Genomic DNA, 288,358 nt, shown 5'->3' with positions numbered 1-288,358 from the left:
CTTGCGAGACTCCACCCGTAGAGGTAAGTCTCTTGTGGAAAGCCAGACTCTCTGGCCGGGCGCAGGGTAGGCCCGGGACGGCGACGTCTGTTGGCTTGTTGTTGATACCTCTGTGAGGAACGCATCAGATTAAGACGGGTCTTCCTCCACATAAGCCGACAGCGTCTGACGAACCTCAAGGCTGAAGGCACTCTGACTTCTGCCTCCTGGTCCGGGAACAATGGAGGAGCATAGCCAAACTGACACTCGTGCGGGGACATACCAGTGGAGGAGGAGAGCAAGGTGTTGTGCGCGTATTCGGCCCAAACAATAAAGGATGACCATGTGGACGGGTTGTCACGAGTCATACATCGGAGGGTGGTTTCCAGCTCTTGATTCATCCTCTCTGTTTGGCCGTTGGACTCCGGATGGTACCCTGAAGATAGACTGGCAGAAGCCCCCATGAGTTGGCAGAAGGCCTTCCAAAACCTTGAGGCGAACTGGGGACCTCTGTCAGAAACCACATCTTGAGGAATGCCGAAGACTCGGAACACATGATTAATTACCAACTCAGCCGTTTCCTTGGCAGAAGGTAACTTAGTCAGAGGGACGAACCTGGCCGCCTTTGAAAACCTGTCGATTATGACTAGGATAGTAGTATTGCCATGGGATGGAGGAAGTCCAGTAATAAAGTCCAATGAGATATGGGACCAGGGTCTGTGGGGAACAGGTAAAGGGTGAAGGAGTCCTTGAGGGCGGAGGTGAGAAGATTTGCCCTGGCAGCACACGGGGCAGGCATTGACGAAAGTGGCAACGTCTTCTCTTATGGTAGGCCACCAGAACTTACGCTGGATGAACTCCAAGGTGCGACCTACGCCCGGATGACAGGTGAGGCGAGAGGAGTGCCCCCACAGAAGGACCTGAGTCCTCACTGCCTTGGGGACAAACAACCGATTGGCAGGGCCTCCTTTAGGGTCCGGTTCGCTAGCTTGAGCACGTCTCACGGTATCCTCAACTTGCCACGAGATCGGAGCCACAATCTTAGCAGCAGGAAGGACAGGCATGTCCGTGTCATCTCGAATGGCAGGAGCGTAGACTCGGGACAGGGCATCCGGTTTGAGATTCTTCGACCCGGGCCGATAGGTGAGGATAAACTGGAATCGATTGAAGAAAAGAGACCATCTAGCTTGTCTAGAGTTCAATCGCTTCGCCTGCTGGATATACTCCAGATTTTTGTGGTCCGTAAGCACTTGAAACGGGTGAGAAGCCCCCTCGAGCCAGTGTCTCCATTCCTTCAATGCCATCTTAACCGCTAGGAGTTCACGATCCCCCACATCGTAGTTCCTCTCAGTCGGGGTAAGCCGGTGTGAGAAGAAAGCGCACGGATGAAGCTTCTTGTCTTCACCCCTCTGAGACAGGACAGCTCCAACACCAACCTCTGATGCGTCTACCTCCACCACAAATGGTTCATCCGTAGTCGGTAGTATCAGGATGGGAGCAGAGAGGACGCGCTGCTTGAGTCCTTGGAAGGCCGTCTCAGCTTCTCTTCCCCACAAAAACCTTGCATTGCCACCTTTGGTTAAAGCTGAGAGAGGAGCTGCCACCAAACTGAAGTTCTTGATGAACTTGCGGTAAAAGTTTGTGAAGCCCAGGAAACGCTGAACATCCTTAACGGATTTGGGGGTGGGCCAATCCGCTACCGCCCCTACCTTCCTAGGGTCCATTTGGACTCGACCGGGTTCCACTACAAATCCCAGGAATTGTACTCGGGATGAATGGAATTCACATTTTTCCGGCTTAACGTACAGATGGCTGTCCAGGAGACGTTTGAGTACTTGTCTGACATGCTTAGTGTGTTCTTGAAGGGAGCTCGAAAAGATGAGGATGTCATCCAAGTAAACGAACACAAATATGTTAAGCATATCCCTAAGCACATCGTTTATGAGCGCTTGGAACACCGCTGGGGCGTTGGTCAGGCCGAAGGGCATCACCAAGTATTCATAGTGACCAGTAGGCGTGTTGAAAGCGGTCTTCCACTCGTCACCAGGTCTGATCCGCACAAGATGGTATGCGTTCCGCAGGTCAAGCTTAGTGAAAACAACTGCTTCCTGGAGCAGCTCGAAGGCTGTGGCCATAAGGGGTAGCGGGTAACAGTTACGGACGGTTATGTCATTGAGTCCCCGGTAGTCGATGCAAGGACGTAATCCACCATCTTTCTTGGCCACAAAGAAAAACCCTGCTCCTGCCGGGGAGGTTGATGGACGCATGAGGCCTGCTTCCAGAGAGTCCTTGATGTAGGTATCCATAGCAGCTCGTTCGGGTGGAGATAGGGAAAAGATCCGACCCCTGGGGGGGCAAGTGCCCGGAAACAGGTCGATGGGGCAATCGTAAGATCTATGGGGTGGTAGCATGGTGGCCCTCTGTTTGCTAAACACCAGTTTGAGGTCATGGTAACACTCGGGAACTCGGGTCAGGTCGATGGATTCTAAAGACTCGGGAGTAGAACTCTGGGAATTCTGGAAAATACAAGTAGCTTGGCACGTAGGACCCCACTGCTTGATAGTGCCCACAGACCAGTCGATGTGAGGGTTATGGCTGTGAAGCCAGGGGTATCCAAGGACGAGAGGGAACTCGGAACAGGAGATCAAATGAAAGTTCATCAATTCCTGGTGTTGTGAAACTGAAAGTCTCAAGGAGGTAGTGACATGAGTGACAAGTCCAGATCCCAAAGGGCTTCCATCCAATGTAGTAACCCTCATGGGGTCACTTAGAGGTTCAGACGGAACGCCATTCTCCTTCGCCCAGACACCATCCATGAAGTTACCTGCGGCTCCAGAGTCTACCAAGGCTTGAAGGTGAAGCTTGTGGTTGTCCCAGGAGAGGGTGACTGGAATGAGCAGACGGGAGTTGGACGGATGGGAGGAGGTTATGTTTCCCGTTACAGTTCCCACCGGTCTGTACGGGACAGAGCGTTTCCCTGGAGCCCGGGACACGTGGAACGGAAATGGCCCGGTTTGCCGCAATATAGACAGCGTCGCTCCCTCATCCGGCGGTCTCTCTCAGCCTGGGAGATGCGTCCAATCTGCATGGGTTCCGGTGGAGCCAGCGATGATAAAGGTGGGGACTCGGAGCTGGGACTGATAGGGGCTAGAGGTCTACGGTTGAGTTCTCTCTCTCTCAGACGCTGGTCAATGCGTGAGGCCAACTTGATCAGGGACTCGAGATTGTCCGGTGGTTCCCGAGTGGCCAGTTCATCTTGGATAGTGTCGGAAAGGCCTTTCAGAAAGCACACCGTGAGCGCCTCGTTGTTCCAGCCACTCGCTGCTGCCACCGTGCGGAACTGGATGGCATAGTCCGTCACGCTGCGCCAACCTTGATGGAGAGTCAGGAGCTGTTTGGCTGAGTCAGAACCACTGCTTGGGCCTTGAAACACTCGTTTGAATTCCTCAGCAAAGGCAGAGTAGCTGGCACAGCAGGAACTATGGGCATCCCACACAGCAGTAGCCCAGGCCAGGGCTTTTCCGACAGCAGGGTGATGATATATGCGATCTTAGACCGGTCGGTGGGAAACGACGAGGGTTGCAGCTCAAAGGAGAGAGAACATTGAGTGAGAAAGCCTTTACAAGCACTTGGATCACCTGAGAACCGTTGGGGAGGTGGAAGACGAGGTTCAGCCAGGGGTTAACTGCCATGGGTACGTGAACCTGAGGTACTGGGACGGAAACTGTTGCCGGGGTAAGTCGATCAGATATTTGCTTAATGGAAGTCAGCATCTCCGACAGAAGATGAGAATGTCTAGCCATTAAGGCCTCTTGCTGAACCAGGGCGGCTTTGTGGCGTTGGACAGTCTCCTGGTGGTGGGACAGCGTGGCAAAAAGGTCCTGGGAACTGGCTGCCTCTGGGTTCATTTTTGGCTCTGTGTTTCTGTCAGGACCCGGTTTCGAACCTGGGTCTCCGGAGTGAGAAACAGTCACTTAACCAACTGAGCCACGAATAGACAGCAGAACCCAGAAGATGAGGCAGACACAGCAGTACTTAAGATGGTGTATTTAATAAAGAAAAAATCCTAAAATACAAAAAATGGCAAATCCAAAAGGTGGTAGGAAAAACACAAAAAGACCTCAAAAGAAACTCACCAAAAATAAACAAAAACAAAAAACAGAATACCACAAGAACTTCACCCGGAATCGACAAGAGCACACAGAACACTAGGGCAGGGTGCTAACATACAAACACAGAGCACAGAACTGAGGGAAACAAAGGGTTTAAATACAATCAGGGGAAACGAGACACAGGTGCAAATAATAATGGGGATCAAGGGAAAAACATAGGGACAAAAAGCACAATGGGGACATCTACTGACCAAAACCCGGAACAACCCTGGCCAAATCCTGACAGTGACCATCAAGTTTTTGGTCACCTCCCTGATCCTTCACCGATTGCTCAGTTTTGCAGGGGGGGCAGCTCTAGGAAGATTCTTGGTGGTTCCGAACTTCTTCCATTTAAGAATGATGGAGGTCAATGTATTCTTTGGGACCTCCAATGCTTCATACATTTTTTGGTACCCTTCCACAGATTTGTGCTTTGACACAATCATGTCTCAGAGCTCGGCTTGGTTTTTGCTTTGACATGCACTGACAACTGTGGGACCTTATATAGACAGGTGTGTGCCTGTCCAATACAATTCAATTTACCACAAGTGTACTCCAGTCCAGTTGTAGAAACATCTCAAGGTTGATCAATGGAAACAAGATGCACCTGAGCTCAATTTTGAGTATTATTAATACATTTGCAAAAATGTATAAAAAACTGTTTTAGCTTTGTCATTATGGGTTATTGTGTGTAGATTGATTATGAAATCTCCTATGGGAGATGGGTTTTATACACTGCTGTATTCAAGTATACTGTATGTACAGTATTTATAGTAGTGTGTAGTGTTACTGGCCCCCTCCTATCATTTCAAACATTACAGCATTGTGCCATGGGCCTCCACATTTGAATCAATCATGTCTAGGATTTGCATTTAGCTCTAGTCTGCAGCTCATTCTGTGAGAATGATGTGCCTCTTTATAGTTATAGGACACCAGTGAAGGAGTTCTATTAAGCTGAGCCGCGGTGCACCAGTCTATGGCTTGTGATGTGAACTGGCAAAAGCTACATTTCGAGTCTCATAGCAAAGGGTCTGTTTTTTTATTTCTAATAAATATGCAAACATTTCTTAAAACCTGTTTTCACTTTCTCATTTTGGGGTATTGTGTGTTGATTGATGTTTTATCCATTTTAGAATAAGGCAGTAACATAACAAAATGTGTAAAAAGTCAAGGGGTCTGAATACTTTTAAAATGCACTGTATGTGCTCTCCCTATGGGATCATAACAATGAGACAGCTGAATAACACTTATATAGCCTGATCCCAGCTTACAGTGCAACTTCATATTGTATTCTGATACAAACAGTTCCAGGTTTCATGCACTACTTTTGACCAATGTGGTCCCTGATCAAAAGTAATGCACTATATAGGGAATAAGGGGTTATTTAGGACACAACCAGTCCCTGAGCCTTGAGCATAATAGTGGATCCAGAGTACAGTTTAGTGACTGGAATGCATTATTTTGTAGGTTTATCAGGGTAAATCAATAATAACCGGTCTTCTTTGAGAAACTCCCCACTGATGCCAGTGTCGGAACTCCTCTGAGCTGGGCTCATTTGCATAATTATTTAATATTAGTTTCCATAAACAGCTGACATGGGGCCTACTCTGACCACAAAGGCACACATGCTGAATACTGATGTGCATTTATGTGCTCTACCTAGCCATAGATGTTTCAAGCTAAAATTACACAACCGAAGCCCTATAATGATAGTACTATACAGTACAGCATGTGCTATTGACTCTGAACGAGGCAACTGTTTCATGTACTGCAATTTATTCTTGATGGTTGGAATACGACGGTGCCTTACTTTGCAGTGGCACACTGCTGTCTCAGAGGGGGTATTGAAGAACACAGATTTAACCACCCCCACAACCCCCCCTCCCCCCAAGAATCACTCAGTGCTCCCTCTTCCCCATTTTTCCTCCCTCCCATCACGCTTGACTGAGAGTACAGTGGTTTCCATCACTAAGCACATCCAGAAGTACATGAAGTTTAAATATTAACCATCGTTCTGCCTGGAAACGGCATACACTCCAGGACAGCAGCATTGCTGCAGCTGATCTTAGACCAATGCTCCAGGCAACGTCTCCTCTCTCCTCCTCCATCACACATGGGAGACACAATTGAGTCTTTTGTTTTACTTTCTATCTCATTCTCCCACACACTCTGCAGGCAGTTGGAGTGAAGGCTTGGATGGATTTTTAAAACACAAGGGGGGTTTTAAAGTCAGTGAACACTGTTGTGTCAATGGATAAAGCTGTGGCTGAGCAAGCCTGCTAGCAATGACTACCCTCTGAGGAGAGGATGAGAGAAAAAAGGAGGGGAGCAGAGGGGGGAGGAAAGGAGAGGAGCTAGGAGACAAGCGGAGTGTGGACCAGTGAGCCAGCATGAAGCTGTCCCTGATATCAGCAGTGGGCATCGGTCTGCTACTGCTGACAGGATCAGTACACAGCAAAGAGCAGGGGTACCTGCAGAGCTAAATGAAACCACAAAAGGAGAGAGAGAGAGAGAGAGAGAAAGAGAGAGAGAGAGAGAGAGAGAGAGAGAGAGAGAGAGAGAGACATTTAAAATGTCTTTATTATTTTGGAAATTGTGTGACTGTAATATTTACTGTTAACTTTTTATTGTTTATTTCACTTTTGTTTATCCATTTCATGGAAATGTAAACATATGTTTCCCATGCCAACAAAGCCCCTCAAATTGAGTTGAATTGAGAGTGAGCAGGAGAGAGAGAGAGACAGACCGACATAAGAGTCAAAGACAAATGTTTGGGTTCACAAAAAGGTTGTTTTGGTGACCATACTTCCCTGTCCCATCATAGGCCAGTTGGAATGACCTTCAACCTTGTACACACAACACTTTATTACATAACAGGGACCCAGCCCAAGGAGACATGCATCTCAATTAATTTAATCCAGAGCCAAAGGTAATGCAGTCACAAGTCCCGCCTGGAAACAGGCAGCGCATTGTAAACACTGTCACCTTATACTCTTCCTCTTCACAGAGTGTCTCTGTCTGCCTGGTGGTACCGTGGCTAGCCTGGGGTCCCACTATAAAGCCTCTCAGCTTTAGCTCCGTGATTATATCATGGAAATTAGCTTGTGCGTTGTGCAGTGTGAGTCTCCTTCCCAGTAGATGGGATGTGGTTCTATTTGGTATTTAAATGGGTCAAACTGTGGTGATTTATTCATGGTCTATGTATTTAGTGCCACTCAGGACAGCTTTTTGCTTTTCTGTCCTCCTCCCCCTTACAAAAAAACTCCCACCCTCCCCCTTACTGTCCCACTCCATCATACCTACTCCACAACCACTGAAGGGAATCTGAAGATTTATGTTGTTACCTTAGTGTGCACTTTATGGCCAGAATAATTGCACGGGAGGAGATGGCTGCCGTTTTACTGGCTCCTAACCACTTCTGCTATATTTGTAATTATTTTGTACATAAGGTTTCTGCCACTGTCTCTTATGATTGAAAAATAACTTCTGGAAATCAGAACAGTGATTACTCACCTCGTACTGGACAAAGATTTCTTCTTTAACGAGTCAGACGCGAAGGATTTACTCCAGATATCCGACAAGGACCAAACCCCTGTCATTCGTGTGAAGGGAATACTCAGATACAGGGGACGTATGTCCGGGTGCCTTGTGAGAATTCATCAGTGAGTGTGTAACCCACTTTTATCATCTGTCCTATTGGCCACTGTGCAGTCATTGGAGAATAAACTGGATGAGCTCCATTCAAGACTATCCTACCAACGGGACATTAAAAACTGTAATATCTTATGTTTCACTGAGTCTTTTGTTTCACCGAGACGACATGGATAATATACAGTTGGATGGTTTTTCCATGCATCAGCAGGACAGAACAGCTACCTCCGGTAAGACAAGAGGTGGCGGTCTGTGTCTATTTGTCAATAACAACTGGTGCACAGAATCAAATATTAAGGAAGTCTTAAGGTTTTGCTCGCCTGAGGTAGAGTATCTCATGATAAGCTGTAGACCACACTTTTTACCAAGAGAGTTGTCATTTATATTTTTCATAGCTGTCTATTTACCATAAGCAAACAAGAAAAAGATCACCATAGGCAGCGCTCCTAGTAGCCGGGGACTTTAATGCAGGGAAACATAAATCCATTTGACCAAATTTCTATCATCATGTTAACCGTGCAACCAGAGGTGAAAAAACTCTGACCATAATTCTTTCCTCCTGATTCCTGCATCCATGCAAAAACTAAAGCAGGAAGTACCAGTGACTCGCTCAATACGCAAGTGGTCATATGACACAGATGCTAAGCTACAGGACTGTTTTGATAGCACAGACTAGAAAATGTTCCGGGACTCATCTGATGGCATTGAGAAGTACATCACATCAGTCACTGGCTTCATCAATAAGTGCATCGATGACGTTGTCCCCACAGTGACCATACGTACATACCGCAACCAGAAGCCATGGATTACAGGCAACATCTGCACTGACTTAGTGCTGCTCTATTCAAGGAGTGGGACTCTAACCCGGACACGTATAAGAAATCCCGCTATGCACATCAGACGAACCATCAAACAGTCAAAGTGTAAATGCAGGACTAAGATTGAATCCTATTGTCACGACATCCCCCAAAGTTGGCGCCTCTCCTTGTTTGAGCGGCGTTCGGCGGTCGACGTCACCGGCCTTTTAGCCATCGCCACTCCATTTTTCATTGTTCCATTTGTTTTGTCTTGTTCCCAGCACACCTGGTTTACATTCCCTAATCACATTGTATATACTGTATATATATATATTCCTCTGTTCCCCCCATGTCCTTGTGTGGAAGTGTTATGTTTCATGTTCAGTGTGACGCGCCAGGCTGGTTATTTCCCCCCTGGGTATTCTTGTTTAACCCATAGGAGGTTGGATTATTAACGTTAGTTTTGTGACTATATATTGCGCATTTCTCCTTTTGCATTTCGGCTGGAGGTTTGACGCAGTTGCGTCCGTTTGTTGTGCTTCTGCCCTAATAAAGAGTGCGCCTGATCACAACTCTCTGCTCTCCTGCACCTGACTTCAACACCAGTAGCACATACGCTGACACCTACTACAATGGCTCCGACACTTGGCGGATGTGGCAGGGCTTGCAAACTATTACGAACTACAAAGAGAAGCCCAGTTGCGAGTTGCTCAGTGACACAAGCCTACCAGATGAGCTAAATGACTTCTATGCACACTTCGAGGCAAGCAACACTGAAGCATGCATGAGAGCACCAGCTGTGTAATCACGAATCGCCGTAACCAATGTGAGTAAGACCTTTAAACAGGTCAACATTCACAAGGCCACAGGGCCAGACGGATTACCAAGATGTGTACTCCCAGCATGCACTGACCAACTGGCAAGTGTCTTCACTGACATTTTCACCCTGTCCCTGACTGAGTCTGTAATACCTACATGTTTCAAGTAGACTACCATAGTCCCTGAGCCCAAGAACACCAATGTAACCTACCTAAAGGACTACCAACCCATAGCACTCACGTATCTACCCATGAAGTGCTTTGAAAGGCTGGTCATGGCTCACATCAACACCATCATCCCAGCAACCCTAGACCCACTCCAATTTGCATCCCGCCCTAACTGATCCACTGATGACGCAATCGCACTCCATACTGCCCTTTCCCACCTGGACAAAAGGAACACCTATGTGAGAATGCTGTTCATTGACTACAGCTCAGCGTTCAACACCATAGTGCCCTCAAAGTTCATCAGTAAGCTAAGGACCCTGGGACTAAACTCCTCCCTCTGAAACTGGATCCTGGACTTCCTGACGGGCTGCCCCCAGGTGATAAGGGTAGGCAACAATATATCTGCCACGTTGATCCTCAACACAGGGGCCCCTCAGGAGTGTGTGCTTAGACCCCTCCTGTACTCCCTGTTCACCCATGACTGCATGACCAAGCATGACTCCAGCACCATCATTAAGTTTGCAGACGACACAGCGGTTGTAGACCTGATCAACGACAACGATGAGACAGCCTTTAGGAAGGAGGTCAGAGACCTGGAAGTGTGGTGCCAGGACAACAACCTCTCCCTGAATCTGATCAAGACTAAAGAGATGATCATGGACTACATGAAAAGGAGGGCCGAGCACGCTTGCATTTTCATCGATGGGGTTATAGTGGAGAAGGTTGAGAGCTTCAAGTTCCTTGGTGTCCACAACAAACCATAATGGTCCAAAGAGGGCACGATAACACCTACTCCCACTCAGGGGACTGAAAATATCTGGCATGGGTCCTCAAATTCTCAAAGAGTTGTACAGCTGCACCATCGAGAGCATCCTAACTGGTTGCATCACCTCCTGGTTTGGCAACTGATCGGCCTCCGACTGCAAGGTGCTACAGAGGATAATGCGAACAGCCCAGTACATCACTGGGTCCAAGCTTCCTGCCATCCAGAACCTCTATACCAGGTGGTGTCAGAGGAAGGCCCTAAACATTGCCAAAGACTCCTGCCATCCTCATCAGACTGTTCTCTCTGCTACCTCACGCAAGCGGTACTGGAGCGCCAAGTCCAAAAGGCTCCTTAACCCCAAGCCAACAGCTAATCAAACTATTTGCATTGACCCTGCCCCCCCTTTTTTACACTGCTGCTACTCACTGTTTATTATCTATTATCTATCCATAGTGTACAACCTACCTACATGTACATTTACCTCAATTACCTCGACTAACCTGTACCCCGCATATTGACTCGGTACCAGTTCCCCTTGTATATAGCCTAGTTATTGTTATTTTGTTGTTCTTTTATTTTTTACTTTACTTTAGTTTATTTATTAAATAGTTTTCTTATATCTGTATTGTTGGTTAAGGACTTGTAAGTAAGAATCACTGTAAGGTCTACACCTGTTGTATTCGGTGCATGTGACAAATACATTTTGATATGGGTATTGTCAGGATTTGGCCAGGGTTGTTCCGGGTTTTGGTCAGTAGATGCCCCCATTGTGCTTTTTGTCCTTATGTTTTTCCCTTGATCCCCATTAATTATTTGCACCTGTGCCTCGTTTCCTCTAATTGTATTTAAACCCTTAGTTTCCCTCAGTTCTGTGCTCTGTGTTTGTATGTTAGCACCCTGCCCTAGTGTTCTGTGTACTCTTGTCGATTCCGGGTGACGCTCTTGTGGTATTCTGTTTTTTGTTTTTGTTTAATTTTTGTGAGTTTCTTTTGAGGCCTTTTTGTGCTTTTCCTACCACCTTTTGGATTTGCCATTTTTTGTATTTAAGGATTTTTCTTTATTAAATACACCGTCTTAAGTACTGCTGTGTCTGCCTCATCTTCTGGGTTCTGCTGACTATTCGTGGCTCAGTTGGTTAAGTGACTGTTTCTCACTCCGGAGACCCAGGTTCGAAACCGGGTCCTGACAGGTATAGCAGAATACGCTATCATACAACATGAGACATGACTCTAAGTGCTGTACCAAGATGGGACCATCCAGGTGATTCAGCACTATGGACAGTGTTAGAGACAAACAAGTACATGCAAGTGCATTTAAATAAATTGTAAATTGTATTATGGTCCCCCATCCCACCCACAGTCAACAAGACACACAAGCGCATTCACATGAACATTATACTGTAAGCACACACACACAAATGCACACATACACTAAATATCGGTCTCCTCAAAGAGAGGGAGGAAGGAGGCATCGTGCCCCATAAACAGATCTCCACTGAGCTCTAATGTGGAGTGGCACTCCTGTCAACAGTCCTACTTCTCATCTGTACTGCACGCTAGAGCTATTACAGATCCCTCCCTCCTCTCCCTCACTTCTCTTTCACTCCCTCTCTCTCTCACTCATTCACTATACTTTTCTGTCTCTCTCTTGCTTTCTCACTCATTCGTTCTTTCTCTTTGTCATTCACTCTTTTGCTTTTCTGTCTCAAACCATTAATTTAACCCATCCTCCTTATTCACAAAAATGTGGGCCACAAAACAAGAGCCCATCAGACAAGCTCAAGTCTATCTCCCCACTGAAAGCAACTTGATAAAATAATCCAGCTGTCTTGAGTCTAGCCAAGCCGCAGACCTGGAGACATCAGCTTTAGAGTTGAGATGATAGAAGAAGGACGTTTATATACGTAGCTGATGTAGAGAAGACAGTCTCGAGTTTAGCATATGCGACACAGCAAACTCGACTCGTGTTGATTTTTCAGTGTAACATTTCTAGTGTTGATTCAGGTGTTAAATGAACACTCACTGGTGTACAATAACCCCAGTTTTGGTGTTAATAACCAGTGTTAAAGAAAAACTATGCCCATCATTATCATATTTATCCCAGTATGCTCTATTGCAGGTTGATTTTAAGAATAGTTTTTTACATTGATTAATAAATCTTATGCTACCTAAATATAAATAATGTACATTTTTCTAATCTAATCCAATATGTTACTTGGACTTATTGCATCCATTACTGAAATGCTCATATCTATCAGTCTCATATCTTAGTCTTCCCAACCTGGAAAGTCATTCTTATTGCAGGTTTCAGGTGAACAAATATTCCAAATGTTGGATATCCCCAATCCGTCTGGATTCCAGTAGGAATTACATATCACTTTGCAATCCTTCATAATGTGGCCCTCAAAATAGGGCCTTGTTAACTAGTTTTTGCATTGTGTTCTATAATATAAAATGTATGATAACATATTTTCTTAGAATCTCACTTGGGGAAGGCCACAGTGCTAAAAATGGGTGAATGGATGTCTCTGTCACTAACAAATAAAATAATAAGTGGTGACTCTACAGTTCACTTGAAAGGCAAGACACTGGGAAGTATGCAAACAAAGCAGTGTGTTAATTTATCCCTAAAAAGTCTGGACTCGTAAAGACACTGGACCAGTGTTAAATGTAACACTGTCAGTGTTGGTTTAACACTGGATAATATGCTGTGTATATAAACTAGGTCCCAGACTTTTTCCTGACCATGTTACGTGACGAGGAACAACTCCTGGCCCTACAAATTATGGATGACTTCCACTCTTTCCAGGGCTAACCCCTCACAACCAGAAGGATGGAAGAGGGAGCTCAGTGTCTCAAAGGGAACATCCAACCTAGACTCCCAACTGGTTTGGATTTAGCTGCAAAGGGAAAAAGCTACTACCCTTGAATATTGATTCACTCCATCTACAAATCTATATAATATTTACATTGCCCCCTGAAGACAATCTTATATGACCACTGTGATCATATTCTCCTGTTGCTAGTTGAATACCATATAATACCTGTGTCATGTTCTGACCATCGTTCGTGTGTGTTTTCCTTGTTTTAGTGTTGGTCAGGACGTGAGCTGGGTGGGCATTCTATGTTGTGTGTCTGGTTTGTCCATTTCTATGTTAGGCCTGATATGGTTCTCAATCAGAGGCAGGTGTTAGTCATTGTCTCTGATTGGGAACCATATTTAGGTAGCCTGTTTTGTGTTGGGTTTTGTGGGTGATTGTTCCCGTCTTTGTGTTTGTGGCACCAGATAGGACTGGTTTGGTTTTTGCACGTTTCTTGTTTTGTAGATTGTCGTACTTTCATCTTTATTAAAGATGCACAAAACTAACCACGCTGCATTTTGGTCCGCCTCTATTTCCCCACAAGAAAACCATTACAACCTGTATGTATCTATTTCTAAATGCCAGCCTCTTGTGTTCAGTCACTGGTGCTGCTCACCTCACATGCTTTCAGACAGCACTCTCAGGAACAAGAGTCGACTCTCGAGTTGGTGCAGCATGCAGCCTCCTCTCTCCCTCCTCTCTCCCTTTGAAATCATCCATCTCTCCAGCACAGTAGATTACAGTGAGCAAACTCAGAGTCACCTGCATTAATGAACAATGGGGGAGAATAGAGCCTTTGTGTTGTGCATTCAAATTCTACTGAAAGGTTCCAAAAGATCACACACAGGCACACGCACACAGGAACATACAGGCACTCACACACAGGAACATACAGGCACACGCACACAGGAACATACAGGCACTCACACACAGGAACATACAGGCACTCACACACAGGAACATACAGGCACACACAGGCACACGCACTACTCTGAAAGAGATATACAGACAATTCTACCTCTCTCTGATCTTTTGTTTTAGAGTTTCAGGTTCACGCTGCTTTGATTCTCTCTCTTCTTTTCAGAGGGGAGGGGTGCAGTGTGTTCATTTAGCTCCCCTGAGAGAACTGCTGATGTGGGGAGAGATGGAGGGCACGATTTCACAGAGGTTTATCCGCGATTCGCCTCCGGCAAAAGCCAACACACACAAAAATAAAATACCCACCCCCCAATGCGACAAACAGCTAGAGATCCTTATCAAGGTCACCCACCATACAGACATTGCTTCTCTCACACCTTCTCTCACACCTTCACACTGTACAATCATAGCTCTGCATTCTCATTGCTTTTTGTATCACGTCTGATGCTGATATTTTCTCACAAGCACCTCAGACTGTCTAGTACGTCTCAGCTGAAGACAGATAAAAGGACTTTCTTTTTGTATATTTTTGGTATTTAGTATTTATTAGGATCTCGTAAGCCGCTGCAAAAGCATCAGCTACTCTTCCTGAGGTCCACATGAAACATGACATCATACATAGTACAGAACATTATTAGTCAAGGACTGAAATACATACATTTCAAACATCACACACAGCCTACATATCAGTACATACACACAATATCTAGGTCTAATACATAGTACAGTGCAAATTACAATAATATATATAAAATGGCGGTGTCTCTTCACAGTCCCCTTTATGCAGTAAGGTGTTCTTTAATCTCTTTTTTTAAACAGGTTTTTATTGCTTGCTTGAGTTACCTGGGGTGGCATAGAGTTTCATGTAGTTATGGCTCTATACTGTGATTTTCCCAACCTCTGTATAGAGCACCATTGTATCATTCCAACAACAGCTAACCATTATCACTTCTATTTATATCCATACCTGTCACGGCCGTCGTTGGAAGGAGACCAAAGTGCAGCGTGGTGCGCATACATTTTCTTTATTTTTAAAATGTCACCAACAAAACAACGAAAGAAAGACACCCTCCACCCTTTGGCTCTCAACTCCAAATTCACTGTGTGAGATGCCCAGATAAGCCACCACTGTGCGCTCGCAGTAGATATTGACAGTATTTTGGAATATATGGGCTTGTTTGTACAGTGAGTGACAGTGGTGTGATGTCTTAATGCATACTCACTACTGTATCAATAACTATATAGGTTAATATAACGGGTCTGATATTAACCCTGAAACACACTCACCCCATTCCAAAGACAGTTCAATCCTTCCACTCACCAAGCTAAATGGCCTGTCTAGTTCTTCTATGGCAACTGTCTTAGTCACCATCCTTGTCTAGAAGCCTAAAACATGAGGCAATGGCAACAGCTACACATGGCAGACAATATAGTAGCCTGGTCCAAGGCCTCTATTCATGAGAACACAACTATAGTCAGAATTCCCACAAAGGCCACATTGGCTTTGTCCCCAGAAGAATTGGGGCTGCTAGTTAATAGAGGAACCTTCACAGTGAATGGACAGCCCCGAAGTCTAAGCTTATATCTATAGGAAATCTCAGTAACACCAACCATACCAACACAACACCTCCTCAGTGTTTGTGTTTCACTATAGTGTGTGTGCAAGTGCTTATTTGTTCGGTCTCTGGGACAGAGCAGACCGGATGGTCCCTTGAGAGCTAACCTTGGCCCTATTCATGAAGCAGGGTTTGACCCCATGACCTCTGTAGGGGTCACCTCTGACCCTGGGCTCTTTAGGGTGTCAATAGATATGGGTTGGGGCTGTGTTAGTGCAACGACCCCCACCCTCGAATCCCACGACAGACTGCTTGACCTCTCCAGACTGAAGGCATCTGAGAGGCTGTGTGAACGACTGGGTAAGCCCCGCCTCAGCATGCCTTTACTGGGGTTCCCAGGCTCGGCTGTGGGGCCTCTGGAGGTGAACATCTGCCCTAACCAGAGAGGTTCTATAGAGGACTTAGACAGAGGGAAAGGGGGGAGGGGGTAGATGGGTAGCAGGGTACAAAGACAAATGCAAGGGAACAGACTAATGATGTCAGACCATGACAACACTGCAGCAGAGTGTGACATGAACTGTGAACTCTGTGTAGGATGTTTGGGTGAGCAAACAAAGCTGATGGGAATGTTCTAGGAGAGCTTTTTTGCTTTTTCTGCTAAAACAATGGCCTCCAACCAGCCCCTATGCCTACGCAGTACCACCACACATTCAGCGGTGTAGTGGAGCACCTTTTTTATGCACGACAGTTTACCCACCTTTGTGGAAAAAATGTATTAAAAGTATATGGAACGTTTTACTGTTCTGTAGGTTTGGGCCATTATATTCTTCAAAATATAACTGAAACTTAACCCTTACATAACCTAAGAGTTAAGCTGGGATGTGAAGCTTGCGTTAGGGTTAGGGTATGGGTTGAGGCTAAGGTTAGGGTTAATGACTGGAAATGATAGGAATGGACACATGACACTATTCATTCCTATGTGAAGACTTAAAAGTGCATTGAAGCCAAATTAAGTAGTTTAAGATGGTGTCTCATGGAGACATAACATGTTCAGTTTGAACTATTCCAGGAAGAGACATTGCAGGCTAGCTCAGTGCTGCCCCCTCTCATTGACTAACTCAATTTGAAGGCCGACCGGGGTACTGCAGGCTGCCATGAGCAACTAAATTATCCCTCAAGGACATACATCTATCTGGTTTATTAGAAGCAATTATTGGTACCATTATTGTCTTCAAATTCAAGGAAAAATTGACCACAAAGATTGCCATTTTTCCATAAACTATAATGGGGATCCTGCTTTCTGCTAACAATGTGGCTTCAATGAAAGGGGGCAGGCATTTTGTATTTTTTCATTACATTTTTTATTTAACCTTTATTTAATGAGGCAAATCATTGAAATTGTTGCATATTGCCTTTATTTTGTTCAGTATAATTAAATAGAACTAATTACTGACAGAAAACCACACACTATTTACAACCAACATAAGAGCCGCGCACTATCCGAGTGAAGAGATTGAGTGGACACAGGGCCATCTGCCTGAACAAGGGAGCCACAAAAACTTCTTCTAAGGGTTTCTGAGTGGTACAGACTGATTAGGCCACAGAGCATTATGAATAGGCATGAAACTGTCATTGGGGATATACGTTTTAAAAAAATCAGGGTCTGTAGAGACGCCTCTAGCACTGAGATGCAGTGCCTTAGACCGCTGTGCCACTCGTGAGCCCCTGTGGCTATACTACATGGTGTGGTTACTAGACTACATGGTATATAAACGGTATGACTACAGTAAGGACTATTGTATTGCATGGCAGTAACGTCTGTTTGTACTTAAGCAGCAGCAGCAGAAACCTGGGTGGATGGACTCTTTATTACTGATGGTATCTGGAGTGTATTCCACCACTAGTCTTGATACTCCCCATCCCGGATCCGGGATCGTGACTAAAGCCTCAGGCCGGCTGTCTTCATATCCGCGTAACGTTACATGTAACAGATTACAAAAGAAAACTGGAACTGTAATACATTATATTACCAGAAAAATATTGTAATCTTTTTACAGATACTTTTGAAAAACTAGATGATTACTTCTAGGATTACTTATAAAAAACAAAACACCAGTCTCAACGTCAACAGCGAAAAGGCAAGTCTGGGATTCTGGCCTTCTAGGCAGAGTTCCTTTGTCCAGTGTCTGTGTTCTTTTGCCCATCTTAATCTTTTCTTTTTTTTAGCCAGTCTGAGATATGGCTTTTTCTTTTGCAACTCTGCCTACAAGGCCAGCATCCCGGAGTTGCCTCTTCACTGTTGACGTTGAGACTGGTGTTTTGCGGGTACTATTTAATGAAGCTGCCAGTTGAGGACTTGTGAGGCGTCTGTTTCTCAAACTAGACACTCTAATGTACTGGTCCTCTTGCTCAATTGTGCACCGGGGCCTCCCAGTCCTCTTTCTATTCTGGTTAGAGACAGTTTGCACTGTTCTGTGAAGGGAGTAGTACACAGCATTGTACGAGATCTTCAGTTTCGTCTGCAATTTCTCGCATGGAATAGCCTTAGTTTCTCAGAACAAGAATAGACTGACGAGTTTCAGAAGAAAATTCTTTGTTTCTGGCCATTTTGAGCCTGTAATCGAACTCAATGTAATTGAACACAAATGCTGATGCTCCAGATACTCAACTAGTCTAATAGCCTCTTGAAACTCTAGGGGCGCTATATCATTTTTGGATAAAAAGACGTGCCCGTTTTAAGCGCAATATTTTGTCACAAAAAGATGCTCGACTATGCATATAATTGGTAGCTTTGGAAAGAAAAGACTCTGACGTGTCCAGAACTGCAAAGATATTCTCTGTGCGTGCCCTAGAACGTGAGCTACAGGCAAAACCAAGATGAGATGGCATCCAGGAAACGAGCAGGATTTTTGAGGCTCCGTTTTCCATTGTCTCCTTATATGGCTGTGAATGCGAGAGGAATGAGTCTGCCCTTTCTGTCGTTTCCCCAAGGTGTCTGCAGCATTGTGACGTATTTGTAGGCATATCATTGGAAGATTGACCATAAGAGACCACATTTACCAGGTGTCCGCCCGGTGTCCTGCGCCGAAATTGGTGCGCAAAACTCAGCTGCAAGTATTTTTCCATGGAATTCAGAGAAGAAAGCACGCTTCCACGAACGATATATCAATGAAGAGATATGTGAAAAAACACCTTGAGGATTGATTCCAAACAACGTTTGCCATGTTTCGGTCGATATTATGGAGTTAATTCGGAAAAAGTTTGACGTTGTTGGTGACTGAATTTTCGGTTCGTTTCGGTAGCCAAATGTGATGTACAAAACGGAGCGATTTCTCCTACACAAAGATGCTTTCAGTAAAAACTGGACATTTGCTATGTAACTGAGAGTCTCCTCATTGAAAACATCCGAAGCTCTTCAAAGGTAAATGATTTTTAATTTATTTGGTTATCTGGTTTTTGTGAAAATGTTGCGTGCTAAATGCTACTCAAAATGCTAAGCTAGCTTAGCATACTCTTACACAAATTAGTGAATTGCTATGGTTCAAAAGCATATTTTGAAAATCTGAGATGACAGTGTTGTTAAGAAAAGGCTAAGCTTGAGAGTAGGCGCATTATTTTCATTTTATTTGCAATTTTCAGAAATCGTCAACGTTGCGTTATGCTAATGAGCCTGAGGCTTTATTCACGATCCCGGATCCGGGATGGGGAGTTACAAGAGGCTAAAGAAGGCCAGTTTTATTGCTTCTTTAATCAGAACAATAGTTTTTGGCTGTGCTAACATAATTGCAAAAGGGTTTTCTAATGATCAATTAGCCTTTTAAAATGATAAACTTGGATTGGCTAACACAACGTGCCATTGGAACACAGGAGTGATGGTTGCTGATAATGGGCCTCTGTACGCCTATGTAGATAATCCATGAAAAAAATTCAGTTTCCAGCTACAATAGTCATTTCCAACATTAACAATGTCTACACTGTATTACTGATCAATTTGATGTTATTTTAATTCGCAAAAAAATGTGCTTTTCTTTCAAAACCAAGGACATTTCTAAGTGACCCCAAACTTTTGAACAGTAGTGTATATGTGTATTTTAAACCAATAATGATTGAATTGAAGAAGTTTATGCTGCCCATCAGTCCGAGTTGGGCATCTCCGGCGCGGCCCACGCTTGGATTGCGTCCTACCTGACAGGTCGCTCCTACCAGGTGGCGTGGCGAGAATCTGTCTCCTCGCCACGCGCTCTCACCACTGGTGTCCCCCAGGGCTCTGTTCTAGGCCCTCTCCTATTCTCGCTATACACCAAGTCACTTGGCTCTGTCATAACCTCGCATGGTCTCTCCTATCATTGCTATGCAGACGACACACAATTAATCTTCTCCTTTCCCCCTTCTGATGACCAGGTGGCGAATCGCATCTCTGCATGTCTGGCAGACATATCAGTGTGGATGACGGATCACCACCTCAAGCTGAACCTCGGCAAGACGGAGCTGCCCGGGGAAGGACTGCCCGTTCCATGATCTCGCCATCACGGTTGACAACTCCATTGTGTCCTCCTCCCAGAGCGCTAAGAACCTTGGCGTGATCCTGGACAACACCCTGTCGTTCTCAACTAACATCATGGCGGTGGCCCGTTCCTGTAGGTTCATGCTCTACAACATCCGCAGAGTACGACCCTGCCTCACACAGGAAGCGGCGCAGGTCCTAATCCAGGCACTTGTCATCTCCCGTCTGGATTATTGCAACTCGCTGTTGGCTGGGCTCCCTGCCTGTGCCATTAAACCCCTACAACTCATCCAGAACGCCGCAGCCCGTCTGGTGTTCAACCTTCCCAAGTTCTCTCACGTCACCCCGCTCCTCCGCTCTCTCCACTGGCTTCCAGTTGAAGCTCGCATCCGCTACAAGACCATGGTGCTTGCCTACGGAGCTGTGAGGGGAACGGCACCGCAGTACCTCCAGGCTCTGATCAGGCCCTACACCCAAACAAGGGCACTGCGTTCATCCACCTCTGGTCTGCTCGCCTCCCTACCACTGAGGAAGTACAGTTCCCGCTCAGCCCAGTCAAAACTGTTCGCTGCTCTGGCCCCCCAATGGTGGAACAAACTCCCTCACGACGCCAGGACAGCGGAGTCAATCACCACCTTCCAGAGACACCTGAAACCCCACCTCTTCAAGGAATACCTAGGATAGGATAAGTAATCCTTCTCACCCCCCCTTAAATGATTTAGATGCACTATTGTAAAGTGGCTGTTCCACTGGATGTCAGAAGGTGAATTCACCAATTTGTAAGTCGCTCTGGATAAGAGCGTCTGCTAGATGACTTAAATGTAATGTAAATGTAATTGTTTTTGCGACCAGGAGTGTATTCATTACAGAAACAGTTTACCGTTTAAGAACCAAACGGAAGCAAACAAGGAAAAATTAGAGTTTATATTGGACAAAGTCAGGTAAGTCCCATCTCGTTTCCTTCCGTTTGTATCTGTTTAAGAAACGTTTTGCAATAGAATAGGAGTAATTAATACACCCCAGTGGACAGCCAGTAAAAAAATGTGCTCTTGCAACAGCTGCATAGTGCAGATACCAGCCTATATAATGAACTCCCTCGTGGTATTGTGCTCCATATGGTCAAATATAAGTTTAATTTAAGAAGACCACGAGTGGAGCTTTTAATTTGGTTTTTCACATGCAAATAGCACTTTTCAGTAGTGCTCAAAGCATGCCATTCCAAGAGCAACATTTATTTCTCAACTACAAGCAATGAGGCCAATCAGTCCTCCATGACAAAAAACCCCAGATTAGGCTAATTAGTTTAGGGTTATGCTCAGGTAAAACAAATGCTAATCTATATTTCCAAGTCTTATTCTTGAAGATCTAATACTATTAAATGAATTGCAATGACTGGAAATCTGACAGACAGTTTATGTAAAGATATCACCTAATAATATTATTATTTGTAGTAGAAAGCAATGTATTAGAAGAAGCCTACATAACCAACCCATAAAGTAAAATGCAAATCAATTTATGGTCAGCTATGGAAACTAACAGATTTATCCTGAAATAGATGTTATTCAATTGGTAATATTCAGTTTTGTCTTCTTCTAATGCCTCTTAAGCAGGTTGACATTTATTGGGATGAGTCTTGTCCTTGAGACAGTCATTTTCTACAACACTCTTAGAAAAAAGGGTTCTTTGGCTGTCCCCATAGGAGAAGCCTTTTTGGTTCCAGGTAGAACCTGTAACGATCTTCGTCTTCATCGGATGAGGAGTAGGAAGGATCGGACCAAAATGCAGCGTGGTAAGTGTCCATGTTAAATTTAATATAACTGAACACGAAATACAAAATAACAAAGTGAAACAATGAAAATTGAAACAGTCCTGACCGGTGACAGAACACAAAACAGGAAACAACTACCCACAAACACCAGGTGGGAAAAGGCTACCTAAGTATGGTTCTCAATCAGAGACAACGATAGACAGCTGCCTCTGATTGGGAACCATAACGGGCCAAACACATAGAAAAGAAAACATAGAAAAGCAACATAGAATGCCCACCCCAACTCACGCAACGACCAAACCCAAATAGAGACAAAAAAAGGAACCAAGGTCAGGGCGTGACAGAACCCGTTTGGGTTCCATGTAGAATCCTCTGTGGAAAGGGTTTTTCCACATTTTGTTACAATACAGCCTTATTCGGAAATGGATTAAATAGGTTTTCCCCTTCATCAAGCTACACACAATACCCCATAATGACAAAGCAAAAACAGTTTTTCGAAATATTAGCAAATGTATATAACAAACAACAGAAATATGACATTTACATATGTATTTAGACCCTTTACTAAGTATTTTTGTGAAGAACCTTTGGCAGTGATTACAGCCTCGAGTGTTCTTGGGTAGGACGCTACAATCTTGGCACACCTGTAATTTGGGAGTTTCTCCCATTCTTCTCTGCAGATTCTATCAAGCTCTGTCAGATTGGATGGGGAGCGTTGCCAGACAGCTATGTTCAGGTCTCTCAAGAGATGTTTGATCGGGTTCAAGTCCGGGCTCTGGCTAGGCCACTCAAGGACATTCAGAGACTTGTCTTGAAGCCACTCCTGCTTTGTTTTGGCTGTGTGCTTAGGGTCGTTGTCCAGTTGGAAGGTGAAACTTGGCCCCAGTCTGAGGTGAGCCCTCAAGAGCAGGTTTTTATCAAGGATATCTCTGTGCTTGGCTCCATTCATCTTTCCCTTGATCTTGACTAGTCTCCCAGTCCCTGCCACTGAAAAACATCCCCACAGCATGATGCTGCCACCACCATGCTTCACAGTAGGGATGGTGCCAGGTTTCCTTCAGATGTGATTCTTGGCATTCAGGCCAAAGAGTTCAATCTTGGTTTTATCAGACCAGAGAATCTTGTTTCTCAAGGTTTGAGAGTTCTTTAGGTGCCTTTTGGCAAACTCCAAGTGGGCTGTCATGTGCCTTTTACTGAGGAGTGGCTTCCGTCTGGCCACTCTACCATAAAGGCCTGATTGGTGGAGTGCTCCCATCTCCACAGAGGAATTCTAGAGCTCTGTCAGAGTGACCATCAGGTTATTAATCACTTCCCTGACCAAGACCCTTCTCCCCCGATTGCTCAGTTTGGCCGGGGGGCCAGCTCTTGGAAGAGTCTTGGTGGTTCCAAACATCTTCCATTTAATAATGATGGAGGCCACTGTGTTCTTGGGGACCTTCAATGCTGCAGACATTTTTCCCCAGATCTGTGCCTCGACACAACCCTGTCTCGGAGCTCTAGGGACAATTCCTTCCACTTCATGGCTTGTGTTTTTCTCTGACAAGTACTTTCAACTGTGGAACCTTCTATAGACAAGTGTGTGCTTTTCCAAATCATGTCCAATCAACTGAATTTACCACAGGTGGACTCCAATCAAGTTGTAGAAACATCTCAAGGACGATCAATGTCAACAGGATGCACCTGAGCTCAATTTCGAGTTTCATAGCAGGGTCTGAATACTTATGTAAATAAGGTATTTGCTATTAAAAATCTGTATTTACTTTGTCATTATGGGGTATTGTGTGTAGATAGATGAAGGAAAACATTTATTTAATCAATTTCTGAATAAGGCTTTTAACGTAACAAAATGTGGAAAAAGGGAAGGAGTCTCAATACTCGCCGAATGCGCTGTACAAAGTCATATGTGTATTAATATAATGAATCAACCAATACATGTTTATTGTAGCCCTTTTTGCAACATTATTTAGTCACAAAGTGATTTATTGTGACTGAAATGAGTGTTTGCACTCGGGTATACAGGACAGCAGTGGAGGCTGGTGGGAGGAGCTATAGGAGGATGGAGATCATTCCATTTGTCCTTAGTCCTCTACCCACCCAGGGCACCAGGCCATTTTTAGCTCCATGGTCACAATTAAAGGGGCAGTACAAAAATTGGCCTTTGGAGCACAGGCTCTGATGAGCCTTTTGTACAGTGACCCAACCTAGATAGCAAGTAAAAACACCATGGAAGGTAGAAAACATACATAATGATTCAATAAGAGCCAGTAGACATGGCTGAGAATTTCAGTCACAAAGCAAGATGCTGGTTTTGATACAACACTGTTTTGACAGTATGGGATTGTTTTGCACTGATGTAATAAGGATTGTAATAGAGATGTATTTGACTGTAATATGGTCTGGGCAGTGAGCAGCACACTCATTGTTCAGCAAGTCTGGACTCGAGCAGCAGAGAGAGAGAGGCAGAGTCAGGATGGACCTGTGTGGGCACTGACTATAGCCATACTCCAATGCCATCTCTGGTAGACTGCAAGGCCTGCCTGGTGAGGAGCCACTCTGAAGAGCCTCATCCATATAAGCTAATTATGTTTCCCCCAGAGACCCCCCTGTTCTGTACCACTTTATTTTAGGTAACCATGCATTATGCACTTATTAAGTGCACAATGGCAGCTAATTAGCCAACCATTCATAATTGATATCCTCCATGTACTAGGCACTGGTTCAGCTCTCTCTGAACAGCAATAGGCTTTCAGAAGGGAGTTAGTGTCTCATTGTCTCACAACATCTTCAGGGAATGCCACACACTGTCACACACTCTCCTGAGAGTCGTTCCATGTCATTTCCGCAGGCCATGACACCCACCATCTCAGATTGTTCTGAAATTTCTGTAGTTAGAAACCTATATGATTATTAATTTGGTGCTGTTTTTTTCCCCTGTTCAGAGAAATTTGTAATTTAAGTTGTTAGGTTTATGTTCCATCCTACAACCTGATATTATCAGATTCTAACCACTAGATAATGCCCACCCCCCACCACTTCAATGTTAAAGGGATAGTTCACCCAAATTACAGAATTACATACTAGTTTCCTTACCCTGTAAGCAGTTTATGGACAAGGTATGACAGCAATCCATGTTTGGTTTTGTTTACCTGGCCACTGTTTCAAATCAAATCAAATCAAATGTATTTATATAGCCCTTCGTACATCAGCTGATATCTCAAAGTGCTGTACAGAAACCCAGCCTAAAACCCCAAACAGCAAGCAATGCAGGTGTAGAAGCACGGTGGTTAGGAAAAACTCCCTACAAAGGCCAAAACCTAGGAAGAAACCTAGAGAGGAACCAGGCTATGTGTGGTGGCCAGTCCTCTTCTGGCTGTGCCGGGTAGAGATTATAACAGAACATGGCCAAGATGTTCAAATGTTCATAAATGACCAGCATGGACGAATAATAATAAGGCAGAACAGTTGAAACTGGAGTAGCAGCACGGCCAGGTGGACTGGGGACAGCAAGGAGTCATCATGTCAGGTAGTCCTGGGGCATGGTCCTAGGGCTCAGGTCCTCCGAGAGAGAGAAAGAAAGAGAATTAGAGAGAGCATATGTGGGGTGGCCAGTCCTCTTCCGGCTGTGCCGGGTGGAGATTATAACAGAACATGGCCAAGATGTTCAAATGTTCATAAATGACCAGCATGGTCGAATAATAATAAGGCAGAACAGTTGAAACTGGAGCAGCAGCACGGCCAGGTGGACTGGAGACAGCAAGGAGTCATCATGTCAGGTAGTCCTGGGGCATGGTCCTAGGGCTCAGGTCCTCCGAGAGAGAGAAGGAGAGAATTAGAGAAAGCACACTTAGATTCACACAGGACACCGAATTGGACAGGAGAAGTACTCCAGATATAACAAACTGACCCCAGCCCCCCGACACATAAACTACTGCAGCATAAATACTGGAGGCTGAGACAGGAGGGGTCAGGAGACACTGTGGCCCCATCCGAGGACACCCCCGGACAAGGCCAAACAGGAAGGATATAACCCCACCCACTTTGCCAAAGCACAGCCCCCACACCACTTGAGGGATATCTTCAACCACCAACTTACCATCCTGAGACAAAGCTGAGTATAGCAAACTTTTTACCTACTGTATGTTAGCATTTTCGTAATTCATATCCAAATCACCTATATGTAACATAATTGAGTTACACAATCAATTTTTAGATACTTCAGGTTGATATGGACATAATGAACTTCATTTTTGGTTAGGGTCTTATAAGTAAGCATTTCACGGTAAGGTTCACCCGTTGTATTCGGCACATGTGACAAATAACATTTGATTACCAATGACTTGGATTTGTACGACAAATGATAAAAAAGATAGGCATTTGAAACAGTGGACAACAAAACCTACTCATGGATTGCTGTCATACCTTGTCCATAGACAAATGTAATTTTGTAACTTGGGTGAATTATCCTTTTAACATTGTCTTCAACATCTAGTGGTCAGAACCTAGTACTATTGGAGAAAAAACACAGAAAATATGGCGCCAAAGAACATGCTATTGTGCTATTTTGTTATTTTTTTAAACTTATTGTGTACATAATGTTGCTGTTACTGTCTCTTATGAACGAAAATAACTTCTGGACATCAGAAAAGCGATTACTCACCCCCGACTGACATTTTCCTTTAATGAGTCCGACGAAAAGGATACACTGCTTTCACTGGAACAGGCCCAAATCCACGACTTTTGCGTGAAGGAAAGACACCGGAAAAGGGGCCCCAGATTGGGCATCCTTCTGAGAATCTGGAGGCGAGCAAGTAAACTCCCATTGTCTTCCATTCTTGCTAATGTGCAATCATTGGACAATAAAATTGATGACCTACGATTAAGATTGTCCTACCAACGAGACATTAAAAACTGTAACATCTTATGTTTCACCGAGACGTGGCTGAACAAAGATGGGGACAATATAGAGCTAGTGTGATTTTCCATGCACGGGTAGAACAGAGAAGCTACCTCTGGTAAGACGAGGGGTTGGAGTGTGTGTCTTTTTGTCAATAACAGCTGGTGCGCAATGTCTAATATTAAAGAAGTCTCGAGGTATCGCTCGTCAGAGGTAGAGTACCTTACGATAAACTGTAGACCACACTATCTACCAAGAGAGTTCTCATCTGTATTATTCGTAACCGTCTATTTACCACCACAAAACGAAGCTGGCACGAAGACTGCTCTCAACCAACTCTATAAGGCCATAAGCAAAGATGAAAATGCTCCCATGATCAGGTCTGAGGCGGGCGACAAGGTAATGGTGGACTGAACAAAGTTATGTAGAGGACCTCAAGATAAACGTAATATTCAATATCGGCAAGTTAGACTAAAATATTAGCACTACACAATCTGGTGGGTGATAAACTTCAATCTGGATAATAACACAAAACAAATCTTAAGACTAGAGACATTTATCGACAAATATTACGAAAACAAGCAACACCCAAACATGACGGGGAGTAAGACAGGGGAACCGATTTCAAAACAAAAACGTGACTCTTCTACAGACACAGACGATTTAATATTTTCACCACCGGGAATGGTAAAGGGCGGAAGCGATCTGTTAAAATCAAATAAATGACAAACTGGGTATACCTGAATTAGTTAGTAAGGATATAAAAGAGTTGAAGGCCTCGAGATGAGTGATGAAAAAGCTGTGACATTGGAGAAGGAAACACACAAGCTAAAAGGGACAGTCAATAAGATTGAAACAGAAGTGAATGAAATTCAAAAGGAGAACACCGTTCTGAGGGAAGCCTTCCTGGACAGACAAACTAGATCAATGAGAGAGAATCTGGTACTTACAGGTATCCAGGAGAAAGAAGGGGAAGTTCCTGAATCTGTAGTTAGAGAGTTCCTCCGTACAGCGCTTCGGATCCCACGCGAAGCTATCGACAAAATCCAACTTGAACGGGTACACCGCTTCGGACAGAGAGGCCAAAGGTACGAATGCCCAATCGTTGCCAAATTTGCTTTATTTAAAGATAAAATAATGGTTAAAAGCCTGGGTTAAATGCCAAGAAGCCTGGTTAAATGCCAAAATTGGCATGAATGATCAGTTTCCAAAGGAAATTGCAGAACGGCATAAAGTTCTGTATCCAATTTTCAAAGAAAATAGATTAAAAGCGAAACGAGTAGCTCTCGTTGTTGATGAACTATATATTGATAACCAGTTGTTCAGAGACACAAAGACTACTCCATGGTTATTTTAAAAAATTACAAAGTTCTCATAGATGAGGAAAATAAACACAATTCTAGCCCGGGTATGGATTGTAACAATAAAACAAAAAACATAGCTTTTCTATATATCTTCACATATAACTAATTGAACACACAAGCACTAATTCAACATAGTGAAGATAAAAACTAAGTAAACAGAAGGCACAGTATGTGTGGATGGTGTGGTGTGTGTTCATTTTTTATTTTATTTGTTATGTTTGGGAAAGTTGAGTGAGTAATGAAATGGTTGAATATCCCAGAACCAATTCATTGCTGTGAGCCAGGGTATGAGAGGGCTTTCAATGTTGTGCAGATGATGGATATACTTTTATAATGAATTATACGTCTTATTTATTTATTTATTGTCCTATCATGGTGGAACAGTTTTAAAATAAATTATACATTTTATTTATTTATTGTCCTATCATGGGGAACTACATTTTTAAAATAAATTATATATAATTATTTATTTATGATCCTATTTTAATGGTACAGTCCACGACCCTATACCCTAGACACCCACCTGAATGACCCAGATACTAAGGAGAAGTCTCTAACTGTTTTATGTGCCTGCTGTAAGCCGCCTGTATGCAGCCAAAATTAGTTCAGAGACCAAGAGCAGCACTGCCCCCTCAACATTCTGAGCCTGCTTGGCAGGGTTGGTCCTGCAAAGCCAAAGCCCCCTAAAGGGAGCGCATACTATACAAGGAAATTCTCAAAGCTGCTAATGAGAACCTTGACGACCTTGTACCTAGCTGGTGGGGATTCCGGTGGGGTGCCCCCACCCAGGCAGTAACCCATGGGGAGGGGGTCACACTCAGACATTCAGAGAGGGGGTATATTATTGTGACCCTGGTGGCACAAAATCAAAGTCTGACTGCATGGAGATGCTTGGGAATATGGTCAATATGGGTGACAGTATTGTGGGTGTTTCAGGGAAAAGGTGTACATTTGATCTCCATCATCTAGGATGTGACAATGGTTAATAAAATCTCTTAATTTCTGCCCATATTTTGCTCGCTCTTGCAGGCCTTCTCATGCAGCTGCAACTAAGTGCATTTGTAAATCAATACCTTTCTTGAGTTGGGCTCTGGCATGGTGCAATTGTTGAGAATGTGAGCTTATGGTTGTGTGGGGGGAAGGGTTGAGTGTGTGTGGGTGTGTGTGTGTATCCCACAGCTGCTGTGAAGGAGTAAAAGATGTTAGGGACAATAGAGGATGATCCACAGCTATATATAATACAAATCGAGGTGGGGGCGATGGAAATGCATTTGGTAGTTGATCTACTTCAATTCAGTAAATGGCACTGTGTGCTCTTTTCAAAGGATGGATACCAGTCCGTTCAGGGCTATTGGATACAGGGGGTCGAGGGTGATCTGCCGGGCATTGGGATGACAACCCAACTTGGGATGAGGAGGGCTTTTAGCGGGTGGAATAGTAGGGACCAATTGGAGTTTTACGTAGTAGCAATGCAAATGTCATGGTACAGCTATATAGACACTCAATCATGTTACTTTATAATGGTACTTTTACAAACATATATTTTGATAAAAATATTTGAAACTTGTGTCTCATTATGGTAAGTGGTGAAATAAGTATAGTCAGTTACAATTGTAATGGCCTAGCAGATAATAAGAAAAGACGATCAGTATTTACCTGGCTAAAAGAGAAGGAATGTAATATCCATTGTTTACGGGGAACCCATTGAACAATTTTAGTTTTGTGGAAAAATAACTGGGGGGGGGGGCGAAATATATTTCTCCCATGGGCAAAGAAATTCAAAAGGGGTGATGGTTTTAACTAACAATAACTTCGATCCAAATGTGCAAATTGTCCAAACAGATCCTCAAGGTAGATGGATTATTTTAAATATGTTTTTGGACAATAAACAGATATGGCTTATTAACCTATACGGTCCGAATAATGATGATCCAAGCTTCTTTGAATATATATATAAGAATTTATCAACTCTACAAGCAACACTAGGCTCTATTATTATGGTGGGAGATTTTAGTACGGTCTTAAATACCTCTATGGACCGGAAGGGAAGTCACACTACAAACTATCACCCTCAGGCACTTAAAGAAATCATGAATATCATGGATATATTGGAATTAGTGGATATATGGAGACTTGACCTGATCTAGTGAGATATACATGGCAGGGGCTTAATCAAGCTAGTCATCATGACTACTTTCTTATGTCATTCTCTCTGGCACCAAAAGATGAAAAAGTGTTGATAGAGGACAGAATGCGGTCGGATCATCACATAATTGGCATATATATTACTCTTACAGAATTTCCATGTGGGCGAGGATATTGGATATTTAATCAAAGCCTAATAGATAATAAATAAATTGTTTTGAACTAGGACAGAAGAATTTATAAGTGACTTTTTCAGACATAACATAGGTACAGCAGATCCCCGTATTGTATGGGACACTTTTAAGTGTGCCTTTAGAGGCAATGCAATTCAGTACTCATAAAACAAAAGCAATTTAGATCAAAAGAGTCCATATTAACAAAGGAAATTATAGGACTAACAGTACAGTTAGATAGCAATAAAAACGGTACCATAGAGGCACAGAATAAGTTAGAGGAAAAACAAAAAGAAATTGAGGAACTTATTCAAGAAAGGTCCAGTGTAATATATTTAAAAAATAAAGCGAACTGGATGGAATATTGGGAAAAATGTACCAAATTCTTTTTCAATCTTCAATATAGAAATGCTACCAGAAAATGTATTAAAACTTGTTACAAATGATGGAGTCACACATGATTCAGCAAATTATATTTTGAAAGAGGAAGTAAAGTACTTTAAGAATATGTCATTTCAGGCTCCTCCATCTCCACTAACTGAAACTAATTGTATGGATTTTTTTCCTAATAATAATGTAAAATGAACATCTGACATCTAACATCTGAAAGACTCATGTGAAGGCCAAATTATAGAGGAGGAACTACTTGATACAATTGGGGCCTTTAAGGATGGGAAAACTCCAGGGCTGGATGGCATACCAGTGGAAGTATACAACACTTATTTTGATATACTCAAAGGACCATTATTAGCATGTTTTAACCACTCCTATATAAATGGTAGATTATCAGACACGCAACAAGAAGGTCTGATATCATTATTACTGAAACAGGACCCAAGTACCCAATATAAAGATCCAGTCCATTTAAAAAATTGGAGACCTCTTCCTCTTCAGTGTTGTGATGCAAAAATCCTAGCAAAATGCTTGGCACATAGAATTAAAAAAGTATTGTCAGATATTATTCATCCTAATCAGACAGGTTTTTTACATGGACGATACATTGGAGATAATATAAGACAAGTACTGGAAACAATGGAATACTATGAAATATCGGGGGCACAAGGCCTGGTTTTCATGGACTTCCTGACGGGCCGCCCCCAGGTGGTAAGAGGAGGCAAAAACACCTCTGCCACGCTGATCCTTAATACTTGGGCCCCTCAGGGGTGTGTGCTTAGTCCCCTCCTGTATTCCCTGTTCACCCACGACTGCGTAGCCAAACACGACTCCAACACCATCATTAAGTTTGCTGATGACACAACAATGGTAGGCCTGATCACCGACAACGATGAGATGGCCTATAGGGAGGAGGTCAGAGAACTGGCAACAACCTCTCCCTCAATGTGACAAAGGACAAAGGAGATGATAGTGTACTACAGGAAAAGGCGGCCGAACAGGCCCCCATTAACATTGACGGGGCTGTAGTGGAGTGAGTCAAGAGACTCAAGTTACTTGGTATCCAAATCACCAACGAACTATCATGGTCCAGACACATCAAGACAGTCGTGAAGAGGGCACGACAAAACCCTCAGGAGACTGAAAAGATTTGACATGGCGCCCCAGAGCCTCAAAAGGTTCTACAACTGCACGGTCGAGAGCATCCTGACCTGTTGCATCACCGCCTTGTATGGCAACTGCTCTGCATCTGACCGTAAGGAGCTACAAAGGGTGGTGCGAATGGAATGGTGCCCCCTGTATATAGCCTCGTTATTGTTATTCTTATTGTGTTACTTTTTATTTGTACTTTTTATTTTAGGCTACTTGGTAAAATGTTCTTCTTCTTGAACAGCACTTTTTTTAAGGTCTTGTAAGTAAGCATTTCACAGTAAAGTTTACACTTGTTGTATTCGGGGCGCATGTGACAAATAAAGTTGATTTGATTTGAATATCAGGATGTAGGATGGGACAGAAACCCAACAACTTCAATTAATTATTTCTCTGAACAGGGGAAAACAACCATCACCAAATTCACTGAGAATACATTACATAGGATGAAGAAACAATACTTCAAAGCCGCCTGGACATAGTGAACTGATGCTATATGGGGTGTGGAGGGTGGGGGTCTGGAAGGTCTGTGGGGGACTTTTGACCATTTATTTGGATTTCTCATGTATTTAAAAAATGGGATGTTAGGTACTGTATTTATTGAATATGATATGAATCCTATAAATTTAAATGGCCAACTTGGGTGCAATCAACTAGCTCAATTTCTCAGAGATCAAATGATTGTTTCAACAAAATAATGTTGCAGGAATGCTAATTTTATCAACAGAAACAATCTGAAATAATTGGCGTCAAAATCAGTTGTGCTTTTTGAGGTGGAACCACCCCTGACACAATTGTAAGGCACACTCCCGACACCCCTGACATAGGCCCTGTCATAGGCCCTGACACATGGAAGACGGTCCCATCTGCAAGCGTTGTTACTCCCTACACCTGTTCCATGTGACTTATGTCACACTCATAGAATTAGAATTCAATAGAATTCTAGTTTTGTGCTCACACATATAACCGCCGGGCCAACATACAGTATGTCATATGGCAATGTAATAGAATTCTAGTTTTGTGCTCACACCTATAACCGCCGGGCCAACATACAGTATGTCATATGCCGGATCTTGGAATTGACAGTACGGGTCTGTCCGTCAATGCTGTGACAGTGTGATAGAGAGTTGTTCACTCCAGGGGGCTACTGGGAGACTGAATCAATTTGCACACCTTCCATTTTCTGCCTTTTGACTTCTGTTGTGAATTCCACCCACAGTACAGCAGCACACTGCTTGGCGATGATGTTTCCCAATAAACTACATGCTGCTGTGCCGTTAAGAATGCTGTTATATTTATTTGGTTGTATGAGTAAGAGTACAGCCTTCTTATCACAGTATGTAACAGAGGGATAACAAGGAACACTGTTACTGCTGAGACACACTTCCTTCTCAGTAAATCTTCTATTCAGTTTTTCCATTGGGCTGTTATCAATGAGGCAGCAGGTAGTTGAAAATACAGAAACCACTGTGTCTTCTAATGAACGGGTCCTCTTTTTCTTGCCCTCTGCATCCCACTGTGGGGGGTTAGAGAGCCACAGCTGTCACGGTCCACAGACGCAGAGATGTGATCCATGGTGCAGAGGTCACCGGTCCCACTCCAGGGTCATTACTGGGAATGGTAAGTGTGGGATGATGGGGGAAAGACAGGGGCGTGGAAGCGCTGAACAAGGCACCAGCAGCAGGAACAGAAGACGCAGCATTAGGCCAGTAATGGAGCACTGAGAGGCCTGCTTTAGTGGATGAGCCTTTCCATCTCAGGGTGATGTTCTCTGGCTAACACATCTCAACCTCCACACGTTGACCCCACCCCTGGTGTTCTTGTGTGCTTGGGTGTGCTTTAAGTCTGGCTGATTCACAGTAGGGAGGAAATGCTGGTTGTAGGGGGAGAGGAACAAAGATATTATTTCAAATGAAGATGAAGGTGGTCAAAATATCTGCAGTGGTGATGGCATAGAATTCTTTCTATCTGCATGAATGTCATGAAAATGACATATGTGTATGTGTTAAGTGTATACTGTAGGTGTCGTGCTTAGTGCATGCTTCGTTTGCACAGCATGGGTCTGTAGTATGACTTTGAAGCATTTAAAACATAAGACCAGTATTGGAGGGAGAGAGAGAGAGAGAGAGAGAGAGAGAGAAAATCCCCACAGACATCGTACATCATATCATTGTGTTACCTTTGCAACCATTGTGACCCCTGTTCCTTACCTAAGTGTCCCATCAATACCTCCCTCCTCCGATTGACAGAACAGGGACTAACTTTAACTAGTTTAATAACGTGGAACTCGTTAGAGACGTTACATCTCTAACGAGTTCCAACATGTCCATGTACAAATTAAACCAGATTTAATCCTGCGGTGGTTGAACTCTGTTTGGAGTCATCAGAACACAGAGTTCCTGAAACACTCACTGCAAGTGAGAATTGTTCTGTTTCCAGTCAATGGCAAGGCTACAGAACCAGACGGCACAGTTACATAGGACTTCATGGTGCATGTAGATAGTGAAAGCTCGTCGCAATTCTCTACCCACATACTTAATAAAAGGGAACATATTTATCATGCACAGGCCATTGTAACTTGAAGAGGGAAGGAGTGAGAAAGAGAGAGCCAAAAAAGAAACAGTCACACACAGAGAATGACTAAGGTCATAGAAGTCTGTCCCTGTGAATATTATAATATATTCCATTTAGCAGACACTTTGATGCTAAGCGACTTTCAGTCATGCGTGCATACATTTTTTACCTCTGGGTGGTCCCATAAATCAGACCCACTATCCTGGTGTTGGAAGTGGCATGATCTACCAACTGAGCTACAGTTCCTCCCATAGATCATGCAGAGAGGCTGCTCATGACCACAACACTAACCTTTGTCTATGCCCACTCCATGTGTTCTAGTGTACGCAGCATCCCTGCAGCAGTACACTTTAACCAACCATTTCACCCATGCACACAAACACCACACACACTCTAACTCATACACACACTCATTTACTCTCTGTGTGTGTGCGTGTGAGTGCTAGTGTGTGTATGAAAGAGTGATGATGTACCTGTCCGTCACCCCGTCGCTCAGTGATGATGTATGGGTTCCACTCAGTGCCTCCCCACTATTACTCAGGGGGAAGACCCAAGAGAGACCACCTTCATCTATATTCATATAGTCTCATTCATATTCATCAGTGGTTACACAGCTTAGATTAGCAAACTCTGAGTGTATATCCATCATTTAACTCTCAGGAATTATGTCTGAAACTGCCACTTTTTCATGTAGCCCTATTATGCTAGCCTGGTCCCATATCTGTTTCTGCTTTGCCTACTCATTGTCATTGTAAAGCCTCTAGCATGACAGTTCGATATGGAGTTGGCTGGAGAGCAGAAACAGACTGCCACCCAGCTTAGATTGCACTCGATCCTCTGCTTAACTCATGGACTGTCTAATCAGAAATCCCTTTCCTGCAGTTAATTACCAAATCGCCCTCTAGTGGCCTCATGTGTGGAATGTTATTCATATTTAAATATCGAAAATCTGGTGTTTCTATGTCAAAAGATTTTGTTATATTTCAGTCCTCTGTGATGTATATAAAGGGTAATGTTTGAGATGCAAACTCAAAACTGAAAACATTTCAAATATATATCTGATGGTACAGGTGTCTTCTTTTTTAAGCCCATAACATTGTGTGTGAGGTGTATACTTTTAGTAGATTTGTTTAAGACAAATTAACTATGTGAAGGGTTCTGTGAATGAGGTCGCCGACGCTCTATCACGGGTTTAGTAACTGGGGATACGTGTTGGATTGTTATTACAAACTGTGAGTTTGCAGGTTTTGGGGTGGGCGTGTTTACGTTCCCCAGTTTGTGTGTTGTTTTTGTCTGTATGTGTTTGTATGTGTGTATTTCAGGAAATGGCTTCCTGAATTCTACGCAGCTGATTGGTCAGCCCCATCGATTATTGGAGCTCTGAACCCTCCTTCTCGTCAGGGGAAACAGCAGTTTCAATTCAGGAAAACAACCATTTTCAATTACCAACTCCTTCCCCAGCTGGATAAAAGCCAGTGTTCCTTTGTTAAAATAAAAGATAGTTGGTGAATTGTTGGTGAATTTATTGTAAAGTATTTTGTAGCTGGTCCTGCAGAGGTATGTGTATACCATAGGACTTAGTGTTTTTGGTTTATTCAAATTGTTCACTGAGTTTGACTTATTCAGTTTCATTTGTTCCTGGTGGGAAGGGGAAGGCACCTTGGGAGTGTTTAGGCAAGAGGCCTGCGGGCCACCTCCTGTATTTTGGTTAGCACGGTGGTGTTAAGAATAGGTAAGTAGTGGGTGGGTAGGTAGTTAGTCCCCACACCTACCTTACCTAACTTTCTTTGCTTTTGTTCCATCCAGCCCTTTTCCCCCACATTTCCCAGGTTAAGGAAATAAATTCCCTGTAAACGGTAATCTTCTCTGACATTCTTACCTGCACCTAAAATCACATACCTCTTTTACTCCATGGGGAGTTGCGTGTAGCAGGGTGTTGCGTTCCCTTCTCCAAGAGGTGTACGTAACAGTTGTTCAATATAACACGGAACCCAAATCAGCTGCGCGTATGCTCTATCGTGCATAAATGTATTTTGTTCCCCTACACCAAATGCGATCACGACACTCAGGTTAAAACAAACTCTGAACCAATGTCATTAATTTGGGGACAGGTCGAAAAGCATTAAACATGTATGGCCAGTTAGATTGCACTTGCTAACTAATTTGTACCATTTAGCTAGGATGTTAAGAATTTGTTCTTAACTGACTTAAAGGTCAAAAATATATAAACTCTTATTTCATAGTTTTGATGCCTCCACTATTATTCTACAATGTAGAAAATAGTACATAAAAAAGAAAAACCCTTAAATGAGTAGCTGTGTCCAAACATTTGACTGGTACTGTATATATTTTAAAACATTTTGCATATCTGTTTTTTCCACAATTAATTAATAATATATGTAATGTAGGCAGTTTAAGTGAAGGATTGTTACCTCTAACTAGGATTGTCATTCCAAACATTACATTTTTGGCAAGCAACTATTATTTTGGCAAACAATTATTGAGATTCATCCTATATTGTCCTTAACATTACCCCATAGCAACAGATGTGGGATACATACTCACACATACTCATACACTCCGCACCCTTCACCCACAAACAACCACATGCTCAGATGTTCAACAGTTGTTCCATCCCTGAGCCCAACTCAAGAAAGGACGTGATGTGCAAATGCATATACAGTTGTAGCTGTTTGAGATGGCCTGCAAAATTGAGAAAGAATGGAGAGATTTGATGAACCAATGTCAAGTCCTCGCTGATGTAGGAAATCTTTCCCTGAAACACACACTGGTCCCCCGTTGTGACCAATTTTCCAAGCATCTCTGTGCAGTCAGACCTTTGATTATTTTGTGCCACTATGGCCACAATTTGCCCCCTCTCTGATTGTAAGTGTGACCCCCTCCCCATGGGTTACTGCAGCTAGTGTTGCCAGCACTACCACTACCTGGGTGGGGGTACCACACCGGAATTCCTACCAGCTAGGTACAAGGTCGTCCAGGTTGTCATTAGCATCTTTGAGAAATTCCTTGTATATTATGCTCTCCCATCTGCAGGCTTTGGCTTTGTAGGACCAAACCTGCCAGGTAGGCTCAGACTCATGAGGGGGCGGGGCTGCTTTAGTGGGTTCATCTTTCGGTTTTGGCTGCATATATTGTAGGCTACTTGCAGTAGGCCTATTAAACAGTTCAGGACTTCTCCTTAGTGTTTCATTCCATCATAAGACAATAAATAAACCATACTTATAATTTATTTTAAAATGTATATCACATATCTGCACAAAATGGAAAGCTGTCTGTCACAACTCCTGCTGTCAAAAACACATGGGCTCGGGAATTTGAAACCGTTTTCCTTTTTCACTCCCTTAACTCCACACTTTTCCAAACACAAAAACACACACCCCACCTTCCATCTCAATATACCCGCACATACCCACATACTGAGTCTTCTATGTCCTCTGTTTTTATCCCTACCATGTTGACTCCTACCTCATTCCTGGCTTTTGAGTACTTTTGTGTTCCAGCTCCTTATATTTGAAGATGTATTATTTCAATAATGACCCTTTTTACTTATGCTGTCTTTTGTCTATTTATAAATACTATAAATTGAAAGTCTAGTACTAATTATTTTACATCATTCCCTATTTTGAATGGTATAGTGCGTTTGTAGTTTATTTCTTTATCAATTGTTGTATTTTATAGTTTTCTTGTTAGTTTTTTATTACAATCCCTACTACCATGGATAGTATTGGGTGTTCCATTATTCAACTCCTCTATGGGATCCTTGTATTATTTAGAATAGCCATGGAGTAGTCTTGGTATCTCGGAACTGTTGGTTATCAATATAGAGTTTTTCGACTACAAGAGCCACACGTTTCCCTTTTAATCTAGAGTGGGTAAGGAGCTTTGCACCATTCTGCAGTTTCCTTCAGGAACGGATCATTCAGCCTATTTTGTGCCAGTGAGTCTTTTGCCCCTGGCTTTTAACCATTATTTTTCATCTTAAAGAATGGAAATTTGGCAAAACGATTGCAAAACGAATGCAAAACGATTGGGCGCCCATATCTCTGTCCTCTCTGCCCGAAACGGTGTACACGGTCGAGTTAGTCGACAGTATCGCCTGGGATCTGTAGCGCTTTAAGAAATAATTATTTCACCACACTTTCAGTATCAGATTTTCCCACATAGGTCAAGTATAGGGGCGGCAGGGTAGCCTAGTGGTTAGAGCGTTGGACTAGTAACCGAAGAGTTGCAAGTTCAAATCCCCGAGCTGACAAGGTACAAAACTGTCGTTCTGCCCCTGAATAGGCAGTTAACCCACTGTTCCTAGGCCTTCATTAAAAATAAGAATTTGTTCTAAACTGACTAGTAAAATAAAGGTCAAATTAAAAAATATATATATTTCAAGTAAGGCTTCTCTCCTTTTCAAGTTCTTTAATGTCCGTTTCAATCTTATTGACTGAACCTTTGAGCTTGTTTGTTTCTTTCTCCGTTGTCGCAGTTTTTTCAGCACTCATTTCAAGGCTTGCCTTCAACTCCTTTATATCGTTACTGACTGGTTCAAGTATGCCCAGCTTTATAAGGGCACAGGGCGAGACCCAGACGCAGACACGGGAGGCAGAAGGTTCGAGTCTCAGATATTTATTATAATCCAAGGGGCAGGCAAGAGAATGGTCGTGGACAGGCAAAAGATCATAACCAGGTCATCTACTTTTTTTAGTTTTTACTGAAATTAACTTGTTGATGGCTGCTTGAAAGTTGGGCCACAAACTGCATGAAAATACATATTTTAGAACAGTGCTGGTGTAAGTGCCAAGCATTTGCAATGGACTAAAGTGTTAGTGTGAGCTTTACTCTTCCACTAAACTTCTCTTATCCAATGAAAACATGTAGAGAACTGAACTAGGGTAACTCATGGGATGTTTAAGGTGTAAAACTAAGGCTGGTCAAGGTAGCTCCAGAACAGATAAATAATTTGAATGTCCTCATTTAGATGACAACTCTGCCTCATCTCTGACCAAACCAAGTTTAAGAGCCCTGCTCTGTATTGGCTATTGATTTGCCTGCAGAAGAGCCAAATGGAGCACCCTCAACATTAGATGAAGTCTGATGAAATAGTTTAATGATTGTGAATGGGACCCCAAAGCGCTTACTTGTGTTTTTCTTAGGCCAAGGTGAAGTCATCACACTGCAGTGAAATGACATCATTATACCTTCATTTAGGAATAACTCGCTGGCCTCGATCCGCTGATCCCAAGACTCTCATTTGAACATTGTCTTCTTTTGTGTAATGTACTACACTGTTATTTGATAGCAGGAAGTGTAAACATATTATTGTGATGCCAGACCAACAGCTCAGTATAGTTCTGCTGTTAATTACATTTACCATGGCTACAATTATCCTAACTCCCACACATAGCTTTATTGGTAAAGCATTAAGATGCTATTTTAGTCCTTTCTAACAGATCCCTCTCCCTCTCTGTCTCATAGAGAAGTAGATGTGATCTCAGTCCAGAAATCATTCAGACGTGGCAGCAGGGCTCTCCCTCATCATTCATTATCAGCACCACACACTAATTCACTCAGCTGTCTGCGTTTGATTAATACCGCAGTCGCCATGTGGAAAAAAATACCTGGATTGTGTGAAGATTACCCAATTAATTAAACTTTTCATAAAAGGGAATCTGGTGTTTTTTTCATATTCTTCTCTTCCTCCATTGTTCTTCCGTGTGAGTTATGTTCCACCCCTCTATCCTTTGCTTCCCACTGTAGCACCCCATTCTTCCCCAATCATTCTTTAATTGGCCGATCTCCTGCCGTGAGAGGGAGTTCAGACCTTCTCTCTCTCTGTGAAATAGAACAGAGTGTTACCCTCATAGCCCTGAACAGCCACAGAGTCTCTGCTGGTGTTTCAAGGCTGGTTAGAAATGTTCCTTTCTACTTCATCATTTGAAATTACTCGTAAACTGGTAGTTACTGTCTCGGGGATGCTTAGAGTTTTCTCTCCCCTGGTGTATTTGAGACGCTCACCAAGGATTCATGGACTGATTGTATCTAACTCCTTTTTCTCTCTTTCACTCTTTACTTCAGTCCCTTTCATTTCTTCTGCCCTTTCCTGCTTTTATCGGTCCACCTCCCTCTGTTTCCCTCTTTCATCTTGGGAGTTGAGTCACCATCTGGGGGTCTGAAGAGGACCTTGGGTGAGGCAGGCATGTGAAAAGGAGAGTGCGGCTGAGAAAGAGAGACACTAAGAGTGTTAGACAGAGAAGGATGACAGAATAGTAGTAGTGTAGGATACTGCCTGTCTGGGGTTGGTCAGAGTCCCAGGAGTTTGATAGACAACTGCTTCCCTCCTGTACAGAGCGTTACATAAAAGCATCAGTCACTGATCAGTGAGTAGGCCTATTCATGCATGTTTGTATGTGTGCATGTTTCTGTCTGTGTTAAATCAGTGGGGGTGTAGTACTCTCCCTTGTCTCATTATGTATGTCTGTTTTGTTGACCTACATGCTGTGATCAGCAGTAAAAGGCCTTTAATCACCACCAATTAGACGAGCGGCCAATCTCTCCTGGGTCCTGACCAAGACTGAGGAGAACATGACACTCTCTCTTGCAGCTGATGAGAGCCAAATCTTCTCTCCAGGCGCCCCATAGGCCTACACAGTGCAGGCCAGGCTCCCCACAGAGAAAACCAACCAGTCTCTCCAATGACACACTTTAGGGATGCATCCCAAATGGCACCCTATTCCATATAGTGCATTACTTTTGACCAAGCCCCCTATGGGTCCTGGTCAAAAGTAGTTTCAAGTTGTATTTGTCACAACAAAAGCAACAAAAAACATGAAAAATTAGAAAGGACGAAAAGAAAATCAGGAGAGTGTAAGCTTTATACAGGGTCAGTGCCAGTACCACATTTACAGTGTGCAGGGATACTGGAGTAGTTGATATGTAAATGTAGGCAGGAATTAGGAGAAAGTGACTGGTGGCAGGATTAATCATAATAATAATAGTAAACAATATAGCAGTGTAAACAGGCCTGAAAAGTGACTGGTAGCAGGAATATATAAATACTTATGGTAATATACTAATGGTAATATATACTGAGAGTACAAAACATTAGGAACACCTGCTTTTTTCATGACGTAGACTGACCAAGTGAATATGACCAGGTGAATACAAGTGAAAGCTATGATCCCTTATTGAAGTCACTTGTTAACTCTTGAAACTCCCCATCCCGGATCCGGGATCGTGACTAAAGCCTCAGGCTCATTAGCATAACGCAACGTTAACGATTTCTGAAAATCGCAAATAAAATGAAAATAATGCATCTGCTCTCAAGCTTAGCCTTTTCTTAACAACACTGTCATCTCAGATTTTCAAAATATGCTTTTGAACCATAGAAATTGACTAATTTGTGTAAGAGTATGCAAAGCTAGCATAGCATTTTGAGTAGCATTTAGCACGCAACATTTTCACAAAAACCAGATAACCAAATAAATAAAATAATTTACCTTTGAAGAGCTTCGGATGTTTTCAATGAGGAGACTCTCAGTTACATACCAAATGCGCAGTTTTTCCTGAAAGCGTCTGTGTGTAGGAGAAAGCGTTCCGTTTTCTACATCGCATCTGGCTACCGAAACAAACCGAAAATTCAGTCACCAACAACGTCAAACTTTTTCCGAATTAACTACATAATGTCGACCGAAACATGGCAAACGTTGTTTGGAATCAATCCTCAAGGTGTTTTTTCACATATCTCTTCATTGATATATCGTTCGTGGAAGCTTGCTTTCCTCTCTGAATCCCATGGAAAAATACTGGCAGCTGACTTTTGCGCACCAATTTCGGCGCAGGACACCGGGCGGACACCTGGTAAATGTGGTCTCTTATGGTCAATCTTCCAATGATCTGCCTACAAATACGTCACAATGCTGCAGACACCTTGGGGAAACGACAGAAAGGGCAGACTTACTCCTCTCGCATTCACAGCCATATAAGGAGACAATGGAAAACAGAGCCTCAAAAATCCTGCTCATTTCCTGGATGCCGTCTCATCTTGGTTTTGCCTGAAGCTCACGTTCTAGGGCACGCACAGAAAATATCTTGGTAGTTCTGGACACGTCAGAGTGTTTTCTTTCGAAAGCTACCAATTATATGCATAGTCGAGCATCTTTTTGTGACAAAATATCTTGTTTAAAACGGGAACGTTTTTCATTCAAAAATGAAATAGCGCCCCCAGAGCATCAAGAGGATCTACTTCAATCAGTGTAGATGAAGGGGAGGATTTTTAAGCTTTGAGACAATTGAGACATGGATCGTGTGAGAAGGGGGGTAGAGAGGGAGAGGGATAGCAGTAGTTGTTAGCCATTTAACATTATTATGGCCAGAGGATAGAAGTTGTTTAGAAGTCTGTTGGTCTGGGCCTTGATGAACCGGTACAGCCTGCCAGACAGGAGCATGAAGAACAGTCCATGGCTCGGGTGGCTGGAGTCTTCGCCAATCTTTCGGGCCTTTATCAGACATCGCCTGACATGTACCGTACATCTTGGATGGCTGGAAGCTCACCCCCAGTGATGCAGTGGGCAGTCCGCACCACCCTCTGTAGGGTCTTTCGGCAGTTGCCATACCAGACGGTGATACAACTTGTCAGGATGCTCTTGATGGTGCAGTTGTGAAGGTTCTTAAAGATCTAAGGGGCCATTTCAGCCTATTGAAGGAGAAGAGACACTGTCGTACCTTTTTAACAACTGTTCTGGTATGAGAGGGCCCTGTTAAGTCCTCAGCGATGTGGACACAGAGGAACTTGAAACTCTTGACCCTCTACACTGTGGCCCTCCCCCTTTCCTGTAGTCCACTGTTACTGTAATTTAATGATGCCAATGTGTTTTCATTAATTGATCTATTAATCTATTTTATGAGAATTTGTAAGATTCTTGTTTGCATAAAATAGACGGAGACCAGTCTTTCAATAATGGGTAACAGAATTTATTCTCGGAGCGCACTGCCACTTTACCACGAGCAACAGTTTATATACAAATTATGACGTCATTTCATTGTTTTAACAGAATCCCCTCCTCTCGACCGGGACAAAGTGAGGTGAAAAGTTCATTCTAACTTACTAACACACTCCCAGGTAACTTTTGACCCCTCAACATTATCGATCAACACTGAGCTGACAGTTCTAATTAACAGAACCTAAGAATGCACTCACTGTCTTATCTAAAAAACCCAGAGCTCAGTTCTGTAGGTTCAAACATAGGTTAACGACCTTATGTGTTTACACAGTCCACAACCCATTTGTTTCTTCCTAGTTGGAATGGTGTTCATTAACTTTAATTACTCCTTGTCCGTGTCTCACAATCCCTTCTTATGAACTCATATTGTTAATCAGATATAATAAGTTTTACTTAGTTACAGTTCCATTTAAAATGATTTGTTCAGTCATTTAATCATAATTTTCCCAACATCCACGATCAGCTCCTCGGTCTTGCTGATGGAGAGGTTGTTGTCCTGGCACCACACTGCCAGGTCTCTGACCTCCTCCCTGTAGGCTGTCTCATCGGCGTTGTTGATCAGGCCTACTACCGTCATGTAGTCAGCAAACTTGATGATGGAGATGGAGTTGTGCATGGCCACACAGTCATGGATACACAGGGAGTACAGTAGGGGGCTAAGCACACACCCCTGGGGAGCCCACGTGTTGAGGGTCAGAGTGGCGTGGCGGAGGTGCTGTTGCCTACTCTCACCTCCTGGGGCCGGCCTGTCAGGTAGTCCAGGATCCAGTTGCAGAAGGAGACGTTCAGTCCCAGGGTCCCGAGCTTGGTGACGAGCTTGGAGGCCACTGTGGTATTGAACGCTGAGCTGAACAGCATTATCACATTGGTATTCCTTTTGTCCAGGTTGAAGTAGGCAGTGTTGAGTGCAATTGAGATTGCATCGTCTGTAGATCTGTTGGGGCGGTATGCAAATTGGAGTGGGTCTAGGGTGTCTGGGATGATGTAATTTACAGTATGTGTGCCATGACCAGCCTTTCAATGCACTTCATGATTATAGATGTGAGTGCTACAGGGCGGTAGTTATTGTGGCAGGTAGCCTTTGAGTTCTTGGGAACAGGAATGTGGTCAGCTTGAAACATGACAGGTGTCTTTTATACTGATAACAAGTTCAAACAGGTGACATTAATACAGTTAATGAGTGGAGGACAGAGGAGCCTCTTAAAGAAGAAGTTACAGGTCTGTGAGAGCCAGAAATCTTGCTTGTTTGTAGGTGACCAAATACTTATTTTCCAGCATAATTTGCAAATAAATTCATTAAAAATCCTACAATGTGATTTTTCTGGATTTTTTTTTCTCATTTTGTTTGTCATAGTTGAAGTGTACCTAACATTACAGGCCTCTCATCTTTTTAAGTGGGAGAATTTGCACAATTGGTGGCTGACTAAATACCTCTTCCTCTCTTCCTCCCTCAGCTCCCTGAGGACCAGCATATGGGGAAGGGGTGAACGGGCGACACCTGATGCGGCTGCCTCCGTTTGATTACCACCACCTCGTCGTCTGGATTTTCCCTCTCCATCTGAGCTGCCAGGGAGGGGTATAATTTGGGTTTAGGGGATGTCTCTGTGGGAGACTTGGGAGTCCTCTCTGTCTGCTCCTGGCTACCTAATTCTTCCTCCTTAGTAGCTCCCTTTTTCTTTGCCCCCTCCTGTCACACCCTGACCATAGTTTACTTTGTATGTTTCTATGTTTTGGTTGGTCAGGGTGTGATCTGAGTGGGCATTCTATGTTGGATGTCTTGTTTGTCTATTTCTATGTCTGGCCTGATATGGTTCTCAATCAGAGGCAGGTGTTAGTCATTGTCTCTGATTGGGAACCATATTTAGGTAGCCTGGGTTTCACTGTGTGTTTGTGGGTGATTGTTCCTGTCTCTGTGTTTTGCACCAGATAGGGCTGTTTTCGGTTTTCGCACGTTTGTTATTTTGTTAGTTTATCGTGTATAGTTTCTTTATTAAAATAAAATGAATAACAACCACGCTGCATTTTGGTCCACTCCTCCTTCCCACAATGAAAGCCGTGACAGAATCATCCACCACAACAGGACCAAGCGGCGTGGTAACGGGCAACAGCAAAGGCAGCAGCAGGAGCAGCGTAAAAAGGACTTTTGGACTTGGGAGGAAATCCTCGACGGGAGAGGACCCTGGGCTAAACCAGGGGAGTGTAGCCGCCCCAAGGAGCAACAAAAGGAGGACTGGACATGGGAGGAGGAATTATTCGGAGAAGGACCCTGGGATCAGCCTGGAGAATATCGCCGCCCCAAGGAAGAACTGGAGGCGGCGAGAGCTGAGAGGCGCTGGTATGAGGAGGCAGCGCGGCGATGCGGATGGAAGCCTGAGAGTCAGCCCCAAAACTTTCTTGGGGGGAGCTCACAGGGAGTATGGCGACGCTAGGTAGGAGACCTACGCCAACTTCCTGTAGTTACCGGGGGGCTAGAGAGACCGGGCAGGCACCGTGTTATGCTGTGGTGCGCACGGTGTCTCCAGTGCGGGTGCATAGCCCGATGCGTTCTATTCCAGCTCCGTGTATTGGCCGGGCTAGATTGAGTGTCGAGCCAAATGCCATGAAGCCGGCTCTACGCATCTGGTCCCCAGTGTGACTCCTTGGGCCGGCTTACATGGCACCAGCCTTGCGCACGGTGTCCCCGGTTCGCCTGCACAGCCCAGTGCGGGCTATTCCACCTTGCCGCACTAGCAGAGCGACCGGGAGTATTCATTCAGGTAAGGTTGGGCAGGCTCGGTGCTCAAGAGCTCCAGTGCGCCTGCACGGTCCGGTCTACCCAGTACCACCTCCACACACCAGCCCTCCGGTGGCAGCTCCCCGCTCCAGGCTTCCTGTGCATGTCCCCGGCCCAGTACCACCAGTGCCAGCACCACGCATCAGGCCAACAGTGCGCCTCGCCTCTCCAGCGCTGCCGGAGCCTTCCTCCTCTCCTGCGCTGCCGGAGTCTCCCGCCTGTTCAGCGCTGCCAGAGCCTTCCGCCTCTACAGCGTTGCCGGAGTCTCCTGCCCGTTTAGCGCAGCCAGAGATGCCAGTCTGCATGGAGCAGCCAGAGCTGTCAGTCTGCATGGAACAGCCAGAGCTGTCAGTCTGCATGGAACAGCCAGAGTTGTCAGTCTGCATGGAGCAGCCAGAGCTACCAGTCTACAAGGAGCTACCAGTCTGCAAGGAGCTGCTAGTCTGCAAGGAGCTGTCAGTCTGCAAGGAGCTGCCAGTCTGCAAGGAGCTGCCAGTCTGCAAGGAGCTGCCAGTCTGCAAGGAGCTGCCAGAGCTGTCAGTCTGCAAGAAGCCGCCAGAGCTACCAGTCTGCATGGAGCAGCCAGAGCCGCCAGTCTGCATGGATTTTTCACAGGTTTTCGCCTGCCATATGAGTTCTGTTATACTCACAGACATCATTCAAACAGTTTTAGAAACTTCAGAGTGTTTTCTATCCAATACTAATAATACTATGCATATATTAGCATCTGGGAGTCGGAGGCAGTTCACTCTGGGCACGCTATTCATCTAAAAGTGAAAATGCTGCCCCCATTCCCAAAAAGGTTAAATTACTCGGTCTGCAACCCAGAATTTGTAAGATACTGTTTGAATGAAACAAATGTGGCCCAGCTATGATAGTCAAAATGTTTATTCACGAGAGCGATGGTTCGTGGTACAAAACCATTCATTTTATAGTAGCTCCTTACGCACATACTTTTGCACACAAACAGTAGATATCATACGCACATACATACACACGAACAGTAGGTATCCTACGCACATACATACACACGAACAGTAGGTATCCTACGCACATACATACACACGAACAGTAGGTATCCTACGCACATACATACACACGAACAGTAGATATCATACGCACATACATACACACGAACAGTAGATATCATACGCACATACATACACACGAACAGTAGATATCATACGCACATACATACACACGAACAGTAGATATCATACGCACATACATACACACAAACAGTAGGTATCATACGCACATACATACACACAAACAGTAGGTATCATACGCACATACATACACACGAACAGTAGGTATCCTACGCACATACATACACACGAACAGTAGGTATCCTACGCACATACATACACACGAACAGTAGGTATCCTACGCACATACATACACACGAACAGTAGGTATCCTACGCACATACATACACACGAACAGTAGGTATCCTACGCGCATATATACACACGAACAGTAGGTATCCTACGCACATACATACACACGAACAGTAGGTATCCTACGCACATACATACACACGAACAGTAGATATCATACACACATACATACACATGAACAGTAGGTATCATACACACATACATACACATGAACAGTAGATATCCTACGCACATACATACACACGAACAGTAGATATCATACGCACATACATACACACGAACAGTAGGTATCCTACGCACATACATACACACGAACAGTAGGTATCCTACGCACATACATACACACGAACAGTAGGTATCCTACGCGCATATATACACACGAACAGTAGGTATCCTACGCGCATATATACACACGAACAGTAGGTATCCTACGCACATACATACACACGAACAGTAGGTATCCTACGCACATACATACACACCAACAGTAGATATCATACACACATACATACACATGAACAGTAGGTATCCTACACACATACATACACACACGAACAGTAGGTATCCTACGCACATACATACACACGAACAGTAGGTATCCTACGCACATACTTTCCCACTACCCAGCCGACAAAGATTAGGGGAGGCCTTGAGAATCACTCCCTGTCCTCCCTCAAGATAGGGAGAACGTGGGAAGTACTTCCCGTCCTTTCCCCAATCTCTGAGGCCCCTAGCCAGATCGGCACCGAATTCTGCTAAGACAGATACTATAAAGACATATTGTACAGATCTATTGCTTTACCCTAATTCTGACTAAAACTACACATTTATTATAATTTCACTGACTAAAACTACACACATCATTAATAATAATTTTATGATTCTAATCAATTTCATACAATTATATGACTTCAGGGTGGAATATTCTAATCATTCATTTAAACATATCAATTCCATCAACAGACTGCCAGATGGTGAAGTGTGATTCATAAGTTCAGAGAATGCATTTTCCACTGCTCAAACAAAATCAAACTTTATTTGCCACATGCACAGAATACAACAAGTGTAGATTTTACCGTGAAATGCTTCCTTACAAACCCTTAACCAAAGTGCAGTTCAAGAAGAAGAAAATATTTACCAAGTAGGCTAAAATAAAAAAAAGTTACAATAAAAAGTAACACAATAAGAATAACAATATCCAGAGTGCAATGGCCGCGAGCTTTACACCACTCCAGCCGACGTTTTGCGTTGTGCATGGTGATGTTAGGCTTGTGTTCGGCTGCTCGGCCATGGAATCCCATTTCATGAAGCTTTCGACAAACAGTTATTGTGCTGACGTTGCTTCCAGAGACCGTTTGGAATTCTTTAGAGTGTTGCAACTGAGGACAGATTATTTTTACGTGCTACTCGCTTCAGCACTAGGCAATCCCATTCTGTGAGCTTGTGTGGCCTACCACCACGCGGCTGAGCCGTTGTTGCTCCTAGACATTTCCACTTCACAATAACAGCCCTTACAGTTGACTGAGGCAGCTCTAGCAGGGCAGAAGTTTAACGAACTGACTTGTTGGAAAGGTGGCATCCTATGACATTGCCACATTGAAAGTCATTGAACTCTTCAGTAAGGCTTTTCTACTGCCGATGTTTGTCTATGGAGATTGCATGGCGGTCTCAATTTTATACACCTGCCAGCAACGGCTGTTGCTTAAATAGCCAAATCCACTAATTTGAATGGTTGTCCACATACTTTTGTATATAGTGTAGAAAGGGAGGCATACAGGCGTAACAGAGAGATACATGTGACTGAAAAACATTTTCATCAGGATATTTTCTACTGATTTGCCGGCTTTTACTTTCTATAGTTGAACATGGAAGTTATAGGCCTACTGCATCTGTATAGTGCAGGGCTGCCCAATCCTTTTCCTGGAGATATACTGTCCTGTAGGTTTTCAGTCCAACCCTAATTTAACATATCTGATTCAGCCAGTTAAGGTCATGTTGAGCAGCTAACTAGTAGAATCAGGGGTGTTAAATTAGGGTTGGACTGAAAAGCCACAGGATGGTAGATCTCCAGGAAGAGGGTTGGGCAGCCCTGGTATATTGTATAAATGAGTCCATACTTTATGACAGAGGCTAGTGCTCTCGCTATAGTTGAATTTTAACCTTGAGATTTGTATCATTTTACTTCAGATTTTTATGATTAACACCATGGCAATGATTTTGAGAAACAAAAACATTATTATTGAAATTAAACTGCTCTGCGAAAATATGCATATCAAAATAATCTGAACTGGCACGCAGATTAGTAAAAATAGTAGGGTAAATTGTAAACGTCCCCAAACTTGAAACTCACCAACTGCCTATGGTCTTTACTATTACATTCATTAAAAAAATGTGAACACGCAAGCGTGGGCACACATAGGAGGTTCCGTGAAAAAACGTGCCCACCTATGGAAATCAAATGCCCTTCCAACTGATTCGTTCTGGTGCCCGGTCTGCCCCGCGGCCTTGCAAGTGAGAGACCAGTAGTACACTATAGGGAATAGTGCTACAAATTCCTTGCCGATGGCGGTTATCAGCACCTCAGAATTCCTTCAAGCTGCACACTCCACTCCCCAGGAGCGGTGCCTGAGAGTTTAGGGACACCATAAACCTGTCTCTCTAACTGTCCTTGACCTGTGTGAAGTGGGCCCTGATTGGTTGCTAAGAGGCACATTGTTAGAGGCAGGACACCTGACAGCTCTTCTGACTGTGCAGGTCAGTGTCTCCTCACTTCTCCACTTCTCCTCTGAGTGGACTTGTGTGTTGGAGTGTGTGCTGATGTGAGTTGTTATTGTTGTAACTTTGTGTTTACTGTTCCTGGTTGCAGTTGCTGATAGTTGTTTGCATTTGTAGTTCTATTATTATATGATGAGTGTTATTATTGCCCCAGCTGTGCTACTGTTGGTATTAGTCCATTCTATTCTATTCTGGATCATTTGCTTGTCATGTTGATCCATTGCATATATTCATTGCTCTTATTTTCCTGTATTACAGATAACCACATCCTTCCCACATCTATTTCCTGTCGGTTGTGCATGTGAATGGCAATACAGTTCCCTTGTTGTGTAACTCTGAGGTTGCCTCATTCCCCCCTTACCGGGGAAGAGCAAGTGGGTGACAGATCAGCCCAAATGGAGAGTCACTCTCTTTCAAATAGGATGCCATTTGTGACGCAGAAATACAGTGTACAGAGTGAACCAAGCAGGCTCTTCACTGAGGCACATTAGATGAACAGGAGCCATCACATTGCAGGTTGTTTTTCCCTCGGTGGACGGTGGCAATGATAAATCATAGGGAAGAAACAGCAGGAGGCTCCTGGACAGCTGCTGGCTCCTCTGAGCTCCTCTCAGCCAAGCTTAAAACACCCCGACCATCTGTAGATAAGCACAGTCCTATGCACACAAACACATAACTATTGCTCACGCAATCAAACCTACTGGTTATTGTAAGTCCACGCAGACAAGAGTACACAGATACACAACGCTACTATTCTTAGGTATGCCCAAACTTTTTGAAACCAGACCCACATAGCTGAGACATTGCTCAAATGCCCTTCATGCAGGCATTTGAGCATGGCATAGAGGCCAAGACAAGTAGCAGTGAGGACAGGCTCTACTATCTCGAGCAATTCACTTCCGGTCAGCCTAGGGATCTGGTCAGAAGCTGTCTTCATATGGATGGCCGAAGGGGCTTTACTGAAGGTAAGAGATTGCTGGAGGAGCACTTTGGCAATGAATTAAGTCACCACTGCTTTCATGGAAAAGACTCTGAATTGGAATCCTGTTAAAGCTGATGAAGTAAAAGCACTGTATAGCTATAAACTCTATCTGCGAGGCTGTTACAATACTATGCAAGACCTGGAATACATGCAAGAGCTCAACCTTCCCTCCAATTTGAAGCTGATTGTATCCAAACTTCCATACAACCTAAGGGAGAGATGGAGGTCATCAGCATTTGATGTTTTAGAGAGAAGCAAGCATAGAGCCAAATTCTGTGACCATGTGACTTTCATGGAGAGACAGGCCAGGGTCATGCAAGATCCATTGTTTGGCAATAGTTAAGACCCAGTTTCCAGCCCAAAGATGAAGACCATAACAGACTCCAGATGGAGTAAATCAAAGAGCGAAGGAAGCAGCTTTGCTACATCAGTGGCAGTTGTGGATGACACAGCTGAAAGCCCCTCAATATAAATGGCATCCAAAGGGAAAAGGCAAAGCAGCAACATACCTGAGGCCCCCAAAGGCTAAGGACCATGTACTGTATGTACTGCGATGGTAAGCATCCTTTGGTTGAGTGTTAGCGAGTCAAAGCACAGTCACATGACACTAAGATTGAGTTCCTGAGAACCAATGGCCCCTGCTTTGGTTGTTTGACTAAAGGTCACACGAGCAGAGACTACAAGAAAATATGACCTGCCTGAGCTGTAATGGAAGGCACCCCCCCATTCTACATATGGAAGGAAAAGAGAGATCTCCATGTCAGAAGGCAGAGCGGTCAGACTCTCAAAGGTCAAAGGGGGGTAGAGTAGCAGCCATGCAGGAGAAAACATCTGTCAGCAGTGCTCTCGTGTCATTGGGAGATGGTGAAGGAACTAGGACTGGTAGGGATTAAACATTGGCAATAGTACCTGTTCAAGTGAAGGTTGCAAAGGAAACCAAGACCGTGTTCACCGATGCTTTCCTTGATCCTGTTAGCTCAGCAACGTTTTGTACGGAGAAATTAATGAGGAAGATGTCCAAAGACGGAAATTCTTCTACGAACAATATGGCAGGAGAAGCCTGTCAAGAGCTATGTGGTATCTGGTTTGGAGGTAGGTAGCATAGACGGCAACATGTTTTTGGAACTCCCAAAGGCCTACACACAGAGCAAAATCCCGGTGCAAAGAGACAACATCCCCACTCAGAAAGATATCCAAAGGTGGCCTCATCTATAGGAAATCCAACTGAATGAGATTGACACTGACATTGAGTAACTGATTACAGTCAATGCACCAAAGGTGACAGAACCCTGGCAGGTCATTAATAGTGAAGGACACGGACCGTATGTGGTAAACACAGTATCAGGATGGGTGGTAAATGGTCCACTTAATCCCTGTACTGCCACGTCCTACAGAACCTTCCAACCGCATATCTATTGTAAATTGGAAAATCTGTCAATAAGTAGAACCATGATTTCTCTGAAAAGGAGTATGAAGGGAAGAGTGAGATATCAGCTGAAGATCTAAAGTTCATGCAGATGGCCTCAAGCTCTGTAGCTCTTAAAGATTACCATTATAACTTACCTTTACCTAAGGCAAGGATGTGATCATGCCAAACAACTATTTGATGGCAGAGCAGCGAACCTTGAACCTAGGGTTGCACATTTTGGGAAATATTCAGAGGTGGAAACTTTGGAATTAACGGGAATATCTGGGAATTAACGTGAATACAGTTGAAGTTGGAGCATATACTTACGCTGGAGTCATTAAAATTTGTTTTTAAATCACTCCACAAATTTCTTGTTAACAAACTATAGTTTTGGCAAGTTGGTTAGGACATTGACTTGACACAAGTAATTACTTTGACAGATTATTTCACTTACATACACTAAGTTGACTGTGCCTTTAAACAGCATGGAAAATTCTGGAAAATTATGTCATGGCTTTAGAAGCTTCTGATAGGCTAATTGACATCATTTGAGTCATACCTTCAAACTCAGTGCCTCTTTGCTTGACATCATTGGAAAATCAAAAGAAATCAGCCAAAAAATATGTAGACCTCCACAAGTCTGGTTCATCCTTGGAGGCAATTTCCAAACGCCTGAAGGTACCATGTTCATCTGTACAAACAATAGTACGCAAGTATAAACACCATGGGACCACACAGCCGTCATACTGCTCGGGAAGGAGACGCGTTCTGTCTCCTAGAGATGAACGTACGTTGGTGCAAAAAGTGAAAATCAATCCCAGAACAACAGCAAAGGACCTTCTGAAGATGTTGGAGGAAACAGGTACAAAAGTATCTATAGCCACAGTAAAACAAGTCCTATATCAACATAACCTGAAAGGCCGCTCAGCAAGGAAGAAGCCACTACCCCAAACCGCCATAAATAAGCCAGACTACGGTTTGCAACTGCACATGGGGACAAAGATCATACTTTTTGGAGAAATGTCCTCTGGTCTGATGAAACAAAAATAGAACTGTTTGGCCATAATGACCATTGTTATGTTTGGAGGAAAAAGGGGGAGGAATGCAAGCAGAAGAACACCATCCCAACCGTGAAGCAATCGGTGGCAGCATCATGTTGTGGGGGTGCTTTGCTGCAGGAGGGACTGGTGCACTTCACAAAATAGATGGCATCATGAGGATGGAAAATTATGTGGTTATATTGAAGCAATATCTCAATACATCAGTCAAGAAGTTAAAGCTTGGTTGCAAATGGGTCTTCAAAATATACAAAGAGCGCAAGCATACTTCTAAAGTTGCGCCAAAATGGCAAAGGACAACAAAGGCAAGGTATTGGAGTGGCCCTTACAAAGCCCTGACATCAATCCCATAGAAAATGTGAGGGGAGAACTGAAAAAGCATGTGCAAACAAGGAGGCCAACAAACCTGACTCAGTTACACCAGCTCTGTCAGGAGGAATGGGCCAAAATTCACCCAACTTATTGTAGCAAGTTTGTGGAAGGCTAACCGAAACATTTGATCTAAGTTAAACAATTTAAAGGCAATGCTACCAAATGCATGTAAACTGCTGACCCACTGGGAATGTGATGAAAGAAATAAAAGCTGAAATAAATCATTCTTTCTACTATTTTTCTGACATTTCACATTTTTAAAAGAAAGTGGTGATCCTAACAGACCTAAAACGGGGAATTTTTACTCTGATTAAATGTTTTGGCTGAGACGTGTGTCTACTTCCGACTTCAACTGTATATGGAAATTAATGGAAATAGATGCTAATTAATATTTTTACCATTTAAATGTAGATGTTTTTTGCATTGGATATATTTACCATATTTGGAGATGGAAACATTAACCTTTTACCTTATAAGTAGACATAATTGCAAATTATTCAATTCTTCCAATAGAAAAAAAACGATTTAGTTACGAATTGAACTTTAATGAAATTATTTGACTCTTCACATGGGATGATTTCACTGAAAAACAAAAAGGAAAGTTGAATGATCCCCAATGATCCATCGCATCTCCCAAAACCTTTCTCAACATACATCTGTAAAATGATCATCTAGAAACGAAAGCTTTAGTTGTCTTCCTCTCAGGCTTCCATGTCTTCTCCCTGGACCTCCTCAATGTCCACCTCTTGAACATCAGACTCTGATTCCTCATCTTCACTGTCACTTTCTAACCTTGTTGAGGATGGCTCATTGTCAGGCTCAAAAAGCCTCAAATTTTCCCTGATGGCAACCAATTTTGTTGCTTTCGTGTGTGTGTTCCCAAACAAGGACCAGTTGCGCTCTGAGGCGGCTGATGTTGGTGGGATTTGGAGGATGATGGAGGCAACAGGGAAAAGAGCCTCATATCCACAAAGTCCCTTCCACCAGGTGGCTGATGAGATATGTTGGCACGACTGCCATATTGCATCTCCATCCCAAAGCCCTTGCTTGGAAGTATACTTCGCCAGCCTGCCAAGAACCTTTCCCTCATCCAGGCCAAGGTGGCAAGACACGATAGTGATGACACCATAGGCCTTGTTGATCTCTGCACCAGACAGGATGCTCTTGCCAGCATACTTGGGGTCCAACATCTACGCTGCAGCGTCTATGGGCTTCAGGCATAAGTCCACAGTGAAGTGGACAGGGCAGTACGGATTTATTCTCTTACATCTGCAAGCAGAGTCTGAACATCAGACAGGATGGCATCGTCTCCTTCAATCCGTGCAATGGCTATTGCTATACATTTCAGGCTGCTTACCACTCTCTCCCAAAATACATTCCAGGAGGATCCTCCTGATAGGGCTGTCCATATTGGTAGACTGTGATATGGCCATTTCTTGGAGAGACTCCTTTCCCTCCAGGAGACTGTCAAACTTGATGACAACACCACACCAACGGGTGTTGCTGGGCAGCTTCAATGTGGTGTCCTTATTCTTCTCATTTTGCTTGGTGAGGTAGATTGCTGCTATAATTTGATGACCCTTCATATACCTAACAATTTCCTTGGCTCTCTTGTAGAGTGTGTCCATTGTTTTCAGTGCCATGATTTACTTGACGAGCAGATTCAATGCATAAGCAGCACAGCCAATGGGTGTGATGTGAGGGTAGGACTCCTCGCCTCGAATAGAAGTAGAGGGACTTTTGTCAGAGGTTGCTTGTTCTGAGCGCTGAGGGAACTTTATGCACTTGGCCAGATGATTCTGCATCTTTATTGCATTCTTCACATATGATTTGGCACAGTATTTGCAAACGTACACAGCTTTCTCTTCTACATTAGCTGCAGTGATATGTCTCCACACATCAGATAGTACTCGTGGCATTTTCCTCTGAAGATTAGAAAGAAAAAAAATACAATTCCATGTACAGATAAATAGTTAAGCAGTTAGATTAAACAACTCCTTTGTAAGATGCATGTTTTAAAATGAAATATGTATGGAAACAGGTGAATTAACACTCCTCAGTTAGCAGGCTCAAGCAAGCTAATACCCACATGGTAGCAAAAACTAACTAGCAGAAATGGTTAACAAGTTATAAATGATTTAAACACACTTTGCTGTAGGCAATATATTCACCCCACCCAGTATTGTAATCAAAACTTACCAGAAAGCATGTGGTCCTAGGCTCAGACAGTGTAGTAGTGTGGGCTCTATAGCATCTCATTAGCATGCAAGATCTTGAGAATCAGCTGCACATGTGATGGAATAGGAAAGGAGGAGGAAAGGTTATTTGAGGGAGGAAGTCGGGCCTACGAGGAGGAGTCTTGGTTAGATGGGGGAGCAGTGTAGTTTTTTGACCACACTTACTCACATGATATCTTGAATTGACTGCACACAATAGCCTTCATTTATTGCACTATTAGAATTAGAGGAATTATAAACATTTTCGTTTCCCCATGTTTTATATTAGAAAGTCTGTACGTTTTATATGCTTCAACGAAGAAGCATCCTTTTGTTTGTCAACTTGCAATCCGAAGTGCCACACTGCCATCTCTACGGACGTGCATTAAAGCCTGTTGTGAGTGTGTCTTTGAAATAGCATCTCTCTCTCCAGGGCAGGGGTCATATTTATTGGATGGAATAGAGAAAATATGCCATTACAAATACTTCTAGTAAAATTATTTCCTTAACTTACAATCTGTAGACACAATGCTATTAGACAGGTTCAGACCGTATGTGAAAAATCTAAACACAGTTAAAATATATATCTCACATGGAAATCATAAGAGGGAGGTTTGCGGAGATGGGTGGGATGGATTGAGATTTGAGGGGTGGGTTTAAAAGCTCATGTTCCACAATAGTTATGACTGAAAATAAGATATATTTGATAGATATATAATGATAGATAATGATAGATATATAATGTATATATAATGTATATATAATGAATATATCAAAATATCAAGTTACTTTATTCTTGCTATGTAACTGCTGTAAATAATAATAATGAAATGCCATGTATGTAAAACGTGTGTAGAATGTACTGTACATGTACAACAAAAGAAAAAGCTGTAAAAACTAAATGTATTTTTGTCCTCTGAAGAGGGTGGTGGATGGGTCCCAAAAATAAATAAGAAATAAAAAATACAGTTGAGTGAAGGTGCTTTAGTTCACATTATATCACATGCTTTTGTTCACACTGTGTAAATAATTTTAGTTTCCATAGTATTACAACCTTTAGTGAGAGTGGAGTAAAAAGGATAGTTTAAAATGACAAGGTGACCTTGCTGTGCCAACACTTATACCACAGAGTAAACCCCCTCTGCCGTAACCATGTGATGGGCTAATGGTGGTTGCTGTAGAATCAAATTCTTTAACTATGTATGAGGCAAATGTGGTGTGCCAGTTAGGGCATAGGAGGTATAATGAGGTTTTTATGTAATGTTGGGGAGCTTGCTACTGCAGTCTGTTTTTAAATGGATCACTGGTTTATGAAAAAACAACAATATTCAGTGTCACTTTATGAGTTGTACACTGCTAGGAAAAAATATTAATATTGACAGAATTCACATTTTCTCAGTCCATTCATTCCTATTCCATTAAATAATTCATCAAAATCCAATACCCACGTAGCAATATAACACTTTGGAAAGCAATCCCATTTCAGATCCATTCTCATATACTTTCATTATGTCAAACGCGAAACAGAAATTCCATTCTGTCCTTTGGGTTAAATGGAATGTTGCTGCTTGCTCAGCTTGTTTTGCTTTGTTGCTTCTCCCCTCTTGTCATTTCCTATTTGCTCCACAGTGAGGAAAAATCGGATTAAAAACACAATCACCATGGCGCCGGGCTCTGTGCCTTCTAATCAAAACATAATGGGAGTTTAACATGCATTATCTCAGAGTGGAATTTAATGAGAGTTTAACAAGCCTTATCTCAGAGTGAATTTTAATAGCGGCTTCCAGAGGCATTTCGAAATAATGATCTCATCTGCATCTCATCCCAAGACAAAGTCAGAGGAGACCAAGAACAATAACTCCAGGGGTGACAAGGGAAACATCTGCAGCTCACGTGGACAAGGCTTGTGTCTCAAAGTCATACTATCTGGTGCTGTTGTGTTCTGTCTGTCTGTCTTGAGGTGTCAGAGTTGCAGTTTCCATCTGGTGTTTGTTACTTTAACTTTGTTTGGTTTTAAGTCTCTGTCTATTATTGTTTTGTCTGGTTCCAAATTTTGGGGGAGTTTTTGTCTTTTTTAGTTGGTCTGACATACAGTACCAGTCAAAACTTTCATTAATGGGTCACCTCTCAATCTTAAACAGGATTAAACCTCAGCTCAACAAAACTGTGTGGTGTATATTTGAGCGATATCTCTGTATAGAGAGTGATTAGAAAGAGATGAAAACAAAAAGTATACTTCGTTCTCAGCAAAGATGCATTCTCTGTGGAGAGGTCCATTCCACCTGCAGATCATATATGCTTTTACTCACTTTGAAATGTTTCTTACCAACATATTATTTTGTCCCTGCTGTCCACCTTGAAAATAATTTCTTTAAGACACTGTGTGCTAGAGGTATTATTGTGTGACAAATCAAATGGAATCAAATCTACTGCAGATCATGCTCTTTCCAGAAGGACAAACCACAAACCCTAAGAAAACTATTATCCTTTGTTCTCCAGCCTCAAAGGTATCTGTTTCATTTCATCCTCTGGGCTCAATGTTTATTTGTTTATTCACACAGACAGATGCAGAGTTGCTTATCTCTCCTCTCTCAGATCGCCCCCTTTAAAGGACACATGACTGGGTCACTAAGGACTTCACACGGCAACAGCAGCCCTGGAGACCAGGAACGACAAGGTAAGCAGGACCCTTACAGGTCCCACTGGAGTTAGAGGCCATGACTGAAGAGAAACAAGACAAGGGGAAGGTAGGTAGTGATGAGAGGGTGAATCATTGTTGTTATGAAGAAGATGAGCTGTCACTGTCTTCTGCCGGTACACCGGTGTATATTTATGTGGTGTTGAGAAATGGAAACTCAAATGGAAACTTATGTTAATGTATTCTGTTTGAAGAACCAAATTTAAGGTTGTGGTTTGACACTCTGACACTGACCTTTTCCACATTTTGTTACGTTACAGCCTTATTAAATGGATTAAATAGTTTTTTCCCTCATCAATCTACACACAATACCCCATAATGACAAAGCATAAACAGGTTTTTAGAAAACGTTGCAAATTAAACATTTTAAATAACCTGAAACATCACATTTATATAAGTATTCAGACCCTTTACTCAGTGCTTTGTTGAAGCACCTTTGGCAGCGATTACATCCTCGAGTCTTCTTGGGTATGACGCTACAAGCTTGGTACACCTGTATGTGGGAAGTTTCTTCCATTCTTCTCTGCAGATCCTCTAAAGCTCTGTCAGGTTGGATGGGGTGCGTTGCTGCACAGCTATTTTCAGGTCTCTCCAGAGATGTTCAATCAGGTTCAAATCCGGGCTCTTGCTGCGCCACTCAAGGACATTCAGAGATTTGTCCCGAAGCCACTCCTGCGTTGTCTTGGCTGTGTGCTTAGGGTCGTTGTCCTGTTGTAAGGTGAACCTTCGCCCCGGTCTGAGAACCTGAGAGCTCTGGAGCAGGTTTTCATCAAGGATCTCTCTTTGCTCCGTTCATCTTTCCCTCGATCCTGACTAGTCTCCATGTTCCTGTTTTTCATTTTTAGTAAATTAGCAAACATTTCTAAACCTGTTTTGCTTTGTCATTATGGGGTATTGATGAACGAAGAAAACAATTTAATCCATTTTAGAATAAAGCTGTAACGTAACAAAATGTGGAAAAAGTCAAGGGGTCTGAAAACTTTCCGAATGCACCGTAGTATGCGGGTCCATCAGATGTCTGAATGTGACAGATGTTTTCCTTGATATGCTGTTGATGACACATACAGTATATGTAATTTTCAATCTCCACATGTGGTGACCTCGAGGAGCCCAGGGGTGTGTTCGTTGTGTGCCCCACTTCCCTGTTCAGACGAAGGAAAGGACCACAATGGAAAAAGGGGAAAATAACTGATCATACCCTTATTTTTGTGCATGTGTCTGTTTGTGACTATGTATATTGTTCTTTCTCTCCACATTTAAAAAAAAATTAGTTGCACCAAATATAATTTGATCAAATCACTCAATGTAATAGCTCCCAGGAGCCCTTGTTTTCAGTGTCTGCCAGGACATTATGGTGGCTGATTTGGGTCTAATTTATTATGTCCTCTGTGCTGAAGTGACAGCTGTTGAGAGTTAGTCCTACACCACAAACCCTTAGCCTATGATTGAACTGTTATTCAAAATGGAAGCAAATTCCTCAACATGTGTAAATTGAAATGACATTAAAAAAACAATTGTACTGTACATTTCAGAACAGTGGACAAATGTTCCTATGCTGATCTGTTCAGTCAAATGAGCAGCTACATTCATAAAGTCATAAAACCTTTGGTGTACATCAGTAATTAGGAGTGACAGTGATGTTATCACCTCAACTTGTCATCTGAGACCTGAGTGGTGACTTGAGTGATGTATGACATGATATGGCAAGCACTGTCACAGGGGAATACAGAAGTATTCAAATGTATTGGTCCATTCAACAGTGAACAGAGAAATTGACCAAATTATCAAATCTTTTCCAGGCAATGTGAATACTGCAAGGAGAGAAAAAGACATGTTCTGCATCAAGGTATAAAGAGAGACCCACTGAGACGGTTAGAGACACTGCCCAGTGCCCACTGTGTAGCTGTGAAGCAGAGCTGAGATAAAGATCTATCTATCAATACTAGCATATTATATTTTTTAAGATTAGGTTTATTGCCATCTCATTGTCATGACAATTATATCATTTTATTGGTACAGTGCTGGGGGAGGGAGATTGTTAGCATGAAGATCACCAGGGGAGAGAGAGGGGGAAACTCCCTCGTGTATTTTTAATCTCAACAGTATGACCTTTTCCACACATCCTTAGGACTCACACACACAGCACGCACACAAACCAATGAATCATAATTTGTGTACTGCAGCGATTAGACTTTAATGAGGTCAAAACAACCTTGGGCTGACAACTTTTGAGCGGCAGTCAAACTTCACAGAGTACAACAAGGCCACAGATGTTTCATGACTGAGATTTCACATCATACTGCGTCTTACAGGCTTTATTTTTACTCTTTTGATTTCTGTTTTTTTAAGATGTTCAAGCTTTGCCTGGAATATCTGAGGCTTTGAGCATTACGTTGGAATGTTGAAAAATGAAGAATCTCTCAGGTTAACGTTTGACTTTCATCGGCCCTCCGATGCTCTGAAGGTCTTAGAGCCGTGAGCAGTGAGACCACAGAGAACCTGCACAGGGTGGAAATAAAAGAGTTACACAAATAATGGGCAAACCCTTACCCAGCAAACTCTGTCCCAGTGTTATCACCACAGGCATACTGTATAATCACATTGGAGAAGAGTACAACCACAACTCAGAATGAAACCTTGTAAGAGAAGTAGCAAACATGCTGTCATTTTCCTTGTAATTTGAGCAGTTGCCTACTAGTGAATTAGCAACTGTTTTAAGCCTGGTTCTAAGAACAGAGGCTGTTGACTCTGTCATGTTCCTCTCTAGGTTTCTTCTATCTAAGGAGTTCTTCCTGGCCATTGCACTCTCGCTACTGCTTTGCTTGTACTTTGGGTTTAGGCTGGATTACTGTTTGTGACAACTTGTGATGTAAAGGGCCCAAAAAATTAGATTGATTGATTGTGACTTCTTGCAGTGTGAAATGGCCTAAATATCTTAAACTATAGTCATAACACAGTAAATGTTGAAGATTCAGGACATAGATGAGGGATTTACTGTAAACCAAAATACAGGCTGCAGATGCCCAACATACAGCACAGTCTAACCAATCCACAATCAGCACCTGGGAATATGCTCATACATATTTATGTGCCCTTGGTCTTAAACCCCGTTAAAAAGCTCCTTATTAAAACAGGAAAAAGTTAATACGTGTTCATTTATAGCCCCAATGCGCCAACAGTGTTCTGAGTATCAGAGAAGATAGCGAGAAGGAGGACCTCATAAATCCCGCTGTGTAGATGTATGACTTAACAGTGTGAATGAATTAGGCACACATAAAACATCCTCTATGTAAACGCTTTGATTATAGTGGTGCTGCTGCAGTGTCTACCTGCTCATCTGTGGTGGTCTTTCCCCATCCCATCTAATGAAGGAGCTCATTTGAGGGAGACCATGTTTCAGCTATATGGAAGCTAGGCTATTTGAGTTGTGTGCAACAAGACAGCCTCAACACCTGAGAGTCCCAGGTCAGAGTTGTCCTGGGTCAAATTAAGCCCCTCCTATAATTGGCAGTAGTTCAGTGTACTTAGTTCACTGTCTTACGACTTTTCTCATTTGGGCAAAAGTCCATCCTCCACCCTCTCGCCTTCGTCTCCTTCTAAAAACACATTAGATGAGAAAGCCAGAGGTTCCTCCCCTCTGACCTTCTCCTCCAATTGGTTTTGAGAAGGAGACGAGGATAGAGAAGAATGGGCGCCAGGAGTATGCATTTGAGATCTTGACTTGTTCATGTTTTGGACTGCTATTTGCACTATCCCAGGTCTTGTTTAGCCCAGTTAGGACTGGTCCTGCTGCTCTGTCCTAGACCTGGTTGAGCCCTGTTGGGCCTGAGTCATTAGGACTGTTGCTAGACCCATAGACTTTGTTCTGACAGGCCATTGATTTCATGAGCAGCTGACAAACAGGCCATTAGAGGGCCACATGGCTGAATGGGCACTGAGTGCTGCTGTCTTCCCACCAGTAATGAGCCACTTTACTGAATGAGCCTTAAGTGCATGTTTTTGTTGAGAAGAGCACACAGGCACACATGCTCCCAGGTATCAGAAACCGTCTCATCACTGTGTGTGTGCATACGAGTCATGTGCACTAATTAGAGCATAATGTATGAAACCATTTGGAAATATAGCTCCCTGTTGTATTATTCAGCTGGCATAATGTGGTCCTGGAACAGATGATCAAATCATGATGCACCCAAGGAACAGTAAGTTTGATCTTCTCACAACCATTAGGATTCCCTCATCTGTATTCTTGAAGCATATGCATCTTTATCCATATACTTCAGGATCTGTGGTTTGTATCCACACAGAGTATATTCCTCATATTGATTTAAGCCTTCAGAACATCAGAGGTAAAAATCAGTGAGTCATCAACAGCCAATAAAAACCCTTATACCTTCACAAATCTTTATTGTGCATTTCATTAGAATCAGAATTGTTGTATTCAGCAGTGTTATGCATCTTCGACGACATTCAGAGGTGTTTGAATCATGTTATATGTTTAGTGCAGGAATGATAAAGTACTTACATATAAAAAACAAATGAATGACAGCCAATGTGTGCTAACACTAAGCTACTAGAGCACTACAGTCTCTTATAAAACCTGTTAAGCTATTGATTAAATTGATTTGGTACTGGCACCAAAGCCATGGGGATAAGAGCACTTAAAAAGCATCACACAAAAAACACACACAAAACTGTTGTAACTGAAATCAAAATTCTGATGTCAAATCAATTGTTAAATGCATTGGTTTATTAAATACCTCAGAATTCTAACATTATGATTTTCTGAGCATAATTTTATTATTGGTAAGATTTACAAAATGAACAGAGCTCTGTATTAAATTGTGCTCACAGCATCAGGCACAGAATATATTCCAGACTGATTGAATTGATTCCACATGCCGAGCACAATGATGCAGTGACCTCTGTATAGATTACGGAGGGAAACATATGCCAGTGTCTAACAGGGGATTGCATGTAATTGCCTTGATAGTTAATCACATGCAGTAAACAGGAACCGCAACACCAGTAAACAGGAAGAGGGAGAGTGAGGAAACATGCCAATAGAATGCATGCATAGTTAGAACATACAGCCAACTCCTGATAAATGCAATAGCATGTCTGATTGGGACTATCTTGAATGCATGCACCAAATCAGAGCATGCAGATTTGCAAGCAAGTAAAATGGATATACAGGTATTTGAAATGGGATAGGTGAATTGCAATGCAGTTGAGAGCAACAGTGGGCTTTACGGCTGGGTTATCTTGACTCCAGAACAGGGTGAATACAGTATGATGTCAAGACCATCTCTGCTGTCTCCAAACACTCCTTCACTGTCAGATTACCACATCCTGTTCTCCTCCTTTCTCCCTGATTACTGGGATGGGATTTACTCCTCCCCACGACTCAGAGATTACAGACCAAGACAAACAAGCTCAAAGACACAGCAGCATCCTCATAGATATGGCCAACAGTCAACACAGGGCATAGCATAGAGTGAAGAGTCAGGGATCAGCCATAGTGGAGAGAACAGCACAAAGATCAGTTATAGGATCGACCAATCCCAGAATTGACCCCCAACCACTTATGGAGATTTGGGAGGTTGAAGAAGTTTATGCAATACCAGCCTACCATAACTATTACCATATTGCTTATACATATCACATCCAAACATGTGTCAAGGGGTAGGGTTAGTGGTCTTTTTGAATTGGACAGCCTAGAGAACACTCACATTCAGTAATAGAAGGATCGTCTTAGGGCCCAGCCACAGTTAGTTGAGGAAGCACCAGAAGAAAGAACAGTCGTTGAATCAGCATATAAACCAAACAGAGGGAAGAGCAGAGGGAACAGTCCCAGAGTCCGAATACAGAGAGAGTGGGAGTGTCCTTGGGAGGAGTCTAACACACTGATTAATGACCCTGGAGTGAGAAACACACACAGGCAGCCAGAGAGTTGGGCAATCAGTTCATCATACTTTATAATGTGTGATCCTTACTACTGATGTGTCGATGGCTAGAGATCTGCACAGAACTCTCTCCTCTCCTCAATGTCTGCACCATTGCACAACACTGACAGAGACAATCCAACTCCCTCTCTGCTAAGGAGAGGGAGAGGGGGTTTGGACAGAGGGCACAGTATGTGACTGTGTGAGAGAGAGACAAAGCTATTGGGTTATTATTGCTATAAGGATTATGTTGATTTCCCTACATTTACAAGTTTAATGGAAGCAGGGCTTGACGCATACATAGACAATGCATGTACATATTTAGTGTGAGGTGCTCAGACAGTCAAACTGTGTTCAGGTGGGTCAGAGGGGTGTCTGGCCAGTGGTGGTCACTCCCCCAGCCCTTTGAAGGCCTGCAAGTGCTGGCTGTAGCGGAAGGAGGTGTCCCTGGCTGTTTCAAGCTGCTTCTCACACCACAGAATCAGAGCCTGGCGTAACAACTCCACATGAGTATTGTGGAACCTTGCTATCTGGAACACACACACACCACTGAACTTTAGAATAAATTGAACAGAACATATATTTCAGTCAAAACTCAGCAGACAAAAAGCAACAGTCTGTTGTATAAGAGCAGCTGATAGGAGAGGTGAGAGTCAGAATGAAGTGAACATTGGAGGTGAAAGACAGCAGTCCATTGGGCTGTATGTACCTCCTGTTTAGCCACTCCAGATACATGATCAAACTCCTTCTCAGCTGCCACCTTCAATTCGTCCATCTGAATCAGAAAGGAAAATACATCACTCACGCAGCGCAGAACATAACACAGTGTCAGAAATATTAGTCAATATACAGTCAAGTCCTGATAAGTGAACATTGGAAAAATTGTAAAAAAACTGTTTAATTGTATTGCAGTTCACTAGTACCAATTCAACTATATTTTTTACTGAGACATCTTTATGCAGGAATGACAGTCTCAAACCATATAAGCAGTTGGCTCTAGATGAGAGAGCACTACTGACACCTGCTTGACCTATGAGGAACAAGCAGTGCCTGATGTGTCCCCGTCTGTGTGAACAAAAACACTTACAGCAGCTTTCTTTACAGGCTTGGCTCGCTCTGCATTCCTGCTGGCTGTTTCTAGCTCCACAAGCTTACAGGTCCTCCTGTACAGCATCTCCTACAAAACACACTCAAATGGCTCAAAGATAAACCTTATTTATCCATAAAGATAATATTTAATAACAACTTTGTTGTATTTATACATTTTTAATTTAACCTTTATTTAACAACTAGACAAGGCAGTTAAGAACAAATTCTTATTTACAATGACGGCCTACACCAGCCAAAACCGGACGACACTGGGCTAATCTATAGGACTCCCAATAATGGCCGGTTGTGATACAGCCTGGATTTGAATTAGGGTGTCTGTAGTGACGCCTCTAGCACAGAGATGCAGGGCCTTAGACAGCTGCACCACTCGGGAGACTTTTAATATCAACAATATGTGTTAAGAGTTTCCTGTGCAATTTTTTATGTCTATGACAGCTGAATGGGTTGAGGTTTTTCCACCATGACCTAATACAAACTGTGAGCACTAACGGTTACAACACTAATACCGAACAATGTTCTTGTTCACCAATAACTGAGCAGGTAACACTAAGGCAAGGAGTTTTTCCCAGTCAGGTCATGTAGACAGGAAAAACTCCTGGCCCTAGTAAAGAAAGATGATGTCTGACCTTCTCTGCCTCTTGGCAACGAGATTCCAGATCCAGCCCCAGCCCCAGAGTGCTCAAGTTGTTCTCAGCAACACTCTCAAAGTTTCTCTGCCCACAGAGAAAGAGACAAACATAATAGTAATGCATGTGTGGTAAATCAAGTGAAATAACCTCCCAGTCTTTTTTCCTTAGAATTTTTTATGTTTGGTCAAATGTATATTTCCACAGGGTGAGGATGCCATTTTTACCTTGATTGAATCTATGACCTCAGACAGCTTGACACATATCCTGCAAGATGAAATAGGGGAATAGGTGAGTCCCTTTAAAAACAGCCCCCCATATACAGTGGGGAGAACAAGTATTTGATAACCTGCAAAATCGGCAGTGTTTCCTACTTACAAAGCATGTAGAGGTCTGTAATTTTTTATCATAGGTACACTTCAACTGTGGGAGACGGAATCAAAAATCCAGAAAATCACATTGTATGATTTTTAAGTAATTAATTAGCATTTTATTGCATGACATAAGTATTTGATCACCTACCAACCAGTAAGAATTGACAGCTTCGGATAGAAAACACTCTAAAGTTTCCAAAACTGTAAAAATATTGTCTGTGAGTATAACAGAACTGATACTGCAGGTGAAAGCCTGAGAAAAATCCAATCAGGAAGTGACTCTTATTTAGAAACCTCCGCGTTCCTATGCGTCCCTTTTGAGCAGTGAAAGGGATATCAACCAGATTCCTTTTTCTATGGCTTCCCTAATGTGTCTAGACATAGTTTCAGGCTTTTATTTTGAAAAATTAGCGTGAGTGACAACATTGCGTCAGTGGTCAGCTGGTGGCTCTCAGAGTGATATGTGCCTAATAGACAAATGCGGCAATTGTTTCTCTCGCTCCTACTAAGAAGCCAACTGACCCGGTTGATATACTGTATTATCGAACAGATATTTTAAAAACACCTTGAGGATTGATTATAAAAAACGTTTGCCATGTTTCTGTCGATATTATGGATCTAATTTGGAATATTTTTCTGCGTTGTCGTGACTGCAATTTCCAGTCGATTTCTCAGCCAAACGTGAAGAACAAACAGAGCTATTTCGGCTACAAAAATACTCTCTATGGAAAAAAGGAACATTTACGATCTAACTGGGAGTCTCGTGTGTGAAAACATCTGAAGCTCATCAAAGGTAAACAATTTAATTTGATTGCTTTTCTGATTTGTGACCAAGCTGCCCGCTGCTAGCTAGGCATAATGCTATGCTAGGCTATCGATAAACTTACACAAAAGCATAATTTCAAAATCTGAGATGACAGGGTGATTAACAAAAGGCTAAACTGTGTTTCAATACATTTCACTTGTGATTTCATGAATATGAATATTTTCTAGTAATATTTTTTGTCCGTTGCGTTATGCTAATTAGTGTCAGTTGATGACAATTCTCCCGGATCTGGGAGCAGTAGTTCCAAGAGGTTAAAGAAGTTACAGGTCTGTGAGAACCAGAAATCTTTCTTGTTTGTATGTGACCAAATACTTATTTTCCACCATAATTTGCAAATAAATTCATTAAAAATCTTTTTTTTTTTCAATCTCATTTTGTCTGTCATAGTTGAAGTGTACCTATGATGAAAATTACAGGCCTCATCTTTTTAAGTGGGAGAACTTGCACAATTGGTGGCTGACTAAATACTTTTTTGCCCCACTGTATGTGTGTGTATAAACTTTATCCTATTGTTTAATTCTGGCAACCCCACAGCAGTTAGGGTCAAAACCCGGTTTATTCTATGTAAATGTAGATATGACATCTATGGTGTGGTTCACTCACTTTGAGAAGGCCAGGACAGCAGAGTCTTCTTCCTGCTCCACACAGAGATGCAGAGCGGTTGAGAAGTGTCCACAAGCCACTGCTAGTTCTGGGGAAACACATGGTTAGCAACAGCAGCAGAAACCATAAACACATATAACATCTAAAACTTTGTGTAGCCACAACACAACACACTCGATCGCAACCTCACTCTGACTCAAAATGTCTTACTTTGTTCTGTCAGCACCACATCAATGAACCTCTGGAAAAAGAGAAGATATAAGAGGGGCTGCAGACAACCAAAACAGGCCAAGAAAGAGAGAGAGGAGGGTACAGAGCACAAACCTCTGTTGCTGATTTGGAGCACCCAGTGAGGGTTAAGTTGTTATCACGCTCAGTCTGAAAAAAGTCATCCACATCCTGGAGACAGAAAGGAATGTACTGATTCACTTTGGACAATCTGACAACACACAAATCTTCTCAACACTTTCAGCTATTGTGGATGTTGTGCTGAACACACAGTATTGTCTGGTCAATGTATATGGATGTGATGGGGTTAGATCTGGTTTGTCCTTAGAGTGACATGTGGAAGGTGCAGGGTTAGGTTTAGATTGTCCAATATATTATACTGAGTTACCTTGTGGCCCTCCTTCCTCATCCCTTCCATGGCCTGGCTCAGGCGATTGAAGATACCCTTCCTCACCCTCTGACGACCTGGGGGCTGGAGCACACCCACACACCCACCCACACACACACCCACACGAAAGGGACAGATTAAGGGTACGAGTAACTCACTTCATTACATTGAATCAAACTTTATTTGTCACATGCACCGAATACAACAGGTGTAGACCTTACTGTGAAATTCTTACTTACAAGCCCTTAACCAACAGTGCAGTTCAAGAGAGACTGAAGAAAATATTTACCAAATAAACTCAAGAAAAAATTATAAAAAGTTACACAATAAAATAACAATAACGAGACAATATACAGGGGGTACCGGTAAAGAGTCAATGTGCGGGGGTACAGGTTAGTCGAGGTAATTTGTACATGTAGGTAGGGGTGAAGTGACTATGCATAGATAATAAACAGCGAGTAGCAGCAGTGTAAAAACAAATGGGGGGGGGGGGGGGGGTCAATATAAATAGTCCAGGTGGCAATTTGATGAAGCTCCGGTACCGCTTGCCATGAGGTAGCAGAGAGAACAGTCTATGATTTGGGTGACTGGAGTCTGACAATTTTTTGGGCTTTCATCTGACACCACCTAGTATATACAGTTGAAGTCGGAAGTTTACATACATTTACGTATGTAAAGTCATTAAAACTATTTTTTCAACCACTCCACAAATTTCTTGTTAATTAACAAACTACAGTTTTGGCAAATCGGTTAAGATTTGCCATTAAACAGCTTGGAAAATTCCCGAAAATTATGTCATGGCTTTAGAAGCTTCTGATAGGCTAATTGACATAATTTGAGGTATACCTGTGAATGTATTTCGAGGCCTACTTTCAAACTCAGTACCTCTGTGCTTGACATCATAGGAAAATCAAAAGAAAATCAGCCAAGACCTCAGAAAAAGATTGTAGACCTCCACAAGTCCGGTTCATCCCTGGGAGCAATTTCCAAAAGTCTGAAGGTACCACGTTCATCTGTACAAACAATAGTACGCAAGTATAAACACCATAGGACCACACAGCCGTCAAACCGCTCAGGAAGGAGATGCATTCTGTCTCCTAGAGATGAAAGTACTTTGGTGCGAAAAGTGCAAATCAATCCCAGAACAACAGCAAAGGACCTTGTGAAGATGCTGGCAGAAACAGATTCAAAAGTATCTATATCCACAGTAAAATGAGTCCTATATCGACATAACCTGTAAGGCTGCTCTGCAAGGAAGAAGCCACTGCTCCAAAACCGCCAGACTACGGTTTGCAACTGCACATGGGGACAAAGATCGTACTTTTTGGAGAAATGTCCTCTGGTCTGATGAAACAAAAACTGGAACTGTTTGGCCATAATGACCATCGTTATGTTTGGAGGGAAAAGGGGAGGCTTGCAAGCCGAAGAACACCATCTCAACCGTGAAGCACGGGGGTGGCAGCATCATGTTGTGGGGGTACTTTGCTGCAGGAGGGGCTGGTGCACTTCACAAAGTAGATGGCACAATGAGGAAGGAAAATCATGTGGATATATTGAAGCAACATGTCAAGACATCAGTCAGGAAGTTAAAGCTTGGTCGCAAATGGGTCTTCCAAATGGACAATGACCCCAAGCATACTTCCAAAGTTGTGGCAAAATGGCTTAAGGACAACAAAGCCAAGGTATTGGGGTGGCCATCACAAAGCCCTGACCTCAACCCTATAGAAAATGTTTGGGCAGAACTGAAAAAGCGTGTGCGAGCAAGGAGGCCTACAAACCTGACTCAGTTGCACCAGCTCTGTCAGGAGGAATGGGCCAAAATTCACCCAACTTATTGTGGGAAGCTTGTGGAAGGCTACTCGAAACATTTGACCCAAGTTAAACAATTTAAAGGCAATGCTACCAAATACTAATTGAGTGTATGTGAACTTCTGACCCACTGGGAATGTGATGAAAGAATTAAAAGCTGAAATAAATCATTCTCTCTACTATTAATCTGACATTTCACATTGTTAAAATAAAGTGGTGACCCTAACTGACCTAAGACGTGGAATTTTTACTAGGATTAAATGTCAGGAATTGTGAAAAACTGAGTTTAAATGTATTTGGCCAAGGTGTCTGTAAACTTCCAAATTCAACTGTAGGTCCTGGATGGCAGGAAGCTTGGCCACAGTGATGTACTGGGTTTTATGTACTATCCTCTGTAGCGCCTTGCGGTCAGATGCCGAGCAGTTGCCATACCAGGCAGTGATTCAACAGGTCAGGATGCTCTCGATGGTGCAGCTGTAGAACTTTGTGAGGATCTGGGGACCCATATCAAATCTTTTCAGTCTCCTGAGGGGAAAAAGGTGTTGTCGTGCCCTCTTCACTGTTGTTTTGTTGTGTTTGGACCATAATAGTTTGTTGGTGATGTGGATACCAAGGAACTTGAAACTCTCGACCCGCTCCACTACAGCCCCGTCGATGTTAATGGGGGCCTGCTCGGCCCGCCTTTTCCTGTAGTCCACAATCAGCTTCTTTGTCTTGCTCACATTGAGGGAGAGGTTGTTGTCTCTGACCTCCCTATAGGCTATGTCATCGTTGTCGGTGATCAGGCCTAAACACTGTTGTGTCATCAGCAAACTTAATGATGATGTTGGAGCCATATTTGGCCAAGCAGTGGTGGGTGCACATGGATACTACAATGCAAAATAATGCCATTGTCAGACAATCATCTCCTACATTGACACACTTCATTTTGAGAAGAGCTGACTATAATAAGAGGAATGTGACTATTTAGAGAAGAAAGAGAAAGGCCTGTTAGAGAGACCTGGAACAGGATGTGGGCTGAGAGGCAGGTGGTGCTGATGGTCCTCATACAATCCAGTCTATTTCTATGACTACTGTTACTCATACAGTACTGAAATACCATTATCAGATTAGCACAGTTAACACTCACAGGGAGGAGGAGTATGTCAAATGCTGTTTCTTTTAACACTTAAAACACACTGAACAAACAGTCTATATTGGTTTACAGCATACTGTATCTCTCAACATCAGGACACAGTAGTCATGTGGACCTCAGTGCCTGATCAGCTCTTTCCTTCAAATCACTGCAGGTAGAGTATCTTTACACGTCTGGGGTATTTAATGTAATGGAGACAAACAACTTACAAAATAAATCAGATAAGGTGTACGCAAAAAACAATATACACCACCTACACTATACTGTATGTGCTGTTGAAAGATACAAAGTAGAATATATTGCAGAATAAAACAGTACATCTGAAGAATCACAAGCACAAGATGAAGTACTTGTTGCGTTTATCTGCTAGATTTACCAAGACATTAATTTAACTGTCAGTTTGTGTAACAAACAGTGCCCTTGCTTAGCTGTTAAAAGTAAGAGCTTAACACTTCATTTGATCATCAGTGCAACTGCAAAGGATTCTGTTATGAGGCACTAGTTGCATATTTGATTGCCTACAGACACAGTACATGCAGAATCCTGAATTTGAAAAATCTAAAGATTTTTTACACTGTGCATTTGCAAGCTGTACTCTGTCAGGAACTAACAACCCACAGCAGGAGATCACTGCCTACACAGGCCAGTCAGTGCTCCTGTAGTGGGCAGTAATATTTGACATGTGTATTTACAGTGTATATGATAAGACTAAGTAATTAGCCTATTCAAATGTTTATCTGAGACCATAAAGACAATTAGCAATATGCAAGAGACTACAGTTGAACCATGTGCAATCAAATATTCTGCATTTAGCTGGCTAAGATCAATGAATGGTCATGAGAAGTGAATATCAAAGCAAGTATTATTTAATAACTTTGCAAAATGAATGGGTTCACATACAATACATAAAGCTTAAGTTATGAGGCAATACTGACATTAACAAAGGAATATTCTCGGCATATAGATTGTAAAGTTAATTTACAGGCAAAGCATGGACAAAGAGAAGCTTAGTAGGCCAGAGTCCTAGAAGCCTAGGATACTGGATACAGGATAAGAGAGAAAACAAAGGCATTTCATTCCATTTATAACATCTGAAGGTGTAACCTTTCAACCAAAGACCAACCACCATTGACCAATCAATCAAACTATACCAAGTTTAGTGTAACCTGACCACCAAGGCCCAATCTCCACAGGGTGTCACAGCATTTAGAGGCTAGTGTGGGGGATGAGACCAATGTAAATATGACAGAATTCCTGACAGGACCATAAAACATTTTTGAGAGTAATTAGAGTTCACCCTATACAGATACAAGTTACCACAGAGATCATATATATATATGCTATATATTATATATAGTATCAGCGTTATCCTCCGTGAACAAGTTTCAGATGGAATAATACTATAGTATCCATGTATGCAAAGTGTTATGTTTGGGGCAAAACCAACACATCACTGAGTACCACTCTTCATATTTTGAAGCATTATGGTGGCTGCATCATGTTATGGATGTACATGCTATCGGCAAGTACTAGGGAGTTTTTGGGGGGGATAAAAATAAACACAGTAGAGCTAAGCACAGGCAAAATCCTAGAGGAAACCCTAGTTCAGTCTGCTTTCCAACAGACACTGGGAGACAAATTCACCTTTCAGCAGGAAAATAACCTCAAACACAAGGCCAAATATACACTGGAGTTGCTTACCAAGACAACGTTGAGTTGCCTAGTTACAGTTTTGATTTAAATTTTCTTGAAACTCTATGGCAAGACTTGAAAATGGTTGTCTAGTGTTAAATCAACAACCAACTTGACAGAACTTGACAAATTTTAAAAGAATAATGTGCAAATATTGTACAAATTGAATCTTAGAGACTTACCCAGAAAGACTCACAGCTGTAATTGCTGGCAAAGTTGATTATATCATGTATTGACTAAGGGGTGTGAATACTTATGTACATGAGATATTTCTGTATTTCTTTTCAATAAATGTACCAAAATGTCTAAAAACATTTTCAATTTTCACTTTTCATTATGGGGTATTGTGTGTAGATGGGTGAGAAAACATAGATGTAATCTATTTTGAATTCAGGCTGTAACACAACAAAATATGGAATAAGTGAAGGGGTGGCAGGTAGCCAAGTGGTTAGAGCTTTGGACCAGTAACCGAAAGGTTGCGAGATTGAATCCCCGAGCTGACAAGGTAAAAATCTGTCGTTCTGCCCCTGAACAACGCAGTTAACCCGCTGTTCCTAGGCAGTCATTGTAAATACTAATTTCTTCTTAACTGACTTGCCTAGTTAAATAAATAAAAATACATTCTGAAGGCACTATATATAGTCACTGAGTGTATAAAACACTAGGAACACCTGCTCTTTCCGTGACCAGGTAAATCCAGGTGAAAGCTATGATCCCTTATTGATGTAACCTGTTAAATTCACTTCAATAAGAATAGATGAATGGGAGGAGCCAGGGTAAAGAAGGATTTTTAAGCCTTGAGACTTGGGCTGTATTCCAAACACTTAACAAACACACCCTCTCCCCTCAAATTAAAGTGGACGTCATCTGAAGTGCAGGGCGAGGGAGGAATGATTTTTAAATGACCGCCCTTGCCCAGAAATTCGTTGCTCTTTCATCCCGCAATGATTGTTTTCAGCCACTGGTAGCTTGTGGGTGCTTTATATGCACTACAGTCAATTATGATTGCATGTCTACTTACATTAAATATATAATTATTAATATACGCCTACTGTATGATAGCTAGCAAATGAATTAGCTAACTAGCGTTAGCTGGAATTTCTGAAGAAGGAAAATGTTTTATTTCTACAATTTCCAAAAGCTAACCAAACAAAAATGTCATTACTTTAATGAGACGTGTTTGTGCCGCCATGTGCATTAGAAATTGTGCTACTAACTTATTTACATGATTTTTTACTTACATATGTTAACTTCTCCATATTGACGTTGAGGTTTTATGTTTTGGAAAACTTTCCTTAGCGGATGTACAATCATTGAGAATTGAATTATGGGGCGTTTCAGGCCCCGAAGTGAACAGTAATTGTACACTCATAAGGTCGACCAAAAACGAGAGTTGAGGGGCTTACGCTGCTAATTTATCTTCCAGCTTCACATGGTCTAAAGTCAGAGATTGAGGTTCTGTCTGACTATCAACCCAGAAAAAACAGGGTGAAGATGTTTAATACTCCTCTCAAACCTCACTAATGGGATCAGGAAGATTACATGTGTAGAATCAGTGACATTCAATTTCAAAATATCTGACTCATTGTTAAAGGTAAGCCATTGATGATCATAATCTCATCATTTTGGCAAATCAACACATACATGATGTTATCACAAAAGTCTCTATACATCAGTGGTCACCAACCTATTCTCATTCAAGGTCACTTTCGCAGTCAAAAAGAAAGGCAAGATCTACCGCTCAGATTTGTTTTTTAACATGACTTTTAAAAAATGATGTTAACCTAATAAAAACAGTTCTGTAGGAAAGAGGTTTGAGCAGTAGGTCTAATACATTATCACAGCATATTGTCTATATGCCTGGCCTGCCAATGTTGTTCTTCTCAGACCATATTACTCTGAACAAAAATATAAAACCCAACAATTTCAAAGACTTTTGTGGGAGTTCATAAGGAAATCAGGCAATTTATATAAATTCATTAGTCTCTAATCTATGGATTTTACATGACTGGGAATACAGATGCCTTAAAAAAAGGGCGTGGGTCAGAAAAACAGTCAGTATCTGGTATGACCACCATTTGCCTCATGCAGCGAGACATCTCTTTCGCACAGAGATGGTCCCGCTGTTGATTGTGGCCTGTGGAATGTTGTCCCACTCCTCTTCAATGGCTGTGTGAAGTTGCTGGATATTGGTGGGAACTGGAACACAGTGTCGTACACGTCGATCCAGTGAATATGCAGGCCACGGAAGAACTGGGACATTTTAAGCTTCCAAGAATTGTGTACAGATTCTTGCGACATGGGGCCGTGCATTATCGTTCTGAAACATGAGGTGATGGCGGTGGATGAATGCCACGACAATGGGCCTCAGGATCTCGTCACGGTATCTCTGTGCATTCAAGGTGCCATTGTTGTTTGTAGCTTATGCCTGCCCATACCTATCGCAACAAAGGGACACTCTGTTCACAACGTTGACATCAGCAAACCGCTCACCAATACGATGCCATACGCGCTGGCTGCCTGGTACAGTTGAAAACAGGATTAATCTGTGAAGGGCACACTTCACGGTTGGATGTACTGCCAAATTCTCTAAAACAACGTTTTAACGAGAAATTATCATTAGATTCTCTGGAAACAGATCTGATGGACATTCCTACAGTTAGCATGCCTTAAAAACTTGATACTTTTGTGGCATTGTGTTGTGTGAAAAAACTGCACATTTTAGAGTGGCCTTTTATTGTCCCAAGCACAAGGTGCACCTGTGTAATGATCATGCCTTTTAATCAACTCTTGATATGGTGGGTGGGTGGATTATCTTGGCAAAGGAGAAATGCTCACTAACAGGGATGTAAACAAGTTTGTGAACAACATTTTAGAGAAATAAGCTTTTTGTGCATATAGAAAATGTTTGGGATATTTTATTTCAGCTCATGAAACATGGAACCAACACTTTAAATGTTGAGTTTATATTTTTGTGCAAGTATATATTGCAAAACTCAAGCTTTAGTAACGAAATAGATCAGTTGGTGTAGCATTTATGAGGCACAGCTGGGCATAAATTCAAATAATTTACAAATAGTTTGCTTTTTTAGGGGGGGGGGGGGGGGTCAAACCATGACGTCATCGTCAAAGTCAGATCTCTAGAAAGAGTTTCTGACTTGGAATTCAGAGTTGGATAAATGTTAAACTATTTTTCCCAGACGGATCTCCCTTTTTTTCATAGTTACCAGTTGTCTTCAACGCATTGAAGTCTAAGATTTCTGAGTTGTTTTGAACACTGCATTAGTCTCAGAGGAGGGAGAGAGAGAGAAGCAGAGGGGTCCACCTCTCACGGTCTTTGCTCTCTCCTTTTCCTCCTGTGAGACTGACCAGAGACAGGGGACAGTCTTCCACCTGATGGTGAAACTCGAGTCGCACCGTATCTGCCTCATGCACAAATTCATGTTGATCCTATGACCAGAGAAAGTGAAATACTCCTCCATATTAAAATAGACATGATGAGCTGCTGATAATAATAAAAATACAGAGCTGTCGATACACTTGGTTACTCATTCATTGCAGCTGCATTGAGAGTGGAAGTAGGGAGAAGCGTGCTGATCAGGGCTCTGTGCAGGCCAGTCAAGTTCTTCCACACCAATCTCGATAAACTATTTATTTATGGGCCTCGCATTGTGCACAGAGGCATTGTCATGTCATGTTGACATTTACATTTACATTTAAGTCATTTAGCAGACGCTCTTATCCAGAGTTGAAACAGAAACATTACCTGTCAGCAATGGGTGTGGCTGAAATAGACATTATTACTATTTTTGGCTCATTGCCATGTTAAACTATTTCAAAACTATTTTAACTAACTACACTAATGACAACTTCCTTGGTTAGGAACAGATCAACCCACTACCACCAAACACTCAACAGATCAACCCAAAGGACACGCCACTACAAATGTCGTAACAACTTCACCTCAAGGTTAGTACAAACTGAAATTATACTATATGAGCTAGATATTCTAGCAAAAACCTTACATATTCATACTGTATATCTGTCAAAAGTTACATTTTCACTGCTCTGTCTGACAATCTCAAATGATGTTTCAACCATCAAATTACATCTGTAATAAATCACATGACCAAGCCTGCTCTCTTAGTCTCTACTGCATAAGTGTAAGTAAGTAATCCTTTGCTGTAGCACTCATGCAACTTCCCCTGCCATCTCAGCTACACTGACAGAACATGTTCATGTCCGGGAAGGAACTCAGGGGGACTTCAGGAGAAGCTCAACCTTCATGGCAGAGACACACAAAGCGCTGTACATGGCTGTAAGTTGACCTAGTTCCTTTTTTATATTGCTGTTGTGCAATTATTTTTTGATCTGTAAACTTCTTTGAAATAAAAAAGGAGAACTTATCTTTCCGACAAATATCTGGTGCACCCTGAGCAATTCGTCTTTCTCCACATTGACAACATAAAAACAGACTAAAAAAATGTTTATAAGAGTGTGTCGCAGACAACAATCTCTGTGAATAAAACCTCAACCTTTTGTCAAAACCAATTAACTACTTTCTCTTTGGTGTAATGGAGAAATCAATCATTGTGAAAATCAGTCTAACAATGACATTGACTGAAGCTACTCTTTAGTGCAGTGTGTGAAATGTTTCTGAAGTCTGTTCTCTTGCCCTTGTTTAGATACAGACAACATTGTCATTTGTCAAAGTCAGATCCTACAATGGTCTACTTCGGCACACTCCTATAGACCCAAATCAGACGGCCATCTATCTACAGCTTCTTAATAAATTGTAATGAAACAGGAAGGGAGTGCGGCTCTGTAGAAGGGAGTGCGGCCCTGTGGAAATCAACTGTGCCACAGAAGCATGCTCGAGTCGATATCCACACTGATAAAGCAAGGTCACTACAACATCTTGGCTGAGTAAGATCATGTGTTTTTGACACGTCCTTATGTTTCTACAACTTGATTGGAGTTGATCTGTGGTAAATTCAATTGATTGGACATGATTTGGAAAGGCACACACCTGTCTATATAAGATCCCACAGTTGCCAGTGCATGTCAGAGCAAAAACCAAGCCGTGAGGTCGAAGGAATTGTCTTGGAGCGCTACAGACAATTGTGTCGAGGCAAGGGGAAGGATACCAAAATATGTCTGCAGCATTGAAGGTCCCCAAGAAAACAGTGGCCTCCATCATTCTTAGATGGAAGAAGTTTGGAACCATCAAAACTTCCTAGAGCTGGCTGTCCGGCCAAACTGAGTAATTGGGGGAGAAGGGCCTTGGTCAGAGAGGTGACTAAGAACACAATGGTCACTCTGACAGAGATTAGAATTCCTCTGTGGAGATGGGAGAACCTTCCAGAAGGACAACCATCTCTGCAGCACTCCACCAATCATGCCTTTATTGTTGAGTGGCCATACAAACGCTACTCTTCAGTAAAAGGCACATGACAGCCCGCTTGAAGTTTTCCAAATGGCACCTAAAGGAATCTCAGACCATGAGAAACAAGATATTCTGGTCAGATGAAACCAAAATTGAAACCTGGCACCATCCCTAAGGTGAAGCATGGTGGTGGCAGCATCATGTTGTGGGGATGTTTTTCAGTGGCAGGACTGGGAGACTAGTCAGGACCAAGGGATATATCAACGGAATAAAGTACAGAGTGATCCTTGATGAAAATCTGCTCCAGAGTGCTCAGGACCTCAGACTGGGGTGAAGGTTCCCCTTCCAACAGGACAACGACCCTAAGCACACAGCCAAAACAACGCAGGGGTGGCTTCGGGACAAGTCTCTGAATGTCCTTGAGTGGCCCAGCCAGAGCCCGGACCTGAACCTGATTAAACATCTCTGGAGAGACCTGAAAATAGCTGTACAGCAACGCACCCCATCCAACCTGACAGAGCTTTAGAGGATCTGCAGAGAAGAATGGAAGAAACTTCCCACATACAGGTGTACCAAGCTTGTAGCGTCATACCCAAGAAGACTCGAGGATGTAATCGCTGCCAAAGGTGCTTCAACAAAGTACTGAGTAAAGGGTCTGAATACTTATGGACATGTGATATCAGTTTTTTTATTTTAAATAAATGTGCAAACATTTCTAAAAACCTGTTTTTGCTTTGTCATTATGGAGTAGTGCATGTAGATTGATGAGGGGAAAAAAATATTTCATCCATTTTAGAATAAGGCTGTCTGAATACTTTCCAAATTCACTGTATGTAGCCAATGGGCAAGGGCCCTATGCTGATCAACTTTACTGATAAACTTTGTGAATAAACTGTTTGCCAGTCTCTTAAACAATGTGTGGAAACTCAATTATCCATAGTTACTAAATGCATCATGTTACAAAGTACAAGACAAACAACTGGAGCTGGCCAATTGGAAGCCAAACAGGTCATTATTGGTAAAGACACAGGTCAAACACACGGAGATGATTTGACTCAAACTGAACAGGAGAGGATATTGAGAAAATGGTAGGATTAAACAGCTGGAGAATGAAAAGAGGGTTTTGTGGTAATAACACACCTCTGAGCTTGTGAGGAAGTTCTCCAGGCATTTGTTCTTGCTGAGCGTGGTGTGTGCTGCCACCTGCTGGAGATAGGTCTCCAGTGCCATGCAGTACATTCGCCAGTCCTCCCCCATGGCCAAGAAACCTACACAACAGACCAGTGAGACAGCCAAATCTTTCACTTCAAACCAATATAAAAACATTGGTATGGCCACTCACACAATATCAGACAAGAAACTGACCAATACATAACAACGCTGTAGAGTTTCATTGGATGTAAGTTATGTATATATATAAAAAAAATGTTTTTCACATATTAATGATAAAACAATTATTTGCAACAAATTATCAAAATAACTTAATATCTGTTAAAAAAACACATTGTTAGCAAGCATTGATAAATATCTGTGTGATGTCAGGTACATTGGGTCAGGGCTGTAAGCGATATATTTGTTGACAATACATACCAAGTTGTTTCAGAACTTTGGCTGGTGCATTCAACTGAGGCTTGGCTGGTAGAGGAGGAAACTAGAGAGAGAAGTCACAGTGGTATTTTTTTATGAGGCTTGAATTCCCAATGCAATGGTGTATAGCCTACATTGAGCTACATTTTGAAATGGTTTAAGCCCTGAATTGGCTGACAGCCGTGGTATATCAGAGAATGCAGAGTGTGCAAAGCTGTCATCAAGGCAAAGGGTGGCTACTTTGAAAAATCGATCATGTGTCAGGATTCGATCATGTGTCAGGTGTAGGTAGGAAGAGGTGAAATACTAACAATGACACCCAGTATCCCAGGCACCACCTCCTGAGAGAACAGACACTGCTGCAACCACTGAAAGTCCTCATGAGTCCTAGCCACATGGTATTCCCCACTGCCTGACAACTGGAGGGGGGGGGGGGCAGACAGGCAGAGATACAGAGAGACAGAGAGAACATGTCACAACAGTCAAACAGGAAACAAGTGCATTTGGTACAGTATTCATGCACGCCATTGAAAACCTCCTGATGCTATAGTACATGTGGACACAATAACAGGCACTGGGAAAAAATACTAACTTTAGTCACTGTATCAAACAAAGGAAATAAGAAACTGACCAATGTATAGTATATACCATAATTGTGCACTATACTATTACTGAATTAGTTCAATTAATGGCTATCTTCAAAGCTTTAAGGTCCCAATGACTGGGATTCTGACAATCAGTCATTCTCCAAAATAGTGGCAACATTACGCTGCAAGACCATTTAATTTATCTCTGAACACTACTTACCTTCTGGGATATGACTATGAAGGTCAGTGCATCCCCGTCTCTCACGGCCTCAGTGACCCGGATAGTTTGGGCACTCACACAAAGTGACCCCTCTCTAGCCTCCTCCTGAAATCAACAACAATCATTTCTGTCAGACTCCAAACAACACCAGAAAGCATTCATCATGAGACATGGTTATTGCTACAACTATTGAATGTCATTTAACTTAAAGTAGCTTATCATCCTACACATGCGCTGTTAAATGTCCATTATACCACACCCTCACAAAAGTACACTTTCAGGTTTACAAAAACATCAGTATTCCAATACTTGCAGTATGATTAATTTTAGCGTTTTAAATGATCTTCACAGCTAAAACGTAAAATGCATAAGGTGTGTCTCTGGCAGACAGTCTATCACATGATGACCAGGAACCGTAGATAAACTGTCTAATCAGACTACAACATACTACACATCAGACTTACCATCATTTTCTAACTACTGTATGTGCAGTCACTCCCCCAACGTCTTTAGTGTGGTAAAACTGTAAATTTGATACAAATATAAAAGCACAGATCCTTTGTCTCCTAACGGCAGCGGTGCACAAACAGAGACACACTAACTACTGAAGAGGCACAGGATTTCCTTTAGGTCAAAGTGCAGGAGCGAGAGGGGGGGAAAAAACAGCCAAACCAAAGAAAGTGCTGGTGCAGGGAAAAACAGAGAGGGGAGTAACAATGTGTTACTGAGTAACTCATATGTCTGGACCACGGCCACACCCGTACAGGAAAGATAGGAGAACTGACCATAGAGTTCCCCTCAGTCAACACTACAGACTGGTAAACTACTGGAACTTATTTTGGACCATAAAAGTAGCACAGCTCATTCAATAGTATATAACGTTTCCAATGTCCACTTTATACTATGGAACACAGGTGCTATGTGCTGTTATGTGACAGAATCAACACCAGACATAATCAATGTAAGGGCACTGTGACTTTATTGCACATTCAACCCATCTGACTGAAAACATTATATGAGCCCATGAAAACATAGATAGATCATGCCCCCTCACACACTTCCTCAACACTGCTGTCTGTATGTGTTTTCTTCCAGCAGAACTGCTGTCCCTCTTGCTCCCCAAACCCCTCCTCATGGTCCCCCAGCCCCATCTGGCTAGAGGGATCCCCCGAGAGGTCAAATAAGCTGCTACCCAGGAAGGCCTGATACTCATGGAGGTCATCCTCATCCTCTCCCCCCAACTGGAAGCTCCAGGAGTCCCCCACATCCTCCAGAAAGGGGTCCTCGTCCATATACAGGCCCTGGAACAGCTCCTCCAGGTTAAAGTAGAAGGAGCCCTGGCCCCCTCCATCCCCGGCCCAGTGCTCTTTACCCCCATCCTCCCCCTCAGTCTGGAAGGCCTCATGACCCATCTGGTCATACCGCATCCGTTTCTCCTCGTTTGAGAGCACCTCGTATGCTTGAAGTGGAGAGAGGAGCACTCTGTTACCATAGCACTGGCAGCTCTGAAGTCTCTCAGTCCATTCACTCACACAATTACCCAGAACACATTGCTACATTACCTGAGCTTAAAACAGGTAGCCTATTCTGAAAGGTTAATGTGGTGTTTTAGTGGTCTGAGTGCAGTGCAGTATGAGACAAAACAACCTTTCTCTGTCTGCAGGTATTGGTTGCAACACACTATTTTCAAAGAATGTCAGCATTATCTTAAAATGATCAAGATATATTAGCACATACAAAGACGTATTTTAATACATACAGTACGATATATATTCAGCTCTTACTGATCAAAGAGAGAAAAATAAAGTTGTGAGCCTAGGACCTTACCTTCAGCTATCTCCCTGAAAATCTTCTCTGCATTGGGACTTTTGTTCCTGTCTGGATGGTATGTCATGGCCAGTTTATGGAAGGTCTTCTTGACCTGCCTGTCAGTGGCAGACTGTGGAACACCCAGCACCTCATAGTAGTCTCTAGTAGTAGCCTCAGAGTCACAGGGCCATAGGAACACAACACACCACAACGAGCCCAGTAGCAGCATCCAAGAGAAAAGATGTCGCATTGCCTATACTGTACCTGCTGCAGTGAAGACATGAAGTCTAAGAAAAGCGATGTTTTTCAATGTAACACACACAGTTATTCTTCACTGTGACTCTCGTAGAAGTGGTGTCCCGCTCGTAACCACACAAAAGCAAAGTTAAACGTACAAGCTTCATGTCAGCATACCAACAGTGTACATAGGCATTATATGTCTTCAGGCAACACACACAGTTGCATAACGCTGTATTGAGGTATAAATTGTATACACACAAATGTTGGTGTCAAACTAGGCTAATCATCAAAATGTGGATTCTCTGCTTGCACTAGTTACATGGCTTGCTAATGCTTGCATTAGTAGCTAGTAAGCTAATAGCATGCCAGGTCTAGTAAATAAGCAGCAGCCACGGTCGTGTTCAAAGTCGTCTCCCTCTTCGGAATATTTAGAAGATTATTTTTGACAAACTACATACACACCTAAGTTCAGCTGGTACCTACTAAACGGTTAGTGCAGCTATCAATTAGACCTTGTAGGCTATAAAGAACCACCACCAGCATCTTGTTCATGTTTTACAGCTGCACTGTAAATATCCCCGCCCACAATTTATCCAGGCAGGGACAGGGTCACCTGTCCTGTCATCCTGCAAACCCCGTCGTGTCTGAATCCCCCACCAGAGGGCACTCTGTTGTCAGCGCAGACGCAGTATCTCCAGTGTTGGTTTTGCCCATTTTTTTTTTACAACCATAATCTCATTGTTGTCCTCCAATACATCCAATAAATGGCACAAATATCTGCCAGACGGTTTGTGAGAACATTTTGGAGCAATAGAGGTAGAAATTGTTCTAACCCCCCCTCTCTGGGGGTTGTGCTTTGAGTCTTTGGAGGACCGACCCCGAGTGTTCAATAACACAGCAGGGACAATAGTCAGCAAAGAGAATGTGTTGAGAAAAGCCAGAGGAATTAAGTCACACATTAAACGTTAGCCGTCTCACATTCGTAACAGAAATCCCACCAGCTGACATGGAAGGTAGATAATACATCGTTTCTTCTGCGTAAAATACTTCTCCTCGAGGCAGCATTTTGGTAAGTTCTTGATGGCTAATCATAGGTAACGTTAGCTAGCTAGCTTGTTAGCAAACTAACGATAGCTAGCTCTATAATCAGACACCTTCAACATACTAGTGGAATCCCTGTAGTTTGCTTGCACAATTGTACCATGATGTGACTTTGCAGCTTGTAACTAGATAACCACGTCGGGTGTTATAATATTGTGGCTATCTAGCTAGCTGAATAGCCATAACTACCTCTCATTCGGCTTGCTAACGTTAAGTCGCTAAATAGCTAACATGTTGTTTAGCTAACCAGCTAACTAGCTCGGCTGTAGCGGCTGGCTAGGCTACTACCTCCCAAACAGCCAGAAACAGCTAGCTACAGACAAGACATGTTTAATGGTCCTGTCCCGGTCTTTGGTCTATATAATTAAACGTTCTACTCACTTCTGTATTTGTCCAATCAATGATTTCAGAACAAGCATTTGTTCTGGCTGATGCCATTGCCTATGTATACATTGATTTAGCTAACTAGCTTGATAACTGTCAGTAAGAGTGTATTTAACTTGATAACACAACCAACTTGACATGTATATTTCAGATGCCTGGGTAGAGGATTGCATTGGTCCGAAGAGCGTTGGACTTACACTCATTATCAGGGAACAGAAAAGGCTGTTGGAATAAGTCACTTGCCCACACACATGAGTGCTGTGTTCCCCTTGCGGTGGGCTGAGCGCCATGCCTGACCGGGACAGCTCCTACCTCTCAGGCGGTTGCAGCAGCGGTGGGTTGGGTACTAGTGTGGGCGAGGAAGGCGTGCCGGGGTCTGGTTTAGGAGGGGGCACAGGAGAGGGCCGAGGGGGATCAGTGGGAGGTGGAGGCAGTGGCTCTGGTTCTGGGGGCATGGGTGGAGTAGGGGCCCTGGGAAATGGGAACAACTGTGGGGGAGGTGGAGCAGGGGGCCCGGGGTCGGGACCGGCCCCGGATGGGGTCTGCAGGGACTTTCTGAGGAACGTGTGTAAGAGGGGCAAACGGTGCCGCTTCAAACACCCAGACTTCAATGAGGTGCCAGACCTCGGGGTGCAGAAGAATGAGTTTGTCTTCTGCCACGACCACCAGAACAAGGAGTGCGTCCGCTCCAACTGCCGCTTCGTCCACGGCTCCAAGGAGGATGAGGACTACTATAAGAAGTCAGGGGAGTTGCCCCTCAGGCTGAGGGGGAAAGTGGCTGCAGGACTGGGCCTGTCCCCGATGGACCTCCCACACAGCCGAGGGGAGGTCCCCATCTGCAGGGACTTCCTAAAGGGAGAATGCCAGCGGGGCAACAAGTGCAAGTTCCGCCACGTCAAGAAGGACTATGAGTATGAGCAAGCCAGGGTGGGTGCCGGAGTCGTGATGGGCCCGGGGTCCAGTGGGATGGTGAACACAGGCGGGGGTGGGAGGTGTTGGGGTTGGTGCTTGTGGGGGCATGGTTGGACTGGTTGGGGGTGGAGGTGGGGGAAACATGATGGGGATGGGCTGTCCCAGCCTGGGAGGCTGCAGAGATCCAGGTATATCAGGGGTGGGGGGAGTAGGGGTAAGTGGGATGGGGGGTTGCCTCTCCATGGCCTCAGGACAGCGTCGTTTTGACAGGGGACCTTGCTCGGTGTACGACTCCCTGTTTGAGAGTGGTCTGTATGAGACAGGGCCCCTGGAGTCCCCTTTGGACCACACAATGCTGCAGCTGAAGAGACGCAGGCTGGAGGGGCTCCGGCTGGACGGGAACGGAGGGGGGCACTATGAGCTGGGGATGCAGGCGGCCCTCCCGCCTCGGCCCCTGGAGTACAGATTTCTGGAGGAGGAGAACGCCCTGCTGAGGAGGAGAGTGGAGGAATTGAAGAAACAGGTCAGTGTAGGAGACAGGAGATGATCAACAACCCTCCACACAAATCAACAACCACACATAATAAAATGAATCTATTAACCTTTTTAAGATCACTCCTCAAACACCTTAATCTCTTCTTCAGGTGTCTAACCTCATGGCCACTAACGAGGTGCTGCTGGAACAGAATGCCCAGTTCCGGAGCCAGACTAAGGTGTCGGTGATGACCCTGTCCTCCACCCCAGCCCCCTCTGAGCAGACCTTGGCTCCCCCTGTGGGTGCGGTCAGCTCCTACAACCACAGCATCGCCCAGACCCATACCACCCTGAGCAGCGCCGGGCTGCAGCCTCGTACCGTCACCCTCACCCAACAGGACCTAGTGGCCCCCACTGGTGCCCCTACAGTACCCCCATCCAACACCGCCCCACCCAGTGCTCCCCTACCCCACCTCAACCCCGAGATCACCCCGCTCTCGGCCGCCCTGGCTCAGACCATCGTCCAGGGCATGGTGCCTCCTGTTTCCATGGCACCTGTGACTGTTTCTGTGGCACCGGTGGCTGTATCCATGGCACAGCCTCTACCTTGCATCACTATAAGCCACGCCACCACCCCAATGGTGTCCTACCCTATTGCCAGCCAGAGCATGAGGATCACCACCATACCTCACTGATGCACTCTCTGTAGAACTCTCCCATGGAACTAGAGATGGGGATGGTATGCAGAATGCATCTTTCAAGTTTCAATTGACCCACAGCAGCTGACTGACTCGAGGGGCAAAGTTGTGGGGGAACCCTAATGCCCACACGCCATAGGCAAAGAAAAGGCTACCTTTGATAGGATGACTCCGCCACACACACCCTGCTCTGTGGCAGCGTTACAAAGTCAGGTGGTCCTCTGAGGTGACCTCCGACCTTGTTGGTGTGCCAAACGGCCTTCTTCAAAAACCGGCAGAAAAATAACAACAAATTGAAGATATGGCAGTCATGGCGATATTCAGTTTTCACACATTTGACTGATGTCTTGATTACCAGGGGATTGTGACATTTCAGTTGCCTTCTGTTATTTTTGTTTGTGGATTTTTAATGTGTAATGTTGAAATTTTACATTGCACACATTTTAATGGAATAACAACCACATGAAAATGCATCTCCTGTTGTGTTATTGCTAATGAATTAAGTTATTCCGAGTAATGTTATTGTGTGAGGATATGGTTATTGACTGACACACCATCAGATACATTTTTCAGTGCTTGATGCATTGGTATCTTTACCCTAGATTTAATGCTCAAGCCTAAACTCAGCTGAGAGCCTACACACAAACAAACGCAAGTCAATCATGAAGGGAATAGGTACGCTTGGAAAAGAAACACCTTTTAATAAACATGTTATGGATCATTTCCAAATGTACTTGTCAACATTTTATGCAGTCAGATGAATGTGTGAATCGATGGCCTTGGGTAGATACTTAAAATACTAACATACTGTAAAATAAAATATATACACCCCAAATGTTTGCCCTCAGAACAGCCTCAATTCATCGTGGCATGGACTACATTGTGTCAAGCCTTCCACAGGGATGTTGGCCCATGTTGACTCCAATGCTTCCCACAGTTGTGTCAAGTTGGCTTTGGGTGGTAGACCATTCTTGATACACATGGGTTTCTGTTGAGTGTGAAAAACCTCAGCAGTGTTGCAGTTCTTGACACAAACCGGTGTGCCTGGTACCTACTGCAAGGCACTTACATATGTTCTTTCCCATTCACCCTCTGAATTGCACACAAACACAATCAATGTATCAAGGATTAAAAATCCTGTCTCCTCCCCTTCATCTACACTGATTTAATAAGTGACATCAATAAGGGATCATAGCTTTCACCTGGGCAGTCTGTCGTGGAAAGAGCAGGCATTCTGTTTTGTACACAATGTATATATATCATTTGGGGAAAAAAGTATTTTGTAAACATCAAAGAAAATGCACCACTACACGTATGGCATTAACTATCTTGGTTAGGAACAACACCATACTAAACCATCTTTGGTAACACCCTTTGTAAACCAAACACAAGATAGGCTGGTGTTGACAATCCATCTTCAGGTATGAACATTCACGTGGCAATTGTAAACAATTTAAGAGCTCTTGATTCTGCATCAGTACCGGATACTTTGTCATTGACAGCCTATATTGCTCTCACAGGCTTTAGCGGAGATTGGAAAAGAATGCGCACTCTGCAAATTTAAAATAAATAAGCGCATGGACTTTAGTGTGTGAACTTATTTTCTGTCCTGTATTGCCAATTGGATGTGGGTAATTTTGCCATTTCAAAAGGAGGGTACGTCTCAGAAATATAATATATTGGCCTAGGACTATGTTATTTGGGGGATCCTTGAGTTAATTTCCCCCCGCGGTTGTGCTTGTCAGTCTCCCAAACCAAAAGAACATGACGGGGTGGATTTTCTTTAATAGACATTTGTACAGATTAAAACAATTCCTAATAATGCTTTTCTCAGCACTTCAGCACACTGCAACAGTTCACCTAATTAGTTGCGGACCTCTTTAGATCAGCGATTCTAAACTGGTGGTTCACAACCCAAAGAGGTTTTGAATGGGTCGCTGGTGTCTGAGTAAACAAATATAGGTATACAATGCATTCGGAATGTATTCAGACCCTTTTACTTTTTCCATATTTTGTTACGTCACAACCCTATTCTAAAATGTATAAAATAAAATGTTTTCCTCAAGCTACACACAATGCCCCATAATGACAAAGCATAAACAGGTTTTTAGAAATGTTTGCTAATTTATTACAAATAAAACCAAATAAGTACAGTGGGGCAGAAAAGTATTTAGTCAGCCACCAATTGTGCAAGTTCTCTCACTTAAAAATAGGCCTGTAATTTTCATTATAGGTACACTTCAACTATGACAGATAAAATCCAGAAAATCACATTGTAGGATTTTTAATGAATTTATTTGCAAATTATGGTGGAAAATAAGTATTTGGTCAATAACAAAAGTTTCTCAATACTTTGTTATATCCTTTGTTGGCAATGACAGAGGTCAAACGTTTTCTGTAAGGTATTTTGACCCATTCCTCCATGCAGATCTCCTCTAGAGCAGTGATGTTTTGGGGCTGTTGCTGGGCAACATGGACTTTCAACTCGCTCCAAAGATTTTCTATGGGGTTGAGATCTGGAGACTGGCGAGGCCACTCCAGGACCTTGAAATGCTTCTTACGAAGCCACTCCTTCGTTGCCCGGGCGGTGTGTTTGGGATCATTGTCGTGCTGAAAGACCCAGCCACGTTTCATCTTCAATGCCCTTGCTGATGGTAGGCTTTGTTACTTTGGTCCCAGCTCTCTGCCGGTCATTCACTAGGTCCCCCCGTGTGGTTCTGGGATTTTTGCTCACTGTTCTTGTGATCATTTTGACCCCACGGGGTGAAATCTTGCGTGGAGCCCCAGATCGAGGGAGATTATCAGTGGTCTTTTATGTCTTCCATTTCCTAATAATTGCTCCCACAGTTGATTTCTTCAAACCAAGCTGCTTACCTATTGCAGATTCAGTCTTCCCAGCCTGGTGCAGGTCTACAATTTTGTTTCTGGTGTCCTTTGGTCTTGGCCATAGTGGAGTTTGGGGTGTGACTGTTTGAGGTTGTGGACAGGTGTCTTTTATACTGATAACAAGTTCAAACAGGTGCCATTAATACAGGTAACGAGTGGAGGACAGAGGAGCCTCTTAAAGAAGAAGTTACAGGTATGTGAGAGCCAGAAATCTTGCTAGTTTGTAGGTGACCAAATACTTATTTTCCACCATAATTTGCAAATAAATTCATAAAAAATCCTACAATGTGATTTTCTGGATTTATTTTCTCCATTTTTTTCTGTCATAGTTGAAGTGTACCTATGATGAAAATTACAGGCCTCTCTCATCTTTTTAAGTGGGAGAACTTGCACAATTGGTGGCTGACTAAATACTTTTTTGCCCCACTGTACATAAGTATTCTGACCTTTTTCTATGAGACTTGAAATTGAGCTCCGGTGCATCCTGTTTCCATTGACCATCCTTGAGATGTTTTACAACCTGTGGTAGATTCTATTGATTGGACATGATTGGGAAAGGCACATACCTGTCTATAAGGTCCCACAGTTGACAGTGCATGTCAGAGCAAAAACCAAGCCATGAGGTTGAAGGAATTGTACATAGAGCGCCGAGACAAGATTGTGTCGAGACGTAAATCGGAGGAAAGGTACCAAAACTTTGAATGTCCCCAAGAACACAGAATTAATTGTTTGCCAACTACTATCTCCACATTAACCCACGTGTTAAACTCATTCCACGGAGGGCTGAGTGTCTGTGGGTTTTTGCTCTTGTACTTGATTGCGGAATTAAGGTCACTAATTAGTAAAGAACTCCCCACATTTATTGAAAGCAGAAACCAAAAAACAGCAGTTTGACACCCCTGCCCTAAACCTAAAAACTTTAACCTAACTCCTTACCTTACCCTAACCCTTAGCCTAGCTAACATTAGCACTAGCCACCTAGCTAACGTTTTCAACAACACAGTTTGTGAATTCATAACATATTGCACATTTAAGTCATTTGGCAGACGCTCTTATCCAGAGCGACTTACAAATTGGTGAATTCACCTTATGACATCCAGTGGAACAGCCACTTTACAATAGTGCATCTAAATCATTTAAGGGGGGGGTGAGAAGGATTACTTTATCCTATCCTAGGTATTCCTTAAAGAGGTGGGGTTTCAGGTGTCTCCGGAAGGTGGTGATTGACTCCGCTGTCCTGGCGTCGTGAGGGAGTTTGTTCCACCATTGGGGGACCAGAGCAGCGAACAGTTTTGACTGGGCTGAGCGGGAACTGTACTTCCTCAGTGGTAGGGAGGCGAGCAGGCCAGAGGTGGATGAACGCAGTGCTCTTGTTTGGGTGTAGGGCCTGATCAGAGCCTGGAGGTACTGCGGTGCCGTTCCCCTCACAGCTCCGTAGGCAAGCACCATGGTCTTGTAGCGGATGCGAGCTTCAACTGGAAGCCAGTGGAGAGAGCGGAGGAGCGGGGTGACGTGAGAGAACTTGGGAAGGTTGAACACCAGACGGGCTGCGGCGTTCTGGATGAGTTGTAGGGGTTTAATGGCACAGGCAGGGAGCCCAGCCAACAGCGAGTTGCAGTAATCCAGACAGGAGATGACAAGTGCCTGGAATAGGACCTGCGCCGCTTCCTGTGTGAGGCAGGGTCGTACTCTGCGTATGTTGTAGAGCATGAACCTACAGGAACGGGCCACCGCCTTGATGTTAGTTGAGAACGACAGGGTGTCGTCCAGGATCACGCCAAGGTTCTTAGCGCTCTGGGAGGAGGACACAATGGAGTTGTCAACCGTGATGGCGAGATCATGGAACGGGCAGTCCTTCCCCGGGAGGAAGAGCAGCTCCGTCTTGCCGAGGTTCAGCTTGAGGTGGTGATCCGTCATCCACACTGATATGTCTGCCAGACATGCAGAGATGCGATTCGCCACCTGGTCATCAGAAGGGGGAAAGGAGAAGATTAATTGTGTGTCGTCTGCATAGCAATGATAGGAGAGACCATGTGAGGTTATGACAGAGCCAAGTGACTTGGTGTATAGCGAGAATAGGAGAGGGCCTAGAACAGAGCCCTGGGGGACACCAGTGGTGAGAGCGCGTGGCGAGGAGACAGATTCTCGCCACGCCACCTGGTAGGAGCGACCTGTCAGGTAGGACGCAATCCAAGCGTGGGCCGCGCCGGAGATGCCCAACTCGGAGAGGGTGGAGAGGAGGATCTGATGGTTCACAGTATCGAAGGCAGCCGATAGGTCTAGAAGGATGAGAGCAGAGGAGAGAGAGTTAGCTTTAGCAGTGCGGAGCGCCTCCGTGATACAGAGAAGAGCAGTCTCAGTTGAATGACTAGTCTTGAAACCTGACTGATTTGGATCAAGAAGGTCATTCTGAGAGAGATAGCGGGAGAGCTGGCCAAGGACGGCACGTTCAAGAGTTTTGGAGAGAAAAGAAAGAAGGGATACTGGTCTGTAGTTGTTGACATCGGAGGGATCGAGTGTAGGTTTTTTCAGAAGGGGTGCAACTCTCGCTCTCTTGAAGACGGAAGGGACGTAGCCAGCGGTCAGGGATGAGTTGATGAGCGAGGTGAGGTAAGGGAGAAGGTCTCCGGAAATGGTCTGGAGAAGAGAGGAGGGGATAGGGTCAAGCGGGCAGGTTGTTGGGCGGCCGGCCGTCACAAGAAGCGAGATTTCATCTGGAGAGAGAGGGGAGAAAGAGGTCAGAGCACAGGGTAGGGCAGTGTGAGCAGAACCAGCGGTGTCGTTTGACTTAGCAAACGAGGATCGGATGTCGTCGACCTTCTTTTCAAAATGGTTGACTAAGTCATCAGCAGAGAGGGAGGAAGGGGGGGAGGGGGAGGAGGATTCAGGAGGGAGGAGAAGGTGGCAAAGAGCTTCCTAGGGTTAGAGGTAGATGCTTGGAATTTAGAGTGGTAGAAAGTGGCTTTAGCAGCAGAAACAGAGGAGGAAAATGTCGAGAGGAGGGAGTGAAAGGATGCCAGGTTCGCAGGGAGGCGAGTTTTCCTCCATTTCCGCTCGGCTGCCCGGAGCCCTGTTCTGTGAGCTCGCAATGAGTCGTCGAGCCACGGAGCGGGAGGGGAGGACCGAGCCGGCCTGGAGGATAGGGGACATAGAGAGTCAAAAGATGCAGAAAGGGAAGAGAGGAGGGTTGAGGAGGCAGAATCAGGAGATAGGTTGGAGAAGGTTTGAGCAGAGGGAAGAGATGATAGGATGGAAGAGGAGAGAGTAGCGGGGGAGAGAGAGCGAAGATTGGGACGGCGCGATACCATCCGAGTAGGGGCAGTGTGGGAAGTGTTGGATGAGAGCGAGAGGGAAAAGGATACAAGGTAGTGGTCGGAGACTTGGAGGGGAGTTGCAATGAGGTTAGTGGAAGAACAGCATCTAGTAAAGATGAGGTCGAGCGTATTGCCTGCCTTGTGAGTAGGGGGGGAAGGTGAGAGGGTGAGGTCAAAAGAGGAGAGGAGTGGAAAGGAGGCAGAGAGGAATGAGTCAAAGGTAGACGTGGGGAGGTTAAAGTCGCCCAGGACTGTGAGAGGTGAGCCGTCCTCAGGAAAGGAGCTTATCAAGGCATCAAGCTCATTGATGAACTCTCCGAGGGAACCTGGAGGGCGATAAATGATAAGGATGTTAAGCTTGAAAGGGCTGGTAACTGTGACAGCATGGAATTCAAAGGAGGCGATAGACAGATGGGTAAGGGGAGAAAGAGAGAATGACCACTTGGGAGAGATGAGGATCCCGGTGCCACCACCCCGCTGACCAGAAGCTCTCGGGGTGTGCGAGAACACGTGGGCGGACGAAGAGAGAGCAGTAGGAGTAGCAGTGTTATCTGTGGTGATCCATGTTTCCGTCAGTGCCAAGAAGTCGAGGGACTGGAGGGAGGCATAGGCTGAGATGAACTCTGCCTTGTTGGCCGCAGATCGGCAGTTCCAGAGGCTACCGGAGACCTGGAACTCCACGTGGGTCGTCTGCGCTGGGACCACCAGATTAGGGTGGCCGCGGCCACGCGGTGTGGAGCGTTTGTATGGTCTGTGCAGAGAGGAGAGAACAGGGATAGATAGACACATAGTTGACAGGCTACAGAAGAGGCTACGCTAATGCAAAGGAGATTGGAATGACAAGTGGACTACACGTCTCGAATGTTCAGAAAGTTAAGCTTACGTAGCAAGAATCTTATTGACTAAAATGATTGAAATGATACAGTACTGCTGGAGTAGGCTAGCTGGTAGTGGCTGCGTTGTTGACTTTGTAGGCTAGCTGGCAGTGGCTGCGTTGTTGACACTACACTAATCAAGTCGTTCCGTCGAGTGTAATAGTTTCTACAGTGCTGCTATTCGGGGGCTAGCTGGCTAGCTAGCAGTGTTGATTACGTTACGTTACGTTAAAAGAACGACAATAGCTGGCTAGCTAACCTAGAAAATCGCTCTAGACTACACAATTGTCTTAGATACAAAGACGGCTATGTAGCTAGCTAGCTACGATCAAACAAATCAAACCGTTGTACTGTAATGAAGTGAAATGAAAATGTGATACTACCTGTGGAGCGAAGCGGAATGTTGACCGGGTTGTTGAAGTTCTATTCGGTAGACGTTGGCTAGCTGTTGGCTAGCTAGCTAGCAGTATCTCCTACGTTAAGGACGACAAATAGCTGGCTAGCTAACCTCGGTAAATTAAGATAATCACTCTAAGTCTACACACTCTAAACTACACAATTATCTTGGATACGAAGACAGCAAAGACAACTATGTAGCTAGCTAACACTACACTAATCGAGTCGTTCAGTTGAGTGAATAGTTTCTACAGTGCTGGTATTCGTTAACTAGCTGCTGGGCAGATAGCAGTGTAGACTACGTTAGGACGACGAAATACGATAATTACGCAATTATCTTTGATACAAAGACGGCTATGTAGCTAGCTAAGAAGAAATTGCTAAGATTAGACAAATCAAACCGTTGTACTATAATGAAATGTAATGAAAATGTAATGAAAATGTAATGAAAAGTTATACTACCTGCGGACCGAAGTGTAGATGCGACCGCTCGCTCCAACCCGGAATTGTGAAGCAATTTGTAACATATAATGGGAATTAAATTCGTAACATATCATTCAAAATGATTGATAGACATCCACACATTAATACATACCATACGAAATTAAATTTAGCATTGTAAATGGAGTGTGAGTCATTTACGTACAGAATAATACGACATGCTTTGAGACCAGGTTGCAAAGAAGGCAGGCAGGCAGGCAGGCAGACACGCGCATTCACGAATGAGTACACATATTTCGACTGCGGCTTTTCTCTTCATGGGCTGGGCGTGTTTCGGTTCTGCTAACGGTATTGGGTAGATTCTAGAACAGTTGTACATACAGAGTTGTACAATAGATAGTCTCTGTTGGAAAGGAAGTAATGAAGAACTTGCACTAGCTAGACTACTTTTTCTGTGAGAATCTTGATATAAAAAAAAACACGATGCAAAATCCGGACTCGGGACAGGGAGAATCCACCAAGAATGCATCTGGGTCGGTCCATTCCGACAATAATGCACCGAATAGCGGAGAAATGAAGCCACCGGGTTTTGACGCTGTATCGGTTCTTTGGACATTTGGCAAGTGCCTAGGTGCCTTGCTGCCCGTGTACCTTGCAGGATACTACCGGGTTAGCGCCAGTTTTTTGGTTTTCGGGCTTATGGTCTACACGGGATGGAGGCACTCGCGCGAGGCAAAAGAAGCTCGTCTGCGGTCCGCCATTCACCACTATGACAACGAGAAACAATATACATCCATGAAAATGTTCAGAAGTAAAAAGGATCTCCCTGCTTGGGTAAGACAATGTGTGATAACGGTCTGTCACTCACTTCAATAAGTTAACTTGGTTCACCAAGTGTTTCTGGATTTAAAGTCCCCTATCAGATGCCACAACACGACGTCCTCGATTCTATCCAGTTAGGCTGGTATGGTCCTAACCAGCCAGTCTTCCAAAATCTTCACACACAATGCCACAATAGGCTATGCACATGCATGGTTACAGAAAATAGCCTGTCGCTGGACCAAAGAGATCCTCTAAAATTTATCCTAAACCATAGTTTGATATTTATTTTACCGTTATTTTACCAGGTAAATTGACTGAGAACACATTCTCATTTACAGCAACCTGGGGAATAGTTACAGGGGAGAGGAGGGGGATGAATGAGCCAATTGTAAACTGGGGAGGATTAGGGGACCGTGATGGTATGAGGGACAGTTTAGTAATTTAGCCAGGACACCGGGGTTAACACCCCTACTCTTACGATAAGTGCCATGGGATCTTTAGTGATCACAGAGAGTCAAGACACCCGTTTAACGTGCCATCCATAAGACGGATGTAAATTATATAAAATATATAAATGATAACTGCGCTAATAGGATATAAAATAATTTGGAACATGGGTAGAACAATATTATTATACAGTTACTACATGTACATGACAAAATCTCTGGCTCAAACTGCAATTAATATTTGTGGGGCTGGTATACTGTATCCAAGCTACAGTAGCCTAGGCTATCATTCCCCATGCAGCTGAGCTGAGTGGATAATTGATCTTTCTTCCCAAAAGGTCCCAGTAAAGTAATGCTCTGAAGCTTGCAGACCATATTGATGCCAGAGGTATAGATTGGAAAGGCCATTTGAGATGCATTGATTGAGGTGTGGTCTTTTGATGCGCTCTCTCTTTTTCTCTCTCACTCTCTCTCGCTATGTATGATTCCACCGCTTCCTCAGCTGCTTCTATATTAGGCCATTCTCGATATATCTTCTCTTGAGACTAAGGAGCGAGTGAGTCAGAGAGAATGCCTCTATTTCCAAATAACAGATAAGGGGAAGAAACAAGATATCCCAACTACTGGTCACAACATAACCTTTGGCAGAGAGTCTAGTCTGCTATGGGTGAAGAATGGTGTTTGAATGATTTACACTATAACATAGTTTTGTTTAGTGACAAAATAAGCCATTGAGATGGTGGTGTACTTCTTTCTCACCCCCACTTCCTGCCCTTTGGATGTTGACAGTTCCTTTTTCGCTGTAGCACAATTTACAACACACAACATCAGACAAACCTACCGGGAAAAGCTAGTCAGATCAGATTACACTTTATAGTGCATATGCAAATGACTAGACAACTGCTGAATTCCTAAATCTGTTCTTTATGTGAATGATTTATATTCTAATTCCTTACAGGTCAACTTCGCAGATGTGGAGAAGGTGGAGTGGCTCAATAAGGTACTACTATATCACCTCCTACTGTACTTTCCGCCTGGCTCCCTCTGCTCACAGATGGCTGCCCTTTAGAGAGGATAAAGAGAAACCCTATGCATACTTCTCCCATTAAACACACAGTAAACACACATGCCTATCTCTGTCTCTGTGAGCCAGGTGCTGTGTTGATAGATGGTTGGTGGGTCATGGTAGCTGTCTGAGAGACTAGCGCTGCTGCTGTTACACTACCATGTTACAACATGGACACCCACTCCAGTAGCCTCGCCACTGTGTCTAGGCAGCCGCAGCAATCTATCCTCTCCTGCAGCAGAGAGCAGGCAGCAGGCCAGAGCCAGGCTACTCTGTCAACCTTTCCACATTAGTGCTGGTTGACTCACAGGAAGGGGGGGGGGCAGCCAAACCCCTAAAATCCAATCATATGGCAATATTTGTCCTCTCTTCCAGCCCTGAAAAACCAGGCTGTGTTGCTAAGAATAGACCTCCTCGGCCAAGACTGAAATGATTGTGTTCGCTACATTGGGAACATGAGGTCCGAGCGCCGCTATCTTTTGGACAAAGCAGAGATTTGAGTTGGGTTTGCTACAGGGACATCAGCAGACTCTACTGGCCTCTAGACACCAGAAACCCTTGCTGTTAGTGTTGTTGATGACTCATTCTTTAGATTTACATATACAGCCATCACCTTTGTGTTGAGATGTCTTGTGACATGCAATTGGAAAGGGAAAGGGGGATACCTAGTCAGTTGTATAACTCAATGCCTTCAACTGAAATGGGTCTTCCGCATTTAACCCAACCCCTCTGCATCAATTGAGACGTCTCAAGACGTCTTGAGACACTTTTGTTCTCAAGACATGTCTTAAGACACATTTTGAAGACGTTTTTAAAACACAGCCTGTCAATCAAGACACTGAATTATGTCTTGAGACATTTTATGGCTGGGAAAAATAGTTTAACAGTTATCCAACTCGGAATTCCAAGTCAGAAACTCTGGCATCTTTCTCGAGATCCGACTTTGACGCTGAAGTCATGGTTTGACCTCCCCTATTTCCCAGTTGTCTTGAAAGCACCATGACCAGCATATGCAGGTACCATCAATCCAGTCAAATAAAAAAGCAAACTATTTGTAAATTATTTGAATTTATGCCCAGCTGTGCCTCGCAAATGCTACACCAACTGATCTATTTCATTACTGAAGCTTGAGTTTTGCAATATATACTTGCACAAAGGTGCACCTGTGTAATGATCATGCTGTTTAATCAGCTTCTTGATATGCCACAGCTGTCAAGTGGGTGGATTATCTTGGCAAAGGAGAAATGCTTACTAACAGGATTGTAATCAAATTTGTGCACATTTTAGAGAAAAAAGTTTTTTGTGCATATGGAAAATTGCTGGTATCTTTTATTTCAGCTCATGAAACATGGGACCAACACTTTAAACGTTGAGTTTATATTTTTGTGCAAGTATATATTGCAAAACTCAAGCTTCAGTAATGAATTAGATCAGTTGGTGTCGCATTTGCGAGGCACAGCTGGGCATAAATTCAAATAATTTACAAATAGTTTGCTTTTTTATTTGACTGGATTGATGGTACCTACATATGCTGGTCATGGTACTTTCAAGACAACTGTGAAATAGGGGACGGGGGGGAGAGATCAATCCATGACGTCAGTGTCAAAGTAGGATCTCTAGAAAGATGCCAGAGTTTCTGACTTGGAATTCCGAGTTGGATAACTGTTAAACTATCTTTCCCAGCCGGATCTTGTTTTTTTCAGAGTTACCAGTTGTCTTCAACGCACTGAAGTTTGTTCAACATTTTGAAATGAGTTTGAAATGTTCAACATTCCAACATAAAATGTCTCAAGACGTAGAACTATTTTCCATTACTGTCTTGAGAGATGTCTTGAAGACACAGATAAAATGTCTCAAGACATAATTCAGTGTCTTGAGAGACCGGCTGTATCTCTAGACGTCTTCAAAATGTGTCAGGTGGGTGGATTATCTTGGCAAAAGTGAAATGCTTACTAACAGGAATGTAAACAAATTTGTGCACAACATTTTAGAGAGAGAAGCTTTTTGTGCACATGGAAAATTGCCGGTATCTTTTATTTCAGCTAATGAAACATGGAACCAACACTTTAAGTGTTGAGTTTATATTTTTGCTCAGTGTATATACTCACTGTCCACCTGGGAAGGAGTCTTGTGCTGCTTTTATACAAACATGAAACCCCCCCCCTAGAATCTTACTGTCACGCCCTGACCTTAGATATCTCTGTTTTTCTATATATTTTGGTTAGGTCAGGGTGGGTACTCTAGTTTTTGTATGTCTAGGGTTTTTGTATGTCTATGTTGGCCTGAAATGGTTCCCAATCAGAGACAGCTATTTATCGTTGTCTCTGATTGGGGATCATATTTAGGTAGCCATTTTCTTCATTTGTGTTGTGGGTTCTTGACTATGTTTAGTTGCCTGTCTGCACTAAGTTGTATAGCTTCACGTTTCATTTGTTGGTTTTGTTAAGGGTTTTCATTCATTAAAAGAGAATATACGCATACCACGCTGTGCCTTGGTTTCACTCATACGACGATCGTGACACTTACAGAGATCTAATGGGTTTCTGTAGGAACCATATTATAAAAAGTGGAGGCGGAACAAAAACATCTACAGCTATGGGTGGCCCAGAATCCTGAATATGTGTATCTATGCCTGTGCCATCATGGAAAAGACAGATGCCTGCATGGCAGGCTGAAACATGCATGTTGCCCTCGTTCTTATTTTCAGATTGTGTACGAGTATCCCTTTGAGATAGTTGTGCGTGTTCTTAAAATGTTAACTCCTAAGTAGCAAGTGGTAGAACAAGTCTATCTGTGTTTCCCTCAGAATGTTGTAATAACCTGATTTAGTATTGCTGAAAAGCAATTGCTTGGTGTGCATTACACAAACTATGACCATCATCCCTGCTCCTCTCCCTGTCCCCCACCTCAGATTCTGCAGCAGGTGTGGCCGTTTGTGGGTCAGTATCTGGAAAAGTTGCTGGTGGAGACCATCGCTCCCTCCATCCGTTCCTCCAGCACTCACCTCCAGACCCTCACCTTCACCAAGGTGGACTTTGGGGACAAGGTAACTTCTAAGATACATTTCACCATTAAACACACTGCTTACAGGTCTCATCATACGGATACACTGTGACACTGTTTAAACACAGCACAAGATTTTATTTCACTCTCACTGAAGTGAACTTCAGACATATTGGTCAATGACCTTTTATAATTTTAAAATTATAATTTGACAACGACTGTTATATTTAGTGTATATTATGTTCTGTATGTAACTATGCTGTGTGTGTGTTGTAGGCCATGAAGGTTGTGGGTGTGAAAGCACACACAGAGAATGAGAGGGGACAAGTTCTGCTGGACGTGTACATCAGGTGACCTTCAACCCTTCCATGTTTGACTTTCCTCCAGGTGTCACGTACGTCGTATTGATGAGACCAATGACCATGAATACATACTTCTTTTAATAAAGAAAGAACACTAAACAAAATAACAAAATGAACGTGACGCTATATAAACCGAGTGCTGACAGACAACCACACAGACAATAACCCACAAAACCAAAAAGGAAAATGACAACCTAAATAGGATCTCCAATCAGAGACAACAATAAACAGCTGCCTCTGATTGGGAACCAATTCAGGTCACTATAGACCTACATTTACCTAGACATACCAAAACCCCATAGATATACAAAAACCCTAGACAAGCCAAAAACACACATACCACCCTCGACACACCCTGACCTAAACAAAATTAAGAACACAAAGATAACGAAGGTCAGGGCGTGACAGTACCCCCCCCCCAAAGGTGCGGACTCCCGGCCGCAAACCTAAACCTATATGGAAGAGTCTGGGTGGGCATCTAACCTCGGTGGCGGCTCTGCTTTTGGACGCCGCCAACCCCTTCTTTACACTGAGTCCGCTCTTGTAGCACTGACCCGTGGATCGTCGGAGGCTCTGGACTGCGGATCCTCGCCGTAGGCCCCGGGCTGGGGACCCTCGCTGCGTGGATCATCGCCGGAGACCCCGGACTGGGGAACGTCGCCGGACACTCTGGACTGCCGAGGTGCACTGTAGGCCTGGTGTCGGCACTGGTGGTACCGGGCTGGGGACACGCACCTCAGGGCGAGGAGCAGGAACAGGGCGTACTGGACTGCCGAGGTGCACTGTAGGCCTGGTGCCGGCACTGGTGGTACCAGGCTGGGGACACGCACCTCAGGGCGAGGAGCAGGAACAGGGCGTACTGGACTGCCGAGGTGCACTGTAGGCCTGGTGCGTGGTGCCGGCACTGGTGGTACCGGGCTGGTGACACGCACCTCAGGGCGAGGAGCAGGAACAGGGCGTACTGGACTGCCGAGGTGCACTGTAGGCCTGGTGCGTGGTGCCGGCACTGGTGGTACCGGGCTGGGGACACGCACCTCAGGGCGAGGAGCAGGAACAGGGCGTACTGGACTGCCGAGGTGCACTGTAGGCCTGGTGCGTGGTGCCGGCACTGGTGGTACCGGGCTGGGGACACGCACCTCAGGGCGAGTGCGGGGAGGAGGAACAGGGCGTACTGGACCCTGGAAGCGCACTGGAGGAAGAGTGCGAGGAGTAGGAACAGGACACACCGGGTTGTGAAGGTACACTGGAGACCTAGTGTGTATAGCCGGCATCAATTGTTCTGGAACTTTAACACGTGTTTCAGGATGAGTACGAGGAACTATCACAGGTGGCATCGGACAGCAAACACGCTCGGGAGGGCGAATGCCGTGCATACTACGCCAAACCAACAGCTCTCTCTCTTCACTCTCCTCCAATTTCATCAACAACTCCTCGAATGTCTCAATCTCCCCTCCGTTCACTCTCCTATGATCTGTCCAATAACTCCTCGACAATCTGACTCACCCCTCAACGCTGCCAACTGCTCCATGTGCCCCCCCCCAAAAATTATTGGGGTTTCTGTGGCCTACCTCCCCGACGTCGTTGCTGTCCTCTCTTACTTCGCCGTTCCTCCTGCGCAGTTTCCACCTGCCTCCATGGTAGGCGATCCTCTCCTGCCACGTCCAGGATCCTTTACCGTCCAGTATTTCGTCCCAGGTCCATTTGTCCACAAAGCACTGTTCCTCCCTTTCACGCTGCTTGGTCCTGGTTTGGTGGGTTATTCTGTCACGTTCGTCGTATTGATGAGACCAAGGCGCAGCGTGATATGAATACATACTTCTTTTAATAAAGATATAACACTAAACAAACAAAATGAACATGCCGCTATATAAACCGAGTGCTGATAGGCAACTACACATAGACAATAACCCACAAAACCAAAATGGAAAATGGCAACCTAAATAGGATCCCCAATCAGAGACAACGATAAACAGCTGCCTCTGATTGGGAACCAATTCAGGCCACCATAGACCTACATTTACCTAGACATGCCAAAACCCCATAGATATACAAAAACTCTAGACAAGAAAAAACACACATACCACCCTCGTCTCACCCTGACCTAACCAAAATAATAAAGAAAACAAAGATAACTAAGGTCAGGGCGGGCCTCAAAAGCACCATTCACTCTCTCTTCAAAATGAGATCTACTGGGTATTGAAGATCTTATCCGTTATACAAGGACCCATTATTGATTGCAATGTGTTACAGTATCCTTCTCTTTTACCATGCAGCTATGTTGGAAACGTTGAGATTAATGTTGAGGTGAAGAGGTATTTCTGCAAAGCAGGAGTCAAGGGAATACAGGTATGTTTTATCTTCTCTAGTCTATGATATGGCTGTGGGATATTATCGAAAATAGGGAGAGAAAGAATGAATTGACAAAGAAAATAAGAAAGGGAGAGGCATGAAGGGATGTTGTTCCCACTCTACAGTAAGGTACCCGTAAGACTATAATTAACAGGGTTTTAGTCATTTACAAATGCCATCTCTTTTTTTATATATAAACAAATAATTCAGTCTATAAAGTACATATAAACCCTTTATAAACCCATTATAAACCTTTTATTGTTGCCATTCATTTTATATTAATGTATCCATATTCCTGCCTCTTTTAGCTGCATGGGATGATGAGGGTGATTCTAGAGCCTCTGATTGGAGATGTCCCCATCGTGGGCGCGGTCACCATGTTCTTCATCCGCAGGCCGGTGGGTACCTGGGACTGTCCCTCTCTTTCTTCCACACCTACCATAAGTCTGTCCATCTCTCCCTTCCTATCCCCTTCCCCCCCAACACCACTATCGTCCACTCCCGGTTACTTGTCCATGCCTCCATTTGTTTACGTACTTCTCTTTCTCTTTGTATTGAAAGTCCTGAACCCCAACATTTGCTCCTCTGTTTTTCCCTCATCCCTTCACCCCTGTCCTGCAGAAACTGGACATCAACTGGACTGGATTGACCAATTTACTGGACATCCCTGGCCTGAAGTGAGTGAGGTTGAGTCTGTCTGTTGTTAGTGTTCTGTAATTGGAGTCACTATGTAATGTGATGATAATTCACTTCATATAACACATAACACAAAACTATACTTCACTACATCACATGATACCATCAACACTGTGCTATGATGTGATATGCCACCTGACCAGGCTGTATAATGCTGTACTACTGTATTTACTGTATGTGTACTTCCGTATCTACTGTATATATGAAGTCGTGTGCTCCCTCACTGTTTTCTCAGCATCATGTCTGACACTATGATAATGGACGCCATCGCCTCCTTCCTGGTTCTGCCCAACCGCCTGACTGTTCCCCTGGTAGCAGACCTGCACGTTGCCCAGCTACGCTCTCCTCTGCCCAGGGTGAGACCACACACTCCACAAACACTCTCCAGAAACTTGTTACGAATGACGGAGTCATCCATGATTCACCAAACTATATTTTCAAAAAGGAAGAAAAATACTTTAAGCATATGTTTTAATTTCAGTCTCCTCCATTTCCACTAATTGAAGTTAATTGTACGTTCGTTTTTTATTTAATAGTGTAAAATTAACAGTTTTACAGAAAGACTAATGTATAACGGCACAGGGCAAGACCCAGATGCAGACACGGGAAGCAGATGGTTCGAGTCCCTGATATTTATTAGTATCCATGGGGCAGGCAAGATAATGGTTGTGGACAGGCAAAAGATCATAACAAGGTCAGAGTCCAGGAGGTACAGAGTGGCAGGCAGCCTCGAGGTCAGGCAGGCAGGCAGGTTCAAAGTCAAGGCAGGCTTGGGTCAAAACTGGGAGGACTAGCAAAAAACAGAGAAAAGGACAAAGCAGGCGCACGGAGTAACACGCTGGTTGACTTGACAAAACAAGACGAACCGGCACAGACAGACAGAAAACTCAGGTATAAATACCCAGGGGATAATTGAGAAGATGTGTGACACCTGCAGGGGGTGGAGACGAGCACAAGGACAGGTGAAACAGATCAGGGTGTGACATAATGTGAAGGCCAAATTACAGAGGAACTTCTTGATGCAATTAAAGCCTTAAACACCAGGGCTGGATGGCATACCAGTTGAGGTATATCAGACCTTTTTTGATATACTTAGAGGTCCGTTATTAGCATGTTTTAAACACTCTTATAAAAATGTTTGATCATCAGATGCTCAGCAAAGAAGGTCTGATTTCACTATTATTGAAACAGGACCCAGGTGGAAAATATAAAGATCCAGTCCACCTAAGAAACTGGAGTCCCCTTACACTTCAGTGTTGTGCTGAAAAAATTCTAGCAAAATGCAAAGCGCATTGAATAAAAAAGGTATTTTTCAGATATTATTCATCCTAATCAGACAGTTTTTTGTTACTCGGACGATACATTGGAGATAATGTAAGACAAGTACTGGAAACAATAGAACACTATGAAAAATCGAGGAAACCGGGCCTGGTTATTCATAGCTGATTTTTAAAAAGCTTTTAATAAAGTACGACTAGAATGTATATATAAATGTCTTGACTATTTTAATTTTGGAGAATTGCTTATACAGTGGTATAGTAAACCCAGGTGTAAAATAGTAAATAATGGCTACTCAGAAAGTATTAAACTGTCAAGAGAAGTAAAGCAAGGTTGTTCACTATCGGCATATCCCCCGACTTCCGACGCCGACAGAGAAGGCCGCCTCGCTTCGCGTTCCTAGGAAACTATGCAGTATTTTGTTTTTTTTATGTGTTATTTCTTACAATGTTACCCCAGAAAATCTTAGGTTTTATTACATACAGTCGGGAAGAACTATTGGATATAAGAGCAACATCAACTCACCAACATTTCGACCAGGAATACGACTTTCCCGAAGCGGATCCTCTGTTTGGTCCACCACCCAGGACAATGGATCGGATCCCAGCCAGCGACCCAAGACAACGGCACTGTAGAAGGGGCAGACGGAGCAGTCTTCTGGTCAGGCTCCGTAGACAGGCGCATGGCACACCGCTCCGAGCATACTACTCGCCAATGTCCAGTCTCTTGACAACAAGGTAGACGAAATCCGAGCAAGGGTAGCATTCCAGAAAGACATCATAGACTGTAACGTTCTTTGTTTCAACGAAACATGGCTCACCTGAGACACGCTATCTGAGTCGGTACAGCCACCTGGTTTCTTCACGCATCGCGCCAACAGAAACAACCATCTCTCTGGTAAGAAGAAGGGCAGGGGTGTATGCCCGACCCCCCTCAGCTCCCAGCTGTGCCCTGGACACCATTTGTGAATTGATTGCCTCCCATCTAGCTTCAGAGTTTGTTCTGTTAGGTGACCTTAACTGGGATATACTTAAAACCCCGGCAGTCCTACAATCTAAGCTAGATGCCCTCAATCTCACACAAATCATCAAGGAACCCACCAGGTACAACCCTAAATCTGTAAACAAGGGCACCCTCATAGACGTCATCCTGACCAACTGGCCCTCCAAATACACCTCCGCTGTCTTCAACCAGGATCTCAGCGATCACTGCCTCAGTGCCTGCATCCGCTACGGATCCTCAGTCAAACGACCACCCCTCATCACTGTCAAACGCTCCCTAAAACACTTCTGTGAGCAGGCCTTTCTAATCGACCTGGCCCAGGTATCCTGGAAGGACATTGACCTCATCCCGTCAGTTGAGGATGCCTGGTCATTCTTTAAAAGTAACTTCCTCACCATTTTAGATAAGCATGCTCCGTTCAAAAAATGCAGAACTTAGAAGAGATATAGCCCTTGGTTCACTCCAGACTTGACTGCCCTCGACCAGCACAAAAACATCCTGTGGCAGACTGCAATAGCATTGAATAGTCGCCGCGATATGCAACTGTTCAGGGAAGTCAGGAACCAATACACGCAGTCAGTCAGGAAAGCAAAGGCCAGCTTCTTCAGGCAGAAATTTGCATCCTGTAGCTCTAACTTCAAAAAGTTCTGGGACACTGTGAAGTCCATGGAGAACAAGAGCACCTCCTCCCAGCTGCCCACTGCACTGAGGCTCGGTAACACGGTCACCACCGATAAATCCATGATTATCGAAAACTTCAACAAGCATTCCTCACGGCTGGCCATGCCTTCCTCCTGGCTACTCCAACCTCGGCCAACAGCTCCACCCCCCCCCCGCAGCTACTCGCCCAAGCCTCTCCAGGTTCTCCTTTACCCAAATCCAGATAGCAGATGTTCTGAAAGAGCTGCAAAACCTGGACCCGTACAAATCAGCTGGTCTTGACAATCTGGACCCTCTATTTCTGAAACTATCCGCCGCCATTGTCGCAACCTCTATTACCAGCCTGTTCAACCTCTCTTTCATATCGTCTGAGATCCCCAAGGATTGGAAAGCTGCTGCAGTTATCCCCCTCTTCAAAGGGGGAGACACCCTGGACCCAAACTGTTACAGACCTATATCCATCCTGCCCTGCCTATCTAAGGTCTTCGAAAACCAAGTCAACAAACAGGTCACTGACCATCTCGAATCCCACCGTACCTTCTCCGATGTGCAATCTGGTTTCCGAGCCGGTCACGGGTGCACCTCAGCCACGCTCAAGGTACTAAACGATATCATAACCGCCATCGATAAAAGACAGTACTGTGCAGCCGTCTTCATCGACCTTGTCAAGGCTTTCGACTCTGTCAATCACCATATTCTTATCGGCAGACTCAGTAGCCTCGGTTTTTCTGATGACTGCCTTGACTGGTTCACCAACTTTGCAGACAGAGTTCAGTGTGTCAAATCGGAGGGCATGCTGTCTGATCCTCTGACAGTCTCTATGGGGGTGCCACAGGGTTCAATTCTCGGGCCGACTCTTTTCTCTGTATATATCAATGATGTTGCTCTTGCTGCGGGCGATTCCTTGATCCGCCTCTACGCAGACGACACCATTCTGTATACTTCCGGCCCGTCCTTAGACACTGTGCTATCGAACCTCCAAACGAGCTTCAATGCCATACAACACTCCTTCCGTGGCCTCCAACTGCTCTTAAACGATAGTAAAACCAAATGCATGCTTTTCAACCGTTCGCTGCCTTCACCCGCACGCCCGACTAGCATCACCACCCTGGATGGTTCCAACCTAGAATATGTGGACATCTATAAGTACCTAGGTGTCTAATGTCGTGGAAATTTCCTCTATTTACCAAATCATGAGAGCAAACCACACACACAAGTCAGAGTTAGTTATCAAAGTCCATCTTTAATTATATGAGCTCTATCACAACCCTGTGACTCTCAGATCAATTCAGTGTCTATCAATGAATTCTCTGAGAGTCCCTTCCACATTTCAATAGCATTTTGACTTTCAACAGTTCAGTATCTCTAATGAAAAGTTGAGAGTCCCAACATAATGGCAAATGGGATCCTTTATAGCGAAGATCCACCCCCCCCTAGACGACATGACAATCCACAGGTCCCAGGAACTTACACAAAGAAAGACTTTACTTCAGAGAGGAGTATCCCCTAGCCAGACAGAGTTGGCTATAAATAATCGTTCAGTTTTGTCTCCTAAACAAAGCTCTTATTTCGTCCTTGGAACAAAATGGTACCAAGACATTACCCCCACCCTATGATATATAACAAATTGTCATTTAGATACAACCAATTCTAAATACAACCAATCCTGGACAAGCTCACGGAGAGGAGAGTGAGGCTATAGGTTAAGATAGAGGGAGCATAGAATGATTCCAGACACTGCCATCCTCCTCTCCCCGATGGGAAAAGTAGGGCGTGACTGGCACACAGATACAGTGGAGCAAAATATATGTTTACACATGATGACACCTTGACCTCTCTGCGGCCCAAGCAACTTAGTCCTTACAGAGAACAGATAACTGCCAATGGCCACCACTATAGTACAACAAAATACATTCTTATGAGAAATAACTCATAAGCATATCATGAAAATAAAACATCCTATCTATGTTACCCAACTAATTCTGATTATTCCCCAACACTGCCTAGACTGTAAACTCTCCTTCCAGACTCATATCAAACATCTCCAATCTAAAATCAAATCTAGAGTCGGCTTTCTATTCTGCAACAAGGCCTCCTTCACTCATGCCGCCAAACTTACCCTAGTAAAACTGACTATCCTACCGATCCTCGACTTCGGCGATGTCATCTACAAAATGGCTTCCAATACTCTACTCAGCAAACTGGATGCAGTTTATCACAGTGCCATCCGTTTTGTTACTAAAGCACCTTATACCACCCACCACTGCGACCTGTATGCTCTAGTCGGCTGGCCCTCGCTACATATTCGTTGCCAGACCCACTGGCTCCAGGTCATCTACAAGTCCATGCTAGGTAAAGCTCCGCCTTATCTCAGTTCACTGGTCACGATGGCAACACCTACCCATAGCACGCGCTCCAGCAGGTGTATCTCACTGATCATCCCTAAAGCCAACACCTCATTTGGTCGCCTTTCATTCCAGTTCTCTGCTGCCTGTGACTGGAACGAATTGCAAAAATCGCTAAAGTTGGAGACTTTTATCTCCCTCACCAACTTCAAACATCTGCTATCTGAGCAGCTAACCGATCGCTGCAGCTGTAAATAGCCCACCATATTTTACCTACCTCTTCCCCATAGAGGTTTATATTTATTTACTTTTCTGCTCTTTTGCACACCAATATCTCTACCTGTACATGACCATCTGATCATTTATCGCTCCAGTGTTAATCTGCAAAATTGTAATTATTCGCCTACCTCCTCATGCATTTTGCACACAATGTATATAGACTCTCTTTTTTTCTACTGTGTTATTGACTTGTTAATTGTTTACTCCATGTGTCACTCTGTGTTGTTGTCTGTTCACACTGCTATGCTTTATCTTGGCCAGGTCGCAGTTGCAAATGAGAACTTGTTCTCAACTAGCCTACCTGGTTAAATAAAGGTGAAATAAAATAATAAAATAAATAATGATTAACGAGTCGTGGTGTGATCATAACGACATACAGGAACTCAAGTCCTTTTGCTCACCTGACCTAGAATTCCTCACAATCAAATGCCGACCGCATTATCTACCAAGAGAATTCTCTTCGATCAGAATCACAGTCGTGTATATTCCCCCACAACCAGACACATCGGCGGCCCTGAAAGAACTTCATTCGACTCTATGCAAACTGGAAACCACATATCCTGAGGCTGCATTTATTGTAGCTGGGGATTTTAACAAGGCTAATCTGAAAATAAGGCTCCCCAAATTCTATCAGCATAGCGATTGTGCTACCAGAGCTGGCAAAACCCTAGATCACTGTTATTCTAATTCCGCGACGCATTTAAGGCTCTTCTCCCCCGCCCTCCCTTCAGAAAAGCTGACCACGACTCCATGTTGTTGCTCCCAGCCCATAGACAGAAACTAAAACAGGAAGCACCCGCGCTCTGGTCTGTTCAACGCTGGTCCGACCAATCGGATTCCATGCTTCAAGATTGCTTCGATCACGTGGACTGGGATACAGTGCCTTGCGAAAGTATTCGGCCCCCTTGCACGCCCAATTTTTCAGTTTTTGATTTGTTAAAAAAGTTTGAAATATCCAATAAATGTCGTTCCACTTCATGATTGTGTCCCACCTGTTGTTGATTCTTCACAAAAAAATACAGTTTTATATCTTTATGTTTGAAGCCTGAAATGTGGCAAAAGGTCGCAAAGTTCAAGGGGGCCGAATACTTTCGCAATTCACTGTATGTTCCGCATTGCGGCGAACAACATCATTGACGTATTTCGCTGATTCGGTGAGCGAGTTTATTAGCAAGTGCATCGGTGATGTTGTACTCACAGCGTCTATTAAAACATTCCCCAACCAGAAACCGTGGATTGATGGCAGCATTCGCACAAAACTGAAAGTGCGAAACACTGCTCTTAATCAGGGCAAGGTGACAGGAAACATGACCGAATACAAAAAGTGTAGCTATTCCCTCCGCAAGGCAATCAAACAAGCTAAGCGTCAGTATAGAGACAAAGCGGAGTCGCAATTCAACGGCTCAGACACGTGAGATGTGGCAGGGTCTACAATCAATCACGGACTACAAAAGAAAAAACAGCCCCGTCGTGGACCACAATGCCTTGCCCCCAGACAGACTAAACAACTTTTTTGCTTGCTTTGAGGACAATACAGTGCCACTGACATGGCCCGCTACCAAAACCTGCAGGCTCTCCTTCACTGTAGCCAACGTGAGTAAAACATTTAAACGTGTTAACCCTCGCAAGGATGCAGGCCCAGACGGCATCCCCGGCCGCGTTCTCAGAGCTTCCGCAGACCAGCTGGCTGGTGTGTTTACGGACATATTCAATCCCAGTCTGCTGTTCCCACATGCTTCAAGAGAGCCACCATTGTTCCTGTTCCCAAGAAAGCTAAGGTAACTGAGCTAAATGACTACCGCCCTGTAGCACTCACTTCCGTCATCATGAAGTGCTTTGAGAGACTAGTCAAGGACCATATCACCTCCATCCTACCTGAAACCCTAGACCCACTCCAATTTGCTTACCGCCCCAATAGGTCGCAATCGCCATCACACTGCACACTGCCCTAACCCATCTGGACAAGATGAATACCTATGTAAGAATGCTATTCATCGATTGCAGCTCAGCATTTAACACCATAGTACCCTCTAAACTCGTCATTAAGCTCGAGACCCTGGGTCTCGACCCCACCCTGTGCAACTGGGTCCTGGACTTCCTGACGGGCCGCCCCCAGGTGGTGAGGGTAGGTAACAAATTTCCACCCCCAAAATCCTCAACACTGGGTCCCCACAAGGGTGCGTTCTCAGCCCTCTCCTGTACTCACTGTTCACCCGCGACTGTGTGGCCATGCACGCCTCCAACTCAATCATCAAGTTTGCAGACAACATTACAGTGGTAGGCTTGATTACCAACAACGAAGAGACGGCCTACAGGGAGAAGGTAAGGGCCCTCGGAGTGTTGTGTCAGGAAAATAACCTCACACTCAATGTAAACAAAACAAAGGAGATGATCGTGGACTTCAGGAAACAGCAGAGGGAGCAGCCCCACATCTACATTGACGGGACAGTAGTGGAGAGGGTGGAAAGTTTTAAGTTCCTCGGTGTACACATCACAGACAAACTGAAATGGTCCACCCACACAGAGAGCGTGGTGAAGAAGGCGCAGCAGCGCCTCTTCAACCTCAGGAGGCTGAAGAAATTTGGCTTGTCACCAAAAACACTCACAAACTTTTACAGATGCACAATCGAGAGCATCTTGTCGGGCTGTATCACCGCCTGGTACGGCAACTGCTCCGCCCACTACCTTAAGGCTCTCCAGAGGGTAGTGAGGTCTGCACAACGCATCACCGAGTGCAAACTACCTGCCCTCCAGGACACCTACACCACCCGATGTCACAGGAAGGCTAAAAAGATCATCAAGGACAACAACCACCCGAGCCACTGCCTGTTCACCCCGCTATCATCCAGAAGGCGAGGTCAGTACAGGTGCATCAAAGCAGGGACCGAGAGACTGAAAAACAGCTTCTTTCTCAAGGCCATCAGAATGTTAAACAGCCATCACCAACATTGAGTGGCTGCTGCCAAAATACTGACTCAACTCTAGCCACTTTAATAATGGAAAAATGTATGTCATCAATTTATCACTAGCCACTTTAAACAATGCCACTTTAGATAATGTTTTCATACCCTACATTACTCATCTCATGTATATACTGTACTCTATACCATCTACTGCGTCTTGCCTATGCCGTTCGGGCATCACTCATTCATATATCACTCATTCATATATTTTTATGTACATATTCATATTCATTCCTTTACACTTGTGTGTATAAGGTAGTTGTTGTAGAATTGTTAGGTTATATTACTTGTTGGATATTACTGCATGGTCGGAACTAGAAGCACAAGCATTTCGCCACACTCGCATTAACATCTGCTAACCATGTGTATGTGACAAATAAATTTGATTTGATTTTTATTTATTGTGGCCATCGAAATGTTAGCTATTAAAATCAGGTCCAACAATAATATCAAGGGGCTAGAAATCTAAGGCTTAAAAACAAAGGTATCGTTGTATGTCCGACATCTGGTGCAATGATGCAAACAATTACTTTGATAGAACCCACAATCTACAGTATCTGCAATATTAAAGCTGATCTACCCCCTAGAAATTTATCTACATAATATATCTACAAACTCTCCACAAAAATTCTCCACAAACACTCCTTAAACACACACATTTACTCAGACCACAGACTCTATGTATCTTATCTGAGCGTACTGTCAACCTCCTTGATAAATGAACTCTGACCCAGAGTTATTCAGACATTTCACATAATAGAGCTTATACCAGTATCAATCCTCTCACTGTCCCTCCCTCCCTCCTGAAATACTCCATTGCACCCTCTCTCTCTGAATCCCTTCTCATTCTCTCTCTCTTTCTCTCTCTCTCTTAGGGTGTGGTCCGTATCCACCTCTTGGAGGCTGATGACCTGCCAGCTAAGGACAACTACATGAAGGGAGTGATAGCAGGGTTGTCTGACCCGTATGCTCTGTGTAGGGTGGGGCCTCAGACTTTCACCTCCCACGTTGTGGACAACACTGTCTGTCCCAAGTGGGGAGAGATGTATGAGGTGAGGGGGCCAGGAGCTGGAGGATTGTAAAATCACTCATTCCTCTTTCATTGAATGTCACTGCTACATATTAGTGTTGCATTTACTGTTGGAAAATAGCATGTCTTGATTTCCATACCTTTATTTTGGAAGATAATGCATTACTTGGTAGAGAATGCATTGGTCCGGTAACGGAGTTGGGATTCCCCTATATGTGTGTGTCTATTAAGGGAAATCCACTGCCAACTGAGTAATCATATACAGTACACAGCCACATTGTCTCCTCATTCATGTCCTGTGTTTGGTCCTCATGGTGTTGTGTATGTCCATGTGTGTGTGTGTCAGGTCATAGTCCATGAAGTACCAGGTCAGGAGCTGGAGGTGGAGGTTTATGACAAAGACCCAGACAATGATGACTTTCTGGGGAGGTAGCTACATCTCTCTGCCTGCCTGCCTGCCTGCCTGCCCATGGGTTTCTGTGTGCCGCACTGCCACTTTTTTACTGACTCCCCTGACCTTTCACCTCTCATAGTCCTACCACTGAGTCAAAAGGAGAAGGATATAAAGTCTCCTAGTGTTTTAAATGTAGTGTTATCCTCTTTTCCTTAAATACTACTGGTTCTCCTTTCCTTTTTTTCTCTCCATCGTCTTGATTTCTCTCTGTTTTTGTTTATTTCTCTATTTGTCTCTCCCTCTTTTTCCATTTTCCTCCAGAACCAAGATAGATTTGGGTATCGTGAAGAAGTCCAAAGTTGTTGATGAAGTGAGTGATTTGTATTATTGAATTTCTGATAAAGTTAGACATTTAACAAGATAACAATTTAACAAGATGACTCACCACCCATTTAGAAGTAATGTCTATGCTTTCCCCATTACATTATCATCACAATCGGTATATTTATGCTTTGTTTCTTAGTGGTTCACCCTGAAAGAAACCAAGTCAGGACGTGTCCATTTCAGACTGGAGTGGTTGGTCTTGTTGCCCAGTACGGAGCGACTGGAACAGGTCTGCATCCATATCCTCCCTATCGTAATATTCCTCCCGCAGTCAATGTGAAAGGAATTTGATGCTCATGCTGTCTTGTATGGTTAAACTTTGTGGTGACTGTGTACACTGGCAGTGAGCCCGTAGTGAAGGAATGTGCAGATTGAACATTGCTTAGAGCTGAGTGCCTCTTCCCTTCTCCCTCTCCACTCCTCCCCCAGGTTCTTCAGAGGAACGAGAGCATGACGGTGTCCAGTAAGACTTCTGACCCCCCTTCGGCAGCTATCTTGGCAGTGTATCTGGACAAGGCTGAAGCCCTTCCTGTGAGTCACCACACCTCATCAACCTCTCCCCCCTCCTGTCTCAGCCCAAAGCTACTTCCTGTCTGTGGCTTTGCTAGGGTACAGCTGTAACTGTCGTTAGGGTTCTTGTTACAGAGTTGTTCCCTGCCATCTGCCCTTGTTCACTTCCCGTCACTGAGCTGAGATCATTGGATAGGTGTAAGGAATATCTCCACCTACCTTTCAGGTAGGCTAGGTGGAGTTTCTGCCATGTTGCTTTCACATACCCAGTCCTATTTGATTTGTTAAGGGGAGTGAATGGCAGGTGAGGGGCGAGAACAACAGCCATAGTGGTGGTGTGTTCAGCTTTAGACTTCCTGAAACTGTTTGCACACAGCTCTGTTGTTTCCTCTGTGCGTCAGGACGGCTTTGATATCTATACCGTTTTTCGGTGGTTGCCATGCAACATCTATGGCAGTGGTTACCAATCCTAGCTCTGTAGCACTACAGAGTGTGCAGGCTTTTGTTACAAACCAAATTAAATCATATCAAACTTTATTTGCCATATGTGCCGAATACAATAACTTGCAGACTTTACTGTGAAATGCTAACTTACAAGCCCTTAACCAACAGTTAATAAAAATAAAAAGTAACACAATAAGAATAACATTAACGATGCTATATACAGGGGGCACCGGTACCGAGTCAGTGTGCAGGGGTACAGGCTAGTTGAGGTCATCTGTACATGTAGGTGGGGGCGAAGTGACTATGCATAGGTAACAAACAAACAGCGAGTAGCAGCAGTGTACAAAGGGGGGGGGGGGGTCAATGTAAATATTCCGGTGGCGATTTTATGAATTGTTCAGCAGTCTTATGGCTTGGGGGTGGAAGCTGTTGAGGAGCCTTTTGGTCCTAGACTTGGCCAGCCATCCGGTACAGCTTGCTGTGCAGTAGCAGTGAAAACAATCTAACTTGGGGACTGGAGTCTCTGACAATTTTATGGGCTTTCATCTGACACCGCCTATTTTATAGGTCCTGGAGGGCAGGAAGCTTGGCCCCAGTGAGGTACTGGGCCGTTCGCACTACCCTCTGTAGCGCCTTATGGTCAGATTCCTAGCAGTTGCCATACCAGGTGGTGATGCATCTGGTCAGTATGTTCTCGATGGTGCAGCTGTAGAACCTTTTGAGGATCTGGGGGAGCCATGCCAAATCTTTTCAGTCTCCTGAGGGGGGAAAGGTTTTGTCGTGCCCTCTTCACGACTGTCTTAGTATGTTTGGACCATGATAGTTTGTTGGTGATGTGGACACCAAGGAACTTGAAACTCTCAACCGCTCCACTTCAGCCCCGTCGATGTTAATGGGGGCATGTTCGGCCCGCCTTACCCTGTAGTCCATGATCAGCTCCTTTGTCTTGCTCACATTGAGGGAGAGAGAGGTTGTTGTCCTGGCACCACACTGCCAGTTCTCTGACCTCCTCCCTATAGGCCTTCTCATTTTTGTCAGTGATCAGCCCTACCACTGTTGTGTCGTCAGCAAACTTAATGATGGTGTTGGAGTCGTGTTTGACCATGCATTCGTGGGTGAACAGGGAATACAGGAGGGGACTAAGTACACTCCCCTGAGGGGCCCCAGTGTTAATGATCAGCATGGCAGACATGTTGTTGCCTACTCTTACCACCTGGGGTCGGCCCGTCAGGAAGTCCAGGATCCAGTTACAGAGGGAGGTGTTTAGTCCCAGAGTCCTTAGCTTAGTGATGAGCTTCGTGGGCACTATGGTGTTGAACGCTGAGCTGTAGTCAATGAACAGCATTCTCACATAGGTTATCCTTTTATCCAGGTGAGAAATAGCGGTGTGGAGTGCAATTGCGTCATCTGTGGATCTGTTGGGGCGGGATGCGAATTGGAGTGGGTCTAGGGTGTCCGGGAGGATGCTGTTGATGTGAACCATGACCAGCCTTTCATAGCACTTCATGGCTACCGACGTGAGTGCCACATAGTCATTTAGGCAGGTTACCTTCACTTCCTTGGGCATAGGGACTATGGTGGTCTGCTTGAAACATGTAGGTATTACAGACTCGTTCAGAAACTCGTAACTGAAGATGGAGTCATCTATGATTCTCCAAATGATATTTTAAAAGAGGAAGCTAATTATATCAGGCAAGGAATTCTTTCCAAATAATTTTTTAAAAATGGAAAATTAACAAATGTACAGAAAGATCAGTGCGAAGGCCAAATTACAGAGGAAGAACTTTGAGGCTATTAAATCTGTTTGTTTATATACTAAAAGCTCCATTGTTAGATTGTTATGACATCTCTTATAAAAATGGGAGTCTGTCAGGTACTCAGCAGGAAGGTCTGATTTCTCTATTATTAAAACAAGACCCAGATGGCAAATATAAAGACCCGGTCGATCTAAAAAACTGGAGGCCCCTTACACTTCAATGTTGTGATGCAAAAATACTAGCAAAATGTATAGCACTCAGAATTAAAAGGGTTTTACCAGGTATTGTTCATCCGGATCAGACAGGTTTTTTACATGGACGATACATTGGAGATAATATACGACAACTACTAGAAATAATAGAACATCATGAAACATCTAAGAAGCCAGGAATGGTATTTATAGCGGATTTTGAAAAGGCATTTGATAAAGTAAGACTGGATTTTTTTTTAAATGCCTGGATTTTTTCAATTTTGGTAATTCTCTTATAAAATGGGTAAAAATAATGTATAGCAACCCCAGGTGTAAAATAGTAAATAACGGCTACTTCTCAGAGAGTTTTGAATTGTCAAGAGGAGTTAAATAAGGGTTACTGCTGTCACCATATCTATTCGTTATGGCCATCGAAATGCTAGCTATTAAAATCAGATCCAATAACAACATTAGAGGATTAGAAATCCAAGGCTTAAAAACAAAGGTGTCCATGTATGCCGATGACTCAAGTTTTATGTTAAGTCCACAAGCTAGATCCCTGCAATGTCTCATTGAAGATCTAGATAACTTTTCTGTACTTTCTGGACTAAAACCTAATTATAATAAGTGTACAATATTAGGTATTGGATCGTTAAAAAAATGTAACTTTTACATTAGAGTGCAGTTTACCTATAAAGTGGGCTGATGGTGAAGTAGACATACTTGGTATTCATATCACAAAATATATAAATAAGCTCTCTACAATGAATTTCAATAGAAAACTTGTAAAAATAGACAAGATCCTGCAACCATGGAGAGGTAAATACCTGTCTATTTATGGAAAAATTGCCCTGATCAACTCCTTAGTCATATCTCAGTTTAGTAATTTACTTATGGCGCTGCCTACTCCTGATGATTCGTTTTTGAAATCATACGAGCAAAAGATATTTCGCTTTATCTAGGACACTAAACCAGACAAAATAAAGTGTGCGTATCTATATAATGAATATGAATAGGGTGGGTTGAGATTATTAAATATTAAACCTTTCTCTAAAAGCTTCACTCATTCAAAAGTTTTATTTGAACCTTAAATGGTTCTCAAGTAGAATAATAAGAAAAGCTCATCCATTGTTTAAAAATGGCCTTTTTGCCTTTGTGCAGATTGCCATGTCTAATTTTCGATTCATTGAAAAATTATACTTTTTTCAAAGTATCTGTCTTTTTCAAACAAGCATTCCAGAGCTGGCTACAATTTCAATTTCATCCCCCTGAAAGATAGAACAAATATTATGGCTGAACTCAAATGTGCTGGTTGATAAAATACCTGTATTTATGGGAAAGATGTTTGAAAAGGGTATTTTGTTCTTAAATTATATTGTAAATCGTAATGGTAGAATTATGTCCTTCATGGAGTTATCAGAATTGTACGGGAAGGTCTGCTCAATCCAAGAGTACAACCAATTGATTACAGCATTTCCCCAAAAATGGAGGAGGCGGGTGGTAGCGGGAAGAGGTAGGAAACTGGTCTGTCTGCCCAATATAAAGGATCAAAACTGGCGGAGGAATAAAAATAGCATAAATAGGAAAGTATACCAGTTTCATTTGAGGACCAGGATGTTGACAACTGTGCAAAACAATAGTTTAAGCGATTTTTGATGTACCGATTCCATGGTACAGGGTGTATGAGTTGATATACAGTGGGGCAAAAAAGTATTTAGTCAGCCACCAATTGTACAAGTTCTCCCACTTAAAAAGATGAGAGAGGCCTGTAAGTCTCATCATAGGTACACTTCAACTATGACAGACAAAATGAGGGTAAAAAATCCAGAAAATCACATTGTAGGATTTTTAATGAATTTATTTGCAAATTATGGTAGAAAATAAGTATTTGGTCACCTCCAAACAAGCAAGATTTCTAGCTCTCACAGACCTGTAACTTATTCTTTAAGAGGCTCCTGTCACGCCTTGGTCTTAGTATTTTGTGTTTTAGTTAATTAGTTGGTCAGGCCAGGGTGTGACATGGGTTTATGTTTGTTGTATTTCTTAGTGGGGTTTTTTAGTTATTGGGATTGTGGCTGATTAGGGGTGTGTGTTGCATAGGTTTGGCTGCCTGAGGCGGTTCTCAATCAGAGTCAGGTGATTCTCGTTGTCTCTGATTGGGAACCGTATTTAGGTAGCCTGGGTTTCACTTTGTATTTCGTGGGTGATTGTTCCTGTCTCTGTGTTAGTGTTCACCAGACAGGCTGTATAGGTTTTTCACGTTCCGTTTGTTGTTTTTGTATTTTATAGTTATTTCATGTATCGTCATTTGTTTCATTAAAGTAATGAGTAACCAACACGCTGCATTTCGTTCCGACTTTCTTGCGACAAACGAAGAACGCCGTTACAGAATCACCCACCACACACGGACCGAGCAGCGTGTTAACAGGCAGGAGCTACACGAGAGGCAACAGAAGCAGCTTCAGTGGGAGAGGCTACACCATTTGGAGAATTGGACATGGGAGGAGGAACTGGACGGAAAAGGACCCTGGGCTCAGCCTGGTGAATATCGCCGCCCCAAGGAGGAACTAGAAGCGGCTGAAGCGGAGAGGCGCTGGTATGAGGAGGCAGCACGGCGACGTGGATGGAAGCCCGGGAATCAGCCCCAAAAATTTCTTGGGGGGGGGGGGCTATCAGGGAGTATGGCTACGCCAGGTAGGAGACCTGCGCAAACTCCCTGTGCTTACCGGGGGGCTAGAGAGACCGGGCAGGCACCGTGTTATGCAGTGGTGCGCACGGTGTCCCCAGTGCGGGTGCATAGCCCGGTGCGGTATATTTCAGCTCCGCGTATCGGCCGGGCTAGATTGAGCGTCGAGCCAAATGCCATGAAGCCGGCTCTACGCATCTGGTCCCCAGTGCGTTTCCTTGGGCCGGCTTACATGGCACCAGCCTTGCGCTCGGTGTCTCCGGTTCGCCTACATAGCCCATTGCGGGCTATTCCACCTCGCAGCACTGGCAGGGCAACCGAGAGTATTCAACCAGGTAAGGTTGGGCAGGCTCGGTGCTCAAGAGCTCCAGTGCGCCTGCACGGTCCGGTCTATCCAGTACCACCTCCACACCCCAGCCCTCCGGTAGCAGCTCCCCGCACCAGGCTTCCTGTGCATGTCCTCGGCCCAATACCACCAGTGCCAGCACCACGCATCAGGCCTACAGTGCGCCTCGCCTCTCCTGCCCTGTCGGAGCCTCCTGCCTGTTCGGAGCAGCCTGAGCTGCTAGTCTGCATGGAGCAGCTAGAGCTGCCAGTCTGCAAGGAGCTGCCAGTCTGCATGGAGCAGCTAGAGCTGCCAGTCTGCAAGGAGCTGCCAGTCTGCAAGGAGCTGCCAGTCTGCAAGGAGCTGCCAGTCTGCATGGAGTTGCCAGTCTGCATGGAGTTGCCAGTCTGCATGGAACAGTCAGAGCTGTCAGTCTGCAAGAAGCCGCCAGAGCTGTCAATCTGCATGGAGCAGCCAGAGCCGTCAGTCAGCATGGAGCAGCCAGAGCTGTCAGTCAGCATGAAGCAGCCAGAGCCGTCAGTCTGCCAGGATCTGCCAGTCAGCCAGACTCTTCCAGATCTGCCAGTCAGCCAGACTCTTCCAGATCTGCCAGTCAGCCAGACTCTTCCAGGTCTGCCAGTCAGCCAGACTCTTCCAGATCTGCCAGTCAGCCAGACTCTTCCAGATCTGCCAGACAGCCAGACTCTTCCAGATCTGCCATTCAGCCAGACTCTTCCAGATCTGCCAGTCAAGCAGACTCTTCCAGATCTGCCAGTCAACCAGACTCTTCCAGATCCGCCAGTCAGCCAGGATCTGCCGGATTCAACTGCCTGGCTGGGCTTCATCTCAGTACTGGGCTTCTTCTCAGTACTGGGCTTCCTCTCAGTACTGGGCTTCCTCTCAGTACTGGGCTGCCCCTCAGTCCCGAGCTGCCCCTCAGTCCCGAGCTGCCCCTCAGTCCCGAGCTGCCTCAGTCCCGAGCTGCCCCTCAGCCACGAGCTGCTCCTCAGTTCAGTGGGGTTCTGGGTGAGGACTATTCGGCCATGGTCGGCGGCGAGGGTGGATCATCCCAGGACGCGAAGGGGACGAACTATAACATTTATGGAGTGGGGTCCACGTCCCGAGCCGGAACCGCCACCATGGACAGACGCCCACCCGGACCCTCCCTGTGGTTTTGAGGTGCGTTCGGGAGTCCGCACCTTAGGGGGGGGAGGTTCTGTCACGCCTTGGTCTTAGTATTTTGTGTTTTAGTTAATTAGTTGGTCAGGCCAGGGTGTGACATGGGTTTATGTTTGTTGTATTTCTTAGTGGGCTTTTTTAGTTATTGGGATTGTGGCTGATTAGGGGTGTGTGTTGCATAGGTTTGGCTGCCTGAGGCGGTTCTCAATCAGAGTCAGGTGATTCTCGTTGTCTCTGATTGGGAACCGTATTTAGGTAGCCTGGGTTTCACTTTGTATTTCGTGGGTGATTGTTCCTGTCTCTGTGTTAGTGTTCACCAGACAGGCTGTATAGGTTTTTCACGTTCCGTTTGTTGTTTTTGTATTTTATAGTTATTTCATGTATCGTCATTTGTTTCATTAAAGTAATGAGTAACCAACACGCTGCATTTCGTTCCGACTTTCTTGCGACAAACGAAGAACGCCGTTACAGCTCCTCTGTCCTCCACTCGTTACCTGTATTAATGGCACCTGTTTGAACTTGTTATCAGTACAAAAGACACCTGTCCACAACCTCAAACAGTCACACTCCAAACTCCACTATGACCAAGACCAAAGAGCTGTCAAAGGACACCAGAAACAAAATTGTAGACCCAGAACCACACGGGGGTACCTAGTGAATGACCTACAGAGAGCTGGGACCAAAGTAACAAAGCCTACCATCAGCAAGGGCATTGAAGATGAAACGTGGCTGGGTCTTTCAGCATGACAATGATCCCAAACACACCGCCCGGGCAACGAAGGAGAGGCTTCCTAAGAAGCATTTCTAGGTCCTGGAGTGGCCTAGCCAGTCCCCAGATCTCAACCCCATAGAAAATCTTTGGAGGGAGTTGAAAGTCTGTGTTGCCCAGCAACAGCCCCAAAACACCACTGCTCTAGAGGAGATCTGCATGGAGGAATGGGCCAAAATACCAGCAACAGTGTGTGAAAACCTTGTAAAGACTTACAGAAAATGTTTGACCTCTGTCATTGCCAACAAAGGGTATATAACAAAGTATTGAGATAAACCAAATACTTAATTTTCCATAATTTGCAAATAAATTAATTAAAAATCATTCAAAATCCTACAATGTGATTTTCTGGATTTTTTTTCTCATTTTGTCTGTCATAGTTGAAGTGTACCTATAATGAAAATTACAGGCCTCTCTCATCTTTTTAAGTGGGAGAGAACTTGCAGAAATACTTTTTTTGCCCCACTGTATAAAACAACGCAAGATTCAAGACTTTGTGCTTTTCAGCTAAAATTATTGTATATAATTCTTGCCACCAACAAAATTTTGAATATTTGGGGCATGAAATCATCGAAGCTCTGCAGATTTTGATGTGAGGATACAGAATCAATAGAGCATTTATTTTGGTATTGTCCTCAGGTAGCCTGTTTCTGGTCTCAGGTTCAGGAATGGCTGAAAATACATAGCATTGATCTAAAATTGATCCTAGAAATAGTACTGTTAGGAGATCTGGAGAGACCGGGTCAGTCAATTACTAATATACTAATACTTTAAGTAAAAGTATTTAACTTCAACACGCAATCTGTAGATTTGATTAGATAGATTGAAATTGCACGTTAAACATCACAGCATAGTTGAAAGATATGTGTTGCGTAGAAACACGAAGTGGGTGGCCAGCAGAGATAGATGGGATGGGCTGAGGGAAGCTGAGGGTTGGTCTGTGGAATTGGAGACAAGTGGGAGTGGAGTTGCTGTGTGTGAGAGAGAATGATGGACAAAAGATAAAGTGGAAAAAAATCAAAATAAAACATAATGGAAGTACATTTGAATGACACTTAAGTCGTGGTGTTTTTACAACTAATGCTGGGTTTGCCTGAGGCTGATGCCGTGCAGGTGTTTGTACACATGCATATACACACTCTCATTCAAATAAAAATATACAAGAACACACACATACATGTAGTAGTGCCAGACATGCACACAAATATATAAAGTAGGCATTGCTGTTATGATTTCAGTTGTTCTTGATGTCCTTTGTTTTAAATGTACTATCTATTTTGTCATTTTTTTGCATTGTTGTTTGTTCTTCTGTCTTTTCCTTTTTTTAAATCTTTAGTTCATTCTCTTGGTTGTTTGTGCATTGGGGGGTTCTTGGGGGTGGGGAATGGAATTATTATGATTTTTTTTTAAATCATTCTGGGAGGGAACTGTGGGAGGGGTCTCGAATGGTTGAGGGACAGCTATTGGGGGGATCTTGGAGGGTTCGGGTTTCACAAAATTGTGATCATGAAAAAGGAAACTATGACATATTTTATATCACTATTATGCACACGCACACATAAGGATGGCTCTGTTGCGGAAAGACTGATACATGTATGATAGTGTCTTGATGCTGTATTGTTTGTCACTACTTACAGTATCACTACTTACACACCATCATCTGCTCATCATCATCTGCTCCTCTATCACTCCAGTGTTAATCTGCTAAATTGTAATTACTTTGCTACTATGGCCTATTTATTGTCATACCTCCTCATGCCATTTGCACACACTGTATATAGACTTTATTTTTTTCTATTGTGTTATTGACTGTACGCTTGTTTATTCCATGTGTAGCTCTGTGTTGTTGTTTCTGTCGCACTGCTTTGCTTTATCTTGGCCAGGTCGCAGTTGTAAATGTTCTCAACTAGCTTACCTGGTTAAATAAAGGTGAATAAATAATAAAACGTGTTTATATAAGGGAATTCAAGTAATTGAACCGACGTCAGTCAAGTAATTTTTTTAATAACTGGGAAAAAAATGAAATGTTGGTTAATCGCGCCACACTAATTGGTTGTGTTAGCGCTGGGCCGGAACAAACCCCCTCGTGGTGTTGTTAATGTTGGTTGTTTGTGTTTGCCTTATATTTCAACGTGTGTTTCTATGTTTGTGTTTTAGATGAAGAAGGGCAATAAAGAACCTAGTCCCATGGTGCAGTTGTCTGTACAGGACATCACCCGAGAGAGCAGGGTAAGACTACCAGAGCTTGACTTATTCCATTCAGCTCCTATAGTGGAGAAAATGACCAAACAGTGGTACCGCAGTAGTAGACTATCTTTGCTTTGAAGTCAAACTCCCTCCTATTTCACTCTCTCAATTTTCCTTCACGCTGCTTTTAGACCTGTTGGACGACCATCAACCCAAAATGGGAGGATGCCTTCACCTTCTTTATCCCAGATCCACACAAGCAGTCAATAGACATTCAGGTATCTTGACATTCTAACTCCATTGGATAACATGTTCTGCACCCATTTGTCATCATGTTCATTTAATGAATGCTGCATTTGTCTGTTTTTTTTCACATAACATTCTGTTCAATGACCACAGTCTCTTTTCTCTGTGTGTATTCTTCACTCAACATTCTCACTATCCTCCCATGTTTGTCGCAGGTGAAGGACAATGACCGGATACAGACACTAGGTAGTCTGTCCATCCCTCTGTCCCGTCTGCTGTCCAGCCCCAACCTGTCTCTGGACCAGTGGTTCCAGCTAGACAAATCTGGCCCTGCCAGCCGCATCTACATCAACACTGTACTCAGGGTAAGTACTGGTACCTCCTCTCAATCCCAACCTACAGGTTGCTGCACATCTAAAAACAAACTGCTCAGTTTGGCCTGTGTATTGTATTATTCTATCTATCTCATTCTTTTTCTTTCTTTCTCTTTCTTTCTTTTTTTCTTTCTTTTTTCTCTCTCTCTCTCTCACTCTCTCTCTCTCTTTCTTTCTTTCTCTTTCTATCTTTCTTTCTCTCTTTCTTTCTTTCTTTTCAGGTGTTATGGTTAGATGAGGAAAACATCCCCACTTCCTCTACAGAAGCAGCCAACCTATCAGCAGGTCTCTCAAAGATACGCCCCCAACAGACCTCCCCAGACCCCAGCTTTGCCACAGAGGTAAATAAGGCCATGTTTATGAGATAGCAATGTTGAAGAATGTGAGTCTGTGATAAAGTAAAGTGTTTTGTTGTTTTAGGGGGTGCTGAGAATCCACCTTCTAGAGGGCCAAAATCTGGTTCCCAAGGACAATATGATGGGGGGCGTGGTGAAGGGCAAGAGTGACCCCTATGTCAAGATCAACATTGGGGGTGAGACCTTTGAAAGCCGGGTCATCAATAGGAACCTCAACCCCACCTGGAACGAGATGTATGAGGTAGGATATTACATAGTTGCCATGATTTTATTTGGTCGAGCCAATAAATAAAATCTTGTTAAATATAATCTTAATTTCAAATCAGATATTTTTAACAAAACAAATAAAGCCATTGTTCCAAACGGACACTCATGCCACTGTAGGGTAATAATGAGTCCAAGGAGGTCTCTGCACTTCAGTAAACAGTAGAACCATAGAACGAGTGCTCAACAACCAGGACAGCAGGCTTAAACTGAGGACTTGTCTATTATTTTGAGGAAAATATTAGGTGACCTAAAAATGTCAGTGTTTCCCTGTGTGTTTCCAGTGTTAGTATGTAGAATACTGCCCTTACTGAAGCTGTTGTTGTGTTGTCTCCCAGGTGGTTCTGACCACACTGCCTGGCCAGGAGCTGCATGTAGAGCTGTTTGATAAGGACATGGACATGAAGGATGACTTCATGGGAAGGTATGCAGGCTGTGACCCAATGGCATTCTAGTCTATATATAGTGCACTACTTTAGGGTGCCATTTGGGATGCAAACAGTCTCTGGGAATTAGATAGATTTCTATGGCAGGGACATGTAACTACTCCCATAGATGTATTTTTGCTCCATATTACATGTATTTGTACAGTAGCTGGCTCTCTAAGTAGTTTGTTCTCTGATAGTGATGTACTGTTACAGGTTGAAGATCAGTCTGAAGGATATCATCACCTCTCAATACACTGACCAGGTGAGATCTACCTGCCTGCATGGGAGTTGACATGGCTTCATACTCTAATTTAAACAAACCAGTCACTGCACTGAATGGTGAACTTTACCATCCTATGTGAAAGCTTTTTAATTACCCTGTTTCAATGGTAGGCTACACTGTGAGTTGTTGTCTCTCTTTTCCAGTTGTACACTCTGAATGATGTGAAGTCAGGTCGCCTTCACCTGGTACTGGAGTGGGTACCAACAGTATCACAACCAGACAGACTGGATCAGGTCAGTCCTATTCTTCCAGTTTTAAATTCATCCCCCAAATATTTGCAGTATTAAACAGTAGAGTAATATATCCTTATACACATACAGTGCATTCGGAAAGTATTCAGACCCTTTCCCCTTTTCAGTTTTTTTCTTTGTTACAGCCTTTTTGTAAAATTGATTTAATATTTGTTCTTGTTTTCATCAATCTACACACACTACCCCATAATGACAAAGGGAAAACAGGTTTTTTGACATTTTTGCTATATAATGTGTGTAGATTGATGAGGGGAGAAAAAAACAATTTAATCAATTTTAGAATAAGGCTGTAACGTAACAAAATGTGGAAAAAGTCAAGGGGTCTGAATACTTTCCAAATGCACTGTAATTTATGAGTTATTAAGGAGATCATGTTGGGATCATAGAATCTGTTGTGCAAATGATACCTGAGTACAAACCATAACAATATACACTGAACAAAAATATGAACGCAACATGTAAAGCATTGGTCTCATGTTTCATGAGCTGAAATAAAAGATCCCAGAAATGTTCCAGCTTATTTCTCTCAAATTTTGTGTACAAAATTTATAGATAAATTTAAGATAATCCATCCATCCTATGCTTTACCATGCCCTCCCATCACTGCACCCCTGCCAAGTCACGTGCAATCGATAGATTAGGGCCTAATTAATTTATTTCAATTGAATGATTTCCTTATATGAACTGTAACTCAGTACAATTTTTGAAATTTTTGCATGTTGTGTTTTTGTTCAGTATAATAGGCAGTAGAAACAGTAGAGTAATGCATCCTGAAACACAGTGCCATACAGTCCCACTGACCTGTTTACATTTCCCTCAGGTGTTCCAGTTTCAGTCCAGGCAGTCTTACCACAACAAAGCCTTTCCATCCATGGCTCTACTGTTTGTGTTTGTGGAGAGGGCTGACGGCCTACCCGTGCGTCTAATTTACCTCTTTCTCCGTTTGGAAGGGATCTCATGACTTTGTGTGCAGGGCTTATGATAATGATGTTATGTTTGTTATGTTTAGAAGACTCATTCTATTTTGCATATGAATACGGTGTTTATTTTTGTGCACATCTAGTTTGTGTGTGTGTGTTTGTTTATTGTGGTGTGTTTCTAGCTGAAGAAAAGTGGGAAGGAGCCAAAAGTGGGAGCTGAACTTGTTGTGGGAGGGACCTCCCATAAAACGACGGTGAGATAGATAACTCATGCAATATGTCCCATTTAAAATTGACATATGACACTGTAAAACCCCTAAAAAGCAAGTATTCTTTTTGACTACAAAGTGTAAATAAAACGTTTTGTTCATAAAGTCAGTCTCGTCCAAAAAAGAGATTTGTGAGATGATAGGGAAAAAATGCTATGTCACGGAATTAAGGATATCGTAACAGTTTTCATTGGGTTGGGATTATTTATTTTAATCCTGCCCAAAGCTGGCAGCACCCAAGTAATCATCAATTACACAAAATACCTTTTGCAGTTAAAATCCCATGTACCAAAAAAGGTTAAATGGGTTTCCATCGCATTTTCAACTCTACTGATGGTTTTTTCACCCAATTATTTGCCGTTATATAGCTAGTGTACCCACTCTGGTTTTGGCAAGTGTGCTGTAGCCAACAGATTGCAGATACAGTGCGGGTAGGCTAGTCTACATGATTAGATTATTTGTATTTGTCAAACGGCAGCCAAGCATCAATGATTGTCACCAAAATAAGACTTATAATCCTGCTCCTTTCCAGTAAATATCTCTATGTCAGTGAATTACAGCTCATGCCTCCTTTCTATGTCTTTTAAGGTGTGTGATCGCACCATCTCACCCCAGTGGGACGAGGCTTTTTACTTCCTGGTTCATGACCCCAGAGAGGAGATCCTCATAGTGAAGGTGAGTGTGTATGTTACTTTTTAGATAAGAGCTTAATTAAAGATGTGTGCTTTTATAAAAGGGTGTCATCTATCCTTCTTGCATTTTCTCTTATACTAGTTGTCTCACAGTTGGACCTTGCCTATTGGTTCTCTGGTGGTACCAGTCAGAGAGCTGCTGTCAGAACCAGATCTGGTCCTGGATCAGTGGCTGAGTCTGGATGGAGCCTCACCTGATAGTCAGATTCTACTGAGGGCTGAACTGAAGGTGAGACACACTCTTGCACTTACAGTACTTTAGAAACACTATCTTAACCAGTAGGAGGCACTATAGACGTATTGATTCAATACATGATGTTTTGTAATAAGGTTGTATGGTGGCGTTATTGAATGTGTTGTTCTTCTACAGGTGCTGTGTCCCAAGAAGTGTGAGATTGATGTGGATAGGGCAGATCAACCCAGAGCTCGAGCCACCTCTACTGCTGAACAGATACTGGAGAGAGACACAGTGCAGCAGAGGTAGAACAAATGAGGGTGTACTAATATACACACACACACACACACACACACACACACACACACACACACACACACACACACACACACACACACACACACACACACACACACACACACACACAAGATTAACCAATTTCTCTGTTCTTCCACCATGTCTGCTCAGGTGTATTTCAGTGGACACTCCCAGTGCTCCATCCCCCAGCCCTTCCTCTATCCCAGCACCAGTATCAGAGCCAGAGGAGGCTAAGAGGGTAACAGTTACTGAGATGGTACCTGAGGAGGTCACTGAGGAACCCTGTCTTCCTGGAACACTCCCAACACACACCAACCCTGAGCCCAGCTTTGGCTCTGAGGTGAGAAGCAGTGTGCCAGTGTTTTATTTAATTTAATTTATTTCACCTTTATTTAACCAGATAGGCCAGTTAAGAACAAGTTCTCATTTACAACTGCGACCTGGCCAAGATAAAGCAAAGCAGTGCGACACAAACAACACAGAGTTACACATGGAATAAACAAACATACAGTCAATAACAATAGAAAAGTCTACATACAGTGTGTGCAAATGAAGTAAGATTAGGCAATAAATAGGCCATAGTGGCGAAATAATTACAATTTAATTTAGCAATTAAACACTGGAGTGATAGATGTGCAGAAGGTGAATGTGCAGGTGGAGATACTGGGGTGCAAAGGAACAAAAAAAAATATAACATGGGGATGAGGTAGTTGGGTGGGCTATTTACAGATGGGCTATGTGCAGGTGCAATGATCTGTAAGCTGCTCTGTCAGCTGATGCTTTGAGTTAGTGAGGGAGATATGAGTCTCCAGCTTCAGTGATTTTTGCAATTCGTTCGTTGGCAGCAGAGAACTGGGAGGAAAGGCGACCAGTGAAATATACCTGCTGGAGCACGTGCTACGGGTGGGTGCTGCTATGGTAACCAGTGAGCTGTGATAAGACGGGACTTCTCCTAGCTAAGACTTATAGATGACCTTGAGCCAGTGGGTTTGGCGACGAATATGAAGCGAGGGCCAGCAAACGAGAGCATTCAGGTCGCAGTGGTGGGTAGTATATGGGGCTTTGGTGACAAAATGGATGGCACTGTGATATACTGCATCCAATTTGCTGAGTAAAGTGTTGGAGGCTATTTTGTAAATGACATCGCTGAAGTCAAGGATCGGTAGGATAGTCAGTTTTACAAGGGTATGTTTGGCAGCATGAGTGAAGGATGCTTTGGTTGGCCAGTCCTTTTCTGGCTGTGCCGGGTGGAAATTCTAAGAGTTCATGGCCATCAAGGCCAGATTGTTCTTCAAGATGTTCATAGATGACCAGCAGGTTCAAATAATAATCACAGTGGTTGTAGAGGATGCTACAGGTCAGTACCTCAGGAGTAAATGTCATTTGGCTTTTCATAGCCGAGCAGTACCATTTACTGTGTGAATAAGATATTTAATACTATGTACAGTACTGTGTGAATCAGGTATTTCATGCTACACTGCTGTTTTTTGTACAGTCTTGTTACTAGTGTTTGTTTTTAGGGGGTGCTGAGAATCCACCTACTGGAGGCCCAGAATCTAATCGCCAAGGACAATCTGATGGGGGGCCTGAAGAAGGGCAAGAGTGACCCGTACGTCAAGATCAACATCGGAGGGGTCAAGTTTAAGAGTCATGTGATCAAGGAGAACCTCAACCCCACCTGGAACGAGATGTATGAGGTATGGAGGTATTCAGTACTTTACTTTTCTGCTCTTTTGCACACTAGTATCTCTACCTGCACATGACCATCTGATCATTTATCACCCCAGTGTTAATCTGCTAAATTGTAATTATTCGCCTACCTCCTCATGCCTTTTGCACACAATGTTTATAGACTCTTTCTTTTTTTTCTCTTTTTTTTCCTACTGTGTTATTGACTTGTTTATTGTTTACTCCATGTGTAACTCTGTGTCTGTTCACACTGCTATGCTTTATCTTGGCCAGGTCGCAGTTGTAAATGAGAACTTGTTCTCAACTAGCCTACCTAGTTAAATAAAGGTAAAATAAAATAAAAAAGTAGCAATATTTGGCATGTCATTAAGTGAACCATCCATCCTGTCTAACAGAATATGGAACAAAGCCAAAGTGACAATATTGCAATTTATTTGTTATTAATAATGCTGATAGTCCTGAATAGCAAAAGATAAAGAATACGATGAAGAGTAAGAAGAAGACATCAGTCTTCTAACACACCAGAGCTGAGAAATAGAACAACGAAAGGGGAGAAGTGTTAAGGGTAAATTAGTATGAATACAGTGTATTTTCACATAGCTGAGGTACAATGAGCCTGATTACAGTTGATACATTCACTTAACTCATTAGTAGAGTCCACAAGTGACTGTTGACACAAAACCCAACCTTAAATTCAAATATGCACTATGCAGAAGTCGCTCTGCCATTTCCTGCATGCAAAATTCTAGCAGTTTGTCTAATTTCAGTTTGTGACAAAACAAGCAAGTATAGTGTAAAGAATCACTGTACCATCTAAACCGCTGTGAAATATAGTTCACGTAACCAAAAATATTGTATTTTGAGCTTGTTAAGATCTAACATTTAAAGTGTTTTCATTTTATTTTATAGAAACAGATCTTGCCTCTCTCACGTCAGCAGGAAGCAGATTGTACAGTCATTCTTTCTATCTGTTCTTGATTATGGTGATACTATTTATCAATGTGCTGCTGCCACTACTCTTAAACCCCTGGATGCAGTTTGTCATAGCACTCTTCTTTTATCACAGGGGACTGTTTTATTTCTCATCACTGCATTCTTTACCAAAAGGTTGGCTGGACCTCTTCAAAGTCACGTAGATCACATCATTACGCTCTTTTTGTTTACAAAGCCCTGCTCCATAAGCTTCAGACTTACCTAACATTACTGTTAAGATTTCAGATGACAAGTTACCAAACTCCTTCACAGAGTTGGTTAAGTTTGGATAGTCATTTGGTGTCTACAAAGTTAGGTAAATCTGCCTCTAATTGTCTTGCACCCTATTTGGAATAATCGCCAAAAGACATTTGGATTGGATACTTGGAAGGCCCTAGGTCAATTCAGACAGCTGGCAGAGGATTTTTATACTGAAGAATGTGTTGGTTTTAATTGACTGTGTTTTGTATCTTAATGTACATTGTCTATATTTGTTTTTTTCGATACTTGCCTGTTGATTGTGCTTGTTTTTGTATCGTGCAGGGCTCATTTGTAGAAGAGTTAAGTCTCAATATGACTTCCTTGTTTTAGGTCTTTGAAGCTGGTGTACAAAAGCGAAAGTAAAAGACGCAAAAACAAAACTTAAGAACAGGAAGCATAGAAATAGTGACACACATTTCTATGTGATTTTGGTTGGGTCGCCCAAAAAGTTCCATAATGCAGCTTTAACATTTACCTTGATATTTTTCCATAGTCAATTGTATTTGGTCCTCTCCTGCATTTTCTTTATCTGTTTCTTTTTGGCTTTGGATTTCTCCCACTCGAGCCATTGCCCTTCGACCTTCTGTTGATTTGCTTCGGTCTTCAGGAGCTTGGTCCTCTTCTTTTCTTCATTCTCTGCGCGGGTCTCACCAAGTTTAGTTTCCCAAACACCAGTTGTAGACCTCCTTGTCTCCTTTGTGTACCTATTGTAGTAGATGTGTAACATTTTCTTCTGTTTTTCTCCTTAAAGTTGCACTATGCAGAAATCTCTCTGCCATTTCCTGGTTGCTAAAACTCTTAACAGTTTAGACCACGTCTGCCTATTATTAGTTTGTGACTGCATCCAGCTTTCTCAGCCGGTCCTCCAAAAAATCAGTTTAGTTGGTGTCATCGATTTTGGTAATCCACTCGTTCTACCTGCAGACAAATTCATCCAAAAAGCTACCACTAAACTTTATTAAACCAAGTCACGTTTCTATCTAATCCTCAGGTACCCTAAAATGTAAAGAAACTATAATATTTGATACGGAAAGATGTATGTTCAATAGAAAAGTCAAATTAGCAAGTGCGGGTCCTCTTTGTCACGCACCCACAGACTGATTTCCAATTGTGACTCCCGGTGCCAAAACTCTAAATTCTTCCTCGTTTGGGAAGAAACCAGCCTGAAACCTTGAACAAAGACTGTTGACATCTAGTGGAAGCCATAGAAATTGCAACCTGGGAGCTGGAATTGCATAGGACCCATAGCTTTCCATTATAAGAGCCTGGGATCTCAAAATATATTTTTTATTTGGATTTTCTCCTACCATAGCAATTGTGTTATAGTCTTATGCATTATTTTATAGTCTTATGCATTATTCATTGCTACCAATTATATGCATATCCTGGCTTCTGGGCCTGAGTAACAGGCAGTTTACTTTGGGCACGTCAGTCAGGCAGAAATTCTGAAAAAAAGACCCTAACAAGTTTTAAACTTCTCTGAATATATTTGTTTTACTTCTGTAAACAAAACAGACATTTTTTTCAGGTAACTCCTGAAAGTAACCTAGTATACCAACTTTAGAATTGACCCCAGCTCTGGCCATAAGTCTACCCAACATTGTATTCTGACGTGAGTCAACCTTGTTATGTCTGCCATTTCTCACCTGATTCAACGTTAGCTCTCTGCATCCGCTGTAGTCTCTCTTTTTTCTAACTGGGGGCTTTGTCTGTGGAAAGTCTGGAAACTGTTCTTTGTGGAATTATGTTTCATGCAATCTATTGCTTTCCGGTGAATAGGAGTAGAAATGTGAACTTTCTACACTTGAGAATATTCATATGAAGTATTTATGACATGTTGTCTGTCAACGACTGTCATGACTCCTGCTCTTATAGTTTCCTCTCTAAGTGTTACCATCAATATGATGTGTTTCCCCAGACGGTGATGACCCCACAGTCAGATCAGGAGGTCCAGGTAGAGCTGTATGATAAAGACATGGACAAGGATGACTTCCTGGGCAGGTGAGAGGAGCTGCTCTGCGTTCCAAATGGAACCCTATGCCGTATATAAAGTGCACTGCTTTTGACACTAATTAGTGTAATATGTAGAGAATAGGATTCCATTTGGTATACATCCAGGTTGGGTCCTGTACTTAGCCATGTTGTTCCCTGTCAAAGTGTTGTTTGATTTCTGACTGTATTTTTCCCTCCTGTGTACAGGTGTAACATCAGTATGAGAGACATCATACACTCCCAGTATACAGACCAGGTAATGCTTACATCTCTCTCTGCTCGTGTACTAAATGATGTCTGTACTCGCTTACATCGGTACATTTACATTTAGTCGGTACACTCATCTGTATAATGTGTGTATTAGTTTTACTACACTGTCTGATGTGTGGTTTCTTGTCTCTTTTCCAGTGGTACACTCTGAATGATGTGAAGTCAGGTCGTGTTCACCTGGTACTGGAGTGGGTACCAACAGTATCACAACCAGACAGACTGGATCAGGTCAGTTCTATTTCTCTAGTGTCTTCTACAATGTATATTCATTTTACGCCTCATCTCCCTTCTCTGTAGTTTTCCAGTGTTATTCTCCAACCTCCTAACCTCCCCTTATTTAAGAACCCCATCCCACCTATCTCACTTTCATTTGAATAATTTTTAACCTTTTGATGACCTTTTCTGTTTCTTATTCCAATGTGATCCCATGCTCCAGGTGCTACAGCTGCAGTCTCTCCAGTCCTACCAGAACAAGGCTGTTCCCTCTGCTGCTCTGCTCTTCGTCTACATGGACAGAGCCCACTCACTGCCTGTGAGTCACCTCTGACCTTTCACCACTTCACCTCAGACACTGCCACTTTGAACATTTGAACTCTGGCTATGCATTGTTGTCTAGTTTTGCAGCTGTCATATGGGTTATGCACAGATGTTGATGGTTTATTTTGTCTAGTTGCTCACAATCAGTGTTTGATTTTGACTGTTGTATTGTGTGGTCTCTGTGTGATCCTAGTTGAAGAAGAGTGGGAAGGAGCCAATGGCTGGAGCTGAGCTTGTTCTGGGAGAGACAACATATAGAACCAAGGTGAGGCAGTATCCTTAGAGCTGAAATGCATGACTTGTTATTGGATTCGCCGTGAAAGTCAACTTCTCTGTCTCTCTGAAGGTGTGTGATCGTACCAATTCCCCCCAATGGGAAGAGGCTTTCTACTTCCTGGTTCGTGACCCCAGAGAGGAGATTCTCATAGTGAAGGTGAGAGTTCAGTCTGCTTTAGGATGGAGTCACTAAACATGGATAATGTTTAATTAAAACATAATGTCACTCACTGTAAACATCTTGCACAGTCTCTGTTAAATGCAATTCATCCACACAAATCTACCCTTTTATCTTTTCCTTTCCAATCACTCTTTATTTATCTTTCTCTAGCTCTCCAGTGCTTGGGATCAGGCGATGGGTTCTCTGGTGGTACCAGTCAGAGAGCTGCTGTCAGAACCAGATCTTGTCCTGGATCAGTGGCTGAGTCTGGATGGAGCCTCACCTGACAGTCAGATTCTACTGAGGGCTGAACTGAAGGTGAGACACACTTCTATATCCTCTATTGTCCTCTACAGTGCCTGGAGAATGTCTACACCCTACTTTGATTTCTTCACATTTTATTGTGTTACAAAGTGAGATAAAAATGTATTGAATTGTCATTTTTTGTCAGCTATCTACACAGAATACTTGATTTGATTAAAAAAATATGAGTACTAAATAAAACCCTAATATACCTTGATTAGATAAGTATTCACCCCCCTGAGCCAAACAATACATGTTAGAAATACCTTTTGGCAGCGATGACAGCTGTGAGTCTTCTTGGGTAAATCTCATAAGAGCTTTGCACACCTGTATTGTGCAACAGTTTCTTATTATACTTTTCTATATTCTTCCAGCCCTGTCAAGGTGTTTAGGATCATGGCTAGAAAGAAATGTTCTCGTCTTGCCATAGATTTTCTTTCAAGAACATGCACTGTCTTATTGGTAAACAACTCCTGTGTAGATGTGGCTTTGTGTAGGAGGCTATTGGGGTCGCTGTAACGGCGTTCTTCGTTTGTCGAAAGAAAGTCGGACCGAAATGCAGCGTGGTGGTTACGCATGTTTTTTAATGAATGAATCGCGGTACATGAAATAACTGATACAAAATACAAAACAACAAAACGGAACGTGAAACCTAATTACAGCCTATCTGGTTAAACAACACAGAGACAGGAACAATCACCCACGAAATACACAGTGAAACCCAGGCTACCTAAATACGGTTCCCAATCAGAGACAACGAGAATCACCTGACTCTGATTGAGAACCGCCTCAGGCAGCCAGACCTAAACTAAACACACCCCTAATCAACCACAATCCCAATGCCTACAAAACCCCCAATACGACAACACAATAACATAAACCCATGTCACACCCTGGCCTGACCAACTAATTAACTAAAACACAAAATACTAAGACCAAGGCGTGACAGTGGCAGGGTAGCCTAGTGGTTAGAGCGTTGGACTAGTAACTGGAAGGTTGCAAGTTCAAACCCCCGAACTGACAAGGTACAAATATGTTGTTCTGCCCCTAAATAGGCAGTTAACCCACTGTTCCTAGGCAGTCATTGAAAATAAGAATTTGTTCTTAATTGACTTGCCTGGTTAAATAAAGGTACAATAAATAAAGTGTCCTGCTAAAATGTGAATTCTTCTTCTCGTGTCTGGTGTAAAGCAGACTGAAGCAGATTTTCCACTAGTATTTGGCCTGTGCTTAGCACCACCCCATTTCTTTTCATCCTGAAAAACTCCCCAGTCGTTGCCCATGTCAAGCATACCCTTGCTTGCAAATAAGGAGGCAGTTACTCATTTTTATCCGCAGGTTTACTTTAATGCCGCCTTGAATGTTTTGGAATATTTGTATTCTTTATATTTGTATTCTTCTTTTCACTCTGTCATTTAGGTCATTATTGTGGAGTCAATACAATGTTCTTCTCCCATCACCGCCATTGATTTCTGCTGTTTTAAAATCACTAATGGCTTCATGGTGACATCCCTAAGCAGTTTCCTTCCTGTCTGCAGCTCAAAGCATCTTTGATGTGTCTGGATGGTTTAATAATGGTTTAATAAATCATCCACATAATAATGATTAAATTGACCATGCTTAAAGATATATTCAATGTCTGAATTGTTATTGTTAGCCATCTACCAATCACTGTCCTTCTTTATGAGGCTTTCGAAAAGCTCCCTGGTCTTTGAAGTTGAATCTGTGCTTGAAATGCAATACTTGACTGAGGGATGTTGTATGTATGTGGAAGACAGGAAGGGGTAGTCATTAAAAAATCATGTCAACCCCTATTATTTCACACAAAGTGAGTCCATATAACTTATGTGATTTGTTAAGCCATATTTTACTTCTGAACTAATTAAGGCTGTCATGTCTTATTATGTCTGTTCCTGTCCTTTCTCTTCACTCTGTCTCTCTCTGCTGGTCTTATTAGGTTACCTTCTCTTTCTCTCCTTCTCCAGCTGTTCCTCATCTCCCCTAACTAGCTCGTTCACCCTTTCCCCACCTGTTCCCTTTTTTCCCTCTGATTAGGTCTCTATTTCTCTCTCTGTTCCTGCTACTTTCGGTGTCAGATTCTCGTTTGTGTTTCTCATGCCAGAAGCAAGCTATCGTCTCGTTTGCTTCCTCCTAGTCCTATCCTGTCGGAGTCTGCCTGGCAGGTGCATCCTGTACACTTCTAACTGTCTTTCGTTTGCACTGTGTCCAGTTCATCATATGCTACATGTGATCAGGTACCACCGTTCCTCTGTGACCCGCACCGACCCAGAGCGACCTGCAGACTGTCGCCGCTACCCAGCTATTCATCAGAGGGACTTTATGTTTCATTTGTCGCCCTCTCTGCGGGTAGTCTATTGTGCCATTGACAACGTCGGAAGAGGATCTATGCCATTCCTGTTTTCTCATTAAAAGAACTCTGTTTCTGTTAAACCGCTTTTGGGTCTTCACTCAAGTGCATAACAGAAGAATCTGACCACAAATGGACCCAGCGGCTCCGGACCCTTTTCACTCCGCCGTCGAGATCCAGGGAGCGATGCTAGGCAGACAAGAGGAGGAATTGTCTGCTGCTCGACATGCCGTTGAGACCCTGGCCGCCCAAGTCTCCGACCTCACGAGACAGGTGCACCAACTCCACCTCGATCCACCGCCCACTTCCAGGGTTTCCGAGTCTCCGGAGCCCAGGATCAATAACCCGCCGTGTTACTCTGGGGAGCCCACTGAATGCCGCTCATTCCTCACTCAGTGTGATGTGGTGTTTTCTCTCCAGCCCAACACTTTCTCCAGGAGCACAGCTCGCATCGCCTACGTCATTTCTCTCCTTACCGGACGGGCGCGTGAGTGGGGCACGGCAATCTGGGAGGCGAGGGCTGAGTGTATTAACCAGTATCAGGACTTTAAGGAGGAGATGATACGGGTTTTTGACCGTTCTGTTTTTGGGGAAGAGGCTTCCAGGGTCCTGTCTTCCCTATGTCAGGGGAATCGATCCATAACGGATTATTCTATTGAGTTTCGCACTCTCGCTGCCTCTAGTGACTGGAACGAGCCGGCTTTGCTCGCTCGTTTTCTGGAGGGTCTCCTCGCCGAGGTTAAGGATGAGATTCTCTCCCGGGAGGTTCCTTCCAGCATGGACTCCTTAATAGCACTCGCTATTCGCATAGAGCGACGGTTTGATCTTCGTCGCCGAGCTCGTGGAAAGGAGCTTGCGTTCTCCGTTGCCCCCCTCTCCGCATCACTGCCACCTGCCGCATCACTGCCACCCTCCTCCGCCGGCTCGGGTTCTGAGCCTATGCAGCTGGGGGGTATCCGCATCTCGGCCAAGGAGAAGGAACGGAGAATCACCATCCGCCTCTGTCTCTACTGCGGCTCCGCTGGTCATTTTGTCACCTCATGCCCAGTAAAAGCCAGAGCTCATCAGTAAGAGGAGGGCTACTGGTGAGCGCAACTACTCAGGTCTCTCCTTCAAGATCCTGCACTACCTTTCCGGTCCATCTCCGCTGGACCGGTTCATCTGCTTCCTGCAGTGCCTTGATAGACTCTGGGGCGGAGGGCTGTTTTATGGACGAGACCTGGGCTCGGGAACATGACATTCCTCTCAGACAGTTAAGGGATCCCACGGCCTTGTTCGCTTTAGATGGTAGTTCTCTCCCCAAGATTCAGCGTGAAACGCTGCCTTTAACCCTCACTGTCTCTGGTAATCATAGCGAAACCATTTCTTTTTTAATTTTTCGTTCACCTTTTACACCTGTTGTTTTGGGCCATCCCTGGCTAGTTCGCCATAACCCTTCTATTAATTGGTCTAGTAATACTATCCTATCCTGGAATGTCTCTTGTCATGTGACCTGTTTCATGTCTGCTATCCCTCCTGTTTCCTCTGTCTCTTCTTCACAGGAGGAGCCTGGTGATTTGACAGGGGTGCCGGAGGAGTATCACGATCTGCGCACGGTGTTCAGTCGTTCCAAGGCCACTTCTCTCCCTCCACACCGGTCGTATGACTGTAGTATTGATCTCCTTCCGGGAACTACTCCCCCCGGGGTAGATTATACTCTCTGTCGGCTCCCGAACGTAAGGCTCTCGAGGATTATTTGTCTGTATCGCTCGACGCCGGTACCATAGTCTCCTCCTCCTCTCCCGCCGGAGCGGGGTTTTTTTTTGTTCAGAAGAGGGACGGGTCCCTGCGCCCATGCGTGGATTATCGAGGGCTGAATGACATAACAGTTAAGAATCGTTATCCGCTTCCTCTTATGTCTTCAGCCTTCGAGATCCTGCAGGGAGCCAGGTTTTTCACCAAATTGGACCTTCGTAACGCCTACCATCTCGTGCGCATCAGGGAGGGGGACGAGTGGAAGACGGCGTTTAACACTCCGTTAGGGCACTTTGAATACCGGGTTCTTCCTTTCGGCCTTGTTAACGCTCCAGCTGTCTTTCAGGCACTAGTTAACAACGTCCTGAGAGACATGCTGAACATTTTTGTTTTCGTTTACATGGACGATATCCTGATTTTTTCACCGTCTCTCCCGATTCATGTTCAGCACGTTCGACGCGTCCTCCAGCGCCTTTTAGAGAACTGTCTTTATGTGAAGGCTGAGAAGTGCACTTTTCATGCCTCCTCTGTCCCTTTTCTCGGTTCCGTTATTTCCGCTGAGGGCATTAAGATGGATCCCGCTAAGGTCCAGGCTGTCATTGATTGGCCCGTACCTAAGTCACGCGTCGAGCTACAGCGCTTTCTTGGCTTCGCGAATTTCTATCGTCGTTTCATCCGTAATTTCGGTCAGGTGGCAGCTCCCTCACAGCCCTTACTTCTGTTAAGACGTGCTTTAAGTGGTCCGTTTCCGCCCAGGGAGCTTTTGATCTTCTCAAGAATCGTTTTACATCCGCACCTATTCTTGTTACACCTGACATCTCTAGACAGGTCGTTGTTGAGGTTGACGCGTCAGAGGTGGGCGTGGGAGCCATTCTTTCTCAGCGCTCCCTCTCTGACGGCAAGGTCCATCCTTGCGCGTTTTTTTCTCATCGCTTATCGCCGTCGGAACGTAACTATGATGTTGGTAATCGCGAACTGCTCGCCATCCGCTTAGCCCTAGGCGAATGGCGACAGTGGTTGGAGGGGGCGACCGTTCCTTTTGTCGTTTGGACTGACCATAGGAACCTTGAGTACATCCGTTCAGCCAAACGACTTAATGCGCGTCAGGCACGTTGGGCTCTGTTTTTCGCTCGTTTCGAGTTCGTTATTTCTTATCGTCTGGGCTCAAAGAACACCAAGCCTGATGCTTTATCTCGTCTCTTCAGTTCTTCTGAGGTCTCCACCGACCCCGAGGGGATTCTCCCTGAGGGGCGTGTTGTCGGGTTGACTGTCTGGGGAATTGAGAGGCAGGTAAAGCAAGCACTCACTCACACTCCGTCGCCGCGAGCTTGTCCTAGGAACCTTCTGTTCGTTCCCGTTCCTACTCGTCTGGCCGTTCTTCAGTGGGCCCACTCTGCCAAGTTAGCCGGCCACCCCGGCGTTCGGGGTACGCTCGCTTCCATTCGCCAGCGTTTCTGGTGGCCCACTCGGGAACGTGACACGCGTCGATTTGTCGCTGCTTGTTCGGTCTGCGCGCAGACTAAATCTGGAAACTCTCCTCCTGCCGGCCGTCTCAGACCGCTTCCCATTCCCTCTCGACCGTGGTCTCACATCGCCTTAGATTTTATCACCGGACTGCCTTCGTCAGCGGGGAAGACAGTTATTCTTACGGTTGTCGATAGATTCTCTAAGGCGGCTCATTTTATTCCTCTCGCTAAGCTCCCTTCTGCTAAGGAGACGGCTCAGATCATTATCGAGAATGTTTTCCGAATTCATGGTCTTCCGTCAGACGTCGTTTTGGACAGAGGCCCGCAGTTCACGTCTCAATTTTGGAGGGAGTTTTGCCGTTTGATTGGGGCTTCCGTCAGTCTCTTGTCCGGCTTCCATCCCCAGTCTAACGGTCAAGCCGAACGGGCCAATCAGACTGTTGGTCGCATCTTACGCAGTCTTTCTTTTCGTAACCCTGCGTCTTGGTCAGAACAGCTCCCCTGGGCAGAGTACGCCCACAACTCGCTTCCTTCATCTGCGACCGGTCTATCTCCTTTTCAGAGTAGCCTCGGGTACCAACCTCCGCTGTTCTCATCTCAGCTCGCCGAGTCCTGCGTCCCCTCCGCTCAGGCTTTTGTCCAGCGTTGCGAGCGCACCTGGAAGGGGGTCAGGTCGGCACTTTGCCGTTATAGGGCGCAGACTGTGAGGGCCGCTAATAAGCGTAGAACCAAGAGTCCTAGATATTGTTTGCGGTCAGAGAGTATGGCTCTCCACTCAGAACCTTCCCCTTAAGACAGCTTCTCGCAAGTTGACCCCGCGGTTCATTGGTCCGTTCCGTATTTCTCAAGTCATTAATCCTGTCGCAGTGCGACTTCTTCTCCCGCGATATCTTCGTCGCGTTCACCCGGTCTTCCATGTCTCCTGTGTTAAGCCCGTTCTTCGCGCCCCCGCTCGTCCCCCCCCATCCTTGTCGAGGGCGCACCTATCTACAGGGTTCGTAAGATTTTGGACATGCGTCCTCGGGGCCGTGGTCATCAGTACCTAGTGGATTGGGAGGGGTACGGTCCTGAGGAGAGGAGTTGGGTTCCCTCTCGGGACGTGCTGGACCTTTCGCTGATCGATGATTTCCTCCGTTGCCGCCAGGTTTCCTCCTCGAGTGCGCCAGGAGGCGCTCGGTGAGTGGGGGGGGGTACTGTCATGTCTTATTATGTCTGTTCCTGTCCTTTCTCTTCACTCTGTCTCTCTCTGCTGGTCTTATTAGGTTACCTTCTCTTTCTCTCCTTCTCCAGCTGTTCCTCATCTCCCCTAACTAGCTCGTTCACCCTTTCCCCACCTGTTCCCTTTTTTCCCTCTGATTAGGTCTCTATTTCTCTCTCTGTTCCTGCTACTTTCGGTGTCAGATTCTCGTTTGTGTTTCTCATGCCAGAAGCAAGCTATCGTCTCGTTTGCTTCCTCCTAGTCCTATCCTGTCGGAGTCTGCCTGGCAGGTGCATCCTGTACACTTCTAACTGTCTTTCGTTTGCACTGTGTCCAGTTCATCATATGCTACGTGTGATCAGGTACCACCGTTCCTCTGTGACCCGCACCGACCCAGAGCGACCTGCAGACTGTCGCCGCTACCCAGCTATTCATCAGAGGGACTTTATGTTTCATTTGTCGCCCTCTCTGCGGGTAGTCTATTGTGCCATTGACAACGTCGGAAGAGGATCTATGCCATTCCTGTTTTCTCATTAAAAGAACTCTGTTTCTGTTAAACCGCTTTTGGGTCTTCACTCAAGTGCATAACAAAGGCTTGCTTAAACAAAGAGGGTGAATACTTATGCAACAACTACATTTTAGTTATTTAAACATTATTAATTTGTAAAAATGTGTATAATTTTCTTTCCACTTTAACATTATGGAGTATTTTATGTAGATCAATGACAAAAGAAATACAATCCCACTTTGTTAAGCTACAAAATGTAAACAAATGTAAAAGGGGTGTAGTCTTTCTATAGGCACTGTATACTATCAATCAACATTTTTGAGTGTGCCATAGAGTACACAAAGCGCCACATTATGTACTTTCCCTGCACCTGGCAGTCTAACATTGTCAAAAAAATATTGGGAAATTATTAGTGGCATGTTTTCATTCAAAGATCCTGAACTCGAAGATGACTGAGGGTGTTGGGGTACCACAAGGCTCTGTCTCAGGTCCAGAAACTATTACTAGTTGGAGTTACAGTGAGGAGGAAGAACCAATCACTATTGAGCAGCCAGTTACTGCGACCATTGAGGAGGACCAAGACAGTGAGGTGCCCTCTGAGGAGTGAGTTTTTGTCTTGGCCCCTCCCAATATTCAAATAGTTTTTATAAGTTGATTTCAAGTTATATGCAAATGTATGCAGTGTATGTCAATTATAAAATATTTGAGCATATGTGTCTCTTTGTGTGTTTTCAGATCTGTTGCAGTCTCTAGCCAACCCTCTATCTCTGAAACTGAGGAAGCAGAGGTTGTCTTTGAGGTCCCTAAAGAAGACCCCAGCCCTCCTGAGACACTCCACACCCCTGACCCCAGCTTTGAAACTGAGGTAGGCAATCAGTAGGCCTAATTCAGATAATGCATGCCATCACAAAATGCCCAGCACTCCAAGACAAGCACCATCCTCCACCCTCTCTCACTCTCTCCCTACCCACAAAATTTCAGTTGGATCTCGCACCCGACACTTTTCAATTCCATCACGCATGCAAACAACTCACTGAGCTATAGCTTGCCCTCTCCATAGCAAGCTGTATGATTGGTGAACTAATTTAATGTTGCGCTAAATGTTTCAGAGGTTTTAAAAGGAACAGAAAGAAACAATATAAACCGTTACATTTTTGGGGTTCGAACCGGTTCAGAAGTTTATTTTGCTGGTCGGAACAGTATAACGGAACAAGAAATGGTTCTGTTCAGAAAAAAACGATTGTAAAATAATTTCAGTTCGAACCCCTGGTCACAATACACTGAAACTAAGAGTTTATGTATTCATGAATCATTGGTTTTGATATGAATTGCATGGCCAACTACAACTTTATAGCTGCAGGTGAAAGCATTGACATGTGTTTTTGACCAGCAGAAAGAGGAGCCAGAAGAACCTATCACAGTCACCCAACTGTCAGTCACAGCAGACACTGAGGAGCTCCAACCCTGGCAGGGGCCAACGGCAGGGTGAGCTCCATTCAACAACAGATCCAGAGAGCTTTGCATGTACACTGACTTTGCATTGATAATCTTCAGTGTGGGAAGCAGCTATCAACATGCTGTGTATGTGTGTGTGTGTTCCTTTATGAATATTCAGATCTGTTACAGAGGACATTGCCAGAGCTACAGTGTCTAGCCTTCCTTCTGTGTCTGTACCTGAGGAAGCTGAGGTCATGCCTGATGTCATCCCTGAAACACGCCCTCCTCACACTACCCCTCACCCAAGTTTTGGCACTGAGGTGGGTGCTTTACTGAAGGGACTATAAAAATGATTTATACTACCAAGAACAAAAGTTCAAAATGAATAAAAAATATCTCAAGACCTTATATTGTTTGTATTTTGAGAATGCTAGGATGCCTTCAAAAAGGTTATAGTGTGCCACTGCAGCTCTGTTGTTTGTCGTGTAGGGGGTGCTGAGAATCCATGTACTGGAGGCCCAGGATCTGGTTGCCATGGATAAGCTGATGGGGGGCCTGAAGAAGGGCAAGAGTGACCCTTATGTCAAGATCAACATCGGAGTGGTCAAGTTTAAGAGTCGTGTGATCAAGGAGAACCTCAACCCCACCTGGAACGAGATGTTTGAGGTATGGAGGGACTTGTAGTTTATTCAGTTAATCTCTGTCGGCAGTTGAACTGTGTGCCCATTTAGATGAGCGGTAAAAGGGATTGTGCTGTACTGAAAAAAGTAAAAGCAATACGTGTTAGGACAGACTTTTGATCTTTTTTACAATTACTGTATTTGGAGGGCTTCTCTCATGTAAGAATATATCTGAGACATCTAGAAGTGTGTGCCTTTGCTACCTTTAAATAAAAAATATAAAAAATGTAATACATTTTACCCCCAATTTCGTGGTATCCAATTGTTAGTAATTACTATCTTGTCTCATCGCTACAACTCTCGTACGGGCTCAGGAGAGATGAAGATCGAAAGCAATGCGTCCTCCGAAACACAACCCAACTAAGCCGCACTACTTCTTAACACAGCGCGCCTCCAACCCGGAAGCCAGCCGCACCAATGTGTCGGAGGAAACACTGTGCACCTGGTTAGCGCGCACTGCGCCCGGCCCGCCTCAGACAAGGATAAAGTTGTAGTTGGCCATGCAATTCATATCAATGAGACAAGGATATCCCTTCCGGCCAAACCCTCCCTAACCCGGACGACGCAAGGCCAATTGTGTGTCGCCCCACCGACCTCCTGGTCGCGGCCGGCTGCGACAGAGCCTGGGCGCGAACCCAGAGTCTCTTGTGGCATCACAGCTAGCCGTGCCCTAGACCACTGTGCCACCCGGGAGGACCTTTGCTAGCTTTCTGCCTTAATAACATGTAATAGTATTATTTATGTGTAGTTTTGTTGTTATTGATCTTCCCTGACATATGTGTGTTTCCCCAGACGGTGCTGAACCCCCAGGCTGGTCAGGAGGTCCAGGTAGAGCTGTATGATAAAGACATGGATGCGGATGACTTCCTGGGAAGGTGTGTTGTGACTGGCCCAACTATACACCAGTAACCTGCTATTGATAGTTAAGGAATACATCCCAAAGGGCACCCTATTACCTGTATAGTGCACAACGTTTGACCAGAGTTGTATTTTGTATTTATTAAGAATCCCCATTAGCTGCTGCCAAGGCAACAGCTACTCTTCCTGGGGTCCAGCAAAATTAAGGCAGTTATACATTTTAAAAACTTTACAATACATTCATAACAGATTTTACAACATATTAAGTGTGCGCCCTCAGGCCTCTACTCTACTACCACTTATCTATAACACAAAATCCATGTGTACATGTGTGTATAGTGCGTATGTTATTGTGTGTTTTTATGCATGTGTCTGTTTGTGTTGCTTCACAGTCCCCACAGTTCCGTAAGGTATATTTGTATCTGTTTTTTAAATCAAATTTTACTGCTGGCATGAGTTACTTGATGTGGAATAGAGTTCCATGTAGTCATGGCTCTATGTAGTACTGTGCGCCACCCATAGTCTGTTCTGGACTTGGGGACTGTGAAGAGACCTCTGGTGGAATGTCTTGTGAGGTATGCATGGGTGTCCAAGCTGTGTGCCAGTAGTTCAAAGAGACAGCTCGGTGCATTAAACCACCCCTCAGAGCCTGGCTCCTCTCTAGTTTTCTTCCTAGGTTCCTGCCTTTCTAAGGAGTTTTTCCTAGCCACTGTACTTCTACATCTGCATTGCTTGCTGTTTGAGGTTTTAGGCTGGGTTTCTGTATAGCACTTTGTGACATGATGTAAACAGAGCTTTATAAATACATTTGATTGATTTGATGTCAATACCTCTCACAAATACAAGTAGTGATGTAGTCAATCTCTCCTCCACTTTGAACTAGGAGAGATTGACATTAATGTTAGCTCTCTGTGTTCATCTAAGGGCCAGCCATGCTGCCCTGTTCTGAGCCAATTGAAATTTTCCTAAGTCCCTCTTTATGGCACCCGACCACATGACTGAACAGTAGTCCAGGTGCGACAAAACTAGAGCCCGTAGGACCTGCCTTGTTGATAGGGCTGTTAAGAATTCAGACAGACTTCTCCCCATCTTAGCTACTGTTGAATTAATATGGTTTGTTTTTACCATGACAGTTTACTATCTGGGGTTACTCCAAGCAGTTCAGTCATCGCAACTTGCTCAATTTCCACCTTATTCATTATAAATTTAATTGAGGTTTAGTGAATTACTGTTGAGTCATCTGCAGACATGGACAAACTGGCTTTGAAAAAAGCCAGTGGCGTTGAAAAAAGTAAGGCGCATAGACAGCTGCCCTGAGGAATTCCTGATTCTACCTGGATTATGTTGGAGAGACTTCCATTAAAGAACACCCTCTGTGTTCTGTTAGACAGGTATCCACAATATAGCAGGGTGTGTAAAGCCATAACACATACGTTTTTCCAGCAGCAGACTATTATCTATAGGCTCCTGAGTGGCACAGCGGTCTAAGGCACTGCATCTCAGTGCAAGAGGCATCACTATCGTACCTGGTTCGAATCCAGGCTTTATCACATTCGGCCGTGATTGGGAGTCATATAGGGCGGCGCACAATTGGCCCAGCGTCATCGGGGTTTGGCCGGACCATCATTGTAAATAAGAATTTGTTCTTAACTGACTTGCCAAGTTTAATTAAAGGTTAAATAAAAAATGTATACAAAATCTATAATGTCAAAAGCCGCACTGAAGTCTAACAGAACAGCCCCCACAATATTTTTGTCATCAATTTCTCTCTGTCAATCATCAGTCATTTGTGTAAGTGCTGTGCTTATTGAATGTCCTTCCCTATAAGTGTGCTGAAAGTTTGTTGTCAAGTTGTTTAAAAAAAAATAGCATTGTATCTGGTCAAACACCATTTTTTCCAAAGGTTTACTAAGGGTTGGTAACAGGCTGATTGGTCGGCTGTTTACCCCAGTTAAGGGGGCTTTACTATTCTTGTGTAGGGGAATAACTTTTGCTTCCCTCCAAAGTCATCCTCTATTATCCTCAGTAATTTTCCATCCAAGTTGTCAGACCCCAGTGGCTTGTCATTGTTGATAGACAATAATACTTTTTTCACCTCTTCCACACTTACTGTATGGAATTCAAAATTACAATGCTTGTCTTTCATAATTTGGTCAGATATACCTGGATGTGTTGTGTCAGCATTTGTTGCTGGCATGTCATACCTCAGTTTGCTTATCTTGCCAATGAAAAAGTAATTAAAGTAGTTGGCAATATCAGTGGGTTTTGTGATGAATGAGCCATCTGAGGTGCTCCAAAGCTTTTTACTATCATTGTTTATGTCATCTTTGTTTCATAGTGTAGTTTCTTCTTTTTATTCAGTTTAGTCACATGATTTCTCAATTTGCACTATTCTCAATATGCAGTATGGTTGTACAGCCAGACCTATTTGCCATCTATTTTGCCTCATCCCTCTCAACCATACCATTTTTTAATTCCTCATCAATCTGAGGGATTTAACATTTTTTACAGTCATGTTCTTAATGGGAGCGTGCTTATTAGTAACTGGAATAAGCAATTTCATAAATGTTTCAAATGCAGTGTCTGGTTGCTCATCATTACACACCACGGACCAACAAATGTTCTTCACATCAACAACATCGGAATCACTACAAAACTTATTGTATGACCTCCTATACACAATATTAGGCCCAGCCTTTGAAACTTTGGTTTTCCTAGATATGGCTACTATATTGTGATCACTACATTTGGATGCTGCTTTAAAGCAAATTTCTGCAGCATTAGTAAAGATATGATCAATACATGTTGATGATTTCATTCATGTACTGTTCGTAACTACCCTGGTAGGTTGATTGATAACCCAAACCAGGTTGCAAGCAATAGTTACAGTTTTAAGCTTTCTCTTGAGTGGGCAGCCTGATGAAAGCCAGTGAATATTTAAATCACCCAGAAAATATACCTCTCTATTGATATCACATACATTATCAAGCATTTCACACTTGTTATCCAGATACTGACTGTTAGCACTCCTACCGGAATGGGCTTTAGGTGAGGTAGGTGAACGTGTAGCCATATTACTTCGACACTATTTAACATGAGATCCTCTCTAATCTTTACATGAATGTGGTTCTGAATATAAACAGCCACACCTCCACCTTTGGCATTTCTATATTGTCTGTAGATGTTATAACCATGTATTGCTACCACTGTATCATAAAGGGTATATTCTAAGTGAGTTTCATAGATTGTGAATATGAATGTCATTTGTTACTAGCAAATTATTGATTTCATGAACCTTGTTTCTTAAGCTACATGTTTTAACGTGGGCTATTTTTATCACTTTTCTGGGATGCTTAGCAGAGGTAGACATGCTTGGGTTATTTGTATTAGTGCAGGGTGAGCTGCACACAGAGGTCTTCCTACTAATACTGCCTCAGTGCTAACAGTACAGTATTACTCTAGTTCATAGGCATATGATTACTGCATACAATAGCTGTAGGATCAACAGAGGCATTCAGGGCAGTAAGAGGACATAAATTAGGTTACTTACATTGTATCTTCCAACGCCCCTGGGATAATATACATTTGCTGAAGCATTATGACAACTCAGCGACACAATGGTAGAGATTAAATGAGCTGGGCTTGGGTCATTGATAAGTCACTGTCTCAGCACAGCCTTATAATGTTGTGAAAGGATCCAGTGCTTCAAATTATTTGGGTGTATCCTATCCTCCTTGTAATGCAAGCTTTGTTTCCAGAAGGTATCAAAATTGTCAGTAAATGAGTTATATTTGCCTCGGTCAAAAGTAGTGCACTAAATAGGGAATAGGGTGATGTTTGGGATGCACACAAAATAAGACTTACATTTTCATGCACTTTGGTCTCATGGTGGTTGAAATGTTTGAAATATAAGACATGGTTCTACTTTTCTACTTTCACATATCAAAGATATATATCTATAAAATGTTCACAAGAATGCAATTCCTTTTTGAAATGTTGCCAAAGCATCTGTTTTGTGTGTGTGTGTGTGTGTGCTTTGTAGGTTTATGATGAGGCTGAGTGATGTCATCAGTTCCCAGTACACAGACCAGGTGAGTCAATGTATTGAGATATTTACTTCTCTTTCTAGCCTGACTTCCATGGGGCACTCCCATACCTTGGGGGAATATTTTGAAATTCACCATATGGTTAATGAGACCTACCACATTGCAAATGTACGGTCCCTTACTAGACGTCCGAAAACGTTTGTAAAATTCGCGTCGGGCCGTGCGGCAGGGCCGGATCGCCTGGGAAGTCATCAAACGACCTCTCTCGGACATTCGGTTTCCGTTTTATAAAATAGTCACATTTTGGTCATTTTTCCGCTGTCCCGGTAAATCCCACAAGCGGGCGAATACAATCATATTGCAAATGTACAAAACATCACGAATCACGACTTGGACTTATCTCCTAAACGGAAAATATTTTGAAGGCAAAAATTGGTGAGCATAGGTTTGGCATAATGGGCAGTTGGCCCCGAACAAGATGGCGTCTAGGCCTCAATGGTTTTTGAGTTATGGCCATTTTTCTTGGATTAAAGGTCCAAAATGAAAATAGGGCAATCATTTTTCTGCTTCACGTCAACGTCAAGGAACCTCCGGTGTCAATAAAAAAGAACCAGCCATTTATCTATTGTCATTTAAGAGAAATTGTACAATGTCAAATTGGTGATGTTCAAAAATAGTTTTTTTTAAACAGTTACAGATCCGGTTGTAGCGTGTTCATACGAATCTTTTTAAAGTGTGCTTCGGAGCTCTGCGAGATTTCTGTGATTTTCTGAAATAACACACACTCACCAAACCCTCCGTAAATAAGTCAGTTCTTAACATAAAGACTTAAAACTCAAAATTCTATAATTGCCTACCCCAAGGAGGATATGTGTTCACTTTCAGCTTCCTGTGTAAACCGGAAGTGCCTTAAAATGGTGTCACAGGTGCTGTTCCCAAGGGTTAAAAAGGTCAGATCTTTTCAAAACTTCACATGTGTGATTAGGCAACCCCCATGAACTGTAAGTCAGTCATTTCTCCCAACAGATGTCAAAGAAAAGCTCTCTCTCACACACACACACACACACACACACACAATGGCATCACCATAGTCTCCAGACTGTGCCGAGTTCAATGAGACGCCCCGCTTGACCGTAGCTCGCTCTGAGTGCAGCGACCTTGAAATAAAGAAGGCCCAAAATTAAGCCTGGCCCTAAATGTCATTTGCTTTTGGGTGACAGTGAGAGAACCGTTAGGGTGAGAAGCACAATTCGACCTCAGGAACCTTCCTGAGGTCCTCCCTATCTGTGAAAGCCTAACCCTGACCGTGTGGCATTAACCCTTAACAGTTAAAAGAAGGTGTTTACATCAAACAGTTTGCATTGACTTCTCTCCCCATAGGAATACATTGCCTGCACCCCTAAATTCAACCTGAAGCCTATGTGGGTTTTGAATGCCGTATGAACCTGTCTTCGATGACAATCCATCAGGCTACTATGAGGTCTACGTGTGTTGATTCTAAGCTTCCTGGACCAACTGGAAGTGATTAAATTCACCCTAAAAGTGTTTTGATACACATAACCTGCAAATATGAAAATCAGTGCATTCAACTCTGTGTAGATCAGTCAATTCTTAACATAAAGACTTTAAACTCAGGATTCTGTAAGAGCATACCCCAATGAGGATATGTGTTTACTTATAGCTTCCTGTTCCAACCGGAAGTGCCTTTAATTGTGTCAAACTGTCTGTTTCGAAGGGTTAAAAAAGTCACATCTTTCCAAAACTCCATATGTGTGACTTGGTAACCCTCATGAACTGTAAGTCATTTCTCCAAACAGATGTCAAAGAAAAGCTCTCACACACACACACACACACACACAGCAAGGATGGAGTGACAAAGTGCGGTGCTTAAAGACACAGAGAGCAGGCAATGGCATTACCATAATCTCTAGGTTGTGCCGAGTTCAACGAGATATCCCGCATGACCGTAGCTCGCTCGGTCTAAGCGCAGCGACCATGACAAAAGTAGGCCCAAAATGAAGCCTGCCCCTCAACGTTATTTGCTTTTGGGTGACATTGAGAGAACCGTTAGTGTGAGACGCACAATTCGACCTCAGGTACGTTCCTGAGGTCCTCCCGATCCGTGCAAGCCTAACCTTGACCGTGTGGCATTAACCCTTAACAGTAAATCAGAGTTTTTTGATCTCACAGATTACAATGACTTCTCTCCCCATAGGAATACATTGCCTGCTCCTCTAAAGTCAACCTGAAGCCTATGTGGGTTATGAATGCCTTATGAACCTGTCTTCGATGATAGTCCATCAGGCCACTGAGGTCTACATGTGTCGATTCTAAGCTTCCTGGACCAACCGGAAGTGGTTAAAATCACTCTAAAAGTGTATATCCATACCCAAACAGTAGTTTGATAGAAATAGTGCATTCAACCCTGTGTATATCAGTCAGTTCTTAACGTAAAGACTTAAAACTCAGGATTCTGTAAAAGCATACCCCAATGAGGATATGTGTTTACTTATAGCTTCCTGTGCCAACCGGAAGTGCCAGGCAACCCCCATGAACTGTAAATCAGTAATTTCTCCCATAAAATGTCAAAGAAAAACTAAATCACACACACACACAGCTTGGAAGGAAGGGCACATTGGGGTGCGTAGAGACATACACTGCCTGCATTAGTTAACCCTGTTTGAACTATTAAAGAACCGTCAGACCTAGAGTTCTGAAACTTTAGAAACCTGTTCTAGACCTCAGGTCGTGGTGAGTTACGTGGCTCTAGAAGGTTCTCGGACCGAGAAACAGCCTCGTACATTTGCAATAACTTCAATTCATTTTTGCATCACGAAAATGATGACATTTAGAAATGTCCCAGAGTCGCAAGACTAGGTGCATTGCGAACGCCTCAGCCCATATAGACGGACACCAACGTTTCTGTCTGATAGCTCATTCAAGGACCCCGTAGCAAGGCATGGAAAAAAGTGGATTTTCAGCACCAATTAGGGTCTTGCTCGGACACCAAATGACCTATCGAGCTGAAACTTGGGATTCGGGGTCGCCTCAGCTAGGCCTACACATAACATCAGAACTGGACCCGCAGCTAGAATGTAACTACTTGTTTTACGTTTTTATTATGGTTTGAACAGAAGGCATTGTGAATTTTGGGCCAACTCTGAAGTATGTGATAGTTGGCTACTAAACGAGTTGGAAAAAGTGGGTTTGGTGTCCGTTTGTATCAGTTTGGTGTCAGAATGATATCTAATTGACTGATGGATGGTGACTGGCTGGTGACTATTGTCCATTTGCAATATGTTTAAACAGTGAGGTACCATCACCAAAGTGACATTCTGAAATCAACCCGAACGAGCGATGGAGAGGAACCAGAATCACTGCCCAGCCATCCCGAGTTCATCGGGCCAGTCAATTTTGCATTCCTGCGGGATTTTTGAGCATGCCGAATTCGTGATGGAAAATGCCCATTGAGACATATTGCAAATGCCCGTGCATTTGCAATATGATTCAACAGTGAAAAAAAAAACATCACCAAATGGACATGGTGAAATCAACAAAACGAGCGATGGAGAGGAACCACTATCACTGCCCGGCCATCCCGAGTTCATCAGGCCAGTCAATTTTGCATTTCTGCAGGATTTTTGAGCATGTCAAATTCGTGATGGTACATGGCAAATGGACATAACATCCTGATTTGGCATTTTCAAATCTTTCATATTGCATTTGGACATTTCTTACGCCATTTGGCCCAAAAAAAGTGACTTTTGACTTCCTATGAAATCATAATGCAAATGGACAAAACATATGCCTTATGCCCAAGTAAAAACACATTTTAAAAATATGATAATAAAAGTTGACAAAAGTATATTCTACAGTTCTTAGACATGATTAATTGACAAAAAAATCGAAAGAATTTCGAAAAACGGTCCAGAAAGCACTTTTTTTTAAGGGGGTGATAAGTTTTTGAAAAAAAGTTCACATTTTCAACTTTTGACTTCCAATGAAATCATTGCAAATGGACAAAACATATGTCTTATGCACAAGTATAAAAAACAAAACAATTATGATAAATAAAATATGACTAATGTATGTTGATACAGTTCTTATACGTGTGTAATTGACAGAATTTTGGGAAAAAACGGTCCAGAAAGTACTTTTTTAAAGGGGTGATAAGTTTTTTAATTTTTTTTCACTTTTTCAATATTTTACTTTTGGATGTTGACTTGTGTTACATTTGCAATATGAAAAACCACGGTGGAGCGCACTCGCCACCTGTTGGATTTTTAAAGTGTTACACCTGGCATTTGCCATATGGTATTTGCGATCAACTTTGAACGAAACAACGCCAAATTGAGTGGTATTGGACACCATGTATATGGTTTGTCCAGTGCCAATGACTTCCCATTCATTTTTGCCCATTTCAGGGAGTGTTCCCTTACTTTTATTACTTGCAGGCCTAATGTCAGGTCAAACTCCCTTTTATTACTTGCAGGCCTAATATCAGGTCAAACTCCCTTTTATTACTTGCAGGCCTAATGTCAGGTCAAACTCCCTTTTATTACTTGCAGGCCTAATATCAGGTCAAGGCCATCATGTTGCTTCAATATAGCTTTTGATTGAGAGGCTAAGCTTAGCTTTATTTCCCCCCTTTATTTCATTGTGCTACATGTATAAACAGGCTATTGGGTATATTTCTGTGTTCCAGTGGTACACACTGAATGATGTGAAGTCAGGTCGTCTTCACCTGGTACTGGAGTGGGTACCAACAGTATCACAACCAGACAGACTGAATAAGGTCAGTTCCACTCCTCCTTTTTTTCAGTTTCTTCGTCTCTCATTTCTCAATCTCATTTTCTTTCACTATGCGTTTAGTTCAACAATTTCTCTCCTCCCTCCCTGTCATACAATGACGTATTCCTTAGAACTCTTTATGCAAAAGACTCACATTCCATAACCCATGAGGCATAACATTTTACATGTTAGTCATTTATCCAGAGTGATTTTGAACCAGAGACCTTTCGGTTACTGGCCCAACGATCTTAACCGCTAGGCTACCTGACACCCATAACAGAGCACAACATTATTATTGCAAGATTTTGTTTCAAATTAACTATTTTCTCCCCATGTTCCAGGTGCTGCAGCTGCAGTCTCTCCAGTCCTACCAGAACAAGGCTGTTCCCTCTGCTGCTCTGCTCTTCGTCTACATGGACAGAGCCCACTCACTGCCTGTGAGTCACCTCTGACCTTTCACCACTTCACCTCAGACACTGCCACTTTGAACATTTGAACTCTGGCTATGCATTGTTGTCTAGTTTTGCAGCTGTGATATGGGTTATGCACAGATGTTCATGGTTTATTTTGTCTAGTTGCTTACAATCAGTGTTTGATTTTGACTGTTGTATCGTGTGCTCTCTGTGTGATCCTAGTTGAAGAAGAGTGGGAAGGAACCAAAGGCTGGAGCTGAGCTTGTTCTGGGAGAGACAACATATAGAACCAAGGTGAGCAGTATCATTAGAGCTGAAATGCATGACTTGTTATTGGATTCGCCGTGAAAGTCAACTTCTCTGTCTCTCTGAAGGTGTGTGATCGTACCAACTCCCCCCAATGGGAAGAGGCTTTCTACTTCCTGGTTCGAGACCCCAGAGAGGAGATTCTCATAGTGAAGGTGAGAGTTCAGTCTGCTTCAGGATGGAGTCACTAAACATGGATAATGTTTAATTAAAACATAATGTCACTCACTGTAAACATCTTGCACAGTCTCTGTTAAATGCAATTCATCCACACAAATCTCCCAACAGGTATATAAACCAATTTGTGCACAAAATTTGAGAGAAGTAAGCTTTTTGTGCGAATGGACATTTTCGGGGCTCTTTTATTTCAGCTCTTGAAACATGGAACCAACACTTTACATGTTGCCTTTATGTTTATGTTCAGTGTCATTCCCTCTTTATTTATCTTTCTCTAGCTCTCCAGTGCTTGGGATCAGGCGATGGGTTCTCTGGTGGTACCAGTCAGAGAGCTGCTGTCAGAACCAGATCTGGTCCTGGATCAGTGGCTGAGTCTGGATGGAGCCTCACCTGACAGTCAGATTCTACTGAGGGCTGAGCTTAAGGTGAGACACATTCACAAACATGTACCAACAATCAACGTTTTGGAGTGTGGGACAAAATGTGCACAGCCTATACAAAGCACTGCATTATGTAATTTAATTGCACTCTCCATGTTTTTGTTCACAGATCCTGAACTCGAAGATGACTGAGGGTGTTGGTGTACCACAAGGCTCTGTCTCAGGTCCAGAAATTATTATGAGTGGGAGGTACAGTGAGGAGAAGGAACAAATTACCACTGAGCAGCCATTTACTGCAACAATTGGGGAGAAGCAACACAGTGAGGTGCCCTCTGAGGAGTGAGTTTTTGGCCCTTCCCAATATTAAAATAGTTCAATTGCAGTTATACATGTATTGCAAATTGTATGCAAATGATAAAACCCTTAAGTATATGTCTCTCTATGTGTTTTCAGATCTGTTGCATTCTCCAGCCAACCCTCTATCTCTGAACCTGAGGAAGCAGAGGTGGTCTTTGAGGTCCCCAAAGAAGACCCCAGCCCTCCTGAGACACTCCCACCACACACCACCCCTGACCCCAGCTTTGATACTGAGGTGGGATACAGTGTATGGGTGTCTCTGTATGCGTAATCCCTCGTGGGCAGATTCTGCATGTAGACCGAAAAATCAGTTTAGCCATAATGGTATATGTGAGATAACGAGCAGCAGTAGTTCCAGTCTTTGGGTTTTTGTCACTGGTTATTTGGACATATCAGGATTTGGCGAAGGCAGTGCTTAAACAGCTTTACTTTGAGTGCTTCATGCGTTTGCCCACATGGAATTGGAGTGGGGGGGGGTGCCTTTTGTAAGGGTGTGGACTTAGAAAACTGCCAGATCACTCAATTTCTAACACATTTAGATCCAGTAGTTAATCACGCTGATTACCAAACTATGCAAGATTTTATTTCTGTGTTAACAGTTAGCCTAGCGGCATGTAACCTAGCAGTTAAGAGCGTTGGGTCAGTAACCGATAGGTCGCTGGTTCGAACCCCTGAAATGACTAGGTGAAATATTTGTTGATGTGCCCTTAAGCAAGGCACTTAACCCTAATTGCTCGTGTAAGTCGCTCTGGATAAGAGCATCTGCTAAATAACAACAACAAAAAACAATAATTTATGTATTCATAAGACATGTTATAATTGGTTTTGATAGGAATTGCATGGCAGGGGAAAAGGATTAACTGCAGGTGTAAGCATTGGAATGTGTTTTTGACCAACAGATAGAGGAGCCAGAAGAAACTGAGGAACCTATCACCCAACTGTCAGTCACAGCAGACACTGAGGAGCTCCAACCCTGGCAGGGACCAACGGCAGGGTGAGCTCCATTCAACAACAGACCCAGAGAGCTTTGCATGTACACTGACTTTGCATTGATAATCTTCAGTGTGGGAAGCAGCTATCAACATGCTGTGTGTGTGTGTGTGTGTTCCTTTATGAATATTCAGATCTGTTACAGAGGACATTGCCAGAGCTACAGTGTCTAGCCTTCCTTCTGTGTCTGTACCTGAGGAAGCTGAGGTCATGCCTGATGTCATCCCTGAAACACGCCCTCCTCACACTATCCCTCACCCAAGTTTTGGCACTGAGGTGGGTGCTTTACTGAAGGGACTATAAAAATCATTTATACTACCAAGAACAAAAGTTCAAAATGAATTAAAAATATCTCAAGACCTTATATTGTTTGTATTTTGAGAATGCTAGGATGCCTTCAAAAAGGTTATAGTGTGCCACTGCAGTTCTGTTGTTTGTCGTGTAGGGGGTGCTGAGAATCCATGTACTGGAGGCCCAGGATCTGGTTGCCATGGATAAGCTGATGGGGGGCCTGAAGAAGGGCAAGAGTGACCCCTATGTCAAGATCAACATCGGAGTGGTCAAGTTTAAGAGTCGTGTGATCAAGGAGAACCTCAACCCCACCTGGAACGAGATGTTTGAGGTATGGAGGGACTTGTAGTTTATTCAGTTCATCTCTGTCGGCTGTTGAACTGTGTGCCCATTTAGATGAGCGGTAAAAGGGATTGTGCTGTACTGAAGAAAGTAAAAGCAATGCGTGTTAGAACAGACTTTTGATCTTTTTTACAATTACTGTATTTGGAGGGCTTCTCTCATGTAAGAATATATCTGAGACATCTAGAAGTGTGTGCCTTTGCTACCTTTAAATAAAAAATATAAAAAATGTAATACATTTTACCCCCTTTTCGTGGTATCCAATTGTTAGTAATTACTATCTTGTCTCATCGCTACAACTCTCGTACGGGCTCAGGAGAGATGAAGACCGAAAGCCATGCGTCCTCCGAAACACAACCCAACTAAGCCGCACTACTTCTTAACACAGCGCGCCTCCAACCCGGAAGCCAGCCGCACCAATGTGTCGGAGGAAACACTGTGCACCTGGTTAGCGCGCACTGCGCCCGGCCCGCCTCAGACAAGGATAAAGTTGTAGTTGGCCATGCAATTCATATCAATGAGACAAGGATATCCCTTCCGGCCAAACCCTCCCTAACCCGGACGACGCAAGGCCAATTGTGTGTCGCCCCACCGACCTCCTGGTCGCGGCCGGCTGCGACAGAGCCTGGGCGCGAACCCAGAGTCTCTGGTGGCATCACAGCTAGCCGTGCCCTAGACCACTGTGCCACCCGGGAGGACCTTTGCTAGCTTTCTGCTTTAATAACATGTAATAGTATTATTTATGTGTAGTTTTGTTGTTATTGATCTTCCCTGACATATGTGTGTTTCCCCAGACGGTGCTGAACCCCCAGGCTGGTCAGGAGGTCGAGGTAGAGCTGTATGATAAAGACATGGATGCGGATGACTTCCTGGGAAGGTGTGTTGTGACTGGCCCAACTATACACCAGTAACCTGCTATTGATAGTTAAGGAATACATCCCAAAGGGCACCCTATTACCTGTATAGTGCACAACGTTTGACCAGAGTTGTATTTTGTATTTATTAAGAATCCCCATTAGCTGCTGCCAGGGCAACAGCTACTCTTCCAGGGGTCCAGCAAAATTAAGGCAGTTATACATTTTAAAAACTTTACAATACATTCATAACAGATTTTACAACATATTACGTGTGCGCCCTCAGGCCTCTACTCTACTACCACTTATCTATAACACAAAATCCATGTGTACATGTGTGTATAGTGCGTATGTTATTGTGTGTTTTTATGCATGTGTCTGTTTGTGTTGCTTCACAGTCCCCACAGTTCCGTAAGGTATATTTGTATCTGTTTTTTAAATCAAATTTTACTGCTGGCATGAGTTACTTGATGTGGAATAGAGTTCCATGTAGTCATGGCTCTATGTAGTACTGTGCGCCACCCATAGTCTGTTCTGGACTTGGGGACTGTGAAGAGACCTCTGGTGGAATGTCTTGTGAGGTATGCATGGGTGTCCAAGCTGTGTGCCAGTAGTTCAAAGAGACAGCTCGGTGCATTAAACCACCCCTCAGAGCCTGGCTCCTCTCTAGTTTTCTTCCTAGGTTCCTGCCTTTCTAAGGAGTTTTTCCTAGCCACTGTACTTCTACATCTGCATTGCTTGCTGTTTGAGGTTTTAGGCTGGGTTTCTGTATAGCACTTTGTGACATGATGTAAACAGAGCTTTATAAATACATTTGATTGATTTGATGTCAATACCTCTCACAAATACAAGTAGTGATGTAGTCAATCTCTCCTCCACTTTGAGCTAGGAGAGATTGACATTAATGTTAGCTCTCTGTGTTCATCCAAGGGCCAGCCATGTTGCCCTGTTCTGAGCCAATTGCAATTTTCCTAAGTCCCTCTTTATGGCACCTGACCACATGACTGAACAGTAGTCCAGGTGCGACAAAACTAGAGCCCGTAGGACCTGCCTTGTTGATAGGGCTGTTAAGAATTCAGACAGACTTCTCCCCATCTTAGCTGCTGTTGAATCAATATGTTTTGTTTTTACCATGACAGTTTACTATCTGGGGTTACTCCAAGCAGTTTAGTCATCGCAACTTGCTCAATTTCCACCTTATTCATTACAAATTTAATTGAGGTTTAGTGAATTACTGTTGAGTCATCTGCAGACATGGACAAACGGGCTTTGAAAAAAGCCAGTGGCGTTGAAAAAAGTAAGGCGCATAGACAGCTGCCCTGGGGAATTCCTGATTCTACCTGGATTATGTCGGAGAGACTTCCATTAAAGAACACCCTCTGTGTTCTGTTAGACAGGTATCCACAATATAGCAGGGTGTGTAAAGCCATAACACATACGTTTTTCCAGCAGCAGACTATTATCTATAGGCTCCTGAGTGGCACAGCGGTCTAAGGCACTGCATCTCAGTGCAAGAGGCATCACTATCGTACCTGGTTCGAATCCAGGCTTTATCACATTCGGCCGTGATTGGGAGTCCTATAGGGTGGCGCACAATTGGCCCAGCGTCATCGGGGTTTGGCCGGACCATCATTGTAAATAAGAATTTGTTCTTAACTGACTTGCCAAGTTAAATTAAAGGTTAAATAAAAAATGTATATAAAAATAAAAATCTATAATGTCAAAAGCCGCACTAAAGTCTAACATAACAGCCCCCACAATATTTTTTTTGTCGATTATCAGTCATTTGTGTAAGTGCTGTGCTTATTGAATGTCCTTCCCTATAAGCGTGCTGAAAGTTTGTTGTCAATTTGTTTAAAAAAAATAGCATTGTATCTGGTCAAACACCATTTTTTCCAAAGGTTTACTAAGGGTTGGTAACAGGCTGATTGGTCGGCTGTTTACCCCAGTTAAGGGGGCTTTACTATTCTTATGTAGGGGAATAACTTTTGCTTCCCTCCAGGCCTGAGGGCACACACTTTCTAGTAGGCTTAAATTGAAGATATGGCAAATAGGAGTGGCAAAGTCATCCTCTATTATCCTCAGTAATTTTCCATCCAAGTTGTCAGACCCCAGTGGCTTGTCATTGTTGATAGACAATAATACTTTTTTCACCTCTTCCACACTTACTGTATGGAATTCAAAATTACAATGCTTGTCTTTCATAATTTGGTCAGATATACCTGGATGTGTTGTGTCTGCATTTGTTGCTGGCATGTCATAGGTAAGTTTGCTTATCTTGCCAATGGAAAAGTAATTAAAGTAGTTGGCAATATCAGTGGGTTTTGTGATGAATGAGCCATCTGATTCAATGAATTCCAAAATATCATTTAAGGTGCTCCAAAGATTTTTACTATCATTGTTTATGTCATCTTTGTTTCATAGTGTAGTTTCTTCTTTTTATTCAGTTTAGTCACATGATTTCTCAATTTGCACTATTCTCAATTTGCAGTATGGTTGTACAGCCAGACCTATTTGCCATCTATTTTGCCTCATCCCTCTCAACCATACCATTTTTTAATTCCTCATCAATCTGAGGGATTTAACAGTTTTTACAGTCATGTTCTTAATGGGTGCATGCTTATTAGTAATTGGAATAAGCAATTTCATAAATGTTTCAAATGCAGTGTCTGGTTGCTCATCATTACACACCACGGACCAACAAATATTCTTCACATCAACAACATAGGAATCACTACAAAACTTATTGTATGACCTCCTATACACAATATTAGGCCCAGCCTTTGAAACTTTGGTTTTCCTAGATATGGCTACTATATTGTGATCACTACATTTGGATGCTGCTTTAAAGCAAATTTCTGCAGCATTAGTAAAGATATGATCAATACATGTTGATGATTTCATTCATGTACTGTTCGTAACTACCCTGGTAGGTTGATTGATAACCCAAACCAGGTTGCAAGCAATAGTTACAGTTTTAAGCTTTCTCTTGAGTGGGCAGCCTGATGAAAGCCAGTCAATATTTAAATCACCCAGAAAATATACCTCTCTATTGATATCACATACATTATCAAGCATTTCACACTTGTTATCCAGATACTGACTGTTAGCACTCCTACCGGAATGGGCTTTAGGTGAGGTAGGTGAACGTGTAGCCATATTACTTCAACACTATTTAACATGAGATCCTCTCTAATCTTTACATGAATGTGGTTCTGAATATAAACAGCCACACATCCACCTTTGGCATTTCTATATTTTCTGTAGATGTTATAACCATGTATTGCTACCACTGTATCATAAAAGGTACAGTATATTCTAAGTGAGTTTCAGAGATTGTGAATATGAATGTCATTTGTTACTAGCAAATTATTGATTTCATGAACCTTGTTTCTTAAGCTACATGTGTTAACGTGGGATATTTTTAGCACTTTTCTGGGATGCTTAGCAGAGGTAGACATGCTTGGGTTATTTGTATTAGTGCAGGGTGAGCTGCACACAGAGGTCTTTCTACTAGCACAGCCTCAGTGCTAACAGTACAGTATTACTCTAGTTCTTAGGCATATGATTACTGCATACAATAGCTGTAGGATCAACAGAGGCATTCAGGGCAGTAAGAGGACATAAATTAGGTTACTTACATTGTATCTTCCAACGCCCCTGGGATAATATACATTTGCTGAAGCATTATGACAACTCAGCGACACAATGGTAGAGATTAAATGAGCTGGGCTTGGGTCATTGATAAGTCACTGTCTCAACACAGCCTTATAATGTTGTGAAAGGATCCAGTGCTTCAAATTATTTGGGTGTATCCTATCCTCCTTGTAATGCAAGCTTTGTTTCCAGAAGGTATCAAAATTGTCAGTAAATGAGTTATATTTGCCTCGGTCAAAAGTAGTGCACTAAATAGGGAATAGGGTGATGTTTGGGACACACACAAAATAAGACTTACATTTTCATGCACTTTGGTCTCATGGTGGTTGAAATGTTTGAAATATAAGACATGGTTCTACTTTTCTACTTTCACATATCAAAGATGTATATCTATAAAATGTTCACAAGAATGCAATTCCTTTTTGAAATGTTGCCAAAGCATCTGTTTTGTGTGTGTGTGTGTGTTTTGTAGGCTTATGATGAGGCTGAGTGATGTCATCAGTTCCCAGTACACAGACCAGGTGAGTCAATGTATTGAGATATTTACTTCTCTTTCTAGCCTGACTTCCATGGGGCACTCCCATACCTTGGGGGAACATTTTGACATTCGTCATATGGTTAGTGAGATCGACCACATTGCAGATGTACGGTCCCTTACTAGACGTCCGAAAATGTTTGTAAAATTTGCGTCGGGCCGTGCGGCAGGGCCGGATCTTCCTGGGAGTCATCAAACGTACTCTCTCGGACATTCAGTTTCCGTTTTATAAAATAATCAAATTTTGGTCATTTTTCCGCTGTCCCGGTAAATCCCACAAGAGGGCGAATGCAATCATATTGCAAATGTACAAAACATCACGAATCATGACGTGGCTTTATCTCCTACGGAAAATATTTCGAAGCCGAAACTTGGTGAGCATAGGTTTGGCATAATGTGCAGTTGGCCCCGAACAAGATGGCGTCTAGGCCTCAATGGTTTTTGAGTTATGGCCATTTTTCTTGGATTAAAGGTCCAAAATGAAAATAGAGCAATAATTTTTCCGCTTCACGTCAACGTCAAGGAACCTCCGGTGTCAATAAAAAAAAGAACCAGCCATTTATCTGTCGTCATTTAAGAGAAATCGTACAATGTCAAAGCCTGCAATGGCATTTCCATATTCTCTAGGCCATGCCGAGTTCAACGAGATGCCCCGGTTGACCGTAGCTCGCTCTGAGTGCAGCGACCGTGAAAAAAGTAGGCCCAAAATTAAGCCTGTGTCACGTTCTTTCAAAATCGAACCCAGAAGCAGACCAGGACAAGGAGAGTAGGAAGAAGGTGAGTATTTATTTACAAGTGAATATGAATGGGTAGATATATCCAGGTGGCGTAGCGGGCAGCGGTGGTGAGTTGATGGGAGTAAATAGGTGGATCCAATGGGGTAGCGGAATTCTCCGACGACCAGGCGGGAATGGGTTAAATGATCCGGGTGAGTAACTGAAGACAGAGCAAACGGAGGTAAGTTTAAGGCAAGCAATATGTAAAAAACAACAAAACAAATTCTATCTAACTTGAGGCTGATACTATGGCACAACATACTTTTCATGGCTAACGATCCGGCAGGAATGGATGTCAGGTCCGGGCTTATGAAGAGGAGAGATGATGATCAGGACCAGGTGTGCAGATAGCTGATGGGATACAGGTGCGGGTAATCAGAACTCCCAACTGGCTACATTGTCCGGCAACCAGACAGGGTGCGTTCCAGGACGCCGGAAAAAACACTCCAGGACAGAACACAGGCAAAAACCAGACTCAGGAAACGGGATTCGTGACATCCTGGCCCTAAATGTCCAAACGGCATCACCTGGTACTCGAAATGTCCCATCGGAGTATTGAACCCAGTCAACCACTCGCCCCCCTCCTTGATCCGAACCAAATGATAAGCATTACGTAAATCAAGCTTCGTAAAAACCGTAGCACCCTGTAAAGAATCGAAAGCCGAGCTCATCAAGGGCAGGGGATACTTGTTCTTGACCGTAATATCATTCAAACCCCAATAATCAATACACGGTCGAAGAGAGCCATCCTTCTTGCTCACAAAAAAATCCTGCTCCCAGAGGTGATGACGAGGGCCGAATGAGACCTGCAGCTAGAGACTCCTTGATGTAGATCTCCAAGGCCTCACGTTCAGGTCGAGAGATACTGTATAACCTTCCCTTGGGAAAGGCAGCTCCAGGAAACAGATTAATCGCACAGTCATAAGGTCGGTGGGGAGGAAGGGACAGAGCCTTCTGTTTACTGAATACTTCACCCAACTCGTGATATGTTTCTGGAACCAGGGACAAATCAGGAGGAGCAGAGTCACTGACCTGACTGGAAACGGCAGGAGAACAGGCAGTCCTAAGGCAGTTAGCATGACAATCAATGCTCCAACTAGTTACCTTACCCGTCACCCAATCAAACGAGGGATTGTGTTCCTTCAGCCAGGGGTAACCAAGAACCAGAGGAACATGGGGCGAGGACAGAATGAAGAAGGAGATAAACTCTGAATGATTCCCCGACAACAACATCTTAACCGGTTCAGTCCTCATAGTAATCCGTGCCAGACTACTGCCGTTCAGAGTGGTTGCTTCAATGGCTTCCGGCAATTGCTCCTTGGAAAGCCCCAGCTGTTCCACCAAGTCGGCATCAATAAAGCTGCCATCGGCACCTGAATCGATAAAAGCGTTCATCTCTAAGCTCTGATCCTTATTCATAAGGGTCGCAGGAAAACGGGGTCTGACAGGATCTTTGAGAGGTTGAAACTGGCTCGCTAAAATTCCTCCCAAAACTAGCGAGCCGGGAAGTTTAACGGGCGCTGTGGACAAGCGGAGATGTAATGTCCCGAGCTACCACAGTAGAAACAGCTGTTGGTCTCACGTCTACGTTGGCGCTCCTCCTTAGTTAGCCCGTGTCGCCCCACTTGCATTGGTTCAGGATCTGGTGGCAAGACCCCTCCACTAATCCCGTGTGGGGAATAACGATCAATACGTTCTGGTTCACTTCCTGAACCGAATGGTAACCGAGTTGCTGATTGATTGGATGGGCCCCACTGCTTCTCCCTCCTTCTCTCTCGGACTCTATTATCTACCCAAATAGATGAAGTGACCAAGCTGTCTAGGTCACTAGGCTCTGGATAGGATATCAGCTCGTCCTTGAGTTGCTCCGACAACCCCTGGTAAAAAGCCGCTTGTAGTGACTCCTCATTCCCAACCACTCTCCACAGACAATGTCCTGAACTCGATCATAAAGTCTGCCACACTGCGAGCTCCTTGGCGAAGAGTGAACAAACGTTTAGCTGCGTCCTTACCTCGGACTGGATGGTCAAAAAGCTTTCTCATCTCTCCCGTGAACTCCTGGTATGAAGCCATGCAGATCTCCTGTCGTTCCCAAACGGCTGAAGCCCATTCCAGAGCTCATCCACGCAGCAGTTCAATAACAAAGGCTATCCTAGCCTTGTCAGTGGCGTAAGAATGGGGCTGCAGATCAAACACTAACCCACACTGCATAAGAAACGAACGGCATCTTCCCAAATCCCCTTCATATTTATCAGGCGTCGGTACCTTGGGTTCACGGAAGGAAACCGCACCAGACACGGCAGGTGAGATGGGTGAAACAGGTGGTGAATGAATCGCCGGCAAACTGAGCTGATCCTGGATTTGTGTCAAGCTAGCAGATAAGTTCTGGATTGAACCCGCTATCTCCTGTAGCGCCGTCTTGTGTTGTCCCAATGTCTTCCCCTGCTGGGTAATGGCATGGCAAACGGAGTCCAGGTCCGCTGGGTTCATCCTTGGCCGGATCGTTCTGTCACGTTCTTTCAAAATCGAACCCAGAAGCAGACCAGGACAAGGAGAGTAGGAAGAAGGTGAGTATTTATTTACAAGTGAATATGAATGGGTAGATATATCCAGGTGGCGTAGCGGGCAGCGGTGGTGAGTTGATGGGAGTAAGGTGGATCCAATGGGGTAGCGGAATTCTCCGACTACCATGGGATAAATGATCCGGGTGAGTAACTGAAGACAGAACAAACGGAGGTAAGTTTAAGGCAAGCAATACGTAAAAAACAACAAAACATATTCTATCTAACTTGAGGCTGATACTATGGCACGACATACTGTTCATGGCTAATGGATGTCAGGTCCGGGCTTATGAAGAGGAGAGATGATGATCAGGACCAGGTGTGCAGATAGCTGATGGGATACAGGTGCGGGTAATCAGAACTCCCAACTGGCTACATTGCCCGGCAACCAGACAGGGTGCGTTCCAGGACGCCGGAAAAAACACTCCAGGACAGAACACAGGCAAAAACCAGACTCAGGAAACGGGATTCGTGACATCCTGGCCCTAAATGTCATTTGCTTTTGGGTGACAGTGAGAGAACCGTTAGGGTGAGAAGCACATTTCGACCTCAGGTATGATCCTGAGGTCCTCCCGATCTGTGCAAGCCTAACCTTGGCCGTGTGGCATTAACCCTTAACAGTAAAACAGGGTTTTTTGATCTCACAGATTACAATGACATCTCTCCCCATAGGAATACATTGCCTGCTCCTCTAAAGTCAACCTGAAGCCTATGTGGGTTATGAATGCCTTCTGAACCTGTCTTCAATGACAGTCCATCAGGACACTATGAGGTCTATCTGTGTCGATTCTAAGCTTCCTGAAGCAAACGGAAGTGGTTAAAATCACCCTAAACGTGTTTTTCCATATCCAAACAGCAGTTTGTGATAAATAGTGCATTCAACCCTGTGTAAATCGGTCAGTTCTTAACGTAGACACTTAAAACTCAGGATTCTGTAAAGGCATACGCCAATGAGGATATGTGTTTACTTATAGCTCATAATTGGTGTCACACGGCCTGTTTCGAAGGGTTAAAAAAGTCAGATCTTTCACAACTCGATATGTGTGATTAGGCAACCCCCATGAACTGTTCTCCCATAAAATGTCAAAGAAAAACTAAATCACACACACAGCTTGGAAGGAAGAGCGTATTGGGGTGCGTAGAGACAGACAGTGCCTACAATAGTTACCTTTGTTCGAGCTAAAAAAGAACCGTCAGACCTAGAGTTCTGAAACTTTAGAAACCTGTTCTAGACCTCAGGTCGATAGTGCGTGGTGAGTTACTTGGCTCTAGAAGGTTCTCAGACCGAGAAACAGCCTCGTACATTTGCAATGACTTCAATTCATTTTGACCATTACGGAAATGACAACATTTAGAAAAGTCTCAGAGACGCAAGACTAGGTGCATTGAAACTGGCTCGGCCTATAGAGACGGACCGCACTCGGGATTCGGGGTCGCCTCACATAGGCCTACACATAATGTAAGAACTGGACCCGCAGCTAGAATGTAACTATGTGTTTTAAGTTTTTATTATGTTTTAAACTGAAGGCGCTGTGAATTATGGGCCTGCTCTGAAATATGTGATAGTTGGCTTCTAAATGAGTACAAAAAAGTGGGTTTGCAATATGTTTAAACGGAGAGTGACCATCACCAAAATGGCATTCTGAAATCAACCCTAACGAGCGATGGAGAGGAACCAGAATCACTGCCCAGCCATCCCGAGTTCATCGGTACCAGTCAATTTCGCATTCCTGCAGGATTTTTGTGCATGCCAAATTCGTGTTGGTAAATGCCCATTGAAACATATTGCAAATGGACGTGCATTTGCAAAATGATTCAACAGTGAAAAAAACATCACCAAATGGACATGGTGAAATCAATACAACGAGTGATGGAAAGGAACAACTATTACTACCCGGCCATCCTGTGTTCATCAGGCCAGTCAATTTTGCATTTCTGCAGGATTTTTGAGCATGTCAAATTCGTGATGGTACATGGCAAATGGACATAACATCCTGATTTGGCATTTTCAAATCTTTCATATTGCATTTGGACAATTCTTATGGCATTTGGCCCCAAAAAAGTGACTTTTGACTTCCTATGAAATCATATTGCAAATGGACAAAACATGTGCCTTATGCACAAGTAAAAAAAAAATGATAATAAAAGTTGACAAAAGTATATTCTACAGTTCTTACATATGATTAATTGACAAAACATCGAAAGAGTTTTGAAAAACGGTCCAGAAAGCATTTTTTAATGGGGTGATAAGTTTTCACAATTTTTGCTATTTTTAACTTTTGACTTCCTATAAAATCATATTGCAAATGGACAAAACATATTCCTTATGCACAAGTAAAAAACATTTTCTTTAAATGATGATAATAAAATAGGACTAAAGTATGTTGATACAGTACTTATACATGTGTAATTGACACAAAAATCAAAACAATTTCAAAAAACGTCCAGAAAGTACTTTTTTAAGGGTGTGTGAAGTTTTCACTATTTTTGCTATTTTTGACTTTTGACTTCCTATAAAATCATATTGCAAATGGACAAAACATATTCCTTATGCACAAGTAAAAAACAATATATATATTTTTTAATTATGATAATACAATTAGACAAAAGTATATTCATACAGTTCTTACACATGTTTTTGACAAAAGAAATCGAAAGAATTTCGAAAAACGGTCCAGAAAACACTTTTTAAGGGGGGATAAGTTTTTGAATTTTTTTTCACTTTTTCAAAATTTTACTTTTGCATCTTTACTTGTGTTACATTTGCAATATAAAAAACCACAGTGGAGCGCACTCGCCACCTGTTGGATTTTTAAAGTGTTACACCTGGCATTTGCCATATGGCATTTGCAATCAACTTTGAACGAAACGACGCCGAATTAAGTGGTATTGGACACCGTGTATATGGTTTGTCTAGTGCCAATGACTTCCCATTCATTTTTGTCCATTTCAGGGGGTGTTCCCTTACTTTTATTACTTGCAGGCCTAATGTCAGGTCAAACTACCTTTTATTACTTGCAGGCCTAATGTCAGCAGGCCTAATGTCAGGTCAAACTACCTTTTATTACTTGCAGGCCTAATGTCAGGTCAAACTCCCTTTTATTACTTGCAGGCCTAATATCAGGTCAAACTCCCTTTTATTACTTGCAGGCCTAATATCAGGTCAAGGCCATCATGTTGCTTCAATATAGCTGTTGATTGAGAGGCTAAGCTTAGCTTTATTTCCCCCCCTTTATTTTATTGTGCTACATGTGTAAACAGGCTATTGGGTATATTTCTGTGTTCCAGTGGTACACTCTGAATGATGTGAAGTCAGGTCGTCTTCACCTGGTACTGGAGTGGGTACCAACAGTATCACAACCAGACAGACTGAATAAGGTCAGTTCCACTCCTCCTTTTTTCAGTTTCTTCGTCTCTCATTTCTCAATCTCATTTTCTTTCACTATGCGTTTAGTTCAACAATTTCTCTCCTCCCTCCCTGTCATACAATGACGTATTCCTTAGAACTCTTTATGCAAAAGACTCACATTCCATAACCCATGAGGCAAAACATTTTACATGTTAGTCATTTATCCAGAGTGACTTTGAACCAGAGACCTTTCGGTTACTGGCCCAACGATCTTAACCGCTAGGCTACCTGACGCCCATAACAGAGCACAACATTATTATTGCAAGATGTTGTTTCAAATTAACTATTTTCTCCCCATGTTCCAGGTGCTGCAGCTGCAGTCTCTCCAGTCCTACCAGAACAAGGCTGTTCCCTCTGCTGCTCTGCTCTTCGTCTACATGGACAGAGCCCACTCACTGCCTGTGAGTCACCTCTGACCTTTCACCACTTCACCTCAGACACTGCCACTTTGAACATTTGAACTCTGGCTATGCATTGTTGTCTAGTTTTGCAGCTGTGATATGGGTTATGCACAGATGTTGATGGTTTATTTTGTCTAGTTGCTCACAATCAGTGTTTGATTTTGACTCTTGTATCGTGCGGTCTCTGTGTGATCCTAGTTGAAGAAGAGTGGGAAGGAGCCAATGGCTGGAGCTGAGCTTGTTCTGGGAGAGACAACATATAGAACCAAGGTGAGCAGTATCATTAGAGCTGAAATGCATGACTTGTTATTGGATCTGCCGTGAAAGTCAACTTCTCTGTCTCTCTGAAGGTATGTGATCGTACCAACTCCCCCCAATGGGAAGAGGCTTTCTACTTCCTGGTTCGAGACCCCAGAGAGGAGATTCTCATAGTGAAGGTGAGAGTTCAGTCTGCTTCAGGATGGAGTCACTAAACATGGATAATGTTTAATTAAAACATAATGTCACTCACTGTAAACATCTTGCACAGTCTCTGTTAAATGCAATTCATCCACACAAATCTCCCAACAGGGATATAAACCAATTTGTGCACAAAATTTGAGAGAAGTAAGCTTTTTGTGCGTATGGACATTTTCGGGGCTCTTTTATTTCAGCTCATGAAACATGGAACCAACACTTTACATGTTGCCTTTATGTTTATGTTCAGTGTAATTCCCTCTTTATTTATCTTTCTCTAGCTCTCCAGTGCTTGGGATCAGGCGATGGGTTCTCTGGTGGTACCAGTCAGAGAGCTGCTGTCAGAACCAGATCTGGTCCTGGATCAGTGGCTGAGTCTGGATGGAGCCTCACCTGACAGTCAGATTCTACTGAGGGCTGAGCTTAAGGTGAGACACATTCACAAACATGTACCAACAATCAACGTTTTGGAGTGTGGGACAAAATGTGCACAGCCTATACAAAGCGCTGCATTATGTAATTTAATTGCACTCTCCATGTTTTTGTTCACAGATTCTAAACTCGAAGATGACTGAGGGTGTTGGTGTACCACAAGGCTCTGTCTCAGGTCCAGAAATTATTATGAGTGGGAGGTACAGTGAGGAGAAGGAACAAATTACCATTGAGCAGCCAGTTACTGCAACAATTGGGGAGAAGCAACACAGTGAGGTGCCCTCTGAGGAGTGAGTTTTTTGCCCTTCCCAATATTAAAATAGTTCAATTGCAGTTATACATGTATTGCAAATTGTATGCAAATGATAAAACCCTTAAGTATATGTCTCTCTATGTGTTTTCAGATTTGTTGCAGTCTCCAGCCAACCCTCTATCTCTGAACCTGAGGAAGCAGAGGTGGTCTTTGAGGTCCCCAAAGAAGACCCCAGCCCTTCTGAGACACTACCACCACACACCACCCCTGACCCCAGCTTTGATACTGAGGTGGGATACAGTGTATGGGTGTCTCTGTATGCGTAATCCCTCGTGGGCAGATTCTGCATGTAGACCGAAAAATCAGTTTAGCCATAATGGTATATGTGAGATAATGAGCAGCAGTAGTTCCAGTCTTTGGGTTTTTGTCACTGGTTATTTGGACATATCAGGATTTGGCGAAGGCAGTGCTTAAACAGCTTTACTTTGAGTGCTTCATGCGTTTGCCCACATGGAATCGGAAGGGGGGGTGCCTTGGCTGACAGTTTCCTTTTGTAAGGGTGTGGACGTAGAAAACTGCCAGATCACTCCATTTCTAACACATATAGACCCAGTAGTTAATCACGCTGATTACCAAATTATGCAAGATTTTATTTCTGTGTTAACAGTTAGCCTCGCGGCAGGTAACCTAGCAGTTAAGAGCGTTGGGTCAGTAACCGATAGGTCGCTGGTTCGAACCCCTGAAATGACTAGGTGAAATATTTGTTGATGTGCCCTTAAGCAAGGCACTTAACCCTAATTGCTCCTGTAAGTCGCTCTGGATAAGAGCATCTGCTAAATAACAACAACAAAAAACAATAATTTATGTATTCATAAGACATGTTATAATTGGTTTTGATAGGAATTGCATGGCAGGGGAAAAGGATTGACTGCAGGTGTAAGCATTGGAATGTGTTTTTGACCAACAGATAGAGGAGCCAGAAGAAACTGAGGAACCTATCACCCAACTGTCAGTCACAGCAGACACTGAGGAGCTCCAACCCTGGCAGGGGCCAACGGCAGGGTGAGCTCCATTCAACAACAGATCCAGAGAGCTTTGCATGTACACTGACTTTGCATTGATAATCTTCAGTGTGGGAAGCAGCTATCAACATGCTGTGTGTGTGTGTTCCTTTATGAATATTCAGATCTGTTACAGAGGACATTGCCAGAGCTACAGTGTCTAGCCTTCCTTCTGTGTCTGTACCTGAGGAAGCTGAGGTCATGCCTGATGTCATCCCTGAAACACGCCCTCCTCACACTACCCCTCACCCAAGTTTTGGCACTGAGGTGGGTGCTTTACTGAAGGGACTATAAAAATCATTTATACTACCAAGAACAAAAGTTCAAAATGAATTAAAAATATCTCAAGACCTTATATTGTTTGTATTTTGAGAATGCTAGGATGCCTTCAAAAAGGTTATAGTGTGCCACTGCAGTTCTGTTGTTTGTCGTGTAGGGGGTGCTGAGAATCCATGTACTGGAGGCCCAGGATCTGGTTGCCATGGATAAGCTGATGGGGGGCCTGAAGAAGGGCAAGAGTGACCCCTATGTCAAGATTAACATCGGAGTGGTCAAGTTTAAGAGTCGTGTGATCAAGGAGAACCTCAACCCCACCTGGAACGAGATGTTTGAGGTATGGAGGGACTTGTAGTTTATTCAATTCATCTCTGTCGGCTGTTGAACTGTGTGCCCATTTAGATGAGCGGTAAAAGGGATTGTGCTGTACTGAAGAAAGTAAAAGCAATGCGTGTTAGGATAGACTTTTGATCTTTTTTACAATTACTGTATTTGGAGGGCTTCTCTCATGTAAGAATATATCTGAGACATCTAGAAGTGTGTGCCTTTGCTACCTTTTTTGCCTTAACATGTAATAGTATTATTTATATGTAGTTTTGTTGTTATTGATCTTCCCTGACATATGTGTGTTTCCCCAGACGGTGCTGAACCCCCAGGCTGGTCAGGAGGTCCAGGTAGAGCTGTATGATAAAGACATGGATGCGGATGACTTCCTGGGAAGGTGTGTTGTGACTGGCCCAACTATACACCATTTAATCAGTAACCTGCTATTGATAGTTTAGGACTATGTCCCCAAAGGCACCTTATTCCCTATATAGCGCACAACTTTTGACCAGAATCCTATGGTCCCTCGTCAAAATTGGTGCACTAAATATGGAATAGGGCGCACACAAGATAAGAGTTACAGTTTCATGCACTTTGGTCTCATGGTGGACGAAATGGTTGAAATGTAGGACATCGTTCTACTTTTCTACTTTCACACATCAAATATATAAATGATCAAAAGAATACAATACCTTTTTGGAGAGTTGCCAAAGCATCTGCTTTGTGTGTGTGTGTGCAGGTTTATGATGGGGCTGAGTGATGTCATCAGTTCCCAGTACACAGACCAGGTGAGTCAGCGTATTGAGATATTTACTTCTCTTTCTAGCCTGACTTCCATGTGAGGTCATTACTGTTGTCACAGCTTTGCTTTATTTTCCATCTTTATTTTATTGTACCTCATTTGTTAACAGCCTATTGGGTATATTTCTGTGTTCCAGTGGTACACTCTGAATGATGTGAAGTCAGGTCGTCTTCACCTGGTACTGGAGTGGGTACCAACAGTATCACAACCAGACAGACTGGATCAGGTCAGTTCTTCCTGTTTCAGTTTCTTCTGTCTCCCCGTCTCTCGCTTTCCCTGTTATCTTTTCTTTCACTGAGTTTGATTTAACCCTCTCTTGCCTCCCCCTATTACTCTCTCTCATACAATCATCCTATGACATACTCATACTGTTTACATAAGGAAGTCTTCCTGCATCCAGAATGCAGTTGACTCAAATTACATAACTCATATGAGGCTTTTGTATTTATTAGGGACCCCCACCCCACTTAACAATTAAATAGCACAGCATTAGGTTGAAAGATGTGTCATTTTAACTCCTGGCTCCCCATGCTCCAGGTGCTGCAGCTACAGTCTCTCCAGTCCTACCAGAACAAGGCTGTTCCCTCTGCTGCTCTGCTCTTTGTCTACATGGACAGAGCCCACTCACTGCCTGTGAGTCACCTTTCACTTTTCACCTCTGATGTTGTCATGTTACCATGATCTTTATAGCCTACTGTTGTCTGATGTTTGTGATAAACTGCGATGATTCGCGTAGTTGTTTCCTTTGGTAATTGTAAGTCTGTGCACACTTGTTCTCTTGTGTTGTGTAGTTTATTTCATTGGTGAGATATGACCTCAGTGTTATAGATGCAATATGCAGAAATCGCTCTGGCAAATCCTGGTTGCTAAAATTCAAAGAATTAGACTAATTTCAGTTTGTGACTAAACAAGCAATGTATAGTGTAGAGAATCATTGAACCATCTAAACTACTGTGAAATATATTTTCAATTGTCTGAATCTGGTGACTGAAACTTATGATCGGGAAGTATAGAAATAGTGCATAGACCAGATCTACTGCTTCTTAGACTTGCTTTCAATGAGAATGACAACCATATAACTCACATCTCTAAAAAGTTACATATTGCAGCTTTAATTATCTTATGATCAAGAGTTGATGGTATCATATGTCACTGAGTTACCCATAGTGACATGTGTTTGTAGATGAAGAAGAGTGGGAAGGAGCCAAAGGCTGGAGCTGAGCTTGTTCTGGTGGACACAACCTACAGAACAAAGGTGAGGTTCTCATCTTACATATCATGCTTGTTATTTGGTCAATCTAAGACAAATTACATCTCTTTTTCCCTATCTCCTTGATCTCTCTGAAGGTGTGTGATCGCACCAACTCCCCCCAGTGGGATGAGGCTTTCTACTTTCTGGTTCGTGATCCTAAAGAAGAGATGCTCATAGTGAAGGTGAGAGGTTGTTTATTTGTGATTGCAAGCACTTTCCCTCCTGTTTTATTACTGATTTAACACACAATACGATTTCTTTATTGTCCACCCATGTGGAAGTGTTGTTCAAGTCAGCACATCAGTGTTAATTTTGTCAACAATAACTATGACGAAAAAACAACCTATTTTTCCTGACTAAAACTAAACTGAGCAAAAAAAGAAACGTCCTCTCACTGTCAACTGTGTTTATTTTCAGGAAACTTAACATGTATACATATTTGTATGAATATAACAAGATTCAACAACTGAGACAAACTGAACAAGTTCCACAGACATATGACTAACAGAAATGGAATAGGGCGGGTCAAAATAAAAAGTAACAGTCAGTATCTGATGTGGCCACCAGCAGCATTAAGTACTGCAGTGCATCTCCTCCTCATGGACTGCACCAGATTTGCCAGTTCTTTCTGTGAGATGTTACCCCACTCTTCCACCAAGGCACCTGCAAGTTTCTGGACATTTTGGGGGGGAATGGCCCTAGCCCTCACCCTTCGATCCAACAGGTACCAGACATGCTGAATGAGATTGAGATCCGGGATCGTCGCTGACCATGGCAGAACACTGACATTCCTGTCTTGCAGGAACTCACTCACAGAATGAGCAGTATGGCTGGTGGCTTGTCATGATGGATGGTCATGTCAGGATGAGCCTGCAGGAAGGGTACCACATGAAGTAGGAGGATGTCTTCTCTGTAACGCACAACATCGAGATTGCCTGCAATGACAACAAGCTCAGTCCGATGATGCTGTGACACACTGCCCCAGACCATGACGGACCCTCCACCTCCAAATCAATCCCGCTCCAGAGTACAGGCCTCGGTGTAACGCTCATTCTTTCGATGATAAACCCGAATCCGACCATCACCCCTGGTGAGTCAAAACCGCGACTTGTCAGTGAAGAGCACTTTTTGCCAGTAATGTCTGGTCCAGCGACGGTGGGTTTGTGCCCATAGGCGACGTTGTTGCCGTTGATGTCTGGTGAGGACCTGCCTGACAACAGGCCTACAAGCCTTTAGTCCAGCCTCTCTCAGCCTATAGTGGACAGTGTGAGGACTGATGGAGGGACTGTGCGTTCCTGGTGGAACTCGGGCAGTTGTTGCCATCCTGTACCTGTCCCGCAGGTGTGATGTTCGGATGTACCGATCCTGTGCAGGTGTTGTTACACGTGGTCTGCCACTGCGAGGACGATCAGCTGTCTGTCCTGTCTCCCTGTAGCGCTGTCTTAGGCGTCTCACAGTACGTACATTGCAATTCATTGCCCTGGCCACATCTGCAGTCCTCATGCGTCCTTGCGGCATGCCTAAGGCACGTTCACACAGATGAGCAGGGACCCTGGGCATATTTCTTTTTGTTTTTTTCAGAGTCCGTAGAAAGGCCTCTTTAGGGTCCTAAGTTTTCATATCTGTGACCTTAATTGCCTACCGTCTGTAAGCTGTTAGTGTCTTAACGACCGTTCCACAGGTGTATGCTCATTAATTGTTTATGGTTCATTGAACAAGCATGGGAAACAGTGTTTAAACCCTTTACAATGAAGATCTGTTAAATCATTTGGATTTTTACGAATTATCTTTGAAAGACTGAAAAGGGGCCGTTTCATTTTTTTGCTGAGTTTGACGATAACAAGCCGAGATGCCCTGGAAAACTATTACAAATTACTCTTCATTTTTGTTGACGATCAAAATTACACGTGAGACTGACATTTTATTAGACATGACATTCGGACCGCAACACGAGAGAGTAAGAGAGAGTAAACATTACATTCTCTGGCAACAGCTCAGGTGGACAATCCTGCTGTCAGCATGACAATTGCATGCTCCCTCAAAACTTGAGATCTGTGGCATTGTATAGGACCAACACTTTCCATGTTTTATTCTGTATAGTTGGTTAGTTACAAGTCAAGTTTCCTTTCATTGGCATAATTGACATCTTTCAGTTGCGCGGTCCTATGGGAAAAATAATATTAGGAGTCAGATTTGTGTCTCATTCGACCACATAGTATTTTGCCATAGCTCAGAGTCCGTTGAGACTTGTCCTTCTGGCAGGTTCTCCCATCTCAGCCATGGAATTCTGTAGTTTCAGAGTGGTCATTTGGTTCTTGGCCACCTCCCTTGCCCAGTTCCTCAGTTTGGTCGGACGGCCAGCTCTAGGCATAGGCAGAGTCTGGGTAGTTCCATATTTTTTCCATTACCCAATGATGGATGCTACTGAGCTCAATTTGGAGTGTCATTGCAAAGGCGTGTGAATACTCATGTATTTCATTTTCAATAAATTTGCTAACATTTCTTAAAACATGGGGATAGTAGGCCTAGTTGTACAAGGCTATCTGAATGTGCACATGATGGAAGTTAGTGATAGGCTAAATATTCATTATGTAATAGGAAAAAATGCACTGACTATTCTGTGACTAAAATAGCTGTGTCTAAAACGAGACAAACATTTTCCAGTTTTCGTTGACTGATAACTGAAACTAACAAAGGATGAAATGACTACAATGTGAGCATATGATATCTGTCAAAATTAACACTGCAGCATATTACAGATTGAGAAACTAAAGTATGTCTATTGTCAATGACCCATCTCTCTACATGCAGCTCTCCAGTGCTTGGGATCAGGCGATGGGTTCTCTGGTGGTACCAGTCAGAGAGCTGCTCTCACAACCAGATCTAGTCCTGGATCAGTGGCTGAGTCTGGATGGAGCCTCACCTGACAGTCAGATTCTACTGAGGGCTGAACTCAAGGTTACATACAGACACACACTTCTATATCCTCAATTGTTTTTGTTGAAATGACTACTTACGAAATGTATCTTTCAACAGATTCTGGAATCTAAAATGGTGGACCTGATAGGTCATGGAATTCTTCCGTGTGCTGCAGGAAACTGTGGGCAGGTGAAGCTGTCTCTCTCCTATGCCTCAAAGAAGAAGAAACTGACCATCACAGTCCACGCCTGCAGGTTTGCATCATTCATATCTCCACCATGTCATATAGCAAGAGCCCAGAGTTTGTTAGGTGATATGATGGTCAGCAAAAACCCCTTACATATAGCATAGCTTTAAACTCATTACTAAAGAAGGGGTTCCTTCCTGTAATGATATCCCTATCATACATTTTCAAAAAAATCCTCATACTGTACCTCTTTCTCTTACCTTACCAATTGACAACACTTTTTAAGGCCATGGATCACATGTTATGTGTTTGTGTATAGGGATCTGGAGTCGTCCAGTAAAGATGGTCTAGACACCTACGTCTCCCTCATGCTGCTGCCCGACAAAAACAAGGCCACCAAGAGGAAGACAAGCATCAAGAAGAGAGACCTCAACCCAGAATATAACGAAAGGTGTGTGATGTTATCAGCATTGGTGTGTGTGTGTCAGGGTTTCCGTTAGGAAAATGCGGCGCCCGACAAGCGACGGAAGATTTTCATTTATTGGACTTTTGAGAAATTGACCGGTCATCGATATGCATTGGGTGCATATCCCAGGGCGTCCACTCTTTCAGCCAGCACCATCAATAAACAAGGGCCAAGTGAGCCACATTTACATGTTCTTAAAAACAGCCATTCCTTGTGTTTCGATGTGTAGCATATACAATCTATATTGCCTTATTCGTTTTTACTTTCCTAAAACAATAATTGTCCACCTCACAGTTCAGCTGTACGATATAGAGATAAATATGCCGGTGGCATGCTACGACACCGACATGCTTTTCTTTATCCTTGTCAGATAGGCTTCTGCTATACAGATATAGGTGTACAGAAAGACGCTAATTTGTACATTTTCTATAAAGATAAACATTATGTTGTTAGATTATAGGAGTAACACTGGTAGACCTAAAACATTCATCACCTCAAGATCAACTGTCGAAGTCAGTTGGAGGGCCAGAACACACTGCCTTCATATCATAGGTCTGCAGTATAACAGGCTAATAGCCACACCAAACCTTAACAAAAGTTTCTTTTATTTATAACTTTATTAGGGTAAAATAAATAGTAAGTTAAGCAATTGTTTACAGGGAAAATACGAGCAGGATATTATATTGTGGCAAACATTACAGTTGGAACTTGATTTGGTCAAAGAAAATGGCTCAACAGAATGAAGCAAAACACTTGCGAACTGGTTTAAACCTTCTAAAAAATGTTGAACCGTTTATATTGCAGCAATTACCAAGAAAGGCTAGTGCCTAATATCTATTTTACAACAGGCCTATTAATAACCATCTTAAACTAAATATAGAGCACACAATTAAAAAGACAGACCAAACTTAATTTAGCCAATGAAAATGTCTCAACAGAATGAAACAAAACATGTTTTGTATATTTAAAGAACTGGTTTAGATAGTAAATAGGCCTACAATAATAAAAATGTAATTAAAAAAGTTAAAAATTGCATCCTACCTGCATAGTGAATTGCACAGTAGCCTGCATTTAGACACACCAACGTTCTTCTCATTTTTATCCACTACAACATGAAAACTTGTCCATTCGGAGGACTTTCCCCTTGTAGGCTTTTCACTATAGGCATACTCTCTAACTTTTGTTTTACTTCAATGAAAAAGGCCTCCATCTTCGCAATCAACAGTAACCCAAGGCTTCTCTCTCACTGTCTCATCAGCAGCGCACATGTAAGGCAACATGCAAGGAGTGAGAGAATAGTGCTGAGAACAGTGCCTTCAGAAAGTATTGTGTTACAGCCTGAGTTGAAAATTGATTCAATTGAGATGTGAAAAATACCCCTTAATGTCAAAGTGGAATTATGTTTTTTGAAATTAATTGAAAATTAAAAGCTGAAATGTCTTGAGTCCATAAGTACTCAACCCCTTTGTTATGGCAAGCCTAAATAAGTTCAGGAGTAAAAATATGCTTAACAAGTCATATAATAAATTGCGTGGACTCACTCTGTGCAATAAGTGTTTAACATGATTTTTGAATGACTACCTCATCTCTGTACCCCACACATATAATTATCTGTAAGGTCCCTCTGTTGAGCAGTTATTTTCAAACACAGATTCAACCACAAAGACCAGGGAGGTTTTCCAAATGCCTCGCAAAGAAGGGCTCCTATTGGTAGATTACAAAAAAACATTGAATATCCCTTTGAGCATTGTGAAGTTATTGATAACACTTTGGATGGTGTATCAATACACTCAGTCACTACAAGGATACCTGCATCCTTTCTAACTCAGTTGCCGGAGAGGATGGAAACCGTTCAGGGATTTCACAATAAGGTCAATGGTGACTTTAAAATTGTTACAATGGCTGTGATTGGAAAAAACTGAGAATGGATCAACATTGTAGTTACTCCACAATACTAACCTAATTGACAGTGAAAAGAAGGAAGCCTGTACAGAATAGAAATATTCAAAAACATGCATCCTGTTTGCAATAAGATACTAAAGTAACCTGCAAAGAAATTAAGTTTATGTCCTGAATAAAAAGTGGTATGTTTGGGGTAAACACAACACATCACTGAGTACCACTTTTCATATTTTCAAGCATGGCTGGATCATGTTATGGGTGTTTATTTTTTAATTTAACTATGAAAGTCAGTTAAGAACAAATTATTATTTTCAATGAAGGAACAGTGGGTTAACTGCCTGGTCAGGTGCAGAACAACAGATTTGTACCTTGTCAGCTCTGGGATTTAACCACTAGGCTACCCTGCCGCCCCGCTTGCCATTGGCAAGGACTAGGGATTTTTTTAATGATAAAACAAAATGGAATAGAGATAAACACAGGCAAAATCCTAGAGGAAAACCTGGTTCACTCTGCTTTCCAAAAGACACTGGGAGACAAATTCACCTTTCAGCAGGACAATAACCTAAAACAAGGCCAAATATACCCTGGAGTTGCTTACCAAGACAACATTGAATGTTCCTGAGGGGTCTAGTTACAGTTTTGACTTAAATAATCTTGAAACTCTATGGCAAGACTTGAAAATGGCTGTCAATCAATGATCAATAACCAACTTGACAGAGCTTGAAGAATTTTTAAAATAATAATGTGCAAAGCATAACTCTGTGTGTCTCGAACTGCTTTGCTTTATCTTGGCCAGGTCGCAATTGTAAATGAGAACTTGTTCTCAACTTGCCTACCTGGTTAAATAAAGTTTTTTTATTTTTTTATTTTATCTGCCAAAAGCCGTCAATTACCAGCTAACGGAAACCCTGGTGTGTGTTAGTTATGATCCTCGTGGGTACTGGAAGTCCCCACAAGCATATTAACCAAGGAAGATTCTCTCTTGTGGGGACATTTCTCAGGTCCCCACGAGGACAAAGGCTATTTTAAGATTAGGGGTCATGTTTAGGGAAAACAAAATTTTGAATGCAAATCTATTTTAGGTCCCCACAATGATTGTGTGTGCACCAGTCAACAGAGTCATTTGAACCTGTGGCAGCAGAATGTAACTATTTTCCTCCTGTCTCTCTGTGTAGGTTTGAGTTTGAGCTGTCTGTGGAGGAGGCCAGGCGCAGGCATCTGAGTGTGTCAGTGAAGAACAGCAAAGCCTCCTTCAGGAGCAGCGATCTCATTGGACAGGTCAGCCATGATTTGGATTACTGCTTCTGCTATTATGGCTATACTGTACTCATCATACTGTACTATCAGCTGGGTAACTTCGGAGTGAACATGGGAGTCTACTTTTTACAAGCAATGCGCACCTTTCTCACCTGGTGCAAATGATGATTCATGCTTCTGTTCTACTCAAGCAAAATCACAACAGTATTATGTAAATCCCACTTGTTTAGAATGGTGTATACTAATAATTATTAACACCAAACTGTCTTTTTCAGGTGCAGATAGAGCTGGCTCAGATTGACCTGGCCTCAGGGGTCACAGAATGGTGAGTAGTAGCCATAAAACAGAAAGTGGGTGACTAGTGCCTAGATTCAATCCGGAATGGGGAAGATCTGAAATTGAAAGGCAATGTTCCCACGTTTGTGGAGACTGCAGTCACGGTAAACACTGCACATGTCGGCTCAATCAGAAAATACCTTTTAATCTCAATCACGCTATTACGCAGATCTTCCGCGCTCTTGATTGAATTTAGCCCTTATTGATTGTGAGTGTAAAGGACGGTTGGCCGAAATTTGTACATTTGTACTGTTATTATGTTTGCATCTTCTCATTGGAGATCAACTATTTAATCCTCCTCCCCTCCCCCAGGTTTGACTTGAAACAGGAAGCTGAATAGTGGATCTGTCATACCACAGGGTTAAAGTTCACCTGTACAGCCTAACTCACGCCGATGCCTTCCCCCACCTACCACTGCTGCAGCCTTCCCTGTCCTATCACCTGTTAATGTCTATCTCTAAATATCCACATATCAATATTATCACTAAAGACAGGGCTCAATAGGTCAGAACCTGGATTGATCCAGGAGAAAGTCTGCATTATATAGTTTCATCTGAAGTTTATACCTAGTATTAATAGTTAAGGTCAAAATGTGTACATACTTATGAAAAGGTTGATGGTTATACCTGCATACTTTAAGAACTGATGAGGGTTATACCCGTTTATTAAGGTTACTTTTGAAGTTTACATTAATAACTTGTTAGGGATATTTGAAGATCATATGAAGGTTATGTACGTTAAAGGTTAATGTACTAATGAACGATAGCTACATGCATTTATCTTGCTAAAGTAATATCAGTAAGGAAGGAGTTAATATTATCAAGGTAAAGAGACTCTTGCCTGATCCAGGAAGTGAATAGGGACCAGCATGCGTTGTCAGTATATGGTATCAGATTGGTATTATCAAATAACTTGTTATCAAAGTAACAATAATTTTGGAAGATATCAGCAAATTCCATTATATTATGGAATGATGTTTGCTGTGGAAAATTGTTAAGTATGTTAATACTAATAGAAGGATAATGAGGAAGTAAAATGTTAAGTATAGTATGAGTCCTTGCGGATTGAGAGAGAAAAATCAGGTCCGGGACAAGGTAGCACGTCCGGTGAACAGTACACTTTAACCCAAATCTTTTACTCAGTGTCTAGTCAGGAACCTCCCTTATTAAAAGAGCATTGATTTTACTTTGCCTTATGTTATCACAGAGACTTCTATAGTATATATTGTACCAATGGGGTGTCAGGGTAGCCTAGTGGTTAGAGCGTTGGACTAGTAACCGAAAGGTTACAAGTTCAAATCCCCGAGCTGACTAGGTACATATCTGTCATTCTGCCCCTGAACAGGCAGTTAACCCACTGTTCCTGAAAATTAGAATGTTCTTAACTGACTTGCCTAGTTAAAGGTTTAAATAAATAAATATATATATATATGTAAACAGTACTGCCATGTGAAATTCAGCCAATTATGAAGGCACTCTGATATTACAGTTATTAATTTCTAACTAATACAAAAAAAGCCATTTGTATTGTCATACATGTCATGCATTCCATTCCATTCTGCTACATCATATATTTTTGCTGCTTTGTGTTTTACATTTGTTTTGATGTGTATCTTTGTTTTTTTAACACATTACAATTGTGCATATATTCATCCTTTCTAGCAGGGTTGTGCTCATTTCAGAATGAAAGGAATGCCTCAAATTCCAATCAAATTTGTGAATTTTAATTGAAGTAGTAAATGGGATATATACTTTGCTATCCTGAAGTGTGACTTTCAGATTCAATTCAATTTCAACGTATGTTTTATAATTGAATAGAATGTATTTCAATTGCACTGAATTCAATTCAAATCTGAAAAAGATTATCCTAAAATCAGTGTGCGTCATGGCAGTCAAATAAAGTTTTTGCACCCCCAAAATAATGTGGTCTTATCTATCATACATGAGTCTTTTATAACTGTTGCAGTCTTACTTACATGATAACGATCAGCGGTAACTACAGAACCAATCTGTAGCCCTGAGAAGTGAAAACCTGGACCGCAACAACCTGATGTCAACTTGCAGCTTCACAAATACCTTTTCTGTAAAATTGCCTTTGTCAAGGTGTCCCCCTCCTCTGACCTAGTAGCTAGCTGGAAATGCAGGGGTAGTCACATGACACTAGGCAACAAAAAAAGGCATGCCACAGTTAGGCACACCTGGCGTGGGAACCTAGCTAACTAAAATATAAACTAGCTAACTGGCATAGCAGTGAATAAGCCACCCCCCTAACTAGCTATGTCAATCATGAGGCCCCCGTATGTTTGACAGCACAATACTTTATTTTTTTGGGGGGAACAAACTCAATATACTTTGAAATGATAATGGACCTACATTCATAGAGTTTGACTGTGTCCAGCTCGCTAATAATCCACAAAATGAAAGCTAGACAGTCAAGGAGCATCAGAAATTAGTGGACAATTCTTTGCAAATTTGTAAGGAAATGAAATAACACATTATGGTCCTCCAGACCTCGTTGCAGACTAAATGTGGACCCGGGGGGAAAACATTTTTTGGACACCCCTGAGCTAGAACCATAAATGATAACTCCAGTGTGATGACTTGTTCAGGGGCCTAATTTAGAAAACCGTGTGTCAGTACAATACATACCCCAAAATGTGTGAGTGCCAGTATTCATGCAAACGTTGGCATTTATTTTTTTAAATTGCTTGACTTTAGAATGTGCTTAGCTTCCTGCACACTTTAGACCATGCGATGCGCACACCTTCTAAACGTCGCTCCCTTTCAGATGCTCTACACAGTAGAATTTAACAGATGAACAGACAGTTAATATTTTGCTTTGAAGTGTTTAGGCTACCTATGCCTACTGATCTTTTATTATTTTTGGAGTAGACATACAAGACAATGTTTCAGAATCCGCAGGCAGTGCCGCATGTTTAGTTTAGGGAAAAAGTAAACAAAATATTATTGAATCTGCTTACAGGTCCACAACATTTTGCAATTTTTTTTTTCTTCCAGTAAATGTCAAATACAGCACATAAACTGAAAAAGTTTTAAACATTCTGCCAACACCTCCAAGTACTTTATATCAAGTTTGCCATTGTTTTTTTTACTATAGAATCTGCCTTAACCTAATTCCAATAGGCCTACTTCCAAAGTATACAGCAAATAAGGGCATTATTGTCACAGTACCATCAGGAAGTATTCAAACATCTTGACATTGTCCACATTTTGTTGTGTTACAGCCTGAATGTAAAATTTGTGTCACTGGCCTACACCTTATGTCAAAGTGGAATTATGTTTTTAGAAATGTTTACAGATGATTTTAAAAAGAAAAGCTGAAATGTCTTCAGTCAACAAGTATTCAACCTCTTTGTTATGGCAAGCCTAAATAAGTTCAAGAGTAAAGATTTAGTTAACATGTCACGCAATAAGTTGTATGGAATCACTCTGTGTGCAATAATAGTGTTTAACATGATTTTGAATGACTACCTAATCTCTGTACCCCACATATACAATTACAGTGGGGAGAATTTCATAACCTGCAAAATCGGCAGTGTTTTCTACTTACAAAGCATGTAGAGGTCTGTAATTTTTATCATAGGTACACTTCAACTGTGAGAGACGGAATCTAAAACAAAAATCCAGAAAGTCACATTGTATTGTTTTTAAGTAATTTATTTGCATTATATTGCATGACATAAGTACAGTGGGGCAAAAAAGTATTTAGTCAGCCACCAATTGTGCAAGTTCTCCCACTTAAAAAGATGAGAGGCCTGTAATTTTCATCCTAGGTACACTTCAACTGTGACAGAAAAAAATTCAGAAAATCACATTGTAGGATTTTTAATGAATTTGTTTGCAAATTATGGTGGAAAATAAGTATTTGGTCAATAACAAAAGTTTATCTCAATACTTTGTTATATACCCTTTGCTGGCAATGACAGAGGTCAAAAGTTTTCACACACTGTTGCTGGTATTTTGGCTCATTCCTCCATGCAGATCTCCTCTAGAGCAGTGATGTTTTGGGGCTGTTGCTGGGCAACATGGACTTTCAACTCTCTCCAAAGATTTTCTATGGGGTTGAGATCTGGAGACTGGCTAGGCCACTCCAGGACCTTGAAATGCTTCTTACGAAGCCACTCCTTCATTGGCCGGGGCGGGGTGTTAGGGATCATTGTCATGCTGAAATACCCAGCCACGTTTCATCTTCAATGCCCTTGCTGATGGAAGGAGGTTTTCACTCAAAATCTCATGATACATGGCCCCATTCATTCTTTCCTTTACACGGATCAGTCGTCCTGGTCCCTTTGCAGAAAAACAGCCCCAAAGCATGATTTTTTTCAACCCCTTGCTTCACAGTAGGTATGGTGTTCTTTGGATGCAACTCAGCATTCTTTGTCCTCCAAACATAACGAGTTGAGTTTTTACCAAAAAGTTATATTTTGGTTTCATCTGACCATATAACATTCTCCCAATCTTCTTCTGGATCATCCAAATGCTCTCCAGCAAACCTCAGACGGGCCTGGACATATACTGGCTTAAGCAGGGGGACACGTCTGGCACTGCAGGATTTGAGTCCCTGGCGGCGTAGTGTGTTACTGATGGTAGGCTTTGTTACTTTGGTCCCAGCTCTCTGCAGGTCATTCACTAGGTCCCCCCGTGTGGTTCTGGGACTTTTGCTCACCATTCTTGTGATAATTTTGACACCACGGGGTGAGATCTTGCGTGGAGCCAAAGATCGAGGGAGATTATCAGTGGTCTTGTATGTCTTCCATTTCCTAATAATTGTTCCCACAGTTGATTTCTTCAAACCAAGCTGCTTACCTATTGCAGATTCAGTCTTCCCAGCCTGGTGCAGGTCTACAATTTTGTTTCTGGTGTCCTTTGACAGCTCTTTGGTCTTGGCCATAGTGGAGTTTGGAGTGTGACGGTTTGAGGTTGTGGACAGGTGTCTTTTATACTGATAACAAGTTCAAACAGGTGCCATTAATACAGGTAACGAGTCTGTCAGAGTGTGAACGCAGATATTCACAAACTGAGCGTGAGGCCCTTGCATTGGTTTGGGTTTGTGACATGCTTCACCCGTATGTATATGGCAGGGAATTTGATCTAGTGACTGATCATAAGGCGTTGGAGGCTATTTACAGTCCTTGCTCAAAGCCATGAGTTCGCATTGAACAGTGGGTGCGGAGACTACAACCGTATGACTTTCGTGCTGTCCACATACCAGGGAAAAACAACATTGCTGACCCTCTGTCTCGTCTAATTGGAAAGACTACAGTGAAAGTCACACATGGAGCATGTGAGATTTGTGGCTGTGAACGCAACTCCAAATGCAATGACCACAAGGGAAGTGGAGAAAGCATCAGCTACAGATGAAGAGCTAAGAGAGGTGAGAAATGCTATTCAGAGTGGGTGTTAGGAGACATGCCAGGCATATGCACCGATTGCAAATTAAATGTGTGTAATTGGACAATTAGTCCTAAGGGGAACACCCATTGTTTTGCCACATGCACTTCATGCCTGGTCTCTATCCTTAGCTCACGAGGGACATTTGGGCAGTGTAGGCACAAAACAACATCTCAGGAGTAAAGTATGGTGGCTGGGCATGGACAAGGCTGCAGAGAGACACGTCAAGTCATGCCATGGTTATCAGACTGTAGCATGACCAGATGTGCCAGAACCGCGGAGACCCACAGTGTTACCTGATGGGCCGTGGCAGGACGTCGCCACTGACCTATTGTTTCCACTACCAACTGGACACTCAATATTAGTAGTTGTAGACTATTACAGCAGATAATATGAATATGATCTCATGCAATCTATTACCGCAGAAAAGGTCATTGATAGTCTGGAGACTATTTTCAGTCGTCATGGTCTACCTTTAATAATCTGATTGGATTGTGGCCCACAGTACATGTTATCCCAGTTCCAGAACTTCTGCCAGGAAAATGGGATTCAGCATGGAAAAATGATGCCACAATGGGCATAGGCAAATGGTGAAGCGGCAAAATGTCTCCCTCATGAAACGGATTCGCATTGCACTAGCTGAGGGGCTGGACTGGAAGCGGGAGGTAGGCAAGTACGTGACAGTCTATAGGTTCATTGATCACTCTACCACGAGGAAGAGCCCAGCTGAACTCCTTTTCAAAAGGAAAATTAGGGGGAAGCTTCCAGATATAGCTACACCACAGAGTGACCTGGAGACACGGGACTATGATGCTGAGCAGAAAGGTAAAGCCAAGATCTATGCAGACAACCTTTGCAGAGCCAAACACTCTGACGTGGACATTGGAGATTAGGTTATCCTAAAACAGCACAAAACAGACAAGTTCACAACAACCTTCAACAAGACACCACACACTGTGATCAATAAAGAGGGAAACAATGCGGTTGTTCAATCTCCAACCCGAGCCAGGTATTCAAGGAAAAAAGCATTTGGGAAGAGGTATACAATTGAGGAACCAGATCCACAAATAAAGTACACCTCACAACTGAAAGAGACTGTGGAACAGAGTCCTACTCTGAGATATTACATTGAATCCAAACCAGAGACTATCTGTTATGGATCACCACGAAGACCACAGATTCCCAAGCCAGTCAGGCTTCACAGATAAATTAAACTGCCACAGAAGTTAACACTGCATAACACTGCAAGGGGTAAAGAAAACCAGTATAAACTGAAAAAGGAGGACAAATGCAAAGACTCAATGTTTGAATTATGTTGTGAAAAAGGTGCAGAATGTTTTGCTACAGTAAGAAAAAAAAATAACAATAATGTTTTGTTTTGCTTAGAAGTAAGCTTAAAGGAAAGTTTATTTGGGCCCCTGAGTAGCACAGCGGTCTAAGACACTGCATCACAGTGCTTGAGGCGTCACTACAGACTCTGGTTTAGATTTTTTATTCTATTTATTTCACCTTTATTTAACCAGGTAGGCCAGTTGAGAACAAGTTCTCATTTACAACTGTGACCTGGCCAAGATAAAGCAAAGCAGTCTGACAAAAACAACAGAGTTACACATGGGATAAACAAAGGTACAGTCAATAACACAATAGAAAAATCTATATACAGTGTGCAAATGTAGTAAGTCATTTTGGATTGGAGATGTTTAATGTGAGTCTGGAAGGAGAGTTTACAGTCTAACCAGATACCTAGTATTTATAGTTTGTAGATCCCATTAGGGCGGCACACAATTGGCCCAGCGTTGTCCGGGTTAGGGTTTTGCCAGGGTAGGCCGTCATTGTAAATAAGAATGTGTTCTTAACTGACTTGGCTAATTATTATAAAGTTTGCATAAAAAAACTAAAATTAGGAGAACAGAAATAATAACATAAAACAGATTTCAGATTTCGGTAACAAAGGTAAAACAGGTAAAGAATGAGTGTGGTTGTGTATGTCAGGTTGACATTGAAGTTCAAATCCAAGTAAAGGGGGATGTCGTGTATTGATGTGATGTACTGATATATGACGTCACCACGTCAGTAAAAGGAATGTGTGGCTTTTTACATGGACAGTGATGGAGTAGAAACATGTTGAATTTTACTCCCGAGTCTGGTTGATTCAATTCAGTATAATATCCTAACTTAGCCCACATAGTAAGTTTAGGATTGAACAGCTGCTACTAGCTAGCTAATTCATTCACATCAGTCGAGTGGGATGAAACATTAACTAACGTTACATGTCAGTTACACTACTAGCTCAGCACTGGGAATAAACCAGCGTTTCAATATGCTCATAGGTCTGCGGACAGAGCTCAGTTTTTATGTCATACATAATTATTGATGTAGTTTATAGGCTCATCAGAAACGTCCAGATCCTGAAATAGCCAAAACTAGAAACTGCTCTCCATGGGTCATGTGTAGATCCTAGCTTATGGCGCGATTTTCAACAGACTGTGGCTACCTGCCCCATGATTAAATGCCCCAATAATGGAATATCGAATGACATTCATGCTTTCCGGTAAAATCGAGTGGTTATGTTGTCTAAACTCATAGGTACTCAAGCTTGTTTTGATCCGTTGTATGTTATTGAGCCTATCCACAATTATATAGACTACAGGTTAAAGTGCTTAATGTTGCAAAAGTTGTGGAAGTGGCTGTCTCACTGACCTAAGCCAATTTGGACTGGACACGTGACCCACTCCAGTGACTGTCAATCATCAAATCATTGGAATGAAATTAAAATTAAAAATACATTTAAAAAAGTTTATTCGATGACATAATATGTAAGATAAAATAAAAAAATAAAAAACATTTATAATTTCTGTGTTGTCAGTATGCCACGAATATTAACTGGCCAAAACTTATGGTGCACGGGTTGAACCAGAACGGATCACTAAAAACATGAAATCATTATTTCGTTTCTCGTTATTTAATATGACCTTCAGGCAAAAAAATAAATAAACGTGTGTTGTTTGATTTCAGATTCAATCAAATAAATTAGCAACGACCCTTTGTTCGTTTTTAAAAATCTTGTCATCTACTAATAGGAAACATTATTGTCCAGAAAGTACACGGACCCGACTAGATGCAATATCTCTTAGGCAGGAGTAGCCTATTTGGACTAGTCCGCCGACAACACATTCATTGAAAGAGTTAACGATTTACTCAATATATTTACCTTTAAAAAACGATAATTGAATTTTGTTTGGTAGTTGGATCGTGAGAATAAAGACTATACAGTATTTTCATGTACCGTCTATGTGGATTGTGGTTACTTTGGTCCATCCCCCGGATACAGTACAGTGAGTAATATTCTTAGCAAATTAAACCCTACGATGGGCCATAGGCTTCAATAGCTGTGATACTACCCCTCTTTTGACGGAAAGTGCGTCTAGCCAGCTATAGTGCTGCATTCTTGAATCATCGTTACTTTAGTTTTCGCTTCCACGTCTACAAATGAGATGACATTAAAAACTGAGACAGTTGTACTACACGCCTGGTATGTAACCTAGACAATATTTTAGCAAAACTTCGGGCCCACCTGGCACCGAAAACAATTTAATAAACTATAGCATAGCCGTAATGTTAAAATATATAATATGCATAGAAAATTACAAGTTCACAATGTTTTATTTTTTAATCAATTGAATAATCGGTGAATTAAATCAATTGAACAATGTATTATTCTCGATGTGTATTTATGTTTTAATCTAAAACTACACGCGTTATATTCTAACAAGGCCCATTCATTCAGATTTAGTAGCCTCGAGTTTTTTAGGCTACTAAATCGAGATAGGCTATCGTCAACTTTGGGCTGTGTTGCAACTTGTGAAACGAAAGTTATACTATTTTCTGTGGCGTCGTGAGTTGGCACAAAACGGCAATGAGATTTTCGTATTGATGATATTCATCCAGCAAAGGCCTATTTCCTGCTGTGTAGGACACACTGAGTTTGACCGGTTGAAGCAAGAATACTTAAATCAACATGGCAGAAAATGACGTTGACATGATGGAAGTGTGTGATATATATAAAAAATATAATGTGAGTATGCTGGAGGCTATCGTCAACCTTGGGCTGTGTTGCAACTTGTGAAACGAAAGTTATACTATTTTCTGTGGCGTCGCGAGTTGGCACAAAACGGCAATGAGATTTTCGTATTGATGATATTCATCCAACAAAGGCCTATTTCCTGCTGTGTAGGACACACTGAGTTTGACCGGTTGAAGCAAGAAGACTTAAATCAACATGGCAGAAAATGACGTTGACATGATGGAAGTGTGTGATAATGTGAGTATGCTGGTTTGAGGACAAATACATGAGTACCTTTAATATTGCAGCGACCGAAAGCAACACCCAGCGAACCTCGTTAAGAGGTTCAGATCTCATGGCGTAACTGATAACATGCTGACCGCATCTCTCCTCCATGTTGATTTTGTCCGCCTACTAGACGTGACCAGGACATGCAGGTTGACATATCAAAACGAACTCTGAACCAACTATATTAATTTGGGGACAGGTCGAAAAGCATTAAACATTTATGCTAGCTAGCTTGCAAATTTTTCCTGGGATATAAACATTGGGTTGTTATTTTACCTGAAATGCACAAGGTCCTCTACTCCAACAGTTAATCCACAGATAAAATGGTAACAGTTAGTTTATAGTAATATCTCCTCCTTCAGGCTTCTTCTTTGAACTTTATATGGCAGTAAGGTGCATTACCACCACCAACTGGACTGTGGACCTCAGTTCACCTATCAATCACCCACGTAGGTATATGCTCCTAAAAACTGATGGGAGAGGTGGGACTTGCAGCATGTCAAGCGTCACAAGTAAAAACCAAGTTCCATTGTAGCGCCTGGCTACACTGATGCTCATTGACACACACGAGCAGTGTGGGGGCAATGATTGAATAACATGTATCTGTACACTGCAACGAGTGCAGTGTGGTCAGTATGTAAGGTGTTGGGTTAGGATCCCGGTCGGGGCTACTTCCAAATGCATTACATTGGTGTCAGAAGTGGGGTGGCGTGGCGCGGGAGGGACTTAGTAATGAAAAACACCTTAGCAACCTGGTCAAGAGGTTTGGATCTCTTGGAGAGTAACTGCGTTGGGTTGACAGTCACTGGACCCGGGTTCCTGGAATATGAATTCGCTACAATATTTATACATTAACTTATTTTTAGCCAAACAGCAGCTTGTTTGATATAATGGGTATATTATTTTGGATATTGAACAGCAGTAATAGATAAGTTGTTTGACATAAATTCTCCATTTCTAACAGTTTTTAATTAAACGTATCATCTTAGTAGACATTCTTATCCAGAGCGATTTAGGATTAAGTTCCTTGCTCAAAAGCACATTGACAGATTTTACATCTCGTCGGCTCAGGGATTCAAGCCATCTGTTACTGTCCCAATGCTCTCAACCACTAAGCTACCTTCCACCTTTTAATCTTAAAGGACAAAGGGAACTAACTTCCTCTTACTTTCTTCACAGATAATTGTGCACTTGCAACATTTGAGAGAGTAAATTCTCCTGATACTGGTAGCAGTGAATCTGCATGAGAGCACCAATCACAGCAATGGCCACATGACAATTCCCAAGGGCAGGTTTATAGCATAAGTACCGTATCAAACGATGCAGCTGGGATAGCCAGGGATATACTTAAGCAATAAGGCCCGAGGGGGTGTGGTGTATTACCATTATATACTGAACAAAAATAAACACAACACAACAATTTTACTGAGTTGTAGTTCTTATAAGGAAATCACTCAATTGAAATGAATTAGGCCCTAATCTATGGATTTCACATGACTGGGCAGGGGCGCAGCCATGGGTGGGCAAGGAGGGCATACGCCTGTCCGCTTCGGAGCCATGTCCACACACTAGGGAGCCCTACAAAAGGGCTTTATTAGAGACAGAAATACTCCTCAGTTTCATCAGCTGTCTGGGTGGCTGGTCTCAGACGATCCCGCAGGTGAAGAAGACAGATGTGGAGGTCCTGGGATTGCGACAGAGGTGGCCTATGGTAGAGAAATTAACATTAAATTATCTGGCAAAAGCTCTGGTGGGCATACCCACAGTTAGCATACCAATTTCACACTCCCTCAACTTGACACATCTGTGGCATTGTGTTGTGACAAACCTGCACATTTTAGACTGGCCTTTTGTCCCCAACACAAGGTTCACCTGTGATCATGCTATTTAATACGCCACACCTGTCAGGTGGATGGAGTATCTTGGCAAAGGAGAAATGCACACAAACAGAGATGTAAGCAAATTTGTGCAAAGCATTTGAGAGAAATTAGCTTTTGTTTATATGAACATTTCATGTTTTATTTCAGCTCATGAAACATGGGACCAACAACACATTACATTTTGCCTTTATATTTTTGTTCAGTATACCATGGCTAAGAGCTGTTAAAGGCTCTGCATGGTCAATCCGATGTCCCAACTACCGTCAACCAATCATGTCTATACGGAGCCCTCCGCATTCTTTAAAAATTAATGTAAATATCAAGCTATTCATGAGTGGGTATACTTAAGTTACTTAGCCACCTTTTAGGTAAAACATATGTGGAACTAGACGAACCAAACAACAGTAGTTTGCTTGTGTTCGAATTAGATTATATGAGAACCACATTTCTTCAGGAAGAGAAACTGTACAACAAAAATTTCACTGTATGTGAAAATCTACAACCCGTACACATTTCTCTCTTCTCTTGCAGCCTGACCCAGCCTTGGCTGCCAGTAGAGCACCACACTATCCACAATGGAAGTATTCAAGCCCCCATGGGAGAGGTGATCGGGTAGGTATTGTTTTTATGTGGAATAATTTACCACAATTATGAAATGTGCTATTCTGTGATGAGTGAAAATATGAACCCCCTCCTATCTCTTTTAGACCTATTCTTCAGGAACAAGTGGGGAGCCAGTGATAGTAACACAGCCACATTCATGTCCTAGCAGTCACACCCAAAGGACTGTTTTGACTGATAAACAAAAGGTAAGGAGTAAATAGCGTAATTATGATCATGTCAACTAGACTCTGACTCAGGCGATCTTATCTTTATCATACCTGTTTGCATAGACTATCCAATGCTGTTTCATGAAGTTACAAAAACCAATCACAATTAAAGTTGGGGTAAGATCAACATCATACTGATGTCCAGTTATTCTTTCAGGACCTGTATTTGACAGATGATGAATCTGAAGAAGGACTCGATACACCACCCCAGGTTGTTAACACCACAAGTTGACAATATATTTTTAAATATCTGAATGACATGTAAGACATTATATAGTATGTAAAGTACATGTTAAAGAATAATCATTTTTTATTAAATGTTTTTTTCTAAAGCTCCGATGAGAGGTAGCTATCAGAGCTATACTTTCTACAGCTCACCTTTTAAGACTGTTGTTGAAATTGATTGTTAGGTCAAAATCATATTTAATCTCTTATTTTTTCAGGGCACAGATCTGTATCGGTCAAATGAGGATATTGAGGGAAATGAGGGGAGTGTGGATGCTCCTGCTGGAGGAGGAGAAGGAAAAAAATATATATATAAAAAATAAAATAATAAAAATAATAATAAATAAATAAATTTAAAAAAATCGTGCTCTGATTTGTACCCAGGAGCAAAATTAGATTATCCGCTATGAAACTCAATTACTAAACTACAGGTCCTCTGTAGGACTGAATAAACTGTTGCGTCAACAACCATATTTATGCTCAGACATTTTTTTCAGAATCTGAATCAAGCTAAGGTTGAAGAGAGAAAGCAGCCATCAGCATCTCCAGATGAGGCTACAGTCTACGTCACTGTGCAGTGGCCTAGGAAAGACCTTCCACCAAAATGGGAATCTACACTAGAGAAAACTCTCCAGTCATGGCTCAATAAAGACTTTGGTGATAAGACTACAGATTGTACCTTGAAAGGTCTTTATTACAATGGGTCATGGGCTGAGGTCAAGATAACTCCCTCAACAGGTGAGAATGGAGTCAAAAATGTGAAGTTCATTACAAAAATACCTAGTACCCATTTTAAATGTTGAGGATAAACAAGCCATGGTGGTGCTGCTAAGAAGAAAATATTCACATCAACAGTACATTATTGTGTTGCAGAGTGAATTCTCAAATGCATGCTTTTATCTGGAAACTAATATTTTATTAGATATGTCAGCATGTTTGATTTGGTTATTGTTATTCTGTTATCTTAAATCATTTTTTGATTCTTAATGTTAATCTTAATATATTAATCTGCCCTATTGAAGATCTAAAAGTACTTCTGAATCAGAGGGCGACACAGATGACCTTCAAAGACCAGGCCAAGACAACCGCTACCGTGCAGTTTCACAAGACTGCACCATCTACATCCTGGAACCAATCAGACTTTAAACCCAGCTCAATGGATGGCTCTCCTCCAACATCACACCCTCCACAGGATGTAATTGGCTTTGCTTTTGTAAATGTTTGATTATTTGATTGCATTTTCAAAATCAACTATAATATAAAACAGTATAGATGTAAGATATGTAAATCTTTTTAATATTATATTTTCCCACTAGGTCAAACTCCCAATGACTGTAAATACTATCATTGATCTCAGTGGCATCCCACATGAAGCACAGGTTGCCCTTCAGACCAGGTTCAGTCAGTACCGCACTTATCACTCACTGACCTTTACTGGGAACTTTGAGGAAGTGGAGAAGTTCCAAAGAGAGGTGAACAAGGTCATCAAGGAAGCTGAGGCTAGGCCAGCAGGTGATTGGAATGGTTTAGCAGCGACACCAAGTATGACTCACAAGGTAATGAACACCCATGAAGCCCCTGGACAAACAGAAATGAGCTTTCCAGTCCCACTGACCCTCTTTGGGTACATTAACCAGGTCTACCAGAAGGAGATGGAGGACATAGAGAAAAGAAATGGAGTCAAAATCAATGCAGATGTGAAGGTGTCCATCAAAGAAGATTCAGAGAAAACAGGCAGAGATTGTCTGCTGCCCGAAGCCTACCAGGAGTTAATTGACCTTTTCCAGAAGTGTGCAGGTGATTTTCACAGCATCTCCGCACATCTGCCACACATGAATCTAGAAGACCTCCAGAATACACTGAAGAACATCCCGAATGAGGAGTCCAGGCTGTTGCTGAATGTGTCCGCCAACAGTTGCAATGTGTTTGGGCCGAAGCAGAGCATGGTAGCAGTCAGGAAGGCTTTTGGGGTGTGCCACAGCTCCACAGTGAAGACCTTCGGAATGGATCACAGCTCCACAGATGAGGCCTTTGGATCTGGAAGGAGATCTACAGAGATTCCACAGAAGATTGTGCTTGACAGCAAAGACCCACTGGTGTCAAGTGGGCTGTCCATGGACCCAGCCCACTGGGAGCTGATTCAAAAAATATTTGATGAACAAATAAAAGCAATCCAAAATAAATTTGGAGTAGTTTTCATGAATAATCCCTCTCAGGGGAAGGTCAGAGTGACAACCAGACCTATCAAGTCCCAACACACTGCCTCTCTGGAAAGCCACGCCATCAGAGCTCTCATGCACCTCTACCAGAAGGTTGCCACGTCAACAATGAGCTGCTATCTGCTAGACACTACCCAGGCAGGGACCGTGGGGGATATGCTGGAGAAGATCCGCTCTCGACACCAATGTGTTGGGGCAGGAGAAAAATACGGTCCCTGGAGGCTGATTGGCCTACCGGAGCATTTAGGCCCTGCTGTCAAAGAGCTTGAAGAGAAGCTGGGTGGGCCTGTGTTTAAAAAGGAAGACAAGCAGAGGATTGTGTATCCGGAAGACTTCAACACTGGAGCAGCTGAGGTGGGAGCAGCTGGGGAAGCGACATGCCCCATATGCATGGATATATTTACCAACAAGGAGAAGTTGTCGTGCACCCATGAGTTTTGTAAAGAGTGTCTGAGGCGGTCAGTGGAATCCATGGGCCCCAGCTGTCCTGTGTGTAAGGATGTGTACGGGAAGGTGGAGGGAGACCAGCCTGATGGAACAATGACACACACTATTTCTTACACCAACCTACCTGGATTCACTCAATGTGACACAATAGTTGTCAACTATGATATCCCAGGTGGAAAACAGACGGTAAAAGCCTCCGGTTCTTCATTACACTGTAAATGTAAAAGTTGACAATACATTAGCTCCCAATTTCCACTGCAGTGTTTTATATTTACACAGCCATTTGTTTTTGTTTACATTGTCTGTTTTCAGAAGAAACATCCCAACCCTGGAAAGCACTTCTATGGGACCCAAAGAAGGGCTTATCTACCCAATAACATTGAGGGGAATGAGGTCCTGAAGCTGCTAAAGAAAGCATTTAATCAGAGGCTGATTTTCACAGTTGGGATCTCCAGAACCACTGGGGCAGAAAACGTAGTGACCTGGAATGACATTCACCACAAAACCAACATCGGAGGAGGGGCACAAAAGTACACCATCTAAGACTATAGATATGAATAAACTTCTGTATGCCTCTAGTGACTAACATAGTTAACATTTTCTTATGTCATGTATAAATGTTTTTTGTATATTTTGCATTGACTTAATTCAGATCAAGTGTCTACTACTACCTTGTCTGGGGGAACAACATTGATCCCTCATGAGATTTAAACCAGAAGCAAGCTCAGAAATAATTGGAGAATTTGTTTAATTCAAAGTTGTGTGTGCTTTGTGTTTGCCCAGTTTCGGCTATCCTGACCATGACTACCTGAGCAGAGTGAAGGATGAGCTGAAAGCCAAAGGCATCAAATGAAGACATTTTTGGAAATAGAACAGAAGACTAGTTCAGTTGAGATTCGAAGCTGCATACTTTAAAATTATACAGAGAGGGGAAAGCTATACTACGGAATCAGGATGTTTGCCATGTCACTGTTCCCTCTCTGGGTTCTGACAATACTACAGTACAAGAGGCTCTTGGAAAATGTTTTGGTGTCAGGGACCTTTTTGGTTAAGATTCTTTGTTTTATGAAGCCATTTGTCAAAACAAATGTCAACTTTCGAGGGATTTAGTTGATTGATATACTGGTATTATTTTTATTTTAGATGCTTGGATCTAGGCTAACGTGTGAGCTATGACGAAATATGGAACATTCATCTTGTTTAATTATTATGTCAGTGCTTTTAAACAGAATGGTAACATTGATTTAAAATCAACCTCAACATATTATTATCAGTTGGTGATCTCATAAACAGATCCACTTGCTCACTTAAGGCCCAATAAATGTGTTCTTGTGTGATTAACTCAAGTTTGTTTGATGATTGGTAATAAAAAGTTAATTTAAGACTGATGTGGTGAATTTGGTATTAATTGTTGTATCCTCCACAATATGCAAACTCTAGTCCAGTCCACCTAGATATGAAAACACAACCACAGAAGTGACCAAACGATGTAACATCGAACTCGAAATAAGGCACTAAAAGAACACAAATCCAGTTGATTGTTTTCTGTACAGTTTTTAAAATTGTATTTATAACACTGTTATTTAGCTTGAAAGTACTCTACCAAAAACAAACTCTTTCCAGAATAAAGTTTGAGCCTCCATGCATTTTTTACTATAAAAGCTGTGTAATTTCTCATAAAACAAGGACTAATCAAAAACAACTTATCCAAGAATGCATATATGATTTTGCAAAAATGTTCTTTAAAGTAAAATGATTGTACTTGTATCTCCTTTCAATTAAAAAAATGAAATAAAATGCGACCGCATCAATCAAAAATAACACTTGCTGACAAGTAAGCAAAATACGGATTTGTTATTCTAGTTACTTGAACATTTGTTTGCCTTTTCTCACATGCATTAAAATATGTATGATCACCTGACAGAAGCAGCATTTTGGGACAGTGGCTGAGCTTAGACACGTCAAGGCAACCAAAACGACAGGGTTAGCAGCAGGGTACAAAAAGACAGATCAGAAACGGCTAAAGGAAGAACAGTGGAGGGAAACGCTACGTAACAGTCAAAAAGAAAGAAATGAATGCCCTTCAGAGAGAGCTGCTACAAAACCATTAAAGCACAAAACACATTTTTTTCAGGTTAGAAGGATTCATCTGTGCTGACATCAGACAGGGCCAGGAGGACAGTCAAGCCCTTACATAAACCACATGAGGAAATGCAGCGAAAAACAAACATACCGTAGACCATTAGTTATCCCATCCACACAGCTGTAACTAAGACACTTGTCCTCTGGCACCACAGTCCACTGAAGGGGTGCAGATTGGTGACCTTCTCAGCGAAAGTGTCACATCTTCTCACAGTATACCTGGTCCGTCCCATCGTTAGCATGCTCTGACCTGCCGTGACATGTGAACTGGGCACACCCACAGCCCGCTATATGGACGCCTTCCCAAGCCTGGAGTCTTTAACATCGCCATAATCATCACATCTCACCAGTAATCAGTCAGTCACTCATTCTCAGTCGCTTCAACAACACTTTGATTACGCTATTTTAACATCACATGAGCCCTACACACCTTAAGGATAGAAACAAACATATATTGACCTGCGTTACATCTTACGGTATATACACCATAAAACATTGTCTGTCCAAGAAAGAAAACAATTTCATGAACATAGTTTTATGAGAAAATAATATGGAAATAAGTTTCCATCCGGTATTGACATTTTACACGTGCTGTACACAAATCATACTGTATTATTCCTGTCTTACACTCCTGCAGACAAAACTGTCATCAAGACAACATTGGTACCGACTTACAAAACTGAGTTCGCCTTCCCCTGCTCAAAATTAACACAAACAAAATTAAATAGAACAATGTTTTTTTCTCTATACAATTAATACAAAACAAATTGCTCCAAATATGTTTTTCTTCTTCTAATATTTTTTCTTCCATTTCCTTGTGCACAGAGGTAGTGGCTATTTAGGTAAAGGGACAAAAATAGTAAATAAAACATTTATTCTATAAAATGTTTTTGTTCATTTTTGACCAGAGGAATCGTAAAAGGACAAAATATAATACTGCAATCACATACAAAAAGGTCGATTTTTGTACAATTTATACAGTGTGCACGCTTTTTCTGTTTATTTTCTTTCTGTTTTTCTTTCAAATGCAAAAAGAGGGGTGTGTTTGGAATGGTATGCCCCAGGCTAACAGACAGTTGATGCTAGCGGGTCCACCAGGGGCTCCTCATCCCCCCGTGACAGAAGCTCCTTCTTCTCATCTGTGCTGGCCAGGGAGTTGCGGCTGTTGTGGGCTCCCATGTACAGGGTGGCGTACACTGGGTTGGTGAAGTTGGTGGGCTGGGAAGAGACCAGGGAGGACCATTAGATCAACTAAATACATGGTAGTAGGTCTGTGTTTGTATGTTGCCTCATTTGTGTCCGTTTGCTTGTGCAGGTATGTGTGACATGGTGCAAGTGTCTGTGTGCTTGCTTGTATTACTTTGTAATACCTTGTTTACCTTGTCTGGGTCCAGTGTGAAGTCTGAGTCTAGAAGATCCCCGGCATCGTCGTCTGGCTCACCCTCGTAGATCTTGTACGCTGGGTTTCCTATCTCTACATTCATGGCCCCGTTAGTCATCCTCTGGTGCTGGAAGCCCTTGGCCCTGCAGATACAGAGGTGAAAGGACATGATCCCTTAGACACGGACGGGTCCTGAGTACATCCACACAGCGCGGGCAGCGACATGGCCACATCACAAGGGTCAGGGCTCACATCACTGTCACGGTAACCCAGGAAGCAAATCCAGCATTCACCTAGCTAGTATATACTACAGGACACACTGGTCCTGGAGAGGGGTATGTAACAGTATCAAGGAAGCCAACATTACACACACACCCTGTAAGTGGTACTACTGAATGCCTACTTCAAAGACACAAGCAAGGTCAAATCTATCGATGTCTTGGACAGAAATCCACGTTGTTGTCAGTTTGGAACATTACCATATTGGTTCAAACCATGGACTTGAAGAATGAAGAGAAGTAACAAATCAACCAACAACCATTGTAAATGCTGGATTTTTCATGTTGCATTTTCCAAATCGTGGCTTGGGACAACGCAGTAAGAGCGTCCTCTCTCTCAGTATGAAAAATACAGTAGCATTCTACACAACCCAATACAGTACAGCATGATGGAACACAGCATGGGGTCCATTAAGACATCCTGGGGCCATAGACTGATCCATTGCTCTTCAATAGATAATTCCTGTTACACCCCTAGAAGTATAGTAGGTGTTTTGGAGAGGGTAGACCAGTCCTGAACAGGTATTTAGATCAGGAGAGGGAGGGGCAAGCTGAACGAGAGGGTCATGACCCCTTAGGCACAACAGAGAACGACATTGACCACAGGACTATACACTGCACAGCAAAAGAGAATGATGAAGAGACAGATGGGATGCCATATTGAGTGAGAGAGGATGGAAAGCGTAACGTGGCAACCGTTACCGCGAGGATCTGGAGAAGGACTTGCCCGGCCTGACAGACCTGAGGAGCAGAAGAGATGCAGTTACTCACAGCAGAGAGGGGTGGGTGGGTAACCACATTTAAAATACTAAAATTCGGGACAAGGGGATGAGTTTGCGGTACAGTGTAGCCTACATGAATACATGTTCTTGGCAGCACTCCAAGCGAGCTAACTGAAGTGCACAAAGCCTACTCTTTTGCCGAGTGAGCACCTTATTTGGTGATGCAGAAACGAGAGACCACGTATGGCTGTTTTATACGAATCTGGGAATATTTGGCCAAGTAAACATTTGTGGTTGGTCTCAGGGAATGTAAAACAGTCCGGGAAGGGAGACTTTTAAAAACGGGATTGAGTGAAGTACCAGCAAATATGTTGAATGAGCAACTAATGAGCTTTACAAGTTTTTTAAATTTTAAATTTTACCTTTATTTTACTAGGCAAGTCAGTTAAGAACAAATTCTTATTTTCAATGACAGCCTAGGAACAGTGGGTTAACTGCCTGTTCAGGGGCAGAACGACAGATTTGTACCTTGTCAGCTCAGAGATTCGAATTTGCAACCTTTCGGTTACTAGTCCAACGCTCTAACCACTAGGCTTCCCTGCCGCCGTTTGATGAAATTACCTTAACTTTCAGTCCAATACGGCTATTTACATCTGTGTAGTCAGAATATTCAATCTCATCAACGATTGGAGAAGTCTTTAACATCACCAGTACCACATACTTATGATATGGGGCGGCTGGGTAGCCTAGTGGTTAGAGCATTGGACTAGTAACCGCAAGGTTGCAAGTTCGAATCCCTGAGCTGACAAGGTACAAATCTGTCGTTCTGCCCCTGAACAGGAAGTTAACCCACTGTTCCTAGGCTGTCATTGAAAATAAGAATTTGTTCTTAACTGACTTGCCTAGTAAAATAAAGGTAAAATAAAATTTAAAAAAAATATTTTTATATATACACATTGCGCTTATGACAAGATATATCTTGTCATAAGCGCAATGTGACTGCAAAAGATACAGATTGGAATGTCAATTCTGAAATTAATAGGAAGGACACAGGACAAATCTAACTTTTTGTGAAAAGAAGTGGTGCTTTAAATTGTTAATAAAATATGGGACATGATTGTTTGATTGTGGGACGCACAATCCGAGACATGTGGTCACCTTAGGAGAGAGCGAGGGAGGAGAGAGAAAGTGCAGAGACCGTAAGAAGCAGCATTAAAGATGGCCTGAGAAGAAGAGAGAGCTCGATAGGGGGTCCCAGTGTTCCGCTAGTGCCCCGGTGTTGTATTGTCTAGTGTAAAGTTCCTCACCCACTCATCCTTCTCCTGTACCAGAACACAGCTCCTCCCACCAACATAACAAACAACAGCAGCATCAACAGTGGGATCACTATGGAGGCAGCACCTGCACATGGATACACAGAAACAGTATACATACACAGTTGGGCAGGAGACTTCAGGTAGCGTCAAGTTGATGTGCAGCCACAATAATATGTGTAAAATGTAGAGCAGCAGATCTTCTTTTTGCAAACCTTCAGAAAAGTTGAGGACAGTTTACTTACGTCCACCAGACTCTGAGGAGTCTACACTAGAGGCCACCACCTCACAGCGATGCCCCACCCAGCCTGCAGAACACCTGGGGGAGAGAGACACAGACAGATGTAACCGCACAGTAACCAGGGTTACTATAATATATGTATGTGAGAGAGTGCGAGATATACAGAGAGAGAACTTACTTGCACTCTGGTAGGTGTGTGCGTGGGTTGACAGAGCACTGTCCATTAGCACAGTATTCATCACATGTGTAGCAGCTGAGCTGGACTCTGCCATTTGTGCAGCTACAGGACACACACAGGTAACAATAGGTTAGGAGGACGTGTGTGTTTGAGTGTGTGTGTGAGTGTGACACTTACATGCAGGTGACCTCTCCTGTGGGCTGGAAGGAGTTGGTGGGGATACACTTGCCGTCACGGCAGTAGTGGCACTTGTCCACCTCGCAGGTGCTGCCGCTGAACTGGGATAGACAGCGACACTGGCGCGCCCCGCTGGCACTCTGCATACAAGTGCCTCTGTTCAGACAGTGTCCCTCGCAGCTACCTACTCACACACACATACATGAGAGACAACTATCCGTCTGAGTATAGTGAGAGCAAGGAGTCTTGAGATGGATATCAAGAGTGCCAGGCAGTTAACATTTTGTAGTCCTCCACTTCTCTAACTCAGTAGTGTTTGAGTATTATACTGCCAGCTGGTGGCAGTAGACAGATTTAAATGTTTTGTTTATTAGGAGCCCGAATAAGCTGTTGCACATGCAGCAGCTATTCTTTGCAGGGTCCATACAAAACCTAAAATACATTTCAGTCATTTAGCAGATGCTCTTGTCCAGAGCAACGTACAGTTAGTGCATTCATTTTAAAGGGCAATTCGGCCACTTTTCAACCGCATATTCCATACCTCCACAGCACCACACCCTTGTGTGTCTACATATGTGAATATGGAGCATTTCCATATGTGGTTAAAAGTCCTAAAAAAATGCTCACCGACCCCTAATCCTAAAGTAGGATTAAAAAATGCTCACCTAATCCTAAAGTAGGATTAAAAAATGCTCACCTAATCCTAAAGTAGGATTAAAAAATGCTCACCTAATCCTAAAGTAGGATTAAATATGCTCACCTAATCCTAAAGTAGGATTAAATATGCTCACCTAATCCTAAAGTAGGATTAAATATGCTCACCTAATCCTAAAGTAGGATTAAATATGCTCACCTAATCCTAAAGTAGGATTAAATATGCTCACCTAATCCTAAAGTAGGATTAAATGCTCACCTAATCCTAAAGTAGGATTAAATATGCTCACCTAATCCTAAAGTAGGATTAAATGCTCACCTAATCCTAAAGTAGGATTAAATGCTCACCTAATCCTAAAGTAGGATTAAATGCTCACCTAATCCTAAAGTAGGATTAAATGCTCACCTAATCCTAAAGTAGGATTAAATGCTCACCTAATCCTAAAGTAGGATTAAATGCTCACCTAATCCTAAAGTAGGATTAAATGCTCACCTAATCCTAAAGTAGGATTAAATGCTCACCTAATCCTAAAGTAGGATTAAATGCTCACCTAATCCAAAAGTAGAATTAAAAATGCTCACCGAATCCTAAAGTAGGATTAAAAATGCTCACCGAATCCTAAAGTAGGATTAAAAAATGCTCACCGACCCCTAATCCTAAAGTAGGATTAAAAATGCTCACCGACCCCTAATCCTAAAGTAGGATTAAAAAATGCTCACCTACCCCTAATCCTAAAGTAGGATTAAATATGCTCAGCTAATCCTAAAGTAGGATTAAATATGCTCAGCTAATCCTAAAGTAGGATTAAATGCTCAGCTAATCCTAAAGTAGGATTAAATGCTCAGCTAATCCTAAAGTAGGATTAAATGCTCAGCTAATCCTAAAGTAGGATTAAATGCTCAGCTAATCCTAAAGTAGGATTAAATGCTCAGCTAATCCTAAAGTAGGATTAAATGCTCAGCTAATCCTAAAGTAGGATTAAATGCTCAGCTAATCCTAAAGTAGAATTAAATGCTCACCTAATCCTAAAGTAGGATTAAAAAATGCTCACCTAATCCTAAAGTAGGATTAAAAAATGCTCACCTAATCCTAAAGTAGGATTAAATGCTCACCTAATCCTAAAGTAGGATTAAATGCTCACCTAATCCTAAAGTAGGATTAAATGCTCACCTAATCCTAAAGTAGGATTAAATGCTCACCTAATCCTAAAGTAGGATTAAATGCTCACCTAATCCTAAAGTAGGATTAAATGCTCACCTAATCCTAAAGTAGGATTAAATGCTCACCTAATCCTAAAGTAGGATTAAATGCTCACCTAATCCTAAAGTAGGATTAAATGCTCACCTAATCCTAAAGTAGGATTAAATGCTCACCTAATCCTAAAGTAGGATTAAATGCTCACCTAATCCTAAAGTAGGATTAAATGCTCACCTAATCCTAAAGTAGGATTAAATGCTCACCTAATCCTAAAGTAGGATTAAATGCTCACCTAATCCTAAAGTAGGATTAAATGCTCACCTAATCCTAAAGTAGGATTAAATGCTCACCTAATCCTAAAGTAGGATTAAATGCTCACCTAAACCTAAAGTAGAATTAAAAATGCTCACCTAAACCTAAAGTAGGATAAAAAATGCTCACCGACCCCTAATCCTAAAGTAGGATTAAAAATGCTCACCGACCCCTAATCCTAAAGTAGGATTAAAAAATGCTCACCGACCCCTAATCCTAAAGTAGGATTAAAAAATGCTCACCGACCCCTAATCCTAAAGTAGGATTAAAAAATGCTCACCGACCCCTAATCCTAAAGTAGGATTAAAAAATGCTCACCGACCCCTAATCCTAAAGTAGGATTAAAAAATGCTCACCGACCCCTAATCCTAAAGTAGGATTAAATATGCTCACCGACCCCTAATCCTAAAGTAGGATTAAATATGCTCACCGACCCCTAATCCTAAAGTAGGATTAAATATGCTCACCTACCCCTAATCCTAAAGTAGGATTAAATGCTCACCTAATCCTAAAGTAGAATTAAATGCTCACCTAATCCTAAAGTAGGATTAAATGCTCACCTAATCCTAAAGTAGGATTAAATGCTCACCTAATCCTAAAGTAGGATTAAATGCTCACCTAATCCTAAAGTAGGATTAAATGCTCACCTAATCCTAAAGTAGGATTAAATGCTCACCTAATCCTAAAGTATAATTAAAAATGCTCACCTAATCCTAAAGTATAATTAAAAATGCTCACCTAATCCTAAAGTATAATTAAAAATGCTCACCTAATCCTAAAGTATAATTAAAAATGCTCACCTAATCCTAAAGTATAATTAAAAATGCTCACCTAATCCTAAAGTATAATTAAAAATGCTCACCTACCCCTAATCCTAAAGTAGGATTAAAATGCTCACCTACCCCTACCCCTAAAGTAGGATTTAAATGCTCAGCTAATCCTAAAGTAGGATTAAATGCTCAGCTAATCCTAAAGTAGGATTAAATGCTCAGCTAATCCTAAAGTAGGATTAAATGCTCAGCTAATCCTAAAGTAGAATTAAATGCTCAGCTAATCCTAAAGTAGAATTAAATGCTCAGCTAATCCTAAAGTAGGATTAAATGCTCACCTAATCCTAAAGTAGGATTTAATGCTCACCTAATCCTAAAGTAGGATTAAATGCTCACCTAATCCTAAAGTAGGATTAAATGCTCACCTAATCCTAAAGTAGGATTAAATGCTCACCTAATCCTAAAGTAGGATTAAATGCTCACCTACCCCTAATCCTAAAGTAGGATGAATTGCTCACCTACCCCTAATCCTAAAGTAGGATTTAATGCCCACACCAGCTAAAATCATCCACTTTTTCAGCTGAAAGATGATGCCCATAGTTTACCCCTGATATTGCAAAACTATTTAAGTCAATATATCATTGTTTTAGTCTATGTGTAATATATTGGATCGTGTGTTTCATGCAGTGTGTTTCATTATAAGATTAATTATATTTATATCTGACGAGGGATGGCTTTAGTTCATTTGGAACCACCTGCAAAACATGTACATGTGCGGGCTCATTACTTCCTGTTTACAACCTGGTAGTTACTACTGCTTACTGCTGTCTGCAAATGCACTTAGTTCGATCTGGAGCTGTTGAATGAGCTGACGGTGAAATGGTGAGTAAGAAAATAGCTAATATTATTATGAGCTAATTTCGTTCACTTGGCTATAGTAAGCAGCCCGGCAAGGCACACGTCAACTGAACGATGTATAATAGGCGCATCACCTAGCTAACATTAGTGACATCAAAAGTGGATGAAGACGTGAAATGTCAACACGGCTGCGATACATCGTAGTTTGTGGAGACGTTATGTACGGCAGAGCTAAAGTAGCAGCAAGAGTTGGCCTATGGGTCACTAACTATATACACGTTTGGCTTGCTAGCTAGCTATAGTATAGGTGACCTTGCGGTGACGTTCCTTCAGGAACTATTCATACCCATGGACTTATTCCACATTTTGTTGGAATAAGTCCAAATTCAAAATGGATTTGTTTTACCCATTTACAAACACTACCCCATAATGACAAAGTGAAAACATGTTTTCAGAAATTTTAGCAAGTGTATTAAATTAATTACAAAAATATCAAATTTACACAATTATTCACACCCCTGGGTCAATACATGTTAGAATCACCTTTGGCAGCGATTACAGCTGTGAGTCTCTAGGTATGTCTAAGAGCTTTGTACACCTGGATTGTACAATATTTTCACATTACTCTTAAAAAAATTATTCAAGGTCTGTCAAGTTGGTTGTTGATAATTGCTAGACAGACATTTTCAGGTCTTGCCATAGAATTTCAAGGCGATTTTAGTCAAAACTGTAACTAGGCCTCTCAGCAACATTCAACTCCAGTGTATATTTGAACTTGTATTTTAGGTTATTGTCCTGCGGAAAGGTGAATTCATCTCCCATACGGTTACTTTTTTATTCTGAGAAACTCCAGTTCTTAACGATTACAGGCCTTCACAGCCACCGCTGTGCTTGAAAACATGGCGAGTGATACTCAGTAATGTGTTGTATTGGATTTGCCCCATACTGTAAAACATTTTGTATTCTGGACAAAATGTTAATTGCTTTGCCACATTTTTGCAGTATTACTTTAGTGCCTTGTTGCAATTAGGATGCTTGTTTTGGAATATTTTTTATTCTGTACAGGCATCTTTCTTCTCACTCTGTCAATTGGGTTAGTATTGTGGAGTAACTACAATGTTGTTGATCCATCCTCAGTTTTCTCCTATAACACCTTTAAACGCTAACTGTTTTAAAGTCACAATTGGCCTCATGGTGAAAACCTTGAGCAGTTTCCTTCCTCTCCGGCTACTGAGTTGGGAAGGATGCCTGTACCTTCGTAGGATTAAATACTTGGTGTATTGATACACCATCCAAAGTGTAATTAATGACTTCACCATGCTCAAAGGGATATCCATGTCTGCATTTTTGGAAAATCTCCCTTGTCTTTGTGGTTGATTCGGTTTGAAATTCACTGTTTGACTGAGGGACCTTACAGATAATTGTATGCGTGGGGTAAAGAAGTGAGATTGACATGATTGAAAAAAAATACTAACACTATTATCATTAGGTGACTTGCTAAGCACATTTTTACTCCTGAATTTATTTAGGCTTGCCAAAACAAAGGGGTTGAATACTTGATTTGCCAGTACTAGCTAATACTACTTACTGCTTTTGTGTTACCAAACACGTCTCAAAAACTGCAAAGCTGTCTCCAAAAAGGTGTCTCTACAGTAACCTAGCTGTAGTAACCCCTCCTGTACTCCCTGTTCACCCATGACGGCCATGCACGACTCCAACACCATCATCAAGTTTGCCGATGACACAACAGTGGTAGGCCTGATCACCGACAATGACGAGACAGCCTATAGGGGAGGTCAGAGACATGACTGTGCAAGGACAACAACCTCTCCCTCAACGTGATCAAGATAAAGGAGATGATTGTGGACTACAGGAAAAGGAGGACCGAGTACACCTACTGTTCTCATCGACGGGGCTGTTGTGGATTAGATTGAGAGCTTCAAGTTCCTTGGCGTCCACATCACCAACAAACCAACATGGTCCAACCAAGACAGTCGTGAAGAGGGCACGACAAAACCTATTCCCCCTCAGGAGACTGAAAATATTTGGCATGGGTCCTCAGATCCTCAAAAGGTTCTACAGCTGCACCATCGAGAGCATCCTGACGGGTTGCATCACTGCCTGGTATGTCAACTGCTCTGCCTCCAACCGCAAGGCACTGCAGAGGGTAGTGCATCAGTACATCACTGAGATCAAGCTTCCTGCCATCCAATACCTCTATACCAGGCAGTGTCAGAGGAAGGCCCAAAAAATTGTCAGACTCCAGCCACCCTAGGCATAGACTGTTCTCTCTGCTATCGCACGGCAAGTGGTACCGGAGCGCCAAGTCTAGGTCCAAAAGGCTTCTACCCCCAAGTCAAAAGACTCCTGAACATCTAATCAAATGGCTACCCAGACTATTTGCATTGCCCCCCTCTTTTACGCTGCTGATACTCTGTTATTATCTATGCACAGTCACTTTAATAACTCTACCTACATGTACATATTACCTCAATTACATTACATTACATTTAAGTCATTTAGCAGACGCTCTTATCCAGAGCGACTTACAAATTGGTGAATTCACCTTCTGACATCCAGTGGAACAGCCACTTTACAATAGTGCATCTAAATCATTAAGGGGGGGGGGGGGGGGTGAGAAGGATTACTTATCCTACCCTTGGTCCCAGAGCGAGACGCTAGTTTCTGGCTGTGTCACTCCACTTGAGAGAGAGAGAAAGAAAGAATTACCTCGACTAACCGGTGGCCCTGCTCATTGACTCTGTACCAGTACCCCCTTTATATACCCTCGCTGTTGTTATTTTACTGCTGCTCTTTAATTATTTGTTACTTTCGGTGGGTATTTTTCTTAAAACTGCATTGTTGGGCTTGTAAGTAAGCATTTCACTGAAACGTCTACACCTGTTGTATTCGGCGCATGTGACGAATACAATTTGATCTGACAGACTCACGGTACTGGCACTGGTCCCCCAGGAAGTCAGCAGGGCAGCGGCAGGTGGGCTGGTTGCCAGCGCTGACCGTGCAGTTCCCTCCATTTTGACAGTAGTTCTTACAGGTGTGTAGGTTACAGTTGGGACCAGTGAACCCTGTCAGACAGCGACACGTAGGGGAGCCTGGGGAGGGAGAGACAGATGGTCAGACCGAGATGGACAGGATGAGAGAGGAAGAGGAGAGAGAAATTCAGGAGACTTGGCCTCTAACATCAAACTAATGTCAGGACTGCTCATTGAGGGTAAAGTCGTTGACTCAATACACGGCTGCCTAGTTGTATTATTATTCTATATGTCTCACTGTTCCTGGCTTAATGTTCTATTCTAACTCAAACAGCCTCCTGTCAGGGTAGGGTTTTCCGTAGCTCAGTTGGTAGAACATGATGCTTGCAACGCCAGGACAGTGGGTTTGATCTCCAGGACTAGCTATACTTAAAATGTATGCACACGTTACTGTAAGTCGCTATGGAAAAAATCTGCTCAGTGACATATAACGGTGCATCTGGAAAGTATTCAGAACCCTTTACTTTTTCCACATTTTGTTACGTTACAACGTTATTCTAAAATTGATTTAAATTTTTAGCCCCTCAATCTACACACAATACCCAATATGACAAAGCAAAAACAGGTTTTTAGAATTTTTTTGCAAATGTATAAAATAAAGAAAAACAGAAATATCACATCTACATAAGTATTTCAGACCCTTTACTCAGTACTTTGTTGAAGCACCTTTGGCAGCAATTACAACCGAGTCTTCTTGGGTATGACACCACAAGCTTGGCACACCTGTATTTGGAGAGTTTCTCCCATTCTTCTGCAGATCCTCTCAAGCTCTGTCATGTTGCATGAGGAGCTGCACTGCACAGCTATTTTCAGGTCTCTCCAGAGATGTTAGATCGGGTTCAAGTCTGGGCTCTGGCTGGGCCACTCAAGGACATTCAGAGACTTGTCCAGAAGCCACTCCTGCGTTTTCTTGGCTGTGTGCTTAGGGTCATTGTCTTGTTGGAAGGGGAACCTTCGCCCCAGTCCGAGGTCCTGAGTACTCCGGAGCAGATTTTCATCAGAGCTCTCTGTACTTTACTCCGTTCATCTTTCCCGGGATCCTGACTAGCCTCCCAGTCCCTGCTGCTGAAAAACTTCCCCACAACATGATGCTGCCACCACCATTATTCACCGTAGGGATGGTGCCAGGTTTCCTCCAGACGTGACGATTGGCATTCAGGCCAAAGAGTTCAATCTTGGTTTCATCAGACCAGAAAATCTTGTTTCTCATAGAGTCTTTTAGGTGCCTTTTTGGCAAACTCCAAGCGGGCTGTCATTGCTCAGTTTGGTCAGGCGGCCAGTTCTGGGAAGAATCTTGTTGTTCCATTTAAGAATGATGGAGGCCACTGTGTTCTTGGGGTCCTTTAATGCTGCAGAAATGTTTTGGTACCCTTTCGCAGATCTGTGCCTTGACACAATCCTGTCTCTGACCTCTACGGACAATTCCTTTGACCTCTCGGCTTGGTTTTTGCTCTGACATGCACTGTCAACTGTGGGACCTTATATAGACTTGTGTGTGCCTTTCCAAATAATATCTAATCAATTTAATTTACCCCAGGTGGACTCCAATCAAGTAGAAACATCTCAAGGATGATCAATGGAAAAAGGATGCACCCAAGCTCAATTTTGAGTCTCATAGCAAGGGGTCTAAATACTTATGTAAATAAGGTATCTTTTTTATTTAAAAAAATCCTGTTTTCACTTTGTCGTTATGAGGTATTGTGTGTAGATTGATGAAGAAAAAAATGATTTAATCCATTTGAGAATAAGGTTGTAACGTATAAAAATGTGGAAAAATTCAAGGGGTCTGAATACTTTCTGAATGCACTGTGTATATATACTGTATATAGTGTACTACCTGTAGGAGAGGTTGTACAGGTGCCTCTGGTCTGGCAGTAGTCCCTGCACTGGTCCACCTCACACTTGTCTCCTCCGAAGTTGGGCTGGCAGCGACACTTGGGCTGCTTCCTGGCGTTGAGGAAACAACTGCCTTCATTCAGACACTGAACATTACATGTACCACTGGGAGGAGCTGGGGGAGGAAAGGAGAGATGGGGGTGAGTGTGTGTATAATTATAGGCAGAGATGAGTGTGGATGTATGAGTGTGTGTACTCAGACAATGCAATACATGTTGAATATAACAGTTTAGGTCTAAGGGTGTTAGTGTATACTCACAAATAGGGGAGAGTGTAGGAGTAGAGAGCTCCACACAGGTGTCGTTGTCCAGAGTGTGTCCGTTTGGACAGGTACAGACTGGACCACTGGGGCTCAGCAGACACAACCACTCACACTTCTTCCTGTCACATGGGTTGGTCACTGACAGACAGAGGCCACACACATTAACCAAGTGATACAGTGATACTGGTCTGGAAGACTATCCATCATCTGTATCTGAGACCACTCACCAAACACCTGAGTCTAACTTGAGATCCTTGCAAGCCAGTCAGTTACATTGAGAGAGCAGTTGGATATTAAAATCTACTAGCAGTATAAAGGGACTGTGAAAGTCAATGCACCAGTATGCATCTACAGTATATGTATTTGTTAGTGAAGAATATGCAGTTTGGCCGGCGATGTCCACTCACTCTCTGGCTGTTTGTTGCGGTGGTAGAGCACAATGTCTGTGGCGTGGTTCATTCCTGTGGTCAGGTTCTCCATGAGGCCTTTGCCATATTTGTTGACCCGGAACACAAAGTTGTTGATGTAGGTGATGCCATAGATGTAGTCCTCAAACACGTCAATACTGAATGGGTGGTGGAGCTCTGGAACAAACAAGACAGAAAACACCACAGCTCAGACCAACTCTATAGGCTATGCTAAAATACATGATTTTTCACTTGCTGAGGATATCTGCATTTTTTATTGTTCTGATGCCAGGAGAAGACTTCACATCCACAAATGGGCCCACTTATCTAAAACCAGAACATGATTCTGTGGCTTAGCCATGTCAGGCCAGGTCTTCAGACCCAGACCAGAGCAGGTCACGCAACTGTTCTTTATGCTGGTCACAGCCACCACCGGGTTGCTGCCATTCAACCTCACACTGCCTATCACTGACAGCTTAGCATCGGCCCAGTATAGACGCTCGTTGAAGTAATCCACCGCCAGGCCTGGAGAGAGAGACAGGGGGAGGAGGAAAAAGGGGGAGGAGAGAGAGAGAGAGAGAGAGAGGGAGGAGAGAGAGAGAGAGAGGAGAGAGAGGGGGAGGAGAGAGAGAGAGAGAGAGAGGGGGGGGAGAGAGAGAGAGAGGGGGGGGAGGAGAGAGAGAGAGAGAGAGAAGTAATTGAGACATGTCAGTTGAGGCTAAGCCTATTGAGGGAAACAAAGCTCAATATAACACATCAACTAATTTGTGGAAGGATGGAGCTGTCAATCAGCCTGTAAAATGTGTGTGTATTTGTGTGCGTGTGTGTGCATGGTCTGTGTGTGCTCGCACGTGCGTGTTACCTGTTGGCCACTGGATGTTGTCCTGTACCAGTGTCTCTCTCGTGGTTCCGTCCATGGCAGCAGTCTCAATCTTAGGGTGGTTTCCCCAGTCAGCCCAGTACATGGTCCTTACGGGTACACAGGGTCAACAACCGGTTAAATAAATATCTACTTTATGTACAATTGATTTGTCACTGTAAAACTCTTTCCATCTTGAATTATCATTTAAATACAGCATCAAAATAAGGACGTGTTTCAGTACTCAGGAATTATATATCCCATTTAGCAGACGCTTTTGTCCAAAGCGACTTACAAGTCGGCTGGGCCCACCACTTTTACATATGGGTGGCCCTAGCGGGAAGCGAACCCACGACGCTTGGCGTTGCAAGCACCATGCTCTACCGACTGAGCCACACAGGACCCAATTCTCTTCCAGATCCATCACTCTAGACTGCTCTCCCACCCCCACTGTCCTCCCCTCCCCAGGCAGACTCACCCTCTTTGGGGGTCCACTACGATGGCATAGGGCTCATCGATCATGCCGGATACAAGGGTCTTGCGGTGTTGGCCTGATATCTGGGCCACCTCAATCACATCCCGGCCAGAGTCTGTCCAGTAGATGTTCCCTGCCACCCAATCCACGGCGATGCCACGGGGCATCTTCAGACCGGGGATCTGAACACAAGGAGAGGGGGAGAATGGGGAGTTAAATCATTGTGTGACACAGGGCATGGCACACAAGCAGTCAGACAGACACAGCGATACAGATGCACACACACTTACTTTTAAAAACCCAGCTCGGCTACAGCTGATATCTGAGCTGCGTGCGCACACACACACACACACACACACACACACACACACACACACACACACACACACACACCTCCAGGTTGGTGACTCTGGAGTCACTCTGGCGGCGGTTGCGGTTGTTAGGTGAGGAGGATGAGGATGGCAGCTCGTAGGAGGAGATTCTGCCCGTGTGCCAGTTGGTCCAGTAGAAGCGGTTGGTCTTGACGTGCAGGTCCATGGCGTCAATGCGCACGTTGGCATCGCCCTGGAAAGCCTGCTCGTAGCACCAGTCGGGTATGCCAGGGTCCAGACTGCGGATCTCATTGTCGTCGGCGATGTAGAGCACCTGTCTCAGGTCTGGGAGGACACAGGAAGTGAGATCACAGCCTGAGCTAGGACATCACCTCTGACTTATGGTTAAGACTCACTGTTAGGTTCTAAACAAACAGACTAAAAACTCAAAATGGGACGACTAGAAAAAGCTCAAACCAAGTTTATTCACCACCTCGGTCAAACAGCCGTTGTAGTGAGCCCCTCTATCCCAGAGGTTTCCTCTCACTTCACCTGTTCACTTCACCTGTTCACTTCACCTGTTCACTTCACCTGTTCACTTCACCTGTTCACTTCACCTGTTCACTTCACCTGTTCACTTCACCTCGAGTCCAGTTCCGCAGCTGGCCTGCCTTAAAGACTAACTAAACCGTTGCCCTTTGCCTCCCTCCTTAGGAACAGGATATGAACTTTCTGCACTTCCCTTTGTCTCACTCAGTACCTTTACATACACACATTTACTATCAACCCTTCATTGACCCAACATATACATTCCTTAAACATCAATACGTTCTAGTCTGGTAACATGAATAAGTATATTTCAAGCTCGAATCCAACAATACAATTTTCTTGCGGCGTTAAAAGCTACTTCACTCGCACACACGCATGCACACACACACTTTAGACTATATAACCACACATCCTGACACAGGCTTCAAACAGAAATTCAGACAGGTTTCTAACAGACAGAGAAGCAGTGACTAACTGATTCCCTGGTATTACTGATCCGAGCAGTACTCACTGTCAGCCTTGCAGCTGTCGCTGATCCTGGTGAAGTACTTGTGGCAGCTGCACTTGTGGGAGCCCTTGGTGTTGTTGCAGGTGTGGGAACACACTCCAAACTGGTACACTCATTCTTATCTGAGAACAAACACCCAGCAATATAATTCAGGTTACAGATCACTAGACTACACCAGACGTTTAGTCATAACAGTAACAGAGTGTATTTGGACCAGTGCTGTGGTGCTACAATGTACCTTCACATCTGTTGTTGCCTGTGGTCTGGAAGCCAAGTTTGCAGGCGCAGAAGGCCTCAGAGCCGTTCACCACACAATGGGCCTCATCACCATCGCCACACACTGTCCTGTTACTGCGGCAGTCATTCAGGGCAGAGTCTGAATAGGACGAGACAGGATAAAGAGTTAAACTTACAGAAAATTGCATGTACACACAGAGAGACAGACAGGACCGACACCACACGCACACTTCTCTTGCATGCCGAGATGACACACACCTTTCTTGTTGCAGCCGATCTCGTCAGAGCCGTAGTCCTCACAGTTGTTGAAGTAGTCACAGCGCAGGTTGGAGCTGATGCAGCGGCCGTTGGAGCACTGGAACTCATCCTTCTGACAGACTGGCGTGGTTGGAGGAGTCTCTGGAGGTACAGGGGACATTGTTAAGTCCATAACCTTCCAGTCAACTCCATAACTCTCTACCACTAGAAACAAACTCACGGCAGTTGATCTCATCACTGTTGTCCCCGCAGTTGTCAACACTGTCACAGCGCCTGGCTAATGGCAGGCAGACACGGTCGTTGTGGCAGCGGAACTGCCTTGTGGGAGGGCACTGGAATTTCTCTGAGGGACAGAAAGCGAGTTAAGAGGCGGAGAGCAGAGATGACAGGTGTTAGGTAGGAGTTGAAAGATCCTCAGGGACCATGTTCTGTTATTGATGTCAGTGGTAATGGTGGGCTCACTGCAATCATCTGGGTTCTCATCAGAGTTGTCTCCACAGTCGTCTTCTCCGTCACACTTCCAGGCCAGGGGTTTACACAGAGTGTTGTTACACTGGAACTCATCCAGGGGGCAGTGTCTACCCACTGAGACAGAGAAGAGAAAGAGTTACATTTCTCGATGAAATACATACCCACATCTTGTACTTAATGAACATCATAAGTACAGTACAATAATGTTTGTGTATAATGAATGAATGAAGTTGTATTTTCATGTAAAATCTCCAGTTAGCAACCCATCCCTTATAGGATTAACTGACACAAACAAACATTACAATTTTTTATTTTACTAGGCAGGTCAGTTAAGAACACATTCTTTTTTTCAATGACGGCCTAGGAACAGTGGGTTAACTGCCTTGTTCAGGGTCAGAACAACATTTGTACCTTGTCAGCTTGGGGATTTGAACTTGCAACCTTTCGATTACTAGTCCAATGCTCTAACCACTAGGCTACCCTGCCACCCAGGACTGTATGGATGGACAATAATTCAGTGATAATTCTCCAGTGTAAGTGTTTGTGTGTGAAACTCACCTCCGATGTCACACTTCTCCTCGTCACTGCCGTCCATACAGTCAGGGTCTGCGTCACAGCGCCAGCGGATGGGGATACAGTGGCTGTTCTCACACTGGAACTGATCCCTGTCACACTTCACATCACAGCCGTTCTGCAACAGGACACACAGGACATCATTATTATTATCATCATATCACTCTGATTCAGAAGGGTTAGGTTAAATGCAGAGGACTAATTGTGGTTGAATGCAGTCAGTTGTGCAACTGACTAGGTTTGCCCCTTTCCCTAATATGTTACTCTAATGACAATGCCATTCATGTGTAAAGGAACAAACCTCTATAGTCCATTAATGTATTCATTGTGACAATGAGCTAGGACTTGTAGGATGGCAGTGATTATTCACATCACTAAGCTTTAACAAGAGAGCATGGAGCAGTGAGGGACTTTTCCCTTTCCATTCATTTGATGTGTGTAATTTTCCACTATTTTCAATAATGGTTTGTGTCACTGTACCTCGTCTGATCCATCAGCACAGTCATGGTCTCCATCACACGTCCACCTCCCGGCAATGCAGCGACCATTTGTACAGGAAAACTCACTCTCTGAACACTGCCTCGGCACTGGAGGGAGAGAGGAGATGTGAGGAGAGAGGGAGGAGGGGAGATGAAGGTTTGTGGGAAAGAATAAGAACTTCCAGACACAGACATTTCACAGAAAGTCATGAGGGTAAATGGCTGTAACGATGGGGGAAAAGACTGGTAAAGGGACAAATGAAGGATTGGGGAATGGGGATGGGAGTACAAGGGGTCACATGGTACAGCAGGGGTCTAGAAGGCTAGTAGGATTGGGGAATGGGGATGGGAGTACAATGGGTCACATGGTACAGCAGGGGTCTAGAAGGCTAGTAGGATTGGGGAATGGGGATGGGAGTACAATGGGTCACATGGTACAGCAGGGGTCTAGAAGGCTAGTAGGATTGGGGAATGGGGATGGGAGTACAATGGGTCACATGGTACAGCAGGGGTCTAGAAGGCTAGTAGGATTGGGGAATGGGGATGGGAGTACAATGGGTCACATGGTACAGCAGGGGTCTAGAAGGCTAGTAGGATTGGGGAATGGGGATGGGAGTACAATGGGTCACATGGTACAGCAGGGGTCTAGAAGGCTAGTAGGATTGGGCAGGATCTTGGAATCTGGATAGAGTAAGTCCACTTTTTAAGATACGAGGCAGGGAGGATAGTTACTTTTTAAATGTTTTGTATATCTATTTTTCCTAATGGGTATAGGAGGGATAGTTACTGTAGGAAGACGTTTGGGTAGATTGGGGGGGGGGGGTCAGAGGTAGGTTGGGGGTTTTGGGGTGTTTGTGCTGATAGTGAAGAGACCTACTGCTAACCCACGTCAACAGGCCAGTGTGAAATGCAGAATAAACATGAGATGAGGTGTGCAAATGGTCACAAAGTAAATCAAAGCAAAACAAATCTTGACCGTGCAGTGCAGTTGAGAGAACAAACAACAATCAACTATTTATCCTTTACAAACTATTAAATGATCTGTTAATGGGAACCTATGTGGCTGAAACCATTCAGTGAAAGAAAGTCTGTCCAGATGAAGGCAGATGTACTATACACCTATTCTGTAGCTCTTATCTACCCATAATGATAAGGGCATGAGGCAGGAACACTAGCGATAGCCCTGGCCTCAAATACATAAAGGGGAGCCTGAAGACAGGAAAGAGGGGACCTACCACATTTGTCCTCATCAGAGTTGTCTCCACAGTCGTTGTCATAGTCACACTGCCAGCGACCAGGGACACAACGGTTGTTTTTACAGCGGAACCGGTACGGCTCACACGTCCTCTCTTCTGAGGACACAACAAATACCGTCAGAGTAGGAAGGAATTATATCAGATATTGTAATAATAGACAATTATGTAAAACACAGAACACAAAAGATGCTTGGGAATCTCTCCATTCCTTTCGGTTCCCCCCCATCCCTCCTGCGTCTTAATGTCTGTACCCCATCCTTCTCTCCATCCCTCACCACACTCCTCCTTGGGTTCGTCTGATCCGTCTCCACAGTCGTCCTCTCCGTCACACTTCCATCGGGCCGGGATGCAGTGACCAGAGTCCTTACAGCGGACCTCATCCACACCACACGTCATCTGGGCTGGGGAGGGAGGGGGAGCGAGAGATATCGGGGGGGGGTGTTAGATATCATAGAATAAAAGCAGGGAGGTAGAAAGTGGGAGGGACAGTGGTCAAAAACTGTAGAGAAGATGTTGCAAATTTACATCAAATTTCCTGCAATTGTACACATTTTTCCATAGTGTGGAGAGAACTGATTGTATCTTTTAATAAGATATCTGATTCAACCGTAAACTACAAGTTTAGATAGCTTGCTAGACTAATTTACTACTAAAATATATATATATATATAGCTGGCAAGGGCTAATTGAGTGATTGTCAGTGACTGATATAAGACAAAAACTGCACAACTAAATTTCAAAATTGCATCTAGTGTATTGTACTATTCTAACTCTCAACAGTAAGTCCATCCGGACCTTTGCCACATTTGCATGACCGGACCTTCTTAAATAGTACTCAAATTCACCTGGTATAAAAAAATAAGGAAGAGGAATCAAGGAGAAAGAGAGCGATGTTAGATGTCACAGTAGACTGGGTCCTTACTGCAGTTGGCAGGCTCATCAGATCCATCCACACAGTCATTGTCCCTGTCACACACCCAGACACGAGGGATACAGCGCTTGGTGATGGCACACTGGAACTGGTTAGGAGCACACGTCACATCCGCTACGGGGGACAGAGGAGAAGAGACAGTCACTTACCAATATCCGTACATGATGCATGGCTTTTTCTCCTAGTCTCCAAGTCTTTCTTAACATTGATTTTAAATAATTATACATTTAATTTCAATGTGCGGAGAACATATAGTTTGAAACGAACACGAAACCCTGATGTAAAAAGACTAGAAGTTGGTGCAGTACACTACAGCTTGGATATCCTCCGTATTCAGGGTTAAAGCAAAACAAACCCCATGACTGAACCTGAAGGGGATCTCAGATGGATTCTCTGGGGCCAAGTTAACCTCCCCTTTCATGTAAGAAAGTCATCATTCTTTTAGGGAAAGAGGGAATTCATCATGCTTTTAGGGATATCATTTTGTACATGTATTAAATTGCGAGCTTGACCAATTCCAATCCCTTGCTCAGGGTCCTCCCCATGATATGTTTTATGAAGAAGGACTGAGAAGCTCAGTTAAAGTACACTACATGACCAAACATATGTTGACACCTGCTCGTCAAACATCTCATTCCAAAATCATGGGCATAATATGGAGTTGGTCCCCCCTTTGCTGCCTTCACTCTTCTGGGAAGTCTTTCCACTAGATGGTAGAACATTGCTGCGGGGACTTGCTTCCATTCAACCACAACAGCATTAGTGAGAGCAAGAGCAATCCCATTCTGTGAGCTTTTGTGGCCTACAACTTTGTGGCTGAGCCATTTTTGCTTCTAGATGTTTCCAATAACAGCACTTACAATTGACTGAGGCAGCTGTAGCAGGGCAAAAATGTTACAAACTAACTTGTTGGAAAGGTTGCATCCTATGACGGTGCCACGTTGACAGTCACTGAGCTCTTCAGTAAGGTCGTTCTACTGCCAATATTTGTCTATCAAGATTGCATGGCTTTGTGCTCGATTTATACCCCTGTCAGCATACATACATAAAAAATATATATTGGGGGGATAATTACATTTATGGAAGCTACAATCCGCAATATTAAAACTGATCTACCCCCTAAAAATGAGAAAACAACCCCTCCAGAATCCATATGACGGAAATCCGTTGCAGTGACGGAGAACTTTAACACCTGTACATATTCCCTCTCTTTAACCTCTTCATACTAGTCAATACAATAGTCAAGGCTAGTCACGACACTCTTTCTCGTCCTCTCCCTCTCCACAGTTGTCCTGGCCGTTACAGCGGAAGATCCCTGGAATACAGCGGCTGGGGTGGCTACACTTAAACTGGCTGGGCAGACACACGTGGATGTCACAGTTGGCCTCGTCAGAGTTGTCCTGGCAGTCATTGTCTCCGTCACAGATGTAGGCTGGGTTGGTACAGATGCCTGTACCACACTGGAACTGGCCGGGCCTGCACTTGAACTCCGCTTCAGGGGATGCCAATACAACATCAGTCAACCAGGATTTTAGTACAGTGCAGCTATGATAGTTAGTGTTCATGGACTAGGACTATCTGTCACTCACGGCATTCCGCAGGCTCGTCTGACCGGTCCCCACAATCATCCTCTGTGTCACACTTCCACCAGAACGGAATGCACTTGTCGTTCTTACACACAAACTGCAGAGAAAGAGAGAAGAAGAGACGGATAGAGAATGGGAAAAGCAAGAGGGACCGAGGAAGAAAGAGAGAAGAAGAGACGGATAGAGAATGGGAAAAGCAAGAGGGACCGAGGAAGAAAGCGAGAAGAAGAGACGGATAGAGAATGGGAAAAGCAAGAGGGACCGAGGAAGAAAGAGACGGTGGAGGAAGAGAGGAAAGATTGATTCTGAGCACAAAGGCAGAGAAGGACACACAACATCATGAAACAGCTAAGAGACAAGTTGGTTAAACTCACCTGGCTGGCGGTGCAGTTGGACATACACTGCCTCCCATCACTAGCCAGGTAGAAGTTAGTGGGACAGGCACATTTGTACCCCCCACCAGGCGACAGCAGGCACAGGTTACTGCATCGTCCGTTGTTTGTCTGACACAGGTGATTGGCCACTATGGGTTAACCAAACACACACACACAATAGGCCCAGGTCAGGGGAGTGCAGGCACACGTCGATACATGACGAGGTGTTCAGGTGGAGGTAACAGTAGACTTACTCAAACCCTCTGGCTGGCGGTAAGGGTGGTAGATGTGGACGTCCATGGGCCGGTGGAGCGTGCTGATCAGCATGGTCTTGTTGGTGCCCTGGGTCTTGTGACACCTGTTGATGGACTTGGTCTCCCAGTCTGTCCAGTAGATGTACTCCTCAAACAGAGTCATGGCAAAGATGTGGGGGATGTCCTGACGCAGCACTGCAGGGTGGGGAAACACACAGAGAAACAGACACGTCAGAAACAAGCAGCAAGTCTGCCAACAGTGATGTATTTACTGATGAGAATGTGTGGTGTGTATAATGTATGTGAGTTCTGTTTAATGTGTGTGTTGTAATAACAATATATGTATCAAAAGATGTGTGTATGATATTGTGTGTGAGAGAGTGTGTTACCAGTGTGTCTGTTGGTTCCGTCCAGGCTGGCGAACTCAATGTAGTCCTCTCTGGCATCGGCCCAGTAGATGTGGTCGTTGATGAAGTCCAGAGTGAGGCCGTTGGGCCAGGTGATCCTGTCCTCTACAATCACAGTCCTGTTGGAGCCGTCCATCCCTATCCTCCCTATGTGGGGGTTGTCACCCCAGTCTGACCAGTACAGGTACCTGGTAGGGACACAGCTCAGTGAGGCTTCAGAACCACTCAGAACACCCATGCGAGTGGTCATAATATCACACTAAATGTTCAGCAAAGTGAGGATCAATGCCATTCTCTCTTGTACTAAAATAATCAACCCTATATACTCAACATTTGATACACTATAGTCAATATTTGAGCAGCACTCATCAATGAGAAAATATTAAAGGAATTTAACCAGTTCCCGCTTCTTATTTGTAGTTATGTTTATGTTCATACCCGTTTCGTACATCGACCGCCACAGTGCGTGGTTCCCTCAGACCGGTGTTGACCAGGACCATCCGGTAGGCCCCAGTCAGCTTGGACACCTCAATGGTGTCCCGCCCCTTGTCACACCAGTACAGGTTCCCTCCCACCCAATCAACAGCTAGACCATCAGGGTTGTAGATACTTATCTTGTATTTGAAAGAGTTTAATAGATGCAACACATGCTGTTTGTTAATGGCTGTGTTTTCTCTTTCAGGCTGATACAGAGAGATTCATCTATGCTTGTATTACAAGCAGGCTTGACTACTGTAATGCTCTCCTGTCTGGTCTACATACAGAATGCTTCAGCACGGGTACCGACCAAGACCAGAGAGCACACATTACATCGGTTTCAAGGTCTCTGCATTGGCTGCCTGTGAGTTTTAGAATTCATTATAAGATTATTCTATTGGTTTTTAAATCAATCCACGATTGTCCACCCCAATACATGTCAGACATGCTTTTAAGTTATGTATCCAGTAGATCCCTCAGGTCCTCTGGCACTGACCTTTTAACTATCTCAAAGCCTAAGACCAAGAGGCAGCCTTTAGTTATTATGCCCCCAGAATAGCCTCCCAGAGAGAACCTGAGGCTGGCCTAAACTGTGGACATATTTAAAACGTCTTTTTGGCCCTGCTTTTCCTTAGTGTGCTTATTAGTCATTCAGTTTTTGTTATTGTTTTTTAAATATATTTTTTTAAATCTTATCTTTGTTGTGTAGTAAATATTTCAGCTTTTATTTGTTTGTTTTTTTATTTGTTTTTTCCTGTGAAGAACATTGTGTAGCTGCATTCCATGTCTGAAATGTGCTGTATAAATAAAGCTTGATTTGATTTAGAAGAATGTTTGTGTTTTAATGTACACTCTTGAGTCCAGAAGGACAACACCCAGGAAACATTTTAGATCTTGCAGTTCATTGTGTGTGTGTTTAAGTGTCTATCTTTGTGTGGATGTGTGTGTGCATGCGTCCACATGTGTATGCTCACCTGGGCAGTTCCTCTCGTCAGAGTAGTCTCCACAGTCGTTGGCTCCGTCACACACCCAGGAGGGGGCGTAACAGAGGCTGGTGAACTCACACTTCTGGAAGATCACACCCTTCACCCCCAGACGGAAGTAGCTGGAACAGTCAGTGGCTGCAGAACAGAGGGCAAAGGTTAAACAGTGAGTCTTATAAAGTCAGTCTAAAAACAAATCTAGTTTACTAGCTTCAGCATCATATCTAACTAAGGTTACATTATACAGAGCAATCCTGCTGAGGTAGTCTATAGTTAAGTCTGGTTTAGAGTTACATTTGATGTTAGATTTAGTTGAGTCTAGTCTAAAGGTTAGTCTGTGATCTTTCATGAGTTCATGAGTCAAGAGTTAGGTCTGGGTTAGAGTTTAAACAATTCTTAGGTTTAGTTGAAACTAGGGTCTTAAGTTTGTCGGGCGTTCTAAGTTGACTCACAGCAGTTCATCTCATCGCTGGCATCTTCACAGTCCACCACCTGGTTACACTTGGTTGAGTTGGTGATGCAGCATCCGTCTCTGCACTGAAACTGCTCTGCTGTGCACAGGGTGGCTGGAACACACACACGATACGCTGGTGAAATACTACACACAAACATGTCCACAGAAAATCACCACAAACTACCCCCCAGAGAGTACACTGCATGAGATAGCTAGCACTGCTTACTGTTGCAAAAGAGTTCGTCTGAGTTGTCCCCACAATCGTCCTGTCCGTTACACCAGGAGCTGTGTCCCACACACCGGCCGTTTACACACCGCCTGTAGCCCTTCTTACATATACGGTTAGCTGGAGACGAGGGTCAGGAGAAAATAACATTAGAAACATTACATTATGCCTCCCAAGTGGTGCAGTGGTCTAAGGCACTGCATCGCAGTGTTGCCGCATCACTGTAGCCTGGGGTTTGATCCCAGGCTGTGTCATTGCCGGCCATGACCGGGAGTCCCATAAGGCGGCTGGGTTAAGCAGGTGGGTGTTAAGTTTGGGGTCATGTTTTGGAGGACGCACGACTCAACCTTCGCCCCTCCAGAGTCCATTGGAGAGTTGCAGCGATGAGACAAGATCGTAATCTCATAATTGGGGAGCAAAAGTGGGTAAAATTTACATTATGGCTTATAGAGGTACTGTAATTTCCCTGTCTCTCTCACTCACCGCAGTAGGACTGTTTCTCGTCTGATTTGTCATATATTATACTTGTCCATGTATAAATGTGTGCCACGTAAAATATGTGCCATGTAAAAAGCTAATGTTTAAGTTCCTTGCTCAGAACATGAGAACATATAAAAATTGGTGGTTCCTTTTAACATGAGACATCAATATTCCAAGGTAAGAGGTTTTAGGTTGTAGTTAATTTGGTATTTATAAGACTATTTCTCTCTATATCATTTGTATTTCATATACCTTTGACTATTGGATGTTCTTATAGGCACTATAGTATTGTCAGTGTAACAGTATAGCTTCAGGAACACAGACAACAGCCACACTCGATGCATCGTAACCCATCGCTCCACAGGCAAGTCAGTTAAGAACAAATTCTTATTTTCAATGACTGCCTAGGAACAGTGGGTTAACTGTCTGTTCAGGGGCAGAACGACAGATTTTGTACCTTGTCAGCTCGGGGATTTGAACTTGCAACCTTTCGGTTACTAGTCCAATGCTCTAACTACTAGGCTACCCTGCCGCCCTGCCCTACTCCAAATCTAAAAGCAAGTGACGTTTGAAGCAGTATTAGCGCACACCCAGCTAACTAGCTAGCCATTTAACATTGGTTATTAGGCTGATAGGCTTGATGATAACGGGCCTGCTGCTGCTCAGTCTGACTGCTCTATCAAATCAGACTTAATTATAACATAATAACACACAGAAATACGAGCCTTTGGTCATTAATATGATCGAATACGGAAAATATAATTTTGAAAACAAGACGTTTATTCTTTCAGTGAAATACAGAACCGTTCGGTATTTTATTTAACAGGTGACATCCCCAAGTCTAAATATTCTTGTTACATTGCACAACATTCAATGTAAGTCATAATTACATAAAATTCTGGCAAATTAGTTCACCAGGCAGCCCAAACTGTTGCATATACCCTGACTCTGTGTGCAATGAACACAAGAGAAATTACAGTTTCACCTGGTTAATATTGCCTGCTAAACTGGATTAGTATTATAACTTGTAATTGTGATTGATTGTGTTTTATAAGATAAGTTTAATGCTAGCTAGCAATTTACCTTGGCTTCTACTGCATTCGCGTAACAGGCAGGCTACTCTTGGAGTGCAATGGTTAACTGTGCGGTTGTAAGATTGGAACCCCTGAGCTGACAAGGTGAAGATCTGTCGTTCTGCCCCTGAACAAGGTAGTTAACCTACAGTTCCTAGGCAGTCATTGAAAAGAAGAATGTGTTCTTAACTGACTTGCCTAGTTAAATAAAAAAGGTATATACAAATAAAATAAAAATTGTAAAAAATACCGATTTCCGATTGTTATTGAAACTTGAAATCGGCCCTAATTAAATCAGCCATTCCGATGAATCGGTCGACCTCTAATCCAGATGTCATTACTGATAGGTGGTTAAGAAAGTATTTTGAATACTGATGTTAACCATTCTGGTTATAACCTTTTTCGGCAAGACAGATCTTCCAAAGGTGACCTGTCCTGATCTGTCAACGCCACTTGCTAAAAAACTTTTTTATGGTATCTATGGCCAACAGATGCTCATCTGTATTCCCAGTCATGTGACATTCACAGATTATGAATCATGAATTATTTGTATTTGTTTTCCATATGAACTCAAACTCAGTAAAATTGTTGCGTTTATTTTTGTTCAGTATAATAGGAGTGCTCATATGCTTTATACCGTAATCCTGATAGTTATTTCCATTATGGGGTGATGTCACCCATCCCTTGTAAGTGGTGCCACATGTGTATGAAAGTTTATTCAATAAAATGAATATGGGTGGCGCAGTGGTTAAGGGCTCTGTACTGCAACGCCAGCTGTGCCATCAGAGACTCTGGGTTCGCGCCCAGGCTCTGTCATAACCGGCTGCGACCGGGAGGTCCGTGGGGCGACGCACAATTGGCCTAGCGTCGTCCGGGTTAGGGAGAGCTTGGTCGGTAGGGATGTCCTTTTCTCATCGCGCACCAGCGACTCCTGTGGCGGGACGGGCGCAGTGCGCGCTAACCAAGGTTGCCAGGTACACGGTGTTGGTGCGGCTGGCTTCCGGGTTGGATGTGCGCTGTGTTAAGAAGCAGTGCGGCTGGTTGGGTTGTGTATCGGAGGACGCATGACTTTCAACCTTAGTCTCTCCCGAGCCTGTACAGGAATTGTAGCGATGAGACAAGAGAGTAGCTACTACAACAATTGGATACCACGAAAAAGGGGTAAAAATAAAATAAATAAAAAGTGAATATGTCCCACAACCCGCGAGCACTAGGCCCACCCTATTCCAGTCCACCTAGGCGGCTGGCATGCTGCAATACAAGTCCTGTGCTAGTGTGCCTAACCTGGCTGACTTAGGTAAATAGCCAGGCAGCTGTATAAATGGAGCACCATGTTAACTGAGGGTTGAGTCAACTTGGACAAGAGCATGGTATTGGAGCAGAGAGGCAGGACTAGGGAGTGGAGAAAGAGTGGGAGACTGCAGAACTCTCCTTTGCCCAGTACAGTCAATGTTAAGTATTAAGACTTCCACCCATTTCTCACGTTCATGGCTCCTCTCATCAGTCTATGCAAATCATTCCTCCTTCCTCATCTTGACTGTCAACACCAAGAAGAACTGAGAACTCCATCTGGAGTGAGTGAGTGGTAACCATCCCGCTCACCCCACACATCCCATCCCCAACACTCCACATACTTCCCAGATGAATGACCTTTCTCTATCCAGATGTTCCTGGAAGGGGTGGGGTGAGGGGGAATGGCCCTCCGATTCATATGGTCTCTCATCCCCTTCCCTTTCAAACCCCTTTTGGCTCTGGGATGTCAACAAGCTTGTGATGTAAATTTAACACCTCTGCAGTGAAGAAATACCCCCAAATTGGGGCTTCAATTGAATTTCCATTTTCTTAACAGGGCTCCCTGTAACACAGCCCATTGGCCAAGTCAGGTGACCACAGTACGTCACTGACATAGGAGGAGACACAGCCCAAGTGCTGCCTACTATGTTTTACAAACAGGGTAAAAAACAGCATGACATGACATTTTTCTGTGTCAAGGTCCATAGCTGCAGGAAGTAGCGCCCCCAAATTAACAGCTCTCAATGGACGATTTCAGACTATTAGATGAGATTTCCCTTGAGAAGAAAGTGCATTTGGGGTCCAATTAAACACAGGGTATGTTGATGGTTCAGGACCTTGGTCTTCAATACAGTATCTGAACAAGGATGGGGCAAAGGCTTCATGATAAGAAAGGCATGATTTGAAGAGGCATGTAGACCTATATCCCCAGTATGGTCAATGTATTATCCATCGCCAACTAAATTACTTACATTGCAATTATGAGTCCCAGATGATAATTCCTAATGTTTTCCAGACAAACCCAACATCTGTGATTAGCAGTTCTTTAGAATAGATAATGAGTACCTATATTATGAAGGAGGGCTTTAGGGCATACAAACATTCTATGGTACCAACAATGCATTACCCTGAACAGAAATATCGTATGTTTAGCAGTGCTGGGACAAAAACTGCAACTGGTTAACTCAAGAATCATTCTTAAAGTCTGACACCTCGTTGAACACGCCCTTTTCCTGTATGAAGTGTACGCTAGTAATTTGGGGTGTCCAATCAAGGTTGGGTGTCGCTTTAATGTATAAAACAAAGTTATGGGCAGCACAGAAGACTCTGGAGCCACTCAGACGTCGGACAATTGCAAACTCCTTCGGCTTATATGTTGTTTTAAAGTTGGTTAGCCTTCCAGAAGGCCTCATGCTTATCACCCTCATCAGCATGTTGCATTGAATAAAGAGACAGGGTGAGGAGTTGTGACTTGGAATACAGAGGCTTTAAGCCTGAACACTTTCTTTAGGAAAGCAGCTGCGTTGGTGTTTGATGAAAATAAACTGAGCAAGCTCATGAAATAAGCAGGCCTTGCCGTTTAAAGATTTACACAACACAGGCTATATGAAATCAAGTAAAGAAAACTGGTAGGCTACAGGTATTTCACGAGAAGTAGCCGATTTAACGACAACCAATGCAGTACTAATTCGATATTGATAAGGAGCTGAAAGTGGACGCCAGTAAGCAGTTGCAACATAGTAGCCTCAACCCTCATCGTCATGGCATATGTCAAAATAAATGGCTACTTAATGACTGATTACATTTTGTCTGTAACCAAAGACCAAGCTACATGAATGCAGATGTGACAATGTATCGCATCGTTTTCTGTGAGGAATATCACAATTTAACATTCGCAACAAAATAACTCGATTATTCAACGGAGTTGTGGCAATTGATAACAGATGTTCATTCCAATGGCTGGTAGCCTACACAAATAAGTAACTTTCCTTGCTGCTCACGTCACACCTCCACAGAGTGTCTGTGTTGATTGATAAACTAAATTGCCACAGCCTAATCACTTGAGCGCAAATGTGTATTCCAGTAGCAATGTACCGGGCAAACATAAGGCTATGTGCGATCATTTCTGCCTAAGCGATTCAAACGGTCTTTTCTGAAAGTGGTTCAAGAAGAGGCAGTAAGGACAGGCGCGTAAAAGACAATTAGTTAAGGTGATACTTGCAAACCAGTGCTGCTTACCGTCGATGGCTCTGGCTGGAACGATTACTTCCAAACTGTGCAAGAATCCAAAAAAAAGCAACCCAAGCACCAGCGTGTTTGCTGCGGCGCGCGACATTATCTTGTTTGGAATATTTCAAACGAAATAAAACTCAGACACCACAGCTTTTAAGTCCCATCAAGCGGGAGTTCGCAGGCAGTCCACGAAATGTTGGCGTGCTCTTGCGATGCTCTTCTGATATGCGCAACGGAGCTGCAAGGGCTTTGTGCCCGCAACGAGAATAAAAACGGCATATTCTCTCGGAGCTAAAGCCAAGGCTTCTCAAGCCCCTGGAATGCTACGGATTCATTTAATGCATGGATACCATGTCACCTAGCTAGTTGGAATTATCTGTTAGTTTTGCTGCACATGAAGGCAGGGGAGAGACAGCGTCTATGTGCCCAAACCATAAGGGGGTGTCATTTTCTTTGTTCTCCGTGATAGCCAGAGATACAGTTCTGACAGCAACTGCAGGAAAAACAAGTAATAGCAATTTGTCGTTCCCCAACACCACCACCTTTGTTGCTGGTGGTAGCATAGAATGAGTCGCGAGTGAGCCTCAACCCGTTAAACCGGCTGATGTTTGTGACGTCGGTATACCAATGGCTGGCCACATCTCTGTCCACGAGCATTCAGCGTGCTAGGCGACCATTGGCCAAATACTTTTCGGTGACAATTTCCACGAATCAAACTAAAGGGCGATGAGTGTATGTTTATCATAGTGGCATCGATTTTTCGATGTCTCAAATGGTTATAATATGTTTCATTAAAATGCTAGTGGCATAATCAACTCCTCATCCAAAAGCTGTTCCCGATGCCAATAAGGGAAATCATTCAATTGAAATAAATTAATTAGGCCCTAATCTAAGGATTTCACATGACTGGGTAGGGGTGCAGCCATGGGAGGGCCTTAGGCCCACTCACTTGGGAGCCAGGCCCAGCCATTCTCCCCACAAAGGGGCTTTATTACAGACATAAATACTTGAGACATCTGTAGCATTGTGTTGTGTGACAGAACTGCAGTTTAAAGGGGCTTTTTTGTGTGTGTCCCCCAGCACAAGGTGCACCTGTGTAATGACCATGCTGTTTAATCAGCTTCTTGATACGCTACACCTGTCAGATGGATTAAATAATTTGTTTAAGGAGAAATGCTCACTAACAGGGAAGTAAACAAATGTGTGCACAACATTTTGAAGAAATAAGCTTTTTGAGTGTATGGAACATTTCTGGGATTTTTTTATTTCAGCTCATGAAACATGGGATCAACAATTTACATGTTGCATTTATATATTTTTTCAGTATAGATAGGCCTACAGTGTCACGGCAACCTTGATTTGTTTGTGTCATAGCAGAGAAACACATTTATGAAAACATGACATAATTTTGATCTATTTATGTTTGGGTAAAGGTGCATATTTCAGAAGTGTTAACATAGTCATATTACAGATGTATAATTAATTGGCACTGTTTTCAGGACTCTATCTAAACAGTAGAAAACTTTGTTTCTGGGATAGGGGCTAAAACATCCCATAATACATAAAAAATGAACTGTGAACAGTGTTGAGCAGTACATGCTAAAAACTGCATACCCTAACACAATGTTTATGTATGTACACAGAGGAAGATTAATAGCCTATGATAGCCTATTCCCTCCGTAAGGCTATCAAACAAGCTAAGCGTCAGTACAGAGACAAAGTAGAATCTCAATTCAACGGCTCAGACACAAGAGGCATGTGGCAGGGTCTACAGTCAATCACGGACTACAGGAAGAAATCCAGCCCAGTCACGGACCAGGATGTCTTGCTCCCAGGCAGACTAAATAACTTTTTTGCCCGCTTTGAGGACAATACAGTGCCACTGACATGGCCTGCAAGGGAAACATGCGGTCTCTCCTTCACTGCAGCCGAGGTGAGTAAAACATTTAAACGTGTTAACCCTCGCAAGGCTGCAGGCCCAGACGGCATCCCCAGCCGCGCCCTCAGAGCATGCGCAGACCAGCTGGCTGGTGTGTTTACGGACATATTCAATCAATCCCTATACCAGTCTGCTGTTCCCACATGCTTCAAGAGGGCCACCATTGTTCCTGTTCCCAAAAAGCTAAGGTAACTGAGCTAAACGTCTATCGCCCGTAGCACTCACTTCCGTCATCATGAAGTGCTTTGAGACCCCTGTGCAACTGAGATGGTGAGAGACTAGTCAAGGACCATATCACCTCCACCCTACCTGACACCCTAGACCCACTCCAATTTGCTTACCGCCCAAATAGGTCCACAGACGATGCAATCTCAACCACACTGCACACTGCCCTAACCCATCTGGACAAGAGGAATACCTATGTGACAATGCTGTTCATCGACTACAGCTCGGCATTCAACACCATAGTACCCTCCAAGCTCGTCATCAAGCTCGAGACCCTGGGTCTCGACCCCGCCCTGTGCAACTGGGTACTGGACTTCCTGACGGGCCGCCCCCAGGTGGTGAGGGTAGGTAACAACATCTCCTCCCGCTGATCCTCAACACTGGGGCCCCACAAGGGTGCGTTCTGAGCCCTCTCCTGTACTCCCTGTTCACCCACGACTGCGTGGCCTTTATAGTGTCAATTAAACGACATCACGCCTCCAACTCAATCATCAAGTTTGCGGACGACACAACAGTGGTAGGCTTGATTACCAACAATGACGAGACGATTTGATATGTGTTTATATTATTGCCTACAGGGAGGAGGTGAGGGCCCTCGCTGAGTGTGGTGTCAGCTACAATAAAGATTTATATGTCTCTCCACTACTGTTCCATCGATGTGGATAGGGGTGTTCCCTCTGCTGTTTTCCTGAAGTCCACAATCATCTCCTTTGTTTTGTTGACGTTGAGTGTGAGGTTATTTTCCTGACACCACACTCCGAGGGCCCTCACCTCCTCCCTGTAGGCTGTCTCGTCGTTGTTGGTAATCATGCCTACCACCGTCGTGTCGTCCGCAAACTTGATGGTTGAGTTGGAGGCGTGCATGGCCACGCAGTCGTGGGTGAACAGGGAGTACAGGAGAGGGCTCAGAACGCACCCTTGTGGGGCCCCAGTGTTGAGGATAAGCGGGGTGGAGATGTTGGGGGGGGGCGCGTCAGGAAGTCCAGTACCCAGTTGCACAGGGCAGGGTCGAGACCCAGGGTCTCGGGCTTAATGACTAGTTTGGAGGGTACTATGGTGTTAAATGCTGAGCTGTAGTCAATGAACAGCATTCTCACATAGGTATTTCTCTTGTCCAGATGGGTTAGGGCAGTGTGCAGTGTGGTTGCGATTGCGTCGTCTGTGGACCTATTTGAGCGTTAAGCAAATTGGAGTGGGTCTAGGGTGTCAGGTATGGTGGAGGTGATATGGTCCTTGACTAGTCTCTCAAAGGGGGATGCCGTCTGGGCCTGCAGCCTTGCGAGGGTTAACACGTTTAAATGTTTTACTCACGTTGGCTGCAGGGAAGGGGAGTCTGCAGGTTTTGGTAGCGGGCCGTGTCAGATCAAATCAAATTTATTTATATAGCCCTTCGTACATCAGCTGATATCTCAAAGTGCTGTACAGAAAACCAGCCTAAAACCCCAAACAGCAAGCAATGCGGGTGTAGAAGCATGGTGGCTCGGAAAAACTCCCTAGAAAGGCCAAAACCTAGGAAGAAACCTAGAGAGGAACCAGGCTCTGAGGGGTGGACAGTCCTCTTCTGGCTGTGCCAGGTGGAGATTATAACAGAACATTGCCAAGATATTCAAATGTTCATAAATTACCAGCATCTTCAAAAATAATAATAGTTGTTGTCAGTAGTTGTTGAGGGTGCAGCAAGTCAGCACCTCAGGAGTAAATGTCAGTTGGCTTTTCATAGTGGATCATTAAGAGTCTCTACCACTCCTACTGTCTCTAGGGAGTTGAAAACAGCAGGTCTGGGACAAGTAGCAGGTCCGGTGAACAGGTCAGGATTCAGCAGCATGGCCAGGTGGACTGGGGACAGCAAGGATTCATCATGCCAGGTAGTCCTGAGGCGTGGTCCTCGGGCTCAGGTCCTCTGAGAGAAAGAGAGAAAGAGAGAAAGAGAGAATTAGAGAGAGCATAATTCACACAGGACACCGGATTGTCTGTACACTGTATTGTCCTCAAAGCGAGCAAAGAAGTTATTTAGTCTGTCTGGGAGCAAGATATCCTGGTCCGAGACGGGGCTGGTTTTCTTTTTGTAATCCGTTGACTGTAGACCCTGCCACATACCTCTTGTGTCTGAGCTGTTGAATTGCAACTTTATCTCTATACTGACGCTTAGCTTGTTTGATTGCCTTGCGGAGGGAATAGCTACACTGTTTGTATTCGGTCATATTTCCGGTCACCTTGCCCTGGTTAAAAGCAGTGGTTTGCGCTTTCAGTTTTGCGCTTTCATTAATCCACGGTTTCTGGTTTGGGAATGTTTTAGTTGTTGCTGTGTGTACGAACTCGCTCACTCGCGCAACAAAATGGAGTCGTGGTCAGCTTTTCTGAAAAGAGGGCAGGGGAGGGCCTTATATGCGTCACGGAAGTTAGAATAACAATTATCCAGGGTTTTTACCAGCCCTGGTTGCACAATCGATATGCTGATAGATTTTAGGAAGTCTTGTTTTCAGATTAGCCTGAAATGAATGCAGCCTCAGGATATGTGGTTTCCAGTTTACATAGAGTCAAATAAAGTTAGTTCAGGGCCATCGATGTGTCTGCTTGAGGGGGAATATATAGGGCTGTGATTATAATCGAAGAGAATTCCCTTGGTAGATAATGCGGTCGACATTTGATTGTGAGGAATTCTAAGTCAGGTGAACAGAAGGACTTGAGTTCCTGTATGTTGTTGTGATCACACCACGTCTCGTTAATCATAAGTCATACCCCCCGCCCCCTCCCGCACCTCTTCTTACTTTGTTTCTGCCAGCGCGATGTGTGAAGAAACCAGCTGGCTGCACCGACTCCGATAGAGTCTATCGAGTGAGCCATGTTTCCGTGAAGCAAAGAATGTTACAGTCTCTGATGTCTCTCTTTAATGCTACCCTTGCTTGGATTTCATCAACCTTGTTGTCAAGAGACTGGACTTTGGCGAGTAGTATGCTAGGGAGTGGTGCGCGATGTGCCCGTCTCCTGAGCCTGAAACAGAAGACCGCTTCGTTTGCCCCTTTTACGGCGACGTTGTTTTGGTTCGCTGGCTGGGATCCGATCCATTGTCCTGGGTGGAAGGCAAAACACAGGATCCGCTTCGGGAAAGTCATATTCCTGGTAGTAATGATGGTGAGTTGACGTTGCTCTTATATTCAGTAGTTCCTCCCGACTGTATGTAATGAAACCTAAGATTACCTGGGGTACCAATGTAACACATAAAAAAACAAAATACTGCATAGTTTCCTAGGAACGCAAAGTGAGGCGGCCATCTCTTTTTGGCGCCGGAAGTTGTGAATTAGTTAAATAAAGTCCACCTGTGTGCAATCTAAGTGTCACATGTACATACACCTGTTCTGAAAGGCCCCAGAGTCTGCAACATCACTAAGCAAGTGGCACCACCAAGCAAGCAGCACTATGAAGAACATGGAGCGTTCCAAACTGGTCAGTGACAAAGTTATAGAGAAGTACAGATCAGGGTTTGTGTTATAAAAAAATATCCATAACTTTGAACATCCCACGGAGTACCATTAAATCCATTAAGAAAAAATGAAAAGAATATGGCACCACAACAAACCTGCCAAGAGAAGGTCGCCCACCAAAACTCACGAACCAGGCAATGAGGGAATTAATCAGAGAGGCAACAAAGAGACCAAAGATAACCCTGAAGGAGCTGCAAAGCTCCACAGTGGAGATTGGAGTATCTGTCCATAGGACCACTTTAAGCCGTACACTCCACAGAGCTGGGCTTTACGGAAGAGTGGCCTGAAAAATATAAGCAAACATGTTTGGTGTTCACAAAAAGGCATGTGGGAGACTCTTCAAACATATAGAAGAAGGTACTCTGGTCAGATGAGACTAAAATGTAACTTTTTGGCCATCAAGGAAAACTCTATGTGTGGCGTAAACCCAACATCTCTCATTACCCTGAGAACACCATCTCCACAGGGAAGTATCGTGGTGGCAGCATCATGCTGTCACACCTTTACTCCTGATCTAATTTAGGCTTGTCATGACAAAGGGGTTGAAAACTTATTTTGACTCAAGACATTTCTTCTTTTCACTGTAATTAATTTGTAAAAATGTTGAAAACATAATTCCACTTTGTCATTATGGGGTAACTTTCTTGGTGATGCCTCAGCTTTGTTCAAAACACTTTTCTTCTTCTCATTCCAAACAATGAGAGTGATAGGGAGAGGAATGAGAAGAGGAAGGTCATGGAACAACTGCAATTAAACCCGAGGGGAGACAAAATCATCCTTGTCATTGAAGGCTACCACAGCATTCTATTCTCCCTTGAGGACATCGCTGGAGTAACACAAGGTCACCACGAAACCTCAATAGAATGTCATCTGTCCTCCCTTTCCCTTTCCTCACCACCGTATTTATTCCGCTCACAGTTTCCTGGCGGTTCTGAGGGAACACAGGGTGTTTTTTGTCCAGGTGCAGCACAATAGGTCTAGAAGCCAAGGTGACCTGGGGAATGTAACTCGGGCCATAGCTGTATCATCATTGTTGTGTTTGTTAATGTTATGATACTTTTCCTATCTTAATGTTGCTGTAGCTGTCTGTTACTGGCTTTATCCTATTTCATTTGTGTTCTTGGATCTTTCTCAATTCATCTTTCCTTGATTCCTAGCATCCTCTCTCCATGCCTTCTGCTCAAAAGACATTGAAGAAGTACATCAGAGGGGAAGGACCTTGAAACTCCTAATACGGTTGAGAGGGAGGTGAGTAGACGTGGAGACCGGAGGCGAAGAATCCTGGACAAATACGGATTGAGATAGAACGGGAGCCCCATGCAGAATAAGGTCACCATGACCTTCCCTAAACCCCTCTGGACTACCACTTCCTCCTCTTCCTGTCTCCGTCTGTGAAGGCTTCCTAGATGAAACCACTTCAAACACAGCTTTTGTTCAGAGTCACTTCCATACAGAATATCACTCTGTTCTTCCTTCTGCTTTTCTGGGCCTGATACCTTGGGCATCATAGCTAGTTGCTATATTGGAGTGCTTTGCCAGGAACTTGAGGGCGTAATCCGCTGTTGTTACTTGGTTTCCAAGAGTTGAGTGTCCGATAGCCCACATAGCAGCAGTAACTGACGACAGGGACGTGTTAATCTATGGAGCAGCCTGGTCCAAGGTTCCTCCTACTAGGAACTGTGGATCAACTTCCTAAAATGAAATCAAAACAGACACAGAGACATCATTTGAGGGAGAATGAGGAAAAGTAAGGAGTTACAAGAAAATACACTATGTGTATTAATGGGCACACTCTCACATACACACCCACCTCACACCCCCCTCCACACACACACACAGTCCATCTACTGACCTCAAGATGGCGCCATCTTCATGGCATTTGTCACACTCGCTCCACAAACCAACAGTCAACAGAAAAGTGTTTAAAACTGGACGTTCTGTCCATTCATAGAATCAATCAACAAATCAAGCTATTTTGTTTTCTCCCCTCTGACAAGGCACCTTACAGTTGCTTTTCCCAACTTTTTTACAGAGGACTCAGTGAAAGGCACGTGCCATCCCTTCACTCTCATGGGAGCTGTGAGCTTGAAAGGGTGCTTTACTCAAAACGAAATGCTCAAGTCTGGCAGGCATGTGGTGTAAGACACACACACACACACACACACACACACACACACACACACACACACACACACACACACACACACACACACACACACACACACACACACACACACACACACACACACACACACACACACACACACACACACACACACACACACACACACACACACACACACAGGGGTCATGTTGCAGCTGGTCATTATGTCCACTTACAATCATCCTTTTTTCTCTAGAGGAAAATAATAATCTGACATTCCCCCCTGAAGAAGACACAGGTTGATTTTTGGGAAGATCAGGCGACTGTTGGTCTTATTTAAGTTTCAGAAAGGACCGTACTTACGGATACAATGTTGTATTACAGGGCATCGAGCCCCTATTATTAACATCAAAGGAAGTGGAAAAACCCATTTCATCCTTCTGCCTGCTTAACACCTGATTCTAAAGTCAGACAGTTGGAATTTTGGATGCTAAGTTTGTTTAAACACATCCTGTAGAACTGCATCCCAGACCAGCATACTGACCTGCACTGCATATACTGCTAGAATTCACATGTCAATGAGAACCTTGTGTTGTTTTTGCAGCCATACTAGTTTGCACTGATATAAAGCAATGGACATCGCAGGATGTGGTAGTGGTAGAAGTGGTAGTAGTGGTAGTAGTGGTAGTAGTAGTAGTAGTGATAATAGTGGTAGTAGTGTGTTGGTCATTACTGAGACATGGTTAAGAAAGAGTGTTTTGAATACTGATGTAAACTTTTCTGGTTATATCCTTTTTCGGCAAGACAGATATTCCAAAGGTGGGGCATGGTAAGGATTTACCAAGGATCACCTTCAGTGCTCGGTTGTCTCCACCAAGTTTGTCCCCAAACAATTTGATTTGCTGGTTTAAAGCTTTAAACTTTCAAATAGCTCTTTGATGACTGTTGCTGGGTGTTATGGTCCTCCATTAGCACCGGCCTGTACCCTACCTGCCGTAAGCTCTCTCCTGGCCCTTTACACTAAGTCTGAATTTGTCCTGCTAGGTTACCTAAACTGGACCTACTTAAACCACTGTCACGACTTCTGCCGAGGTCGACGTCACCGGTCTTCTAGCCATCGCCGAACCACCTTTAATTTTCCAGTTGTTTTGTCTTGTTTTCCCGCACACCTGGTTTGCATCCCCTCATTACTCGTCTTGTATATAACCCTTTGTTTCCCCCCATGTCTGTGTGTGGAATTGTTATATGCAAATGTATGTGTACTCCAGGCTGGTTTGCGCCGGGTTATGTTAATCCGTGTGTCTTCAGTTTTCTGAGTACCGTGTTTTGTTTGCCTCATTAAAGGGCTCCGTTTGCTACCCATTTCTGCTCTCCTGCGCCTGACTTCCCTGCAGCCAGTTACACACTCCTTTACAACCCCCTGTCCAAGTCCTAAAGTAATGGGACTAAATCTTTCTCAGATTATTACCAATCCCACAAGGTATGACTCCAAACACCCAGAAAAGTCTACTCTCCTCGATGTTATCCTCACCGATAATTCTGATACGTATCAGTCTGGTGTTTTCTGTAATGACCTTCGTGATCACTGTTGTACAGCCTGTGTTCGCAATAGCTGCTCAGTGAAATGACCTGTACTGATTTGTCATAGATGCTTGCTAAAAAAACTTTATTGAGCAAGCATTCCTTCATGACCTGGTCTCTGTAAATTGGTATAGAACCAGCTTGATCCCCTCTGTTGAAGACGGTTGGACCTTTTTTGTTGATATTTTCAGTGATATTGTTAACTTTTTATGGCTGCAGGTGCAGTATTGGGTAGCTTGGATAAAAGGGTGCCCATTGTAAACGGCCAGCTCCTCAGTCTCAGTTGCTAATATATGCATATTATTATTAGTATTGGATAGAAAACACTCTAAAGTTTCCAAAACTGTCAAACTGTCACACTCTGACCATTATTTGAGTTGTTTGTTTCTATGTTTTGTTTGGTCAGGGTGTGATATGAGTGGGCATTCTATGTTGCATGTCTAGTTAGTCTGTTTCTATGTGTTTTGGCCTGATATGGTTCTCAATCAGTGGCAGGTGTTTGTCGTTGTCTCTGATTGGGAACCATATTTAAGTAGCCTGTTTTGTATTGTGGTTTGTGGGTTATTGTCTATGTGATGTTGCATGTTTGCACAGAGTATTGGACAGTTTTAGCGCAATCGCTTCATTCAAAGACTCAATCATGGACACTCTTACTGACAGTTGTGGTTGTTTTGTGTGAAGTATTGTTGTCTCTATCTTCTTGCCTTTTGTGCTGTTGTCTGTGCCCAATAATGTTTGTACCCTGTTTTGGGCTGCTGCCATGTTGTGTTGCTACCATGCTGTGTTGTCATGTGTTGCTGCCATGCTGTGTTATGTGTTGCTGCCATGCTATGTTGTCTTAGGTCTCTCTTTATGTAGTGTTGTCTCTCTTGTTGTGATGTGTGTTTTGTCCTATTTTATTTATTTTTAATCCCAGCCCCTGTCCCCGCAGGATGCCTTTTGCCATTTGGTAGGTCGTCATTGTAAGTACGAATTTGTTCTTAAACCTCTTGATGCTATGGGGGTGCTATTTCATTTTTGGATGAAAAACGTTCCCGTTTTAAACAAGATATTTTGTCACAAAAAGATGCTCGACTATGCATATAATTGATAGCTTTCGAAAGAAAACACTCTGACGTGTCCAGAACTACCAAGATATTTTCTGTGCGTGCCCTAGAACGTGAGCTTCAGGCAAAACCAAGATGTGACGGCATCCAGGAAATGAGCAGGATTTTTGAGGCTCTGTTTTCCATTGTCTCCTTATATGGCTGTGAATGCGAGAGGAGTGAGTCAACCCTTTCTGTCGTTTCCCCAAGGTGTCTGCAGCATTGTGACGTATTTGTAGGCAGATCATTGGAAGATTGACCATAAGAGACCACATTTACCAGGTGTCCGCCCGGTGTCCTGCGCCGAAATTGGTGCGCAAAAGTCAGCTGCCAGTATTTTTCCATGGGATTCAGAGAGGAAAGCAAGCTTCCACGAACGATATATCAATGAAGAGATATGTGAAAAAACACCTTGAGGATTGATTCCAAACAACGTTTGCCATGTTTCGGTCGATATTATGTAGTTAATTCGGAAAAAGTTTGACGTTGTAGGTGACTGAAGTTTCGTTTCGGTAGCCAGATGCAATGTAGAAAACGGAACGATTTCTCCTACACACAGACGCTTTCAGGAAAAACTGCGCATTTGGTATGTAACTGAGAGTCTCCTCATTGAAAACATCAGAAGCTCTTCAAAGGTAAATGATTTTATTTATTTGGTTATCTGGTTTTTGTGAAAATGTTGCGTGCTAAATGCTACTCAAAATGCTATGCTAGCTTTGCATACTCTTACACAAATTAGTCAATTTCTATGGTTCAAAAGCATATTTTGAAAATCTGAGATGACAGTGTTGTTAAGAAAAGGCTAAGCTTGAGAGCAGACGCATTATTTTCATTTTATTTGCGATTTTCAGAAATCGTTAACGTTGCGTTATGCTAATGAGCCTGAGGCTTTAGTCACGATCCCGGATCCGGGATGGGGAGTTCCAAGAGGTTAACTGACTTGCCTAGTTAAATTAAAAAAATACTAAATAAAAAGTGGTAGTAGAAGTAATGGTAGTAGTATTTGTGGTATCTATTCTTTACTATCTACTGCGTCTTAGCCGCTCTGTCACTGCTCAACCATATATTTTATACTTGTATATTATCATCCATTTCCTTTAATGATTGTGTGTGTTTGTTTTGTTGTGGAATTTGTTAACTATTAGTAGTAGTGGTGGTGGTAGTCGTGATAATAGAGTGGTAGTAGTAGGTGCCACCTGCATTGCTTGCTGTTTGGGGTTTTAGGCTGGGTTTCTGTACAGCACTTTGAGATATCAGCTGATGTACGAAGGGCTATATAAATACATCTGATTTGATAATAGTAGGAGTGGTTGTAGTGGTAGCCGTCTGCCATGGTGGGGATGTAGCTCATTGGGTGATTAGGCTACAATCTGGTGTTGTACGGTTGGATCAGTTCTCGCTGCTTGCTCTGTTTGTTGACACCATCTCCATGGGTACAGGGCTCAGCTGGAGATCTGGTGCGCGTCAGTGTGAGTGGCGAAGACTCAGTCCTGCGACGTAGGGCCATATGGGTGGAACCGGGACAGGACATGCGTGCCTTCATTACACTTTTACAAAAAAGGTGCTATCTAGAACCTAAAAAGGTTATTTGGCTGTCCCGATAGGAGAATCCTTTGAAGAACCCCTTTTGGTTCCAGGTAGACCCTTTCCCCAGAGGGTCCTTTATAAATGAAACCCAAAAGAGTTCTACCTGGAACTAAAAAGGGTTCTACTTGGAAGCAAAAAGGGTTCTCCTATGGGACAGCCGAAGAAGCGTTTTGGAAGGAACTTTTTTTTTTTTTTCCTAAGAGTGTACTCTGCAACACCACCCCTTATTCTCTCTCACAGTGTGTGAGTTGGTGAGTGTGTTTTTGACATCGGTCTCGTCTAATGGCATCAGTTGACGCAGCAGCTAATGTGTAATGGTGTCCCATGATGTTAAAAATGCCATGTCTATATTCCTTGGAGGTTATTCAACCAAACACAACGGAAGAGAGTGTGTCATTGTTTAGTATTGTGATGTTCCTGAGCTGTTGCAGTCAGTGACAGGTGCAAGGACAGGCAACCTTGCAACATGGGAGGCAGACCATTTTGTGTTTGTGCTGGGGCTGAGAGGCTGGCCACTCTCAACTGAAGCAGGCACATCTGTAGACAATCCAACTTCAGAGCAGAGCAGACTTAGCAGGACCGGCTGTGGAGTGCAGAGAGGTGAAGATAAGACTAAGAGGGGAAGAGAACAGCATAGACTAGAATATAACATTCAAGGGAAAAAACTGAACTAGAAAATAGTTTGAGAGAATGTTAAGGGGAGGCATTTCTAGGCACCAGGCTAGGGGATGTCAAAAACGATTCAAATGCCTCTTTGGTAAGCAAGCAACACAGGCAAATGAATGACAGACATGCCACATTTTAAACTGCAAATATATTCATATAAAATCATTAATTCAATAATGTGAGTGTTCCTTGTTGAAGGTGGCAGGTAGACTAGCGGTTAAGAGTGTTGGACCAGTAACCAAAGGGTTGCTGGTTTGAATCCCCAAGCCAGTAAGGTGGAGAAATCTGCCATTCTGCCCTTGAGCAAGGCAGTTAACACCCAACAACTGCTCCTTGGGCGCTGATGACGTCAATTAAGGCATCCCCTGCACCTCTCTGATTCAGAGAGATTGGGTTAAATGGTCTGAACTGCTTGACTCTCTTGATAAAGATGAGCTATAATTAATGTAAATACTCGGCTATATTGCATGCTAAAAACATGGGGAAATTATATTATTTAATACTATTAGTATTAACGATCATACCCCCAAGGCATGCTAACCTCTCACCCTTATTAATAACAGGGGATGTTAGCATGTAGAGAGGATAGCATGTCTTGGGGGTATGATCTTTGACCCTCTGTGACCCTCATTATTCACAATTCATTCAGGATTATCCGTAATCATGGTAGTGTAGAAGTGTTTAGAAACATATTATATTCTTAATAAAAGTCACTCCAAAATGACACAATACATTATTTACCATTAATTTCTATTGGGAACAACATCATCTGAAACACAACCAAAACAAACTGCAAATGTATCCTACAAACGTGTTAAGTCAAGCTTGATGTAGTCACAAGCTTGATGTAGCCACCATTAGAGAGACACAGGGAGACTAGAAAAGCCAATGAGGAAACAATGGGGACAAGTGGGCATTAGCCGCCAATTGACCTGCACCAAAATAATAGAGACCCTGTCTGGCATGCTTACTCTTCATATCCCCTCCACTCAGTAAAGTCCTCTGCAGTGTAAGAGTAGCGATTGGGCCTGAGCTTCATTGACACTGTTAGCATAAGTGTCAATATAGTTAATCTGATTTTTGTCACAATCGGGGCGTGCATTGTTTTCCCTCATCATACTGTACTTTCATGCCTAATTGAGGCCAGCAATGAGAGGAGCCTCCACCCAGCTCATTCTACTGTTGATGGAAGCCAGATTTGAGCCCCACAGCAGAGACAAACAGTCCAGACGGAACACATCAGCATCCACATGCTATTTCCCTGGGGACCTTTCTCAGTGTACGCATTGAAGTGATATTCTGGTTAAACTTTTACTAATAATAGTTCAGACCCAAATAGGTTTCTGGTATTTCAATACCTCTTGGTTGTGTGAGCAGATTTGTAGTTAGCCATAGATGACAGTGTACTTGACTTTACGCTTATTTTGCTCACCATTAAGGGACTGTACGTTATTTATAACGAGGGACCCCTGGAGAAAATCTGACCTCTCGGAAATGGCAACCCGACCCTCCCTGAATCCCTGAATGTTTGAAAAAAAAACAAGTGACCCTCCCCAAACCCAAAATAATAATTAATGTCACAGGTTACTGGGAGTGGTGGGTAGGAGTCAGGCGCAGAGAGCAGAGGGTTCGGTGATTTGTAGTATTTATTCTCCAGCACAAAACGATCAAGCCAAATGCAGGGCGCATTACACTGACCAGCCCAAACACAGGACAAACGGTCCGGAGAAAACGAGAACACAACCGACAGAGAACAAAATTAATCCTGTACAAACCTAAGTGGGGCTAACAGGCTTAAATAGACCAAAAATCAAGAAACACAAAAAGGAACAGGTGCAACTAATAAGACTAAACTAACAGAAAAATGGATTGGTGGCGGCTAGTAGGGCAAATCACAACCGCCGAGCGCTGCCTGAACAGGCATGGGAGCCACCTACCCTCACTCCTAGGACAGACCAGAGACTTAGATATGCAGTTTTATAAGTATAAAATGGCAAAGTAGCCAGAAGGCTGTGGATTCGCAGACCCCTGTGGACAAGGGGGGGGAAGATATCCATTAAAATAAAAGCACTGCATGATTCCATCATCTTATGTCTTTTGAGAATTAAAAAAAATGTTATAAACACATTTCATGCAATTCTACATAATTTTACATGACTGGAGACAAGCAGAATCTTTTAATACCTCGATAGAGCATGACAATGAATGGGCGCATGCTGCTGTTTTGATTTCCATACAGGCTGTTGTTAATAAAGAGCATAGTCTAAGTTTGAAACAGTGCTAAAGTTGTCTATCAACTGTAAAAACTGTGACAGTTACAGCAGAAGAATATGATCATCAATGAATTAGAGAAAAAGCTGTTTATTGTTTAACATATCAGCCGCATATCATCAGGTAGGTCTATATGCATATCATCAGGTAGGTCTATATGCATATCATCAGGTAGGTCTATATGCATATCATCAGGTAGGTCTATATGCATATCATCAGGTAGGTCTATATGCATATCATCAGGTAGGTCTATATGCACTTTATTTTCTTTTGAAAAACTATAATTTTCTAATTTAGCATCTGCTAGGCTAAATTCACAAACTAGGCATGAATAGCTCACCGCATGATCCTCAAACCAAAGACTGGTCAAACTCGTGTTTCTAAAAGTGTATACGGAGGCACTGTAGAATGACTAAATAGAATAATAAGGAATTTTTTGTTTCATTATTATTTAATTCTAAGTAATTATTATTTTTTCATTTTAAACAGCCTAAATGTGAAATGTTGTTGAAGTGTTGTTGTCGATGTTTTGAAATGCTGAGTGCTCCTGCCAGCCTGAAGCATGTCAGTCTGAAATGGCAGGTTATAGCCTTAAAATAATAATAATAATAGCCTACATAATTCATTTTCGTTTCTTCTTAGGCTACCTGGCTTACTACTGACTGATTTAGAGTTAGTATGTTGTTTAATAGCCAGTTGAAATGTCCAACGTCAGTTGACAATGACAGAATCACATCTCCTCGGCCATAGAATATGATAGAGACAAACCAAAGATATCCCATATGCATCGGAGTCACAACTTTTTACAGCTTGTTTCTAGCACTAAGCATTGCAGACTCAAACAATGTTATACAGTGTATCGCTTTAAATAATCAGGTCCATTAAATTGTTTTCAAAAGCTAACAAGGGGTAGGCCTATGCTTTGAGCCATTTTCTTGAACAAAAGCCACAGTACCCTCACACACCTCCTCAATTCGCGCCCTGGTTTTAACTTAACACACCAAGCTCTTCACTGACACTGAGATATTTAAGGAGTGCACAGTGACTGAAGGACCAAATCTATGGATAGTACACTATAATTCCATCTGTCAAACAGGTAGGTCTACCTCTTATTTCTGGAATGGAAGAAATAGGCTCCAACACAAAGCCCTCGTTGTTAGTTGCCTAAAGTCACATTAAAATGACTGTTTAAATGAATTAGGCCTTTTCGATGGGCCTTCTTTCAGCACCCATGCGTTGTCCGTCTCCGCGGCTGCTGCTTCATAGTAATCTAAGTTATGTAAATGACTCGAATATGGCTTATTTTGAGGTCAATAACTCTGATAAATAGCTTCATTATGGGCAATGAAACATATTGTTTTTATGTCACGCTCTCCCTCTCAAACTGAACAGGACATCATTAGGCCTAGTCTGTGCGCACAGATATAGATTTCTTTTTAAACAAATAAAAACGTTTTTTTGGAAGAAGCTTTTAACTCACCTCCTGAAGTGCTACTGTACACAGCACAGTCATTGATTAGGCAGTACAAAAGGACTTGCATCAGTTACTGTACACAGCACAGTCATTGATTAGGCAGTACAAAAGGACTTGCATCAGTTACTGTACACAGCACAGTCATTGATTAGGCAGTACAAAAGGACTTGCATCAGTTACTGTACACAGCACAGTCATTGATTAGGCAGTACAAAAGGATTTGCATCAGTTACTGTACACAGCACAGTCATTGATTAGGCAGTACAAAAGGACTTGCATCAGTTACTGTACACAGCACAGTCATTGATTAGGCAGTACAAAAGGACTTGCATCAGTTACTGTACACAGCACAGTCATTGATTAGGCAGTACAAAAGGACTTGCATCAGTTACTGTACACAGCACAGTCATTGATTAGGCAGTACAAAAAGGACTTGCATCAGTTACTGTACACAGCACAGTCATTGATTAGGCAGTACAAAAGGACTTGATTTCCATCATCAAGAGCAGGGCAGGCCGGGGCTCATGATTGAGAACACCTATCCATTGCCGTGTATAACGCAGTGTAGCCTAGTTTTATATACACCATCCCAGCAGAGCAAAAACCTGGGAAGGAAGTACATGTTCTTAAAAATATAACTTTGTCCTGTGCTTCTCCGAGCATGCTCGTCATATAGCCTAGGCCTAGAGTATAGGCAGTGGATGATATTATTGAGACCACACTAGGCGCAGTGGATGATATTATTGAGACCACACTAGGCGCAGTGGATGATATTATTGAGACCACACTAGGCGCAGTGGATGATATTATTGAGACCACACTAGGCGCAGTGGATATTGCCCTAGTGTGGGGCATCATATGGCACACATCGAGATACTATAATAAGCAACTCATTCTTAAACCCTGAGCAAAATCATATTTAATCGATTACAAATGAACTGCATAATCCTCCCTTGGACTAAATTAAAAAATACTAAACCCTTCCCCTGACAAATTTCAAAAGCATGACCCTCCTCCATTTTCCTCTGAGTAACAATTATGTACATTTCTAACATTCCCTAATTCCTAAATAAGATAATGAGTTACATCATTATTTGGAACTATAATCAGCCCCTCCTTAGTTTGTGCTCCCCCACCCATTTCTCCCTCATTCCCTCCCTACCTCCACAGCCTCAGAGCCAGATGGATTATCTCATCAGTAAAGTCTCTCAGAGCTCTATGCCTGCTCTGTGTATCCCACCAATACTGTATCCCCAGCCAATGAGAAAGCAGTCAGAATTCTTCACTGAAAAAAGTCAATGACCTCATCAGCCCCACTCTCTATTTATCTACACTTTGCAAAGGACTCAAACAGGAAACAGCAAATCTAGCCCAGGCACAAAAACCTCTTAAAACAGTGCTTCAAAGAAATACATTGCATAAGGGTTTGGCAGGAGTTTGGGAATGTAATCCATAACAATAGAGATAGCTAGAGTCTTTTCCACAGAGAGAGAGAGGGGTGAGAGAGAGAGAGGGGCGAGAGAGAGAGTGAGAGGAGGGGCGAGAGAGAGGGCGAGAGAGAGAGCGAGAGAGAGGGGTGAGAGAGAGAGAGGAGAGAGAGAGAGAGAGAGAGAGAGAGAGAGAGAGAGAGAGAGAGGGGAGAGAGAGGGAGAGAGAGAGAGAGAGAGGGAGAGAGAGAGAGAGAGAGGGGCGAGAGAGAGAGAGAGGGGGAGAGAGAGAGAGAGAGGGGCGAGAGAGAGAGAGAGAGAGAGAGAGAGAGAGAGAGAGGGGCGAGAGAGAGAGAGAGAGAGGGGCGAGAGAGAGAGAGAGAGAGAGAGAGAGAGAGGGGCGAGAGAGAGAGAGAGAGGGGGCGGAGAGAGAGAGAGAGAGAGAGGGAGAGAGAGAGAGAGAGGGGCGAGAGAGAGAGAGAGGGGCGAGAGAGAGAGGGGCGAAGAGAGAGAGAGAGGGGCGAGAGGGAGAGAGAGAGAGAGGGCGGGAGAGAGAGAGAGAGAGAGAGGGGCGAGAGGGGCGGGCGAGAGAGAGAGAGAGGGCGAGAGAGAGAGAGAGGGGAGGGGGAGAGAGAGAGAGAGAGGGGAGAGAGGGGCGAGAGAGAGAGAGAGAGAGAGAGAGAGAGAGAGAGAGAGAGAGAGAGAGAGAGAGAGAGAGGAGAGAGAGAGAGAGAGAGAGAGAGAGAGAGAGAGAGAGAGAGAGAGAGAGAGAGACAGAGAGGGGTGAGAGAGAGACAGAGAGGGGCGAGAGAGAGAGACAGAGACAGAGGGGCCGACGGAGAGATAGGCGGAGAGGGGGTAACAGAGTGATAGACGGAGAGGGGGCAACAGAGAGAGAGTCGGAGAGGGGTCGATGGAGAGAGAGACGGAGATGGAGAAGGTGCGACGGAGAGAGAGACGGCTAGAGAGACAGAGAGGGGGCGACGGAGAGAGAGTCGGAGAGGGGGCGACGGAGAGAGAGATGGAGAGGGTGCGACGGAGATCGAGACGGAGAGGGGGTGTCATGACGTTGCCCTCTTTGGGTACAGCAAGCCCCATCCCCCTCTCCCTGCCTCCTTCAACTAGGCTGCTGTGGTCAGGGAGAGGTCGTAAATTCCTGAGGAGAAGACCCTGCCTCATGGCCACACAGTATAAGAATTTTCATAGAGAACAAAGGAATTTCTTCCACCTCACAGAACTTGAGGTCTGAACAAATTTCATGTTCCGGAGAAAGTATAAAAGATCGGTGAAGAATCTAGCTACGAACTAGTCCGTTTTTTACAACTTGGGGAAGCTCATGGGAGATGGTGTGGCCACATTACCATAACGCTGTTTATATAATAGCCTCAGATATGAGGTTTACTACATCTAATTGTTGTATAAGATGAATGAGTGAGTATGACACTGTTTACACAATTTTACAATGTGATTTTGGACTGTTTATTGAAGGAAACTCCAATTCCCTTTTGAGTTTAACTAAATCAGAGGACCGCCCCTGAGCCCAGTTAGGGTCAGGCATCCTGGGACAGCCCCTTTTCTGCAATTCCGAATAAAACCCAACTTTGAGAAATGATCACGAGACCATGTTTTTATCCATTAGGAGGGGACAAAGGTTGCAGACCATTGCTGAATCTTTTAACAATACCAAATGGTTAAACTCTTAGACTATTGATACCCGACAGAATAAGAACAAGTCTTTGATATTAATTACTAGACTGCAGCTAGGAATTCGGTATCATTGAACGCGAAGAACGACAACCACCGAAACATCCATTCTACAACAACATGAATGAATGTCATTCTGAACTATTCACTATAACCACGACAGAGAGAGAGAGACGGACAATACTACAAAAGAAACAAACTTTTCAACAGCGATCAAGACGACACACTGAGCGTGAATATATATATTGATGCAATTGTTTCCGAATGAGTGAGCGTTCATGTATAAAGGATTAGCATTTCAATTGTTATAATTATCAACTCTGTAGTGTCTTCTTAGCTGACCCCCACTCCTCATTTTGTCCACCAAGCCGCAATGCCAGTTTAGCCCACTAGGGCACATTCTCCTATAATTTCTTGTAACCATATTTCCTGTTTGTTTATGCATTTCTGTGAATTTCTTAGTAATAAATAAATTATTTAAGACAATTGATGTATGGGTGACTCATAGTGAAGACTGGGTTTGTGCAGATAACTAACAATTTACGACTTTTGGAATGAGACTAACGTGAGGTAAAGTAAATAATTCATTAATCAGAAGACTATGGATCATATGAAAATATTTGAAGTTATTTTAGGAAATGATAACTTTGTAATCTGAATACTTTCCTTAGTGCCCCAACTTCCTAGTTAATTACAGTTACATGATTAATCAGTTTGATTGCGTAATACTAATTACAGAGAATCTTTGATAAAAACTAAGTCTTCAATTTAATGATCGTAAAGACACGACAGGGGCGACAGAGAGAGGTGGGCGACGGGGGGAGAGAGAGAGGTCCTTAAATTGAATTGAGAGAGAATCCAGAGACAGGAACAAGATCTTATCAGTGCGGGGTTGTCACAGTCCTCTTATCCACAGAGGAACACAGTGATTCCTGGCAATCAGACAGCAGCTCTCCCAACCCAACACAGTCCAGCTGAGTTTTCTATATAGAGAGGAGAGCATCTCTTTTCAAGCCCAGCAAAACCCTCTCTCTCTATCTAGCTCTCACTCCCTCTCTTTCTCTCACATTCTCAATTCAATTATGTTTACATTGCCAAAGCTAGTGAATTAAACAATAAACAAAAGTGAAAAGAAAGTAATTTAACATAAACAAAGAAATATTAGAAATTAACAGCAAACATTGCACTCACAAAGGTTTCAAAATGATAGACATTTTAAGTGTTATATTATAAACTTTCTTCCGGTGAAGGCGAGGAGGACCAAAATGCAGCATGGTTATTATTAAACATCTTTAATAAAGATGATAACAAACAATACAAAACCGTGAAAAACCAAATCAACCTTATCTGATGCAAACAAGCACAGAGACAGGAACAATCACCCACGAAACACTCATAGAATATGGCTGCCTAAATATGGTTCCCAATCAGAGACAACGATAAACACCTGCCTCTGATTGAGAACCACTCCAGGCAACCATAGACCTTTCTAGACAACCCCACTAACCACAATCCCAATACCTACAAAAACCCCAAGACAAAACACACCACATAAATAACCCATGTCACACTCTGGCCTGACCAAAATAATAAAGAAAACACAAAATACTAAGACCAGGGCGTGACACAGTGTTTTAGCAATGTGCAAATAGTTGTAGTTGGAATAGTAGGGAAGATAAATAAACAGATAAGTGTTGGTGGTATTTACAGTGTTGTTTCTTCTCCACTGGTTGCCCTTTTCTCATGGCTACGGGCCACACATCTTGCTGCTGCAATTGCACATTGTGGTATGTTGCCTTACAGATATGTGAGCTTATCAATGTTGGATTTGTTTTCAAATTCGTTGTGGTTCTGTGTGATCTGTGGGAAATATGTGTCTCGAATGTGGTCATACATTTGGCTTGAGGTTAGGATGTGCAACTCAGTTTCCACCTCATTTTGTGGACAGTGGGCACATATCCTGTCTTTCCTTGAGAGCCAGGTCTGCCTATGGTGACCTCTCTCAATAGCAAGGCTATTCTCACCGAGTCTGTACATTTTCTTAATTTTGGATCAGTCACAGTGGTCAGGTATTCTGCCACTGTGTACTCTCTGTTGAGGACCAGATAGCGTTCCAATTTGCTGTTTCTTGGTTGATTTTTTCCAGTGTGTCGAATAGTTATCTTTTTGCTTTCTCATAATTTTCTTGGGTCTAATTGTGTTGCTGGCCTGGGGCTCCGTGGAGTCTTTTTGAGCCCCAGAACCAGCTGGCTGTTGTAGTGGAATGTGTGGGCATCGCTTACTTTTAGGTGCTTGTAGAATTTAATAGCTATTTTCTGGATTTTGATAACTAACGGGTATAGTCATAATTCTGCACTGCATGCATTGTTTGGATATTTGTGTTGTACACAAAGTATATCTTTGCAGAATTCTGCATGCAGTCTCAATTGGTTTGTCCCATTTTGTGAATTCTTGGTGATGAGTGAACCCCAGACCTCACAAACATAGAGGACAATGGGTTCTATAATGGATTGAAGTTTTTTTTAGCCAGATCCTAATTGGGATGTTGAGTTTTATGTTTCTTTTGATGGCATAGAAGGGCCTTCTTGCCTTGTCTCTTAGATCGTTCACAGCCTTGTGGAAGTTACTTGTGGTGTTGATGTTTAGGCCGAGGTAGGTATTATTCTTTGTGTGCTCTAGGGCAGCAGTGTCTAGGTAGAATTTGTATTTGTTTTCCTGGCAACTGGACCTTTTTTGGAACACCATTATTTTTGTCTTACTGAGATTCACTGTCAGGCCCCAAGTCTGACAAATCAAATCAAATTTCAAATGTATTTATATAGCCCTTCGTACATCAGCTGATATCTCAAAGTGCTGTACAGAAACCCAGCCTAAAACCCCAAACAGCAAGCAATGCAGGTGTAGAAGCAGTGTAGAAGCACTGACAGAATTCATGCAGAAGATCTAGGTTCTTCTATAGGCCCTCCTTGGTTGGGGACAGAAACAGCTGCAGACTGTTCGAGTACCCTCACTAATTCATTGATATACACTACCACTCAAAGGTTTGGGGTCACTTAGAAATGTCCTTGTTTTTGAAAGAAAAGCAACAAGAAAATTCATTAAAATAACCTCAAATTGATCAGAAATACAGTGTAGACATTGTTAATGTTGTAAATGACTATTGTAGCTGGAAACAACTGATTTTGAATGGAATATCTACATAAGCATACAGAGGCCCATAATCAGCAACCATCACTTCTGTGTTCCAATGGCACATTGGGTTAGCCAATCCAAGTTTATCGTTTTAAAAGCTAATTGATCATCAATTGACATCACCGATTGAAACGCTATTTAGCGTGAACACCGCTAACTAGCTAGCCATTTCACATCCGTTACACTCACCCCCCTTTTGACCTTCCCCCTTTTCCGCAGCAACCAGTGATCCGGGTCAACAGCATCAATGTAACAGTATAACTTTACCCCGTCCCCTCGCCCATACCCTGGCCGAACCAGGGACCCTCTGCACACATCAACAACAGTCACCCACGAAGGGTCATTACCCATCGCTCCACAAAAGCCGCAGCCCTTGCAGAGCAAGGGGAACTACTACTTCAAGGTCTCAGAGCAAGTGACATCACCGATTGAAATGCTATTTAGCGTGAACACCACTAACTAGCTAGCCATTCACATCTGTTACATTAGCACAGCTGAAAACTGTTGTGCTGATTAAAGTAGCAATAAAACTGGCCTTCTTTAGACTAGTTGAGTATCTGGAACATCAGCATTTGTGGGTTCGATTACAGGCTCAAAATGGCCAGAAACAAATAACGTTCTTCTGAAACTCGTCAGTCTATTGAGAAATTGCCAAGAAACTGAAGATCTCGTACAGCGCTGTGTACTACTCCACAGAACAGCTCAAACTCCAGTGTATTTTTGTGATTTAAGTTATTGTCCTGCGGAAAGGTGAATTTATCTCCCAGTGTCTGTTGGAGGGCAGACTGAACCAGGTTTTCTTCTAGGATTTTACCTGTCCTTAGCTCTATTCCATTTATTTTTATCCCCCAAAAAACTCCCTTGCCAATGAAAAGCATACCCATAAATTGATGCAGAAAACATGAAGAGTGGTACTCAGTGATGTGTTTTGTTGGATTTTCCCCAAACGTAACACTTTGTATTCCGGACATACAATTCATTTCTTTGCTACATTTTTTGCAGTTTTACTTTAGTGCCTCATTGCGAACAGAATGCATGCTTTGGAATATTTTTTATTCTGTACAGGCTTCCTTCTTTTCACTCTGTAAAATAGGTTAGTATTGTGGAGTAACTCCAATGTTGTTGATCCATCCTCAGTTTTCTCCTATCACAGTCATTATACTCTGGAACTGTTTTAAAGTCGCCTCATGGTGAAATCTCTGAGCGGGTTCCTTCCTCTCCGGCAACTGAGTTAGGAAGGATGCCTGTGTCTTTGAAGTGACTTTGTATTGATACACCATCCAAAGTGTAATTAATAACTTCAACATGCTCAAAGGGATATTCAATGTCTGCTTTTTTTACCCATCTACCAATTGGTGCCCTTCTATGTAAGGCATTGGAAAACCTCCCTGGTCTTTGTGGTTGAATCTGTGTTTGATATTCACTGCTCAACTGAGGGACCTTACAGATAATTGTATTAGGGGGGAACAGAGAGGAGGTAGTCATTAAAAAATCATGTTAAACACTATTACTGCAACTTATTATGTGACTTGTTAAGCACATTTTTACACCTGAAATTATTTAGGCTTGCCATAACAAAGAGGTTGAATACTTATTGACTCAAGACATTTCAGCTTTCCAAACTGTGTAAATTTGTAAAAATGTCGAGAAACAGAATTCCATTTTCACATTATAGGTTATTGTCTGTAAGACATCGCCACACAATCTCAATTGAATCTATTTTAAATTCAGGCTGTAATACCAAAACATTTGGAAACAGTCAAGGGTTGTACAGGTTTGGTTTGTGGCGGGGGGGTCCCTGGTTGAAGGGGGGGCTGGTGATGCTGTGGTCTGGTTGCAAGTCCTCTGGGTGCAAGTCCTCTGGGTACAAGTCCGTGGGGGGGGGGGGTCTTACAGGTCTGCTCTGGTGCTCCTGTGTAGGGTGAGTGTGATGTCTGTCTCTCATTATAATCAAGACACTATTCACTTTATCTCAGGGGATATCTCAGAGGGTTGTATGTGTTCCTCCTGTGTGATCCTCCTCTGTGTTCTTCCTGTGTGATTCTCCTGTGTGTTCTTCCTGTGTGTTTGTTCATGTAAACTATGCTGGCAATGGATTATGCAATGACCATTATTGAAATTATAGAAGATGAGATGTCATGGCAGATTGGACATGGCAGATAGAAAGATGCAATACTGCAAAGGGCTTAAGTGTTCCACCCTCCACAGTAGTGTGTGTTGTGAATTATGGTGCCACCAACCTCAATTTGCAAACTGTTATGTGATTGGTTGACCTTGACCTTGGGAGGTCAGGGTTCCCCTGTCAGAATTTAGCAGTAATATGAACAGCATAATCAACCTGGGTTACCAAGGGAACAACATTCAAAAGACACTATGGGGTTGCTGGATACTGTCACAAACCTGAGATGAATTCATTCACAGGAAGACTGAGTTGAGATCAAGTCTGGAGAGGCAGAGTCCCTAGGGAAATATAATTTTCAGAATCAAGATTACCTCAATTCAAGGGTGATGCCCACTAATCTGATTTTAACCAAGAACAGCATAAACATAATCTGCCTGTCACGTACTGACCATAGAGAGCCGTTATTTTCTATGGTGGAGTAGGTCAGGGCGTGACTGGGGGTTTAGTCTAGATTATTATTTATCTGTGGGGTTCTAGTTTTGTTTTTCTATGTTGGTGATTTTGTATGATTCCCAATAAGAGGCAGCTGGTAATCGTTGTCTCTAATTGAGGATCATATTTCAGTAGCATTTTTTCCACCTGTGTTTTGTGGGATATTGTTTATGGGTGGTTATATGTCAGCCCTCCATTGTCGTCATGTTTCGTTCTTGCTTTATTGTTTGTGCGTTTCACTAAATAAAGATGTGGAACCCAGATCACGCTGCACGTTGGTTCAAGTATGCTTCAAACGATCATGACCGAATATCCCACCACAACAGGACCAAGCAGCGTGCCCAGCAGGAGAGGGTAACATGGACCTGGGAGGAGATTCTGGATGGGAAGGGATCCTGGACTTGGGAGGATATGCTGGCAGGACAGGATCACCTTCCTTGGCGGGAGACGCAAGGAGAGGAGGGAGGACAGCGACAACGCCGGGGTTCGCGGCCACAGAGAAAGCCCAAAAGACTGACCAAATTCTTGACCTGGGAGGAGATTCTGGATGGGAAGGGATCCTGGACTTGGGAGGATATGCTGGCAGGACAGGATCACCTTCCTTGGCGGGAGACGCAAGGAGAAGAGGGAGGACAGCGACGACGCCGGGGTTCGCGGCCACAGAGAAAGCCCAAAAGACTGACCAAATTCTTTTTGGGGGGGGGGCACATGTGGTGGTCGGCAGAACCGGGGAGTGAGCCAGAGTCTATGTGGGAGTCGATAGAGGAAGGTAATGAGAGATACCGGAGAGAAGTTTTGGAAAGGAGTATGCTGCAGCGCAGGTGCGTTGCGTTCTCAGCCCGGCACCATCTGTGTCAGCTCTACGCACCAGGTCTTCAGTGCGCCTTCACAGCCCAGTACGTCCTGTGCCAGCTCCTCGCACTTGCCGTGCAAGGTGTGTCATCGAACCGGTACCAATGATGCCGGCTATACGCACCAGGTCTCCAGTACGCCTCCACAGCCCAGTACGTCCTTTGCCAGCTCCACGCACCAGGCCTCCAGTGCGCCTCCCCAGTCCGGTACGTACTTTGCCTGCTCCCCGCACTCACCCTGAGGTGTGTGTCACCAGTCCGATGCCACCTGTGCCGGCCCCACGCATCAGGCTTCCAGTGCGTCTCCCCAGTCCAGAGCTTCCGGCGACGGTTCCCAGTCCAGAGCTTCCGGCGACGGTTCCCAGTCCAGAGCGTCCGGCGACAGTTCCCAGTCCAGAGCTCCCAGCGATGGTTCCCAGTCCAGAGCTTTGGGCGATGGTTCCCAGTACGGAACCTCCAATGACGGTCCACAGTCCGGAACCTCCTGAGACGGTCCACAGTCCGGAACCTCCTGAGATGGTCCACTGTCCGGAACCTCCTGAGACGGTCCACAGTCCGGAACCTCCTGAGACGGTCCACAGTCCGGAACCTCCTGAGACGGTCCACAGTCCGGAACCTCCTGAGACGGTCCACAGTCCGGAACCTCCTGAGACGGTCCACAGTCCGGAACCTCCTGAGACGGTCCACAGTCCGGAACCTCCTGAGACGGTCCACAGTCCGGAACCTCCTGAGACGGTCCACAGTCCGGAACCTCCTGAGTCCGGAACCTCCTGAGACAGTCCGGAACCTCCTGAGATGGTCCACAGTCCGGAACCTCCTGAGACGGTCCACAGTCCGGAACCTCCTGAGACGGTCCACAGTCTGGAACCTCCTGAGACGGTCCACAGTCCGGAACCTCCTGAGACGGTCCACAGTCGGAACCTCCTGAGACGGTCCACAGTCCGGAACCTCCTGAGACGGTCCACAGTCCGGAACCTCCTGAGACGGTCCACAGTCCGGAACCTCCTGAGACGGTCCACAGTCCGGAACCTCCTGAGACGGTCCACAGTCCGGAACCTCCTGAGACGGTCCACAGTCCGGAACCTCCTGAGACGGTCCACAGTCCGGAACCTCCTGAGATGGTCCACAGTCCGGAACCTCCTGAGACGGTCCACAGTCCGGAACCTCCTGAGACGGTCCACAGTCCGGAACCTCCTGAGACGGTCCACAGTCCGGAACCTCCTGAGACGGTCCACAGTCCGGAACCTCCTGAGACGGTCCATGGACCGGAGGGCTTCCAAACACGGCATCCAGTCCAGTTCCATGGCAGGAGCTCTCCTCCCCGCACCAGAGCCACCACCACAGATGGTAGATCCGCGAGCAGAGCGGGTACTTCGCCCCGCATCAGAGCCGCCACCGACGCTAGACCCCCCCCCGCCCCCCAAATAAGGGCTCTCTATAGTCAGGACATGACAGTACCCCCCCCCAACCCTCCCTTATGGTTTCAGGTTTTACCAGAGTCCGCACCTTTTTTGGGGAGGGGGTTACTGTCATGTCCTGACTATAGAGAGCCCTTATTTTCCATGGTGGAGTAGTTCAGGGCGTGACTGGGGCTTTAGTCTAGTTTATTATTTCTATGTGGGGTTCTAATTATGTTTTTGGTGATTTTGTATTAGAGGCAATTGTTGTCTCTAACTGAGGATCATATTTAAGTATAATTATTTCCACCTGTGTTTTGTGGGATATTGTTTATGGGAAGTTATATGTCAGCACTCCATTGTTGTCACGTTTCGTTCTTGCTTTATTGTTTTGTGTTTCACTAAATAAAGATGTGGAACCCAGATCATGCTGCATGTTGGTCCGAGTATGCTTCAAACGATCGTGACACTGCCTTTGTATTAATCTTAATCTAAGCTATTTCTGTTTTTTATTTTCAATAAATCAACAAAAATGTCTAAACCTGTTTTCGCTTCTTCATTATGGGGTATTTTGTGTAGATTACTGAGGATTTAACGTAACAAAATGTGGAAAAAGTCAAGGGTTCGGTATACTTCACAAAGGTTTCAGGTATGACCTAGATGAAGACAGTATCAAAGAAACAAAGGTTTATTTCTAGTACAGGGGCAGGCAAAAGACAAGTCAAAAGCAGGTAGAGATCAGTAATCCAAACAGGGTGCAAAAGGTCCAGAACGGCAGGCAGTCTCAGGGTCAGCGCAGGCGTCAATAATCTAGTGAAGTGGGGCAAGGTAAAGAGGCTCAGGGTCAGGGCAGGCAGAACGGTCAGAACTGGGAAGGACTAGAAAACAGGAGCAGGGAACAAACACTGGTAGGTTTCACTAAACAAAATGAACTGGCAATAGACAAACAGAGAACACAGGTATAAATACACAGGGATAATGGGGAAGATGTGCAACACCTGGAGAAGGGTGGAGACAAGCATAAAGACAGGTGAAACAGATCAGGGTGTGAGAGAAGGCACTGTATGGAATTGTTTTCAGATCGTCATACCATGGATCATTTACCTAGTTGGTTTTGAATTTTAGGACCTCCGTAGGAAACAAATCTCTCTATATATATACTACCTATGAAAAGTTTTAGGACACTGACTCATTAAAGGGTTTTTCCTTATTTTTTACTATTTTCTACATTGTAGAATAATAGTGAAGACATCAACACTATGAAATAACACATATGGAATCATATAGTAACCAAAACCAGTGTTACAAACTAATCAAAATACATTTTATATTTGAGATTCTTCAAATAGCTACACTTTACCTTGATGACAACTTTGCACACTCTTGGCATTCTCTCAACCAGCTTCACCTGGAATGCTTTTCCAACAGTCTTGATGGAGTTCCCACATATACTGAGCACTTGTTGGCTGCTTTTCCTTCACTCTGCGGTCCGAATCATCCCAAACCATCTCAATTTGGTTGAGGTCAGGGGATTGTGGAGGCCAGATCATCTGATGCAGCACTCCATCACTCTCCGTCTTGGTAAAATAGCCCTTACACAGCCTGGAGGTGTGTTTGGTCATTATCCTGTTGAAAAACAAACCAGATGGCATGGTGTGTCGCTGCAGAATGCTGTGGTAGCTATGCTGGTTCAGTGTGCCTTTAAATCTAAATAGATCACAGACAGTGTCACCAGCAAACCACCCCCACACAATAACACCTTCTCCTCCTTGCTATACGGTGGGGAGTACACATAAACAGAAAGACACAGCGTTTGGAACCAAAAATCTCCAATTTGGACTCATCAGACCAAAGGACAGATTTCCACCGGTCTAATGTTCTTGAGCCAACCAAGTCTCTTCTTATTATTCTTATTATTGGTGTCTTTTAGTAGTGGTTTCTTTGCAGCAATTCGACCATGAAGGCCTGACACACAGAGTCTCCTATGAACAGTTGATATTGAGATGTGTCTGTTACATGAGCTCTGTGAAGCATTTATTTGGGCTGCATTTTCTGAGGCTGGTAACTCTGATGAACCTTTTCTCTGCAGCAGAGGTAACTCTGGATCTTACATTCCTGTGGCAGTCGTCATGAGAGCCAGTCTCATCATAGCGCTTGATGGTTTTTGCGACTGTACTTGAAGAAACTTTCAAAGTTCTTGAAATGTTCCATATTGACTGACCTTCATATCTTAAAGTAATGATGGACTGTCATCTGTCTTTGTTAATTTGAGCTGTTCTTGCCATAATATGGACTTGGTATTTTACCCCTACTTTGTCACAACACAACTGATTGGCTCAAAAGCATTAAGAAGGAAAAAAATTCCACAAATGAACTTTTAAGAAGGCACACCTGTTAATTGAAATGCCTTCCAGGTGTCTACCTCATAAAGCTGGTTGAGAGAATGCTAAGAGTGTGTAAAGCTGTCATCAAGGCAAAGGTTGGCTATTTGAAGAATCTCAAATATAAAATACTTCTTTGGTTACTACATGATTCCATATGTGTTATTTCATAGTTTTGATGTCTTCACAATTAATCTACAATGTAGAAAATAGCAAAAATGAAGAAAATCAAATCAAATCAATTTTATTTATATAGCCCTTCGTACATCAGCTGATATCTCAAAGTGCTGTACAGAAATCCAGCCTAAAACCCCAAAATAGCAAGCAATGCAGGTGTAGAAGCACGGTGGCTAGGAAAAACTCCCTAGAAAGGCCAAAACCTAGGAAGAAACCTAGAGAGGAACCAAGCTATGTGGGGTGGCCAGTCCTCTTCTGGCTGTGCCGGGTGGAGATTATAACAGAACATGGCCAAGATGTTCAAATGTTCATAAATGACCAGCATGGTCCAATAATAATAAGGCAGAACAGTTGAAACCAGAGCAGCAGCACGGCCAGGTGGACTGGGGACAGCAAGGAGTCATCATGTCAGGTAGTCCTGAGGCATGGTCCTAGGGCTCAGATCCTCCGAGAGAGAGAAAGAAAGAGAGAAAGAGAGAAAGAGAGATTTAGAGAGAGCACACTTAAATTCACACAGGACACCGAATAGGACAGGAAAAGTACTCCAAATATAACAAACTGACCCTAGCCCCCCGACACATAAACTACTGCAGCATAAATACTGGAGGCTGAGACAGGAGGGGTCAGCAGACACTGTGGCCCCATCCGAAGACACCCCCGGACAGGGCCAAACAGGAAGGATATAACCCCACCCACTTTGCCAAAGCACAGCCCCCACACGACGAGAGGGATATCTTCAACCACCAACTTACCATCCTGAGACAAGGCCGATTATAGCCGACAAAGATCTCCGCCACGGCACAACCCAAGGGGGGGCAACCAACCCAGACAGGAAGATCACATCAGTGACTCAACCCACTCAAGTGACGCACCCCTCCCAGGGACGGTATGAAAGAGCCCCAGTAAGCCAGTGACTCAGCCCCTGTAATAGGGTTAGAGGCAGAGAATCCCAGTGGAAAAAGGGGAACCGGCCAGGCAGAGACAGCAAGGGCGGTTCGTTGCTCCAGAGCCTTTCCGTTCACCTTCCCACTCCTGGGCCAGACGACACTCAATCATATGACCCACAGGCCTCCCGGGTGGCGCAGTGGTGAAGGGCGCTGTACTGCAGCGCCATCAGAGACTGTGGTCATATGCCATCAGAGACTCTGGGTTCGTGCCCAGGCTCTGTCGTAACCGGCCTCGACCGGGAGGTCCGTGGGGCGACGCACAATTGACCTAGCGTCGCCCGGTTTAGGGAGGGCTTGGCCGGTAGGGATGTCCTTGTCTCATCGCGCACCAGCGACTCCTGTGGCGGGTCGGGCGCAGTGCGCGCTAACCAAGGTTGCCAGGTGCACGGTGTTTCCTCTGACACATTGGTGCGGCTGGCTTCCGGGTTGGATGCGCGCTGTGTTAAGAAGCAGTGCGGCTTGGTTGGATTGTGTATCGGAGGACGCATGACTTTCAACCTTCGTCTCTCCCGAGCCCGTATGGGAGTTGTAGCGATGAGACAATATAGTAACTACTAAAACAATTGGATACCACGAAATTGGGGAGATAAAGGGGTAAAATTCCAAAAATATATATATAAAATAAAAAAATTAAAAAATCATAAGACCCACTGAAGAGATGAGTCTTCAGTAAAGACTTAAAGGTTGAGACCGAGTTTGCGTCTCTTACATGGGCAGGCAGACCATTCCATAAAAATGGAGCTCTATTGGATAATGCCCTGCCTCCAGCTGTTTGCTTAGAAATTCTAGGGACAATTAGGAGGCCTGCTTCTTGTGACCGTAGCATACGTATAGGTATGTACGCCAGGACCAAATCAGAGAGATAGGTAGGAGCAAGCCCATGTAATGCTTTGTAGGTTAGCAGTAAAACCTTGAAATCAGCCCTTGCTTTGTCAGGAAGCCAGTGTTGAGAGGCTAGCACTGGAGTAATATGATCAAATGTTTTGGTTCTAGTCAGGATTCTAGCAGCCGTATTTAGCACTAACTGAAGTTCATTTAGTGCTTTATCCGGGTAGCCGGAAAGTAGAGCATTGCAGTAGTCTAACCTAGAAGTGACAAAAGCATGGATTAATTTTTCTGCATCATTTTTGGACAGAAAGTTTCTGATTTTTGCAATGTTATGTAGATGGAAAAAAGCTGTCCTTGAAATGGTCTTGATATGTTCTTCAACAGAGAGATCAGAGTAACGAGAGTCCAGAGTAACGCCGAGGTCCTTCACAGTTTTATTTGAGATGACTGTACAACCATTAAGATTAATTGTCAGATTCAACAGAAGATCTCTTTGTTTCTGAGGACCTAGAACAAGCATCTCTGTCTTGTCCAAGTTTAACCTCTAGCGTCGAGCAATCCCGTCTCCGGGAGCATAATCATAGCCTCAAGCTCATTCGCATAACGCAACGTTAACTATTCATGAAAATCGCAAATGAAATGAAATAAATATATTGGCTCACAAGCTTAGCCTTTTGTTAACAACACTGTCATCTCAGATTTTCAAAATATGCTTTTCAACCATAGCTACACAAGCATTTGTGTAAGAGTATTGATAGCTAGCATAGCATTAAGCCTAGCATTCAGCAGGCAACATTTTCACAAAAACAAGAAAAGCATTCAAATAAAATAATTTACCTTTGAAGAACTTTGGATGTTTTCAATGAGGAGACTCTCAGTTAGATAGAAACTGTTCAGTTTTTCCAAAAATATTATTTGTGTAGGAGAAATCGCTCCGTTTTGTTCATTACGTTTGGCTAAGAAAACCCCAGAAAATTCAGTCATTACAACGCCCAACTCTTTTCCAAATTAAATCCATAATATCGACAGAAACATGGCAAACGTTGTTTAGAATCAATCCTCAAGGTGTTTTTCACATATCTATTCGATGATAAATCATTCGTGACAGTTGCCTTTCTCCTCTGAACCTAATGGAAAAGTGGAAGCAGCTGGAGATTGCGCAATAATTTCGACGCAGGACACCAAGCGGGCACCTGGTATAGGTAGTCTCTTATGGTCAATCTTCCAATGATATGCCTACAAATACGTCACAATGCTGCAGACACCTTGGGGAAATGACAGAAAGTGTAGGCTCATTCCTGGTGTATTCACAGCCATATAAGGAGACATTGGAACACAGCGCATTCAAAATCTGGGGCATTTCCTGTATGAAATTTCATCTTGATTTCGCCCGTAGCGTTAGTTCTGGGGCACTCACAGACAATATCTTTGCAGTTTTGGAAATGTCAGAGTGTTTTCTTTCCAAAGCTGTCAATTATATGCATAGTCGAGCATCTTTTCGTGACAAAATATCTTGTTTAAAACGGGAACGTTTTTTTATCCAAAAATTAAAAGAGCGCCCCCTATATCGAAGTTAAAAGTAGAAAGTTTGCAGCCATCCACTTCCTTATGTCTGAAACACATGCTTCTAGCGAGGGCAATTTTGAGGCTTCACCATGTTTCATTGAAATGTACAGCTGTGTGTCATCTGCATAGCAGTGAAAGTTAACATTATGTTTTCGAATGACATCCCCAAGAGGTAAAATATATAGTGAAAACAATAGTGGTCCTAAAACGGAACCTTGAGGAACACCAAAATTTACAGTTGATTTGTCAGAGGACAAACCATTCACAGAGACAAACTGATATCTTTCCGACAGATCTAAACCAGGCCAGAACTTGTCCGTGTAGACCAATTTGGGTTTCCAATCTCTCCAAAAGAATGTGGTGATCGATGGTATCAAAATCAGCACTAAGGTCTAGGAGCATGAGGACAGATGCAGAGCCTCGGTCTGATGCCATTAAAAGGTCATTTACCACCTTCACAAGTACAGTCTCAGTGCTATGATGGGGTCTAAAACCAGACTGAAGCATTTCGTATACATTGTTTGTCTTCAGGAAGGCAGTGAGTTGCTGTCCAACAGCCTTTTCTAAGATGTTTGAGAGGAATGGAAGATTCGATATAGGCCAATAGTTTTTTTACATTTTCTGGGTCAAGGTTTGGCTTTTTCAAGAGAGGCTTTATTACTGCCACTTTTAGTGAGTTTGGTACACATCCGGTGGATAGAGAGCCGTTTATTATGTTCAACATAGGAGGGCCAAGCACAGGAAGCAGCTCTTTCAGTAGTTTAGTTGGAATAGGGTCCAGTATGCAGCTTGAAGGTTTAGAGGCCATGATTATTTTCATCATTGTGTCAAGAGATATAGTACTAATATAGTCTCTCTTGATCCTAGGTCCTGGCAAAGTTGTGCAGACTCAGGACAACTGAGCTTTGAAGGAATACGCAGATTTAAAGAGGAGTCCGTAATTTGCTTTCTAATAATCATGATCTTTTCCTCAAAGAAGTTCATGAATTTATCACTGCTGAAGTGAAAGCCATCCTCTCTTGGGGAATGCTGCTTTTTAGTTTGGTTTGCGACAGTAACAAAAAGGAATTTCGGATTGTTCTTATTTTCCTCAAATAAAAAATTAAAAATAGGATGATCGAGCAGCAGTAAGGGCTCTTCGGTACTGCACAGTATTGTCTTTCCAAGCTAGTCGGAAGACTTCCAGTTTGGTGTGGAGCCATTTCCGTTCCAATTTTCTGGAAGCTTGCTTCAGAGCTCGGGTATTTTCTGTGTACCAGGGAGCTAGTTTCTTATGAGTAATGTTTTTAGTTTTTAGGGGTGCAACTGCATCTAGGGCATTGCGCAAGGTTAAATTGAGTTCCTCAGTTAGGTGGTTAGCTGATTTTAGTCTTCTGGTGTCCTTGGGTAGACAGAGGGTATCTGGAAGGACATCAAAGAATCTTTGTGTTGTCTGTGAATTTATAGCACGACTTTTGATGTTCCTTGGTTGGGGTCTGAGCAGATTATTTGTTGCAATTGCAAAGATAATAAAATGGTGGTCCGATAGTCCAGGATTATGAGGAAAAACATTAAGATCCACAACATTTATTCCATGGGACAAAACTAGGTATGACTGTGACAGTGAGTGGGTCCAGAGACATGTTGGACAAAACCCACTGAGTCGATGATTGCTCCGAAAGCCTTTTGGAGTGGGTCTGTGGACTTTTCCATGTGAATATTAAAGTCACCAAAGATTAGAATATTATCTGCTATGACTACAAGGTCTGATAGGAATTCAGGGAACTCAATGAGGAACGCTGTATATGGCCCAGGAGGCCTGTAAACAGTAGCTATAAAAAGTGATTGAGTAGGCTGCATAGATTTCATGACTAGAAGCTCAAAAGATGAAAACATCATTTTTTTTTTGTAAATTGAAATTTGCTATCGTAAACGTTAGCAACACCTCCGCCTTTGCGGGATGCACGGGGGATATGGTCACTAGTGTAGCCAGGAGGTGAAGCCATGTTTCAGTCAGACCAATCACATCAAGATTATGATCAGTGATTAGTTCATTGACTATAATTGCCTTTGAAGTAAGGGATCTAACATTAAGTAGCCCTATTTTGAGATATGAGGTATCATGATCTCTTTCAATAATGACAGGAATGGAGGATGTCTTTATACTAGTGAGATTGCTAAGGCGAACACCGCCATGTTCAGTTTTGCCCAACCTAGGTCGAGGCACAGACATGGTCTCAATGGGGATAGCTGAGCTGACTACACTGACTGTGCTAGTGGCAGACTCCACTATGCTGGCAGCCTTCTGCCTGGCCTGCACACTATTTCATTGTGGAGCTAGAGGAGTTAGAGCCCTGTCTATGTTGGTAGATAAGATGAGAAAACCCCTCCAGCTAGGATGGAGTCCGTCACTCCTCAGCAGGTCAGGCTTGGTCCTGTTTGTGGGTGAGTCCCAGAAAGAGGCCAATTATCTACAGATTCTATCTTTTGGGAGGTGCAGAAAACAGTTTTCAACCAGCGATTGAGTTGTGAGACTGCTGTAGAGCTCATCACTCCCCCTAACTGGGAGGGGGCCAGAGACAATTACTCGAAGCTGACACAAAAACCCTTGAATGAGTAAATGTTCTAAAACTTTTGACCGGTAGTGTATATATATTTGATAAAATATTGAATTTGGGCTTTACTAATATAGCCTTTTTTGTTGGCACAAAACTACCTCCATATGTTTTTTAAACAGGTACTGGGCTACCTTCAGACATATTAGTTAGTAGGCCAAACCGTTCAGATGCTACAGACGTTTTTGTGATAATACCGATTTTAGGGATGTCTCCTGGTCTAACAAACAGCTGTAGTTCTTCCTCAGGCGGATGCTGTGGCTTGAGATGCAGCCCATGTAAAGAAACTGCTATCTCTAGCTTCAACTGACAGATTTTGGGAATGTTTTTATTATGTTTATTAGTGCGTCAATAGACTCTTAAGGATTTAACCAACAAACTCTCGCTCTACCATACTCGAGTAGGCAAGAGCATTAGCATGTAGCAGAGTTTCTGTGTGCTTTACAGAGCTGGCTATGCTGATAACACATGAGGAATGCCAAGCATGCACAAACAGCCCTTCCCCCATATGCTCTACTCCATATCCCTCCTTCCCGCCTTTCCCGCCCTTCCCTATCCTCCCTTCTCCTTCCTTCCCCCAGCCCTCCTCTCCCTTTCCCTCGCTTTCTCTTTCTCCCTCTCTTCAGTCTCAGAAATCTGTTTCTCAAATTACTTCCATCTGGAGAGTGGAGTAAATACTTAGCTTTGGTGATTCTGGACTCCAGTAAAGAAAAAAGAGAAAGAAAACAGTGTCGTAAGTCTAGAACACTGCGTGTACAGTTAAGCGCTCCAAATGCTGGGTGATTTTAACCCACCGGACTCTTCAAGAAAATCTTCTGCAGTCTGGGAACTTGTGTGAAGAGAAGGAGAGTAAACAGTCTGAAGATACTGGTCCCCTAGATCACTAGGCTTGACTCTCACTAGGCTTGACTCTTAAAATCTATGGCAAGACTTGAAAATGGCTGTCAAGCAATGATAAACAACCAACTCGACAGAACTTGAAGAATTTTTTAAATAACAAAGTGCAAATATTCTACAATTCAGGTCTGCAAAGCTCTTAGAGACTTACCAAGAAATAGTCACAGCTGTAATCACTGCCAAAGGTGATTCTAAAATGTATTCACTTAGGGGTGTGACTACTTATGTAAATGAGATATTTGTGTATTTCATTTTTATAAATTTGCTAAAATCTATAAAAATCTGTTTTCACTTTGTCATTATGGGGTATCGTGTGTAGATGGGTGAGAATTATTATGTTTTATTCCTTTTGAATTCAGGCCGTAGCACAACAAAATGTGGAATAAATCAAGTGGTATTAATATTTTCTGAAGGCACTGTAATTGTCACATAATGACTTATTTAATTACTTAATTGAAGGAACAACAAACAACCTACTTGGGTAACACTTTACTTAATGTGGCTTTTTATGAAGTCACATTCACCATATTTCATGGCATCTCTCACCTCTCTCACTTTACTTTATAAGAAGTTGTTTCAAGAAAGTATTACCAAAAATGTAAACAGGGTGTTCATTTGACAGCAGCTGCATTCTAGACAGCGATGATTAACATTATGGGACCACAACAAGTCTATCGTCACACCCATTTCAACACAGAAAATATCTTCACAAAAACGTAATATGGATGTCTACATTATTCCACAAACTAGTAATAGTCTATGAACCAGTAATTAACCGTTTATTAACTACTTACAAACCTTTTATAAACCCTTTATAAATTATATGTTAATTTAAATTGGACTGAAATATAGTATGTGAATGTTGTGACTAGCCATTTCAAAAACAAACACACCTGCTTAGAGGAAAACAACAACATTCCCACTGAGCATACATAAAGAGGTGTGGTTGGCTGTACCTACCTAAATGACAGGACAGGCTTTATACAACTGCTGCCTCTAAAGATAGGGTGCATTTTTAATTCAGCCAATGGAAGGGGGAATCCAGAGGAGAGAAGGTTACCATGGTGCAAAAGGCAAGGTATTGATGTAACGCTCTCACTCTTTGCTTATGTTCCTCTCGTACATTTTCATTATGATAATATAATACATGGAGTGTGCATTTACAACACATTAAAATGAAACTTTTGAATGAACAGCTACAGTTTAAATACAGTTGAAGTCGGATGTTTACATACACCTTAGCCAAACACATTTAAACTCAGTTTTTCACAATTCCTGACATTTAATACTAGTAGGAATGCCCTGTTTTAGGTCATTTAGGATCACAACATTATTTTAAGAATGTGAAATGTCAGAATAATAGTAGAGAGTGTAATGGCTGTTGGTGGAAGAAGTTGAGGACCAAGGTGCCGCGTGGTACGTGTTCATCATTATTTAATAGAACAGAACACTGAATGACAAAACAACAAAGGGAACAACCGAAACAGTTCTGTCTGGTGACGACACAAAAACAGAAAGCAACTACCCAGAAAACCCATGTGGGCAAGAGCTACCTAAGTATGGTTCTCAATCAGAGACAACGACAGACAGCTGTCCCTGATTGAGAACCATACCCGGCCAAAAACAAAGAAATACAAAAACATAGAAAAAAGAACATAGAATGCCCACCCTAGTCACACCTTGGCCTAACCAAAATAGAGAATAAAAAAGCCTCTCTATGGCCAGGGCGTGACAGAGAGAATGATTTATTTCAGATTTTTTTCTTTCATCACATTCACAGTGGGTCAGAAGTTTACGTACACTCAATTAGTATTTGGTAGTATTGCCTTTAAATTGTTTAAAGGCACACTTTTTCAATTCTGCCCACACATTTTCTATGGGATTGAGGTCAGGGCTTTGTGATGGCCATTCCAATAGCTTGACTTTGTTGTCCTTAAGCCATTTTGCCATAACATTTGAAGTATGCTTGGGGTCATTGTTCATTTGGAAGGCCAATTTCCGACCAAGCTTAAACTTCCTGACTGATGTCTTGAGATGTTGCTTCAATATATCCACATAACTTTTCTGCTTCACGATGCCATCTATTTTGTGAAGTGCACCAGTCCCTCCTGCAGCAAAGCACCCCCACAACATGATGCTGCCACCCCCGTGCTTCACGGTTGGGATGGTGTTCTTCGGCTTGCAAGCCTCCCACTTTTTCCTCCAAACATAACGATGGTCATTATGGCCAACCAGTTCTATTTTTGTTTCATCAGACCAGAGGACATTTCTCCAAAATGTACAATCTTTGTCCCCATGTGCAGATGCAAACCGTAGTCTGGCTTTTTTATGCCGTTCGTTCTTGGAGCAGTGGCTTCTTCCTTGCTGAGCAGCCTTTCAGGTTATCTCGATATAGGACTCGTTTTACTGTAGATATAGATACTTTTGTACCTGTTTCTTCCAGCATCTTCACAGGGTCCTTTGCTGTTGCTCTTGGATTGATTTGCACTTTTCGCACCAAAGTACATTCATCTCTAGGAGACAGAATGCGTCTCCTTCCTGAGCAGTATGACGACTGCGTTGTCCCATGGTGCTTATACTTGCGTACTATTGTTTGTACAGATGCACGTGGTACCTTCAGGCATTTGGAAATTGCTCCCAAGGATGAACCAGACTTGTGGAGGTCTACAGTTTTCTTCTGAGGTCTTGGCTCATTTCTTTTGATTTTCCCATGATGTCAAGCAAAGAGGCACTGAGTTTGAAGGTAGGCCTTGAAATACATCCACAGGTACCCCTCCAATTGACTCAAATGATGTCAATTAGCCTATCAGAAGTTTCTAAAGACATTACTTAATTATCTGGAATTGTTCAAGCTGTTGAAAAGCACAGTCAACTAAGTGTGTGTAATCTTCTGACCCACTGTAATTGTGATACGGTGAATTATAAGTGAAATACTCAGTCTGCAAACAATTGTTGGGAAAATGACTTGTGCCAAGCACAAAGTAGATGTCCTAACCAACTTGCCAAAACTATAGTTTGTTAACAAGAAATGTGTGGAGTGGTTGAAAAATGAGTTTTAATAATGACTCCAACCTAAGTGCATGTAAACGTCCGACTTCAACTGTAGTTCCTTCCACACCATACACAAAGCATTCTTAAAGCTGTAAAACACTGCATGTGGAAGACTGGTGGTTCCAGTCAAGACTGGTTGGTTGTGTTTAGAGTGATTTCCCAGTGCTGGTACAGACATAATACCATCTCTGTCTTTATTCGACATATAAATCACTATCATGTCTTCTGAGAACAACCATTTTTTTTGGTCCTCGAAAACATATCTTTGGTGCCTAAATGAGCAACAAGATACTGTGTTCTGTTATTGAGACACTACTCACAAACTCGTCTCCCATATACACACGCACACACACACACACACACACACACACACACACACACACACACACACACACACACACACACACACACACACACACACACACACACACACACACACACACACACACACACACACACACACACACACACATATAATCAACAATGCCCATATGAGTATTGTTTTTTCTCTGCTAATGACTAAGGGGGGGTTTGAGCACCAATTAACCCTCTACAAAGCCCCAATCCTCCTCTTTCACACACTCTGACAAACACATTCCAGCCCTCAGGAACAGAACTGACTGACTGATGTTGTCTGTGTTTGTGTGTGTGGTCTCTTCTGGAGACAATCACTTTCATCTGGAGTCACCAATACACACGGTGTCTCAGTCTATGAAATTCTCTCTGTGCATCTGTGTCTAGACTCAATTTCTGATCAATTAATGTGTAGCTCTTTTTTTCTGCTTCTCTACCAGTTTCTTCCCTCTCCACCTTTTCTCCATAATTTCTCCCATTTTCTCTGTCCCTTTATCCTCTCCTTTTGCTTCCCTCTTTCTCTCACTCTGTAGCCAAGGTGCCTGTGTTATGACCGCTTCTCTGCTCTTTCTCCTATTGCTCTGTCCACATTCTGATCTTGATGACAGTCTCAATGACTCAACCCCCTAACCCCTTCCCACCCCATCACACACTGACACACATGAACCCCCTGAACTCTGTACTACTGCCATTCACAGCGACGCCACAAGCTCCTTCCCTCCTTTCCTCCCACATCCACCCACTTTAAGGTTGGTGCACACTGTTCATTCCCACAAGAGTGTTGCTTTGAGCTTGGCGTATCGATGTATGGGGGATATGGGGTTCTCCCTGCATGCAAGGAGGGCGTGGTGGAGGTTTTTATCCTGCTTGAGTTGAATTGTTGTCAGAAGCGATAAAGTGTAAATTATTTAAAAATAATCCCTTTCTAAATTGTGAAGTCACATAATAAGTAAGGAGGTTATTCAAATGAATAAGTTTGAATAAATAAAGATAGTTCATGGCTGTTAGCTGGCACATAAGATATGATCTTAGCTAGATGTATCACTGGTTTGACCCAGATCCTGACCTGGAAACAATTTTAGGTTCCATGTCTGTCACGCCCTGACCTTAGAGATCCTTTTTATGTCTCTATTTTGGTTTGGTCAGGGCGTGAGTTTGAGTGGGCATTCTATGTGTTGTTCTATGTTTTCTATTTCTGTGTGTTTGGCAGGGTGTGGTTCTCAATCAGAGGCAGCTGTCTATCGTTGTCTCTGATTGAGAACCATACTTAAGTAGCCTTTCCCCACCTGTGTTTGTGGGTAGTTGTTTTCTGTTTTTGTGTCTGCACCAGACAGAACTGGTTCGGTTTCGTTCATTCTCTTTGTTGTTTTCTTATTCAGTTTTCAGTTTTATAAAAAATCATGAACACGTACCACTCTGCACCTTGGTCCTCTTCTTCAAACAGTCATTACAGAACAACCCACCACCAAAGGACCAAGCAGCGTGGAAGAGAAGACTGGATATGGGAGGACATTCTGGACGGCAAGGGATACTACACATGGGAGGAGCTCCTGGCTGGAAGGGATCACTTCCCATGGGAACAGGTGGAGGCAGCCAGGAGAGCGGAGGCAGCAGGAGAAGGGAACCAGCGGTATGAGGGAACACGGCTGGCAAGGAAGCCCGAGAGGCAGCCCCTCCCCCGAAAATGGGGGGTGCTCACGGGGAGTGTGGCAGAGTCAGGTTGGAGACCTGAGCCCACTCCCCGTGCTTACCGTGGCGAGCATGGGATTGGTCAGGCCCCGTGCTATGGGGTGAAGCGCACTGTGTCTCAGTCGAGTATTCACAGGCCGGTGTGCTCGGTGCCAGCGTCCAGCATTTGCTGGGTGCAAGCTGGCATCCAGCCAGAACGGGGGGGGGGGCAGCTCTGCGTTCGAGACCACCAGTGCGCCTCCACGGCCTAGTGTGTCCGATCCCTTCCAGCCAGGAACTCCTCCCATGTGTAGGATCCCTTCCCGTCCAGAATGTCCTCCCACGTCCGTTGGTCCGTTGTTGGTGGGTAGTTCTGTAACGTCTGTTGGTGGAAAAAGGTGAGGACCAAGGTGCAGCGTGGTACCTGTTCAACATTATTTAATAGAACAGAACACTGAATGACAAAACAAAGGGAACAACCGAAACAGTTCTGTCTGGTGCAGACACAAAAACAGAAAGCAACTACCCACAAAAACCATGTGGGCAAGAGCTCAATCAGAGACAACAACAGATAGCTGTCCCTGATTGAGAACCATACCCGGCCAAAAACAAAGAAAGACAAAAACATAGAAAAAAGAACATAGAATGCCCACCCTCGTCACACTCTGGCCTCACCAAAATAGAGAATAAAAAGCCTCTCTATGGCCAGGGCGTGACAAAGCAAATTATTTATTTCAACTTTTTTTCTTTCATCACATTCCCAGTGGGTCAAAAGTTTACATACACAATTAGTATTTGGTAGTATTGCCTTTAAATTGTTTTTCAGTTCTGCCCACAAATTTTCTATAGGATTGAGGTCAGGGCTTTGTGATGGCCATTCCAATAGCTTGACTTTGTTGTCCTTAAGCCATTTTGCCATAACTTTTGAAGTATGCTTGGGGTCATTGTTCATTTGGAAGACCCATTTGTGACCAAGCTTTAACTTCCTGACTGATGTCTTGAGATGTTGCTTCAATATGTCCACATAATTTTTCTGCCTCATGATGCCATCTATTTTGTGAAGAGCACCAGTCCCTCCTGCAGCAAAGCACCCCCACAACATGATGCTGCCACACCCGTGCTTCACGGTTGGGATGGTGTGCTTCACGGTTGGGATGGTGTTCTTCGGCTTGCAAGCCTCCCCCTTTTTCCTCCAAACACAACAATGGTCATTATGGCCAAACAGTTATATTTTTGTTTCATCAGACCAGAGGACATTTCTCTAAAAAGTGCAATCTTTGTCCCCATGTGCTGTTGCAAACCGTAGTCTGGCTTTTTTATGCCGCTCTTGGAGCAGTGGCTTCTTCCTCTTTGAGCGTCCTTTCAGGTTGTCTCGATATAGGACTTGTTTTTACTGTAGATATAGATACTTTTGTACCTGCTTCTTCCAGCATCTTCACAAGGTCCTTTGCTGTTGCTCTTGGATTGATTTGCACTTTTCGCACCAAAGTACATTCATCTCTAGGAGACAGAATGTGTCTCCTTCCCGAGCAGTATGACGGCTGCGTTGTCCCATGGTGTTTATACAGTGGGGCAAAAAAGTATTTAGTCAGCCACCAATTGTGCAAGTTCTCCCACTTAAAAAGATGAGAGAGGACTGTAATTTTCATCATAGGTACACTTCAACTATGACAGACAAAATGAGAGAATAAAATCCAGAAAATCACATTGTAGGATTTTTTATGAATTTATTTGCAAATTATGGTGGAAAATAAGTATTTGGTCACCTCCAAACAAGCAAGATTTCTGGCTCTCACAGACCTGTAACTTCTTCTTTAAGAGGCTCCTCTGTCCTCCACTCGTTACCAGTATTAATGGCACCTGTTTGAACTTGTTGTCAGTATAAAAGACACCTGTCCACAACCTCAAACAGTCACACTCCAAACTCCACTATGGCCAAGACCAAAGAGCTGTCAAAGGACACCAGAAACAAAATTGCAGACCTGCACCAGGTTGGGAAGACTGAATCTGCAATAGGTAAGCAGCTTGGTTTGAAGAAATCAACTGTGGGAGCAATTATTAGGAAATGGAAGACATACAAGACCACTGATAATCTCCCTCGATCTGGGGCTCCACGCAAGATCTCACCCAGTGGGGTCAAGATGGTCACAAGAACGGTGAGCAAATATCCCAGAACCACACGGGAGGACCAAGTGAATGACCTGCAGAGAGCTGGGACCAAAGTAACAAAGCCTACAATCAGTACCACACTACGCCGCCAGGGACTCAAATCCTGCATTGCCAGACGTGTCCCCCTGCTTAAGTACAGTACATGTCCAGGCCCGTCTGAAGTTTGCTCGAGAGCATTTGGATTATCCAGAAGAAGATTGGGAGAATGTCATATGGTCAGATGAAACCAAAATTGAACTTTTTGGTAAAAACTCAACTCGTCGTGTTTGGAGGACAAAGAATGCAGAGTTGCATCCAAAGAACACCATACCTACTGTGAAGCATGGGGGTGGAAACATCATGCTTTGGGGCTGTTTTTCTGCAAAGGGACCAGGACGACTGATCCGTGTAAAGGAAAGAATGAATGGGGCCATGTATCGTGAGATTTTGAGTGAAAACCTCCTTCCATCAGCAAGGGCATTGAAGATGAAACGTGGCTGCGTCTTTCAGCATAACAATGATATGCAATGAAACACACCGCCAGGGCAACGAAGGAGTGGCATCGTAAGAAGCATTTCAAGGTGCTGGAGCGGCCTAGCCAGTCTCCAGATCTCAACCCCATAGAAAATCTTTGGAGGGAGTTGAAAGTCCGTGTAGCCCAGCAACAGCCCCAAAACATCACTGCTCTAGAGGAGATCTGCATGGAGGAATGGGCCAAAATACCAGCAACAGTGCATGAAAACCTTGTGAAGACTTACAGAAAACGTTTGACCTCTGTCTTTGCCAACAAAGGGTATATAAGGTGAACTTGTGTTATTGACCAAATACTTATTTTCCACCATAATTTGAAAAGAAATTCATTAAAAATCCTACAATGTGATTTTCTGGTAACAATTTCTAATTTTGTCTGTCATAGTTGAAGTGTACCTATGATGAAAATCACAGGCCTCTCTCATCTTTTTAAGTGGGAGAACTTGCACAATAGATGGCTGACTAAATACTTTTTGCCCCACTGTACTTGCGTACTGTTGTTTGTACAGATGCACGTGGTATCTTCAGGCGTTTGGAAATTGCTCCCAAGGATGAACCAGACTTGTGGAGGTCTACAGTTTTCTTCTGAGGTCTTGGCTGATTTCTTTTGATTTTCCCATGATGTCAAGCAAAGAGGCACTGAGTTTGAAAGTAGGCCTTGAAATACATCCACAGGTACACCTCCAATTGATCAGAAGCTTCTTAAAGACATTACTTAATTTTCTGGAATTTTTCAAGCTGTTTCAAGGCACAGTCAACTTTGTGTATGCAAACTTCTGACCCACTGTAATTGTGATACGGTGAATTATAAGTGAAATAATCAGTCTGCAAACAATTATTGGGAAAATGACTTGTGCCATGCACAAAGTAGATGTCCTAACCAACTTGCCAAAACTATAGTTTGTTAACAAGAAATGTGTGGAGTGGTTAAAAAACGAGTTTTAATGACTCCAACCTAAGTGCATGTAAACTTCCGCTTCAACTGTAGTTCCTTCCACACCATACACAAAGCATTCTTAAAGCTGTAAAACACTGCTTGTGGAAGACTGGTGGTTCCAGTCAAGACTGGTTGGTTGTGTTTAGAGTGATTTCCCAGTGCTGGTACAGACATAATGCCATCTCTGTCTTCATTCGACATATAAATCACTATCATGTATTCTGAGAACAACCATTTTTTTAGGTCCTCCTAAACATATATTTGGTGCCTAAATGAGCAACAATATACTGTGTTCTGTTATTGAGACACTACTCACAAACTCATCTCCCATATACACAGACACACAGACACACACACACACACACACACACACACACACACACACACACACACACACACACACACACACACACACACACACACACACACACACACACACACACACACAAGCACGGATACACACAACCATATAATCAACAATGCCCATATGAGTATTGTCTTTCATCTGTTAATGGCTAAGGGGGGCTTGTGCACCAATTACCCACCTTCCCTTTAACCATCTACAAAGCCCCAATCCTCCTCTTTCTCACACTCTGACAAACACATTCCAGCCCTCAGGAACAGAACTGACTGACTGATGTTGTCTGTGTTTGTGTGTGTGGTCTCTTCTGGAGACGATCACTTTCATCTGGAGTAACCAATACACACGGTGTCTCAGTCTATGAAATTCTCTCTGTGCATCTGTGTCTAGACTCAACTTCTGATCAATTAATATGTAGCTATTTTTTTCTGCTTCTCTACCAGTTTCTTCCCTCTCCACCTTTTCTCCATAATTTCCCCCATTTTCTCTGTCCCTTTATCCTCTCTTTTGGCTTCCCTCTTTCTCTCACTCTGTAGCCAAGGTGCCTGTGTTATGACCGCTTCTCTGCTCTTTCTCCTATTGCTCTGTCCACATTCTGATCTTCATGACAGTCTCAATGACTCAACCCCCTAACCCCTTCCCACCCCCTCACACACAGACACACATGAACCCCCTGAACCCTGTACTACTGCCATTCACAGCGACGCCACAAGCTCCTTCCCTCCTTTCCTCCCACATCCACCCACTTTAAGGTTGGTGCACACTGTTCATTCCCACAAAAGTGTTGCTTTGAGCTTGGCGTATAGATGTATGAGGGATATGGGGTTCTCCTGCATGCAAGGAGGGGGTGGTGGAGGTTTTTATTCGGCTTGAGTTTAATTGTTGTCAGAAGTGATAAAGTGTCAATTATTTTAAAAATAATCCCTTTCTAAATTGTGAAGTCACATAATAAGTAAGGAGGTTATTCAAATGAATAAGTTTGAATAAATAAAGATAGTTCATGGCTGTTAGCTGGCACATAAGATATGATCTTAGCTAGATGTATCACTGGTTTGACCCAGATCCTGACCTGGAAACAACTTTAGGTTCCCTGTCTGTCACGCCCTGACTTGAGAGATCCTTGGAAGCTGGCATCCAGCCAGAACGGGTGGGGCCAGCTCTGCGCTCGTGACCACAGTGCGCCTCCACGGCCCATTGTGTCCGGTGTCTCGGCCAAGGAGGCCGCCTGTATGTCTCCCCAATATGGTGAGTCCTGTGCCTGTTCCCAGAACCAGGTCTCCTGTGTGTCCCCCCAGCCTGGTTAGTTCTGTGCCTGTCTCCTGTCCGGAGCGGCCAGAGCCTCCCTCCTGTCCGGAGCGGCCAGAGCCTCCCTCCTGTCCGGAGCGGCCAGAGCCTCCCCCCTGTCCGGAGCGGCCAGAGCCTGCGGATAGATGCCCATCCAGACTCTCACCTATGGGTTTCGGTTTTGCGGCCGGAGTCCGCACCTTTGGGAGGGGGTTCCTGTCACGCTCTGACCTTAGAGATCCTTTTTATGTCTCTTCTTCAAACAGACGTTACACTGTCCTGACTGGTGAGACCCAGAGTTCACTCCTTCAAGTGATGAGGCTATTCTAAACTGTGTTTAGGAGGGTGATAAAACACTAAGAATTCATGCCATACCCACACACAAACGCATACACACGTGCAAATAGTCTCAAACTACTCTGAAACACACTTAGATAATTCCTTTGATGATGCAGTAATAGCAATACATGGTTATAGCATATACAGGAAAGATAGAACTGCAAATTGTGGAGCTGTTGCTATATAAGTCTTGAGTCATACTCCTGTAAGACTAAGAGAGGATCTCATGTCAGTTGATGTTGAAGTAATATGGCTACAGTCGTGGCCAAAAGTTTTGAGAATAACACTAATATTAATGTCCACAAAGTCTGCTGCTTCAGTGTCTTTAGATATTTTGTCAGATGTTACTATGGAATACTGACGTATAATTACAATAATTTCATAAGTGTCAGAGGCTTTTATTGACAATTACATGAAGTTGAGGCAAAGAGTCAATATTTTCAGTGTTGACCCTTCTTTTTCAAGACCTCTGAAATCCACCCTAGCATGCTGTCAATAAACTTCTGGGCCACATCCTGACTGATGGCAGCCCATTCTTGCATAATCAATGCTTGGAGTTTGTCAGAATTTGTGTTTGTTTTGTTCACCCGCCTCTTGAGGATTGACAACAAGTTCTGAATGGGATTAAGGTCTGGGAGTTTCCTGGCCATGGACCCAAAATATCGATGTTTTGTTCCCCAAGCCACTTAGTTATCACTTTTGCCTTATGGCAAGGTGTTCCATCATGCTGGAAAAGGCATTGTTCATCACCAAACAGTTCCTGGATGGTTGGGAGAAGTTGCTCTCTGGGATGTGTTGGTACCATTCTTTATTCATAGCTGTGTTCTTAGGCAAAATTGTGAGTGAGCCCACTCCCTTGGCTGAGAAGCAACCCCACACATGAATGGTCTCAGGATGCTTTACTGTTGGCATGACACAGGACTGATGGTAGTGCTCACCTTGTCTTCTCCAGACAAGCTTTTTTCTGGATGCCCCAAACAATCGGAAAGGGGATTCATCAGAGAAAATGACTTTACCCCAGTCCTCAGCAGTCCAATCCCGGTACATTTTGAAGAATATCAGTTTGTCCCTGATGTTTTTCCTGGAGAGAAGTGGCTTCTTTGCTGCCCTTCTTCACACCAGGCCATCCTCCAAAAGTCTTTGCCTCACTGTGCGTGCAGATGCTGCCATTCCTGAGCAAGCTCTGTGCTGGTGGTGCCCCGATCCCGCAGCTGAATCAACTTTAGGAGACGGTCCTGGCGCTTGCTGGACTTTTTTGGGCGCCCTGAAGCCTTCTTCACAAAAATTGAACCGCTCTCCTTGAAGTTCTTGATGATCAGATAAATGTTTGATTTAGGTGCAATCTTACTGGCAGCAATATCCTTGCCTCTGAAGCCCTTGTGTGCAAAGCAATGAAGACGACACGTGTTTCCTTTAGGTAACCATGGTTGACAGAGGAAGAACAATGATTCCAAGCACCACCCTCCTTTTGAAGCTTCAAGTCTGTTATTAGAACTCAATCAGCTTGACAGAGTGATCTCAAGCTTTGTCCTCGTCAACACTCACACCTGTGCTAACGAGAGAATCGCTGACATGATGTCAGTTGATCCTTTTGTGGCAGGGCTGTAATCCAGTGGAAATGTTTTTTTTGGGATTCAGTTAATTTGCATGGCAAAGAGGGACTTTGCAATTAATTGCAATTCATCTGAACACTCTTCATAACATTCTTGAGTATATGCAAATTGCCATCATTCAAACTGAGGCAGCAGACTTTTTGAAAACTAATATTTGTGTCATTCTCAAAACATTTGGCCACGACTGTGTCAGGACCCGGTTACGAACCTGGGTCTCCGGAGTGAGAAACAGTCACTTAACCAACTGAGCCACGAATAGTCAGCAGAACCCAGAAGATGAGGCAGACACAGCAGTACTTAAGACGGTGTATTTAATAAAGTAAAAAGGAGAAGTCCTTCAATACAAAAAATGGCAAATCCAAAAGGTGGTAGGAATAGCACAAAAAAGCCTCAAGAGATACTCAAAAACAAAAACAGAATTCCACAAGAGCATCCACCGGAATCGACAAGAATACACAGAACACTAGGGCTGGGTGCTAACATACAAACACAGAGCACAGAACTGAGGGAAACTAAGGGTTTAAATACAATCAGGGGAAAAACGAGGCACAGGTGCAAATAATAATGGGGAACAAGGGAAAAAACATGAGGTCAAAAAGCACAATGGGGGCATCTAGTGACCAAAACCCGGAACAACCCTGGCCAAATCCTGACAGAATCCCCCTAGGAACGGCTCCTGACGTTCCTACCAGCTCTCTCAGGGTGGAGGGCCCTGAACTGACGAATGAGGTCAGGGTCCAGGATGTCTTTGGCAGGAACCCAGGAGCGCTCCTCGGGACCGTAGCCTTCCCAGTCCACCAGATACTGCCAGGACCGCTGCACCCGGCGGGAATCCAGTATCCGATGGACGGTATAAGCCGGCTGGCCTCCAATGACACGAGGCGGAGGGGGAGGTCTGTCTGCCGGGACAAGGGGAGAAAAACAACAGGTTTTAACAATGAAATGTGAAATGTGGGATTAATCTTAAGGGATCTGGGTAAGTGTAGGCGATAAGAAACTGGGTTAACTCTCCTGGCAACCTTGAAGGGACCGATGTATTTTTGGGACAGCTTGCGAGACTCCACCCGTAGAGGTAAGTCTCTTGTGGAGAGCCAGACTCTCTGGCCGGGGCGCAGGGTAGGCCCGGGACGGCGACGTCTGTTGGCTTGTTGTTGGTACCTCTGTGAGGAACGCATAAGATTAAGACGGGTCTTCCTCCACATAAGCCGACAGCGTCTGACGAACTTCAAGGCTGAAGGCACTCTGACTTCTGCCTCCTGGTCCGGGAACAATGGAGGAGCATAGCCAAACTGACACTTGTGCGGGGACATACCAGTGGAGGAGGAGCGCAAGGTGTTGTGCGCGTATTCGGCCCAAACAATAAAGGATGACCATGTGGACGGGTTGTCACGAGTCATACATCGGAGGGTGGTTTCCAGCTCTTGATTCATCCTCTCTGTTTGGCCGTTGGACTCCGGATGGTACCCTGAAGATAGACTGGCAGAAGCCCCCATGAGTTGGCAGAAGGCCTTCCAAAACCTTGAGGCGAACTGGGGACCTCTGTCAGAAACCATATCTTGAGGAATGCCGAAGACTCGGAACACATGATTAATTACCAACTCAGCCGTTTCCTTGGCAGAAGGTAACTTAGTCAGAGGGACGAACCTGGCCGCCTTTGAAAACCTGTCGATTATGACTAGGATAGTAGTATTGCCATGGGATGGAGGAAGTCCAGTAATAAAGTCCAATGAGATATGGGACCAGGGTCTGTGGGGAACAGGTAAAGGGTGAAGGAGTCCTTGAGGGCGGAGGTGAGAAGATTTGCCCTGGCAGCACACGGGACAGGCATTGACGAAAGTGGCAACGTCTTCTCTTATGGTAGGCCACCAGAACTTACGCTGGAATGAACTCCAAGGTGCGACCTACGCCCGGATGACAGGTGAGGCGAGAGGAGTGCCCCCACAGAAGGACCTGAGTCCTCACTGCCTTGGGGACAAACAACCGATTGGCAGGACCTCCTTTCGGGTCCGGTTCGCTAGCTTGAGCACGTCTCACGGTATCCTCAACTTGCCACGAGATCGGAGCCACAATCTTAGCAGCAGGAAGGACAGGCATGTCCGTGTCATCTCGAATGGCAGGAGCGTAGACTCGGGACAGGGCATCCGGTTTGAGATTCTTCGACCTGGGCCGATAGGTGAGGATAAACTGGAATCGATTGAAGAAAAGAGACCATCTAGCTTGTCTAGAGTTCAACCGCTTCGCCTGCTGGATATACTCCAGATTTTTGTGGTCCGTAAGCACTTGAAACGGGTGAGAGGCCCCCTCGAGCCAGTGTCTCCATTCCTTCAATGCCATCTTAACCGCTAGGAGTTCACGATCCCCACATCGTAGTTCCTCTCAGTCGGGGTAAGCCGGTGTGAGAAGAAAGCGCACGGATGAAGCTTCTTGTCTTCACCCCTCTGAGACAGGACAGCTCCAACACCAACCTCTGATGCGTCTACCTCCACCACAAATGGTTCATCCGTAGTCGGTAGTATCAGGATGGGAGCAGAGAGAACGCGCTGCTTGAGTCCTTGGAAGGCCGTCTCAGCTTCTCTTCCCCACAAAAACCTTGCATTGCCACCCTTGGTTAAAGCTGAGAGAGGGGCTGCCACCAAGCTGAAGTTCTTGATGAACTTGCGGTAAAAGTTTGTGAAGCCCAGGAAACGCTGAACTTCCTTAACGGATTTGGGGGTGGGCCAATCCGCTACCGCCCCTACCTTCCTGGGGTCCATTTGGACTCGACCGGGTTCCACTACAAATCCCAGGAATTGTACTCGGGATGAATGGAATTCACATTTTTCCGGCTTAACGTACAGATGGCTGTCCAGGAGGCGTTTGAGTACTTGTCTGACATGCTTAGTGTGTTCTTGAAGGGAGCTCGAAAAGATGAGGATGTCATCCAAGTAAACGAACACAAATATGTTAAGCATATCCCTAAGCACATCGTTTATGAGCGCTTGGAACACCGCTGGGGCGTTGGTCAGGCCGAAGGGCATCACCAAGTATTCATAGTGACCAGTAGGCGTGTTGAAAGCGGTCTTCCACTCGTCACCAGGTCTGATCCGCACAAGATGGTATGCGTTCCGCAGGTCAAGCTTAGTGAAAACAACTGCTTCCTGGAGCAGCTCGAAGGCTGTGGCCATAAGGGGTAGCGGGTAACGGTTACGGACGGTTATGGCATTGAGTCCCCGGTAGTCGATGCAAGGACGTAATCCACCGTCTTTCTTGGCCACACAGAAAAACCCTGCTCCCGCCGGGAGGTGGATGGACGCATGAGGCCTGCTTCCAGAGCGTCCTTGATGTAGGTATCCATAGCAGCTCGTTCGGGTGGAGATAGGGAAAAGATCCGACCCCTGGGGGGCAAGTGCCCGGAAACAGGTCGATGGGGCAATCGTAAGGTCTATGGGGTGGTAGCATGGTGGCCCTCTGTTTGCTAAACACCAGTTTGAGGTCATGGTAACACTCGGGAACTCGGGTCAGGTCGATGGATTCTAAAGACTCGGGAGTAGAACTCTGGGAATTCTGGAAAATACAAGTAGCTTGGCACGTAGGACCCCACTGCTTGATAGTGCCCACAGACCAGTCGATGTGAGGGTTATGGCTGTGAAGCCAGGGGTATCCAAGGACGAGAGGGAACTCGGAACAGGAGATCAAATGAAAGTTCATCAATTCCTGGTGTTGTGAAACTGAAAGTCGCAAGGAGGTAGTGACATGAGTGACAAGTCCAGATCCCAAAGGGCTTCCATCCAATGTAGTGACCCTCATGGGTTCACTTAGAGGTTCAGAGGGAACGCCATTCTCCTTCGCCCAGACACCATCCATGAAGTTACCTTTTTAATTGAATTAATTGAACTAAAGGACCATTTGTGATGTTTATGGGACATATTGGAGTGCCAAAAAAAGAAGCTCGTCAAAGGTAAGGCATGATTTATATTTTATTTCTGTGTTTTGTATCGCGCCTGCAGAGGTGAAATATGCTACTCTCTCATTGTTTACTGTTGTGCTATCATCATAAAGCAACTTATGCTTTTGCCGAAAAGCCTTTTTGAAATCTGACATGTTGGCTGGATTCACAATGAGTGTAGTTTTAATTTGGTATCTTACATGTGTGATTTCTGGATGGCTATTGGCCAAGTGGGACACTACCGTCCCTCCTATCCCAGAGAGGTTTTAATGAAGAAAGAACACTGTGAACAAACTAACAAAATAACAAAACAAACATGAAGCTATACAAAACGAGTGCTGACAGGCAACTACACATATACAAGAACCCACAAAACCAAAAGGGAAAATGTTAACCTAAATAGCATCCCCAATCAGAGTCAACGATAAACAGCTGCCTCTGATTGGGAACCAATTCAGGCCACCATAGACATACAATTGCCTAGACATACAAAATAGCTAGCCATACAAAAACCCTAGACAAGACAAAACAAGCCTACCCACCCTCATCACACCCTGACCTAATCAAAATAATAACGAAAACAGAGATAAGTCAGGTCAGGGCGTGACAGAGAGTCTTTATGTGCCTTTTGTCAAACTCCAAGCAGGCTGTCATGTGCCTTTTGCGCCCATCAAGAAACGGACTGTTAGAACTGCCAAATCCCCATTGATAGACGATGAATTGAAAAACTGTATGGCTGAGAGTGATGAGGCAAAGGGAATAGCAAATAAGTCTGAGAACACAGAAGATTGGCAAACATACAGTAAATTGAGAAATCATGTAACTTAACAAAAAGAAGAAGAAACTATACCATGGAACAAAGATACATTGTGTATCAGAAATGCTTAATTCTGCAGGAGTTATTATTAAGGCTATGTGAGAGGTTATACACCTACAGTCAGTGTCCAGATTTCAGTTTCCATTTAATCCATCTAGACAGTAAGCTACAGTTCCCTTGACATGCCATGGGCCTATTTGAAGTCCCGTCTTGTGACTGTCAAATTTGTACAGCACTTCACAAGGGCGCAGTGGTCTAAGGCACTGCATCTCAGTGCTAGAGGCATCACTACAGTCCCAGGTTTGATTCCAGGCTGTATCACAACCGGTTGTAATTGGGAGTACCATAGGGCAGCTGTTACGTCCGTTGTTAGTGCTAGAATGACTGGACCAAGGTGCAGCGTGGTAGGTGTACATTTTCTTTATTAAATGTTCCACCAAAAAGACAATAAACGAACCCAACGAACGTAAAGCTTCGGAGTGCAACACATTCAACAAACAAAGACAAGATCCCACAACCTAAATGTGGGAAAAAGGGCTGCCTAAGTATGATCCCCAATCAGAGACAACGATAGACAGCTGCCTCTGATTGGGAACCACACTCGGCCAAAAACAAAGAAACAGAATACATAGAGGACCGTCCCTGGAGACTCCGGACTGGGGACCGTCGCTGGAGGCTCCTTTCCCTGGATCATCACTGCAGGCTTCGTGCCATGGTTCATCCCTGCAGGCTCCGGGCCATGGATCATCCCTGCAGGCTCCGGGCCATGGATCATCCCTGCAGGCTCCGGGCCATGGATCATCCCTGCAGGCTCCGGGCCATGGATCATCCCTGCAGGCTCCGGGCCATGGATCATCACTGGAGGCTCCGGGCCATGGTTCATCCCCTCAGGCTCCGGGCCATGTATCATCACTGGAGGCTTCGGGCCATGGATCATCACTGGAGGCTTTGTGCCATGGATCATCACTGGAGGCTCGAGCCATGGATCATCACTGGAGGCTTTGTACATGGAGCCAGAACAGGTCTCACCGGACTGAGGAGACGTACGTATCCACGGCTCCGGGCCATGGATCATCCCTGCAGGCTCCAGGCCATGGATCATCACTGGAGGCTCCGGGCCATGGTTCTTCCCCGCAGGCTCCGGGCCATGTATCATCACTAGAGGCTTCGGGCCATGGATCATCACTGGAGGCTAGAGCCATGGATCATCACTGGAGGCTTTGTACATGGAGCCAGAACAGTTCTCACCGGACTGAGGAGACGTACTAGAAGCCTGATGCGTGGAGTTGCCACAAGGCTTACCAGGCTGGGGAGACACACTGGAGGCCTGGCACGTGGAACCGGAACAGGTCTCACCGGACTGGGGAGATGCACTGGAAGCCTGGTGTGTGGAGCAGTCACCAGATACACTGGGCCATGGAGGCACACTGGAGGTCTCGAGTGTAGAGCTGGCACAAACCATCCTGGCTGGATGCTTAGTTTCACCCGGCAAATGCGGGGTGCTGGCACAGGAAGCACTGGGCTGTGAAGGCGCACCGGAGACACAGTGCGCAGAGCCAGCGCAGGATATCCTGGGCCGAAGAGACGCACCGGAGACCAGGAGTGCTGAGCCGACACAATCCGTCCTGGCTGAATGCCCACTCTAGCACGGCAAATGCGAGGAGCAGGCATAGAGCGACCGGGCTGTGAAGGCGCACTGGAGACACAGTGTGCATCACCGCATAACACGGTGCCTGACCCGTCACACTCTCCCCACGGTAAGCACGGGGAGTTGGCTCAGGTCTAAACCCTGACTCCGCCAATCTCCCCGTGTGCACCCTCCCAAAACTTGTTTTGGAGCTGCCTCTCTTCCCTCGTTGCCGTGACTCCTGGTCTCGTCACCATTCCTCCCTCGCTGTTTCCACCTGTTCCCATGGGAGGCGATCCCTTCCGGCCAGGATCTCCACCCACGTCCAGGATCCTTTTGCCGTCCAGGATGTCCTCCCATGTCTACTCCTCCTGGCCACCCTGCTTGGTCCGTTTTTGGTGGGATCTTCTTTTATGTCCGTCGTTAGTGGTAGAATGACCGGATCAAGGTGCAGTGTGGTAGGCGTACATTTTCTTTATTAAATGTTCCACCAAAAAAACAATAAACAACACAACGAATGTAAAGCTTCGGAGTGCACATTCAACAAACAAAGACAAGATCCCCCAACCTAAATGTGGGAAAAAAGGCTGCCTAAGTATGATCCCCACTCAGAGACAGCGATAGACAGCTGCCTCTGATTGGGAACCACACTCGGCCAAAAACAAAGAAACAGAAAACATAGAATGCCCACCCAAATCACACCCTTACCTAACCAAATAGAGAAATAAAAAGGCTCTCTAAGGTCAGGGCGTGACAGCGGCACACGGTTTGGCCAGTGTAGGCCATCATTGTAAATAAACATTTGTTCCTTACTGACTTACCTAGTTAAATAAAGGTAAAATACAAATCAAACATAACATAGCCAGAGCTGCTTTTATCACTTCACCAAATATTTTCCAAACATTATTTTTCTGGCTCTCCCTTCTCTTTATTGTTAACTCTGCTTTCGCAACTTTTGTATTATTTAATTCAAATTCAACAATTTCCATGTTTGCCTCTGTGGATTCCCAATGCCCATTCCCAAAAGCATTGTTTGGCGATTGGCTGTGTTGGTTATTTGCGCACATACAGTTAAGCCCTAAAGCTTAGGCTTATGCATCAATGTGGCCTATATGAATTGCACAAGAATGATACATTTATGGATTTTTGAAGGTATTGTTTTTCTTTATCTAATGACCCTAAACTTGTCCGGCCCGCAGATATAACCGTGGGAACTGTGGGTTATGAGTCAACCCGCACACTATTGTTCATAACAAACCCCTTTGATATTGCCAACCACATGAATCCTTTTTTGTTGACAAGATTAGCAAACCTAGGCATGCCATCAAGCAACAAACCCTGAGCCTTCATGTCATGTATAACGGACCAAATAATGAAAGACATGCACTGCATTGCACTGTACGCTGATGTGACTCAACTGATACAAATCAGCTATGACAGTAAAAAACATAACTGGCACCCTTAACATAGAGCTCCAGTCAGTTTTACAACGGGTAACTAGCAGTAGGCTGGTGCCCAAATATCTCAAACTAAAAACATTGTTTTTGGGAAATATCACTCACTCAACCCTAAACGTCATCGAGATCTATTACTGAATAATGTGGCGATTGAGCGAGCTGGGAAGACTGCTGGGTGTAACCCTAGAAAGCAAGCTGTCATGGTCAAAACATATACACTCAATGGTTGCTAAATTAGGAAGAAGTCAGTTCATGATAAGGTGCTGCTCAACTTTCTTCACATCTAAATCCACCAGGCAGGTTCTACAGGCCCTCGTTTTGTCGCACCTGGACTCCTGCCTAGTTGTGTGGTCATGTGTGGCAAAGAAGGACATAGGAAAATTACAGTTGATCCAGAACAGAGCAGCAGGTATTGCACTTAGATGTACACGGAGAGCAAATGTCAGTAGTATGCATGTCAGTCTCTCCTGGCTCAAAGTTGAGAAGAGATTGACTGCATCACTATTGGTCTTTGTGCGAGGTGTTGATGGATTAAAGGTACCGAACTGTCTGTTCAAGCAGTTAGCACACAGTTCGGATACTCATCAGTACCACACAAGACATGCAGCCAGAGGTCTCTTCACAGTCCCCAGGTCCAGAACAAAGGCTGGGAAACACAGTATTAAGCCATGACTAAATGGAACTCTGCCACCCCAGGAAACTCAAGCTAGCAATTAAACTAGATTTTTAAAAAAACAAATAAAAGAACACCTTATGGCACGTCGAGTACTGTGAAGTGATAGACATTTCTATATATTTTGTATTTGTATTTTGCATTGAATTATATTATGTATATTATGCATTGTATGTATTTTATTTGTTCTGCGTTGTTTCCCAGGATCCTTATAAAATACTAAATAATACAAATGTATCTCTCACTTGTGCACACACTTTCATAAACTCACACACACACACACACATATACACTATACAAACACAGACAATACTTGGGCACCTTAGAGGTAATCAGTTTGGATTTACGAGTCGAAACCCTGGGGTAGGAGTGGGTTGCTTAGCGACAGGCCTGTTACTGTCCAAACAATGTTAGCATCGTCAAAACGACTAGCTGTGCCAGACCGGGGTCTGAGTGCAACAATGTCACTTGTGTTGTGAGTCCCCATCTGCAGCCAGTTAGTGGTACGCTCCAACCCAACAGCAGTCAGGCAAACAGACTTAGCCTACATCTCTGATACACAGACACAGTGACACACTCTCGCTCGCTCACACACACTAGGCTATGCATGCACTCATACACACATGCAAGCATATTTTTAGTATTTTA

The 288,358-nt window shown here is 43.5% G+C and overlaps 4 protein-coding genes, 1 long non-coding RNA gene and 2 pseudogenes across 10 annotated transcripts; 4 read left to right on the top strand and 3 right to left on the bottom strand.

The window, feature by feature from the left end:
* Positions 1 to 63,711: 63,711 nt before the first annotated feature.
* si:dkey-28n18.9 (sorting nexin-6) lies at positions 63,712 to 82,502 on the bottom strand. Its single transcript, XM_064968324.1, has 14 exons — positions 82,299 to 82,502; positions 81,835 to 81,939; positions 81,339 to 81,446; positions 81,031 to 81,091; positions 80,581 to 80,708; positions 69,419 to 69,502; positions 69,127 to 69,201; positions 69,013 to 69,043; positions 68,803 to 68,890; positions 67,227 to 67,266; positions 67,000 to 67,086; positions 66,351 to 66,440; positions 65,973 to 66,038; positions 63,712 to 65,793 (listed from the first exon to the last, which is right to left on the bottom strand). The coding sequence occupies exons 1-14, from the start codon at positions 82,302 to 82,304 to the stop codon at positions 65,653 to 65,655; spliced, it is 1,110 nt and encodes a 369-aa protein (XP_064824396.1). The 5' UTR covers positions 82,305 to 82,502; the 3' UTR covers positions 63,712 to 65,652.
* LOC135541873 (uncharacterized) lies at positions 67,747 to 80,349 on the top strand. Its single transcript, XR_010456003.1, has 4 exons — positions 67,747 to 68,166; positions 77,937 to 78,023; positions 78,272 to 78,372; positions 78,740 to 80,349. It is a non-coding gene; the product is annotated as an uncharacterized LOC135541873 (long non-coding RNA).
* A 288-nt stretch (positions 82,503 to 82,790) lies between the features above and the next one.
* LOC135541872 (dnaJ homolog subfamily B member 9-like) lies at positions 82,791 to 84,486 on the bottom strand. Its single transcript, XM_064968325.1, has 2 exons — positions 83,662 to 84,486; positions 82,791 to 83,293 (listed from the first exon to the last, which is right to left on the bottom strand). The coding sequence occupies exons 1-2, from the start codon at positions 83,891 to 83,893 to the stop codon at positions 82,875 to 82,877; spliced, it is 651 nt and encodes a 216-aa protein (XP_064824397.1). The 5' UTR covers positions 83,894 to 84,486; the 3' UTR covers positions 82,791 to 82,874.
* Positions 84,487 to 84,542: 56 nt separating this feature from the next.
* Positions 84,543 to 89,011, top strand: LOC135541870 (zinc finger CCCH domain-containing protein 10-like; annotated as a pseudogene).
* A 6,656-nt stretch (positions 89,012 to 95,667) lies between these two features.
* Positions 95,668 to 183,900, top strand: LOC135541868 (uncharacterized). Of its 2 annotated transcripts, none has more exons than XM_064968323.1 (76): positions 95,668 to 96,198; positions 97,591 to 97,632; positions 100,610 to 100,744; positions 100,978 to 101,051; positions 103,337 to 103,409; positions 103,721 to 103,810; positions 104,034 to 104,089; positions 104,344 to 104,464; positions 113,511 to 113,687; positions 114,012 to 114,094; positions 114,381 to 114,429; positions 114,583 to 114,672; positions 114,873 to 114,974; positions 124,462 to 124,533; positions 124,683 to 124,769; positions 124,953 to 125,102; positions 125,333 to 125,452; positions 125,532 to 125,708; positions 126,070 to 126,155; positions 126,373 to 126,421; positions 126,586 to 126,675; positions 127,514 to 127,609; positions 127,796 to 127,867; positions 128,471 to 128,557; positions 128,657 to 128,803; positions 128,945 to 129,054; positions 129,218 to 129,407; positions 130,588 to 130,764; positions 133,908 to 133,990; positions 134,189 to 134,237; positions 134,390 to 134,479; positions 134,688 to 134,783; positions 134,982 to 135,053; positions 135,135 to 135,221; positions 135,396 to 135,542; positions 143,235 to 143,404; positions 143,537 to 143,666; positions 144,195 to 144,286; positions 144,417 to 144,558; positions 144,728 to 144,904; positions 145,711 to 145,793; positions 149,819 to 149,867; positions 154,528 to 154,617; positions 154,955 to 155,050; positions 155,249 to 155,320; positions 155,401 to 155,487; positions 155,788 to 155,934; positions 156,059 to 156,228; positions 156,343 to 156,481; positions 157,146 to 157,240; positions 157,371 to 157,512; positions 157,682 to 157,858; positions 158,664 to 158,746; positions 162,853 to 162,901; positions 169,541 to 169,630; positions 169,967 to 170,062; positions 170,261 to 170,332; positions 170,413 to 170,499; positions 170,800 to 170,946; positions 171,071 to 171,240; positions 171,355 to 171,493; positions 172,171 to 172,265; positions 172,390 to 172,531; positions 172,701 to 172,877; positions 173,179 to 173,261; positions 173,604 to 173,652; positions 173,803 to 173,892; positions 174,204 to 174,299; positions 174,850 to 174,921; positions 175,014 to 175,100; positions 177,730 to 177,876; positions 177,955 to 178,091; positions 178,344 to 178,475; positions 181,568 to 181,670; positions 181,925 to 181,974; positions 182,298 to 183,900. In XM_064968323.1, the coding sequence occupies exons 1-76, from the start codon at positions 95,848 to 95,850 to the stop codon at positions 182,323 to 182,325; spliced, it is 8,256 nt and encodes a 2,751-aa protein (XP_064824395.1). In that variant the 5' UTR covers positions 95,668 to 95,847; the 3' UTR covers positions 182,326 to 183,900. The 2 variants fall into 2 exon arrangements, with proteins under 2 accessions (XP_064824395.1, XP_064824394.1); XM_064968322.1 differs by having other exon boundaries at positions 144,192 to 144,286.
* A 6,643-nt stretch (positions 183,901 to 190,543) lies between these two features.
* Positions 190,544 to 198,730, top strand: LOC135541867 (E3 ubiquitin-protein ligase DTX3L-like). Of its 5 annotated transcripts, none has more exons than XM_064968317.1 (11): positions 190,544 to 190,731; positions 191,370 to 191,471; positions 191,631 to 191,717; positions 194,159 to 194,239; positions 194,335 to 194,436; positions 194,615 to 194,668; positions 195,180 to 195,420; positions 195,705 to 195,877; positions 195,999 to 197,534; positions 197,661 to 197,878; positions 198,132 to 198,730. In XM_064968317.1, the coding sequence occupies exons 3-11, from the start codon at positions 191,676 to 191,678 to the stop codon at positions 198,199 to 198,201; spliced, it is 2,517 nt and encodes an 838-aa protein (XP_064824389.1). In that variant the 5' UTR covers positions 190,544 to 190,731; positions 191,370 to 191,471; positions 191,631 to 191,675; the 3' UTR covers positions 198,202 to 198,730. The 5 variants fall into 5 exon arrangements, with proteins under 5 accessions (XP_064824389.1, XP_064824388.1, XP_064824390.1 ...); XM_064968316.1 differs by lacking the exon at positions 190,544 to 190,731 and adding an exon at positions 190,740 to 190,928; XM_064968318.1 differs by lacking the exon at positions 190,544 to 190,731 and adding an exon at positions 190,740 to 190,928 and having other exon boundaries at positions 191,350 to 191,471.
* A 164-nt stretch (positions 198,731 to 198,894) lies between these two features.
* On the bottom strand, positions 198,895 to 230,543 carry LOC135541553 (prolow-density lipoprotein receptor-related protein 1-like; annotated as a pseudogene).
* Positions 230,544 to 288,358: the final 57,815 nt, after the last annotated feature.

This window comes from Oncorhynchus masou, chromosome 6 (genome assembly GCF_036934945.1).
Source record: "Oncorhynchus masou masou isolate Uvic2021 chromosome 6, UVic_Omas_1.1, whole genome shotgun sequence".
NCBI classification, from domain to species: domain Eukaryota; kingdom Metazoa; phylum Chordata; class Actinopteri; order Salmoniformes; family Salmonidae; genus Oncorhynchus; species Oncorhynchus masou.
The sequence above is the reverse complement of the archived record's forward strand: the minus strand, read 5'-3'. Positions and strand labels throughout refer to the sequence as shown.

Coding starts and splice junctions, on each gene's coding strand:
- si:dkey-28n18.9 (XM_064968324.1), bottom strand. Junction 69,503..80,580: donor ACTTCCTCACAAGCTCAGAG/GTGTGTTATTAC, acceptor GGTGTGCTCCAG/CCCCCAGGTCGTCAGAGGGT. Junction 65,794..65,972: donor CTGGAGTGGCTAAACAGGAG/GTACATACAGCC, acceptor TGTGTGTTCCAG/ATAGCAAGGTTCCACAATAC.
- LOC135541872 (XM_064968325.1), bottom strand. CDS start 83,893: ATGCGACATCTTTTCTCTTGGATGCTGCTACTGGGCTCGTTGTGGTGT. Junction 83,294..83,661: donor TTTCAGGGAGATAGCTGAAG/GTAAGGTCCTAG, acceptor CTCCACTTCAAG/CATACGAGGTGCTCTCAAAC.
- LOC135541868 (XM_064968322.1), top strand. CDS start 95,848: ATGCAAAATCCGGACTCGGGACAGGGAGAATCCACCAAGAATGCATCT. Junction 172,532..172,700: donor ACCCAAGTTTTGGCACTGAG/GTGGGTGCTTTA, acceptor TTTGTCGTGTAG/GGGGTGCTGAGAATCCATGT. Junction 175,101..177,729: donor AAGAGATGCTCATAGTGAAG/GTGAGAGGTTGT, acceptor CTCTACATGCAG/CTCTCCAGTGCTTGGGATCA.
- LOC135541867 (XM_064968317.1), top strand. CDS start 191,676: ATGGCAGAAAATGACGTTGACATGATGGAAGTGTGTGATAAT. Junction 194,669..195,179: donor GACTCGATACACCACCCCAG/GTTGTTAACACC, acceptor CATTTTTTTCAG/AATCTGAATCAAGCTAAGGT. Junction 195,878..195,998: donor CATCACACCCTCCACAGGAT/GTAATTGGCTTT, acceptor TTTTCCCACTAG/GTCAAACTCCCAATGACTGT.